This window comes from Gorilla gorilla, chromosome 1 (assembly GCF_029281585.2).
Source record: "Gorilla gorilla gorilla isolate KB3781 chromosome 1, NHGRI_mGorGor1-v2.1_pri, whole genome shotgun sequence".
Taxonomy (NCBI): Eukaryota; Metazoa; Chordata; class Mammalia; order Primates; family Hominidae; genus Gorilla; species Gorilla gorilla.
In genome coordinates this window covers 119,974,406-120,262,763 of record NC_073224.2, presented here as the reverse complement: position 1 = coordinate 120,262,763, position 288,358 = coordinate 119,974,406, and the positions used below count along the sequence as shown (strand labels likewise).

At 42.2% G+C, this 288,358-nt stretch overlaps 3 protein-coding genes, 1 non-coding gene and 1 pseudogene across 11 annotated transcripts; 4 read left to right on the top strand and 1 right to left on the bottom strand.

The window, feature by feature from the left end:
• The first annotated feature begins 5,738 nt into the window (after positions 1–5,738).
• On the top strand, positions 5,739–6,650 carry LOC101153045 (heterogeneous nuclear ribonucleoprotein A1-like; annotated as a pseudogene).
• A 14,929-nt stretch (positions 6,651–21,579) lies between these two features.
• On the top strand, positions 21,580–27,255 carry NHLH2 (nescient helix-loop-helix 2). 3 transcript variants are annotated; one of them, XM_004026407.5, is made up of 3 exons: positions 21,580–22,689; positions 23,093–23,421; positions 25,256–27,255. In XM_004026407.5, the coding sequence occupies exon 3, from the start codon at positions 25,264–25,266 to the stop codon at positions 25,669–25,671; it is 408 nt and encodes a 135-aa protein (XP_004026456.1). In that variant the 5' UTR covers positions 21,580–22,689; positions 23,093–23,421; positions 25,256–25,263; the 3' UTR covers positions 25,672–27,255. The 3 variants fall into 3 exon arrangements, with proteins under 3 accessions (XP_004026456.1, XP_063551883.1, XP_063551880.1); XM_063695813.1 differs by lacking the exon at positions 21,580–22,689 and having other exon boundaries at positions 22,722–23,421; XM_063695810.1 differs by lacking the exons at positions 21,580–22,689; positions 23,093–23,421 and adding an exon at positions 23,889–24,155 and having other exon boundaries at positions 25,256–27,244.
• A 67,188-nt stretch (positions 27,256–94,443) lies between these two features.
• Positions 94,444–171,311, top strand: CASQ2 (calsequestrin 2). Its single transcript, XM_004026405.5, has 11 exons — positions 94,444–94,910; positions 118,498–118,582; positions 122,580–122,680; positions 125,091–125,202; positions 130,455–130,528; positions 136,287–136,417; positions 137,847–137,892; positions 145,438–145,492; positions 158,029–158,129; positions 160,333–160,407; positions 161,898–171,311. The coding sequence occupies exons 1-11, from the start codon at positions 94,677–94,679 to the stop codon at positions 162,081–162,083; spliced, it is 1,200 nt and encodes a 399-aa protein (XP_004026454.2). The 5' UTR covers positions 94,444–94,676; the 3' UTR covers positions 162,084–171,311.
• VANGL1 (VANGL planar cell polarity protein 1) lies at positions 169,615–221,282 on the bottom strand. Of its 6 annotated transcripts, none has more exons than XM_031001344.3 (8): positions 221,141–221,282; positions 211,762–211,969; positions 203,504–203,636; positions 199,007–199,614; positions 180,802–180,935; positions 179,227–179,359; positions 177,778–178,012; positions 169,615–172,186 (listed from the first exon to the last, which is right to left on the bottom strand). In XM_031001344.3, the coding sequence occupies exons 2-8, from the start codon at positions 211,830–211,832 to the stop codon at positions 171,926–171,928; spliced, it is 1,575 nt and encodes a 524-aa protein (XP_030857204.1). In that variant the 5' UTR covers positions 211,833–211,969; positions 221,141–221,282; the 3' UTR covers positions 169,615–171,925. The 6 variants fall into 6 exon arrangements, with proteins under 6 accessions (XP_030857204.1, XP_055212079.1, XP_030857210.1 ...); XM_055356104.2 differs by having other exon boundaries at positions 220,948–221,245; XM_031001350.3 differs by lacking the exon at positions 221,141–221,282 and adding an exon at positions 220,521–220,756.
• Positions 221,283–239,206: 17,924 nt separating this feature from the next.
• On the top strand, positions 239,207–239,340 carry LOC115932353 (small nucleolar RNA SNORA42/SNORA80 family). Its single transcript, XR_004068641.2, has one exon. It is a non-coding gene; the product is annotated as a small nucleolar RNA SNORA42/SNORA80 family (small nucleolar RNA).
• The last annotated feature ends 49,018 nt before the right edge of the window (positions 239,341–288,358 follow it).

Below are 288,358 nucleotides of genomic sequence, written 5' to 3'. Positions count from 1 at the left end.
TACTCTCAGGTAAATATCCTGGCTTCTCTCAGGTGGGTGTCACAGTGCTCTGCCATCTTCCACCCTTTTCATCTCCATCACTTACTGACTTCCTGTCCTTCCCCAAACTCACTGAAAACTGACCAGCCTCCCAGTATCCCTGTTCATTTTCTAGTGACATCAGTTTCCATGTGGACAGCCAGTCCAGCTCCCAGCCTGACTGCTCCCTGACGTCCTCAGTGTCACCACAGTTCTCTCTGGTCGCCCTTCCCATGGGGCAGGGAGAGCTCACTGGAGCAGCCCCGCTGTCTGGACACAGCCCTGCCTCTCCTTCCCACTCTCCTGCCAAACTTTCTCCTGCATCTCAGAGCAGACTCGATGCCTGAGAGTTGTTGGGATCCTTCTTCCTTTCCTCAGCCCAGACCTGAGAGACTCCAGATCCTGCTTCCACCACTGAGATTGCTGGTCATCTTGACACTGCTAAACTCAAGGAACATTCTTCTCTTTCTGAAAGTCTCTGCTACACTTGACACCAGGATCACTCTCTCCTCCTTTTTGTTTTTTGTGTTTTTTTCAGAGACGCAGTCTCCCTCTGTCACCCAAGCTGGAGTGCAGTGGTGCAATCTTGGCTCACTGAAGCCTTGAGCTCCTGGGCTCAAAAGATCCTCCCACCTTGGCCTCCTGAGTAGGATTACAGGTGCAAGCCACCATGCCTGGCCTACTCCATCCTTTTTACAATGTTTTACCATCTTGGCTTCTGTGATCCCACCCTCTCATGCTCTTTATTTTTCTCGAAACTTCCTTTGCTGATTTTTTGTGGACTTTTGTCCTCCGAGCCTATTTTAAATGTTGTGGGTCTTTCAGGGATATGTCCTTGGGTCTTGGCAGGATTCCCGGGTCACTCACTGGAATATGGCTCATTTATCCAGTTGTACTTGCCCTACTGCTTTTAACCGTGCACAGGGTTCTGGAGATGATCTCATCCACATCTCATGGTTTCAGCTATCACACGTGTATTGAGAATTATTTCCAGCCCAGCCTACTCACCTCATATCCGGGCTTTGTGGTCCGACTGCCTGATGGAAACTTTCGCCTGGGTGTCCCACTGGTCCCTTAAACTCATTATCTTGAAAACCAAACACATTGTCTACCTATAAATCTTTTCTTCTTTTGATTATTTCCAACTTGTTTCAAGGTAGAGATTTCAGATTCACGTGGTTTCATATCCAAGTAGTCATGTGCTGCTGTCACCATTGCTATATTTTTGTATCTGTCCCCTCTTCTCTACCCTAACTCAAGTCACTATCATCTCTCAGCTAAATCACTACAGTTGTTTTAACATGTTGTTAAAAGATACTTCAATGCACAGGTCACTGCTTAACTCTCTAGACTAATTTTTCTCTGCTACCTGCCTTTTATTAATACTTCTTAATCTAGTAGCATTTATTTTTCTTCTGCTTCAAGTAGCTCTCTTATTCCCTCATTACCTAAATAACTCTTACTCAACCCTGAAGACTCAGCTTTCTTGTTCCTTTCTCTAAGAAATTATCTCTATTGCACAATTTCTCTTCATCCCACCTCCCTTTCCCCCAGAACTGGATTACTTATCCCTCCTCTGATCTCCTGTAATGTGTTGTGTAAACTCTATGTTGGTACTTAGTGCATGACATTTTAAATATTCACTTTATGTCAATGTCTCTCTCATAAGACTAAGTTCCTTAAAGGCAAGAATTACATCTTATTCTTCATAACTTTGATGTCTTGTATAGTACTTGCCTCATTTTAATCACTAAGTAAATATTTGTTTTTTAAGGTAAGCAAGCTAAGCAAGGACAAATTCATGCAGCAGGGAGTGATATGGAGGGAGAAGAGGCCATGGCGATATCCATTTCTGCTTGGGCTTCTGTGGTTCTGTGGCTGCTCCAGTGCATTGGCTTCTGCTGAACCAGCTAGAAGGCACTGAAGACCAGAAGTGACAATCACAGTTAGGGCCAGTGAGTGTGTCTCTGCCTGAATAAATTCCTCAGCCCTCCCAACTCCCATGCTGCTGGTGTGGTCAAATTGCAGGGACGGCTGCTCCCACTCCTTATGATCTGAACTCTCCAGACCCTGCTTATGCTCTACTTTGCTTGTGTTGTTCTCTTTGATGGAAAAGGACATTTTTATTTCTGACTACTGCAATGCTCCCCAATGTCAAGGCTCAGCCCAAGTGGACTTCTTCTATGTACTTTTCTCCAAGATATCAATTTGTATTTAACTGCCTTTTTAAAAATCAAATGGATGTCATCAGTATGGTACAATTTAGTTATAATACATTATCTTAGATAGGTTTCTATTTTTTTCACATGTTCGTCATAATTGACCGGATCCATTTGGTGAATGACAAGGCTTCCTGATGTCAGGGACCATGTGTTCATTTATGCATCAAGTAAGTATGCATTGCCATCGTATAAAGTGTGAGGCCTATACAAGGCATTGGGAGGAACAAACAGCGATTGAGACAGAAGTTCTACTCTATAGAAGCATATACACGAGTGCAGCATCGCTTAAGTCGGGGATATGCAAGCCAGGGAGTATCTAAGAAGATCTATTAAAGTGAGAAAATATTAGAATTCCTAATATTTCTAATTTTTGTTTCTAATAGTCTAATGTTTCTAATAGTCTAGCAAACTTTCTATCTAAGGAAAGAAATTAAGCTTTATAAATATTTAATATGTGGATTGATCCTGATTCCCTCAGTTGGTAACTATGTCATACAGTCATATATCATGTATAATACAAAAGGATCTTTGAGGCAGAGTGGGAGTTCTCAAACTCATAGGGGCTGACAGTACAAACCTCTGCCATTTAATCACTTTCAGTGTAATGTGATGTATTGCAGTTTGAGTGTGCTTGGTTAAGAGGTTTGCTATTATCTAGCTTTAAGAAAATTAGCCCTCACAAAGAGACTAGTGGCCTAAAAAAATAATTCTTTTAAAGATACCATCACTTAAAGGTAATACTAATAATGCAAGCACAAGCAAACAAGAAAGTGTCAGCTGACATTCTCTCCACTCTTAATAATGAACATTTCAGCCATATTTCAATAAAAAAAAAGTTTGTCTAAACAGATCTAACAAGAACTTGTCCAAAATTTTAAATGATCTAGAATATTAATTAATTAGGAAACTCAACCTAAGAACACCTTTTACCTTGAGATACACTTACTAATAGTTCGATGTCATCATCATCATAAAAATTTTAAAAATTAAGCATGAATTTTCACTTCTGCTTTGTGTTAAAAAGCTGCAAAGACTATTGTTCTCATCACAACAATGAGAAAAGTCCAGAAAAAAGCAAAATCATAACTTTATTGAACCAATCAGAAAACTGAGGAAAATAGAGTTATCTGAGTTTGAAAGAGAGATAAACCCTTCTAAGGAGAGATAAAAGACACAAACTCTCTCACCTATAGCAAACCACATGAGAAAAAGCTGTAGGCCACAATACAAGTGGGGAAGAAGAAACCAGTCACATTTTAAAGGAGCTTCCAAAGGCTAAGTGTGGGTTAGTGTGCCAGTCTAGAATAGTGAGGGCACCAAAAGGGAGTTAATATTCATTCACAAACTCCTATCTGTGGACTCTACTGAGTGCTCATGAAAAAGACAGTGCATGGGCCTGCACCCACTGTGCAGGGGTTTGGGTATAGGCCCACCCTGTGTGCTGCCACTAGTGTATGTGAATGCTGTCTAGCACTATAAGGACAGGACCACCCCACATGCTGCTTGTGCCCATATGCACCTCCTAAAAGCAGGGGGACTTGCCTGTCTACACTGACATTGCTGCTACCAGCCCCTGCCCACATGTACCACCCAGGAGACTGTGGTCCAGCACACCCAGCCTGCCACCACCACTGCTGGTGCCTGTGTGCACTGCTTGGTGTTCTGAGGGTTGGTCTGCCACTGCTACTGCCACCACCAACATCACACATGCTGTCTGGGGACCAGAGGACCTGCCCTTCAGGACCTGCCACTGCCGGCACCACGCACAGCATCTAGGGGCCCAAGGCTCTGCCCTCCTGAACTTGTCACTGCTGGTGCCCACATATACTACTTTGGCACCTGAGGACTGGCATGCTTAGCACACCACCACCACCATCACCACTGTTGCCCGAGGACTGGCCCATCTGGCATTCGCATCATCAGCAAAGTGTCATCACAGCCTCCACTAACAACTGCAGCCTAAGCCACTGAGGAACTCACAGATGCCACTGATGAGCTGATTACAGCTGAAGAAATCATACAAAGGCTACGCTACTACCCCCACCAAGAATCAATGCCAAAATGCCTTTTCCAACCAACACTACAGAAACATCTACAGGAAAAATATTTCACTGCAAAAGCCAACCGATAAAACTGGAAGAAGCGACTGTTACAATAGATGTGTAGATATTAAGGTAAGGACACAAAAACATGAAAAAGCAAGAAAACATGACATCTCCAAAGGAACATTATAATTACCAGTAACAGAGCCCAAAGAAAAGGAAATCTATGAAATGCCTGGAAAAAACTTCAAAATAATGACATTAGAAAAAGTCAGTGAGATAGGACAACCCAAATGAATGGTACAAAGAAATCAAGGAAAGAATTCATGATCTGAATGACAAATTCAACAAAATAAATGATGAGGAGCTTAAGGAAATCCTACATCTGGAAGCAAAAGAACTGTATCTACATATATATGAAAACACACAAAAAATAAAACTCATTGATAAAGCAGACACACAAATGAGAAAAAAGGAGTCAACTGTTATTACCACAAAACAGACCAAACTGTAGACGTGAACAATAAAACAAAAAATACAAAACAATCAGAAAACAATGAACGAGATGATAATAACATGTCGTCACCTATCAAAAACAACCTTCAATGTAAACAGCTTAAATTCCTCAATTAAAAGCTATAGACTGGCTGCATAGATCAAAAAAAAAAAAAAAGACACAATTATAGTCTGCCTAAAAAACTTACTTCACTTGTAAAGACACACATAGATTGAAAGAAAAGGAATAGAAAAAATATTCCACACAAACAGAAGCCAAAAATATGCTTCTGTAGCTATACTTATATCAGACAAAATAGACTTAAAGTCAAAAAACATAAACAGGGGCAAAAAAGGTCATTATAAAATGATAAAGGGATCAATTAAGCAAGAGGATATAGCAATTGTAAATACCTAACACTGGAGTACCCAGGTATATAAAACCAATATTGTTACAGCTAAAGAGGGAGACTCCAATATACTAATAGTTGAGGACTTCAACATCTCACTTTCATCATTGCACAGATCTAGACAGAAAACCAGCAAAGAAACATCATACTCAATATGCACTAGAGACTAACTGAACCTAACAGGCATTTACAAGACATTTCATCCAACAGCTGCAGAATGCACATCCTACTCATCAACACATGGAACATTCTCCAGGATAGACCATATATTAGACCACAAGACAAGTCTTAACAAACTTTTAAAAATCAAAATCATAACAAGTATCTTCTCAGCTCACAATGGAATAAAACTGAAAATCAATAACAAGAGGAACTTTGGAAACTGTACAAATACATGGAAATTAAACAACATGCTCCTAACAATTGGGTCAATAAAGATATTCAGAAGGAAATAAAAAAATTTCATGAAGCAAATGAAAATGGAAACATGTCCTTTCTGCCCACGGATGCCGCCGAGGAAGCATTGTAAAGTCTCTCATCCCCCTGCCGTCATGTCTAAGTCAGAGTCTCCTAAAGAGCCCTAACAGCTGAGGAAGCTCTTCATTGGAGGATTGAGTTTTGAAACAACCAACGAGAGCCTGAGGAGCCATTTTGAGCAATGGGGAATTCACGGGCTGAGTGTTAATGAGAGATCCAAACACCAAGCTCTCCAGGGGCTTTGGCTTTGTCACATATATCACTGTGGAGGAGGTGGATGCAGCCATGAATGCGAGGCCAGACGAGGTCGACGGAAGAGTTGTGGAACCAAAGAGAGCTGTCTCAAGAGAAGATTCTCAAAGACCAGGTGCCCACTTAACTGTGAAAAAGATATTTGTTGGTGGTATTAAAGAAGACACTGAAGAACATCACCTAAGAGATTATTTTGAACTGTGTGGAAAAATGGAACTGATTGAAATAATGACTGACTGAGGCAGTGGCAAGAAGAGGGGCTTTGCCTTTGTAACCTTTGACGACTATGACTCCGTGGATAAGACTGTCATTCAGAAATGCTATACTGTGAATGGCCACAACTGTGAAGTTAGAAAAGCCCTGTCAAAGCAAGAGATGTCTAGTGCTTCATCCAGCCAAAGAGGTCAAAGTGGTTCTGGAAACTTTGGTGGTGGTCATGGAGGTAGTTTTTGGAATGACAACTTTGGTCATGGAGGAAACTTCAATGGTTGTGGAGATGGCTATAATGGATTTGGTAATGATGGAAGCAATTTTGGAAGTGGTGGAAGCTGTAATGATTTTGGCAGTTACAACAATCAGTCTTCAAATTTTGGACCCATGAAGGCAGGAGACTTTGGAGGCAGAAACTCTGGCCCCTATGGTGGTGGAGGACAATACTTTGCCAAACCATGAAACCAAGGTGGCTACGGTGGTTCCAGTAGCAGCAGAGCTATGGCAGTGGCGGAAGATTTTAATTACTGCCAGGAAACAAATCTTAGCAGGAGAGGAGAGCCAGGGAAGTGACAGGGAAGCTACAGGTTACAAAAGATTTGTGAACTCAGCCAAGCACAGTGGTGGCAGGGCCTAGCTACTATAAAGAAGACATGTTTGAGACAAATACTCATGTGTATGGGCAAAAAAACTTGAGGAGGACTGTATTTGTGACTAATTGTATAACAGGTTATTTTAGTTTCTGTTCTGCGGAAAGTGTAAAGCATCCCAACAAAGGGTTTTAATGTAGTTTTTTTTCTTTTGAGACGGAGTCTCACTGTGTTGCCCAGGCTGGAGTGCAGTGGCTCGATCTCAGCTCACTGCAACCTCCGCCTCCTGGGTTCACACCATTCTCCTGCCTCAGCCTCCCAAGTAGCTGGGACTACAGGCGCCAGTCACTACGCCGGGCTAATTTTTTGTATTTTTAGTAGAGACAGGGTTTCACCATGTTAGCCAGGATGGTTTCGATCTCCTGACCTCGTGATCCGCCTGCCTCGGCCTCCCAAAGTGCTGGGATTACAGGCATGAGCCACCACACCCAGCCAGTTTTTTTTTTTTCTTTTCCACCCATGCTGTTGATTGCTAAATGTAATGGTCTGATTGTGATGCTGAATAAATGTGTCTTTTAAAAAAATATGCTAAGTTAGTCTACTCTGAAGCCATCTTGGTAAATTTCCCCAACAGTGTGAAGTTAGAATTCCTTCAGGGTGATGCCAGGTTCTATTTGGAATTTATATACAACCTGCTTGGGTGAAGAAGCCACTGTCTTCAGAAACCTTGGTGTAGTTGAACTGACAGTTACTGTTGTGACCTGAAGTTCACCATTAAAAGGGATTGCCCAAGCAAAATCATGGAATTATTGGTTATAAAAATGATCGTTGGGGGCTGGGCGCGGTGGGTCAGGCCTGTAATCCCAGCACTTTGGGAGGCCGAGGCGGGCGGATCACCAGGTCAGGAGATCGAGACTATCCTGGCATACATTGTGAAACACTGTCTCTATTAAAAATACAAAAAATTAGCCAGGCGTGGTGGTGGGTGCCTGTAGTCCCAGCTACTTGGGAGGCTGAGGCAGGAGAATGGCGTGAACCCAGGAGGCAGAGGTTGCAGTGAGCCGAGATGGCGCCACTGCACTCCAGCCTGGGCGACAGAGCGAGACTCTGTCTCAAAAAAAAAAAAAAAAAAAAGTTTGTTGGCACATCCTACGCAGTATATCTAAATTGAATAATGGTACCAGATAAAATTATAGATGGGAATAAAGCTTGTGTATCATCCATTGTCATGTGTAATCAATAATCCATTTAATTCTCTTGGGGGAAAAAAAAAAAAAAGAAAACACAACTTACCAAAGCCAATGGGATACTGCAAAGCATTGCTAAGAGAGAAGTTTATAGCAATAAATGCCTACACCAGAAAAGTAGAAAGATTTTAAATAACCAATTATGCACCTCAATAAACTAGAAAAGCAAGAGCAAACCAGACTCAAAATTAGTAAAAGTAAAGAAAAGATAAAGATCAGAGCAGAACAAAATGAATAGGGACAAAAAAAAGAAAAAAGAATCAACTAAACAAAAAGTTGGCTTTTGAAAAGATAAACAAAATTCATAAACTGCTAGCTAGACTAAGAAAAAAAGAGAGAAGACCCAAACAAACACAATCAGAAACCAGAAGACCTTACAACTGTTACCACAACAATACAAAGATCACTGACAACTATTACAAACAATGACCAATGATGTGGCTAACAAACTGCAAAACCTAAAGAATATGAATAAGTTCTTGGGCAAACACAACCCACCAAGATTGAACAAGGAAGAAATAAAAAACCTGAAAAGAACAATAATGGATAATGAGATTGAATCAGTAATAAAAGGTTTTTCAGTAAAGGGAAGACCAGGACTGGATGGCTTTACTACCAAACCTGTAAAGAACTAATGCCAATTCTCAAATTGTTGCAAAAATAGAGGAGGGAATTCTTTCTAAATCATTCTACAAGGACAGCATTACCCTGATATCAAAACCAGAAAAGGATACAACAATAGCAACAACAACAAAAACCAGTGGTATGAAACACACTGGTTTTGGTAAATTGTGTTTCCATTTTCATTTGCTTCAAGAAATTTTTTTATTTCCTTCTGAATATCTTTATGGACCCAATTGTCATTTAGGAGCACGTTGTTTAATTTCCATGTATGTGTGCAGTTAAAAAAAAAAAGGAAACAGACCAATATTCCATAGATGCAAAACTCCTTAATAAAATACTAGCAAAACAAATCAAACGACACATCAAAAATATAAGACATCATAATCAAGTAGGATTTATCTCAGGGATGCAAAGATGTTTTAATACAGGCAAGTCAATAAATGTGATACATCACATCAACAGAATAAAAGACAAAAACCATATGATAATCTCAATAGATGCAAAAAATCATTTTATAATATTCAACATGTCTTCATGGTTAAAAACTCTCAACAAATTAGGCACTGATGGAACATACTTCAACATAATAAGGCCATATATGACAAACCTACACCTAACATTACATTAAATGAGGAAAAGCTAAAAGCCTATTCTCTAAGAACTGGAACAAAACAAGGATGTACACCTTTCACCACTCTTATTCAACATAGTACTGGAAGCCCTAGCTAGACCAATCAAAAAACAGAAAAATAAAAGGCATCTAAGTTAGAAAAGAGGAAGTCATCTTCCTTTGCAAATTACATAATCTTATATCACGAAAAACCTGAAGAATCCACCAAAAAACTCTTAGAAGTGATAAACAGATTCAGTAAAATTGTAGGATACAAAATCAACATACAAAAATCAGTAGTGTTTCTATACACCAATAACAAACTAGCCGAAAAGGAAATCAAAAAAGCAATCCCACTTACGATAGCTACAAAAAATAAAATACCCAGGAATGAATTTAATGAAAGACCTCTACAACAAAAACCACTGATGAAAGAGATTGAAGAGGACACAAACAAATGGAAAGACATCCCATGCTCATGGATCAGAAGAATTACTATTGTTAAAATGGCCATACTACACAAAACAATCTATAGATGTAATGCATTCCCTATCAAAATACCAGTGACATTCTTCACATAAATAGAAAAGAATTCTAAAATTTGTATGGAACCACAAAAGACCTCAAATAGCCAAAGCAATCCTAAGCAAAAAGAACAAAGCTGGAAGCATCATACTACCTTACTTCAAAATATACTACAAAGCTATAGTAACCCAAACAGCATAGTATTAGTATAAAAATCGATACATAGGCCAAGGGAACAGAACAGAGAACCCAGAAATAAATCCACATATTTACAGCCAATTGATTTTTGACTAAAGTGCCATGAGCATACACTGGGGAAAGAACACCTTCTTCAATAAATGGTGCTGGGGAAACTGGATATCCACATGCAGAAGGATGAAACTAGACCCTTGTCTCTCACCATATACAAAAGTCAACTTAAAATGGATTAAAGACTTAAAGATAAGATCCAAAAGAAAACATAGGGGAACTTCTGTAGGACATTGGACTACGTGAAGATTTTATGGATGAGCCTTTATTTTTTAATTTATTAAATTTTGTAGATCTGGGGTCTCCTCTGTTGTCTAGGTTGGAGTGCAGTGGCATGATCATGGCTCACTGCAGCCTTAAGCTCCTGGGCTTGTGTGATCCTTCCACCTCAGACTCTTGAGTAGATGAGACTACAGGTGCACAACACCATGCTCAGCTAATTTTTTTTTTTTTTTTTTTTTGTAGAGACAGGGTCTCACTATATTGCACAGGCTGGTCTCAAACTCCTGTCCTCAAGTGATCTTCCCACCTCAGCCTCCTGAGCCACTAGGATTACAGGCATGAGCCACCATGCCCTGCTGTAACTAAGACTTTAAAAGCACGGGCAACAAAAACAAAAACAGACAGATAAGACTATATTAAGCTAAAAAGGTTCTGCACTGCAAAAGAAACAATTGATAAAGAGACAACTTGTACAATGGGAGAAAATATTTGCAAACTATTCATCTGACAAAGAACTGATATCTAGACTATACAAGGAACTCAACTCAACAGCAACAAAACAAAACAAAACAAAAGCCAGTAATCCCATTAAAAAGTGGGCAACAGATGTGAATAGACATTTCTCATAAGAAGACATATAAATGGCCTACAGACGTGAAAAAATGTTCAACGTTGCTAATCATTAGGGAAATGCAAATCAAAACCACAATCAGATATCATCTCACCCCAGTTAGAACGGTTATTGTCAAAAAGACAAAAAATAACAAGTGCTGATGATGATGTGGAAAAAAGGGACTCATACGCTGTTGGTGAAAATGTCAATTAGTACAGCCATTATGGAAAACAGCATAGAGGTTTCTCAAAAAATTAAAAATTGAAGTACCATATGATCCAGTAATCCCACTACTGGGAATGTATTCAAAGGAAAAGAAATCAGTATATCAAAGGAATACCTGCACCTCCATGTTTATTTCAGCACTATTCAGAATAGCCAAGATACAGAATCGACCTAAGTGTCCATGAATAAATAAAGAAAATACGGTATATATACAATGGAATACTATTCAGCCATAAAAAGAATAAAGGCCTGTAATTTGCAGTAACACAGATGGAACTGGAGGACACTATGTTAAGAGAAATAAACCAGGCACAGAAAGACAGTTATTGCATGTTCTCACTGCATATGTGGGAACTAAAAGTTGATCTCATGGAGGTAGAGATTAGAATGATGGTTACCAGAGGCTGGGAAAAGGTAGAGGTATGAAAAGAGGTTGGTTAATGGATAAAAACATACAGTTAGAGAGAAGGAATAAGTTCTAGCATTTGATAGCACAGTGGGGTGACTATAGTTACTAATAACTTATTGTCTATTTCAAAACATCTACCAGAGAAGATTTGAAATTTTCCCAACACAAAAAATGATAAATATTCGAAGTGATGGATATTTTAAACACCCTGACTTGATCATTACACATTATATGCATGTATCAAAATATCACATGTACCCAATGAATATGTAGGGTTATTGTGTATCAATTAAATCAGGAAGAAAAGACCATGGGTGTAGCAGGTATACAGAAAGTAACTGGTAGGTCTGTGTGGCCAGACACAAAACACCATACACTTCCCTCCCCAGACTCTTTTCTCATGTGAATCAAAAGCTTTAAACTTCTGGAAGAGTGGCAGCAAAGACTGTTGCCCAAAGCCCAGGAAAAGATGCATTATGGAGAGGGGTTAGGGGTATAAGAAAAGGCTATCTCTGGGGAGATACACAAAATCATCTTGGACCTAATATCTCAAACTGATATAAGGCAGAGGTTTTCTACCACTAGGAAAGGTGAAGAAAACTCTTGTTCAAGATCAACTATTATTAATACAAAGCAGAATTTGGCTGCCACAAGATGGAGTGACAGGAATGCAGAGAGAAGCCCAATTTCAGAGGCCCTCCCTAAGACATAGACTGGAGTAGAACAACAGATAAATCCATTTACCCTGAACACAAACCTGGCAAAAAGTAACAAGCAACAGTAGTCTAAGACTGAGGATGGGGAAAATCCATGGTGAGAGATTTTCCCTGTGGTACAGGCATTCAGGAAAGCTGAAAGCTGATGGTAGAACAATAAACCTGAGAGAAGACTCTGGCGTACCAGTGTCCACTCTAGGCACAAGGCAAAGGCGGCCCACCGATGGAAGAATTAGAAGCCTGTGGTGCACTGATGGTAACCATAGCAACAACAAAACCTAAACCCAGCTCAACTCCTGACAGATCGAGTCAATTCTCCACATTAATGGCCTTATACAAGAAGAGTCATTCTCATTTTCCACTGTTAACAATATTTTAACAATATTTACCCCAGTCTCTACTGTTCATGCAAAGTCTGGCATTCACTCAAAAATTACATCACACACACACACAGACATACACATACACACACACACACACACACACACTACCTACTATCAAGAAAAAATGAAGTCAACATCCAATACCCAGATGTTGAAACTAGCATACAGGAACTTTAAAATAACTATGATTAATATGTGAAAGGATATAGTAGAAAAGGTGGCATGTATAAAAGATGGGGAATTTCTCCCATCTTGTTGAGAAGAAGAAAGATGTATAAAAGATAAGGAATTTCTCCCATCTTTTTCAGAAGAAGAAGCACATATAAAAGATAGGGAATTTCTCCCATCTTTTTCAGAAGAAGAAAGATGTATAAAAGATAAGGAATTTCTCCCATCTTTTTCAGAAGAAGAAGCACATATAAAAGATAGGGAATTTCTCCCATCTTTTTCAGAAGAAGACATCTTTCTTCTGAAATTCCCCATCTTTCATACATGCTACCTTTTCTACTATATCCTTTCACATATTAATCATAGTTATTGTAAAGTTCCTGCATGCTAGTTTCAACATCTGTGTACTGCTAGAAATTAAAACCTAGTATTGGCCAGGCACGGTGGCTCATGCCTATAATCCCAGCACTTTGGGAGGCTGAGGCAGGTGGATCATCTGAGGTCAGAAGTTCGAGACCAGCCTGGCCAACATGGTGAAACCCCTTCTCTACTAAAAATACAAAAATTAGCCAGGTGTGGTGGTGGGTGACTGTAATCCCAGCTACCTGGGAGGCTGAGGCACAGGTGCTTGAATCTGGGAGGCAGAGGTTGCAGTGAGCCGAATCACGCCATTGCACTCCCTCCTGGGTAACAAGAGCGAAACTCCATCTCAGAAAAAAACAAAAGCAAAAACAAAAACCAAACAAACAAAAACAAAAACAAAACTAATAGTGGAGATAAAAAATGCTTTCAACATACTCCTTAGTAGAAGTATGAACCCAGCTAGAAAGAATCAATTAACTGGAAGATCTGTCAACAGAAATTACCCAAACAAAAATACAGAAAGAAAGAAGAAGAGTGGGAGAATAAAATCAGAACAGGGCATTCAAGAGATGTGGAATTATATCAAACATAATAATGTACATATAACTGGAGTCCCAAAAGGATAAGAGAAAGAAAATGGGGAAGAAGAGATATTTGGAGACATAATGAATGGCCAAGAATTTTCCAAAAATAGTGAATGACAGTAAATCACAGATCCAAGCTCAAACAACCCAAAAAGGATATACACCAAACAAACAAACAAAGAAAACCTTACACATGCCTAGATACATCATAATCAACCTGCTAAAAATCTAAAATAAAGAGAAAATTTTGAAGGCAGCTGGGGAAAAAGGGTGAGGAACACATTATATACAGCAAAACAAAGAGACTACTTAGTGTAGACTTTTCATCAGAAACTATACAAGCCAAAAAAGAAATGAAGCAACATTTTTAAAGTACTGAAGAAAAAATAAAAACCACTGTCAACTTAGAGTTCTATACACAAAGAAAAGTTTTTGAAAAGGAAAGCAAAGACATTTTCATAAAAACAATAGGTGAGAAAATTCACTGACAGCTTACTTGCTTTGTAATAATCATTAAAGTTCTTCAGGCAGAAGGATTACGTTACCACATAGAAATTTGGATCTACACAATCGACTGAAGAGCTCTGGGAAGGATAAATGAATACTATGTAGCAATAAAAAAGAACAGCTAACTAATACATAACAACATGGATGAATCTCAACATAACGACTGACTAAAAAAAAGCAGACAAAGCCAAAACATATTGTATGGTCAATACATAAAATTCTAAAAACACCAAATAATGTCTAGCAACAGAAAGTAGAACAGTGGTTTCCTGTGGGCTGAGGAAACATACACTCACCGTACAATCCAACAGTTTTATTCTTGGTTATTTACCCAGGAGAACTGAATGCATGTGCCCTCATAATACCTGTATATGCACGGTTATACCAAATTTATTAGCTATATTCTTAATATCCAAAAACTAGAAACCACCCAAATGTCTATTAGTTTGTGAATGAATAAACAAATTGTGCTACATCTATACAATGGAATACTACTCAGTAATAAAAAAGAATAAAGTACTGATACATGCAACAACATGGATGAATAATAAAAAAAAACTTTGTACTAAGTAAAAGAAACCAGATTTGAAAGCCTATGCTTCCTATACTAAGCAATTCTATTTTTATGGCATTCTGGAAAAGGCAAAACTATAGGAATGGAAATCAGATCTGTGGTTGTCTGAGGTTGGATGCAGGTAAAAGGATTGGCTACTAAAAGGTACAGGAACTTGCCAGGGTAATGGAAATGTTCTATATTTTGAGTGTGTTGCTTACACACTCAATACGTTTGTGGAATTTGTAAAACAGGGCACCTCTGAAGGATTAGTTTTACTGTATATAAATTATACTTCAGCAAACTGATTTTAAAAATTAGGCATCCAAAATAGGAAAGCAAATCTCTCAAATTTTCCAGTGATATGTAAAATTATACCACACTCAATCCAGTACTTTAAAACATTTCACTAAATATAAAGATAAATGTTTAGAAGCCTCTTCTAAAGTTTCTTATTTTATAGCAAAAGCCAAACTGTTGGGGAAATAGCTGAAATAATACTCAGAAACCAGTAAAGTGATAAACTAAAATCCTGTCTCATATTGACAGATTCCATTGATAGACACCTGGGAAACACTCCTGAACATTCCTGAAAATTTGAAGAAACAATTATTAGATCAATTTATGCAGTGTTGTAATTATGTAAGTTTGCTATTTATGTGGATTAAAAAACAGCAGCTATTTCTAACATGTTTGAACTTGTGGTACTTTATAGATTCTGTCTCAGAATCTTTTGAAATACATGAAGAACTCTTTTTAAGGGGATATAAATGGAAAAATGTATGGGAGCAGATATATTCACAACTGAAATGATCTTCAATAAAAAGAATAATTTATGGAAAAATTATGGAATTGTAACTACTGAGGAAAAGGCTGCTTTAACTCAAATAAATATAAACAGCCTGGAGTCAGAGAGACCATCACAAACAAAATTTATTCACCAAGTAATTACTATGCAAGAAATGTGCCTAATTTGAAGCCAAAGTATGCAAGATGTACCCATGTAGTTAGTTTTAGAAATATGAGTCTTTTAAAATATTATAGAATCTTTGCAATAAATGAAACTGCAAATACCATAAAATTCTACTGTTCCACAACGAAAAGTGCTGTTTGGCAAGTGGTAAAGTATGTAAAGAGTACTTAAAGAGTTGCTCAACTTTAAGATAAGTGTTCCAAAGTTATTTTTTATGACAATGTCAATGGTATGCTACCAGCAGATTAAAAAAATGAATGCACACGCAACGTGTCTCTTTAAGTACTATTTTTAAATGAATTAAATGGTAACTTTTAAAAACATTGTGCAATGGAGAAGGCATTTTGAAGAGATCTAATTTAGAAATTTTTCCATTGTTATGTGATTTTTGCTACCCCAAATAATGAAAATGTGACATACATTCAAATCTATTATATCTGAACACTTCAAACACTTGGAAGCATAAATATCTAAGCTGTTAAAAATTTTTCCAAATCAAGAGTGTTATGGATTTTAAACCCATTGTTAAAAGAAAAACTAATTCGCATTAGAAAGAGACTTACTGTCCGAATTTCAATAAAACTTTGGAATATTTCATAGATAAGAAAGAAAAATGAGAATAATAATTTAGTTAACACAATCAGTGATTAACTTCTGTTAGACTTTTGATTTTTTTTCTTATAGCACACATTTTATTCTTTCATAAGAAACTAAATGATCTCCCACAACAATGTGTATATGTCTGAATGGGTTGAGGGATTGGAAACATTCTTTTATTAATATATGTTTAGTGAAAATAAATAGCTCTCAAATTATGTCCTATCACTTATGGTGTTTATATAGATGCTAAAATATTTTTGTCACAGAAGAGTTTCTGTTTTTTCCCCTGTAATTATTACTTATGGGATAATATTGGCTTATGTAAAATAAACTGGAAATTTTACTTTAATTTTAAAAAATTGGGAATGGTTATCCACCACACATATCAGCTCACCAGCACAAGTGGACCATAGATAAGTACAGAGCAAACTAGGGGATACTATTGTCTATCTTTAACCTCTGACTGTGTTCACTCCTACCACGGTTCCGGTCACATAGATGGTAAGTTTTCAAAAGTACTGCTACAACTGGTGGTAGTCTCTTCTATTCCTTTAAAGAAAGCAAACAAATAAAAAATGATAAAAACCCTCACCATTTAAGATATAATCAATAACAATAAATAAAAATATATACTAGATAAAATAATAAATAGAGAAGTACAGTGAAAATAGGAATTGTTGGGACTCAGAAAATGATAACTCAAAGTATGGCACTTTGGCATGCTGAGTACTTCGAACAAAAGGTGATTGAAAATCCCTTAAAAGCAAACTCTCTCTCTGAACTTCTCATGCCCTCCTTTCTCCTTGCTCCCTTTTCTCCCCCAAGGGCAAGCCATAGAAACTAGAATTTCTCTTCCCCAAGGTGGATCATAGAAACTAGAACCCCTCTCTCCAAAGCCAGCCATAAAACCTAGAAATAGTATTCTAACATTCTCCCATTTTTCTGTGTAAGAGCTGACCATAAAGAAATTCTCTGACCTACTCTGTCTGCAAGTAGATTATAAGACCCTCATTCTAAAAGGGGTCTTGCCCTATCCCTGGAAAAAGGAATGCCATACAGAGAGACCAAGTAGAATCTTAACAGGCAGGCTTTCCTGGGTTTCCTCATTCAGTCTGTTGCTGTAAGATCATTCCCTTTTTGTCCAGTCACATTTCTGCACGGCTATCCACTCTGCATCAAATCTAGGCATAAAAATGGACAGTTTTCCTTTGGATCTTTGGGTCTTCATTCTGAAGACTCCTGTGTCATGTAAAACTCTGATTAGATAAATATGTTATGCTTTTCATGTTAACCTGTCTTTTGTTAAAGGAGTGTCAGCTGTGACCCTCATGATGGGTGAGAAAAGACATCACGCCCTTTACCCACTACAGTGACATAAATATCACACATTATGTCTTCTGAATAATGTGTAATAAGCTTTATTGAGATACACTTAACATACCATAGTTAAGGCACACAGCTCAATGTTTTTTAGTATATTTACAGAGTCATGAAATCATCACCAAAATCTAATTTTAGAATATTTCCATCATCCCAAGATGAAACTGTGCTGATTAGCAATCACTCCCTGGTACCTTTCTTTACCCGATCTTATCCCTGCACAGCCATTAATCTACCTCTGTTTCTATAGATTTGCTCATTCTGTACCTTTCCATATGAATGGAGTCACGCAATATGTGGTCTTTGTGTCTGGCTTCTTTCACTCAGCATAATGTTTTTGAGGTTCATCCATGTTGTCACATGTATTAGTACTTTGTTTCTTTTCTTGCCGAATAGTAGTCTATTGTATGGTTATATCACATTCTGTTTATCCATCCATCAGTTGATGGACCTTTGGGTTGTTTCCACTTTTTCTTATTTTTTTTTAAATTGACAAATAAAAATTGTATACATTTATGATGTACAATGTGATGTGTTGATATATGTTTACACTGTGGAATGATTAAATCAAGCTAATTCACATATCCATCACTTCACATGCTTATCATATTTTGTGATGATAACATCTGAATTTTTGTATTACATCTCTTTCTGCTATATCAGCCAAAAAACAGATTCTAAATAAATTGATCTTAAAACCAGATGATCAAATCATTATCTCAAAGGGTTAAACAATGAGTTTAACAAAATTAAGCTTATTGCTCTCAGAAGTTATACATGATCAATAAAACCTTATGCTGTTAATTGGTTTTTGTGCTGTTAATAAATAAAATTAATTATTTTATTAATATTATTTTTAAGTTTATCATATATTTAATAATAAATATGAATATTTAAATTTATAAATATATCTATTGATAAATACAAATTTTAAAATAAATATTTTTATCATATCTTTGCATATCATATCTTTTGTATATCATAATTATATAATATACTAGTACAGTAGTACATGTACAAAGCTTATACATGTACTACTGTACTAGTATATTATGTAGTTATAATTGGGTATATACATATAAATATACATATACTCAGTATGTATGCCCCAAATTTTTATCTATGGGGTACAAAATTTTAAAAAATAGATTGGAAACAGATGTCTAATGAAAGTAACAAATAATTACAAAGCCTTTGTAGTCCAACAGTATCTGGCAAAGTACTAGATGTGCAGTAAGTATTTAAACTACACTGACACTGTATTAGTCCATTCTCATGCTGATATAAGAACATACCTGAGACTGGGTAATTTATAAAGAAAAAATGTTTAATTGACTCACAGTTCCTCAGGGCTAAGGAGGCCTCAGGAAACTTATAATCATGATGGAAGGGGAAGCAAACATGTCCTTCTTTACAAGGCAGCAGGAGAGAGAAGAATGAGAGCTGAGCAAAGGGGGAAGCTCCCTATAAAACCATCAGATCTCATGATAACTTACTCTTTTCATGAGAATAGCATTCAATTACCTCCTACCAGGGAATTATGGCAAGTACAATTCCAGTTGAGATTTGGGTGGGGACACAGCCAAACCATATCACTCACTAACCACCCCTGAATGCAAAGGTGGCCATTTATCTAAGTTTTGTGTGTATGTGTATTTCTCCCTTGCCATATGCATTTTGGTGAATAGTTCTGTGTGAATATATCTGTGTAGGATACAATGACAGAAACAGTAGTACTTTGTGTCTGAGAGTGCAGTTTCTGAATTTAGACCACCTGAATCTCTATCTTAGCTCCATAATTTATTAGCTATGTGACCTTGAGTAGATTACCATCTTTTCCATGTCCTAGTTTTCTTATACACAAAATCAGGACAACAGTACCTACCTACCTCACAGGTTTGTGGTGAAGGTTAAATAAGTTAATATGAGCAAAGTCACTATACCTAGGTCTGACACATGGAAAATGCTCATTGTAGTTTGGCCACCAGAGCTATGGACACACACACACACACACACACACACACACACACACACGGGTGAGTATATCTGGATATGTTTATTTTTCTATGTCAATATATATCTGTTCCTCAATATGTATTTATACTGAATAATAACAATAATAATGATAGCCAACACTTACTGAACATGAGTTCTAGGCATTAGTTAAAGCACTTTACATAGATTATCTTGTTCACCTTCAGAAAAAAACATGACATAACATTACATAACATGCTTTGATTATTCTCATTTTACAGATTAGAAAACTAAGGTCCAAAAAGGTTAAGTAACTTACAACTAAATTCACACAGCTAGCATATGACAGAGCCACAAAGCCTGACTTTTTAAGTCACTACTTATCACCTCCCCATTCATTTAATAATATTATTTAATATTACTCTTATAGTCTATAATATCATAATTTGTATGGTGCTTAGTATTTTATCAAACATTTTCAAATACATTGGGTCTCATAGCAAGCCTGTAAAATGAGAAGTGCAATATTATTATTCTCATTTTTATAGGAAAGAAAATTGATAGAACTGAACCATGGGTGTCCTTTAGTGGAAGCATTTCTACGTTACTAATATCTGGGGTACCTCTGTACATAGAGTCACAGCATAAATGAACTGAGTACCTATAATGTGTCAAGCTCAGACATTAGTGCTGGGGATATAAACTACAGACCTCCCCTGGAAGCATCATAGCCTAGGGAGAGAGACCAGTGTGGTAACCAAGAACCAAGAATCATGGTACACAATATGTAGTCTCTAAGGGAGACATGAAAGGAGTGCTTATGGAGCACAGAAGGAGGGGCCATCTGTGCCAGGGAGGTCTTAGAAAAGGCAAAGGGGTGGGGGAGGGGGAGGCTTTCCTGGAAGAAAGAATGTGTGTGTGTGAATGTGAATCCATGTCTGTGTCTATGACAGTGTGGCTAGGCATCACTAAGTATGGATCTGAGTGTGTACCTGTTTATATAGGCTTACTTCTGTAAGCATTAATTTTTGTGTATGCTGGCTGCTGGTATAGAATGAGTAACCCTGAACATAAAAGGGAATTTGTCTGGTATCACATACACCATAGCAGAATTGGACCTGCCCTGATATGCACACCCCGTCATGACTCCCCAACACCAGGGGAACCAGAGATGCTGGTCCTTTCCCACTGTAGCAGCTGCCCACTCTAGAGCTATGGTGATTAGACCAACCAGTTTTTTGCAATCCATCAGTCTGGATGTGTGGTGGTCTAATAGAGCCAGCCAGCTTGTATGATTAAGGGTCGGGGGAAGGGGGAGGAGGTACAGGTATCTGTGGGTGTGCATCTGTGTGCACACTTCTGGTTGTGTGTGAATGCTTAGCATTGGCTGTTCCTAACTAGAGTGAGAAAACCTCCCTTCTCCCTTCATCGTCACCACCTTGGGGTGTTTATCCACTCACCCATTTCCATTGCCACCTGTATGGGACCGGCTTCCGTCTTCACTTTAATGTTCTGGGGATATCTAAAAGATACCTCTGTGCTGGGGTTAGGCAGAAGCAAGGCTGGGGAGTGTTGGTGCCCTTATTTGTTGGAGGCACTCCCTCCTTTCCCCGACCCCTGCCCCATTCTGGTCCAGGAATCTCTCAAACGAGCAAAAATGTGGGCAAAGGCAAATAGTACTTGTGGAAGCCAGGAAAAACCCGGAGGGTCACTCCCAGGGGTGGGCTGCTCAATGTGCCTCCCCTGGTGATAAAATCTGTTTTTAGGGCAAAATTAAGGAAGACAAGAGAGGACTCCTCTCTCCACAAATGTTCCCCTAGGAACTGGCGGGGTGGGAGTAAGGCTGTAATGCTCTTTTATTTCTTTAAGCTTGTATGATCAAAACAAGCTAAAATAATCACAAATAATATGTTATTGATATTAACTATGAGTATCTTCATAAAGTGGCAAAATAATTGAACTAGATTTTATTTTTTATTATAAGGTATATAAATTCAGGGCCATGGGATCATGTAAGGCAAAGGCATTATGTACTGGAATACACTGGTAATTTGTGTTTACATCTTAGCACAAGCACTGCCACGCAGTTAAATATATTAGCATGTTAAGATGGGCAAGAATGAAGCGCAATAATCAACACATGTAGCATGTCATATTTCAGCTTGAATGAATGAGTGGCTGGAGAGAAAAACAAACATACAGAAAAGTAGAATTATCTCATATCGTAGTCCGTGAATATGTGGATTCTCTTTCTAGTTCCACCAATGGCTTAATCTATTGAAAGGTTCTTACCATCTATTGATAAGTTAGTCTCATAGCAGATCATTTCTCAAAAATGTTAATATGCTTAATCAAACCTTACTGAAGTATCTTTTAAAATGTAAATGATCTCTAATAAATGTTAGCTGTTGCATGTCTAAATACTTTATTGCAGCATCTTATATAGTATATATTTCCATGTTCCGGACACAAATATTTTTCTAAATATTAAGGGAAAGTGGTGGCTTTGTAATATGCCAGGGGAATTTTTTGATAGTCAATATATTGTTTATTTGTACTTAAATATTTCATCAATAATCTGGAAAAGAGAAATAGCCTGACTACGGCTAGATACTGTTTAGAGGCTAAGATTTCTATCATGAACTGCTTTCAATTGTTATATTTTATGGCACAGATTCAGTGGGAATCTGATCTGCTAAAATATTTGGGCTGTGAAAACTCCCACACTGTGACAGATGTCAAGTCCAATTAAGTGACTCATGTCCAGGTTTCTGTCCAATAGGATTCCCCATTAAATATCAATTTAGGGGAAAAAAATTCCATCCCCCTTCCTAAGCCTTTATCTCTTCCACCATCTCCAGGCTGAATCAATTGGTACCAGGAGAGCCCAGAAGCCACACACGCATCTCTGCCTCTTTGCTCTGGCTCTCCCACCCTCTTCCCGTCTTTCTCTGCTTCCTTGTCACTGTTACTCCAGGAGACGTTCACTTTTCACCAACCTTTCTCCAAGCATCTCCAAGCCACTGACTATATATATTTTGCTACAAGGTAAAGAGAAGAGGGGGTGGGGACGGGGGATATAGCCAAACCTTGAAAGACTTTGAAACTGGAAAATAGGTGTCTATTTATACAACATACAAGTAAGTGAGGGAAGAGGAAGAGGCAACCTTAGCTCCTAGTTACAGTATTGTGTTCCTGGGAACTGGGGAGATATCAGCTGAACAAAGCCTTATCTCAAAAAAAAAAAAAAAATCACTTCTGAGCAAGATTACATCTCTGTCCTGCACTTCCCAGTTTCTGCTCAGCCGTATTAAGGGAAAGAAAAGCATACGACAGGAGCGGAATCTTATCTTAACCATCTTTCTTATTGATTATTCCGCTATTAGAAAGTGGAGGAATCAGCCCTTTGATGTGATTGTGTTTATCTCTGCATCTCTTTTGTTATTTTTAGCGACCTAGAAGAGGAAAAAAGGCACGAGACTTTTCAACACATCGTTTAAAAAAATCATCAACGAATTTCTTGAAATGTTTGAGAACAATTAAAAGGAAAAAGCGTTTTTTAAAAAATCTACCAACTAAGTGAACAATCATTCATATCGTCTACATCCTGAGATATTATTGTCCCTCGCTGCGGACACCAGCGAGATGACAGCTGCTTTTTCATTTTTGAATGTAATAAATATTTGCTGCTTTTAATATTTTCCGGAATCTCCCCTTGCTATTCCTTGGAATTTTAACTCTAAAGATTGGAGAACAGATTATCAAAAAGGCTTTTGCAAGGTAAGACTCCTTTAAATAATTTTTTTCAGCTTGAAATAAGTTAGATTATTCATACTGCGTCTATAGATGCAGTTCATTCCATAAAGAGATAAAACGCATACACGACATACTATTTATGAATATTTTTAAAGATCTAGAGGAGAATTTAATATGCTTTGAGGGCAACCCAGGAACTTTTTACCAGAATACAACTATTTAGTGGCTTATTGTGATTTTCCATTACTCGTCTATTTATTTCTGCCCTTTCAAGCTGACTGTGTAGGTGCAAGTTGTTCTACTCATAAACGTACCCGAGAAAAGCCCGTAGGGAGTCACATGCAGTTCACTGGGAGCATTTGTTTTTATTTTGCCGTAAAGGACCTGATTTCCTCGCAGGGAAATTAAAGCTGTTTTGGCCCAATTCGCTCCTCTACAAGTGCGGTGCTGGGAACCGATCACCCATCCCCTTGCTTTTGTTTCTCTAGAAGCAAACGCTCCTATACGTCGCCGACGCGGATTTCTCCCGTGCCGAGCGTCGCTGTGGCTGCCCACGCCGGGGCCCCGAGTTCGCAGCCTGGTCCTCACTCCCGACGCCCAGGGGCGGTGCGTGCAGCCCCCGCAGGGGCCTTTCTCCTCCTGCCGCGCCCTTTCTCGAAGCCCGAATTACCCGGAAGCCCAGCGGTTCTGAGCGGCCCCCTCCCAGAAGGCGCACAGTCGGGGCCGGTGCTCCAGGCGCCCCGGAGAAGCCTGGCCAGGTGGCGTTTCCAAGAGGGCACAGTTAAGTTAGAGGAAGGCTAAGCACTGACATGCCCGGACTTGGCCAGGCCACCCGGGGACAGCTGCAGCCTGCCGAGCTCCGGTTCCGGGAGCGCCCGAACTTTGCCGGCAGAGATGCAGCTCCCGCCGGGACAACAGGCGCGGCACCCGCTAGTCCCCGCCTGCCCCGCCCCGGGCCCTTCCCTTCTCTTCCCTTCCCTCTGCATCCTCTCCTCCCTCAGCGGCCCGGCTGCCGGCATTTTCCCGCAAGGTGGTCGCCAGACTGCCGGGCGCATTGTCTGATCCCACGTCGCCGTGTCCCTGGGTCCCCTATGTGTGTGGCTGTCTGCGTGACAGATGGTGCTCCGGGAGCCTGCGAGGGCATCGGAGTCAATTTTCTTTTTAAAGGCTCCCCCACGTTTGTTTAGTCATTTCTTTACGATTTCGGAGAAGCGCGAGGGGTCCAAGAAGCCTTCCCGCCCCCAGCCGCTGGCTCTCCGCCTGCGCTCCAGGATGGGGATTCCTGACCCGCCGCACCCCAGAGCCAGGCGACCCCGGCCCAGCCCCAGACCAGCGCCAGGCCCTCGGGCGCCGCGGCTGCGGGGTTGCTTCGCCGGAGGCCCTCGGGGCGAGAAGTGCACTCCGCGTTTCCCCGCCCCCGTGAAAACCCAGATGTATTCGTTGTTCGAAATCGCTCGTTTGTCTGGGAAGGGGACGAAGGGAGGGAGGAGGAATAGCGCGGTTGGCATTTGGCCGGAAGAGGCACAAAAACCCAGTCGCGACCCCACAGGCCTGCGGTCGTTCCCCAGGCCCAGGGCCACAGGCCCGCCGTGGCCGTCTGCAAGTCGAGGTGTCGAGTCCAGTATGCGGCCTGGGTCAACCGCGTCCCCGCCGGCTCCCGCGCCAGGAGGAGGCGCGGGGCTCGCGCCCTCGGGCCAGATCCTATCGGCGCCCTCCCGCGTCGCGCGCCGGCCTGCTGTGGGAAGGGGGCCCGGGCCGCGCGTCCGCTGGGAGGGCCGGCGTGGTAGGCCTCGGCAGCCATCCTTCCAGCAAAATACCCTGATTCCTTTTACTGATTAATTTTCCGACCCCTCCTCAGCCTCCAAAATGATGCTGAGTCCGGACCAAGCCGCAGATTCGGACCATCCCAGCTCGGCGCACTCGGATCCGGAGTCCCTGGGCGGCACGGACACCAAGGTGCTCGGCAGCGTGTCGGACCTGGAGCCGGTGGAGGAGGCCGAGGGCGACGGCAAGGGCGGCAGCCGGGCCGCGCTCTACCCGCACCCGCAGCAGCTGAGCCGCGAGGAGAAGCGCCGCCGCCGGCGCGCCACGGCCAAGTACCGCTCGGCCCACGCCACCCGCGAGCGCATCCGCGTGGAAGCCTTCAACTTGGCCTTCGCCGAGCTCCGCAAATTGCTGCCCACGCTGCCCCCGGACAAGAAGCTGTCCAAGATCGAGATCCTGCGCCTGGCCATCTGCTACATCTCCTATCTCAACCACGTCCTGGACGTGTAGGGCGGGGTGCGCCGCGGGGGGCCGCCTGTCCCGGCGTCCGCGAAACGCTACGGATCCGGGCGGGCGCCGTCGCTCGGGTGGCGGAGGCTGCGGTGGCCCAGCGAGACGGCCGCCTCGAGAGACAGCCGGGGAAGAAGCTCGCTACCTGTTCTCTCTGGTCAGCAGGGCGACGAGGGAAGGTTTCCGACGCAGGCAGGTGGGGTTGTTTGGCGAGCCCGGGGGCTCGCAGGGGGGATTTTCCAGGCCAGGAGAACCTCGTGGAGACACCCGAGATGAGCCACTTCTGGGGCTCCCCAAGGGTTGTGGTTTTAACCCACTGGAGACTTTGAGTTCTCCTACATTCATCCGCCACAAATCTTAATGTGTTGAAAGAATGAGGGCAGAAGTTCAGAGTATGCAGGCTCGTAATTTTAGGCTATCTGGAATTTTTCTAATGGACAAATCACCAAACACTGGGAAGGAGGAGAGAGGAGGGATCTCTCCCATAGAGATGGAAGGCGCAGAAAGGTGCGACTGGAAACTTTCCTTTCTGTTGTGAAAATAAAGATTATATTAGAATCCAAATAAACCCTGAATATTTAGTAAGTTTAAAAAGACAAATTGAGAACAAGTAGACACACTGTGGGAGGATCTGAGCTTGGTGATATTTTATCCCCAAGATATGACAGCAAGGTAGACAGGAAAATCCATATTTAAATGGAAAATTTAATATCTGATTACTTTTGCAGGCGAAGTGCCCCTTTATATATCCAAAAACATCTATTTGTGACCTTAAACATGTGGACCCATAGGTGCAGTTAGAAAAAGACAACCTATTTTTATTTATGTTAGAAGGAGTAGAGTATTTTTTTCAAGACATTTATTTTTCAGAGTGGTGATACTTTTACTTTGGATACTCTGTGCCAATTTATTTATAGTCAAGTGTTTACACTTTTTCCTGTGGAATAATTATGTCTAACTTTTTATGTGTTTGTTGAGATCATACTGTGGTCTTTCTTTCTGCTCTAATTATATTGCACTTGTATAACAAATTTCCCACTTCTCCCTGTTTCTAAACATATTTTATATATTAAGATGTTTGTTCTTGAAAGGTTCTTTTGTTGTGAGATCAGCAACACTAGCACTTCACTATTATAGTTTTTTAAAAAGTGTATTATTCTTATCTGTAGTTATGTCTGAGAAGTCCTTTACAAGCTGTTTATAAGGAGAGTAGCTTCTTTGTGTGTGTGATGTTTGTGCGTGTGATGAATTTAGCAAATTAAGTTATTTTCCTAAAAAAAAAAAAAAAGAATTCAGAACTACTTTCCTCTGTGACACCAAAAAGAAAGTCTATAACCTGAAAATGTTTCATGTTCTCTGCTGTGAAACTCTTAAAACAAGGAGTGTATTTTAGAGACAAGGGAAAAAAACCACATCTGCTATCCAAAGATTTTAGTCTTTTTCAGGGTTTTTTTGTGTCTCTGTTGCTTTATATAATGCAATATTTTGTAGTGAAAATAGATATAATCTGGTTTCTATCTGACGAGTTTTTCATATCTCATGAATGGTGCGCTGTTTTGCATATAAATAAAGGTATCAAATAAAGTCCTCTCTTTTATTTTAAGCACACTGTCTAAAAATAATGAACATGTTAGCTGAGCATGAAATATCTTAATGGATGCAATTCCTTAGAAAGGAACTGGTAAACACAACAAAATCTTAACATAAACATATTTATGTGGTGAAATATTTGATGCTCAAATTTGGACGTGGATCAGTCCCATAAATAGATGCCCTACATATGACGGTGACATAGATCATTCTACAATGAGGAAAAGAAGTATAGTGTTTATATAAAATGTTACTTGAATTGTGGATTCTTTGCCTCTAAAAGAAAACTTAGTAACTCTCTAACCCAGCCTCTTCAAATTAGAGTTGGGAAACTGAGGCCCAAGGAGTGACCTACACTAAAACACATAGCTATTTAATGGCAGTGAGAAGAAGATCCCTGATATGATGACTCTCAATCCTCATGGCCCTTATTAAGAACAAGGTGTGTATTACTATTGTAATACTCAAACATCTAATCAGTACACAGATTCAAGACAGGGCACCCGCAAACAAGAAAAAAAAATTGAGCCCTGGACCAACCTTGAGATAAGAAGAATGACATCTGCAAAAACCTGTGGCTAGTATAAAAATGCGAAATATATTGCTTACAAGTAGAAGACATAAATGACTTAAAAACTATATGTACTTATGCATATATAGAATATTATGAAGTATGAGTCTATATCACACCAAATCTCTGGTTTCAGAGTAAATGCAGTTAGATGGATGCTTGGCCTTATGCATATAAAATGTCTGTGGGATTGCTGGTATTCTTCACTTTTCACCAGGTGTCTTCTTGTCAGCTTCACAGATACCTACTAGGTAGGACCTCATCCTCTCCCTTATATGAAGGTGTATAGTAGGAAAGTACTTCCTAGTGTGTGAAAAAGAACAGCACCTTCTGTTGCCTTGTATCTGGACAATGTCCTGGCCACTAGAGCAGTGACTGGTTACTCTGTGACCTGCAAAACACATGAGTGCCTGTAGGCCTTCTCACCTCTAGGCAGTGTGGAAGGATAACTACTCCTAAGTTCTTATAGCACCTCTCTACTATACAAGAGAATAATTAGCCCTGCTCCTATGCCAAGGGTATGAAGTCAACTTCTAACCTCTGGAAACCTTCCAAGTGCCTCTCTTTCCCAGTTTAGGGGCCCAACTTCCAACTGACCAACACAGTCCTCCCATTCACATGTAGGAGGAACCTACTGATACACTCCCCTAGACAAAAGGCCCTTGGGATTTGGACAAAGGGCCTTTGGGATTTGGACAAAGGGCAGCATCCCTTCCTAGCTATGCAACCCATGTGATTTCAGGAGAGGATCTTTGCAATGTCATTTCAAATCCAAAGCTGCTGAGCACCCTCCAAGAGAGACAAGCATGGTGGCAGTCTGCTAGACCAGAGGGTGACTGACTCATTCTCTGAGCGCAGCGCAGACACAGTGATTATTCGCCCATCTGTGAGGTCTCGATTCTTCTTTGAATGACAATGGTGAGCATTCATTCTTACATTTAACCTTTGTTTATTGAGGACCCACTGTGTGCCAAACATTGTTCTAAATGCTGAAAATAGAGCAACACATGAGACAAAGTCTACTGGAGAAAAGCAGTACACTGAAGCAAAAAAACCCCCAATATTTGATTTTAGATATTGCTAAATGCTATGAAGAAAAATAAGCAGGGTAAAGAACACAGGATGGGGGCTCGACGTGCTGGTGCTGGGTAGCATTTTAGAGAGGGCTGTTGGAGAAAGCCTCTCTGAGGAAATACATTGGTACCCTCTGCCTAGAGACTTAGGCCTGCTGGACCAGCTTATACAGTTGCTGCCACTGGCACTGCCTTTTCTTTTCTCATCCTATTAAAATGTTCTGAGTGCTCACGCTACCAAAACAGTCTGTGCAGGTCACTTACCTTTCCACAGCTGGCCCCAGCCTCATCCTTTACCCTGAGCTTGGTCTTTCACCAAACAGACCCAGAACCACATGTCTTCCTGCTGTCCCTTCACCACCTTCTCTTTGCCCACAGCCACTCAACAACTTGCCAGGCCATTGCTGCTCCCCAGAAAGCCTAGCCCCAGCTGGCCCAGCGGACAAGGCTGCCTGTGCTGAATATTTATCCACCCAAATGGCCTTCCCCTCACTTCTACCACTGCCCGGAAACTTCCAGAGAACAAGGTAAACGTATTGGGCAAAACAACCTTCCTCTCCAGGGAGAGGGGAAGAGGAGGGGCAGTGTATGATGGGATGGGATGGTAAAGGAAGGGCCGACTGAGGAGAGAGGAATGGGTAAGGAGGAAATGAGACTGGGTGGGAGTGGGGGACTCTGGAGGGAATACCCACTTCCCACAGGAATGCTGTTTGCAGGGGCTCCCTCCAGTGGCCCTGCCCAATGAACACATATCACCAGAGTGCTATGACAAGGCGAGTAGCCAGAGCCAGCCTCTGTGATGCTGTGATTTATCCAACTCTCCTCACTGCTGTCTCTGGCTGCCAGTTTTCTTGCTGATGTTTGGGGTGGAGAGAATTTAAGGGGAGAAGAGGGCCAACTTAAGAGCATGCACAGCCAATACCCTTTTCCATACTTAGATGTGCTATCTCATTTATCAGTATTAGTAGTCGAAATAATAGCTAATGTGGGTTGAGTGTATACTACATGCTTACTAAAGTGCTTTGCATGCGTTATCTCCTGTAATTCTCACAACCACCCAGTGAGGTAGGTACTTTTATTGTCTCCATTTAACAGATGAGGAATTTGAGGCTTAAAGAAATTAGATGACTTGCTTAGGGCCATGAAGCCATGTTTATCAGCTTATCAAAGTGCCTGCCCCTACCCATCATCCTCTAGAGTTGTCCTTTGATAGAGGGGTAGCTGTGCCACGCACACACCCTCCCCTTGGTGCCTGCACTGCATCTTTCCATCCATGTGCCTAGGGAAAGCTTCAGCTCATGTAATGCTTAAGGAATGCTGCGTCTGCAGTACACACAGCTGCCCAACCAGTGGGACCAGTGGAGGCCAAAACCAAGCCTGTGCTCTCTATGCCAAGTCAAGCATGTGCCTTGCCTTGAAGTTGAACTATCTGGAGGAAGGGGAGCATTTTTCTACTTTGCAAGAAAACACTATAGGATAATGGTGGCCCTGTGAAAACTCCCCCACCAGGGCACCGTCATTCACTACCACATGGGTGAGGCTGGCTCCATCCACACTCCTCTGCACCTTCCAGCCCATTCTCAACTCTGCTTCTAGAACTATCTTTAAAAATTAGCGTGCCATCCTCCTTTGTGAATGTCCATTTTATTTTTTAATAAAATTCAAGTTCCCAATCTAGGCATAGAAATGTTTCACAGTCTTGTTCCAGACCCTCACTAGTGCCATTTTCAGCCACTCTCCAGAGATTAAATATTCCTGCAAACTCAGTTTCCTCACTTCCCCAGAGAGGCCAAGTCTTTTTCTTTTATGACCTGGGCCTTTGCATTTACTTCCCCTTTACTCACAATGCTCTCCCCTAACCTCATTTTTTACCCAGAAAATTCCGATGATTCCACTGTGACCCAACTCAGACCACACGTAACCACACATATCGTTACAAAGCTTTCCGTTTCTTTCAGAAGCATTAGCTGCTCCGTTCTCTGAGTCCCACATACATACATTGTTTTAACTGAATTTACCTGTTTCTCCCATCTCTGTGTTTGAGACCCAAGACTCTGGAGCCAAGTTCGGGCCCTGGCTCCAATTATTCTAAGTGTATGACATTGAACATGTTACTATATCTCCTCAAGCCTCCATTTTCATCCATAAGATGGGACAATATATGTACCAATCTCAAATGCATGTTATGAGGTTTCCATGGGATAATGTATAGTGCTTATCAGAATAGGAATACATGGGAAGTGCTCAATAAATGTGAGCTATTTTCATTACCTTTGTATTTATAATATGCACAGGAATTAATATAGGATAAGCTAAAATCAGTTTTAATTCTTTAATATATTAATGATTTGTGGTTTCCACCAACTATATCCATCTGCATATGATACATTACTAACTCAACAGTCAGCCAGAAATCATCCCCATCTTCTAAGACAGGAAGCATAGGTAAATTAATAGTCATCCATGGAATACACCACACATGCACACATGTAGAGTTATCTACAGGTCTGAAAGCCCCACTCGACTCATGATAAAGGCCCAGTCTATGCCTTTTCTCTTTTACCTTGGTTTTTCCCATAGCACGAATGCTGTGATAAGCACTATAGCAGACTGGTCAGGAGCACAGACTCTGTCAAACCTAATTTTTAAAGATAGGTCTAGAAGCAGAGGGCCAGTTTTCAGGGCTGCTCACCCATGATAGGTCAGGCAGAGGGGGATGAGCGGGCACTCACATCCAATGTGTGTGTACGAGCAATTGCCAAAGTTAAGGACGACAAGGGGTAAATTTTTTTTTTTTTTTTTTGAGACCAAGCCTCGCTCTGTTGCCCAGGCTGGAGTGGTGCAGTGCGTAATCTTGGCTCACTGCAACCTCCACCTCCCAGGTTCAGGCAATTCTTCTGGCTCAGCCTCCTGAGTAGCTGGGATTACAGGCATGTACCACCATGCCCGGCTAATTTTTTGTAGTTTTAGTAGAGACGGGGTTTCGCCATGTTGGCCAGGCTGGTCTCAAACTCCTGACCTCAGGTGATCCGCCCACCTAGGCCTTCCAAAGTGCTGGGATTACAGGCGTGAGCCACCGAGCCCAGCCAGACAAGGGGTACATTTTTAAGATAGAAGGAAAAGTCATCAGGGAAGGTGGGTTAGATCAGCTGTGAAAGTCCCCTCAAATATGCAAGTGCTCACAGATGATTTTCAGGAAATACTGTTCGTTTTACTGTGATAATGGTATATTTGTTGTTAAAAGAAAAAAGAGTCCTTATCTTTTAAGAGATACTTACTGATGTCTTCATGGATGAAATGATGTGATGTTTGGGATTTGCTTCAAAAAGTCTTAAGGCGTAGTGAGAAAGAAGGATAAGAAAATAAATGAAATGTACTTATTGGTGTTGTGTATATTTGAATCCATTTCACTATTCTCTTGGCTTTTGGAGATGTTTTAACAGTTTTCCATAAGAGTGTTTTTTAAAATGTAGTTGCTCAGAAAATTTGTGCCAGTTGATTTTTACTCACCAGGAAGTCGACTGCCACCTGAACTAAGGCCACCACCCTCTTTCACAGAGCTCCACCCTTTAGCACAAGTCACCTCATGCCACTCAGAGAACCACCTCCAGCCCTGGTTACTTTTTGTGAATGCACCAGGTATTGCTCCACAGAGTCATCTCTGGAGAAAGTTTTTTTCTTTGTCTTTGGTCAATGATCCTCTGTCCCTCTTGGCAGACTGACTCCAGTGGCCTTTTATTTTCAGTTATTCCATCCTAACCCCAGGGAATCCTAAGAGGACCCGCCCCCATATACATATCTACCAATCACACCACCTTTCTCCTGATTCAAGAAGCCCCTGAAATCTTCCCTTTTTCTGATATATTGCTGGAATGATCAGCAAGGAGATGAAGAACTCCCTCCTGACCTGGAAATACTTACTGAAATGAAGCAGGAAATTCCAACAATTTCTCTCTCCATTATCTCAAGAATAATTAAACTGTTTAATTCATTGTTAAAAAGGTTTCCTGCCATAAATGCTAATATAGTGAGTGCTATTGAGCTCTTTACAAGCACAAGACATGTTCTAAGTACTTAACATGAGTTAACTTAATTAATCCTCCTAACAATGCTACTGGCTAGGTACTATATTTTCCCTATTTTACAGGTGGAAAAACTGAGGCACAGAATTAAGTAATTGGTTCAAGGCAACAGCCAGTTAGTAGGAGATGGAGAATTGAGCACAGAAGCCTATCCATGGCCCAAAGTTGCCCTGCGGGGTGTACTGGGGTAGCTGACAGCTGGGGGCTGGCTAAATACAGCCACAGGTAAAGGGGAAGCTATCAGGGACTGCTGGAACATGTTAGAGTGGATATGCTGCCAGATCCCAATTTAGGCAGATTTTAAAGATTAAATAAAAATCGGGTGGACACTTTCAGCCATTGGTCAGGCACTAAAGTCAGGAGGGAACTTTGGAGTGAGGACCTCCTAGACCTCCCTGGCAGCAGCAGCCTGGAGCCTGAGGGTCATTTACAACAGGCCAGGGTCTCTCTTTGAGGTCTGTTGCATATTCTGTGTCTGTGAGTCCCTCAGGCCCCTGGTAGAGAGGGCTCAGCTGACCTGAGTGGTTAAGTGACTTGCTCACAGTCTCAACATCCTGCAGGGCAGAGCCACCTAGAAGCCTTTCACACCAATCCTGTGCTCCTTCCACACATAGACCCCACACTGTCTACCCTGGGCTGCGGCCTAGGGACTAATAGCATCAGCAAAAACTGCATAGGCATAGCATTCACCCTGTGCGAGGCACTGTCCATTATTACCTCATTTAATCCTCTAAAAATTCAGTGAAGTAGAAGGTGTTATTATTCCTAAATTATAGATGAAGACACTGAGACACGAAGTTAGGTGATATGCCCTAGGTCACATTGCTAGTTAGGATTGAAATGGGAAAATGAGTCTTTAGGGCAATACAATTAAAAAGCGAATACTTTGATAAAAGGAAAAAAAATACGTTTCCTTTGTTGTGAAAAGAAAAATACACGACAGCAACTGAAAGTGAGAACAGGTTTTCCCTTAAGCGGCGTAGGCCCTGGACTAGAAATGGGCCTTGCTCAGTGGACTTGTCCTCTGGTGCCACTCGGAGAGTCCGAAACTTCAGAGGGACTGTAAAGGAGCAGGTGAGGGAGGCCTCCGTGTGGGCTGGTTCTGCGTGTGTCTGGAGAAGGCTCTGTGCTGACATCATGCCTTATATAAGCTCTGGATCAAGCCTGGGGGAGGAGATCCCGATGAGTCACTCTCACCAGAGGATCCTGACGAGGATGCTTAGACTTTGGGAAATATTCAGAAAAGCTTAGTGGTTAGTGCCCTTGCACAATGCCCACTAAATGGAGAAAGAAATGAGTGTCCTTCTTAATTTAGGCTAGATATGGGCACTAAAGGCCTTACACAAAGAAAGTGATCCCCTCCGGGATCGCACACCCATCTTCGGCCGGCAGACGTCTACGCAGCCGCACACCTCCATCGCCTTGTTCTTTATACCTGGCTCTGGTTCCTAACCTCGCTGTCAACACAGCCTAACGCCAGGCACCTGGTGTTACTGTGAGGTGGTGTGAGTGGAAGAAACTATCACTTGCTGCAATAGTAGCTAACTCTTGATTTTTTTAAAAAGTGTAAATCTGAGACTGAAAGTTGTGGGTGACGTTTAATGTGAAGTTCGGGTGTCCCTGGATGGGCTTGGTGTGTGGTGGACAGCGTCTGCCTCGCAGGCCGCGCTCCTTTCCGCGTCGGATCTGCATGTGGGCTGGGATTTGTCTTTGGCTTCTTGTCTGGTTTGGGATGAGACCCTCGCGTCCCAGGGGAGGGGGGCAGGTGTTGCTCCAGTCGAGCGAATGGAACCAAATTACAGGCCCGTCTGTCACTTCCTCTGGGAGAAGGTGGGGGAGGCGGGACGGGAGCGGGGTGGGCGGGGGAGGGGCCAGGCGGGCCCGAGCGGAAAGCGGAGAGCCCCGCCCCCAGGCCGCCGCGGCCGGCGCAGCCTACACGCCAGGCCCAGGGGCTTCGACCGCAGCTCCCGGGCCGCGCCACCTCGTTCGGCAGGCGCCTCAGACCGGGCCGCGTCTAAGGGGCGCCGGCGAACGCCTCACACTGGAAGTGTTTTCCACTGAATTGACTGACGTGTCTTCTGACGGCACTGACTCGGGGGCTGCGTCTGTTCTGCTGAAAACAGAAACATCCTCCACACAGATCTGTTTCCCTGGGTCTTCAGTCTAGGATAAGCCGCTCGCTTGCTCACGCACGCACTCTCAGGACGCCACACCAGTGGGCGCCTGTGGACACGGTGATCCCTGCCCCGGGTTGGCTCGCTCGCCGCTCCTCTCAGGGTGCGGACCTCAGGGAGAGCGGGCGGACGCGGACGCCGCAGGTGGGATCGCGGCCACGGGACCTTGGAAGTCACTCGGAGGCTGTCGGACGTAACCGGCGATAATGATGACACCTCGCTGTCTGCGGCAGTCTCGGGAGAGCGTCCCTCCACCGAAGGCCCCAGTGGGGCGCAGCACTGTTAGTCTGAGCTACCTGAGAAAAACACCAACAGATAACGCCGGCCTTTTGTGGACAGCAGTGGACAGGAATAATAAATTGCCGTTATTTTGTTTGCTGTTATAAATAGAGCAACAAAGACTATAGGAGAGAATGAGGGGAAAACAAGATCTCAAACCAGACAGAGCGTTTCTAATAAGAAACAAGTTCTTGTCAAATTCTCCAGACTTCAGTGGAGAAAACTGTTTCATATGCCTTGTTCTTTCTCCTTGCCTCTGGGGTGGGAAAGGCGAAAGAAATTGTCAGTTCCTGGGAGCTCTTTCAGTAAGAAAAGAGCTGAGGCAGAGAGGGCGGATGTACTGCGGGCCCAGGAAGACACACACACATTCCTTCCCCTTTTCTTTGACAAAGTGATTGACAGAGATAATTTCCCATGTGAGAGGATAAAAGAATTGCTAGCAGATAATGGCCCGTGTTTAGATTGTGGCTGATAAGACTCTGTCCATCCCATGTCAAGAGATGACTGAAAAGTGAAAAATTAATTCCATTATCCAGCTGTTGCTGCTGTTAAGTGCCAAAATACCCAGATGTTTCCAAACATCTGAGTATTTGACAGCACGTTTTTACTATAGATCCAGATGTTTGGTATTGTGTAGACAAAGACCAAACCTAAACACGGAAAAGAAAAATAACTAACTGGGAATAAGGAAGCCAAGAGGTGGTTAAGAGGGCAGCAAGAAGGGGAATTGAGTGGTGATGGGAAAGAAAAGGAGAAATTAAAGACAAAAAATGTAAAGAAAGGTAAAACACAAAAACCAGTAAATTTTTTAAAAAAGAACAACATTTTGTTTCTTCATAGCCCACACCTTCGCCTCATTCTTACCTGGCTCCATGAAAAGCATTTCTGCTTGTCCAGGTCTGGGTTATATGGGGGGTGGGGGGGTTGGGGGAGGCCGGAGGGGAAGGTTTAAAAGAATGACTGGGAAGAGAAATCCTGAGGAGACCTAGGGAAGCAAACTTGGCACTAATGCCTGGGCATTAGGCTTACCCAGGGAGGGCAGCTGTATGAAGGGGAGAGGCTACAAAGTGGAAAAGTGATTAATATACTGGGGTGGGGGCAGGGGTGATTTTCACACTCAGCAATGAAAAGCCAAAATTCCAGTCAAGGATATTCACATTAAGCAAAGCACTGAAATGTCTTGATTAGTCAACTTTGTTTCCAGTTATCGTCAAGATGTTGAGCTCCATATAGACAGAGCCAATGATAATGTAACAGAAGGAAAAGGGTAATTGAGTGGGGGAAGGTTGTGCAGTTTGGTGACAGATTTAGAGGAGGGGACATCATGTGATTGAGGTGATGGTGGGAGTGTTAGGCTTTCAGCACAGCTCACAAAGGCTCCTGTAATTCCCAAGCTGTCTGTTATCTATGAAATGCAAATCAGGAGGGGAGTGACATCATGTCGGATTGTGGCCACAGGGAGTAATTATTTAGACATTAAAGGCTATTGGAGGGAGTGGTTGACAATATTAATGATGTCCAGATGGACAGAGTGTGATGCTAAAATTATTTTCTAGTACAAAGAACAAGAGAATTTTTATCAGGTTTACTCTTCTATTGGACAGTCTATCTTTTGGAGGTTTGCCCCTCAAAGAGATGGTGATACTAAGAGATGGCCTCTGGAATCAAAGCACAGAGGGGATTGTGGAAGGAGCTTTGTTCTCCAGCTTCTCAGAGGAAAGGCACAGTCAATATGTGAAATATTCACACAATAATTTTGACTATTAAAAAGGGAAATTATCTAAGGGTAGTGTATGTAACAAGTCCCTCCATCTCATTCTTCCTCTCTTATCCAAATATAGCAGCACACAGGAACTTGTTGCTTTTCATGGTATTGTTCCCTCTCCACCCCCTGCAATACAAACACTAGTACAGACACCTTGGTCCTTAATGCTGGTATCAGCTGTATAACCACAGATAACAGTATTATCAGCCATTGATTTTTAAAAATGGTCTACATGAGGCGAAATGCAGCCTAGCTAACACCATAGCATAAACAAAAAAAGGAGGAAGCCACAAACCAGGACTCAAATTGGGAAAGATTCACAGGCAATGGGAAGATCCAGAGGCCATGTATGCTGATCTGGGCTGTAGACCTGACAATGCCACTGGAAGTTCTGCTCTCTTCCCAGAGCAGATAACCAATATTTGAGTGGGAACTCACAGGGGGATCCAAACCAGCTGCCTATCTTTCTGAATCATGTGAGAATGAATGATGCAGCCAAAATAAACAAAAATGTGCCTCTGATATATGTGGATTCTTGCATGAAATTAAAGGGACCGGGGCACAGGTAAATTTTTTTAGCTTTTTACATTTAAAAGTCATGAAATTGGTAAAGAAAGGAGGATTTGGAAAGTGAATAGAAACACCCGAAGACAATTTCAATGATTTCCCTCACCCCGTCCTTAGGTTGTGGCTTACAATACCAACATGCAAGGCTTTTGGGAAGGGTCAATTTAACATGATTCCCCTAAGCTAGGAGCTTTCTAAATGGTCCCATAACCCCTTGTACCGGCCTCCATCATAACACTGATATCACTGCACTATACTGGCATATTTATTTCTCTCATTTCTCTCCTAGGTTATGAGCTTTTCAAAGGCAGGTAATCTGACTTATTGGCCATTGAATCTTCAGCACCTGTGATGTGCCTGGTATGTAACATGCCCTCAATATTTTAATATAAACTAGAAGAACATCATAGCAAGCTTTGCAAACTGTTCAAGACGGTGTAACAAGGAAATCTCACAGGGAGGGAGATAAATGTTATGAAATCATTAAACCTATTATTATGGAGGATAATAAATATGATATATAAAGAACAACAACAGTGGAGAAGTTACCCAGTAATTATTAATATAAAATAGTTAGAAGAGGATCAGGAATGAAATGTGTTGTCTCAACCATAGGCCAGTAATTCAATTCAGTTATTTCAATTCAATTCAACAGATACTTACTGAGTACTTACGTGCCATTGTGTATCATATACAGTATGAATAACTGTAAAAGGAATATACAATTTTACAGCAAGAAGATAAATATTTTATAGAAAGTACTTAACATTTTGGTGTTTGGGGACACATGAATAGAAAATGTCAGTAGTTCAAGTGGAAAGCAGTACAGCATCATGGTTTAAATTGAGGGTTGACAATACAATATGAAAATGGCATAAAATTCAAATTTCAAGGTAGGTAAATAAAGTTTTATTGGAACATAGCAACACTTTATTTATGTGTTGTTTATGACTGTCCTTGAGCTGACAATGGTAGAGTTGAGTAGTTGTAAGAGAGACTTTACGGTCCACAAAACCTATTACTGTTTGGTCCCTTACAGAAAGTTTGCAAACTCCTGGTGTAGAGGAAGAGCCCTAGAATTGGAATGCCTGGTTTCAAATCCCAGTGCTGACACTCCTTGCTAGTCACAAGATTTGAATAAGTTACTTTTCTCTTCTTTGATTTCATCATCTATAAAATAGGTATAATAATAGTACTTTCTTCAAGGGACTTTTGAAGGAAAAAAGTGTTCAAAATGGTGTTTAGAGTGTGTCCAGAAAACATAAAAAGTTCTCAAAACTCAACAATAAGATAACACACAGTTCAATTAAAAATGAGGCACAAGATTTAAACAACCACTTCACTAAAGAAAAGATATAAATGGCAAATAGCACATGTAGAGTTGCTCAATATTATTAGTAATAGGGAAATGCAAATTAAATCCATGATAAGATATCACTATACTACTGTTAGATTAACTTAAAAAAAAAAACTTATGATACCAAGGTCTGGCAAAGATGTTGAACAATTGGAACTCTCATACATTGCTGGTGGGAATGTAAAATGGCCCAGCTATTTTGGAAAATAATTTGGCATTGTCCTTCCTACCCTTATCAATGAGTCTTTACTTTGTGCTTCATTTAGGTGCTATAGTCACTTACCTGGATTCCTTAGGTCTTAGGAAGATACTTTTGTGCATGAATAGTTGTTCAAATTGATGTTTTTGTGAGGGGATGAGCACTAGAAAGTCCTATTGTGCCATCTTGCTGATGTCAGTCTTAAGATAAGTACATTTGACACTAGAATTAAGAAAGATAATTCAGAAAATAGAAAACTATTAAAGTAACTGAGTAGTATCCTCAGGAGATTATATTAGTAAAGATATTGTATTATTATTATTATTATTTTGAGACAGAGTCTCACTCTGTTGCCCAGGCTGGAGTGCAGTGGTGTGAGCTCAGCTCACTGCAACCCCTGCCTCACAGGTTTAAGCAATTCTCCTGCCTCAGCCTCCCGGGTAGCTGGGATTACAGACATGTGCCACCACACCTGGATAATTTTTTTTGTATTTTTAGTAGAGACAGGATTTCACCATGTTGGCCAGGCTGGTCTGGAACTCCTGACCTCAGGCGATCCTCCCGCCTCAGCCTCCCAAAGTGTTGGGATCACAGGCGTGAGCCACTGCGTCCAGCCTCAGATATTGTATTCTTAAAGGAACAAGATAAGAGAAAGTAAAATCAGAGATAAATATAACTTTTTAGAGTAGAACAACATAATTCATGCAGAAAAACTAGAAGAGTTAGAAAATAAAGACAGGAAAATCTTTCACAACATTGAACAAAAATATGAAAAATATAAGAGAAAACATAAATCATGGATATTAACATCTGAAGATCAAAAATAGTAATTGTAGAAAGAGAAAATGAAATCAATGGAGGGGAGAATATTATAAAGAAGTAGCACAATAAAAATTTCTATAAAGAAAAGGATACTTCAGTATGCACATTATTAGGAAATTTTAGATCTTCAAAGATACACAGAAAATTCTGAGTTTTCAGGAAGAAAAAAAAAGGTATCCTATAAAAGAACATGATTTGTATTGCTATCAGCAACGTATTATGCCAAAAGAAAATGAAGCAGTATCTTCAAAGGGTTGAGAGAAAAATGATTTTGAAATTGGAATTGTATACCCAGCAAAGTTATCAATCAATTGTGAAGACAAAAATAAAACCTTTTTTAAACAAGCAAAGCCTCAAGACATTTGCCTTTCACATGCCCTTTCTTAGTACATTATTTGAATACATACTGCAAGAAAAATAAGGGCTTAAACAGCCACAGCAAAACCAAGATAATATGAAAGCCAAAAAAGAGTGAATGCTGTTTAGGAGAGCAAAGAAGCAAAGTCCCAGGATGATAATGGCATAACTAATCTAGAAAGAAAATGGTCTAGTTTGGAGCAGAGAGAGAAGGTATTAGGATGGAGGTCCCTCATTATCAGAGGGATTCTATATACTTGAGGTCTGTGGAAAAATAAACTTGAAGGTATGCAAAAGAAATTGGAAAGGTCACTAGAAACATCAGGAAAAATACAAAGCTTCATACAAATTTTAAAGTTAAAAATATAAAGCAGCCATCCAAATATGAGCAGTTAGTGGGCTTCAAGTAGAAAACAGGAATCTATTCTCAAAGGTAAAATGTGTTAAAAGGGCATAGTCCAGATGTGAAACACCAAAATGTAACAAAATATTTAGCAGTTAGAATATTGCAAGAAAGGAATAAGTATTTAGCTTTGATGTTAGAAACATGTCTTTTGAGAGGCACAGAGTTTGGGACTTTGGGACCATAGTACACTATGCCACTTTGCATTGAATATTTGCATGGTCATAAACTGTAAATGTGGTTTGTAGTTTGTTTTTCACTTTTTATTCTGAAAAATTTTGAACACATATAAACATATTGTACAGTACAATGAACTCCTTATGCCTATTACCCAGCCTCAATGCTGATCCATCTCATGGTCAATTTTCTTTCATTTATACTCCCCACTCCCTGTATTATTTGGAAATATATTCTAAGTCATTATATCATGAAATCCATAAATAGTTTAGTATTTAGCTCTAAATGATAGTTTTTCAAACTCTATACATTGCTTGATATGCCCCCTAAGTCCCTTTTAATCCATAGGATATTTCTTCTTCTTCTTTGCATTTATTTTTATTTATGTATTTTTTTTTGTAGAAACCAAATAGTTTTCTCTATTGAGTTTCTCGCAGTTTGGATTTTTCTAATTAAATCCCCATTGTGGGGATTTTGCATTTTCTATAAATTGGTAAGTAGATCTAGAAGCTTGACCAGATTCAGTTTTCAATTGCTGGCAAATCCGCTTCATAGGCAGTGGTATGTGTTTCTATCAGAAGGCTCATGATGTCTAGTTGATTCTCTTTTTTTGATATTAGCAGCCACTGATGACCATTGCTTAGGTTCATTAATTCATTAGCAGTTATAAATTGTTTTTATAATTCTATTATTCTTTCTTCATCTATTATTTGGGACACTTTATGAAGATAAACTTCCTGTCATCAACCATTTGGTTAACCTTAGGTACATCTCATCAAATAGGAAAGACAGGATCAGCTGTTGTTTCTTTACATTAATTTACCAGTTTTCATTAATGAGTTGATTCTCTAGCATCTTCCAAAGGTGACTAATAAGATTTTTAAATGTTTTCTATGTGTTATAAAATCATGGTTTTAAAGTAGATGATGTGTTTCCATCCATTGCAGTTATTATCCTTATTAATACTTAAATTGCCCCATTCTTGGCCAATGACAGCCTTTTCAGGTTGGCTTCTAGGTCTTTTCAACATGATCTCAGTAGTGTTTCATAATATTCTTGCTTTTGATATGACAAGATGTTCCAAGTTTGTTTTATACATTTCCTTCCTCAGATCGTGAATCAGCCATTTCTCCAAGGTACCCTAGTTCTTTTTAGTGCACAGTGGTGCTTATAAACCACAATCTGTGAACAGGGGTCCTCATTGCTACTAGCTTGGCTGTTGCTACCAAATCTTTTCAATGTAAAGAGCTAGGAAATATTTTTGATTCCTTGTTTTGCTTTAGGATAAATTATAACTTTCAATTCAAAGTCAAGACTACAGGGCTTTTAGTTGCCTTCTTTTGATTTTATGTCTCTATCTCCTTTCTTTCATGCTGAATATATCAGTTCTCAATGACACCAATATGATTCCTTTTTTATTTGCCTTATCCTACATAAAAACACAGTCTTAAGAATAACAGAAACAATATTACTGTAAAAAATATGATAACTGAAACAGTCTAAGATTTTTTTTTCTGACAGCCCTTTTTGTCTTAGATCATATACTACTAGATAAAATTGTCATATTTATTTTATTTTATTTTATTTTGGTGACAGGTTCTTGCTCTGTAGCCCAGGCTGGAGCACAGTGGTGCCATTACAGCTCACTGCAGCTTTGACCTCCCCAGACTCAAACGATCCTCCCACCTCAGCCTCCTGAGTAGCTGGGACTACAGGCACATGCCACCACACCCGGCTAATTTTTTCTATATTTTATAAAGATGAAGTTTCATTATGTTGCGTAGGCTGGTCTTTAACTCCAAGGCTCAAGCGTTCCGCCTGCCTTGGCCTCCCAAAGTTCTGGGATTACAGGTGTTAGTCACTGCACCCAGCCTATTGTATTTTACAGTTACTTGAAATAGTTTCTCTCTGTGTGGTAATGCTACCAACTGGACTTATTTGTTTCACTTTTGCTTTCTTAAATTTAGTTTTATTTTAGAATTATGTTAGAATATAGAGTTTATTTTAGAATTATTTTAGAATATATTTCAAAGGCCATATCTATAGAATTAGGTATATTTTAAGAATTTTTATTCCCATGACCCGCTCCACTCTGTTTCCTCTCTCTATATAGAAACTTGTTTTCATGGTTTGTTCTTTTCTTATTCTGCAAATAAGTGTGTGTATACGTATACACACATATCTGCACATATATGTGTATGTGCATATGTACATATGTATGTGTATATATACAGATATATATGCACACCTTCCCACATACTTGTGTATATTAATATCTCTTACTTTCTTAGATAAATGGTGGCATACTATATGTATTTATCTTCATGTTGTGTTTTCATTTAGTATATCCTGAAAATCACTCCATAACAACAGGTAGAAATATTCAGATTCCCTTTAAAAATATTTTTTGCCCAAGTCTAATGAGGTATCACTGAAAGACAATAAACTACAGGTATTTAAAGTATACAATTTGATCTCTTTTGACATGTGCATACACCAAAACTAAGATGACAAACATTTCTATTACTTCCAGAAATTTCCTTGCACTTATTTATAATTTATTTCTCCATCTACCCATTTCCAATCTCTGATCAGCTTACTGTCACCATAGATTAAATTTCATAATCTAGAATTTTATGTAAATGGAATAATAGAATATGTTATTTTATTTATGGCTTCTTTCACTAAGCACAATGATTTTAAGATTTATCTATGTATCAGTAGTTTGTTTCATTTTATTCCTGAGTAGTATCACATTGAATGGATATACCACAATTAGTTACTCATTCACCAATTTTTGGATATTTGGATTGTCTCCAGCTTTTGACTCTAACACATGAAGCTGCTATGAACATTCATGTGTCAGTACTTGTATGGACATATCATTTTATTTAAAAGTTAAATATATATGTATCACACAAGTCAATCATTCCATTCCTAGGTAATTACTTTTTTGTAGCTGCACAGTACTCTGTTGTGTAGATGTATCATAGCTAATAAGACAAGTTTCCTATGGATGGACGTTTAGGGTGTTATTAGTCTTTTACTATTATAAATAGTACTGCAATATAAAATCTTGTGCATACGTCTTTTGGTATTTTTGTTAGTGTATATGTAGGGCAAATTCCTAGAAGTAGGAAACCCCAGGCTTTTCTGAGAAAATAGCAGCAGAGGAGGGGCTAATAAGCAGAGAAATCATGTAGTTCCATGCCTTCTCATAGTGATTGGATTCTGGACACTTATCAGAGTCAAATTCGAAGGTGAACCAGAAATATCTAAAATTGTATTCAACACTCTCCTAGCCCAAATAATGAGAAAATCAAGGACAGATGCACTTTGAATTCAAAGTCCCAATAGGCTAAAAGTAAAAGGATGAAAAAAGATATATTATGCACACAGTAATCATAAAAAATCTGATGTGGCTGTATTAATATCAGACAAAGTAGACTTTAAGGCAAGAAGTAGTGCCAGAGATAAAGAGGAACATTTTGTAATAGTAAGAGGATCAATTTCTCAAGAAGACATAACAATCTTGACTGTGCATGTACCTAATAACAGAACTTTTCCCTTAGTCATATACTAAATTTTCTGTCCTTTTTTTTTTGTTTGTTTGAGATGGAGTCTCACTCTGTCGCCCAGGCTGGAGTGCAGTGGTGCAATCTTGGCTCACTGCAACCTCCGCCTCCAAGGTTCAAGCGATTATCTTGTCTCAGCTTCCTGATAGCTGGGACTACAGGCGTGCGCCACCATGCCCAGCTGATTTTTTATTTTTAGTAGAGACAGGGTTTCAACATGTTGGCCAGGCTGGTCTCGAACTCCTGACCTCAGGTGATCCGCCCACCTCGGCCTCCCAAAGTGCTAGGATTGCAGGCGTGAGCCACTGCGCCCGGCCTATATACTAAATTTTCATATGTAGTTGAGTATTCCTACATTTTTAGAAAGTTTGTTTCATTGTTCTGTCTGTCTAGTCATGGGCAAATGCCATCCTGTTTTCATTATGGCTCAGAGGAGCTTTTAATATGCCTTAATATCTGGTAGGTCTAGACCCTGGTCCCACTACTGTTCTCAAAGGTTTTCTATCAATTATTGTTTATTCTCCCTCCAAATGGACTTTATAATCAACTTGTGTAGATACAGAAAAAGAAAAAAAATCCTGGTGGTATTTTTTATTGTATTACATTGGGTTTATAAATTTAGGAAAAAAAGATGTTCAGTCTTCCTTTTCAAGAACATGTATTTTCTTCATTTATTCATCTCTTTTGTTTATTAGTTTTTGACTTTTAGAATAAAGCTATAGACAAATAGCATACTTAATAGTAGTTACAAAACAGAATGTTATCAATCTTATCAAGGTTAAAAAAAAAGTATAGCTGATTGCAGTTGAGGGATAGAAGGAGAGCAGAAGGGGTGGAAAGAAGTATAGGGATTTTAATATCCTCAACTTACAAAGTAAGAAATCAGAGTTTACAAAACAAAAAAGAGGGGTTTATGTATTTTTACTAAAGGTAGAGAAATAAAAAAAATAGTTATATAACTAAATTGTGGGAAGGAAGAAAGGCCAGGAAGGTGTATAGAACTAAAGCATCGTCCACCTTGACAGAAGTTAACAGGTAACGTCTAATGTGATACTCCTATAATTTAGAAATATGGAAGGAACCACTCTAAGAATTCAACACAAAAACAATTGAAAGTAGTTGCCCCTCAGAGAGCAGACTTGGGTAGCCAGGTAAGAGCCTGTGGTATTTTATTATAAACACCCTTTTGTACTATCTGATTTCTTAGCTATTTGCATATAACATCCAGGTAAAAATATTTTAATAATTATAGTATATCATAAATTAAAAGATAGCTGTATATTGCTAAACTTCAAGATAAATATTTTATTTATTAACTTATTTCCTTAAGTAGGAGAAAGTAATTGAGTAGTAATTAGACATCTCTTCTGCCTGGATATTAGAAGATAATACCCAGCTAACGATCAGCCTCCTACTTCTGATATAATAGCCTTGGGGAAGCCAGACCACAGTAAAATGATTATTTAATGGACAGTTGTGAGAAGTAGGCACCCTTAAAGATCTGAGCCCTGTTCTCAAACTTGGGCTGCTGCCACTTAAATTGCCTTCACCGGACCAGCACCTTTAAACCCAACCTTGTTTCGGAGGTTTTTCCCCTGAACAGCGGACAGGAAGTTGCACACCAATTAATGTGCAATAATTCCCCACCCTAGGAAGAACAAGATGGATTGAGGGTGGAGAAACAAGAACTAGACAATGAGTGTCTTTCTATCTTTTTCATCTAATCCCTGTACTCCAAGGACTTTTTTTTCTTTTTATTAAGTTCCAAGATTTAATTGGATTGCTCATGTGTACTAGGGGAAAATAAGTAGGCTGTAAATTTCTGAAGTGAGTTTACTGAATTCAGTCTACAATCACAAGTGGTGATTTGGGGAATTATTTAATAGATGATGGTGTAAAAGGACGAGGCGCCCTCAGTTAGTGTTAGAAAAGGCCCCAGCCTCAATTACACAACCAGCGCCTAAATCCTTCCATGACCTCCCAGCAAAGCCTCTCCCCACTTCCACCTGCTTCCCTCTGGCCACAGGTTGCCCTTTTATGCCTTTTATTTTTTATCCTTTAGGGCTGTCCCTTTACATATTTGGATTAAAAATATGTGGGGTGGTGAATAGAGGTGGGGTTTGGGGAACAAGTAATAGAGTACAGAGTGCGGTCTCTAGTTTTTTATCATTTTCCCCGTTTCTCCCAAGTTACATTCCAAGTTTTAAATTTACCACAAGAAAGACGATTATTAAGGGTGGGCATGGTGGCTCATGCCTATAACCCTAGCACTTTGGGCATCCGAGGCTAGCAAATTGCTTGAGCCCAGGAGTTTGAGACCAGCCTGGGCAACACGGTGAAACCCCATCTTTACAAAAATACAAAAATTAGCTAGGCATGGTGGTGTGCACCAGTAGTCCCAGGTACTTGGGAGGCTGAGGTGGGAGGATCGCTTGAGCCTGGGAGGTCAAAGTTGCAGTAAGCTGACATGGAGCCACTGTACTCAGGCCTGGGCAACAGAGCAAGACTGTCTAAAAAAAAAAAAAAAGATTATTAAGTAGACTGCATTCTCCACTTTCCTGGCCTGCATATCTTCTTCCTATGGTGAGCCTACAAGTGAATTGTAATTTGAAGAGTGCTTGGTGATTATGGTGATCATGAAATAAAAGTAAAAAGAGCTGGAGAGAGCAGAAGGACAGCTTTCCCCATGAATAAAGGAAAATCGCAATATGACAAGCATCCTCATATCTCGCAGCCTCTCACCCCTGGCCCTCATGGAGCATCTTGGGTATTAGCTTTCCAGGAAAGTGTTCACCCAAGGCTAAATAGAGTGCTACTTTGTTTTGGAGATTATTCAAAGCCAAACTACTGAAACGGTACACTTTTGTGTTTCTATTCCACTTATGATGATAGAGTGTGGAGGCAGTTAGCACAAGGTCCCAAAGCCTTCATTCCTGAATGCTGTGATTTGAAAACCACCCCATCCTACTGAACTTTCTTGATATTTGTCATTGTGAATTACTGCGTGTTTATTCTGGGAAAATGAATCATGGTTGTAAACATTTGCCTGGAACCAAGAGGCTGTCAGTCTGGGCATTGGAAGAATTACTAAGGACAAGATGACCTAACGTGACCCAGATATGGGAGGGAAGGAGAATAAAAAAAGGAGAAAAAGAATAACAAGAAAGGGGAGGGAAAAGACCAGCAGCAATGATGGAAAACTAGAAAATTTTGTGTCTGAGAAGGAATTATGACAGAATACAAGTTGGGGGACAAGTTTGCCTTTGCCTCAAGCTCCTCCCTCCCTTGTCCTTCACAGGCCAAAGGACCAGACTACCCTCAGAACCACCTGCAGAAGAATCCCATTCCCTCCCACGCTAAGTTTCTGGGTGCATAGTTAGAGGTCTTGCCTCTCTCTAACCCTGTTTTTCACCTGGCTTGGGATAATGCAGATAATGCAAAGAGTTGGGGCCTGTGCTCAGCTCTGTTAACTACTTGTGAGAGGTGGACACAAGCACAGGCCTGTAGTCAACATTTGTTTGCACCATGAATTTATTATTTATTATTGTGTCTCTGAGACAATATGACCCATAAAAAGGTGGTGCCAGTTAATCTTAGGTCAGTCTCCATTCAAATAAAGTCCACATTCTCTTTGGAGAGCAGACATCTTTGCAAGACTACTGACTACCAGACATCTCCAGCCCTTAGCTTAGGCTTGATCACTGTGACTCTGATAAGCTTCTCCTTGGCATGCTAGCCTCACACGCTCTCTCTAAGTCTACTCCAAAAGGCTTTCTGGCAGCTCTATTTTGTAGGCTTGGTCTGTCCCACCCACATATTTTCTATTGCTGATTGCCAAGATGCCTGTAGCCAATGTTTGTTTGCACCATGAATTTATTCTCTAGTAGGAGGAGGGATAAGAAGTTCAACAGCAGAATTAGTATACAAAAAGGGCAAAAAGAGGTAGTGTGGAAATATAAATTAAACTCTGTGGGATCCCAAGAGAAAAGGTGATTAATTACAACTAAGTGAATCAGGAAATGCTTCACAGAAATGGTATTCACACTGGGCTTCTGTGGGCAGGTTTCAACAGGCAAGGTGGGAAAAAGGCATTCCAAGTGAGAACAATGTAAAATGGGGACAGAGCTGGAAAAGTTCAGTGTAGGTGGAGTTCTGATCATCAAGGGCCTTCAGTGCTGTGCTCAGGAATTTGAACTTCATTCCATAGACAGTTGTGGACCACTGGAAGCTTCTAAGCAGAGGAATGGTATCAGATCTGATGATAGTGACCATTTATTGAGTACTCACTATAATCTAGGCATCGTGCTAAACACTTCACAGGCATTCACTTAGCCTTCATAATCACCCCATGAGGATGGTGGACTTGGACAGTAGTTTGAGAATGGGCTAGAAGCAAAATAAATGGTTAGGGATGATATAGTAGGAGAGGCCATGGTCTCAGTGGTTTAGTCCCTTGTCCCTAAATTGTAAGTTTACTAACAATGGCAATGAGAACTGGAGTTAGAAATCTGAGGTGGCAGAATCAGAGGACCTGGTGGCCAGTTAGCTCCTGGGGTCAAAGGAAGCAAGTGGTTAGGGGACCTAGTAAACAATGCCAGCAGACCCTTGTCTTGGGAACTTAGCTCCCCTACCTTCCACCAAAATCCCAATCTCAGGAGAAAGGGGCATTTTGCTATCCACTGAATATGAGACTTGAAGATTCAGAAGATTATAGCCATGAAGGCTTTTCCAGTTGGTCCAGGTGGGAGACCAGACAAGATGTAGAAGCAAATCAATTAGGGGCAATAAAAACACTTCCCTATCTGAAGCACTCATCATGTGGCAGGCACTGCACTAGGCACTTCATAGACCTCATCTCACTGAATATTAACAATAACCTCATGATTATGGTCCCTGCTGTACTCTAAGATAACCGAGATTTAGACAGATTAGGTAACTAGCCTGGGTTCACATACTGAGCAGAATTGAGATACACACCCAGAGTCTATGCTTATGACAGTGCAAGAAACTGCCTAAGAGGAAGACTTAGGCAGAGAAGACTATGACAGTGCAAGAAACTGCCTAAGAGGAAGACAGACTTCTCAAAAAGCAGCCAAGACAAGTCTGGCTCAAATTGGGTTCATTCTCATGTCTACTAATGCATTTATTAATTTACCCTTTCATTTATTCGTACACTAAACAATTGCTGAACACCTGCTCTGTGCAGGCATTGTGCTAGCTATTTGGGATAAAAAAAACTAATAAGACACCATGTCTGTCTTCAAGGAGACTATTCTAGAAGTGAAGGCAGGCAAGTGAACAGATAATTATAATGCACAGAGGAGGAAAGCAGCTAACCTGGCTTGTGGGGCTAAGGAAGGGAGTTGGAGAAGACTTTCTAAGGTGATACCTGAGCTCAGTCCAGGAGTAGAGGGTGGTAGGCTAAGGCAAGGAAGTGAGAAGAGAGCAATGTTCCAGGCAGTAGGACTGTTGCAAAGGGGTTTGGATCATAATCCTGAGAGACATGATCCAAAATGCCATAATCCTGAATATTGAAATCCCAAAAGATTTAAACCCCTAAAGTCTAAATTACAATCACAGTATAGATGTATCATTTTAGGCAGAACTATTACTTGTTATTGTCTTCATTGGAAATGAGGTATGTTTAAGGAGATGTGTGTGAGTGCCAAGTTGAAAAGGGGTGAACTTGTGGACTTAATTTTAAATGTCAACTTGACTGGATTAAAGAATACCTAGAAATCTGGTAAAGCGTTACTTTAGGTGTGTTTGTGAGGGTGTTTCCAGAGGAGATTAGTGCCTGAGACTGAGTGGATTAGCTGGGGAAGATCTTTACCCAATATTAGAGGACACCATCCAATCGGCAAGGGTCCTGGAGAGAACAAATACAGAAGGCTATTGGCATCTGAGAGCTGGAACAGAGTTTTCTTCTGCTGCCTTGGACATTAGAAAACACTGAAACTTCCTCAACAAATGAAGAGATGTCCTTTTTGTGCACCTGTATTTATGAAAGATAAGATTTCTCGAGATCGGCCGGGCACGGTGGCTCACGCCTGTAATCCAAGCACTTTGGGAGGCCGAGGCGGGCGGATCACGAGGTCAGGAGATGGAGACCATCCTGGCTAACACAGTGAAACCCCATCTCTACTAAAAATACAAAAAATTAGCCAGGCGTGGTGGCGGGCGCCTGTAGTCCCAGCTACTCGGGAGGCTGAAGCAGGAGAATGGCGTGAACCCAGGAGGCGGAGCTTGCAGTGAGCCGAGATAGTGCCACTGCACTCCAGTCTGGGCGGCAGAGCGAGACTCCGTCTCAAAAAAAAAACAAAAAACAAAAAAACAATTTCTCGAGATCTCAGCTCTTTGAGAAAGTGCATATGATGAGTTGGTGACCCATTGCATTTTTTGATCCATTTCATCAAAAGACTTAGGTTGTTCATCACAGTATTTCAGATGATTACAGTTATGAGACTGGGTGTACACAATTACCAACCATAATGATATTTATATATACATTTCCCTTTTTGACCTATTTCTTTATGAATACAGTTGTCTGCTCATCACGATGTGACTGTCAGTATACCTGAGTAGTTATGATTGCAAAAATGTATTACTTTTATCTATTTTATTGTATAAAGTGGCCTGTGAGTGTTCTGTCATTTTTATATGTATCTCAAATAAAATATCCTTAAACGAATTTTAAAATTACTTTTCCCAGAATTGTAATTTTGTGATTTTGATTTTTGGGGATTTCAACATGTGGGATTATCACATTTGAGATTGTGTCTTTTGGGATTATGATTGGCTCTTGGTGCAAAGAAACAACAGGCAGAAACAACAAGCTCTGTACTGAGATCTGCAAGCGATTTGGATTGTCAAAGGCAATGTTGAGAGGCAGAGGAGACAAGAGGCTGGAGTAGGGGCAAGAGAATGTTCCATTCAGAGTCATGGAGCTTGGATTTCATCCTACAGGCCATGGGGAGCCACTGAAGGGGAGACTTAGCTTCATTAAAGCTCACTCTGACTGTAGTGGGATGACAGTGGGCCAGGAGGCTGGGGAGGAGCCTGCTGCAATGGTACTAGTGAAGGATGACGTTGATCTGGACTAGGGAATGCTGGCAGAGGCTCAGAGGAAGGGCAGGTCTGAGTAATGTTTAAGGGCAAAATGGGTAGCACTTAAGAGTGATGCTGGGTGGGGACAAAGGGTTGAGGCCCCTTGAGGATGACTCATCCTTGAAGGAATCCTCCAGCAGGTTTCCCACTCTCAGCAGTAGCATAGGTAGTGTGGACACTATCAACCCTTATGCCCAGCACAGATGGTCTGACCAAATGCGCATGGTTACCAAGACACTGCTATTGTGGGGAGCTGAGTCTATGCAGAAAGGCTTCAGTCCTGAGGCCACTGGCCAGAAAAAGTCCCTCCGCCTCCAAACTACCCCTTCTTGCTGGGAAGGAAAGTGTTAGCTCAGGAGATCTGAGTTGCTCAAACCCTATACATTCCCAAGAAAGACCTGATTTCCGCAACGGCCCTTGGCCAGTTTCCGGGAGATGAGCTCTGAGTCCCTGGATATTCTGCCTGATAAGGGACATTTTGTTTGCTTGAGGCCTTGGGTCACATGTTACCAGCTGGATCAGGTTGTGCTAAGAATGTGACTTGTGGCAAACACTTGCTTTTGGTCTAGGAGTGCTGGAGTCTGAGTAGCTGAAACCAGTCACACAGGTACAGCATGCCTACATGACAGATCCCCAATAAAAACTCTAGACACCAAGGCTTTGGTGAGCTTCCTTGGTTGGCAACACTTTATATGTGTTATCACACACTGAGGCTGAGAGAATTAAATACATCCTGTGCAGCTCTATTGGGAGGGGACATCTGGAAGCTTGCACCTGGTTTCTCCTGGACTTTGCCCCATGTATCTTTTCCCTTTGCTAATTTTAATCTATATCCTTTTGCTGGAATAACCTGTAACCATCAGTACAACAGCTTTCTGAGTCCTGTGAATCTCTCTAATGAATTGTCAATGAAGCCTTGAGCGCCTGGGGACCCCTGACACACACCCAACTCTGGAGTGACAGAAGAAGGGACTGTTGGGAAATCATGCAGCCAGAACCTGGCATTTCACCACAGAGTAGGTTCTGTGCAAACAACATAAGTGGGGCACTTATGTATTGCACAGAACAGATGGGCAGCAATGAACACTTGCAGAAAACACTGGGAGGATGTTTCCCAGCTTATCCAGAGTCCAAGGCCACTCCGCTCTTCTGCAAGTGGCCTTGGTGGTCTTGCTTTTGTCCAACACAGCACTTCACCTTTTAATTTTCAGCTTTTCCAAAAAGTCTAATTGTCCTTCTTCAACTCTCCAGCTTATTTCTTTTGCCAGATAGTCATGTCCAAACTGGGTACAGAACTGTAGGCAATTTTCAGATACTGTAAAGCAGAATTTACACTGAACAACAGTTGCAAGAATCTACAGTATGTCCTAGAAATGCAATACATTGCTGTGCTGGCAACTTATAGGTTATTTGAATAACATGCTGTAAACAACTGGTAAATTAAACTTCTCAGCAATGGGTATAATCCATAGCCAGAAAACCTGAGGTTTGATTTTATGCAAATACAAGCTTTTTTGTGCACAATCTTACACCTTACTTTTATCACTTTGTCAGCTGGTTTATAAAACATAAGATACATTTAATAAGTGGTGCCCACCTCCTCTACATTTTTTCCAGACGAGGACTTAGATTAATAGGTATTTCTGCTCACCATGTAGTCCAAGCCCATTCTTGTTTTTAATGACAAGCCTAGGCACTATGAACATTTTACATTCCAGTTAACATGATGACATCCTTGTATATATTTGGAAATCCTCTCTGAGTTCTCCCCACAACCAAGTGTAACAGCACACTCCCTTCCCCTGGCCCTGCCACTTCCTGGCTTGGTTTTCCCTTCATTATCTCCCACTCTCCACTACTGTTGGGGCCCTCAGTTCTGCACCTAGGTTAGTGGCAAGCAAGACAGGAATTTCTTCATTGTTCATGACCTCGTAGAGGCAGCGTTCTATGCAGAATACAGAAAGTTGGTTATTATAAGCACACAGAAATGCAATACAGAAAATGAAGTAATACAAAGTGATTGAAAGGGTGGAAGGAGGGGATTCTAGGATGGGCCTCCAGAAAGCCACCACTGGAACTGCTGAGTTCAAAGACATGCCGCCATGCCTGCTACCCAAGGATCCACATCCTCTGCTGCCTCCACCACCTCTTGATGCCAGGAAGCTAGGGACGGACACTACCACAGGACATGCCCTCTGTCCTCAATCTTGCTTACCAGCAACAACAGCAAATGGGACAGGAAGGCAGCCTCTGCCTTGCTTCCACTATTCAAATCTCACTTGTGCATGTAAATGGCAGAACCTAAGTGTATGTAAGACCTTGCTTGCAAGGAAAGCTTGAGAAATGAAATGTTGAACTTTCCAGCACTCACAGTACAGGAAGCAGACCAGGAGGTGACAGGGTGGAGGTTGAGTCAAGCAGTTTGCTATATTCACCACAGGCTGGTAAGGTCCCTTTAAGATCTAACAGTCCATGTCTGACCAGGATCCTGAGGAAGAAAATGCAGTAATTTTAAGGAAATAATATAGAGAGGGAAGTGTGCCTTCTACTACCACCTCCTCTTCCACTACTATCTATAGGAAGAAATAATTTCCAGATCACATGCTGGAGTGAAGAGAAACCAAAAGAAACTTGAATCTGAAGCTTTGCCTTAACAGTTTGGAGGCTTTCATCGGAAGAGTACATAGCTTTTTAAAACTATGATTTCAAACTTATGAGCTGTTTCATGTCTTGTAAGAGGTGGAGGTCCATATACAACAAAATTTAGATACGTAAGTAGAAAGTAGGATCCACGCCTGTAATCCCAGCACTTTGGGAGGCCAAGGAAGGCGGATCATGAGAGGAGATCGAGACCATCCTGGCTAACACGGTGAAACCCCGTCTATACTAAAAAATACAAAAAGTTAGCTGGGCATGGTGGCAGGTGCCTGTAGTCCCAGCTACTCTGGAGGCTGAGGCAGGAGAATGGCATGAACCGGGGAGGCAGAGCTTACAGTGTGCCAAGACAGTGCCGCTGCACTCCAGCCTGGGCGACAGAGTGAGACTCCGTCTCAAAAAAAAAATAATAATAATAATAATAAAACAACATGACAGAAAGAAAGAAAGAGAGAGAGAAAGAAAGAAGAAAGAGATAAGAAAGAAAGAAAGAAAGAAGAAAGAGATAAGAAAGAAAGAAAGAAGAAAGAGATAAGAAAGGGAAGAAAGAAAGAAAGAAAGAAGGGAAAGAAAGAAAAAGAAAGAACGAACTTGGGATGGGGGTGACGGGGTGGAGACTTGTCTAGTGAGAGAAACACATCTAGGACATGTGATTTTGAAGGATATTACATAACTATTTACAGGATAACTCTGAATGAAGAGTTCAAGAAATTTGAGAGTGTGATTTTAGGAATTCAGATGAAAGACAGAAGAATGATGAGAAACTAAGAGTTGGAGAGTTTGTACAATTCAATATCATTGTAACTTGCAAACAAATATAATATTGTTTTAAGGCAGGATTTATTAACCTCAGCATTATTGACATTTTGGGCCAGATAATTCTTTGTTGTGCAGGTGTCTGATCACCAGCAATGTCTCCAGACACTGATAAATGTGTCCTGAGAATAAGGGGTAGGGGGTTGGGGGTTAGGGGATAGTTGGGAGCAAAATTGCCTCCAGGTAAGAACCACTGTTTTACAGTTTAGGCTTGGGTATCAGTGTGTAGGCTCACATTAGCAATGGGAATAATAGGGAAGAGAACAAAGTTGGTAGAATTTGGAACTTGGAAAGTTAGCAGTTTCCTTTTAATCTTACATATTTGTTTTAAGGGTGTCTTCAGGACCTCAGCAAACACTTCCTCCTAGCATTTCCTGTTCATTCCAACATCCCACAGGTATCTTCATTGATAAGGGCTCCCCCTACTGGGCATGATGTCCTTAAGCCTTCAGTTTCCAAAAGCTAAGATCTTAGCTAGGTTATTCGAGCAACCACCCGCTTTCTCCCCTGTCACTATTGTACTAAAGAAGTTCAGAGGCCATCTACCATCCCATTAGTGGAATAGTTCCACGTAAGGGCCTTTTAAAGTCCTAGTTAGATTCAAAGACTTCCTGGAAGAGAGGACAAAGTTCAGTGCAAGCATCAGTGACCCCTCTACTCTGAAATGAGATATCAGGGTTCAAGTCAGCCAACTGTCATACAAAACATTGTTACCTGGAGTATCTCCTTGCTTCATTCCCAAAGTATGTGCTTATCTGTATCCTCAGTGAGTCTCTGCCAGTGACCATGTGTCTGACCCTGAGATGTGTTTTCTTAATTCAACAACTGGGAAAGGCTCTATAAAAGTATCCCTTCCTTTTCTCTCCTTATCTCCTCTGTGGCACCATGGACTTGGGAAACCCAGTCATGGCTAAAATACTACCTTGTTTCTGAGGCCCATACTGAGTCCAATAGGGTGGCAGAATTTCTAGAAGGAATGCCTTTGATATTAGCAGGGCTTTAAAAGCCCCTGAAACACCCTAGACATATGTAACCTAAGAGCCAATTTATGGCATGCATCCATTGGTTTCAGGAGATGTTAGGGGCAGAATTCATTCATTCAATAATTATTGAATACCAACTATATGCCAGATATCGGGTTAGGTGCTGAAGACAGGAAGAGATATGACCCTGCCTTGAGGGAATTTACCATCAAGTAGAGAAAATTGAGGAATAAACTGTGGTACTAGGGAAGCACAGCATGCCAGAGAAACACTCTCAAGAGTGCAAACAAGGGTTATCCATGACATCTAAAACCACTAAGTGAAAGGTTGATGGAAGACTTTATAATACATGGTTCAGCTAAATGGCATCAGAACCCAATGATCAATTCCAATATCTCTAAAAGTGAAACAACCAGTAATAGTGTTCCCTGCAATGTGATGGAGATACAAAGCACACAGCTTTAGAGCATACCATTTAGTGTATTACTGTAAAAAAAAGGTACAGAATCTAGTTAAGTCTCTGGATTTAACTACTCATTTACAGTAAATACAGGGAATAAAGGAACATGTTAAATGACACCATGTGGATACAATCAGGCAAATTCAGAATGAGAGAAATTTTACAGGGCAAATAACCTAGTTTTTTCAACAAATAAATTGAATGAAATAACAAAAGAAAGAAAGAAATAAGAGAAACCATTAGAGATTAAAAGAGATTTAAAAGTCAAATCAATCAAATGCAATGTGTAGCTATGATTTAGATCTTGATTTAAACATATTAACTATAAAAAGACATTTTTGGGATAATCATTTAAAATTGAATATAGACTAGATATTAAACAACATAAAGGAATTATTATTAGCTTTGTTGAGAATAATAATGGTATTGTGTGTGTGGTTTTTTAGAGTCTTTATGTTAAAGATAGATAAAAAAGAACTCATAGATTAAATGATATGATGTTTGGGTTGGCTGAAATACTCCAGATATATTCATGTATTACTGGTACAGTTAAGAAGTAAGTGAAAAGCAAAAGAGAAAAAAAGGAACCTGGCTTTTCTTATTCATGATTAACATACATTAGCATGCGAGAGGGACCTTATTTAATCTATGGAATTGGAGTGGAAGGCAGGGCTATAGAAACCAGGTTCCAACAGGTGAAACCTTCAAGAGGGAAGCAGGGAACAAGGTGGGATGTGTTCTAAGCCCTTGCATCTAAGAGTGGTTCATGGCCCAGCAGCACTGGCATCTCCTGAGTTATTATAAATGCAAAATCTCAGGCCCACCTCATACCCACTGAATCCAAAGCCATTTTAACAAGATCTCTAGGTGATTCACATGCACATTAAAGTTTGAGAAACACTGCCCTAAGTGCATGCTCATGTTTTAATACAGTTGCTCCATTTTCTACCTCTGAAAGCTCTTAGTGACCAAATCTAAGATTTCATGCAGGATCCCTTGAGAGCAAAGATTTGTGTATTAATCTGCTGCAACACCTACACTGGTTCCCTTACTAATGGCTGATCCACCCCCAGCCACACAACATCGTCCCCGCCATGCTTCCTAATTGGTAATCTGCCACCCATGACCTTGGCCAGATGGTGTATTGCCTTGGGACCCCTGGCCTCATCAGCTGATTCCACACTCAGGCAGAACCACATTACAAAGGGAGGCTAGTGCCCAGAGCATCCATAGAGATAGACGGGCCCCCAAAGATTGTGGCATGCAATTAAAGGGAAAGAACTCTATTAAGTATTTTTATGAGAGGTTAAGGCCCTTTGCAGATAGGGGTCATCAGACCTGCCATTAATCTGGTCTTGCTCTGTCCTCCAAATAGAAAATACTTTACATATGAAGAAATATGAGGAGGGCATAGGGGCAGCTGTGGAGTGCTCCAAATCCATTCAGATAAGTGGGACTTTTTTCTACCCTCCCTCTTCTCAAGACAGGAAGGAAGGTTTGTCTCCATTAGTGTTATCTCTCCTTTTGGGCAGAACCAACGTGGGAGTAGCATCTATGTCTTCTTTGTGATTAGCTTTTGTTCATGCACATGGCTGTTTAATGAATATTGATTCTGGTGATGGGTCTGATTAATAGGGTCTGAGGTATTTCACACTTAATACCTGAGTGGAGGTGAGGCATGTGGCATATTTCAATTCTCGGGGAACCAGCAACCACATCCTAGCCTGTTTTATGAAGTGTCTCAGAAGCAATCTCTTCCATATTTCTGAACATTTGCCATCAGTATGCCCAGAATCTTCAAGTCTGACTTTTTCGGTGTTGCTTCAGCTGCCTGAGGATCAAGAAGACAGGGCTGAGTAGTATGACTGTGTGTGGGTAGTGGTTTAGGAAACAGGTTTAAATCCAGTTTTGTCAGCTGTATAACACTGAAATTACTAGCTCTATGCCTCAGTTTCCTACATGTAAAATGGGGATGATAATGATATCTACTTCATTGTTTTCTTGTGAGGATTAGATGAGGTGATACATATCAAGCATCCAGAACAGTACCTGGCATAGAATGAGTACTCATTAATGTGATTTATTATGATTTGCTACTTTCTAACCTCAATTCTCCAACACCAAGTGGATATCTTAGAATTCAATTCAATTTTGACACTAACTACCCACAGTTAGGGCAGACTCTACAAGTTAAGGACAAAGTTATTTGCTTTTGACACTAACTACTCGAAGTTAACATTAGATACCACAAGTTAGAGGGCAAGGTCCCCAATACGACTGCCCTTACTTCAGATGTCAGCTGAAAGTGGTGTCCTTGGATACCTGCAATTCTATCTGAGTTGGCTACAAATTTAGGAGTTCCCATGACCACATTCTAGTCATTTACTAAAATGACTCACAGAATTTACTGAAAGCACACTAAAATTAAGGTTTTATTATAAAAGCCACAATCGGAGAACACCCCAATGGAAGAGAAAAGCAAGGTCTGGGAGAAAGGCTTGGAGCTTCTGTGCCCTCTCTGGGTGTGTCAGCCTCCTAGCATATCAACCTCTTCACCAACAAGGAAGCTCCCCTGAACTATGGTGTTCAGAGTATTTATCTAGGGTCTCGTTACATAGGTATCGTTGATTAAATGATTGGCCAAGTGATTGAACTCAATCTCTAGCTCCTTTGCCGTCTTTGGAGCTGAGGAGGTGAGGCTGAAAATTCCAACATTCTCATTACATCTCGGTGTTTCTGTCATGGTCAGCCTCTCCCTTAAAACTAAAGTTTTACCATGAGTTGCCTCATTAGCATAAACTGAGGTATGATCAAAAGGGGCTCTTTTGAAAACAAAAGACACTCCTATTATTCAGAAAATTCCAAGAAATTTTGAGCCAGGAACCATGGGCAAAAATCAACTACACTCTTTATTATATCACATTCAATAAATATTCCGAACATTTATCTTGAGCTAGGTACTATTCTAGGCATTGGGTATATAAGAATAATAATCTATGTTTTCAATGGTTTTCTTTAAATCATAAGACAGTGCCATATTCGGATCACAAATTGGGATCACCAACCTTGCTTCACCTTCATAACTACTCATATAGAACCGCATCTCAGGGGTTTTGAGAATCAGAATATTTTCAAGCTGTGGGGCACCTAAGAATTTGTTAATACAAATTCACTCCTTCACAGATGGAGAAACCAAAAGTTAACTGCCAAAAGGTTACCCCATGACAAATGTCATGGCTGCCAATCTGGAGCTATTTCTGCTACACCATGATCATGGGATCAGAAACATTGCCATCTTTGACAACGGAGGGCAGTAGATATTTACAATCCTTTATATTAAGGACCTACTCATCTTCCTCTACCCACTTACTTATTATGGCCCTCAGAGTTGGTTCAGACGATGTATAGTACATGCTAGGGAGAGCTGTGGTCTGGAAAATAGACTACCATTGCATATTCCCTTCTCTGTCTTCTTCTTCTAAGTAAATCAGCTCTTCCACCACTAACTTCCATTGCTGGGGTAAAGATCCTTAAACTTTAGCTAGTCCATTCAATTCAGTATTTTGGGGGGCATCTACTACGTAAAAAGCATTCTACAAACTGTTGAGCCCACAGAGCTGAATAAGACTTTGTCTTACATACCATATGTACTTAACTTGAATGCAAAACCCAATGTGAGAAATGTGGTACCAAAAGCATAATTTGCTATTAGAATATAGGGGAAAGGGAGATTAATTACTGCAAAGAGTCCTAGTGAAACACTATTTTACAAGGTACTGACCCCCCATTAGTCTGAAGGCCAATGAGAAAGGATGAAAAAATATGTTTAGTATCTCCTATGCCATGCAAAGATACATTTTATTTTACCTTCAGTTTCCTAAATGAGAAAAGTTTTCAAACAATTTTGATTATGCACTCCAATTTATAAAGCATTCTGACTATGTTATAAATATATACATATTTAGTTATGTATAAAATATGAAGATGTACTGATATGTTGTGTAAAACACAAAATGTTGTATGATAATAAAAATGATAATTTTGTAAGATTGCATTTTTCAAAGATGGCCATATCAACATAATCTGTTCCTACCTTTTCATCTTGCAGTGTGACATTGACACCACTTGACTGAAAGGCTATGTTCCTTCCCCTTGAACCTGGCAGAACTTTATAACTGTGCTGGCTAACTAGACTAGGTCATAAAAGAAGTTAATGCTTCTGCCTAGCTCTTTTTCTCTTGGGACACATGCCTTGGGAGCCCTGAGCCAACATACGAGAAGACGGCCCACATGGAAAGGAGCTGACAGTTAGCATTAGCTCCCAGCCTTCAAGCCAACCAAAATGACACCATGTGGAGGAGAGACAAGCTATCCCTGAAAGCTTTCCCCAACTTGCAAAATAGTGAGCAAAATCAATATTGTTGCTGTTCTAAGCCAGTAAGTTTTGGGATGAATTGTTCTGTAGCACAGTAACTGGAAAAAAATAAGAAAGATGAAATTAACATTTCTAAAATTATTTTTATTAATGATATGAAAACTTTTTGTACTCTTTTATAATTATAATTCACAATAATATTTTTAGTGAGAGTAATGTAGTTGGATACACTTTATTTTTAAAAATCAAATTTAGTTTAATGTTTTACAATGTAGTAATTCAAAGTTGTGATTCTAAGTCTAGTTTATTTATCCACTAGATTTTCGTGGCAGATGTGGCCAAAAAGATACCTCACTTCATGAAAACATAATACACACCATATAGATCATACCCTGTGGTTAATGATACAAAGCTGTATTTCAAAAACTCTTGTTAATTTTTAATTTTTTTGGCTGACTTTTTTCAGAGTTTATATCATCTTTGCTTTAATCTCATAACATGGCTGACAAAGAACTCAGGCTAAGAGTAGAACGTTGGCTCTGCCATTCTGTTGTTTGCTTTAGTCTGCTATGTCTTTGCAGGAAACTCTCAATGCCACTAATTCATTTAGTGAGAAAGAATTTGGTTAAACTAAAGAATATACAGTTGATTCTAGAACAACCCAGGGGTTAGGGAAACCATCTCCCCATCCCCCCGCCCCCCTATCCTGCACAGTTGAAAATTTGCATATAACTTTGACTACCTCAAAACTGAAGTATTAATAGCCTACTGTTGACTATAGCCTTACTAATAACAAGTAGTCAGTTAAACATATTTTACATGTTATAGGTATTATATACTGTATTCTTAAATTAAAGTAAGCTAGAGAGAATAAAATATTATTAAGAAAATCATAAGGAAGAGAAAACATATTTACTATTCATTAAGTAGAAGTAGATCATCATAAAGATCTTCATCCTTGCTGTCTTTATTTTGAGCAGGCTGAGGAAGAGGAGAAAAAGGGGGGTTGGTCTTGTCTCAGAGGTGGCAGAGGTAGAAGAAAATCTAAGTGTAAGTGGACCTGTGCAGTTCAAACTCCTGTTGTTCAACGGTCAATTGTAATTGCAAATACAGGCATACCTCACTTTTTTGTGCCTCACTTTTTTGCACTTTACAGTCTTTTTTTTTTTTTTTTTTTACAAATTGAAGGTTTGTGGCAACCTGTGTCAAGCAAATCTATCAGCTCCATTTTTCCAATATCATATGCTCACTTGATGTCTGTGTCCTGTGTCACATTTTGGTAATTCTCACAATATTTTAAACTTTTCATTATTATTACATTGGCTATAGTGATCTGTGATTGGTGATCTTTGATGTTGCTATTGTAATTGTTTTGGGATGCCATAAACCATACCCATATAAGAAAGTAAACTTAATTCATAAATGTTGTGTGATCTGACTGCTCCACCAACTAACCATTCCATGTCTTTTTCTGTCTCCTCACGTCTCCCTATTTCCTGAGACACAATATTGAAATTAGGCTAGTTAATAGCTCTAAAACGGCCTCTAAGTGTTCAAATGAATGGAAGAGTCACACAGCTCTCTAAATTGAAAGCTAGAAATGATTAAACTTAGTGAAGAAGGCATGTTGAAAGCTGAGACAGGCCACAAGCTAGGGCTCTTGCACCTAATAGTTAACCAAGTTGCAAATGCAAAGAAAATGTTCTTGAAGGAACAGTTCTTGAAATTCTTGAAGGAAATTAAAAGAAAATATGAATGATAAGAAAGTGAAACAGCCTTATTGCTGATATTAATAATAGTTAATAATAATAGTGTAGGCAGCTACACTAAACAACACATTTTCAAAGTAGATGAAATAGCCTTGCATTGGAAGAAGATGCAATCTATTGATACAGCCACTCCAACCTTTAGCAACCACCACACTGATCAGTCAGCAGCCATCAACACTGAGGCAAGACTCTCCACCAGCAAAACAATTATGGCTCTCTGAAGGCTCGGATGATTGTTAACACTTTTTTAGCAATAAAGTACTTTTAAAATAAGGCATGTATGCTGTTTTCTAGACAGAATGCTATTGCACACTTAATAGGCTTCAGTATAATGTAAATATAATTTTATATGCACTGGGAAACCAGAAAATTTGTGTGACTTGCTTTATTGTGATATTCACTTTATTGCAATGATCTGTAGCTGAAACTGCAATATCTGAGGTATGCTTGTTTCTCAGTGATCTGCTCACACCTTCTCTGTTTTCCACTTCTAGTACCTCCTCATCACCCTCTGGATAAATATCCAAGCCCCAGCCTGGCAGACCATATTCTCCACTCCCTCACATGTACCTGGACAAAGCATTTTTCAATCCATTACAGCCTTTATTTAGTGTCTCACAATTAATGGTCATATAATAAATTGATACATCTAAATTCAAGTCTCACAATGAATGGTTATAGAATAAATTGACAAGTCTAAATTTAAGTCAAATGTGAAGAATACATTGCCTCTTTAAAATGTTTATATACCTCACCAATGATAACCGACAGAAGAGGTCCCATTTACTTGTATAATGACCTCATACGAAATGGCAGCGAAAACTACAGAACACATTTTTTTTTAAAGCAGCCTGAAACTGCAGTGCTAGGGGCATGGGTTGGGGGAGTCCTTGTCGTACCTAAGGAGTCTGTCTCAACCATGGCATGTTTGTCTCTTGTGGCTACTGTGGACAGCATAGTGAAAATCGTCCAATGGAGATCATCCAATAGTTAGCGTTGACCATTTTTTCAACCTTATATGTACTACATCTTTATGTGATTTTTCCAGTGGGTTCTTCCTGCCTACTGCACAGACAAAATCAGTTCTCTGAGACCACAGCATTGGAGTAGAGAAAGAGTTTAACTGATGTGAAGCCAGCCCATGAGGAGGAACTGAATTTATCACTCAAATTAGTCTCCCTAAAAACTAAGACATTAGGGGTTTTAAAGGATAGTTTGGTGGGCAGGAGACTAGGGGATGAAGAATGTTGCTTGATTGGGTATGAAATCATAGGGGTGTGGAAAAAGGTCTTGATGTGCTGAGTTGGTCTCTGGGTGGGAGGCAAAGGACCAGTTGAGACACGAGTTGGGGGTCTGGGTAGGGTCAGCCCTTATTAGCAATGCAAAAGTCTGAAAAACATCTCAAAAGGCCAATCATAGGTTCTACAACAGTGATATTATTTACAGGAGTAATTGGGGAAGTTACAATTCTTGTGACCTCTGGAACAATGGCTAGTTGTCATTTAACTATGCCTACGTCTTAGCAGAAATCAGGCCCCTCATAATCCTAACCTTGTAAGCTTTCATTAGTTTTACAAAGGCAGTTTAGTTTTGGGAAGGGCTATTATCATCCTTGCTTTAAGATTAAACTATAAACTATATTTCTCCCAAAGTTAGTTTGGCCTACGCCCAGTAATAACCAATAACAGCTCGGAGGCTAGAAGCAAGATGGAGTCAACTACATCAGATTTCTCTTACTGTCATAATTTTGCAAAGGCAGTTTCATTTAGAGTCATATTGTTTTGTAAATATGGCTACTATTATCTCCAAAAGCAAACTTTTTACATGGTATACAACTTTAGTTTTGAGATGGACATTCATGGCAAAATCTAATTTTGTTAATAAAAATTTTTTTTGTAGCTGACCCTTTAAAGAACTCAGGTCTTCTATAAAGTAGGCATATTTATATTCCTGTTTTCCTTTAGGAATAAAGGAGGAAAATGGAATAGGCAAATGCTTTCAGCCGCCAGTTATTAATGTTGTGGATTACATTCTCTGTGGATTATCAGGGGTGTGTTTTTCATTCCGGGCCAACACTGACTGTTGTACCAAGGGAATAAAAACTCATTTTAAAATTAGCCCAAGCAAAAATAAATAATGAGGAAAGAAAATGCTTTGTAAAAAAAGAATAATATGATGCAGGTGAAAGCCAGATAATATGGTTTTGCTCAATCACCACTTTGGACTGTCTTTTCCCTGCTTTTGCTTCCATTTGCATGCACAATTGAATGTTGATGACACAATAAAAATGAACATTTATGAGAAAATGTTCACCGAGATAATCAAGATTTGCTAAACTCGTACTTTACACAAGCTTACTTATCCTTCAGAGGCCACCCCCATCATTCAGGAAATTTCTTTTCCCTTAGATTTCAGGTTTGGTTTGCCGTTCTTAAGTAGCTGATGGCCCTTCTATGGAAGGAGCCAGACTTTGTGCCTCAGCGTGTCCTAGGTGTTCTAATTGCATTTCCTTATAAAATTTTCTCAGGCTTTCACAATTCCCAGGAGGTCCTAAGATGACATTTCTTAATGCTCACATTTACTTTTTATTTTCCCCTTCCTTTCTCTTTTTTTGTCATTTGGGAAATATCCTGAAGATGTGGATTTTTTTCTTTTTCCAACTATATAGTGACCTAAACATCTTAACTCCTGGCAATCTCAGTTTGTGAATATCTTCATCCTTTCTTATTTTCCTTTTTACAGAATTGATAGCATCAAAGTTAACTCAAGAGGAGAGGGTAGAATTTATTTTACACACTTTCAAAAAAATGGTAAGTCTGTATGTATGTGATGGTAATGCAGCTATTGTGGTGACTGACTTAAAATATATGGTTTATAATACAGATAAAAGAAAACTGATTGCAAATTCACCTTCCCATAGATGGTAAGATGGCCCAATAGCTCTGGCTTAAATTGTAGAGTAAATACCCAGGAAATCTTTTCTTCTCCTGCCTTAATCAACAGCAGCATGTATCAGGGCATTGGCAAATCTTGTGAAATAATCCCTTGAGGGTGGCCCATTGGGATTTAAGCAGTCGTCTCTAGGAGCCAGTCAGCCTCAATGAACTGCTCCAGGGAATGTTGCTCTGACCTTCCAGAGTTGCTTGCCATGCTTCTGCGGGCAAGCCGCTAACCTGATGAACCGAAGGCAACTGGTTTTCTTGTCCTCAACTGGAAATCACAATATTTTCATGGACTCTTCTTAGGAAGTTAAGGAAGTGCCTTTTTTTTTTTTTAACTCCTTTTATTATAATGCTCATTACTTGTCCTTCAACTTCATTCAAAGTAAGTGAAATTGGTCTTCTACAACTGTCTACACAGGTGGATTACTCAGCAGATTTCAGTACAAACAAATTGCTTTTTTCCTTTCCTTTCACAGTCCTCATTTTTCAGTCTAGACTTACAAATGTAGTTATTTAAAAAAAGAAAAAGACCTTTGGGCCTAATGTATTTTTTTTTTTTTAATTTTAGTTTTAAATGGAACCTACATTGGCCCGACTTCCTTTTGTCTGAATAAAAGCTTAAGCACAGTATAAAAGGGTTGCATGTGCTGAAATGTTGCCCAAGGATATGTGTTATTATTCCTCCCCCCTTGACCAGCAGGGTCTCAGTTCTCTTTCCCTTTCAGCCTTTTGTTTGAACAGATGGGATTGGGGAAGCTAGGGGAAGAAAGCCATTCTGTTCTCATTAACTCTCCCCATACACAAACACAACCTGGGCTTCAGGGACTCAGAAACGGGACAGCTCCCACTCCATTGCCATTGAGACCTGATGTACTGAGATACAAAAAAAGCCGGGCTGAAGACCCACATCACCGTATCAATGAGACAGCTAACCAGTGAAGTCACATTTATAGATGTTTTTAGACATACATTTATGAAAATAGCACCTGAATAATATACAACACAAATATTATGGGTATAGAATAAGTCAAACTGTCATATATGCTATATTTAATATATATTATTTTCAGAAATTCATTCTTCATGGAGAGTGATATCTTGAGTGTTCTGTGAACTACACAATCCTTTTTATTTTTACTATATCTTTTCTGTATACAATAGAGTCAAAATATATGAAGAATGGTGGGGCTTCTCTTATTTCATGCATTTTTGTGCAGTTGTAATATAAAAATTATTATTAAAGTTCCCAGTTTGGATGATCTTGTTTGTTAAAGCATTCCTGACCAAGAAAAAGTCACACAAAATTTTAAACTATAGACCAAATATTAAAGGCTCTCTCTTTATGGTCCTTTTAAAAGTATAGGACTTTTTGAATATTTTGAGAGAAAGGAAAAGATTTTCCACAACTAGATGAGAGTGTTTCTCTCCCGAGGAGTTAATTCCAGAAAGTGCTATCTTTTGTTCTGGATGTGGATTAGAAAGGGGTCTGGCCTATTTGTTAGATCATATTTGCTTTTAAATCTCTGTCCATCCTCATTACTGTGATGAGGGTACTGAGGCAGAGATAAAGAGAGCTGAAAAGACGCCTTCTTATGGCTAGATGCACCTGAGCTTTTGACGCCAGGAGCCCTGCGTCTCAAGAGAGCAAGGGAAAAAAGAAAACTCTGTCCAGGAAGAGATACATTTATATTTCATAGCACATCCATGCATTCAGAAAGCAGTCCCAGCGGAGTGATATGCTCCTCTTCTTCTTCCAGGACTTCTAGATGTGTGGAATACACACAATAAAAATGAAAGAGATTTACACAGCATCTTTCTTGGTAAGATCCCCAAATGGGGGGAAATAATTGCGTCAAAAGACAAAGCATTTCTAAAGGATAAACAATCCTTTGTAGTCCTATCAAACATTTCTTGGAGTTTGTTGTAAACACAAATTAGTTTATGTTATTTACATCTGAAGAAACTGAAGTACAAAATGCCCCAAGTCTGAGTTTACAATCAGAAAGAGAAACTGAGTGAAATTTTTACTTTTTATTAGCAAACGTTAACTCATGAAGACAGGATACCAAAGAACTTGTTGAAAATAAAATATTAAATCAACAGTACAGATTATGGTTAACATAAAAATATGTTGATATTTAATGTGGTGTTATTCAGTTTTTACCCAAAATTGTTTCCTGATATATAGAAACAGACATAGATTTGGACTTTAACTGGAAAAACTTGGGATATCTCTCAACATTTTTACTCTCACATTCGGCTCTAATTGACTAGGCTGAGGACAGGGGGAGGTGACTGTAAATTGGACAAAACATTGCAAGAAAAAAAGGCCAATGATAAAAGGCAGCCAATCCCAAGGGGGGCTGTCTAGCAGGGTGCAGCAGGGGTCAGCCCTGGGTTTAGTCCTGTTTAATATTTTTATTACCAGTCTGAAGGGGGAAGGGAAACTGCATAAAAATGAATCTGCAGATGGCTGCTCATTACAGAGGATTTGCAGACCCCAGGAAAAGCAGGAACATAATTCTGAGGTTAGTTTGGAAAGATGATCAGAGAAGAACAAAGACAATACAGACTGGAAAGCCATGAAGTGGTGAATCCGAGGGAAGTAACTCCAGTGTGGTGGGTGAAAGGCATCTCACGCTGCAGGAATTCTGAAAATGCCCTGGCAGAGGTCATTAATACAAGCAGGTTTCGCCTCTGCTTGTTGGGGAACACACACATCATTTTAGGTACTTGGACTGGCAAGGTAAAGCTCTTTTCCACCTAACATTTATGAGATTGTCCTTAGATTGCTGAATTTGGTCATACGAATAGAAAAGGAATTCAGGTTAGAATATTTGACTTCATAATTGCAGGTGCTCCTGCTGAGGGGTGATTTAAGGGATATGGAAGGCTAAAAAGACCAGTATGTGACCAGGGTCTGTGCCATGGAGACATAGGAAGGCCATTCTTTGATGTGCACAGGCAGTCTCCATCCTCAGAGCCTGTCACTCCACGCAGTTGGCTTCATAGACGCACATTAGCACAAAGCCTTTCTTCAGCAGAACCCTCCCCACATGCCTAGCTTCCCTAGGACTGAAGTTTCCCAATGGTCTCATTGTTTGAAGTGCTACCCCTGAAACTTCTGCAAGTATTTCTTCTATCTTCCTCATTTGCTCAACAGAGAGAGTTCATCATCAACTTATTAAATCTCCCCTATGCTCAGCAATCCTCTGTGGCTCCCCACTGCCTGTAGAAATTAGGAAATCTTAAGCATTCTTTAGTTTAGGATTCTGATTATCTCTCAAAGAACATAAAGATTATGGCATTGTCCTTGAATCGGATTGACTGACTTCAAATTGTATTCCTCACCAAAGGCCCATGACTAGGCACTTTCTTCACCTACCAAATGGGAATGAGAAAAATAATATCAGCTGCCTAGCATAGTTGTCAGGGCCAAGGGAGGTAAATATATATCAAATGCTTATACAGTGTCTCATGCACTGCAAGCTCAATGGATGTCAAGCTTTCCCTTTGACAATTATCCAAATCTTTTAGAAGTAATCTTCCTTGGTTTACTTATATGTGTTTTATTTTCCAGGAAAATATTTAACCTATCACATAAAAGTAATATTTTTATATGAAGTAGAAGCTTCATGAACTGCTTCATGTTCACACAGGTGCTGATGTTTGCAACTGATGCTTGTAACTCTGCCTGCCTCACAGCATGTCAGATAGCATCCTTCACCCTCTATCCTCAGCCAGACTTTCCAGCCTCAGCCACCCCTCCCCTGGTGTCTTCCAGGCATATCTGATTACTCACCTTCTCTGACCCACCATGGACATGATTACCCATGCTGTTCCCCCTACCTCACTTGCCTTGGATCTCCATGCCTCTGTGTGTTACTCAGCGACACATAGTAGCAAACCCCAGTTATTCTCTTTAAGACCCACCAAGGTGGCACCTCTTCTGTGAAGCCTTCCAGAACTACTCCCTGCCACCCCTTCTCTGAGAAATCTAGTCTCTTCCTGGGGGTTCCCACTATTGGAAATGCTGCATATCTGTCTCTATCTCTATTCTGACAGCTCCTGGGGTCAGAACTGTGTCTTATTCAACTCATATCTCAAATTCCTGGCACAAAAGTCCTCAATAAATGTTTGCCAACTGTTTTAGTTAAACTTGTTGAATTCGTGAATGAAAGTTATTCTTGCTAGAGAAAGTACAGAAAACCAAGGATCTCCTAGGAAAGGGGCAGATCTGAGGTATGGAGAGAGACAAGAGCCTGGTCTATCCACTAGGACCCCTCCTGGAGAGAGAAAGTGCTTTGAAATTAACAGTGGAACTCAGAGCCAGTTGCCTGTGGGACTGGGTCTGGGTTAGCCAAAGAGAGGTGTTAGAAATGAGACCCCAAATGCAATCCCACTATTGGAGCCGCCTCCTTCCTCCAGCACGCAGCAGCACGTCTGTCCTGGGACAGGCACACAGACTGTGTAATCAGGCTCAGCTGGTAATCAGGAAGCTGCCAAACAGACGCGAGACTAAATTATCTCCCTGTCCCAGACAAAGTGGCCTTCTAGATGAGGGTTAAAACCAGTGATGGTAGAGAAAACAAAGGAAGGAAAGTGGCAGCTGCTACCAAACACCTGGCCAGTGGACGGCTCCCAATCCGTCCTTATTCACTCACAGACCCTCTGAAGCCAGGGCTGCTTAATAAGAAACCGGTGTTTCAGACCTATGGTATTTGGTGCCAAAGTTATCGTTAGAGGAGGAAAACAATTTATGCCCACAGCGACAACATAAGGGGGCAGAACAAATTTCCTGTCAACAGCTCTAACACTTGCCAATGGCTGGCCAAGTAAACTTGGATGTGCCTCAGTTTCTTCCTTTGTTAATTGAAGAGGTTGTGTCCTCACATCCAAGATGAAGATGGTAAGACCTTTTTGTGTGATCTCTTTGTTTCTATGACCTTGAAGGGCTGGGAGAAACCTTGCAGTTGTGGTCAGAACCGTATGAGTTCATGAGCTGTGGGATAAAAAGTGCTATAGAAAGGAAAGAAAACCCAGGTAATCAAATGATTACCTAGAAAAGGGGCAGCTCTGAGGCTTGGAAAAAAACATGAGCCTATGAGTCTAGTCTATTCAGCAGATACTTATTAAACGCTCCATGTGCCAGGCATGGCAAAAGCAACCTGAAGCTTGCCCCTGCCTTCATGAAGCTCACATATTGGGACAAATGGACAGTAAACAAATCTTCCTACGAGTGAGCATGAAATTGTACCTCTAAGTGGTGTGAAGAAGAAAAGAATTATGGAAGTGGCTAGTGGGGGACTTTATCTCCTTAGGGAAGGTCACTGAGGTAGTGTCAACTGTGCTGAGAGCTGAAGGGTAAGTGCAGTTCACTCCACAAAGAAGGGAAGGATGGGCATTCCAAGCTGCTGGAAGAGCATGGCAGTTGCAAGTGTGCCAGGTCTTCTTATTCACTGCAATTATTGTCTGGTTCAGACATATTTTATACTATACTATACTATACTATACTATACTATACTATACTATACTATACTATACTATACTACTCTTTAGAGCAAGACTGCTTTCCACTGTGGGAGTGGGCATGTGTGATGTGGCAGGGGTTCTTCCTGAGCAGGATGATAAACTTAACACTTCATCAGCAGCTGGAGGCAGGTATCATGTTTTCCTCAGTTGCACTGGCCAGTAGGAACGAGGTCAAGATGTCCTGATACAGCACCTGGGTAGCAAGCAATAAGATGGGCAGGACTTCCTCTAAGGAAGGCATTTTAGACAAGACTTGTCATGTGTATTAATCAACTATTCTTACTGGAATGCTGAGAAACAAGTTGTCCTAGCACCCAGTGGTCACCACAACCAGCCTTTACACTCATGCTTATGGTCTGCAGGTTTTCTACAATTTAGCTGCTCTAGGATGAGCCGCCCAGGAGTCTCTGCTTCAGGCTGTGGGGTTTCTAGGTGGTGCTCCTGGCTTCAGGTTGGGCTTAGGTCTGGTCCACATGTCATTCTAGGGTCTAGGCTGAAGGGGAAGTGCTACTGAAGGCTTATCTTCTCATGGAAGATCAATGGATGCAAAAGCCAAATGACACACGCACATTTAAGGCCTCTGTCAATGTCACGTCCATTAACATTCCATTGGTCAAAGAAAGTCAGGCATGGCTCAGCATCAATGAGACAGGGATGTATATTCTGTCCACAGTGGGAAGGGATAGGGAATGAATATTTGCTGAACAATAATCTAAATTATCACACTATCCTTAAGACCACCCCGTGGTTACCTTAGGATCAGAAACCAGCACTCTGGAAAGTCGCTATTTGTACTGACTGCTATAATTTCATTTTTGTTCTCCCTTAGTATTTAGTTAAATTCATTTTGAAAATGTCAGGTTGTCTCAGCTGTGCTATGAAGAACCAAGGGAAACAATTTTGTCCACCTTTGAACCTGACTGTTAAATGGAAACTGATGTGCCCTAGGGTGAGAATCTCAAGTGGGAGGTGAAAACTCAGGAGAATGGTTTCTAAAAACTCTTGTTCAGTTGCCTCTCCTGCTTGGGTGGATTCTTCTTCCAGCATTCTTCTCTGCTCACACCTTGGAGGATACTGGGGTTTGATTTCAGAAGAAAACAGTTTCTTTGCAGCGTGCGTGATGTGTCGGACTACAGCATAAACACATGCAATGTGCTATCTGTACTATGCCAGCATCCTTCTGGTTGCCTTGCCATCCACAGCTGCATTGCTATTAGTAGAGCAGGAGAGCTGAGAACCTCCCTGTAGGCCCACTTAACACATCCTGGGGCATTTCCGTGGAAGCCAACAGCTCCAGGAATTTAGTTGGCAAACCACAACAAACTATTGGCCTACATGACCTCAAAGGTCCTTCCTGTTCCAAGGCAGGGCTCACCTCGTCTGCTAGAGTGCCCTCTAAGACAGGCGAAAGACTGAAACTAAACCCCTCCCAACAGTGGGACACCTGGCTATAAAAGACTTGGCCCCCTGCCTTTTGCTCTTTCACACACAAATTCAGGTTTTCAGGGATAAAGAGTATATGTTAAAAATTCTGAGCATAGTGTACTATTTTCAAATCTTTAATTGCAAAGGACAGAAAAAAAAAACTTGATCCAGGTTAAGCAAAATAGGGAGAATTTATTAGCTTGCACATTCAGCTTCAGAAAGATCAGGGAGATTTGATCTGAAGACAACGGAAACGAAAGATTCAAAAACCTCTCTTTCTTCTCTTATCTCTGCTTTTATTATGTGTTGATTCTCTTATCTCCTCCTGATGTGTCTTGAGTCAGCTCTGGACTGCCATTCTTCAAGCTTAGTAACTACAGAAGGGGAAAATGTCTTTTGGCATACCATGTCCAGTTAAGAAACATCTGCGGCCGGGCACGGTGGCTCACGCCTGTAATCCCAGCACTTTGGGAGGCCGAGGCGGGCGGATCACGAGGTCAGGAGATCGAGACCATCCTGGCTAACACAGTGAAACCCCGTCTCTACTAAAAAATACAAAAAATTAGCCGGGCGTGGTGGCGGGCGCCTGTAGTCCCAGCTACGCGGGAGGCTGAGGCAGGAGAATGGCGTGAATCCGGGAGGCAGAGCTTGCAGTGAGCCGAGATCGCGCCACTGCACTCCAGCCTGGGCGACAGAGCGAGACTCCGTCTCAAAAAAAAAAAAAAAAAAAAAAAAAAAAAAGAAACATCTGCTTGGGGGCTCTGCTTGGACCATCCTGGGCTGTGTGTCTCTCCTAGGACCTATCACTATGGACAGAGGGTGGGGTGTGCTCTGTGTGGGGCAGAATCCACTGGTGCAGCATGGCTGCTGGCAGAAGGCTACTACGAGAAGAAGGGGGAAAGTAAGAAGAAAGAGAGATAACAGAAATCCATCACAGCTGTCATTCTAGGCTTCCTTCAGCCGGGATCCAGCATACGTTCACAGCATTATTGCTCATTAAGGCTATACACAGCCTTCACTCCAGCCAGACTGTCCCTTGGTTTTTGCTTTTGTTTCTTGTGCCTGGCATGTCCTTTTCTTCCTTCTCTAACAGGCTAAATATTGTATGTTTTCCAAGGGTCATTTCAAATCCAGCCTCCCCCAGAAAGATCTTTTCATCCATCCTATATATCCCCTCCTTTTCCTGAGACAGAATCTTCTATGCATATATTCAGTGGTGTGCTGGCAAATGTTTGACAGTGCTCCTGGAAAACAAACAAAACCCTAATTTATTATTTGCCAGTTTCCATGGTGTAAATATTCTCATCATGGTCAATTTCATGTTACCAACATGACATCACTGAATGCAGAGTTGGTAAGAGGTGTGCAATAGAGCACCATTATACAGAATTTCTACAATACAGATAGAATAGATTAAAATAATTTGAAGAGCGTATCTATTAGGAAATTATAGTAAAATAAGCAAGAAGTGTATGACTTTGGGGTATTTGTTAACTTTGTTTTAATATAATGTATTTAATCATGTTTATATAATTTAATTTTCAACATGGTCATATTTAATAATCACCTCATAAAATTTTCACCTATTGAAAAATTAATAGCTATAGCTTGTTTTTTCTACAATTTCATTTATATAGAATCATATACTATGTAGTCTTTTGACTCTGAGTTCTTTCACTAAGCATGACAACTCGCGTTGTTGCATATATCAGCAGTTTGTACTTTTTTACTGATGAGGAGTAGTCCATTAAATGGATACACCACAAAGTTTTACCTGTTCATAATTTAATTTGTTTCCAGTTTTTGGCTATTATGCATAAATCTGCTAGGAACATTCATTCATTCGTTTACAGGTCTTTGGTCATGAGTTTTCACTTGTCTTGGATGAATATCTAGAGGATCGTTGAGTTGTACGGTAAGGGTGTTTAACCCTAAAAGAAACCACCAAAATGTTTTCCAAAGAGGATGTACTATTTTGCATTCTTACCAGAAATGTCTGAGAGTTCCAGTTGCACCACGTGCTAACACTTAATGTGGTCAGTCTTTTTAATTTTAGCCATTCCAGTGAGTAATGCAGTGGTATCTTACTTTGATTTTTATATATTTCTCTAATGATTAGTGATGTTAAGCATTGTTTCACATGTTTATTCACCATTCATGTATCTTCTTTGGTGAAGTGTTCATTCAAATATTTTGCTCAATTATTAATTGGATTATTTGTCTTATTATTGTAAAAATTACTTGTATATTCTGTGTGCAAGTTATTGATCAGATATATATTTTGCAAATATGTTCATGCAGTCTATGGCTTTCATTTTCTCAATGATAGCCTTTAAAGATCAAACGTTTTTAATTTTAATGAGGTTGACTATCCTTTAAAGATAAAAGGCTTTTAATTTTAATGAGGTCCAATTTATCACTTTTTAATGGTTCTTTATTTTTATGTTCTACCTAAGAAGACTTTGCCCAATTCACAGTCACAAATATTTTCTGTCACATAACTAAAAGTATCATTATTTTTTAGCTCTTACATTTAGGGCTGCAAGGAATTTTTATTTAATTTTTGTGTATAGCATGAAGCAAGGTTTAAGTTTAATTATTTTGCAGAGGGATATCCAAATTTTCCAAGGCTATTTTTGAAAACTATCTTTTCCCCATTGAATTATCTTGACAACATTGTTGAAAATCAATTCATCATATTCATTTGAGTCTGCTCTCAGCCCTCTGTTTTGTTACATTGTGTCTAGGCTTATGCCAGTATAATACTATCTTCTTTAATGTAGCTTTACAGTAAGTCTTGAAATCAAGTAGGGTAGGTCCTCAAGCTTTCTATTTCAAAATTCTTCTGACTAGTGGTGATCATTTTTATTTCCATATAAATTTTAAAGTCAGTTTGCCAATTTCCATAAAAATGATTTCTGAGATTTTCATTAGGATTATATTGAACATATAGTCCAGTTTGTTGAGAATTAAAGTCTTAATAAAATGGAATTTTCCAATCCATAAGCATGGTGTATTGCTTCATTTGTTTAGGTATTTTTTTTATTTCTGTTAGCAATATTTTATAGTTTTTAGTATAAAGGTTTTGTACATGTTATTAAATCTATCCCTGTAAATGTTGCTATGGTAAATAGTATTTTAAAATTACTTTCTAACTTTTGATTACTAGCATATAGAAATAAAGTTGATTTTTGCATACTGACATCTTTTAACCTTGCTAAACTCACTGATTAGTTGTAGAAGCTTTTGTTGTAAATTCCTTAGAATTTTCTACATAGACAATCATGTCATCTACAAATGGAAACAATTTTTTTTTCTTTTTAATCTGTATATGTTGTATTTCTTTTTCTTGTCTTATTGGATTGGCTAGACCTCCAGTACAATGTTCAATAAAAATGGTGAGAGTTGAAAGTCCTGTTTAATTTTAGGAGGAAAAATGTGTTCAGTCTTTCCCTATGAAATATGAAGTTATTTATGATTTTTTGAAATTGCTCCTTTTCAAGTTGAGGAAATTCCTTTCTATTTCTCATTTGCTGAGAGTTCTTTTTTTTAGTCATGAATGGATGTTGAGCTTTCAAATGCTTTTTTATCCATCTATTGAAATGATCTTTTTTTTTGTTTTTCTGTTTATATGATAAATTACATTGATTAATTTTCAAAATCAATCTTGCATTTCTGAAATATGTCCCACTTGGTCGTGATAATATACTGCTGGATTCAGTTTGCTAAGGTAATTTTAAGAATTTTTGTTTGGTAGTTTTGGTTTGCAGTTTTCTTTCTTACAATATCATTTTCTTGTTTTCTTGCCTTCCTAAAAATGAGAGGGGAGGGTTTCCTTCTTTCTTGTTTTCTTGAAGAGTTTGAGTAGGGTTGGGATTATTTCTTCCTTAAATGCGAAGCCATATGGGCCTGGAGTACTCTTTGTGAGAAGGGTTTTAACAACACATTCAAATTTCTTAATAGATATAAGGCTGCTTTGCTTATTTATTTCTTCCTGAACAAATTTTGGTAGTTTGTATCTTTCAAGGAATTTTGTAAGATGTGTAATGATGTTCCTGCTTTCATTCATAATTTTGGTAATTTGTGTCATTTTTCTGATTAGTATTGGTGAAGTTTTTTATCGGTTTTATGTATCTTTTCAAAGAACCATCTTTTGGGTACATTAATTTTCTCTATTTTCTCTTTTATTTCATTAATTTCTGCTCTCATCTTTATAATTTCCTTCTTTCTGCTTATTTTGGAGTTAATTTTGCTTTATTTCTGGTTTCTTACAAGTGAAGCTGAGATAACTGCTTTGAGACCTCTCCTCATTTCTCAAATAAGCATTTAATGCTATAAAATTCCTTTAAAGAAATACTTCAGAAGTATCTTACAAGTTTTGATATCTAGTGTTTTTATGTTTATCCAATTCAAAATATCTTTGAATTTTTCTTGTGATTTTACCTTTGACCAATGAGCTATTTGGAAGTGTCTTATTAATTTCAAAATATTTGATGATTGTTTTCATATTTTTGTTATTTATTTCTTTTTTTTTAGACAGAGTTTCACTCTTGTTGCCCCGGCTGGAGTGCAATTGTGCGATCTCTGCTGACTGCAACCTACAGGTTCGAGTGATTCTCCTGCGTGAGCCTCCCGAGTAGCAGGGATTGCAGGCATGTGCCACCACTCCCAGCTAATTTTGTATTTTTAGTAGAGATGGGGTTTCTCCATGTTGGTCAGGCTGGTTTGAACTCCCGACCTCCGGTGATCCACCCACCTTGGCCTCCCAAAGTGCTGGGATTACAGGTGTGAGCCACTGTGCCTGGCTTTTGTTATTTATTTCTAATTTAATTCTACTGTAATCAGAGAACATACTCTGTATGATTTCAACATTTATATCCACTGACACTTGTTTCATGGCCCAGAATATGGTCTACCTTCTTGATCCATGTGTATTTAAAAAGTATGTGCATTTTGCCACATTAAAAAGTGAAGTATTCCATAAATATCAGTTAGCTCAAATTGATTGACAGTGCTATTCAAGATGTCTATACCCTAATTTTCAGCCTACTTGTTACTGAGAGAGAAATATTAAAATATCTGACTATACAGAAATATTAAAATCAGTTATTGAGAGAGAAAAATTAAAATATCTGACCGTAGTAGTATATTATCTATTTCTCCCTTCAGTTCTATCAGGTTTGTCTTATTTATTTTGAAGCTATATTATTAGGTGCATACAGACTTATAGATTTTAGGTATATTGGTGAATTGACCCATTTATCCTTATGAAATGTTCCTCATTATCTCTGGTAAATTCCTAGTTTCAAAATTAATATGGGCATTCCAACTTTTCTTTGATTAGTATTAATATTTACTTGAAATTTCTTTTTCTGTCCTTTGTCTTTAACATATCTGCATTTTATATACTGCTACTTCATATATAAAATAACAACCCTACAACAGTAAATCTCCATCTCTCCCATTCTATTCTTTATGCTATTGTTATAATACATTTTACTTTTTTAAAAAAGAGTCAAGGTCTTTTTACTTTTATATAGGCTATATATCCCATAATACATTTATGTCATTTTTGCTTTAAACAGTCATACTTACCAGATTCTTCTGGAGCTACTCATTCCTTTGTTGAGTTCCAAATTTTCAACTGACATCATGTTCCTTCTTCCTGGGGAAATTCCTTTAACACTTCTTGTAGTGAAGGTCTGTGGATGATGAATTTGTCAGCCTTTATTTATCTGAAAAAGTCTTAATTTCTCCTTTTTATTAATAATTTATATAGCATTATTGATATATAATTTGCCTATAGTAAGTTGCACTATGTAATGTACAATTTTATGTACATTTCTGTGCATGTATATATAACCAAAATCAAGATGATAAACTTTTCCATCCTCACAAGTTTTTTTATGCCCTTTTAAAATCCATTCTTACTTGTTACTCCTGAAACATATTTTCTCTTAGCAAAACATTCTAGGTCGACAGGTTTTTTTTCTTTCATTTTTCTCTACAGTTATTTGGCTTGGATAGTTTCTAGAAAGAAGTATGCTATCATTCTTATACTTGTTCCTCTGTAGATAAAGTATTTTCTCTAGTTGCTTTTAATAATTCTTGTTATCTTCTGTCTCCAGAAATTTCATTATAATTTGCCTTGTTTTCCTTTTATCCTTTCTCTGATGGGGTTTGTTAAACTTCGTGAATGTGTAGGTTTATAGTTTTCATCAAGTGTGGAAAGCTTTTAGCCATTTATTTCTTGAAATTTTTTTTTCTGATCCCTCCTCTCTCTGCTCTTTCAGGGCTTCCAATTATATGTATGATAAGCTATTTATCATTGTCTCATAGGTCACTGGGATTCTATTTTTTTCAAATTAGTTTGTCTGCACTCTATTTACGTAGTTTTCATTGCTATTTCTTCTGATTCACTGGTCTATTTTTACCCCAATGTCTAATCTGGGTTTAATCCCATATAGTATATTTTTTATTCCAGATACATTTGCTCCTCTATTTGTAGTAGGGTTATGTCCCAATAAATCCATTCTAAGTTGAAAATAAGTTGAAAATGCATTTAATATACCTAGTCTACTGAACATTTTAGTTTAGCCTAGCCTACCTTAAACATGCTCAGAGCTCTTATATTTGCCTATAGTTGGGCAAAATCATCTAACACAAAGCCTATTTTATAAGAAATAATTGATTATCCTATGTAATTTATTGAATACTACATTGAGAGTGAAAAACAGAACAATTGTATGGGTACTCAAAGTATGGTTTCTGCTGAATGCATATTGCCTTTGCACCATGGTATAGTTTAAAGATTGTTAAGTTGAACCATCGTAAGTTAGGGACCATCAATATTTTATTTTTCAGATCTAGAAGTTACATTCAGGTTTGTTGGTGCAGACATACCCTTGTTGCTTAGATACTTGGATCACTTAATTAGTCCTATCCAGTATTAAATAAGGCCAAGGAATTTCTTGGTAATAGCCCAGCAGAGAGTAGTGAATGTGAAATATATAGACATGGATCACCTAGCTTATTAGTTGTGTCACCTCAGAAAAGTCACTTAACTTCTCTGAGTTTAAGGATTCTCATCTATAAAATTGGAGTGAGTGATAATAATATTAACTGACTGTATAGGAATTCCTTGGAGTAGCAAACAAGTGGAGTAGGTATTTGGGACCATGAGGCCCCTCCCTCAAGCTCTGCAACCTCACCACTTTGAAAGCTGACTTTAGTTATGAGTCAGAGGGAGGATTAGCAGTTCCTTTACTCTAGGAAGGAGTGGCAATGGAATGTCTCTGAATGCTACCAATGCAGACCACATGTTGCAAGATACAGCAGCTATTCCTGAAGCAGTGCTGAGATGCTGCCCTAGCAGATATCATTCCTGTTCTTATGAGCCCACAGGCCTCGGGGTGCCACTGCACCAACACCACAAGGACCTGCCCCATGCTTCACCTCAGTCATGTGTCTGTGCACTCCAAAGCACCTGAGAGCTCTGACCACAGGACGAAATCACACAGAAGCTTGAGCACCTCAGCTGCATCAGGCTGGTTGTGTGCTGAGGATGACAGGGGATTTCCGAGACTGGGTGGCTGCTACCACAAGAACCTAGCAAACAGGACAGGCAGAAAGAAGAATCCAAGGACTATATTAAAGCATGACTCAGAAAACCTAAAAGAGCCAGACACACTGAGAATGCTTGTCCTGGAACAGTTAAGGAGAAAGTATTCCTCCCACTCTAAACTTATCCCATAGCTTGTGAGGCAAGGAGACAGGGCTATAAAGGGCGACACAAGCTGAACCAGTGCTCATATACCAAACAAGGAGTGAAATGTGCCATGTATTCTTCAGGCTCTGTGAGCAGGGTTAGGCACGATGACTGCTACTCAAGTCACAGGGACAAAACTCCGGGAAGTGTCCACAGAGAGGGGATCTCAATGCGCACATTGCAAGCTCTGTTTCAGTGTAGCTCAGGGTTTTTCAACCTTAGCACTAGTGACATTTTGGTTTGGACAGTTCTTTGTAGTGGAGAGTTGTTTTGTGCATTGTGGAATATTTAGCACATCATTGAGCTCTGTTCACTAGGGGTCAGGAACACCCCAGCCAACACATCTCTGAGTTGTGGCTATCAAAAATGTTTCCAGACACTGCCAAATCAAAATCACCTCTGATTGAGAATCGACTAATCTAGACTTCTAGTATTAAGCCTCAAAAGAAGTGAAAGCACTTGCAACAATACTTCCTGAGACTAGAACTTGGTGTCAAATACTGAGACCTCTGCTAAAAATCCAACACTTATGTTGATTTATTCATATCTGTGAAGCCAAAGCCATTATTTAGCTAAAAAATTTGCCCCAAGCACTTAACAGAAGCGTACAGTGTAGTGGTTAATTACACATACTCTGGTGCCAGAATCCCAGCTGCTTGGGACACAACTTTACTGCCTACTATCAGGCGACATCAGGCAAGGGAATACCACCTCTTTTCACCTTTTTATTTATCTGTAAAATGTAGACAATGCCAGTGACTACTTCTGGCATTCTTCTATTCTGCCTCACAGAATATGTATCTGTGAGGATATATATTCTTCATTGCATGTAAGATGCTCGGTACGGCACTTGGGACATGGTGAGTCCTACAAATGGCCTGTTTCAGCACTTCTCAGCTGGGGGTTGTGACAGTGTTCCCAGGGTTCATGACATTAATAGCACTACGGCGTCTTATTCAATTTTATTTTTTTTATAAGTATCTTAAATACTAACCTAAATGTCTTGCCACTTAAAATAAAACTGCTGAGTGCCTCTGATTAAATATATTAGTCCACATGGCCCTTAGTGGGGTCAGATGGGCCAGCTCATGACTCAGGCTCTCAGATGATCACTCAGCTGCCACAGTGGTTTTGACTCCTGCAGAGCTTTCAATTATCTTTGTTATTAGTCACCATATTGCCTAATTTGTGCCTATAACACATAAAGACAAGAACATACAAGAAACTTTGGTACTGAAACACAAGGGAAGAGGAACATACCAATATTATTAATTCTGCAAGTTCACCTCAAGGTGATTTTCATAACTCTATTAGTTTAATTTACCTGACCTAAATCCCATGTACACATCCAGATGTCTCCTAAAATATCTAAAATGAGAGTGCAAAAGATACTATCATAATTATAACAAATTTGGCTTTTCATTTATTAGGAAGGAAGAGATTGCTCACACTTATGTTATCTGTCTCAAAGCATTTACAAATGGTCTGATACCCACCCAAGTGGACATTGTGACTGCAGTGTCCTCAGTCTCCTCAATCCTCTGACTTTTGACAGTGACCTGAGTATTGTTTGGGTATTCCACCCCTCTCTGGCAGCCCAGCTTTCAGGGAACTGACCCCACCGGAGTCTGAGTGGATTCTATTTTTCAGTTGTGAGCACATGATTCAATTTTAGTTTATGAGATTGGAGAAGATGGCTGGGCTGGTTTCTGAGGGGACAAAAAATCTTCACACTCTCTTTCTAGAGGAAAAATTATGGAGCCCTGGAGTTGTTTGCAGTCATCTTTCAACAACCAGGCTTAGCCACTACTATGATGAGGGTTTAAGACAAGAGAAGGCAGTCTTTCTAACTGGTGTGAGATGGTATCTTACTGTGGTTTTGATTTGCATTTCTCTGATGACCAGTGATGATGAGCATTTTTTCATGTGTCTGTTGGCTGCATAAATGTCTCCTTTTGACAAGTGTCTGTTCATATCCCTTGCCCACTTTTTGATGGGGTTGTTTGATTTTTTCTTGTAAATTTGTTTGAGTCCTTTGTAGATTCTGGATATTAGCCCTTTGCCAGATAGGTAGATTGCAAAAATTTTCTCCCATTCTGTAGGTTGCCTGTTCATGCTGATGGTAGTTTCTTTTGCTGTGCAGAGGCTCTTTAGTTTAATTAGATCCCATTTGTCTATTTTTGCTTTTGTTGCCATTGCTTTTGGCATTTTAGTCATGAAGCCCTTGCCCATGCCTATGTCCTGAATGGTATTGCCTAAGTTCTCTTCTAGGATTTTTACGGTTTTAGGTCTAACATTTAAGTCTTTAATCCATCGTGAATTAATTTTTGTATAAGGTGTAAGGAAGGGATCCAGTTTCAGCTTTCTACATATGGCTAGCCAGTTTTCCCAGCACCATTTATTAAAGAGGGAATCCTTTTCCCATTTCTTGTTTTTGTTAGGTTTGTCAAAGATCCTAACAGGTTGCAGATGTTTGGTGTTATTTCTGAGGCCTCTGTTCTGTTCCATTGGTCTATATATCTGTTTTGGTACCAGTAACATGCTGTTTTGGTTACTGTAGCCTTGTAATATAGTTTGAAGTCAGGTAGTGTGATGCCTCCAGCTTTGTTCTTTTTGCTTAAGATTATCTTGGCTATAAGGACTCTTTTTTTTGGTTCCATATGAAATTTAAAGTAGTTTTTTCCAGTTCTTTGAAGAAAGTCATTGGTAGCTTGATGGGGATGGCATTGAATCTAAAAATTACCTTGGGCAGTATGGCCATTTCCACAATGCTGATTCTTCCTATCCATGAGCATGGAATGTTCTTCCATTTGTTTGTGTCCTCTTTGATTTCGTTGAGCAGTGGTTTGTAGTTCTCCTTGAAGAGGTCCTTCACATGAGGTCCTTCACATCCCTTGTACATTGGATTCCTAGGTATTTTATTCTCTTTGTAGCAATTGTGAATGGGAGTTCACTCATGATTTGGCTCTCTGTTTGTCTGTTATTGGTGTATAAGAATGCTTGTGATTTTTGTACATTGATTTCGTATCACACCAGTTAGAATGGCGATCATTAAAAAGTCAGGAAACAACAGGTGATGGAAAGGATGTGGAGAAATTGGAACACATTTACACTATTGGTGGGACTGTAAACTAGTTCAACCATTGTGGAAGACAGTGTGGCGATTCCTCAAGGATCTAGAACTAGAAATGCCATTTGACCCAGCGATCCCATTACTGGGTATATACCCAAAGGAATATAAATCATGTGACTATAAAGACATACGCACACATATGTTTATTGCAGCACTATTCACAATAGCAAAGACTTGGAGCCAACCCAGATGTCCATCAATGATAGACTGGATTAAGAAAATGTGGCACATATACACCATGGAATACTATGCAGCCATAAAAAAGGATGAGTTCTTGTCCTTTGTAGAGACATGGATGAAGCAGGAAACCATCATTCTGAGCAAACTATCACCAGGACAGAAAACCAAATACCACATGTTCTCACTCATAGGTGGGAATTGAACAATGAGAACACTTGGACACAGGGCAGGGAACATCACACACCAAGGCCTGTTGTGGGGTGGGAGGATGGGAGAGGGATAGCATTAGGAGAAATACCTAATGTAAATGATGAGTTAATGGGTGCAGTGAACCAACAAGGCACATGTATACATATGTAACAAGCCTGCACATTGTGCACATGTACCCTAGAACTTAAAGTATTAAAGAAAAAAAAGACAAGAGAAGGCAGAGCAGAGAGATGAAAACAGAAAACATCTGAAGGTGTTCTTGAGCAGACAAATCACACTGACCCTACAGCCCTCTCCGTCTCTAGTTACACAAGCTGAGCTAGCTTGCACTGGATTTTTGTTACTTGCATTCTAGCATAATCTTACTGATATACCATTAGCTTTTTTTCTTTTCTTTTCTTTTTCTTTTTTTTTTTTTGAGATGGAGTTTCGCTGGGATTACAGGTGCACACCACCAGGCCCGGCTAATTTTTTAAATGTTTTTTAGTAGAGATGGGGTTTTGCCATGTTGACCAGGCTGGTCTTGAACTTCTGACCTCAGGTGATCTGCCCACCTCGGCCTACCAAAGTGTTGGGATTACAGGCATGAGCCATGGCACCCGGCCTATCATTAGCTTTTCTAATTATTTAGAAATAAACAAAACTTTATACAAACTAAACTCCTTGAAATAAGTAATCTGCAAGAATACCCACCATCAGCTCATGAAAGCAGTTTTTGTCTACTTTTACTTGTATAATACATAGATAAATGCAGTGGACTGAAATTTTATGGCCCCTACCTCATTGATATGTTGAAGTCCTAAACCTCAATGTGATGATATTTGGAGGGGGAACCTTCAAGAGGTGATTAGGTAATGAAAGGTAGTCCTCATGAATGAGATTAGTGTCTTTATAAAAGGGACCCCTGTAAGATTCCTCAGCCCTGCCACTGCGTGAGGACACAAAGAGAAGACAGTTGTCTATGAACCAGATAGCAGGCCCTCCACTGGACACCAAATCTGCTGGCAGCTTCATCTTGAACTTCCAAATATCCAGAACTGTACGAAATAAATTTCTGTTGTTTATAAGCCACGCTGTCTATGGTATGCTGTTATAGCAGTCCAAATTGACTAAGACACACATTTTCAATTTTCTAAGGCTTCTGCTTCCAGGCAAAATGGAGTAACAGGGACCAAACCAATTTCCCCTCCCATCTGAAACAACTAAAAAATAAAAATACAAAAAAAGTTTGAAGCAACAGTTTTTAAGATACTGCACAGTAGGCAACAAAAGAGCATAATCCCTGGGAGATAGGAAGCAAATCATTTAAAGCCTACAGTTGCCCCACAGAATGCCTGGAGAGAGCTTTTAGGCAGTGGCACAGGGAGGGGTAACTAAGGTGGAATCCTCTGTTGGGAAGATAGAACTGAGGATCCAAGGAGACCAAGGAGTCTGAAAGCTGCACAGAGAGACAGCCTGGAAGAGTGGCAGGGTGTTACCCTCCGGTTCTTGAGCAGAGCACTGATCAATGCATGTGTTTTAAGGAAACTATGTCAGACTAGCGAAAGGAACAATCTGAAGGATTCAACTAGAAAGAATAGTACCCAGTGCCCACACAGAGCCAGTGATGATGCTGACTTTCACCAACCAGGCTGGAAAACCTCAGAATACCTGTGTATTCTGATTATGAATACATTGGGTGAGCTTTCAGAAAAGTCTTGCCTCAGTAGTGGAGAATAACTAGTCTTAGGCTCATCGCTGCTTTTGCCCTACCAAAAACAAAACGAAACAAAACAAAACAAAACAAAATCTTATTATTAAGACCTGAATGGATCAAACTGTTTCCAAATAACTTAACTGCATTTCAGAACAAAAGTAGAAAAGATTTAAAAATATTTTTAAAATCAGTAACTAATGAAGTAAAATGTACAAGGTCTTGCCTCTAATCAAATATTATTAGGTACTCAAAGAAGCAGAAAAATATGAATCATAATGTTGAGAAGAATAATAATTGAAACTGACTCAGAACCGACACAGATATTAGAATTAGCAGCCAACAACATTAAAATGGTTACTGTAATTGTATTTCATATCTTTAAAAACCTAATTCAAGACAAAGAAATATTTAAAAGACCCAAATCAGGCTTTTAGAGGTGGAAACCATAATTTCCAAGATTAAACAACACTAACTGGTATTAACAAAAGATTATGTGTTAAAAAAGAAAAGATTAGTGAATTTGAAGACACAGCAATAGCAACTATACAAAATGAAGCATAAATAATAATAATAATTTTAGAAAATAAAAAGAACATAAATTAGGAAACCCCACGTGGCTTAATATATATAATGAGAATCCCTTAAGAATGGGGAGGAGACAGAAAAGCCATTTGAAGAAATAATGACGAAATATTCAACAAATCTGAGGAAAACTATGAACGCACAGATCCAAGGAGCACAGGAAACATGAAAAACAAAAACAAAAACAAAAACCTAAATCATGAAAGCAAGGCACATCATAATCAAATTACTCAAAACTATTGATAAAAACAACATCTTGAAAACAGCCAGAGGAAAAAAGAAATTATATACAATGGAACAAACATAAGGATGACAGTAATTGCTTATAGAAAAGAATATAAGCAAGACAACAGTGGAGCAACTCTAAAGTGCTGAAAGAAAAAAAAGTCAACCTAAAACTTTTAACCAGTAAACATACCTTTCAAAAAAAAAAAAAAAACAAAGCAAGATAAAAACATTTTCAAACAAACAAAAGCTAAAAGAATTGTCAGCAGATCTGCACAAAGGAAGTTTTTCTGGCAGAAGGAAAATGATACCAAATGGCAATCTGGACCTGCACAAAGCACTGCAGATCAATATCCATCATGAACAAAGGTGCAAACATTCTAAACAAAATTCTCATAAATGAAATTGAAAAATTCATAAAAATGATAATACATCATGACCAAATGGGGTTTATACTAGAAGTCCAAGGTTGATTTAACTTAAAAAAATCAATTTGGTAATTTACCAAATCAACATAGTAAAAAAACAACAACAACATATGATCATCTCTATGGATGTAGAAAAAGGATTTGACAAAATGCAATATCCATTCTTGAGAAAAACTCTCAACCAACTAGGAAAAGAAGTCAATTTCCTAACCCTAGCAAAGGGCATCTGTATAAAACAAACAAAAACTGTAGCTACCACCCTGCCAGTAAGTGAACTGAACTCTTCTCCTAAGATCAGGGACGAGACAAGGATGTTTACAGTTACCACGTCTGTTTAACATTGTACTAGAGGTTCTAGTTAGTGCAATAAAACAAGCCAAAGAAAAAAAAGGCATCCAAATTTCAACTGAAGAAATAAATAGGTCTTTGTCTGCAGACGAAATAACATCTGTGAAGAAGATCCAATGGGATCTACAAACTAGCTTCTAGAACTAATAAATTTAGCCAGTTTACAGGATACAACACCAACACACAAAAATCAATTATATTTATATTTGCTATCAACAAACAAATTGAAATAAAAAATTTAAAACTTTATCATTTTTTTAAAGCACCAAAATATGAAATACTTAAAGATTAAATCTGATGAAAGATCTAGTACCTAAATAGGGAAAACTATAAGACATTACTGAAAGAAATTAAAGACTTAAATTTATAGAGAGATATATCTTGTTCATGTTTCAGAAGACTCAATGTTGCAAAGATATGAATTCTCCCCACTAAAACTCCCAACAGATTTTTGTTTTAGAACTTGTTGAACTGATTCTAAAGTTCATATGGAAATGTAGGGGACCTAGAATAGCCAAAATAACTTGAAAAAGAAGAAGAAAGTTGGACAGCTAACAGTACCTGATTTCAAGACTTTCAGAGCTACAGTAATAAAAACTAATACATAGCACTGACATTTTAAAAAGATAAATAAAAGGAACAAAACAGAGAGCCCAGAAATAGACCAACATATATATGGATGACCACTTTTTTTTTTTTTTTTTTTTTTTTTTTTTTGAGACAGAATTTCGCTTTTGTCCCCTAGGCTAGAGTGTAGTGGCGCCATCTTGGCTCACTGCAACCTCCACCTCCTGGGTTCAAGCGATTCTTCTGCCTCAGACTCTGGAGTAGCTGAGATTACAGGCGTGCACCACCATACCCAGCTAATTTTTGTATCTTTAGTAGAGATGGGGTTTCACCATGTCGGCCAGGCTGGTCATGAACTTCTGACCTCGAATGATCCAACTGCCTGAGCCTCCCAAAGTGCTAAGATTACAGGCATGAGCCACCACATCTGGCTGGGTGACCACTTTTTAGCAAACATGTTAAAGCAATTCAGTAGAATTGGAGTCTTTTCAAGAAACAGTATAATACAGAACAATGGAATATGCCAAAACATCCCTACTTTGATTCATACTTATTCACATTATATTAACTAGATTGAATCACAGATTTTAATTTTAGCTTTATGTGTAAAAATGACACAAATTTCTATTAATGGGGAAAGAATAAACAAATTGTATATGTTGATACAATATAATTCTAGTTAGTGATAAAAATGAAAGACAATTAATATAGGCAACATTACTGAATATCAAAATAGGTATGCTGAGTGAAAGAAGCCACATCAAAGAAAAAAAAGAGAATAGGTAATGTATGATTCCATTTACATAAAACTATAGAAAATAAAAACTAATCTATAGTGACAAAAAAGATTGGAGGTTGCCTAAGGACTAGGGGGAGGAGGAGGGAAGGATGGATTATAAAAGGACTCAAGAAACTTGTAGGCAGTGGATATATTCAATATCTTGATTGTGGTGATAGTTTCATGCATGTATGCATATGCCAAAATGTATCAAATGTCACACTTTAAATATGTTCAATTCCCTGTATATCAATTATTTCTCAATTAAAAAAATTAAAAAAAGGAAAAACTTCAATCTTTATTTCTCATATATATTTGTTTCCTAAACCAATATGCCATTTAAACATTTGCTAACAAATCAACCTTTCTGTTGTCTATTTTAATTAAATTAAACAATGAATCATTTATAAACTGGCAAGGTATAATTTATCTTCATTCTGTATATAATGATTATTAAGAATGATATTAAAATGAATTTTATAAGAGTCTGTAATAATATGTCAACCTAGACATATTTGAAAATCATTTCTTTTAAAATATATTACACAAAAACGGCAACTTTAAAAAGACTCCTAAGGAGAGATATTGAGAGATGGTATATTACCATAAAAAAGAAAGGTCAAAAACGTAGGAGAATGTGGATCTAGATTATTTTAGAGGCCTTCAGAGGTGTTAGTGACTTGCCTCAAGAGACATATGTCCCAGCTCCCTCATGGAGTGAGGATCAAAGGAAACATAAATGTAAATGACCCTATGAACTGAACTGTGCCGAGCTGTTTTCTCATCTATTTGGTACAGGCAATGGGGCTAGGTGAAGGTACAGGTTACTTTGCAGATAAAACAGCTGAGGCTATAGGATAGGCAGCTTTTTGTCACTTTAGGAGTCGGTTTTCACTGTCACCCTCTATTAGTTCCCTATTGCTGCTGTAACAAATTATCACAGACTTAGCGGTTAAAACAACACAAATGTATTATCTTATAGTTATGGAGGTTAAAAGTCTAAAATGGGTTGTGGGGCTGCATTCCTCCTGGAGGCTTTCAGGGAAAATCCTCTCCTGGCCTTTTCTACCTCTTAGAGGCTGCCTACGTGCTTTGGCTGCTGGCCTGTGTCATTCCAGCCTCTGCTTCCATCCTCCATCTCCTTCTCTCACTCTGACCCTCTTGCCGCTGTTTCACAAGCATCCACCAGGATAATCCAGGCTAATCTCTCCATCTCAAGATCCGTAACTTAATCACATCTGCAAAGACTCCTTGGTCATATTAGGCAACACACACACACACACACACACACACACAGGTTCTGAGGATTATACTGGACATCCTGTTGGGGGGTGGGGGAATGGGGGGCACTATTCCGCCTACCTTACCCTCCATTTGGACCCTTTGATATGACCTCCATATTAGGGCTTTTTTTTCCTGTTCTTTTACTGCTACCCCTGAGAACCCTGCATTTCCCCCCTAGTTCCAGGACAAAGTAGCCCTAAGCTTTCCATTTATCTGTTCTTGTCTACTGAATTAAATTTTCCTTCCTTCCTTCCTTCCTTCCTTCCTTCCTTCCTTCCTTCCTTCCTTCCTTCCCCTGTCCTTCCTTCCTTCCCCTGTCCTTCCTTCCTTCCTTCTCTCTCTCTATCTCTCTCTCTCTCCTTCTCTTGTTGCTGCTGTTAAAATACCTGGCTTATTTTATTTTATTTTATTTTATTTGAGATGGAGTCTCACTCTCTTGCCCAGGCTGGAGTGCAGTGGTGCAATCTCGGCACACTGCAGTCTCCGCCTCCCGGGCTCAAGCGATTCTCCTGCCTTAGCCTCCCGAGTAGCTGGGATTACAGGCAGGTGCCATCATGCCTGTCTTTTTGTATTTTAGTAGAGATTGGGTTTTGCTATGTTGGCCAGGCTGGTCTCAAACTCCTGACCTCAGGTGATCCTCCCGCCTCAACCTCTCAAAGTGCTGGGATTCCAGGCGTGAGCCACCGGGCCCGGACACAAAGTAATGCTACAGATTTATTTAATAAGCATTTAATGAGAACTACTACTTGCTATGAGGATGCTGTGAACAGATGCTGCCCCTGCAGCAATGAGATTCAGCGGGGAGAGGGAGAAGGATCTCCCGTGAGAGGAGTGTTTCCAAGGAGAAGTATAGTGTGTAAGGGGAGTGAGTGTCAGCTCCTGGTCTACACTGAGGGCCTCCTTGAGGAGGTGACATTTGTCAAAACCTGGAATCATATTGGTGGAGCTTTGGGGCTCTTTTTCAGGATAGCATTGATCTCTTTCTGCTCGTTTCTGTTGAGGAGTTTCCTGGTGCAGAGGAGGCAGGAAGGCTCCAGGGACCACCTGTTAAAGTTGAGAGAAAAGGAGGGCCTTGGGGTTGCTAACAGGCTTGTTTAGATCTGGCCAGAGGATGCTGGAGGCTCATGGAGCACAGGGCTCTAGACCCGAGCATTTCTGCACTCTTTCTACCAGGCCAATAGGCTGTGCTTCCCTCCAGGAATGGGAGCAAAGAAATAGGCCATTTTCTGTTTTGTCCACTGGGTGGAGTATTTTAGCCAAAGAAGGGGCCTTTGGCAGCAGTGACATTGTAGGCGATCTTTGCCTTGGAGAAGAGGCAAGCTTGGACTAGTCCGGAGTCACGCCCATCAAAACCCTCCTCCGCAGCTAACATTCATCAGACTTCATCACACCTGTGTGTTGGGCTGAGGCCTATCCTGGTAAAAGAAAATCTTGTAACAGATTTTAACATCTTAGAGCCAGAAAGGTGGCCGTAGGAGCTTGGTGACTCTAACCCTCTTTCACAAATTGGAAGTGCTAGGGCCCGAGCCTCAGGGCTCCTGACCTAATCACACAGGCAGGCGGAACGCAGGTCTCCCGCCTTTCTGGGGGCGGCTCTTTCTCTCTAAGGCACCTCAGAGGCGCCCAAATGGAGACCTGCAGACCTTCGAAGGGAGGCGTGAGCACGTACGTTTCTCTTTGTAGATAAAATGGTCTGAGAGAAAATCATTCTGCCACCTGTCAAGAATAAACAAAGTAAATGAGCTAGGTTAGATTTAGGGACTCTAGTTGGCGGCCACTCACAGTGAAGGACTGGAAATGGTTAGCAAAACAAGGGGCCTACGGCATATATTGTGACAACAATAAACATTTATTTGTATTGACTTGTGTGTTTTGTTCTACCCCTTCTTGTTTAAAAACAAAACAAAAAGTACCTACTAATGGCACATAAAAATGCACACATTTCAGCACAACCACATAAACTAGAAGTGCATGACACATTGGCTTGGGGCGCAGCTAAAGCTGGAACAAAACAGCTGATTTGCAGGATGTAAGGTTGACTCAGAAATGTGTGAAGCATTCTTTGTTTAAAAAATAAATGAATTGGCTGGACCCGGTGGCTCACACCTGTAATCCTAGCACTTTGGGAGGCTAAGGCAGGCGGATCACCTGAGATTGGGAGTTCAAGACCAGCCTGACCAACATGGAGAAACCTTGTATCTAATAAAAATACAAAATTAGCCAGGCGTGATGGCACGTGCCTGTAATCCCAGCTACTCGGGAGGCTGAGGCAGAAGAATGGCTTGAACCTGGGAGGCGGAGATTGTGGTGAGCCGAGATCGCGCCATTGCGCTCCATCCAGCTTGGGCGACAAGAGCGAAACTCCATCTCAAAAAAAAAAAAAAAAAAAATTAAAGTTGGTGACCAATAAGACAGAGGAAAAACAAAAATAGGAAAATGAAAGGCAGACAGAAAATAAGCCTGGTACGTTAAATGTAAACTATGAAAACCTACCTTTTGCTGAGAGTGGGGCGTGAATGTAGACCTCATATCTACCGTGGATGCTTGGGGGAAACCTGATCACCACAGCATATGTCAGTGGCTGCGTGTCCTCAGGGCTGGGCTGCCTGGCCCAAATCGAGTCCATGATCTAGGGGCAGGAACTTTTCCACAGCTCGGGCTTTTTGTGGTAAACCAGAGTTGAAGGCTAAACTAAATTTTAAAAAATTATTTGTTTTCCCTTATAGTTTTGTCAATTATAAGTCAGAAGGAAATTAAAAGACTCTGACTTTAAATAGCTTCCAATTTTTCAGTAACAGTTAAAAAAAACCTACTTACATATTAAGAAAAGTGGAGCAAATTCTAAATAAAGGTAACCCAGTGAGATCGAGACAACTGGGAACAGTCTGGGGAGGCTGACCTCAAAAAGACAAGACACACATTGTTTCACTCGGAAATCTTTTTCCCCTTAAATTTCCTAAAGAAAGCAGAGATCTTGCATGCTTGCCACTGACTTGGAAAGCTAAGTGCACCTTAGAATGGATATTCTTGGCTCCATCTTTTGAAAACTTAGAGACTACACCATTAGAAAGAACGGAATACCGTCAAGGGTTTTAGTGATGGGTTCTTCAAGGCCCCAACTTTCTGCACATGAGAGTGTAGCATCAAGACAACCCCTTATCAGCCTAACTCTCAGTGTAAGGCCGTCTGACTTCAGGGGAGCCTTGCTTTACTCAGAGAGGCCACGGATCTTCTCTTTGCCTTCTAGCCCCTGCAGAAGCTGTGCATGACAGAGTACTCTGTCTTTCCAAAGCTGATTTATAACTGAAGGAGAACAAAAACTTGGTCAGAATCATGAATGCCCTAGATGCCTTTAAAGAGTGGAGAGACATGACTGGACTAGGGTTGGACTGGAAGAGATGGTCAAGAAGGTACTTAAGAAAAGGGGTGTCTGCAAGGGAATCACCCAGAGTCAGAGGGAAAACAACCAGGAGCAGCAGCTTTGAGGCAGGGTTGGATTCTTGCTCCGGCAGTTAGAAATGCTGCAAACTCAGAGAAGTTGCTGTTAGCTCAGCGGTAGGATGAGCTCTGATCCCTTTTGCCCCAGTTGCCTGCTGGATTCAAGGAGAAAATGGACAAGAAAGGGTTCACAAACCATTCATATTAGAAACAGACAAATATCCATTATATAACCAATGTTCCACCAGCTCCAACGAGAAGTAAGTATAATAGCTACTATTTTTGAGCACCTATTTTGTGCCATGCTTTTTCATCTATGTGTTTTAAACTTTATGGTTATTATCAGCCCCACTTTACATAGAGGGGAACTGAGAATCAGAGAGGGCAAGTGACCCTCCAAAGTTCATTAGCTGTTAAAAGGCAGAGTAGGGATTTGAACTGTGAACCTTGTTTCATTTTAGTTTGATGAGGACAGGTTCTTCTGGTGTCAGCTGGGTTCATCAGGGTGTCCCTGCACCCCTCGCCCAGTGGCTGGCAGAGGATTTTGAAGGAGAGGAGGGAAGGCAGAAAAAGACAGGAGTAGAACATGAAGAAGTCTACCTCGGGGCTCCATTTTGTTCCATGCTGCAGTGAGGAAGAGAGGATGAACAACCACCGTGAGGGGACAGGCTGAGTTACCTCCCTGGCGTGATTTAACAATTCAGTAATGTATGAGTGTCATTCCGTATGTTTGAACTCTCCATTTGCTTATTGGCACCATAGTCCCTTATCTCTCTCCCTCTTGAGTTTCTTTCTCTTCTTTGACCTTTCTAGCCTCCTTATTTCATGCGTGTACATTCTTGTCTTTTTCCTTCTGCCTCTTCCCTCTTCACCAGTCGGACAGACTGTATCAGCGAATCCCTCTACAGTGTCGTATCTAACTTTTTTATTCATTGCATGATTTATTTTTAGCCTGAAACAACTGCATCCTAAAAATGGAGTTCCTAATGAGACAGAGGCTGAGCAGAGCTATGTAAGGTATCTGGGGCTTGGCCTCCCAGCCTCCCTAGCTTGGCTGTTTTTCTACTCTCATGCGTGCGTGCGTGCGTGTGTGTGTGTGTGTGTGTGCCTCTGCTCTTTGTCCTGAGCCCACGATTCCAGAGCTGGCTGGACCCAAGGAGGTGAAGAGTCACTTCTCAGCCCCAGGAAGGGCAAAGAAGAGAGACAAAATCAGCCTGTCTGCTCTCTGCTTGGCTCAACAAGGCCTCTAACAGTCTTCTGTCCTCTCTTCTGCACACGGCATATTTGGGAACGAGAAACAAAAGTTTTCCCAAATGAAGAGAACTCATTTGTTTATTGTGGGGATTTATTTTCTGTCCTCTTGCAGGGCAGAAGAGGGGCTTAATTTCCCCACATATGACGGGAAGGACCGAGTGGTAAGTCTTTCCGAGAAGAACTTCAAGCAGGTTTTAAAGAAATATGACTTGCTTTGCCTCTACTACCATGAGCCGGTGTCTTCAGATAAGGTCGCGCAAAAACAGTTCCAACTGAAAGAAATCGTGCTTGAGGTAAGTAGCCAAAGGGCATGCTGTCTGCGCTGCCTCAGTGAGGTGCCGAGGGAATGCCTTTGGCCAGGGGTTGGGATATGGGAACGAGGATGTAGAGAATATATACTGAAGTCTGCTTTATTTTGGCCTCACGTGAATCAGATGCCCTTGTCACACAGCTGGGATGTGTGAACAATGAGGGGTGGGTCCTAACTCTTCAAATGAAGAGGACCAAACGTGCTGCACTACGATGGGTCTGATGTAAAGTCTTTATGGCCCCCTTGACTTTTCAAGGGCTCTTGTCCCAGCCATTGTTTCCCAGATAGAATGTAGAAACTATTGTTAAAACTGTTGGCTGAAATGAAATCCAGGGACTACTTGTGGATTTCATTCAGTATGCCCACTCTGCTCCCTCAAATCTCCCCATGATCTTGGAGAGACCAGAGTTACTTGACCTTGCCTCTCTCTGGGGGTCAGACGGAGAATATCACTAAATGACTTTCCTCTCTCATGTTTTGCGTCAGTCAGCATTACAGAATGTAGTTGTGTGCAGATCTTCTGAGCGGCATATTCATTTATGTGATTTTTTTCTCAGAAAGTTCTTGGTGTGACTTTAGGGCAGAGCTGAAGTCAGTTCTTATTTTAACCACATTACATGGCCTGCCTGTTTGTAACCTGGCACTGGGGCCCATTTTCTAATCCTTTGCGAGTGCCCCAGAAACTATTCCTGCAGCTCCTCCTGGACAGCTTAAGATGGCTTACACTTTAAGAGGGCCTGAGGGTGCCAAGAATGCTAGTGGGCACCAAGATGCCTCATCAGTCCCCACGCCTAGCCCAGGCACAAACCTGTGAAAAGGATATTTGAGAATTACAGTTTATTAACCAGCACAATCAGAGAACTCAGGTTGATGAAATAGTTTAATAGGATTACTGTATAAAACCCATGTGGATTTGAATTTTTTCAAATTGAAAAATTGACTGTAATAAAATCCAGCAAAACTATCCCAAATACATCAAAAGTATATCTCCAACCTTGGGTGCTGAATGTGGAATTTCAGTTCTCTCTGTGGGTTGCAAGAAAAGAGAAAGCAGGGATAGTTATTAAGACTTTATTTTATAGAAATGAGCAAATCACAGGTGGAAAAGAACGAGACATAGAACTTAGCTGCTGCTTAGCACATGAAACCAACACTTACATTATATCTCCATCTCAAACTGCCATACTCAGTTATCAAGAGACATTGTTATGAAAACTTAATTGAAGGCATAAGGATTCTCCCCCATATGCTTATCGCTGTCCAGTTAGCCTAGAACTCCAAAAGAATGCCTTTGCGTGGACAGTACAGGCAAGGACATTCATTTCTGATTCTAATTTTTTTTAAAAAGAAATATCTTTCTATCATCCTTCTCTCTATCTATCTATCTATCTATCTATCTATCTATCTATCTATCTATCTATCTCTAGCTCCCCCAAGTATATCTGTCCCCAAAGACTATGCAAAATCATGAACAGAAACTTCCCCTGGGCTTACCATCCCTCCAGACACCTTTGATCCAAGAGTGTCCTTTTCACAGTGGGTGCCTGCCCAGCAGAGACCGATAAGGAAAAGTTCACCACAGGAGTTAATTTGATGCCCCTCAGGCTGCTAAAGCTGGAGTGAGGCATCATTAGGAGAAAAAGAACACAGAACTTGAAGTCAGGATATCTGGATTTAAGTTCTGGCTTTGTCTCTACTAGGCACAGGACACAGGGCAAATTACGTAATTTCTCAGAGCTTCATTTTCTTATCTATAAATATGGAAAAATAATAACTATCATGCAGGCTTAAGAAATGATTAAATAATAATAATGTTTATTAAATGCTTACTAAGTGCAGGGACTGTTCTAAGCACTTGGTCTGTGTTAGCTTGTTTAATCCTTACAATAATTCTATTAAGTAGGTACAGTTACCAATTCCATTTTATAGATGGGGAAACTGAAGCAGAGAGGCTAAGTTGTCCAAGGTCACACAGCTACTGCAAATGAAGGCAGTCATACGTAACACCTACACGGTACTACTCCTGAAATCAGTGCAAAAACGCCCAAGGGGCTTCTGGGTAGCCTGTTTAAGATGGTTTCAAGAGTCTTCCTTAAACAGAGTTGCTCAGCCTCTGGACCCGGGTCTGATGATGCCAGCTGTACACCAGCATGGCCGAGAAGTACATGGCCTGGAGGCGCTGCTCATGCAAAAGTCCAAACTGAGGAGGAGGCCTGGGCTCCATTAGTGAAGGTTGAGGAAGGGACGGGCCTTTGTTGAGATACTTGTCAGGTGCAGCATCAAGGGAAAAAACGGCTCCAGGAAGTCCATGAGTGGAAAGAGCGAACATGCCTTTAAACTTTCTTCATGGTCAAAACAACTATTTTGTCCTCTTAATCCTCTAGACCCCACACTTGCACTAAGAAAAATAGTCTGTCAGCTTCCAGGGCTGTGGCTGTTAGGGGGTAGGGGGAAAAGAGGAGGCAGTTCCCAGTGTCCATCCAACAGGCAGTGTGGTCTCAGCCACGGGCAAATAGCTGGAGGGGAGGCAGCTCCCTTCCCCCTCGCAGCTTAAGGCGGCTTCTGACACTTTTTATCATAACCGACTATGACCCAGTATATACAGACACACACAGACACAGACACACACCAGAAACAAAAATTTCATATAAACTATACTTATTATTATTACTTGGGGAATTAAAATTTTTTTCTATTTTTATCCTGTTCTCTTCTATTTCATTTTAAAAACTGATCTCAACCTATTAAGTTGATTTCGCTCTCCAGTGAGGAGTCGCCATCCCCAGGCTGAAACACCTGAGGAATTTCTAGGAGTTAGAAACTCATAGCTCCTCACACTAGGGCCACCCCATTCTAAGAAACTCCAAGGGCACTGTGGCCAGTCATGTATATTTTGTCTGCATCTCTAAGGGATGTCAATGAAAAGAGCCAGAAACAGCTCCATACACAGAGTGAGGAGGTCACTGCCTGATGAGGGGCACTTGAAATACCATTCAATTAGTCATGCATCTGCCACCTAATTTGTGTTGGGGCCCTGGGATAGATGCTGTGGATACGGGGAAAATGAGACCCTCAAGTGGCTCACAGCTGAACATGGAAGAAAACATGCAAACTAAGAGCTACAGTGCAGGGAGGTTGCTGTAACAACACAGCAACTTATAAGTTTCTCAGGGAGAGTAGAGGAAAGAGGAAGAGCCAGAGTTGGTTTGTGAAATGAGTAGGAATTTACTGGCAAAACAGCAAATATTCTGATGGCTCTCAAGTATTTTTCCACCTGCTGGCTTTTTCCTAAAATTTGGCCAAGAGGGCCTCATTTCTTTAGGGTAAGATTTTTGTCCCTACTTAGTCAAGGTCCTCTGGGAGAGGTAGATCTTTGAGATGTTGCCAATTACTTACATCCCCTGAGTCTGAATTCTGCCATGAGAACAGGGCTTGACAAGGGGAAGAGGAGAAGGGGGAGAAGATAAGGTCTATACAGCTTAGCAAGAAAAAGGCAAGTAATATGACACCAGGAGGCAGCAAACTCAAACTTTGCTTTCCAATCTGGCCAGAGTCCAGCTCTGGAGGGCCCAAGGGTCATTGTATGATCCATAGTTCTATGCAGATGTTCTACACATGCTTGTTGAATGAATGAATGAAATGTTAGAGCTCAAAAGAACTGTGGGAGTCATCTAGGTTGCTCTGAACCCCTCATTTCATAGCTGTAACCCTGACTTAAACAGCTGGCAGTTCTGATTCCTGCTTGGGTATTCTTCATCAACAAAGCAGCATATACTGATTTAGAAATTTCAGAGTATGTGGAAAAGAACTAAAAGGCAATAAAAGTAATCACACCAAAATAAACATGGATAATGTTCTGGTAGATTTCTTTCCAGTATTTTTTTCTATACATAAATATACATTTTTCAGTTGGGAATTATACCATTTATACAGTTTTGTTTCCAGCTTTTTTTCATATCCATATATTGTATTTCTATATTATTAAACAGTAATGTTAATACCAGCATAGTATTCCACTGTATGATCATACATATTTTTAAAATAATTACCCTATATTTGGATCTTGACACAATTTTTAGAGTTTTAAAAATCTTCGCTTTTCATTGTTGTTTTAATGAACATTTCTTTGATTTCTGGCTAAAGTTTTCTATAAAATTGTTTTGCCATTTATGTATTTTTTCTTTCGTAAATTATTTTTCTATGCCTTTTCTCATTTTTCTATTGGGGTGTCAACACAAATTATAAAGGGAGTTGCAATTTTGCATGCTGTCTCTTACAGCTTCCACCAAGATAGTAAATTTAGTCACACCACAGTGGCCAACTTCCATTAGCATTACAGGACTCAGAGACAGAGGACATGGGCAGGTAATTCAGTTTCTCCTTGCTGCTTTGTTTACTGCTTCCTCTTTTTCCTTGAAACTGCTGTGCAAGCCACTGCTCCTATCATGTCCTATAAATATTGCCAGAGAAAGTCCTTCATTTCTCAACCTGAGTTGAGAAATGTCACCATTTCCCTCAGGTTGAAGTGCTTGAGAGATGGCATGCTCTAACACGGGCTTCCAGATCAGATAGACCTGGCTTCCTCATTTGCAAGGTGGAGATGACAGTGCTGTTGTGAGGATTGAATGAGGCCGCCCAGCAAGAGCATAGCTCTAGCACACAGAAGGTACTTAACAAATGCTGGCTTCTTTTAGCCCACACTCACTATTTCATCAGGATTCTAAACACAATACAGCTAACCCCATCAGTTGACAAACTGAGGAAACCAGGCCTTGGGAGCTGGGGACTAGAAATGCAGCCATCTTGCTTATTCACAGCCAGTTTGATTTGCTCCTCCTCTTATTGCTTATTCACTCCTCCTCTCTGGGGCTGGAGAGGAGGAGTGAGTTGCCAGCGGTCACAGGTCGCTCTCGATGTACTCCTGTTTGGCATTCCCTCTGCTCTCAAGGCTTTGCTGAGCCTGTGTCGGCTATGTCCAATCACCTCATCCATGCCATTTATTAAATTAGGCCTTGCCCCATTTTCAGTCATGGTTCAGTCTCACCTACTTTGAGAGGTGCTTCCAGTTTCCTTCTAATCCTTTCTACCTTACTCTTTCCCCCCATGGAGACATGGGTTGGATTTTTCCCTCTAGATTAGAAGCCTCATGAAAACAACCTGAATTAAAATCAAACTTTGTAATAGGGGAAGCAAAAAGCAAAGCAAAACAAAACAAAAGAAAACTGAGCCAAGTTCACATTGGGCAAGGATCAAGAAACTGCCTGTGACTCAAAAACACAACTAAATAAATGCACTGGTCACATGACAGCGTGACAGGTGGAGCCCCAGCTGGCGAGGCATGAGCAACATGGCCTCCACATTGTGAGTTCCTGAGCCCTCTATACATGGCATTACCGTTCTGCCTAGCACCCAGCCTGGGATGAGGAATCATCGACTCCTTCCTCTTCCCCTTCTACCTTGACACAGATCCTATCCCTAACTCCAAGACCTTTATCTTTTCCTCTGCACCACTTCACTGCTAGGAGTCCAGCATTCCAACCTGAAAAAGAAGGCAAGAAAAGGACAAAAGCTTTTTCCGGGTGAGCTTCACACTTACATAGAAACAATTTTATGACCACTTAAATTGTCTATAGAAGGGAAAGAGGAAGGAGACATGCAAGGACCTCAGAGCTCAGTTTTAGGACCTTAGGACCTCTGGGCACTTTTCATTTTATATTCACATGTTTTGTAGTTAAAATTGATGCTTAGCCATGTATATGTGTTTTGGGTGGCAGGGTGGAGAGGGGGGAATAGCAACTAAATAGACTAACCTGTAACCAACATGCAATTTATTGGATTAAGGAAAGCTATGGGGGATTTTTTCAGGCAGCTAGCGAGTGTTTCAGAACATGACAACAAGTATTGTAAATCCCTGAATAGAAATATTCATTCATTTATTAAATTTTCATTGCTATTAACAGACACTCAATAATCTTTGCATGAGTAAATGAACGTATCATTAATGTATGGATAAGGAACAAGCAATACTTTCCAGATTCTGAACAGTAAAGCTTGGTTCATTCATTTAGGGTGAAATAGGTCCCTTGCTCAGGCAGGGTATCTGGAGTCTTGGCATGAAAATGGCCACATCTTCTTGGAAGTTGAACCAGGTCTACCTGCCAGTCCTGTAGTTTTTCAACAGGCTGCAACTAGAGTTCAAAGTCTAAGGCTGCTGCCCGGTGTACCCTTGGTGTAGTTCCTCTGCTTTTCCTGCTTAAGAAGGTCTCACTTTAGCTCACCAATAGAGGCTGTTGGGATGCTCTGCTACCATCCACACAGTGCCTGTCCAGGGGATCTCTCGTAAGCTTTCTTGGGTATTAAATGGCAGGACCACTACCTAAAAATGCAAACCAATTTTCCCGTGCTGAAACATAGGTTACTTTCCAATAATATTTAGAGGATGACTCGCGCAGAGTATCTATTAAGCCCTGTAGTGGAGAGGGATGCTGGTTTCATCATCTATGACAGGATCAAGAATCATAATCCTGTGTAATGTAGGCCTCTGAGTTTTGCAGCTGCTTGGTGGATCTCTTGATGCTTCTGCTTTCAGTCTGCCAGAGCCCCTAACAGACTGAGTTTCCTTCTTCCTTCGGGCCTCAGTCTCCTAAACTATCTGTATATCAATAAAAAGTAAACTCTAGCGGAGAGTGACTGTAGCCTCTTCAGGCTTTGCAATGTGCCCAGCATCATCATTGACAAGACTCATGTGCATTTTATGAACACTTTTCTTCCTCCTCTTCTTCTTCTTCTTCTTCTTCTTCTTCTTCTTCTTCTTCTTCTTCTTCTTCTTCTTCTTCTTCTTCTTCTTCTTCTTCTTCTTCTCTTCTTCTTCTTCTTCTTCTTCTTCTTCTCCTCCTTCTCCTTCTTCTTCTTCTCCTTCTCCTTCTCCTTCTTCCTCTCCCTCTCCCTCTTCCTCTCCTTCTCCTTCTTCTCCTCCTTCTCCTCCTTTTCCTTCTTCCTCTCCCTCTCCCTCTCCCTCTCCCTCTCCTTCTCCTTCTCCTTCTCTTTCTCCTTCTCCTTCTCCTTCTCCTTCTTCTTCTTCTTTTTTTTTTTTTTGACTGAGTCTTATTCTGTTGCCCAGGCTGGAGTGCAGTGGTGCAATCTCAGCTCACTGCAACCTCCTCCTTCCGGGTTCAAGCAATTCTTCTGCCTCAGCCTCCTGAGTTGTTGGGATTACAGGTGCCCACCATCATGCCTCGCTAATTTTTGTATTTTTAGTAGAGACAGGGTTTCACCATGTTGGCCAGGCTGGTATACCACCATTTTTCTATGTCCAACCTCAGATGAGGTAGCAGTGCTTGGGAAAACTGAGAGCTGAGCACCTGAACTTCTCTTCTATTTACCCACTATCCTGAGCAAGTCACACAGATTCACCTCTTTACACTGACCTACGAAATCTATGTGTAAAATCATCTATAAAATCAACCATTAGCTCCTACCTCCATGAATTAGGAGAATTAAATGAAAACAGGTGAATAAGAATTTCTTATAAAATTATAAGAAGGTATAAAAGAGTCAGGTTTTATTATTTTTGTTACATCAGTTACTACTGAAGAAATTCACCTACATATTAATGGAATGACTGAGTGCTTGAAGTATAGTGGGTGCTTATCAATGTGAATTTCCTTCACTAGTCACTTGAACTTTTACACGTGTTCTTAGTCAATTGTAGTAGTTCTCAACTTTGGCCACATATTAGAACCACATAAGGAGTTTTAAAAAATACCAATTCCTGGGTCTTATCCCCACAGGTGCTGGTTTAATTGGTCACTGGGTAAAGGCTGATGTCCACATGCTACAATTTTTAAAAGCTTTCTGAGTGCTGTTAAGATGCAGCCAAGTTTGAAGGCCACTTGAAACCTGATGCTTAAAATGTGGACCCCAAGGCTGAGAGCAGCCCAGCTACTTGGGAGGCTGAGACTAGAGGATTGCTTTAGGCCAGGAGTTTGAGGCTGCAGTGTGTTATGATTGCACCTGTAAGTAGATACTGCACTCCAGCTTGAGCAACATAGTGAGACCTCATCTGAATAAAAAGGCAGACCCCAGACCAGTAGCAAATGGCATCACTTGGACCCTGTTAAAAACAAAGAATCTCAGGCCCTATCCCAGAATCAAACTTAGCATTTAAATGAGATCCCTGTGTCGTTTGTAGGCACATTAAAGTTTGCAAAGCGCTGCAACAGTCTATTGGGTTGGGAAAGTTTTCCAGATGACCAGAATCATGTTGTTACCTGTTTGACCTTTGGATTATTCATTCTTCAGAATGGTGTTGGAACTGTCAGTATAGCTCTAATTTGGAGAGTCACTAGGATGTTAAGTTGGTTCTAGGGGTGCAGGGATTCATATCTGATTTGGGACTCAGCCAGGCCTCCTGGGGTTCTCCCACTGACCCATCACTCACACAATCAGTGACTAATCCTTTGGACCTCCTTAGAAGGAAATGATCTGGGACTTGAGAAGTCTTACCCTATTTGAGATCTTTCTAGTTGAATTGCCTGGCTTTTAAAGATCAACTCAGAAGGTGGCCTTCTAACTATCCTCAGGTCAGGGTTCAGAGTTGACCTTCAGAAAGAGAAGACATGCATCTATTTGGTTGCTGTGGCACATTAGCCCTTTCCCCAAAAGAGATGGCAAATCCAAGAACCCTGAAGGTAGATGGAAGTGGGATATTAAGATGTTACGATGTTTAATGGAAACGATGGGAAAGCTTCTCAGAGAAAACTGGTGAGTATTTTGTAATATAAAACTAAGTCTAGTGAACACCTGAATAGAAATATTAATTCTTTCGTTTATTCATGAAATATTCATCTTACTTACTGTCTAAGTCTGCTTAGTGTTGCTATAACAGAATACCTGAAGCTGGGTCATCTATAAAAAGAGGTTTACTTGGCTCGTGATTCTAGTGGCTGGAAAGTTCAAAATTGGCAGCTGCATCTGGTGAAGGCCTCATGCTGCTTCAACTCATGGCAGAAAGCAGAAAGCAATAGAGGAGTGGGCAAGGAAATCATGTGATGAGAGAGAAAGAAAGACAGAGAAGCCAAGGAAGTCAGACCCTTTTAAACAACCTGTTCCCTCAGAAACTAATTTGTTCTCATTAAAACTCACTTACCCTTGAATGAGGGCATTCATCTATTCATCTGTTTATAAGGGGCCCACCCACATAACCCAAACACCTCTGACTAGACCCTACCGCTGAACACTACCATATTGGGAATAAAATTTCAACATGAGTTTTGATGGGGACAAACCACACCCAAATCATAGCACTTACAAAGATGCAGATGGAATGGCCCCAGTGTCTAGGGAAATGTTCCTCTTTTATTGATGATAAGAACTCACTTCCTTTAGGTCTATGCTTAAATGTCACCTTATCAGAGAAGTTATCTCCCTGACAACCTATGTAAATCACACTTTCCATGCACTCATTTTACCTTCTCTACCCTCCTCTATGCTTTTTCTACATAGTACTTGGCTGAAATATTGCATATTGTCTGACACCCCTTCTTTCAGTACATTTGTGTTGCTATAAAAGAATACCTAAGACTAGGTAATTTATAAAGAATAAAAGGTTTATTTGGCTCACAATTCTGATGTCTGAAAAAGTTGAAGATTGGGTATCTGTATCTGGCTAGGGCCACAGGCTGCTTCCACTCATGGCAGGAGGTGAAAAGGAGCCGATGTGTGCAGAGATCACACAGCACCAGAGGAAGCGAGAGAGAGAGAGAAGGTGCAAGGCTCTTTTTAACAACCAACTCTCAGAGGAACTCTAGCAGGAACTAATAGAGTGAGAACTCATTCAGTCACTGCCCCACCCACGGAGGACATTAATCTATTCATAAGGAATTCACCTCCATGACCCCAAGACCTCCCATTAGGCCCCACCTCCAACACTGGGGATCAAATTTTAATGTGAGATTTGGAAGGAAAAACGTCCAAACTACAGCACCTGCTATAGAATGTGACATTCATAAAGGCAGGGACTTTGTTCTACTCATTGCTATACCCCAGCACCTAAACCAGTGCCTGACTCAGTAGGTATTCAACAGCATTTGTCAAATGAATGCTGAATGAAGAGAAGAGGAAGGAGGAGAAGGGAGAAGCACATATTATGAACTTACCATAAACCATGCCAATATGGGGCTTTACATATGTTATTTTATTTAATTCTTACAATATTACAGACAGAGAAATTAGCCAGAGAGTTAAGTAAAAATTGCCTAAAGTCACAAAGCTATAAAACATTAGATTGTGAAGCAGAGTTTGAACCCAAACCTATTTGGTTTCAAATGACATGTCCCTTCCAGTATGCCAAGGAGCAGCTGAAAGGGATTGCTTCATGTTTGTAAGCAGTGCCAACTTATGAAGGGACAGATGTCTTTAGTTTGTACTCTGGATTTTCACTCACACTTGAGCTGCATTAAATTGCACAACTAGACTATGTGTTGAACCTAAATGACTAATGCGAGCCAATGGGCTGTTGCTTGGCACTTGGAATTTAATAAATGTTTGCTGGATGGATGGATGGAGAGGGGAAGAAGGGAAAGGTCAAGAATTAGAAATAAATTGCTTATACTGAAAATATACTTCTCCTTGATTTCTTTTTAAAATTAAGTTAAATTTTTTAAAGTATTGAGCACAATTGTAAAGAGGTTGAATTTGCCAGATTCAGGAACCTGTTTGTTACCCTTGCTTAATCCCACCAAAATATGGGTAAAATTGATTTTTTTAAGCCATGGGATTCTTAGCCCAAAATATATATGCACATGGGCAGAAGCCTCCAAGCTTTATAAGGCTGACCCTTGTTCTAAACCTATTTAGCACTGGCAAATATCCCAGTGGTGGTTGCATTTCCAAACCCCAAGAGAGGAAGGCAAAATGAAGTTGCTGGAGTTGAGTGAATCTGCAGATGGAGCTGTGTGGAAATGCTGGGCAGGGAATAGCAACACACACAGGATTCAGGTATTTTTTTCCAACTGTTCACTGCCCAAAAATGGCAATCTCCAAATTCACACCTGCTCCACTCTGAAAAATTAGATGAGGTCAGGCTTATTTTGGTTTGGCTTGGAGAACAAAGCCTCTCATAGAGCCCATACTCTCTCAGGAGGTGCTCACTTTTAAATCGCAGTTCTCTGTGAATCCCAAGTGCTGTTGAATTCTGTGTGGAGGGTTGCTGGGCACATATCGGTAATACAGGGGATCCTTGGAGTGAGACGGTAAAAGAACAGAAATGCTAGTTGTAAAAGCATGGATTGAGTTGATTACAGTTAAATGTTTCCTTTCACCTATGGAATTATAAGGAAATAAAGGTTTCATGAACTGGAAAATACATTGTTGATTCAGAAGTTTTTAGACAATTGGAACCTTTTCTCACTACTCCTATCTCCAAAGCCCCCGGTATTGCGCAAGCCCAAATAGGACACCTATTCATAACATTCCTGAGGTAGACCTCCTCCCAAAGGTATAAGTTTTTATTTATTTATTTATTTAGAGACGGAGTCTCGCTCTGTCACCCAGGCTCCCTGGCTGGAGTGCGGTGGCACAATCTTGGCTCACTGCAACCTCTGCCTCCCGGGTTCAAGTGATTCTTCTGCCTCAGCCTCCTGAGTAGCTGAGACTACAGGCATGTGCCACCCTGCCCAGCTAATTTTTGTATTTTTAGTAGATACGGGGTTTCGTCATGTTGGCTGGGCTGGTCTTGAATTCCTGACCTCAGGTGATCCACCTGCCTCAGCCTCCCAAAGTGCTGGGATTACAGGCACATGCCACCATGCCCAGCCCCCAATGTTATAAATTTTAAAATGGGGACGTGAGATACCATGAAAGTCACCACTGCAGAAATATTATAAGGGCTATTATGATATAAGGCAGTAAAATTAAAAGTAAGAAATAAAATCTGATTCCAAATCACAAGATTTTTCTTTACGCAGCAGCCCTACTCTGTGGCAGTTTGAGCTTTACAGGTTGGTGCGGAGTATTTTTGCATAATTGTCAGCTTAGCTTTAGTGCGCATTCAAAATGACTTGTTCCTCCTAGAAAGTCAGCCCCCTGAAGAACTGAGCCTGTTCAAAGCCTCTAAGGCTTCCCTTTTTATAAACTGGATGTGGTAGGCCAGAATTATCCAGATAAGCTGTTTCTGTTTGGACAGCCATGCAGGAAAGGGGCCAGTACGGCATCTTGCAATGTGATGGGCTAGGCAAGCCAGAGCCGCTTCTGTGTGCCCGGAGTGCCAGTTCCAGGAGCTCCCACCTGCTGCCCAGGTGCCCCAAGCCAGACAGGCCTCTCCTCACCATCTGCCATGATCTGGGTGTCCAGGAGAGCCAACAGGTACTCCCTCACATGCTCACCTGCTTCTACCTATACAACACAAACAATTACTCTGGCCTCGGATATCTAACTGTTAGCCCGACCACACACCTCTGATTTATGAAGGGAGTGAAGCATCCTCCAGACACAGAAGAAGAAGTGAATGCAACAATGCAACACATAAACGACTATTGGCAGTAGCACCTAGCAGTGTGAGATGCACAGGCTTTGGAGTTAGAGCCAGCTGGGATTGAGTCCTTGCACTAGCTGTGTGACTGCAGGCGGGTCACTTAGCTCCTCAAGGCTGAGTGCTTCCTTTATAAAATCTAAGCCACAGTACCCTCCTCATAGAGGTTTTAAGAAGACAAAACAGGTAACATGTGTGAAGTGATGGGCACACGCTTGGTGCTCAGTGAACGGCTGCTCCTGAAATCATTGTGTATGTGAAAGCGCATTGAAAACTCCCACTCTCCACTCAAGTTAGTTATCCATGGCATTTGCTGTCGTTAGCAGATGCTATCAAAATAAACACTAGTCAGACATTTCAGAAAGTTCAGCCAAGCAGGAACAGGTTCCTCTTCTGCTTATTGCACTGTGGAAGCAATAAGTCAAGGATCTCTTCGTTCAGTCATTATTTTACATTCATGAGGCCTCTCCATGAGAGGAAGCACCCCACCCCCTTTTTAAAATGAGGTGTACCAACCTCCACTGAAGGTTAGTTTAAAAAGGGATGATCTCTCTGGCTCCAGAAAGCACTGAGTATCATGTGAAACTTTTTCCCAAGGAGAGTTTGAGGGAGGGACTACCAGAGGAGGTCAGGGCCTGGGCTTCCAGACTGCATTTTCACAGGCTCTGGGGCACAGAATTCTGTTGAGAAAAATTGGTAAAGGGCATGGCCTTGCCCCATGTCAGTCAAATTCACTCTTTAAAAATTCCATTGCAATAATACTTTTAGATAAAACAAAACAAACCTGGCCTTCAGGGACAGCTTCCCTCATTCTGTCAGTTTGGACATGGCAAAATGCTACGCAATAAAAGATTGTGATTTTGTGTTAGAGACTGGAAGAGCCACAGCTCTCAATGTGTGGGCCCGAGACCGGCAGCCTCAGCAGCACCTGGGACCCTGGCAGAAATGCAAATTCTTGGGTCCCATCCCAGACCTGCTGAATCAGAAACTCTGGGGTGGGCCCAGCAATCTCTTTTTACCGGCTGCCCCTCCAGGGAATGCTGATGTGCACCCAGGTTCTAAAACCACTGACTTAGTGTAGTGGGGTTTGCCCTGTAGTTAATTGGTAGGGAACTTTCACTACGTACTTGTATACATGATACTCCTGTGAGATTCGATCTCATAAGGAAATTGAAGATCAGTTAAGTTGTGACTTGCCCAGAGTCTCACAGCTGGTAAGTTGCAAAGCCAGGATTTGGGCCTAGGTCCCTCAGAGGCCCAGGTATAGGAACAAAAGGTAACGGATGAAAGTTTGGGCTCTGGAGCCAGAGTGTCAGAGTTGAGATCCTAGCTGGGTCACTTAAGCTCTGTGTGTCCCCAGGCAAGTTGGTTAACCACTCTGTGCCTCTATTTCCTCATCTGCAAGCCTCTACCTCATGAGGGTTTTGTAGAGATTCAATAAGATAATTCTTGTAAGGCAGTTGGAGCAATAGCTGGCATATAGTAAACACCCAGTAAGTGCTTTTTTTAAAATTGTTGTTGCTATATAGCCTCTCAGAATTGTGGGGTGGAAAAAATACATATCATCTTCCCTTGGGTCTTTTCCTTGGCATTGACCAACATGATAGTCCAAAATGCCAATAAAAACAATCAACAGCCTCTCTCTCCCCGAAGGCTCTTTCAGAGGCCACCTATTCCAGCCCTAAAGAGGCCCCCGATACTCGCTTGAATCCCATAAAATAGCTGTCCCTTCATTGAGCCAGCCTCCTTCGTGAACACATCACATGCCAACTGCCCAGCTATACATAGCTCAGGCCTACTTTGAGGGCGGCAGAAAGTGACAGGAGATTACCGGAGAGAAACGTCAGCTCTCTGGTTTCAGGGAAGGACACACAGTTGTTGAACTGCTTGATATGTTGCCAGATGGCATGAGGGACCGTGGGTACAAATAGCCGTTTGGCTCTTGGCTTACATGAAAAGAGCAGGGTTACAGCCAGGGTGTTTTTAATGACTGGCCTGAGGGACATTCACTTGGAGCAGAGATCGTGACATTTTCCCCGAGGCTCAACTTTTTTTTCAGATTCTTGGCCCTGCAGAAAGTAATCCCCACCCACCTCCCTTCAACAAGTAACCACCTCCTTTTCCTTTATGACCCTCCACCTCCCCACCTTCCCTCTGACTGTGTAGTAAATTAGTCTTTCTCCTCTACAAAGACAGTTCTTGGGAAATGGTACAAATGTAACTTTCTTCCTGTCTTTCCCTGGGTTAGAGCTGGTAAGTCCTATGAAGAGACTGGATTGGGTGGGGTCTTTATGGAGGTATTGGATGTGCTGCCCTGGGAGCCCCAGGGGCAGTCATGCAGCACAGGGCGCCCATCTCGCTTCTGTGTGACACCTTGAATAAGCGAGCCACACCTGCTCTAACATGTCCTTGCCACCCACCCAGAAGTTTAACTCCCAGTGCTTTGGCTTCTGTCTCAGCTCTTCTCTAAAAGGTCACCCGTGACTTACCAGTCCTGAGATGAGAGGCCTCATGGGGGTCCTACCCCTCCTTGACTCCCTGCAGCATTTGATATGACCACCCGCTCCTTTGTGACTCTGGAGTCACTACACCAGGGTCCTTTCTCTCCCCGCACTTCTCCCATAGCTCCGCTCTGCCTCCAGGGTAGGCTTCTTTCTCTTCCTTCTGAGACAGCCAGCCCTTGACCCTGTGGCTTTCTCTCATACTCGTCTCCCAAAGATGTCACCTGTCCTCAAGCCCTGACCTCTCATGCGGGACCTCTCCCCTGAGCCCTAGATCAGCACCTCCGGGTCTGGGCTGGACTGCCGTGACTGTGAACTCTCTGGGTCTGAATCCATGCTGAGAAGCTTCCCCAGTTCTGTCATGCCCTCCTGCCATCACTGTGTGGCCTCCACTTCGTTTCCTCATGGGAGACCCTCAAACTATTTTGCGTCCTCCCTCTTCTTTGATCTCTCTCCCTTTTCTCTCCAAAACCAAGGAAGACTTACCAGGTCTGACTGATTCTCAACTTGTAGCACCACCTGCACATGTCACTTTTTCTCCCACTGACACTGTCTTGGTCTGAGATCAGAGACATCTCTCACACAGACTAGGACATCAGCCTCCCAACTGGTGGCCTTTCCTTTCCACTCTCCTTTCTGTCTGCTCTACGCACTCAGATCCACTCTTGCCAAACACAACTTAATCATATTACTCTTCTACTCAGACAATCCCCAAATCAGAGCTTCCAGTCCTAGTAGTTAAGTCCTTCGCACTTTTTTTCCAATGTGATTTTAACACAGGACTTCTTTCAGCACCCCAAATAAGCCCACTGTTCAAGCAGGTCAGCCTGTTCTCCTGCACACCCCTGCACATTCCCACCTGCAAACCTTTTCTTATACCATTTCTTCCTCCTGGGATGCCCTTGCAGCCCCCTCCGCCTATCCACACACTCCTCCTCCAAGTTCTAGCTGGCCTCCCCTTTTCTAAACAGCCTCCCTCTTCATTCATTCATTTACTGAAGAAACTCCTGTTTTTATTTGTTTTTATTTTTTATTTTTGAGATCTAATCTGTTCAGGTATTATGCTAGGTGCTGGAGATAGCATGGGAGAAAAACAGACATGGACATAGAGCTTACAGGCTACAACATGGACAATTGCTAGACAAAGAATCATATAAATTAATGTGCACTTGCAACTGTGAAATGGTTGCAAAGGAAAAGCATGGGGTGTGATGATCAAGGGTAAAAAGGGAAAAATTGAGATTGGGAGTCAGGGAATGCCTTTTGAGGAACTGATGTTTAAATGCAGACTTCAAGGAAAGTAGAAACCAGCAAACAGTCGGGGAAAAGGAATTCTATTTGGAGTGAGGGGTGTGTGTAGAAGCAAAGCATGTGTTGGTGGCTTTGTGTGAATTAGAACAAGGCGTCCCTGCAAGAAGCTGAAGCTTCAACTGGCCTAGGGCTTGAGAGCACAGCTGAAGGAGGTGATTCTGTGCAAACACCTGAGCCAGGAATAAGCTTGATGTTTTGAGGAGCTGAAGACAATTGTATTAAGTAAGAAATAGAGTGACCCCAGATGAGGCTGGAAAGACAGGTGGGACAAAGAGTGCAGGACATTCTTGGCCATGTTAGGGATTTAGGTTCATCCTGAGTGCATGGAAATTTAATCCACAGTATTCATCACAGCCCACTGGGCTCTGCAGGATTTGACCTCCCAGCCCACAAACTCTCTAAGTCTCCACAGCTCTTATTTTTTTGTCCTACTCCTGTAGCACCTAGAGCTATTATTTTTTTTAAGACGGAGTCTCACTCTGTTGCCCAGGCTGGAGTGCAGTGGCTCAATCTCAGCTCACTGCAAGCTCCACCTCCAGGGTTTACACCATTCTCCTACCTCAGCCTCCCGAGTAGCTGGGACTACAGGCTCCTGCCACCATGCTCGGCTAATTCTTTTGTATTTTTTTTAGCAGAGATGGTGTTTCACCGTGTTAGCCAGGATGGTCTGTGTCTCCTGACCTCGTGATCCGCCTGCCTCGGCCTCCCGAAGTGCTGGGATTACAGGCGTGAGCCACCGCGCCCGGCCCTAGAGCTATTTTTTTAAATGAATTTCCTACCTCCTTAAATCACAAGGTCCTTGGAGCTGACATGTGTCTTACACATTTTTGTTAACACAGTAGGTTCTCAATTAATAATCGTTCTCTTTCCATTTTAACACTTTACACTATGGCATTTTTGAATTGGCACAAGATCCAGAACCCTAGCCAGCTGTCATAATATTAAGAAGAAAATCTAATGTTTACTAAGCACTTACTGCATGCCAAGAACTGTGCCAAGCACTTTACATGCATTATTTCAGTTAATCATCAAAACAGTCCCATTGAATAGATATTGGTATTGTCCACTTTTTACACTCGAGTCACAGCACAGGCTTGTGGACAAGTCAAGAATCCGGGTCTCTGATTCCAAGCCCTGTGCACTTAACAACTGGGACATAGTATCCATGAGTCATTTATTCATTCGAAGATGAGATCTACTTGGATCCACCCTGTCATTACAGGGTAACAGTGGTGCGATACATACCTACAGGATACAATCTTTTAACAAGAGTAAAGCTATATTATAAATATCCACTTCTTTCCTATTGAATTATGCATATTATTTAAATAGAACTTTTTAGGCTGGGCGCGGTGGCTCATGGCTGTAATCCCAACATTTTGGGAGGCCAAAGTGGGAGGATTATTGAGCCCAGGAGCTCAAGACTAGCCCTGGCAACAAAGCAAGATCCTGTCTCGACAAAACTTAGACAATTAGCCAAGTGTGGTGGTGCAGGCCTGTAGTCCCAGCTACTCAGGGGACTGAGGTGGGAGGATTGCTTGAACCTGGGAGGTCAAGGCTTCAGTGAGCCGTGATTGTGCCACTGCACTGCAGCCTGGGCAAAGGAGTGAGACCAAGTCCCAAAATAAAACAGAACAAAACCTTAAGGCCCTTAAAAGAACTTTTAAAAAACATTTTTTTGTACTTAAAAGAATCAGCAATGGTTAAAGCAAATCCTAATGTTTCTAGAAAGAATGAGCACTGACCAATGCCCAGAGGCTGCATATAACCAACCGATAAGAGACAACCCCATTCACTAGGATGGACTATCTGAGAGGTAACTGACCAAACAAACAAAACCAGCAGAGAAACAGTTGTACATCAACAGGAGAAAATTGCAATCCTATCTGAAAAGTCTCTACTAGTTTTCTGGGAATTTAGGAGATATGTTGACTCTACCTTTTTTTCTCACGTATGTAACTCTTTGTCACTGTATTTGATGACAAGTGCTTCTAACTCCTTGGCTCACAAGGCCCTTGAACTTGTGAAGTACTTGGACCAATCCACCCATTCATCCACAAGTATGCTGAGTGTCTCCAAGAAACTGCAAGATACAAAAGAAGCACAAAACAGGGTCCTTCTTCTTATGGAGGAAAGAGTCACAATGTAGAGACTATACACAACTCTAATGATTACACAATAAGTGCCAGAGTACTGTGCCCTTGTGAGGGGCTTTTTGAGTTCCAGAGAGGAGAATGGGGTGAAAGATGAACATGGAGCTGCACTCTGCAGCCAAGGGTGGCCAGGACTGGTAGCGACCTGAGAATGCAGTGAGACTAGGCTGCAGGAAAGAAGGGAACATGTGAGCTGCAGATTTAGGGCCAAAGCAAAGGTGGAGGCAAGGCCAAGCCAAATGTGAGAGGTAGACAGACTCCTGCCTGCCCCACTGGCCCAGCAGAGGCTCCTGGCTGCCATGTCAGGAGTCACCTACCTGGCACCCTTGGCTCCCATGAAGGAGACTTGCTAGGACTGACGGCAGTGATCACAGAACTCAAGTGGGCAAGTTTTGGGTCTTATCAGCGTGGGAGGCAAGAGTGATGGGAATTCTGGAGGGATTTTGCCTAAGGGTGCCAAAGAGGAGGTGGGAAAGTCTCAGTTAGGCATGGGATCCTGGCCCATGTGTTATTGCCTGCTCTGTCTCTCCATCTATGGCACAAGACAGTGATTGGCTGTATTTAGTTAACCAGGGAATCAGGAAAAAAGAATCGAGTTCATTTGAGATAGCACCTCCCACTCATAAATCTTCACAAATCACATATAAATATCCATAAGATAACCAGAAGGCCATGCTTTACATACCTACGAGAGGCACACATTTGGATCTACCTAAAACCAAATAAAACATGGTAGTGCGTATCTAGGAGAGATCAGAGTTAAGTTCTCTGTTTAATTCTCAGAGTTAACTTCTTTTATGTCATTGGTTATTCTTACTATTATTAATACATCTCTCCTATGCCAAAGGTAGAGAGAGGGGCCTAAAGAGCCCAGCAGTTAGAAGAGCACTGTGTCATATCACTTTGGATGTGCTGACAACCATTTATAGCAGTGTTTTTCAGAGTCTGGTTTGAGATCTGCTGTATTAGAATAATGGGGTGTGGTAGTGTGGTTTATAAAAACATAGATTCCTGAGCCCCACCCAGGTCTATTTTCTACTGTATTGTGCTGAGGCCCAGGAAGCCCCACTTTAGTCCCTGGGTGATTCTTATGCACACTGAAGTTTAAGAACCACTGTCAGAGGCTCACGTACTAGGAGTAAGGAAACTTACTATACCACAAAGCCATTAGGTCCCATCATTACTGACTCTGAGTGATATACAAGGGAATATTTAACTTAAGATTTTGACAGCACTAAATAGAACACAGGGGCTTATGTTGGAAACCAGAAAAGTCATTAAAAAATGGCCTTGTCTAACAGATTAAATGCAATAGAGTGAAGCCAAGTGACTTGCAGAAAGGTTGGTCTGTTTAGGCACTGCAGAAGATCTCAAGATGAGTCATACATAAACGATGATGCCTTTCATCCTAAGTGTTGCCTAGTTACAGCCAAAATAAAAGAAATAAGAGAAAGCTGAATGAGGGGTGGGGGTGGGGGTAGGCTTATTTGTTACCTGCCGTTCCACTCCCACCCCCCAGTCCCCAACCACCAGAGGTATTCCTCGGAGCTGCTCTTGGTGCTTCTGCTCACAATCCTTGCTCTTCGAAGAAGGGAAACGGTTAGAAGCCAGAGGGAAAGAAAGAGGCTGGGAACAGATGAAAAGGTCTGGGAGGGAAGAATAAATATGCAAAGAAAAACCTCAAGATATTCAGAAGAGGAACTCTGAAGGAGAAGACACAGATTCTAGGAACAATGAAAGGAAGACATAAAAATGAAGAAGATATGAAAGAAACAAACATAGAAAAGAAAGTAGAGGGATTTATAGTATGAGTTGTAGAGCCAAACAGATCCAGGGTCAAACCATCAAGAAGACAATAAATCCTAAATGTGTCTGGACCAAACAATAGAACTGCAAAATACAAAAAGCAAAAACTGATAGAACTGAAAGGAAAAATGAACAAACCTCTAAGAATGGGAAACAAACAAAAAATTTAAGAAAACAAGACATTCTTACCACTCTTATTCAAAGTAGTGCTAGAAGTTCTCACCAGTGCAGTAAGAAAACATAAAGAAATAAAATGGCATGCAGAAAACGGGAGAAATTATTAGCAGGTGACAAAATTGTCTACCTAGAAAAATCCCAAGGAATCTACAAAACAAAAACCTCTTAGAACTAATAAGTGAGTTTAGCATTAACATTAACAAATTAATTGTATTCTATATACTTGCAATAAACACATGGACATGAAAATTAAAAATACAGTACAATTTACAGTAGCTGAAATAATTTAACTGATTAGATATAAATCTAACAAAATGTGTGCCAGACTTGTAGGCTGAAAACTATGCAATGCTGATGAAAGAAACCAAAGAAGATCAAATAAATGGAGACATACCATATTCATGAATTGGAAGACTCAACATAGTAAATATGTCACTCTCCCCAAGTTTATACACAGATTTAATGCAATTCCTATCAAAATTCTAGTAATATTTTTTTGTGTGTATAAACAAGATTATTCTGAAGTTTATACAAAAATGCTAAAGGACTAGGATAGTTAAAGCAATTTAGAAAAATAAAGAATAAAGTGAAAAGAGATAGTCTACCTGCTTTCAGATATGCTTGATCCTAGCTACTGCAATCAAGACTATGTGGTGTTGGCAGAGGAACAGACATATAGAGCAATGGAACAGAATCGAGAAACCACAAATAGACCCGCATGAATATGCCAACTGATTTTTGACAAAGGTACAAAAGCAATTGAATGGATGAAAGACAGCCTTTTCACCAAAAAATATCGGAACAGTCGGACATCTATTGGCAAAAAAAGAAAAAGGAACCTCAACCTATCTTAAATTTTATCAAAGTGAATCACGAACTTAAATGTAAAATGAAAAACTATAAAATTTTTAGAAAAAATAGGAGAATTCAGGATCTGAGGCTAGACAAAGAGTTCTTGGACTTAACATCAAAAGTACAATCCATGAATGAAAAAAGTGACCAACTGGACTTCATCAAAATTGAAAATTTTTGTTCTGTGAAAGATCCTATTAAGAAGATGAAATGATTAGGATATTGAATGTTCTCAACACAAAAAAGTGATAAATACTTGAAATGACAGGTATGCTAATTACCCTGATCTGATCACTATACATTATATGAATCAAAACATCACTGTGTACCCTATGGATAGGTACAATTATTATTTGTCAAATAAAAAAAGAAGATGAAATAACACACATACAGAGTAAAAAAAAATGCTTGCAAACCAGATATCTGAAAAAGGACTGGTATTTTAAAAAACTCTCAAAATTCAACAGCCAAAAAGCAATCCAGTTGAAAAATGAGCAAAAGATGTGAACAGGCATTTCATAGTAGAGAACATACACATGGCAAATCAGCACATTTAAAAATGCTCAACATTGTTACCCATTAGGAAAATGCAAATTAAAACCACAGTGAGATAGCACTACATACCCATCAAAATGACTAAAATGAAAAATGGTTATGCTACGAAGTCCTGACAAAGACGTGGAAAAACTGGATTATTCATACCTTGCTCATGGGAAGGTAAAACAATACAGCTACTCTGAAAAATATTTTGGCAGCTTCTTTAAAAACTAAACATGTAACTACCATACAACCCAGCAATTGTACTATTAGACATTTATCTCAGAGAAATTAAGACTAATATTTAACTCAAAAACCTATACACTAAACTTTATAGCAGCTGTATTCATACTAGCCAATCACTGGGAACAACCCACATATCCTTTAATGAGTGAATGATTAAACAAACTATGGTACATTCATACCATACGTTCTACTCAGCAATAAAAAAAAAACAGCGTATTGATACATGCAACAACCTAGACAAATCTCTACATAATTATGCTGAGTGAAAAAAGTCAGTCTGTAAAGGTTACATACTATATAATTCCATTTACATAACATTCTTGAAATGACAAAATTATAGGAATGGACAACAAATTAGTGGTTGCCCAGGGTAAAAGAGGGGATACGGACACGAACCAGTGGGTGTGACCATGAAGGACAACAGAGCGATCCTTGTGGTGGTGGAAATGTTCTGTATCTTAACTGTTATAAATGTCAATATCCAATTTGTAACATTGTACCTCCATTTTGCAAGATGTTACTGTTGAGGGAAACTGGGTAAAATGTACAAGATATCTCTCTGTATTATTTCTCACAACTGCGTGTTAATCTACAATTATCTTTTTTTAAGTTTAACTAAAAAAAGTAGTATTAATATTTCATGATCTGTCTGGTAGCATCTCCATTCTGTTTCTGTTTCAAGTCCCTGTTTAAACAGATGGCAAGAATTAGGTCTCAGTCCTGAAGTAAGCAAGTATTCCCTACTTGCTCATATCTGCATTGCAGGAAGCTTAACATAATGCCAATCTTGTGCTTGGTGTCATCATCTATGCTGGTGTCTACCCAGAGAAGTTTTCAGCTATCTGTCCATCTAGGACACTGCTGCATCCTCTTGGCCTTTGGAGCCGAACCCCTGACCCCCGATACTCTACTAGTCTCAGTGTGCTTCAGGGAACCTTGAGAAGACATCTCAGGTCTATTCACCCAATGGGCATTCCTACTTCACAAGCCCAGGAGTGGGGGAATTGAGGGCAATGCTTGGATACTGAGGACATAGGCCTCCTTTATTCTTAGGTCCTCTTGTGTTCCCACTCTGCCCCAGGTACATTTGGCAGCTAGAGAAGGGCTCAGGGCCCCTTGTCAGGCACCCATGCTTCCTTCCTGATTCTTCTTTCTCCCGATTCAGGTTTTATCTACTCCAAGGGCAGAAACTGGTATGTGACAGTGGATATATTCTTCCAAATTTTCTGTCTTAGGTCTGCTCCTCAGATTTTCTCTCCTTGATTCTCAGCATTCTCCTGAATCATCCTTCCCCTGAGGTGACAATAATACATTTCCTTTGCTGCTGCTCAACTTGGTCACATAGTAACAGAAAGTATAGAGGAAACCCTTCCATTGATACATGAGGATAGTAATCCTGTAATATTTTCTACCATCTTTCTGCCCTTAGCACACTCATCTTTCCATTTGTTTCTTCAGCTTGTGGCCCAGGTCCTTGAACATAAAGCTATAGGCTTTGTGATGGTGGATGCCAAGAAAGAAGCCAAGCTTGCCAAGAAACTGGGTAAGTGTGATTTTTGAGACACTGTATGTGGGAAAGAAACGAATGTGTCTTGCAAAAGGAAAAGTACAGTTGCAATTATTCTTGCATAAGCAGACTATCTTTTAAAATATATAAAATGATCCTGCATACCTTCATCTTTGGTTGGAGAAGAGTTTCATAAAAGTAAATATAGGCCTGAATTGAATGGTTTCACATTAATCATGTAAGAGATTGTTGTATCAGTACGATGAAGAGGGTTTCTTCCTGGAGAAATTGATGCTAAAGAGTCAAGCTTTTATTTTCAGCTTCTAAAGCAAGCTAAAAGTCCAGCTTCTCTTATCTCACCACTGTGGTGATCTCTCTGAGAGAGTTAAAAATTCTCTTCTTTCATCATGTATTATTTCGTTGCCTTGCGGCTGAAGCAGCCAACAAAAGACAGCATTAATAGTAATAATGCCAGGGTAACAGTGCTTTTTAAATTTAAGGCTAAACCCCAGTTGGGCATTATCACCAAGGATGAGAGGGGAGGACATAGGCGAGGTATGGTTAAGTGACCGCACATGGAAGTTGTACTCTCTAGTGTCGATATGTCATGCTTAAGTGCAGTGCCCTTTAGGATTCACAACCCTGTAATCCCAAAGAGAGAGAATGTAGGTAGTTCCTCTGGTTTTCTTTTTCTTTTCTTTTCTTTTTTTCTTTTTTTTTTTTTGAGACAGGGTCTCACTGTCACCCAGGCTGGAGTGCCGTGATGTGATTTCAGCTCACTGCAACCTCTGCCTCCTGGATTCAAGCGATTCTTGTGCCTCAGCCTCTTGAGTAGCTGAGATTACAGTCACACGCCACCACGCTCAGTTCATTTTTTTTTTTTGTATTTTTAGGAGAGGCAGGATTTCACCATGTTGGCCAGGCTGGTGTTGAACTCCTGATCTTGAATGATCTGCCTGCCTCAGCCTCCCAAAATGGTGGGATTACAGGCGTGAGCCACAGCTCCCGGCCCGCTCCTCTGATTTTCAAACACTGACACACATGTACTACCCATTTGGCTTTTTCTGCATGACCAGTGAAGAATGGCTATTAAAAAAAAATAGCGGGTTATAAAACAGGATCTTTGAAGAAAGGTTAATTGGATTTGGAGTAGTAAGTACAGAAAAAAAAAAAAAAGATTAGTGGTGGCTCGATGAATACCTTCAGGTACATAAAAGTCCGTTATCCTGGAAAATTACAGACAACTGTTTTCTATTTTATTTTCAAGAAGACCAGTCTTTTTTTAAAAAAAGATTTAAATTATAGGAAACTATTTAGGACTATACAATGATAATGAGTTGTTAAGAATGTCTGGGCACTTTGGGAGGCCAAGGGCAGAGGATTGCTTGAGCCCAGAGTTTGAGACCAGCTTGGGCAACATAGAAAAAGCTCATCTCTACAAAAAATTTAAAAATTAGCTGGGCATGGTGGCATGTGCCTGTAGCGCCAGCTACTTGGGAGGCTGGGATGAGAGAATGGCTTGAGCCAGGGAGATCAAGATTGCCGTGACTTCTGCCTGCATGATTTTGCCACTGCACTCCAGCCTGGGCAACAAAGTGAGATTCTGTCTCAAAATAAATGAATGAATGAATGAATGAATGAATAAATAAATAAATAAATAAATAAATAAATAAATAAATAAATATAAAGAATGCTTGGGATGTCTCTTTCCCTGGAGACATATTGAGGGATATTTTTCTCCCTTGAGTATGGGAGCAAAATATGTTAAACTCTTTCCCTAGAGTCAAAAACAGTTTAATGGCTGGGCACAGTGTAATCCCAGCACTTCGGGAGGCCAAGGCAGGCGGATCACAAGGTCAGGAGATTGAGACCATCCTGGCTAACACGGTGAAACCCCATCTCTACTAAAAATACAAAAAAATTAGCCGGGCATGGTGGCGGGTGCCTGTAGTCCCAGCTACTCGGGAGGCTGAGGCAGGAGAATGGCGTGAACCTGGGAGGCAGAGCTTGCAGTGAGCCGAGATCGCACCACTGCACTCCAGCCTGGGCGACAGAGCAAGACTCCATCTCAAAACAAACAAACAAACAGTTTAATGAGTTCTGTCTCCTCCCCCAGCAGTCTCTTGATTCCTCTTCTGCCTTCCCATTGGTTTAATGAGAAGTTGCATTTGGGAGAATTTCCAGCAAATTTAGCTAGAGAAAAATACTAGTGTCCCAGTGATCTAAAAATTTTGGGTGGACAAGCTGGGCAAGTATACATAAAAATAGACTAGCAAAGAATATGATGGGGCTTGATACACTGAAACAAGCTCAGTTTGGAAGAGTTGGGGCAGGTTCCTTCTGGTTATTTGATCCCTGGGGGTTAATAGGAGAGTGGAGGTATTTTGTGAACCTGCTCCTTCATCTTCATTTCTTTTCCATTTGCCTTATTTTGGCCTCTATCAAGTTGTGCCTGAACAATTGCAGTAGTCTTCTTACTGTGGTTTTGCTCAAGACAAAATCCAATAGCAGGACACTGGCCAATGTTCCCTAGGGCACCTTTTGAGATTGGCCATCATTGATATCAAGAAAATCTGGCAGGGCCAGACACGGTGTCTCATGCTTGTAATATACATATATAGTATAATTTTTCATATATAAAAAATATATAATTTTTCATATATAAGTATATATACTTATATATGAAAAATCAGCCAGCATCGTAGCACATGCCTGTAGTCTCAGCTATTCAGGAGGCTGAGGCAGGAGCCATGATCGTGGCCCTGCACTCCAGCCTGGGTGACAAAGGGAAACCTTGTCTCAAAAAACAAACAAAAAGAATACCTGGCACATTGCTCCTTTTGATTTACAAATGGTGACTCTACCATTTCCCGCCCATGTGCCAGAGGCTGCTTATACCTCATGCATGCCTTGGGACACAGCATGCGGCAGTCCAGCTTTCCTGTCCCTGGAGGTTCTGCAGAAGAGTTCATTTGAAGAAAACTTTCTCCAGCTAATAGAGTTTTACAACAATCTAAGGAATTAAGGATGCCATGCAATTGGACTAAATGCCAGCTTTGGTTATTTAACATTCCTAAGGAGGAAAATGCATTTTTCCAACAAGCATTTGTTAAGGTACACAACATCAGACCAAGGGTGCTAAAGGGCAGCAAAATAAGAAGACGCTGAGCCAGTCCTTGCAACATCTACCAGCCAACTGGATAAAGAAGATGTGTGGGATTCAGCTGGAACAGGAAAGCAAGCTGTCCATCCTGGCCACATACATTAATGGGTTGCTGATGTACACAGGCTCTGTACAAGGCACTGGGATACCAAGAAGACAATGATCCTACCCTCAGAGAACTCACTGTGATAGTGAAGACCTGTAAATTGAGCTGAACAAAGATCAATAATGGCATGAGTTCAGTGAGATTGAAGTGACCTTTCTTAAGAAAAATGAATCCTAAGCTGAGACCTGAAGAAGCTAACCAAGATGGAGGTCATTCCAGGCTGGGAAAACAAGAAAAACTAAGTCTAGAGAATAATGCTCAGTGACTTTTCTTTTACTCACCTTTTCATATAAGCATGTGGACAGGAAGCAAACGGAGTCCCACAGGGGACAAGAGAGCAGTTCTCAAAGGAGTACAAGTCTACCCAAGGGAGAATGAAAGGGATAGATTTGGAAACAGATTTTGGAGGGACTTTAAAGCAGGGTTAAGGAGTCAGGTGGGCAGTGGCCATTACAATTCTTTGATAAGGAGAATGGCATGGGATCAGCTGTATTTTTGGAAAACTAAAGCAGTGGCGGAGTGGAGAATAGACTTTTCTTTTAAGTCAAAATCCAGCTGGAATTGTCTGGACTATTTCCAATTAAATGTCCACTTCAGGAGCTCTTCAAAAGTGTTATTTCAAGGCAACTGCTTCTTTGGTTAATGCTAGTTCCACTAATCCTGACCCCACTGTCACCCAGAAACCCTGAGCCAGACCTCAGCCAATACAATCGCTCTTCCTACGTCAGGATGACCTTCTCTATGGGCCTCTTTGTTTCTTACAGGTTTCGATGAAGAAGGAAGCCTGTATATTCTTAAGGGTGATCGCACAATAGAGTTTGATGGCGAGTTTGCAGCTGATGTCTTGGTGGAGTTCCTCTTGGATGTAAGCATTTATACACAGTGACCCTGCATGGAGCTGCCTCTCCTCAAATATAGGGAGAGATAGAACCCCAAAGAAAGGACAAGCTGGAGAACCTGGCCTCATCTGTGACAGGTTTTTCAGGATTCACAAAAAACTAAGGAGCACCTATATTATTGCACTGTCTACTCTACTGGGAAAGTGATCTTTAAGTCACCCTAGAAACTGTTGGGGGCCATGTAGTAGTAATATGCTAATTCTGTTACCAGTTATACATAGACGTCTATTGAAATCTCCTCGGTTTTGCTCCACTGCTACTGAAGAGGAGCTGGGGAATGTGGGGAGTGAGGGGGCTAACCAGCCACCTGAAGAGAGAGGAGGGATGGGAGTACCAATCAGCCAGGTCACCCTGAGTTAGCTACCCTCAGAGCAACATAGAGAAGTGGCAGAGCTAAACAGCCCCCCAGTATCACACTTTTTCAGCCATGGACATAGCACAGCCTCATATCCATATGCTTAGACAAACATAGGAACAAACATTATAAAAATATTTCATCCATAGATAAACTCACACTTTCAGTAACCGCTGTGAAGTTCAATGCTTTGAACACATATTCTTGCACAGATAAAGAACCTAGTGTTGAGCATCCATGCTGATGATTCTTTATCTACCAGCCAGTACCCAGTGGTCTATCATTCTTTCTCTACAGTGTCAAAAACCAGAGGGAAGGCCAGAAGTGAGTTGGAAGCTACCTTTTACCAAAAAAAGTGCCATCTCATGACACACTGTGTTTGGCCATCTCATTGACTCACACCCACATGCCCTAAAAAAGTTGAGAGGGGTGACAGAACAACTCTGGGACAGCATGGTGCTGCCCCAGCTTTATCAGCTAGGGGGAGGCTTTTGGAAATAAGACTAACTGCTTCAAACAATAAACAATGTGATTGACTTACCTAAGTAGAAGGCTCTAGTTAGAGGAGACTTTAGACTTGATCGAATCCAGACACTGCCTCCATTTTTCTCTGTAAATCACAGATAACTGTGTTTTCAGTATGTTGCTTGTGTCCTCAAGCTGACTATTCTCAAGTTAGCTATAAGATGGCCAGCAGTAGGAACAAATACATTGCATTTCCTCATTCATATTTCATGATAGAAAAACAAATTTGCCTTCCCATTGCCCTTTTAAGAGGAAAGAACTTTTCCCAAAGCCTTCAGCAAATCTGTCCTTATTGGGCCAGTTACTTGCCCATTCCTGAATCAATAACTGGCAGGGGAAGTTATGAAATCCACCTAAATGTCCATCAGCAGATGACTGGATAAAGAAAATGTGGTACATGGCGGAGTGTGGTGGCTCATGCCTGTAATCCCAGCACTTTGGGAGGCCAAGGTGGGCAGATCACAAGGTCAGGAGATCGAGACCATCCTGGCTAATACGGTGAAACCCCGTCTCGACTAAAAGTACAAAAATAAAAAAAATTAGCTGGGCATGGTGGTGGGCGTAGTCCCAGCTACTCAGGAGGCTGAGGCAGGAGAATGGCGTGAACCTGGGAGGAGGAGCTTGCAGTGAGCCTAGATCGTGCCACTGCACTCCAGCCTGGGCAACAGAGCAAGACTCCATCTCAAAAAAAAAAAAAAAAAAAGAAAGAAAAGAAAATGTGCTATACATACACAAGGGAATACTATTCAGCTTTAAAAAAAAAAAAGAAAGAACTATCATTTGCAACTATACAGATGGAATTGGAGAACATTATGTTAAGTGAAATAAGCTAGGCCCAGAAAGACTAGTACAACATGTTCTCACTTATTATATGTGGAATCTAGAACACGAGAACTCAAAGAAGCAGAGAGTAGTTGCCAGAAGCTGGATGGGGATGGGGGTGGGGGTGGTGGGAATGGAGAGATAATGATCAAAAGGTGCAAAGCCTCAATTAGACAGGAGGAATAAGATTTTGTTCTTTGAGATATATTGTACAGCGTGGTGAATATAGTGAATAATATGTATTACATATTTCAAAATCACTAAAAGAGTAAATTTCAAATGTTCTCACCACAAAAAATGATGAGTATTTGAGGTGATGGATAGGTTAATTAGCTTGATTTAATTATTTCACATATTTATAGATCATAGCAACACTTTACATCCAATAAACACATACAACTATAATTTGTTAATCTACAATTAAAAATAAATGTTTTCTAAAACTGGCAAAAGGAATAGGTTGCCCCCACCAATCATTTAACTCTTTAAGTTAAGTTCTATTCCTCAGAAGGTACTGCTGGTATGCTCACTGGGGGATTGTGGGGAGAATGGAATAGATATTTGAGGCACCAACCACAAAGTCTGCTACAACTTCCCTCCAACGCACTCTGTTTCCCCAGTGAAGAAGGAAATCTCTTGTTTGAACATGTGTGTATGTGCGTGTGGCATTTCAGCTAATTGAAGACCCAGTGGAGATCATTAGCAGCAAACTGGAAGTCCAAGCCTTCGAACGCATTGAGGACTACATCAAACTCATTGGCTTTTTCAAGAGTGAGGACTCAGAATGTAAGTTGTCTGCCAACCCCAGCCGATCAGTCTAAAAGCTAGATTCCAAACAAGGTATGTCAGGTTACCCCAAAAGAGGATGGGTCTTCAGCACCTCTTTTGCTGGGTAGAATAGAAGTTAGAATTCTTCCTGAGCCTAACACAGTGGAGCACATGTGCAAAAATTGTACAAAACAGTCAGGAAAGCTGAAAGAATACTAAGGAGGGGCCAGGTTCTCCGGCTTTAAAGCAGGCTGAGTGTTCTACAAAAAAGAGAAAAGCTCTTCTCCACTTTTCCTGCCTACCCACCTCCCAGTCGGATTCTCCCCTACAATGGGACAAGCAATGGGCTGTCTCCCTGGCATTGGTAGCTCCTATGGTCACCAGCTGGAGAGCTTTGCAGTCAGTTGGAAAGCATGAGTGGAAAATTGGGGTAGGGATGGGCTTAGCAGTGGCTACAGAATGTGAAAAATCGCTGGCCAAGCCCACAGCTGACCACCAAGGCTACCTGTCATAGTGCAGCCACACCCTTAGGCATATTCCCTTTGAAAGCTTTGTGACCAGGTTTTGGGTGGACACAGAACCTGTGATAACATCACTACAGCCCATATAGGGATGAGAGGGTGGTGGGGGTGAGTCAGGAAGAGCAGGCAGAAGGGACCAGGAGGAGTAAGCACTTGAGTACTGTACATATTTAAAACTGCTTTGGCAGCATGGCCCCAGTGAGGTAGGCTTTTTTCTGGTATCTCAGCCTTGGAGAGAGGAACAGCATTAGAGCGGGTGAGCATAACTCTGGTAGCATTCATACATGTAGGAAGTACAAATGTGGGCTGCTTATGACTATTTCTGAGAACCCCAAAATATTCTGAAATTGTTTGCAAACGCATTTCTTTAACCAGTCTTCCCACTAGCATCCTTAGTCACCTCATCAACAACCCATTCATTTTCTGTCTCCCATGCCCCAACTTAACCCTCTTTTCATTTGCTTCATTAAAACCTCCATTTACAGTGCTTAAAATGAATGTGCTAGAGGGAGGTGGCTAACCAGGGAGATTTGCCCCAGTTCTTCTTTAGACAATTTTATTTTAGTTTGTACATTTCCATATCAGTGCTGACTACTCTGGGGTGCTTCTCCTTCCCCTTCCTTTTCAGTTCATCTGTCTCAATTTGTTTCCATCTTTATGTTCCTCTATCCTCTTCATCCATGTAGCTCAGGATGGCAGATAAGAGGGAAGCAAAACAAGGTTAGGATAAAGAGCACACCTTTCAGCACCCTTGGCGTCTTCCCCCGCCTAGACGAATCATCATGATAATACTATTTAATTAACACATTTCATATGCTAGGGCCTATGCTAGGAGCTTATATGGATGTCTTAATTTCATTCTCACAACAAGCCTGTGAGGTGATTATCATTATTATCTGCATGTTAATGATGATGAAAGGATGGAACAGAAAGGTGCAATTAACTTGCCCATTATCACGTGGCTAGTATGATGTACAAAGTAATATGAAATATATTACATATTGCATTGTAAAAAATCTCTAATTTAAAAAAAAATTTTGAATGAGAATCTTATGCTTGCCTCAAGAATGTAGCTTTTTTTTGAGACCTAGTTTTGCTCTGTTGCCCAGGCTGGAGTGCAGTGGCATGATCTTGGCTCACTGCAACCTCTGCCTCCTGGGTTCAAGTGATTCTCCTGCCTCAGCCTCCTGAGTAGCTGGGATTACAGGTGCCCACCACCATGCCTGGCTAATTTTAGTGTTTTTAGTAGAGACGGGGTTTCACCATGTTGGTCAGGCTGGTCTTGAACTCCTGACCTCAAGTGATCCACCCGCCTCAGCCTCCCAAAGTGCTTGGATTACAGGCATGAGCCACTGTGCCCAGCCCAGAATATAGCTTTTTGATGTTAGGTTTTATGCTTAAAATAGCAACATGAAATTCCTTATCAAGATTTTAAATGATGATCTCTTCAAATTCTTGATGGTCACCATGGACAAGAGACTTCACTTGTATAGTGGATAGTGACAAATGGGAGGACAATATCCATTGCTTTTTCTATTTTTTTTTTTTTTTTTTTTTTGTTTCGGGATGGAGTTTCACTCGTATTGCCCAGGCTGGAGTGCAATGGTGCAATCTTGGCTCACTGCAACCTCTGCCTCCCCAGTTCAAGCAACTCTCCTGCCTCAGCCTCCTGAGTAGCTGGGATTACAGGCGCCTGCCACCAGGCCTGGCTAATTTTTTGTATTTTTAGTAAGGATGGAGTTTCACCATGTTGGCCAGGCTGGTCTGGAACTCCTGACCTCAGATGATCCACCCGCCTCGGCTTCCCAAAGTGCTGGGATTACAGGCGTGAGCCACTACGTCCGGCCTGCTCTTTCTTTGACTGATGAGTTTTCCTTTTTTGCCATTGGACATAATTCAGATAATTCCATCTCTAAAGTGTCCTTCAAGGGCACTTAGTTCAATCTGACAGCTATCACTTTTCTTTTCATTGACAAATGTAATGTTCACATTCCTTATAATAATTTGAATGAATTTGAAAGGATTACAGATCTTAATTAAATTTTGTATATCATCAATATTTCAAAGTAATAATGAAGCTTTTCCTTAGGAATACACGGATATTGCTCTATTGATCTTAATAATCATTCTTAAAATTTAATAAAATTGCTAGTGAATCATTTTAACCTCTTTTTAAGGTTGAATTTTTGTTTTTAAATGTATAAACTTTGTTAGTACATTATATATTTCACGTAGTCCTTGCAATTTTCAATTAAGTACATTCAAGTAGGTGTTTAGCAAGATCTAGCCTTTTTTGAAGCCAATAATGATCCCTCAAAATATTTTCAAAGTAAGTATAGTTCATAGCATAGTTTTAAATCTAGTTTTTAGCTGATAAACTCTGTAAAATTCTTGCGCAGTTAACCCACTTTAGGATGAAAGAGCAGGGAGAGGTCTCCTGAACCCATTTCTTCACCAAAAGCTATAAAGAGAAGGAGTTATACAGGTTTGAATGTTATTGGAGTCACTTTTTAAAAATAACAAACTTTTTGTGGAATGCAGATTCACAGGCAAACCTTTATATGATGAACTTTTTCTCTGAATAAATATTATTTGAATCTCAAGATTTTCAGAAAGAGCTTGATGTAAAGCCTTTACACCTTCTTGTCATTGCAGCTGTACTATCAATACATGAACTTGGACATTCAAAATCTGACTTCAGAGTTTAACTGTGTATAGAATTCATACACTGTAAAGTTTACACATTTAATTGTGTACACTTATTTTGTGCAGTGCTTTCAGAATCTATTTTGACATGTTTATCTACTTCTTTGAATGTTTCATCCCCAACAACTTGGTTTGGTTCTTCTTTATAAGACAGATGATATTATTCCAAGCATTTCTGGTCAGGGTTTCTAACTGGTGCCATCAACCACACCCAGTTACTAACGTCTGTGATACTAATATCCAGTATGCACAACCCTGAGAGAGGGGGAAGAAAGGAGAGAAAATGCTAAGATAAGTTTTTAGTAAGCTGGAGGCTGGGAACTCAATGTTCAGGAGCCTATTCCAGAAGCCAAAAGAGTCATCAAAGAAAGTGGGAAAGGGGTCTGACTGGAAGGGACCAGGAACAGGCTGGTCAGGAGGCAGGGAAAGCCTAGAGATGACCTGAGCTCCAACAGAGCAGAAGACAAGAGGAGGCTTCTTGGAAAACAACTGCTGTTTGGCTGAGGCTAAAGGTCAAGCCACATTTTGAATCACCCATCTGGAGGTCACCTTGCTCCATTCTTCATCTTAAAGTGATGTAGACCAGCTCTCCAAGAGAGGAAAGAAAGCTCCTGACACAGGCCTAAGCCATTCTTTCCATCAGGGTGGGAGTTCATGGAGGGGAAGAGAAATTCATCAGGGACATGGGGATTGGAAAAGAGGGGGACAGAGGATTCTGACAGAGCCCACTGCTGCTTCAGACACAGATGGCTTAGGTGTTGCTTTAGCCATTCTACTTCCTTACTTTCACTCCATTTATTCTTCAAATGCTCTCAGCCAACTTCTCCCCTCCACCCAATTCTCGACCCCAGCTATGATGTTACAGGATATCTTTTCTGACTACCTGCTTACTTTTATGAGGACAAGTTAGTGTGAGTGTGTATCAGTATGTGCAAGTGTTCTCATGACTTTCCAACCCCTCTCTCACCTGTGCTTGCGGCACTCACCTCTGTTGTAACAACTATCATGCTGCATTTTGATTCTTTAAGGATCAATAGCTCTCTCTAGGCTGAGAACTTTTGAAGATCAGTATCTTTGTCTTATTCATTTTGGTATCCTCTGGATTAACATTGTTCTAAAAAAATTTTGATAGAATCTTAGTAAATTCTGCATGGTCCCAGACTTCTAACAAAGGTTTATACTTCACACGGTTAAGGGAAATGGAATTCCATGAAATGGAAAGAAGCTAATCTTGTTAAGAATAAATCACAGGCTCATTGACTCTCAGGCTTATAGCATTTATTCATAACCACCACCACCACCACAATTACCATCACCCTCACAACTAAGGTTTGAGGACAAATCTCTTTCCCAAGTAACTCCCCAGGTGTACCAAAGTACAGCACTCCCACACTCACCTGATCTCATACTGCCTCGGCGAGTATGGACTCAAGTTTGAGACCATAGTCAATCAAGGACTTGATTAAGTTTAATAAATCCTCTTGAGGCATCAGAATAAAAAAGAAAACTTTAAAATGAAAAACAGGGAAAGAAAACTAGAATTCAGCAACAGGAGTACTTCCATTAAGAAGTTTAAAATACTTCTGTGATGTCAATTGTGATTGAGGTTACTTTACACTGTGAGACAAATTTCCTTCTTACTTAGGGCTCATTTATTCTGGCAAACTGCACTCTCTCTAGAGGGCATGATTATATGTAGCAGTGAGTTAGAGTGAAAGGTCTTTTTATTTCGGTTTGGAGTTTTACGCGTCTTTTTCTCTCTCTTTTCCTCCCGGTTCCCTCTGTTTCATGCTTTCTACCTGCAGTTCATAAAAGTGTGGTGAATGGGTCTTCTCTCGGGCGTTTGAATGCCAGTCAATTCCAACTCCTTGGGGGGAACTATGGGTTTAAATAATATTAAATAATATCTATCTAAACAATACCTACTAAATTATTATCCAATCAGGATTAATTGGCTTTCTACTCTCTACACCATTTAAAAAGAAGATTCTTCTGTGTTCATCTTGAAAATGTCTCTCCCTTCATCTTTATTTTTCCCCTTAGACTACAAGGCTTTTGAAGAAGCAGCTGAACACTTCCAGCCTTACATCAAATTCTTTGCCACCTTTGACAAAGGGGTAAGTACCTATGAAACCCCAATTTGAACAGTTTTGTAGGCATGAAGAATTAAAGTTTGAACTCCCACCACTCTTTCTTTTCTTTTAGCAACATTAACCATCCCCCCTTGCCTCTTTCTCTAGAAGGGTTAAGAATTATATCACTAAATCACTATTGGATTTAAGATGAGTACAAAGATGACTAAGTCAGAGGATGTAAGAATATTTATAAAAACATCCAAGGAAAAGTGATGACCCACCATTATCTTCTTATACACTGAGATGGGAAACGTGTGGGCCCAGAGTGTGCCAGCCCACTGAGCCACTGCTTCTTTTTTCCTTAGGGGGTATCCTCTCCCTTCCTGGGGTTGCATACTTCCCCTTCTACTGCGTCAGGATGGGAAGTAGAATGGGAACTCCTCTGTGATTAGTTCAAGCAAGTGTTCTGTGAAAAACAAGAGGAAGCCAGTGAGCTGAAGCAGGGAAGGGGCGTGGTGGGATGAGATTGCATTCAGTTCATGTATATGATGAACCACTTCTGTGGACGTGGCCCTGTCTTCAAGCCTGTGATCCAGAAGAGTGGTCTATAATCCAAGTAACATAATCTAAACTTGAAGAATGTTTATCCTAATTAGTTGTATTACAGTTGGGAGGGATCTTGAGCAAGAATAATCAAAAAAGCTATCATGTATTGTCTATTATGGGCCAGGTGCTGTGGCTCACACCTGTAATCCCAACACTTTGGGAGGCTGACGGGGGTGGATTGCATGAGCCTTGGAGTTGGAGACCAGTCTGGGCAACATAGTGGGACCCCATCTCTACAAAAAATACAAAAATTAGCTGGGTGTGGTGGCACACAATTGTAGTCCCAACTACTTGGGAGGCTTGAGGTGGGAGGATCACTTGAGCCCAGGAGGTTGAAGCTGCAGTGAGCTGTGATCATACCATTGTACTCCAACCTGGGCAATGGAGTGAGATCCTCTCTCAAAAAATAAAAATATAAAAAAAAAATTCAAAAAAATTTTTATGTGCCAGAGTCTGTGCTAAGAAGTCTCTTTGTGCCAGAGTGTGTGCTAAGAAGTTAACATGGATTTTCTCACTTCATCCTCTCAACACTCCCATAAGGGAGGAATTAGTATCCTCATTCTACAGAGGATGAAACTGAGGTGCTAAAAGATTAAGTGATTTTTTCATGATCATGTAGTTACTGAATTGAGAAGCTTGCTATAATCTCAGACCAGCCTGATTTCAAAGTCAATGCTCTGTCCTACTTTACTCCAGAGAAAGAAGCAATATATGCAAACTGCCTAGCTGGTGTTTGGCGCACAGGAAGCATTCAGTAATAGTTAGCCAGCTATGAGCACCATTGTTCATAAGAAGGCAATCATCTAGGCCCAGGAAGTGGGAGGCTTGGATAGGATATTAGTAGAGAAAGGGAGGAACAGAGAAGCCGAAACTGAATCCATTACTGACATATGGTTCTGATGGAGCATTTGGTTCTAATGGACTTGGTGTGGCTAAAGTGGCTCCTGGGTAAGAATCCAGCTGAAAGGAAGAGAGAGGCAGGCCAATTAATTTGGCCAGCAACAAAGCCTTAGTTTTTAGAGGGGTGGTTCAACGTTGAGCTCAGGGTAGTATCTGTTTGTAGAAGTGCCTCCTAGTGCAACTGTATAGCTTCATGCCTGTGGCCCATGAAAAAGGTGAGGTCAGGCTATGATTAAAAATTCAGAGAGATGCTTTATTCAAACTCTGTAGGACACTGAGTCATAAGTGCCAGTGTTCATGTAGCCTTGTTGGATTTCAGAATATTTAAAGAGACAAAGGCACACAGAGGGGAGAGCACTGAGAGAACTCTGATGCCATTTGGTGCTTAAGAACTTGCATCCGTCAGTTGGGGTGGAGGGGGTGTCCAAGGGGAGGTGGTGGAGTCCAGAAGGCATGACTGCACCTGGTAGAGCCTCAGTGGTTTCCAGCAGGGAGTGCTAGGACAGAAGAGGAGAAAAGTAATAAATGTGAAGTGGCTGAAAGACCTGTTTGTACAACACACCCTAGGGAATCTCAGAGGGACATGGAGGTGCTTTGTTGAGGTCTGAAACCAGGAGAGGCAAGGGACAAGAAAGCACTAATGCAGTCACAAAAATGCAAAAAACAACTGGCACTAGTAAAAGTGGATATAACAAGAAGATCTGGCCATTGATGAGATGATGAGAGAAGGCCTCAAAATAACTTAAGACAGCAAGTCTTGGCGTCAAGACAGCAAAAATTATGAAGCTGCTGAAAACATTAGGAAATCTAGGAAGAAGAATCTATTGAGGAACATGAGATGGGGTTATGAGTTCTATTTTCTAAAAGTTGGGGAAACATTCAACTGGAAATGTCCTTAATTAATTAATTAATTCAGTCATTCATTCACTCAACAAGTATTTATTGAGTGCCCTTTATATGTGCCAGGCCCTCTTCTCAGTGCCAGGGACACAACATTGAGCAAAGCAGATTCCTGCCCTTTAGAATTTAAAGTTTATTGTGGGAAAGAGAAGATGGAAAGACAGAAAGTTCAAAAGTAAACAAACCAATAAATACATCATATGAGTTGCAAGACTTTAAAGAGGGTGTGATGTCATGGCTGCTGATGTAAATTTGTCAGTCAGTAGTTCCCAACCACTATCCATATTAGTATTCTCCAACAAGCTTTTAAAACCATTAGTCTCTGGGCCCCAGCCCTGGAAATTTTAATTTTTTAGGGTTGTGGCAGTGTCTGGGAATCTGCATTTTCAAAAGCCTCCCAAGGAATTTTAAAGGGTGTGCAGGTTTAGGACCAGTACTGATCTATTGATACTAATCCTAAATCAAGCCACACGAAGGCCCAACCTCTCTGAAGAAGCAGTTAGAACAAGAAAGTGTCAGAGGGCCAACAATGGTTCCACTCTGCTGCACCTCACAGCCTGAAAAATATCAGTTCTTATAATCCCATGTCCCCGCCCACTGACCTGTTCCTCTGTCTGTCTGAGTGAACAATGAGACGAAAAATCACTTTCTTTTTTAAATCACACTGGAGCCAAAGGGTGCTGTGACTAAACAAAGTTAGTGGAGAAGATAGATGTTGGGAAGACCTAAATTTAGTAATGGCAAAAACCATTACTTTTGGCAAAAACTGCGATTACTTTTGCACCAACCTAATACTTGAGTTGGTTTCATTGGCAACAACTAAAATGACTTGCTAACTGGAGGAAAAATGATTTGTATCAAAATTCATACACATGCACATGTCAGAAAATTGGCATTGTACTTTGTAGTTTTCTTATCTTTGTTAAAATCTATTCCAACTGGTTAACAGATAAAAGCATGAAAGAATTCATTTTTATGGACCCATTTGGTTCTTAATAATATAATTCATTCTTATATAATGCTAATACCCATGAACCAGATCTCCTCCTGGAATAATGCCTTGGGTTCAGTAGGCCCCACTAAATACTTACTGAATAAATGAATGAATAAAAGCTTCAACCAATCAAATCCCTTCAGTCCTTACCATCCAAGATAGGAATAATAAGAATGAAGGGGGGGGGGGGCGGGCGCAGTGGCTCACGCCTGTAATCCCAGCACTTTGGGAGGCCGAGGGGGGAGGTGGATCACCTGAAGTCAGTAGTTCAAGACCAGCCTGGCCAACATGGCGAAACCCCATCTCTACTAAAAATACAAGAATTAGCTGGATGTGGTGGCCTGTGCCCATAATACCAGCTACTCGGGAGGCTGAGGCAGGAGAATCGCTCGAACCTGGGAAGCGGAGATTGCAGTGAGCCCAGACTGTGCCATTGCACCCCAGCCTGGGCAACAAGAGCAAAACTCTGTCTCACAAAAAAAAAAAGAATGAAAGAGAGGGATTCTCTGAGATACAAGATGAGGGCACTCCATGATGGTGGTAGGTAGACAGTGAAGAGATCCCTGGGAAATTTTTACTTAGCATTTCCAAGACTTAAATTAAGGACACGACAATACAATTTTTACATTCATAGACAGCACTGTGGACCCAGACATTGGCATTCAGAGACTGGAGACTATCACCACCACCAGGTGGGTTTGACTTCTGGCTCTGCTCCCTCCAGATATATGATCCTGACAAATTTCTTACCCAAATTGTGCCTCAGGTTCATCACTTGTAAAATAACTATGATAATCATTCTTACCACATACAATCAAAGTGAGAATTAAACAAAGAATCAACCTAAAACACCTGGCAGCAGTGCCTGGCATGTGATAAGCACTCCATATGTTTGTTATTATTACTGTTTTCATTCTGATCGCTTCTCCTTTCATGGAAACAGTCTTCTGGTTCCTAGAATACATAGTAAGTGAACTCAGAAAACCAGAACTCAATGTCATTTTCTTGCCCACTCTGGCTCCCTGCCTCATCACCTCATCATCTACATCACCCCCCTACCCCTGAGAAGAGGGAAAAACAGTTAGAAAAAACTCCACGTCTCCCTCTCTTAAAATTAACCTGACAATAAAATCTCCCTTGACTGACTGTAGCTGTCAACATGGCCTGTTTTCTTGATCTCTGAGTAGGATGCTGGAATTTCTCTCCCTTAAGTACTATATGAAATGCCTTTCAGAATATAGTGACCTGGAATTCATAGCAATTGATGACAAAAACCATATGGATATCAGTGTTTCCTCAGAATGGATCTCCTTGTGTAAGAGCTTATGCAATACCCAGCTCCTCCCCTTCCCCAGTTAGTTGCAGCTGCCCTGGGTCACGGCACCACGGGTTACCACCACAGTGCATCAGCTCTTAGGCAATTCCTCTTCAGCTTAAAGGGAACCACTGTTCGTCCCCGCGCTTTCTTGAACCACAGCTCTGAACTAGAAAAGAGTGGCATTTGGTTTTCTATAGAGCGTTGCACATTCCAGGCCTCTCAAATCATTTCACAAACAGAGGTCCTGAGTTCAGCAGCTGTGCAGGCAAACAGCAACCATTCTGCCTTGACAACACACTGAACATGTGGCCGCTTTAATCCAGAGAGAAAATGTCTTCCTGGCTATTGGCTGGCTCTCCGAGCTCTTTATCTGTTGTAAGATGAGCAAATCATCCTGGCTTACTGGGGTCTGTCCAAGTTTTAGTACTGAAAGTCCTGCATCCCAGGGAGCCCTTCCACCCAGAACAAAGCAAGATGGTCAGTCACCTCATAACTGCTGACAAACTGGGCAGCTCCCAAAGCCTGACAAACCATGAAGCAAGTTGGGTACTGAGAGATTTAACTGTAGGGCCAGCACTTCAACCTAAAAAGCAATTAGGGCTATGAGCAGATCAAAGACAAGCTAATGGGTTGGGTTCTGATTCTGAGTACCTATATGCCTTAAGGATCTCCATCAATTGCCTGTTTTATCAACATTGGTTCCATTAAATCCATACAACACAGGATAGTAAATATGCTCCATTGGCATTTGCTTCCCATCCAGCCTTGGCAAATGCAGTAGAGTGATGGTGATTGTAGAATTAAATTTCCCACTTCACATCTCAACTGCTCTTTGCCACTGCCTGACCCTCATTTGCTAGATAAGTCTTTTTCCTTCCTATCTTTCCTTCTTTGATCACAAAAGAAGATTAGTCTAGCCAGGCCTTGGGTGATAAGTTCCTGTCACTTCAACATTGAAGTTAAAACTGTATATCTGTTTTATGTCTTTGCCAGAAAACATACACACTTATCTTAGATGGACAACACATTGCTATTCTAGACTAGCATTCAAATAAACTTTGTCTTATTTCTAATGGTTACAGGTTGCAAAGAAATTATCTTTGAAGATGAATGAGGTTGACTTCTATGAGCCATTTATGGATGAGCCCATTGCCATCCCCAACAAACCTTACACAGAAGAGGAGCTGGTGGAGTTTGTGAAGGAACACCAAAGGTGCCTGAGATGGCATGTGGGGGCTGGGGGCCTGGGGTCTGGGGAATGGAGAGGAGTCTCTCTGTGCTAACATTTCAGACCTGCCAAGAGCAACAACCTAGTTAGTACCCCAGCAGTACAGAACTCAGTAGTATGGCTTTGTTGATCCGTGATGACTAGCAGGGATGTTATTACTTCTGAATCTAAGTCTGCACCTGCAAGCAGAGTTTGATAAATCCCTCAGTCAGCAAATCCCCTCAAAGCCAGGGCAAGATATAAATAAAATTCTATACTAGGAATGATAGCAATTTAGTGAAAGTTCCCATATACCAATAACCATGCCCAGTGCTTTAGGGAAACTATTTTATCTAATCTCCAACCTTAGGGAGTAATTATTATTATCCCAATTTTACAGATCAAGGAATTGGACTCAATAGTTAAGTAACTTAGCCAAGGATGAACACTCTTATGTGTAGAACTTCTGGGAGAGAAATGCTTGATACCACTTAGTGTAGCTCCAGCATGGATCAGCAAACTTTTTCTGTAAAGAACAAAATGGTAAATATTTCAGGTTCTGTGGGCCAGATGGCGTCTGCTGCAACTACTTAACTGCGGCTGTGGCATGAAAGCAGCCATGGAGCGTGTATAAACAAATGGGTGTGGCTGTGTCCCAGTAAAAGTTTATTTAGGAAAACAGGAGGCCCTGGCTGGATTTGTCCCACCAGCTGTAGTTTTTTGACCCCTGCTCTTGAAGGAGGGAAGATATGGGAATATGGAACATGGTAGTGGACTCACTGGCTTGTCCCTCCACCCTACCTGGCATGTACACGAGTGTGTTCATTGGACCTGCAGTACTGTGATCCCGCTCACCTGGACAGTCCTAGTTCCTTCAGGAAGGCAGTACTTGGAGGAACAAATATTAATACGTCCAGCACTATTTGCCAATATTCAGAAAGAAATGAAACTATGAGCAAACTATAGATCCTGTCTGCTCCCCTAAATATCCCTAAAGGACTGTCAATGTATACACCAGATGATAAAACAAAGGCAGTTTTAACCTACAAAATCCGAGATTTCCTGTTTTCCCCCTCAGGTTTCTCATTCCAGGCCTGCTGTGGGCTCTCTGGAGTGGTGGCTATCTGTGAGGAAGGAAATGGCATCTTGCCCTGGGAATGAGCTGACCCTGTGCCCTCTGACCCATTGTTTGTAAAAGACTTAATAATTCTTGGATCAGTGGGTCTATGAAGAGGCTGAGTGGCTTGGCCCAGCTCGCTGTCTGACACAGCAGAGTAGAGCAGGTCTGTTTCCTTAGAAGATAAGTGGGTTTTTAGGGCTCTCCATGCCTTGCAAAGGAAGCATCATCTCATTTTACATTTCATGATGGCTGCTGTGGCTGCCACAGTGATCCCTACTCAAGGAAGCTCCTTCTTTTTTTTTTTTTTTTTTCCAGACCCACTCTACGTCGCCTGCGCCCAGAAGAAATGTTTGAAACATGGGTAAGAAAGAGGCAAACTCTCTTTGCCTTGTAGAGATGAGTATAGTCCCAAAGAGGAGTGCTTCTTAGATTAAGTCCCCAAACTCAAACCAAGTTTATTTGGCTGAGGTGGATGTCTAGATGAGTATTTGAAACATGGACAGATTGGGTACGATGGCTCAGAACTGTAATCCCAGCACTCTGGGAGGCCGGGGCCAGGGATCACTTGAGTTCAGGTGTCTGAGAGCAGCCTGGGCAACATAGCAAAACCCTGTCTCTACAAAAAAATGCAAAAAGTAACCGAGCATGGTGACATGTACCTGGAGTTCCAGCTACTTGGGAGGCTGAGGCAGGAGGATTGCTTGAGCCTGGGAGGTCAAGTCTGCAATGAGCTGTGATCCTGGCACTGCACTCCAGCCTGGGCAACAGAGTGAGACACTGTTTCAAAAAAAATGAAACAAAACAAAACAAAAACATGGACAACTTCACGCTCAATTAAAACACAGTTCTCCATGGATCAATCCAAGCCTCTTTGGTACTACTCACTAGGCAAAATTGCTCTTAGTTAATTTCCCACAGTGACTATAGCTTCTGTTCATTGACCATCAGAGCCGCACAGTAACACAGTAGAAGGAACTCAGGCTATAAAGTTCAAGTCCAGAATCTGCCGCCTAGTAGCTTTGTGTACTATGTCAAGTCCTGTGGCCTTTCTGAGCTGTCTAAATTTCCTCATCTAAAATTGGGACTTTTTATAAGGATGAATATGAAGGGTTCAGTATATGGTAGCTGTTTTTTAAAAATATCAACTGAAGGCACTGGCAAGCAGCTGAGCCAACTTGTCTTCTAGGTCTGTGTCATGGATAATATGTCAGGCAGCTCAGACAGTGTTAGATAGAGGGCCTTGGAGATAAACCCCCAACCCACACCTTATGTACAGAAGTTCATAAATAACAAAGGCTGTGGAGCATTTTTCAAAGCATTTCATGCATCTTTTTATTTGGATCTTCCAATAGCTCTAGAAAGTGATGTAGAACAAGTATTATTAATTAGTTGGGCATAGTGGGGCACAACTGTAGTCCCAGCTACTTGGGAAGTTGAGGTGGGAGGATTGTTTGAGCACAGGAGCTTGAGACTTCAGTGAGACATGATAACGCCACTGCACTCCAGCCTGGGCAACACAGCAAGACTCTGTCTCCCCAAACAAACAAACAAAAACCAAATACTATTTTAGTCCTGTTTGACATAGTCAGAAGCTGACGCTCATACAGATTAATCACTAAAGGACACACAACTAAAAACCATTAGTTCTTGGAACTTAAATATAGGCCATCTGGAGCCAAACCTGGTGTTCTCTGCAGAATGCCTCCCCAGAGTGACTATGTCCCCACAAGGGGCCATTTGGCGTGAGGGCTGGGGAGGAGGAGAAAGGAATTAACACGGAAGTATTTATCTATTTAATTCTTTGAAATGATGGATGAACAGAACCAGGGAGCAACTTGACACTGTTTTACTGGTCTGTAACTTACTTGGATGTTTGAAGGTAGAGCAAACATTTCACAAGATACCAAAGGGTAAATAATCCAGTCCAGAGGAGCAGACTATTTAATAACAACTCAGCACAATAGAAACAAACTTTCCTAACGTTTAAACCTTTCAAAGATATTAAAAGGGTCTTATCGCTAGGCATAGTGACTCATGCCTGTAATCTCAGCATTTTGGGAGGCCAAGGTGGGCAGATCACTTGACGTCAGGAGTTCGAGACCAGCCTGGCCAACATGGTGAAACCCCATACCTACCAAAAAATACAAAAATTAGCCAAGTATGGTGGCAGGCGCCTGTAGTCTCACCTACTCTGGAGGCTGATATAAGAGAATCACTTTCATCTGGGAGGCAGAAGTTGCAGTTAGCTGTGATTGCACCACTGCACTCCAGCCTGGGCAACAGAGTGAGACCCTGTCTCAAAAAAAAAGAGTCTTATTAATGTATTTTAAAATAGTAATAGCAAAAAGATATAATAGTGCTTTAAAATAGTATTTTTTAAAATTTTTTTTACTTTTTACCCTAAAATAATTTCAGATGTACCAAAATAGTGCAAAGAACTTCATTATCTCTTCACCTAGATCTCCCAAATGTTAACATTTTACCATCCCTTCTAGCTACATAGATACATAGACAGATAGATGATAGATGATAGATAGATAGATAGATATAGAGAGATAGAATTATCAAAATCAGGAAATTAACACTGATACAATACGTCTACTACCATTATTCAAATTGGCCAGTTGTCCCATCAATGTCCTTTACTGCAAAAGAAAAACGTCTCTTTTTCCTGGCCCAGAATCCAATCCAGGATTCCACACTTGCATTTGCCTATGTTTCTCTTTCTTTTTCTTTTATTATTATTATTTTTTTTTGAGACGGATTCTCCCTCTGTCACCCAGGCTGGAGTACAGTGGCACCATCTTGGCTCACTGCAGCCTCTGCCTCCCAGGTTCGTGTGATTCTCCTCCCTCAGCCTCCCAAGTAGCTGGGATTACAGGTGCATACCACCACACCTGGCTAATTTTTGTGTTTTTAGTAGAGACAGGGTTTCACCATGTTGGCCAGGCTGGTCTTGACCTGCTGACCTCAGGTGATCCTCCCTCCTCGGCCTCCCAAAGTGCTGGGATTACAGGCATGAACTACCACGCCCGGCCTGCTTATGCTTCTTTAGTCACCTTTAATTTGGAACAGGGTCTTGGTCTTTGTCTTTCATGGCACAAAATACCACTTTAAATTGAGAGTCATTATTGATGTTCTCTTCTGCTGTGGCTTTATCTTCAGTTTTTTTCTTTTTATTGTCTTTATTCCTAAGAGGCAAGTCTCAATTATCTAGGTTCTAGGAAGGGAGGGAATATAACACTGTGGACCCCTTCTCCCAGGTCTTTCCTTCCTGTCATAGCAGTATCACTCAAGACCATGGTGTTCTGTAGATGGGGAGCCTGTGTCCTCACATATCCCACACTGCTACAGAAATACTCCCTGTTGACATATTAGAGGCAGATGTTCAGAAAGGAAGTTCAGTGTCTGGTTTCATTGGAACTCATTCTCTCCTTTCTTTTCATTTAATGAATAAGATAACATACAGCCTTTTGCTATAATATAAAATAATGGTGATGGCTCATATTTTCCACATTATTGCATATTGAATTGTTCTTAACTTGGGGAAGAGAGCAGCATATTGAATTTAACCAGGCAGAGAAAAGGGCAACTGAAATGGTTTATTCTTTCCCTCCCTGTTCTGGAACAGCCTCATGTCTTACCCAGGAACCCTAACCAGACCTAGTCAGCCCGTCATTCAAGTCTCCAACTAGAGGGAAGGCAGGACAGGCCTCTCCAGTGTCATCTTCGTTTCCTTGAAAGGGAGAAACAGAAATCAGTCCATCCAAAGGACCTCTGAGGAGCCACTTTCCATACCCCCTCCTCTACCTGGACCCCCTAGCAGGTCACTGCTCTAAAGAGTGCCATCCCTGTGGGCCACGTGGCCACAGCAACTTAAACCACAGATGTGGTTGTGGAAAGTGACCAGTTAATGAACCTCAAAGTCTTTTTGGCCAGGCAAGGTGGCTCATGTCTACAGTCCCAGCACTTTAGGAGGCTGAGGTGGGCAGATCGCTTGAGTCAAGGAATTCGAGAGCAGCCTGGGCAACATAGCAAAGCTCCATCTCTGCAAAAAATACAAAAATTAGCTGGGTGTGGTGGTGTGTGCCAATAGTCCCAGCTACTTGAGAGGCTGAGGCAGGAGCATCCTTTGAGCCTGGGAGGCAGAGGCTGCAGTGAGCCGAGATGTGCCACTGCACTCCAACCTGGGCAACAGAGTGAAACCCTGTTTCGAAAGAAAAAGAAAGGTCTTTATCTTCAACATCCACTTCCCCAGACATCTACTTCCCGAGACACTGAGAAATATTTAAATAAGATGGGAAAGCCATCTAGGACTAAAACAACTATTGATCTTTCTCTCTCTCTAATTGTGCAGGTTTTTAAGATGCAGGCCATAGAAAACACATCACATATGATTACTAAAGAAACTGGTGCCTGGTAATATTTGCTGTGTGTATATTGGAAAGCTATTTATTTATTTTAAATACTCAAAGAATGTCAAGCTGAGGCAGGGCAAAAAGAGACCCAGTGCTGATCTGTCATTCCCCTTGGATACCTCACCCTCCATCTAGCCAAGTGGCCCGCTAGAGTCCTGGGGAACTGCCCACAGGGAAGGAGAGTCAGCAATTTCTTCTAAAAGAAGCCTCCCTATATTGCAACAACAAAATACTTTCAAGATGGGGTCAGAGACCCCCAGACAAGCATCTAGGTCACTCCATTGCACCTTAAATAGGGAGCCTGCTTATTTTAACCACATTTTTCTTTGCATCTCTTCATTCAACATGAGAACAAACATTCAACAGAGACTGGAAGGAAACTGAGTAAAATATTAAGTGGTAATATATGTTGTTGGTAGGTAATTGATAAGCATAGTTTCTTCTTGGTATACCTAATATTTTCTAATTTTCTTCAGTGAGTAAGGTTTTTATTGCCATACTCCCTTTTTGAGTCTATAGGCGTTAAAAAGAACCTCTGTGCTAAACAATGAGGTTATAAAACTAACATTGCTCTCCTGTCCTTAAGAGCTCAGATTAAGTAGATGAAACAGTCTCATATAACGCCAACCCAGTATGCTCACTGCTGCGACAGAGGGGCGTACAAAGTGCTGGGGTATCCGAAGGAAGGGATTCACTGACGTTATTCCCAAATCTCCGGTTCTTTGGGAAATCCTGCACTCAGTTACTTTATATACAGGTCTCTTTCCAGCCTCTCTCAACTTAAGAGCCATTGATCCAAGTTTACAACATCTTCTGCAAACCCTGCAGGGGAATAAATTCATGGAGCCTGTTCTGCTGGTGGTGGTGAGAAAGAAAGAGTACAGGTTCTGTGGTCTGAATGTTTGTGTACCCGTGCAAATTCATACATTGGAATCATAGCCCCCAAGGTAATGGTGTGAGGAAATGGGGCCGTTGGGAAGTGATTAGGTCTTGAGGGCTGAACCCTCATGTTGGGATTAATGCCCTAAAAGATGCCCCAGAGAGCTAGCTGGTCCCTTCCACCGTGAGGACACAGCAGGAAGGCACTGTTTCTCAGCCAGAAAGCAGGCCTCGTGAGACACCAAATCTGCCAGCGCCTTGACTTCCCAGCCTCCATAACAGTAAGAAATAAATTTCTGTTGTTTATAAGCTACCCAGGTTTTGATATGTTGTTATAGCAGCCCGAATGGACCAAGACAGTGGGCTTTGGGGCCAGACAGAACTGGCTTGCATCCCCCTTCTGTCACTACTAGTTCTGTGGCCTTAGGTAAGTCACTTTGAGTCTTCAAGCATTCAATAAGAGTAAGACTTTCTTATGAGATTTTGAGATAATGTACTTACAAAGTAAGTACAGAAAAAGTGGCAAGTAGCAGACATTGTTGCCACTTTAATAACTGTTGTTATCTTAAGGCATAATCCCTTCTTTTAGTGAGCTTTCCATCTAGTTGAGGAGGGAAGATTCATGCAATTAAAAACAGAATTTCCAAGACAACCTAAAGACCAAATGAGAGATCTGGGTAGCAAAGGCTGTGGGATTCAGAGAAGCCCCGGGGGTTCTCAGCCCTGAAGTCAGCACAGCTCTTCCTCCCCTGTGCAAGCTGGGTTCTCACTGAGTAACCCCAACTTGCCAGCTTGCCCCTGGGTTCTGGCTCTGTGAGTTTATTACTTGAAAATGCCTGGCACCTAGCGCTGGCCTGCTTCCTTGTGGATGTGGAATACAGGTCTGCGTGCTGAATCTTTGTGACGCACATAGTGACAGGCTCTTTCCCTTGGTGACAGTGCTCCCTCCAGGGACCATCTTGGGTCTGGGGAGTGACAGCCGTATTATGAGCAGCCTTCTAGAAAACAAATATGGATTCTTAATTCTAAAGCCAATTTCCAAATGCGTTCTAGCAGGGCACACAGAAATGAAGCCTGCTTCACAGAGTTAACAGCGCTCACTCCCATCTGTTGGCAGGAGACAGAGACACAGGCTAGCCTAATGAGAACTGATCGGGATATTCTGTCTGGCGATAATAGCAAATGTAAAACAGTGAAACCTCAGACTCCCCTTCTGGTTGCTGTCGGATTTGTGTAATAAGCCAGCACACACAGGCACACACATGCGTATATCTGTAAAATTAAATTCCCCAGAGAATCTGACCAAGGCAGTGCCCACTCTCTTGTTTTTAATAATAATATTTTCCACTTAATCTTTCTTAGATTTGTGGAGGCTTTGTCCATTCCAAACTCAAAGGAAAAAAATTAGCATTTAGATAGGATTGCACCAGCATTAAAATCAATTGAAATGGAAACAGAGATCATGGGAAGGTTGAGACGCCTGGAGGTTTTTCCATAGGATGATTCTGATATGAGGTTCAGGGTGCCCAAGGCATACCTCTCCCCATGTCTCATCATCACTATGCACTCGGCCTTGTCCCCAGGTGCCTCTTTCTCACACATATTCCTCCCCAAGTCTCCTGAGAATCACATTTGTGATAGCAGAGCCCCTTCCAAGCTCTAGCTCCTCTTTCTCCAGGAATAATCATTGCAAAGGAGACACAAGGCATAGGGTCCTTGCTGCCCAGGGTGTAGAGACATGAAATGCCCCTTGTTTGCCCCATAGACTTAAAATACTCTCTCTAGGTTCTTCTTCCTGCCCCTGCCCCCACAGCCATACACCACTTTTCTCAATCACACACCCTCAACCTTCCTTACACTCAAATTCCAGACAATTCCTGCAGCCTCAGAAATGCACTGGAGGCCTATACTGACTGGGCAAGGACTTCAAGGAAGTCACCTAGAGGTCACTTCTAGCAGTGTCCCCTACACACTACATGGGTTCTGTAGGCAGGGTCCTAACAGGGAAGCACAACCCTTGTCTGTCATTCTTGTGTGAACAACACCAGCCCACATCCTAATTGACCTCAATGATTCCTGTCTGCCATCCATTTGGATATAGTTTCAGGATTTGTCCACAGCATTCAGACGCCTCCATAATCTGGTGTATCACTGACTCTATCTGCCAGTGGTAAATTCTTGAAACAGAGACTGACAGCTGCTTTTACTGAGCTGCCTCCAGAGCCACTGTTGCTCTCAGATCTCCTGATAAACCAGACTCATGTTCTTTCTCATTTTGCCTTTTACTGCTGCACTCCTGGAACCATCAGACCACAGGAGTGAGGCTCATTTAGTGCTAATGTCTTGCGTGTGGTTGGTATTTTCCTGTCTTGCAAACTCATTTATCTGAGTCCCTGATCCAAACCCTATACATTCCTGGCAGTTGCTCCTCAGCATTCCTTCCTTAATGTGAGCCCCACTGTACTCCTCTGTGCTTCTGTGTTCATCCCCGCTTCCACACCTCTCCCTACCTCTCCTATTTCCATTCCAGCTTCTGAGTCCCTGTCCCCGGCTCAGTCCTTTGTACCCCTCCAGCTGGAAGTGTAACTTTTCATACTTTTCTCATACAGGAAGATGATTTGAATGGGATCCACATTGTGGCCTTTGCAGAGAAGAGTGATCCAGGTAGGAAACCTTCAATCTGCTCTTTTACAGCTTTAGCAAGAACTGATTTCTCACCTTTGTCAGCCCTCACCTTTCTCTTCTCTCACATCCCATCCACAATGCAACTGCAAGATATTGGGCACCCCCTGGTGGTCGCCCATTAAGTATGAGTTCGTTTTCAATTGTGCACACCGCTAAGAGAAGAAAAGGTGTGAACAAATCAGAATGTTATAGACTACCAGGTTCCTACACCGCTGCACAGCAAAGAACCAACACACTGAGTCAGTGGGATTTGCAGCAGAGAAAGAGTTTAATAATTGCAAGGCTGCCAAATGGGTAAGAGGAGGGATTCTCAGGCCACAAATCCAATTCTTCAAGGGGTTCTGGGCAAGGGTTTTTAAGAGGATCATGGAAGGTGAGGGTCTGGAAAATTGGGGTCATTGATTGATCTGGGTAAGGGGATGAAATCGTGAGGACGTGGAAACTGCATTCTTCCATAAGTCAGCTCCTCGCTCAGCCTTTTAGACCAGCTGATGTCAGTAGTTTTACTGGTATGCAGAACCTAAAAGAGAAACTCAAATGGAAATCTTATTGTATTAGTCCATTCTCACATTGCTATAAAGAAATACCAGAGACAGGGTAATTTATAAAGAAAAGAGCTTCTATTGGCTCACAGTTCTTCAGGTTGTACAGGAAACAGGGCAGTATCTGCTTCTGGGGAGGCTTCAGGGAGCTTTTACTCATGGCAGAAGGCAAAGCGGGAGCAGACATCTCACATGGCAGGAGCAGGACCAAGGTGGTGGGGAGGTGCCACACACTTTTATATAACCAGATCTTGTGAGAACTCATACCAAGTGGGGAATGGTGTTAAATCATAAGAAACCACCCCCACGATCCAATCATCTCCCACCAGGCCCCACCTCCAGCATTGGGGATTACATTTCAACAGGAGATTTGGGTAGGGGACACAGATCCAAACCATATCACTTTTAATCTCACCATGTCTTAAATTTTATCTATAGAACAGAGAAGGGACAACAAGTCTTGTGACAAGGGCTACATTATCCTGGGGTAGTACACAGTGAAGAGAAGTGGGCCAGAGGGCAAGCCAGCTTCACGATTGCTGCCGATGGTGTGGGAAGCCTAGCGGGATTTTATTTTTTTCTCCAGTTGATTTTATAAAGTGTTTTTGGAGATGCTTTCAAGAACCTCAAACATTCTGCTTTGCTGCCCAAACATAGAAAGGTACACTGGGCACTGGGGGAGATATTAAAACATACCAGCTTTACAGGGTGTGTGTGTGCTCATGTGTGTGTGCACGTGTGAACTTCTGTTCACATTAAAAGTTTATTTACCTATTTTGCCATCTAGCCTATATCAACCACAATTCTACCTGAAAATAGGATAAATGTATACTTTGATCCATAAAATATTGTGTGTGCTTTGGAAATGAAGTAAGAAACATTCCCCTAAATAATAAGAACTGGGGAAAATGAGCAGCTTATTTTGAAAGTGCAAGATGACCCTGTAAATGGATGGGTAACTTTGTTTTTGGCACTTGGACAACTTTTCTCTGGTTTCACTCTTTTCAACACCAGTGGAAAGTGAAGTGCAGGAAAATTGATTTTGCAGGTAGCAATTCCCTGTGGCAGTGCTCTGTGAGACAGAGAGTCCCCAAGAGAAAGTGGAAGCACAGATTCTGAAGTGCATTTTGGAAACCCTGGGACAACCCAGAATGTAACCAGAGAAGTCAAGGGAATGTAGACTTTCATGGTATTTGCTGGGGACCTCAGTCTCTTGTATACTCATAGGGAGAGATCTAGAGATGGTTCCACTAGACAGATCAGGAAACAGCAGTTTGGAGAAGTTAAACAAACTGCCCAAGAGAACACAGTTAGTGGCAGATCATGAACGGTGAACAGATCGCCTTTTTCATCAATATATAGCTGATTCTTGCACAGTGTCTTGACTCATGGTAGGTGCTCAATAAATATTTGTCTGGCAGATGATTAGAGAGTTAGATAACCAACCAAGACAGAGCCCCAAAATCTTCACTGGCAGACCAGCTTTTCCTTCCCTTTTTTGGCAATACACTAATAGCCTCCATAGTTTCTTACAGAGTGAAACCCACATTTTTTATCATATAATTTATAAAATCAAGATATAATCCTTATACCATAATAGTAACCCTTTTAAAGTGAAGATTCCAGTGGTTTTTAGTACATTCACAAAGTTGTGCAAACATAATCAGTATCTAATTCTAGAACATTTTGAAAAATAGCCGTTAGCAGTCACTCCCATTTCTCTCTCACCCACCTCTGCAAGCAGAAATTACCTACTATCTCTAAAATTTGCCTATTCTGGGCATTTCATATAAATGGAATCATTTAATATGTAGCCTTTTGTGTGTGGCATCTTTCACTTAGCATGATGTTTTCAAGGTGTCCCAATGACATTGCACATATCATTCCTTTTAAGGGCCAAATAATATTCCATTGTATGAAAACCAAATTTATGTTCTGAATTATCTGAGCACTCTCTTGTCTTTTTCACTTTTCAACATGATCTAGCCCTTGTCTCCACCCTCTCAAGAAAAAGCTAGTGTGGTTTCAGTGGGTTTTCCACAGGTTCCGGCCACCACTCTTCCCTGGAGGAGCAAATAGCAAAGGAAGCCAATTGCCTAAGGTTTACAAGCTATAATCAAACAGAATCGGATCCCTGGTGTTATGTGAACAGAGATGCAGTTGCCATAGGCAGCAGCCTGCTGGCCAGACTCCAGAGGGCTCCTTCCCCACCTCACCTGCCCCCTTCCAGGATTGTGGGGAAGCCTGTCTGGCTCTTTGGAACAATAGAACAAAGAGGCCTCCCTGAAGTTGCAGGAACCTGTTTGACCGAGATTGCTGCTGTAATGAATCAAGCTCCAGAAACTACTTCCACCTCCTCCCTGCACAAATATCCCTGGGCCTGAAGCTGTGCCTTTCCCCAAAAGAGCCCAAGCTGGGGCTTGTACTGGGAAGCTGTAAGCATGCACTGAGGTGAGGGCAGGGGGATGGGGAGGAGCTCTAGAAGCATCTTCTGTGAGCAAGGGCCTTGCCACTCAGGGTTGGGAAAGGGAAAGACTTGTCTGTGAAAGTCCCTGACTCTGAATTTGTGGTTAATCAGTGATTTACCTGCAGAGCACTGATGTGTAACCTGGGGCAATGGGCCTGACTGCAGGACTAGGAATTTCATTCCTGCAAAACAGTCCCTCTGCATTCCTTTGCTCTTGCTAACAAGTTAGACATGGCCTTTCACCCCAACCAAACACCTACCCCCACCACCCCAAGGAAGAAGATCATACCTCCAGGAAAATAATACAGTTCTTCTTAAAGAACTAACAGTATTGAGGAACTGTGCTAGGAGCTTTATGTAGATGACCTTATTTAGCACCTAAAGCCACTCTGTAATACGTGCATGATGATTATTATTCTAGTGTCAGATGAGGAACCTGAGTTTTAGAGGTTAAATAAGTTGCCCAAATCACTCACTGTACCTAAGCCAAGATTCAAATTCAAGCAGGCTGTCTTGACCTCTAAATACATCATGACTATGAGGAAGATGATGATTGTCACTTACTGTGTACTTATATGTACACAAGAACCCCATGAGGAAGGCATTATTTTTATTACAACTGAGGAAGCTGAGGCTGAGAGAGCTTACCTCACTGGGAAGCATAAAGTTGGAATGACGCTGAGGATGTCTGTCTTCCCAGCCCACACCCTTAACCACAAGGCCCTGCCATAGAGTTATATGAAGTCGTCAGGTTAGCAACTCTGAGTGGCATATACGTCTGTAGCAGGGCCTTATGCTAAGTGATCATTCGGTCCTCCTTCCTGCCTCTCTATTGCCCTTCACCATCTCCTCCACCTCCAACATTTGAAAGACAAGAAAGCGGAGACCCAGGGCAATGCAGTGGCATGTTCAAGATCACAGGGTTATAGGAATAGTGGGAAATCGAGCTTAGATTTCCCAAGGGCCCCTCCTGTGCACAGTTCAACCTATCACACCAACTCCAAACAATGCCCCAGCCAGTGCAGGCTCTGAGCATGTGCAGTGCTGCCGCATGTACTGGGGAAGGGGACACGAGCAGGCAGAGCAGGCGGAGGTGAGAAGAGCACAAAACCACCTGGAAGCTTCAGAGCCAAGTTAGGGAAGAAAAGTCAGGCTTCCTCCCACTGTCTGTCCAGGTTTGGGATCTAAGATTACACAGCAGCAACAGCCACACGTCCCAGTGATCCAGCTGCCCCAACCACTTTCTTCCCCCAGCAGTTCTGACATGACCCTCATGGCCAAGAGCTTGAGTTCACCCAAGGTAGGAAGCTGAGGGAAGGCAGCAACCCTGTACTCCCACCTCCACCTGCCAGGAGGCAGAGTCTGCTCTCCTGGCCCTCGAGCCTAATCACCAGATCTCTCCTGCTATACTCATCCCATGCCCTCAGGCAGGCCTGGCTGGGAAGGACATTTCCTAGCCCTGTGCTCTTGCCCATTGCCTGGTGGTGCTGCCAGTCTTCCTCCAGCTCCTGCGCTCAAAGTGCCCGCCAGAGCCGCTCGTCTGACAGGTTTGAAAATGAATGACTCTCTTCCTCACCACCCCTAGATGTGTCTGTGTCAGGCTGACATCTTCTTTATAACATGTGATGAAAGGTTTGCAAAGCAGCGTTTCTACATGAGTGCATGCTAGATGGATATCCTCAAAGGGCACTGGGAATATTAGCACTAACAAGCTGGAAATGCAAGGACAGGCTGCTGTCTGCACACGTGGAACAGAATTAGTGACAGGCCCTGGAAGGAACGTCTCCAAGCTCTGTTCCATCCAAGCTTCCACTGCTTCGGGTTCTTGTAAAAATCTTTTTGAGACCAATTGTCTCAAGTAGGACCACTAACTAACTCCTTGAGCTTTTGATTTTAAGTTTGGTTTACCAAATTTAACATTTGCTTCTTTCTTTTTTTTTTTTTTGAGACAGTCTCCCTCTATTGCTCAGGCTGGAGTGCAGTGGCACCATCTCTGCTCACTGCAACCTCCACCTCCCGGGTTCAAGCGATTCTCCTGCCTCAGCCTCCCGAGTAGCTGGGATTAGAGGCATGGGCCACCACACCTGGCTAAGTTTTGTATTTTCAGTAGCCTCCCAAAGTGCTGGGATTATGGGTGTGAGCCACTGTGCCTGGCCTGGTTCTTACTATGTGTTGAATGTTATTCCAAGCACTTACCAAGTATCAACATATTTAACCTTTGCAACAACCCGACGTGTTCGGTGCTGTTTTTATCATCTTCCCCGGTGTACAGATGATAAAGTACAGGGACAAAGAAGTTAAATAATGTCCCCAGCTCACATGGCTAATCAGTGATAGAACTGGGATTCAAACCCAGCAGTCCAGCCCCGAGTCTGGGCTCTGTAACCATCAGCTTAAGCTTCTCTTCATCGCAACACCATATCATTTGACTTTTTCACCAATTCTGGGATCTTAGGGCCGGGAGAAGACAGGCAGAGAAAGAGGGTTGTGGTAAGGAGTGGTAGCGTATTCACATGTCTCAAGTGCCATCTCATAGCTGTGGGGCCCAGACAAGGTCCCCTGTCCTACGCGGATGTCTGACTCTCACGGGTGACTTCTTGGCAATTCCATCTTGTGAGAGGAGAGCTCCCAGCCTTGCCTGTCCCTCTGTTTCCCAAAGGATCCAGTTCAGATGCTGGGCTGCTTTTTGAGAATGCCATATTTACTGAGTGAGCTCTGGCCTAGAGACCAACAAGGTCTTTCTGAGAGAGGACCTGTCCTATTCACCCTTGTGTCTCAGCCTCAGGCTCTGGGCTTAAGATGCTGTGAGAACTCAGATTATACCTGCCTGCTGAAAACAAACAAACAAACAAACAAACAAAACCCTTATGCCTGTAATCCCAGCACTTTGAGATTACAGGTGGGTGAATCAAAAGGTCAGGAGTTCGAGACCAGTCTGGCCAACATAGTGAAACCCCGTCTCTACTAAAAATACAAAAATTAGCTGGGCGTGGTAGCATGCACCTGTAGTCCCAGCTACTCGGGAGGCTGATGCAGGAGAATCACTTGAACCCGGGAGGCAGAGGTTGCAGTGAGCTGAGACCACACCATTGCACTCCAGCCTCAGTGACAGAGTGAGACTCCATCTCAAAAACAAAAACAAAGCAAAACAAACAAACAAAAACCCTTCCAATCAACGAAGGATCAAAGTAGTGAAAAAAAAAAAAGCCTTAAAATGAGTAAGCGTTTGATGGGGGTGGAGGAGAGAAAGGAAGAAGACAGATAAAGTCTTTATGAGGCCCTTCTGCATGTGTCTCCCTACACACTTTGCCCAACCCACATGCTGATAGCATCTCGTTATATCAACATGCCTGAGAAGTCATGTGGCAGCTGTTCTCTCCACTTTCAGAGGAGGAGATGAAAGGGGAGCGGTTAAGCGACCTGTGCAAGGTCTTTAAACTCCAGACCCAGTGCCCTCTTTAGACACAACCTCTAAGCTGTGTGGTTCCAGCCCCGGCCGTTTATCTGTCCACCTGCCACACAAGCAAGGGCAGGACCCCACTCTAAGAGCTTGGCCCTCCCAAGCTCAGGCCTCTCCTCACAGGAGCAGAGACCCTGAGGCCCAGAACTTCCCATGGCATGGAGTCAGGAAGGGTCCCTTTCCGTGCCTTTGTGGAGTGAGCACAGCCAGCTCCCCCAGGAGTGGGGCCATGAGGACAGATAGCAGGGCAGGACAGGCTGCATGCTGTGGGCCTGTTCACTCCTGGGCCACTGCTTGGTCTGAGACACATGAGCCTCTGCTGAATGTGGCCTTGGCTCCTGACTTGGCTGTGCCCGGCCTGGGACCGGTCCCCTAGGGCTTGGTGAAGGCTCATTCCCACCAGTCCCTGCCAGGGAAACAGAAGAGGATAATCACCAGTTTCTCCTCCCACAAAGATGTGATTCCCAGAGGCCAGTCGCTTGCCGTGGGAAACCTCCTGGTTCAACGTGCATCCCTTGGCTGTGGGTCATGGTCTCTCAGGACTCCAAGCCTGAGTGGCAGGAGAGGAGTTGCAGTTCTCACAGCTCCAGGTCTCTTTATTTACATCCATCTCTGGGACGCCAGTCCCACTCAGAGCCATCCCTGAGTTAGCCAACCCATCATACTACAGCTGCTGGGAGGCGAGGGCTTGGCAGCGTGGTTTGAAGGAGGGGAAGGGACCCCTCCATGGGAAGGTAGAGGCCAGCCCGCCAGCCCTGGGACTGACCCCATGGACAGTTTCCTCAGTGTCCCAGCCCCTGCTTCCCTGATGTTGAAGCTTTCACACTGGGCTTAAAAATCTCAAGCACAAACTCGAGGAAGGAAGATGGCAGCAACATTGGTAGGAGTGCGGAGACCTCAGAGGGTAGGAGACAGTGGAAGTGGCTCCAGACATGCAGACTTAAGACCTGAGTTCAACTCCCAGCTCTACCATTTGCTCCCGTGTGATGCTGGGCAAGTCATTTGCTCTCCTTGGGTCTTAATTCCATCCTCTTTAAAATGGAGATGATAAAATCTTCCTAACCTCCATCAAGACTAGTTGTAAAAATCAAATGTAAAAGTACTCAGTACCCAGTAAGTGTTCAATAGACACTCAGAAAATAAAGGTTGGAGCAGCGTGATTATAGACTTTCTGCGTATGGAGAACAATGTTCTGCATCCTGGCTGGGCATGGTGGCTTTCGCCTATAATCCCAGAACTCTGGGAGGCTGAGGTGGGAGGATTGCTTGAGCCCAGGAGTTCAAGACAAGCCTGGACAACACAGAGAGACTTCATCTTTACAAATAGTAATAAAAAAATTAACTGCATGGTGGTGTGTGCCTCTGGTCCCAGCTACTTAGGAGGCTGAAATAGGAGAATCACTTGAGCCTGGGAAGTCAAGACTGCAGTTAGCCGTGATTGCACCACTGCATTTCAGCCTGGGGAACAGAGCAAGACTCCATCTCAAAACAAAACAAAAAAGAACAATGTCCAGTGTCCATAAAGGAAGAAATTGGGGAGTAAACGTCATGTGAAAAAAAAGGAGATTTCAATTGGATGCAAGGATAAGATTCTTGGCTGTTAGAATGATCAGCTCTGTAGTCAGCCTTTAGCAAGGTCAAACGGTCTCAGTCCTGGAAATATTCAACAGAGACAAATGTTCTGAGTGAGGGCTATTCATCTACCTGGAGTTTGGAATGTCTGAGTTGCGGGGGTCTCTTGTGATTTTGAGAACTGATGCTTTTCTGATAACTGCAGAGAATAGTCCTCTACTTGCTTTGTCTAGATAGCTATTAGCCTACACATCTCTGAATAGTACTTCCCCCTTTTCTCTATATAGTTTTTTGAAGTATAGGCTATATTACTTCTGAAACATACATGACCACAGTCTTGAAAGGGCTCCAAGCCATGTCTACCACTGATAAAGGAAACATTTACTCATTTTAAACTCGGTCATTCATCCATGTAATTTTAACAGTAGACTAGTCCTTGCTTAACATTGAATTACTAAAGTGAAATGCGGCTTTCTACACCTGCCTTCCTGGTCAAAAAGGGAGGATCCACAGAGAATGTTTCTCTTTTCCAGGGGACTTTCCAGTTTTACAAAGAAACAGAGGCTCTCTTTGGAAAAAATTGAACTTGTAACTTACAATTTTAGCAACTGAATACATGTGAGACCAGGTTAGCTGCCTTAACTCACTTTCACAGATTGACAATCCATTTTAACAGGTCTGCACTCAAGGCTGGTGTCTGAAGAGGGGAGAGCCTTGGAGGCTTTTAAGCCTTTGATCAGGAATATCCACACAAGCTAATGCCTTAAAAGCAAAGGAATTAAACCTTTCCCTGACCCAGTTATCAAGGCACGGTTCTCGTGGTCACACCAGCTGGCATAGCCATCCCTGAAGCCTTTGGTCACAGAATCGGCAACAGGAGCTGGAAGGAGCTGCCCCACGCTGTACACTTTTGTGATATAGTTTTCTGTCAGCATGTACCACGTGGATCCAAGACTGCCTCTACCCCACTCCCAGTGCCCAGATCACTGAACGTAATACCGATGTGGTAAATGAGCAGAGGAATGGCCAGGCTTAGGGAGTTCCAGCCAGCTTCCTTGCCTTTGAATATAGAATGTCAGGTAATTTAAGTAAAATAATGGCTAAACCTTACTATATGCCAGGCACTGTCCAAGTGCTTCAGAGATACTGATTCATTTAACTCACAACTACCCGACGAAGTAGATGCTATCATTTTCATCATCTCTGTTTTAAAGAAGAGGAGACAAACATTAAATAACTTGCTCTAAGTCACACTCTAAGGGTACATCCACGACCTTGGCCAAGGTCATTTGGCCCCAGAGTCTGTGTGTTTAAGGGCCATGCTGGGCTGACTCCCTGAAGAATGGGCTCTGTTCTGTCATTGAAAGTATTCGGGGTCAGAGACATTGTCCATTACAGAATTCATCACCCTGAACATCAGAAACCTGCCCTTGGATCTAGAGGAAACTTTTTCAGCTTTAATGTCAACCTTATTTATTAATTTATTCTGGGAATGGTTTTTGAGATTTCTTTGCTTCTCCATAGACACAAAGAATATTCTCCTTACAAAAACCTTTTATTTTCTTGAAAATGGGCATTAAGCCACACTTTTGACTTCGCTCGTTTACAAAAAAACTACAACCCATTTGATTTTTCTTGCACAGTTCAGTTTTTCTTTTCATCTCTTAACCTGCTCTAGAATGTCAAATAGGAACGTAGTAGGTAAGTTCTTGTATACCACATTCCTTTTGATGAATCCCAATGTTAAGAGAGTTTTTCCCATAAGAAAACAACAGTGCTCCGTTGTGTATTCAGCTTATAGTTCTGGGTCACGGATCCTGTCCCTCCACAACACTTGTGCCTGCCTAGACTCTCCTTTGCTTTATGTGAATCAGTCTCTTGCACCACAAGTTTACTTTCTACTTTCATTTGAGTCTGTGTTTTTGCATTTCATCCTCTTTGTGAATTTCAGTTTTGTCATGTCCCTTTTACATTTGACTCTCTCTCATCTTCCAAAGTACTGGCAGTGTCACCTCATTGATTATCATTTCTTTATTTTCTGCAGCCAAAAACAGTAACTGAAGTTGTTTTGGAGGAATTCCTCCTTGTGGTCTTTGTACTATGATTTCTATCTCTACAGATAACCAAGGTGGCACCATATTTCCCTCTCCTGTGACAGACACATGGCCAAAGGACGACCCATAGTGTCCACACGTCAGTCAGTGATACACTGGAGGGGCAGGACCTTCTCAGTTCCACCTACAGGCAGCAGGAGTAATGCCCCTACCCCACCTCACCCCCAGCCCCGCAATGACAGATAAATGAACTCTAATGCTTAGGGCCCCGTCAATCTCCGGTGTTTGTCATAATCTCATTTGCAATATGGTTATGAGCACGGATTAAAAGATCACCCAGGTCCACTCTGTATTTCTGCAAGAAGTGGCCACCAGCCATAAAGACCCCTTCTAGGCCTGACACAGTGACTCACATCTGTAATCCTGCACTTTGGAAAGCTGAGGCAGGATCACTTGAGCCCAGGAGTTCAAAACCAACCTGGGCAACAATGTGAGACCCCTGTCTGCACAAAATAAAACAATAAAATTTAAAAGACTAGCTGGGCATAGTGGCACACACCTGTAGTTTTAGCTACTTGTGAGGCTGACACAGGAGGATCACTGGAGCCTGGGAGGTCGAGGCTGCAGTGAGCTATGATCCCACCACGCACTCCAGCCTGGGCAACAGAGACTCTCAAAAAAAAAAAAAAAAAAGGAACTATTTCTCCACTAGAGGTCGCTGTGCTTCCCAGGTAATAAGGCCTAAGGGGGCTCAGCCTGAATCTTCAGTGTGAGCTAGCAACAGTGACTACACCAACTCAAAAACTCAAAGTAGAGTTGCTAAGAATAGTGTGCGTTTTGCCTGGAATGCATTAGAGATAAAAAAGTGTAGAAAAAAACTTTTACCAAGAGTCCAAAAGAGCCAAACAAAAGCTAGCATTCCTGGAGAGAGGAGAGGCTTGCTAAACAGAGGCCATTGGGAGGAGCTCAAGTTTGCTGAGACTCCAGACAAAAGAAGAAAAACTGTGCAAAGAAAGCACAGTTAATTGAATTCCCAAGTAGCTGGTGAGTTACTTGTATTCAACGTATAAATTTCAAGCCACAAATTCAGCTATGCAAGAAATGTAACTTTATTATTTAGAACTGAACCTAAATTTCAATTTTGAGTGTATACCACTGAATGGTGGAAGCTGGGGCTGATAATTAAGGTCCTCCACCCCAACCCCACTATCCCAAGGGATCCAGGGTCTCTCTGGTTCCCAGGCATAGCTGAGTGGGGTGCACATCTGGTATGGGTCATCGTTATCTGTTCAAGTTCCTCAGAATGACAAGACAACTCCATGGGGCCTTCTGACAGGCTTTTCTGCCCTAGTGCTCCTATACTAGGGGGTTCTCTAAGGGATTCTGGGATCTTTTCATTTGCCTGAGTTTAATTCTGAAACAAATCATGGGTCTTCTATACTCTGGGATTCCCTGAAACAATGGAGATTCTGTACGTGGACACACATGCGCACATGGCTTGTGTTTCTGCACATGCACATGCACGCGCACACACGCACACACACATACACACACGCACGCACACACATACACACATGCACACACACAGGGGAACAGTTTATTATTCTCAGGGACCTTCCAGAATCTAAACTATTTTTTCTGTTTCTAGCTGGGGCTGGGGAGTGGTGCTGAGGGTTGAGAGTATGCTATCTCTTACTAAACGTTCTCCTTAAATTTTTGTTTATGGCAAAAATTGTATGCTCCTAGTCCTTCAAGGTTTTAAAGCTAAAAAGTTTGTGTTCTTGAAGCTTATAAAGCTCCTCTCTGCTTTTCTTATGAATCATCCCGCCCCTGGGGCAATGACTGCTGCTGACTGAACAGAGGGAGGGCCCAGTATACAAGGAAATAGGGAGGGAGGGAGGGAAGCCCCGTTTACTGTCTCAGAGCTGTGAAACCAACTGTAAATCAGAAGCTCGTTTGGTTTGAAGGTTTTAGCAATTCCTGGTTGTAGAAAACTAAGGGTCCAGGCTTAAACATTCTTGGTCCATAGAGCAAATGTTATTGGGGACTCTAGGGGACAGCAAAGCATCTGTTTCAAGAGATCGCACAGGATCAGTAAGGACAGGCAGGAATTTCTCTGTTCCGTGACTGACTTTCTGACCCAAGGCTGGGCAGTTTTCACAAATGAAGTTTGGCTTCCAGTGAAAAACCAGCCAGTTCTCTGTGAACTTTTAATCCTTTGTTCAAATTTTTTATTGTTTCCTTTGTATAATCTGCTCTGTGCCTGGAGCTCTCATCTGACTCAGTCTATAGAATAATCCTATAATTGAGGGTAAGCACCAAATGTCCTAAGAAGTCCTTGTGGAAAAATCACACTCTGCTCTCCACATTAGAAGCTGTGTATGTGCAGGGGTTACTCAACTCTCTTGAATCCTGTTTCAGATGGCTACGAATTCCTGGAGATCCTGAAACAGGTTGCCCGGGACAATACTGACAACCCCGATCTGAGCATCCTGTGGATCGACCCCGACGACTTTCCTCTGGTGAGTGGCTCCGGCCAGCACCCCACCCTCAGTTGCTGTCACAACCTCATGATTGCGTTCAGCATCCGAGGAGGTGAAATAGGCAGGGGCACTTGAAGAAACCCAGTGGCAGCCCTCATCCAATGTGGGAGGTCTTGGCCCTTGGGGCAATATTGAACTTGGGGCCTGGTGCTGACCCTGAAAGGATTAGGCTTACTCCCTGGAGACCAGGAGTTGAAAACCCTTGACCCTCAGGGTCCCACCCAAGTGAGCAGGGTAAACTCCTTCGGCAGCAGCTCCAGAGCTGCCCCTCATCACTCCTTTCCCAGTCCCCAGAACTACTTTTATTTTCTGGGTGGGGACCATCATTCTGAGGCCACCTGAATTACTAAGTAATAAAAATCAGAGATGAACATTTTTCAGCGAGTTCAGAACTTTGTGGAGAGAAAGCGAGCGTGCCTGTCATGTTCATCGTGTTCTCCCGAGGACCTAGCATAGTGTCTAGCCTACGATGTATGTGAAAGAAACTTCAAGTCCACACTTTTGCTAGTGTGCGTGATCAATGGCCCGAAAGTTTTGATTATACTTAGTTTTTAAAAAAGAATAAACAGAATTTGTACACTACATGTATTGAACCCTGGTACTGGTTCTGGTGCTGATAATAAGTACTGGTACTGATAATAAGCATAGCTGATATATTCTACTGTATGCCTGGAACTAGAGTAATACTTTACATGCCTCATCACAGCGAATCCTCTCAACAACCCTGTGAAGTAGGTACTATTATAATCCCTGTCACAAGGTGGAGAGAATGATAGCTGGGGAGGTTAAAGTTAGTGAGTGATAGATGTGATATTCCAATCTAGGTCTACATGATGCTAAAGCTTGGTCTACCGACTGCTTTAGGTAAATGCTTATTGAAGTAATCAGTACAAGTTTAGTTATCATTAGGTTATGAATGATGACTTTATCTTCCAGGAATTATCATTAGTTGCATAGGTCATGACTGATGATACTGTGATTAAATAGAGAAAATTGAGAGGGATCTCAAGGGTCCTGAAAATCAGCCCTATGTAGAGGAGGGGGGTGAATCAAAGGCAGAGGCTTCCATGACACTTGAGACCAATGTCATAGCACTGGGTAATTATAACAAAGTCATGGCCATATAAGACCGCATACAGTACAGCTTTGTTGATATAGCTTCTGCCTGGTTGTGTTTCTAGTTTATCTGACTATTTTGTTATACAAGCTTGCAGATGGTTTGCAGTTTTCCTGGCCAGTTCTTTTTTTTTTTTTTTTTTTTTTTGAGACAGGGTCTCACTGTGTCACCCAGGCTGGAGTGCAGTGGCATAATCTCAACTTACTGCAGCCTTAAGCTCCCAGGCTCAAGCAATCCTCCTGCCTCAGCCTCCTGAGCAGTTGGGACTATAGAAATGTGCCACCACGCGCAGCTAATTTTTAAAATTTCTTGTAGAGACAAGGTCTTACTATGTTGCTCAGGCTGGTTTCAAACTCCTGGACTCCGGTCCCAAAGTGCTGGGACTACAAGCATGAGCCACCATGCCCAGACTCTCTTCTGGCCAGTTCTATGTGTTTGCCTTGGTTTTTGCAAAGAAGAAATCTTCAGACTATTCTGATTTCCAGATTCCTGAATATCCCTAGTCCCCACTAGGCCATATATTTGCGTGGGAGATTTCCTACCACTGGACATCTCCATTAAGAAAAAAAAATCCTGTGGCCCCTTGCTCCTTTATTTTTGCCCCAGTCAGAGATTTGTCCACATGGAGTCCAAGCCTGGTTGAATGAAGAAGCCTTCTTCTTACTTGGCAACTTATGACCCATCATGGCTTTCCCAGCTATCTCATGTAGCACAAGATAAGGTATTTTTAAAACTGGGACATTAAAAAAGAGGTGGAGGGAAATGGCTCTATAAACTATAAAACAGCCACAAATAATTTGGAAAGCAACATTAGACCACCTCTATAATTTTCTCTCTTACAGCTGTGGACACATGTTTCCATAATTTATGCTATGTCATCTTTTATTTAATGCTTATTTGAAGTGTTTGAAGGCTGGGGCCAAGTCTTCAATTTGCTAAGTGCTCACAGCTGTTTTGAAGACCTTTAACCAATGGTGACCTAGTTACTGCGATGGGACGGCGGGTGGGTCCTTAACAGAGAATGCCCTCTGCCTGCTGTCTAATCTTATTTTTTTGTTGCTGCAGCTCGTTGCCTACTGGGAGAAGACTTTCAAGATTGACCTATTCAGGCCACAGATTGGGGTGGTGAATGTCACAGATGTGAGTATCCCCTGTGAAGGCTTGCTCAGGCACCCTTGGCCTGCCCTGTCTTCTGCTACACAGCTTAGATTGTGAGAGCATCTATAGTAGCCCAGCCTTTTCAGAAGAGGGCAGGGGTCCTGCTCAAGGAAACTTGCCAGTGTGTTCCACCCCTGGTCTCCGAGCCAGTCCCAATCTGTGGTTCCATGGCTCTCTTCCATGGGCACATTTTCTTGCCTATGGGGCCAGCCTTTCCTGAATCACTGATTTGGAACTTTCCCTTCAAGTAAACTCTCCTGTATTTACCCCCAAAGTCAAACAACAAACAAAAAGGTCTCTTTACAAAAGGGAACCCACACCAGGAGCCATCACTGCACAGTGGGTGATGGGGCCATTGTGGCCTAGAATCCCAGGCAGGCAACTACTCTACAGGCAGGAGACCAGGCCTGCAGAAGGGAAGGAAGAAAATCATATGCAAGTAAGGGGCTTCTCCTCAGAGTTCAGGCGTTGTTGAACTGAGGGTGGGACAGGCTAGTGAGGTACACTGGCAGAATGCGAGGAAATCTTAGATCTCAGTCCATACATCTGATACAACTCCACCATCATAAAACTCAAGTGGGGACAGATACAGTCAGGCAAATAGTGGACAGAAAGGGATGATCACAGAGGATTATTAGAGCCATACTTAATTGAGGTAGAATCTCTTAAGAATGGGGGCCAAGCCAGGCATGGTGGCTCATGTCTGTAATCCCAGCACTTTGGGAGGCTGAGATGGGTGGATCACCTGAGGTCAGGAGTTCAAGACCAGCTGGCCAACATGGTGAAACCCCGTCTCTACTAAAAATACAAAAATTAGCCAGGAATGGTCATGGGTGCCTGTAATACCAGTTACTTGGGAGGCTGAGGCAAGAGAATCGCTTGAACCCAGGAGGCGGAGGTTGCAGTGAGCCAAGACCATGCCATCGCACTCTAGCCTGGGCAACAAGAGCAAAACTCCATCTCAAAAAAAAAAAAAGAATGGGGGCCAGTTAGCAATGTCTTTCTCCCCTGTTGATAGGTGTTCAATCACCTAGGGAACTCTACATTCATTTATTTTGTAAGCTACTTTAAAATTAATAATAATACATAACTTTTAAAATATGCTCAAGTGAAAACATTTTAAAACAGAGCAGTAGATTAGAAGGTCAAAGTAAAAAGTATTTCCTACTCCCCCGACCCAACCCCTAGTCTCGTTCCTGGACGGAACCACTGGTGGTTGTTGCATGGGTATATTACCAGAAATGTCATATATATTCCACTGGGCAATGGAATACACATTTCCTTTTATGCAACACAAACAGTATACTACACATACCGTTTTGCCGTTTGGCATTTCCATTTAACAATGTGCACGTTCCTAATAAGTGTAAGAGAGTCGGGGGGCACTCAGCATAGCTATTCAGCACGGCTATCCCTGGTCTGGTTCAGCCTTCATGCATTTACTCACTCATTCATTTTGTCCCTCACTGCAGGCTGACAGTGTCTGGATGGAGATTCCAGATGATGACGATCTTCCAACTGCTGAGGAGCTGGAGGACTGGATTGAGGATGTGCTTTCTGGAAAGATAAACACTGAAGATGATGATGAAGATGATGATGATGATGATAATTCTGATGAAGAGGATAATGATGACAGTGATGATGATGATGATGAATAGCCCAACTCCAAACAATTCTGATGAAAACAAAATCACAGCACCCACTACCATACAGACAGCACAAGGTGGCAGCAAGCAATTCTGCCCCACACCCAGCCAGCTCCTTTCCCTTTTCCATCATCTCTTTTCCCACTCCCTTTGCGTCAGGAGCAGTATCATTCAGCAAATGCCTCTTCAAATGCAGCAATCCCACTTAGCAGGGACAGGAGAAAAATTATTCCCATGTTGACTGTCTTGACTGTCACGGAACAGATCTTGTTCTTTGCTGGACCATCAAGGGTCATGGCAGTGCCTGAACATGGCAGTCTGGGGTGAACAATCCCCTAACACAAGTTTACTTGTCTTTGATTATGACAGTAACAGAATTGACAGCTTTCTAACTCACAGGCATAGAGTGACCTTTTAATCAGAGCCCAGGGAAGACACATGATTAATGATTTAGCTCCCTCCATACCTCGAACATCAGCTGGGATCCCTCCTCTAGCCAAGATGATCCTTCTTAGAGAAGGCTCAGCCTTGGAAGCAAACTTATAAATCATATTCTCATGGCTCTGTTAAACTTATGTCAAGTGATGGTCATTCATATCACTATGAACTTGGATATTCAAGCCTTTGGATGGCTATGGAGAGGCCTTGAAATGTGTACAGGTGTCACCATCATTTCTAGTATATTAGGAAACTGGGATGGGAGGTTGATTTGCTCTCTAAACTTCCCTCTAGTTGGCAAGTCTCACATATTCATCAGCAGGAGTGGAGGGTGGGGGAAAACTAGAAAGATGAAAACTTTTACATTTTTCTGATGGGTTCATGTCTCTGATTGGGTCAGCTGGCTTCCTAGCCTAAGCTGGGATCTGAATACCCCTTCTCTGTAGCTGCTAGTGAGCCTTCCCATTTAGATTAAAGATTGCTTTATCCAGCAGTCAATTAACTCTCCAGTTATCAGTACTCCCACAATTGGCCAGGGCAACAATAATTGGAGTTCATACTGGTGCCCTGAGGCACTGAAAAAAAAAATCCCAAAGTGCCTTCTGAGCTGTCTAAAAGTTACATTGTGCTTGGTAGATTTAGTGTTAAGTGTGCAGTATAATTTTCTAATTTATTTTCTCAATCTTTTAGCACATGTGTAAGACACTGTGCAAATTTTTTGAAAATAGAGCAATACTTTTTGTGGAATACTAGCTAACTAATTCTGTCATTAAACTCATATTTTGAAATATTCAGACAATGTTGAAAATCCTATCTTGATTTTTCTGACTCTGCTCATTCTCATCTGGCTCCAGTCCTACCTCCTTATTTCTTCTCTATTTTCCTTTCTAGCCCCTCTTCCTCTGCCTGCTCTTTGAATGATGGTGTTTCACAGCATCTCAACTCTACATACTCTTCCAAAATGATGTCATCATGCCCATCAATACCATCCATGTGCTAATTACCTCCAAATATGAGTCTCTAACCTTGACTCCTTGCCTTATTTTTAGACACATTCATTCAACTGCCTCTGGATATCTTGACTTGATGTTGTACAAGCACTTCAGACTCAACACAACAAAACCTGAACTCATTGCCTTCTCCCCTAAACATCTTCTCCTCTTCATGGAGTCCTAGTTTGGGTGGGTGATAGCACCATTTATCCAATTGTCTAGGTGACCTGAAGGTGCCCCTTCCCCCCCTGTGATTTGTGCATCCCTGGGTCATGTCACTTATCATTTAAGGTATAACATATATTTGCATGTCTATCCTTTCACTAAATTGCAGGCTCCTTAGAGGCAAGGAATTTATCTTAGAATCCCTAGCACTTAGCGCTTTGCCCATCACAAAGTAGATACTCATTTATTGAGTTGGTGGATGAATAATTGATTAACTAGAATACCTATAATTCCCCAGCACTATTGGGTAACAGAGCTTACAAGGTGTCTTAGTCTGTTTTTATTGATATAAAGGAATAACTAAGAGTGGGTTATTTATGAAGAAAAAATATTTATTTCGCTCACAATTCTGCTGGCTGCAATACTGGGCATCAGGTGAAAGCCTTGGCTGCTTCCATTCATGGCAAAAGGCAAAGGAAAACCAGTGCGTGCAGAGATCACATGGTGAGAGAGGAAGCATGAGAGAGAGGAGGTGCCAGCCTCTAACAACCAGCTCTCCAGGGAACTAACAGAGCGAGTACCCACTCACACCCCACTTCCTCCAGAGAGGGCATTCATCTATTCGTGAAAGATCCATCCCATGACCCAAGTTCTCAAGTTCTTAAATCACTCCCTTTAGACCCTACCTCTCAATACTACCGCACTGGGGATTAAATTTCAACAGGGGATTTGGTGGGAACAAATATCCAAATGATAGCACAAAGTGTATTAGCAGGGTTTACTTAGGACGTAGATATAAATTGTGTACATTTTGCTTAATGGCCCAAAGAAACAGCTTATCAATAATCTAACCAATGAATATCTTCGAGTCAATTGCTTTCTCTAATTTCTGTCCATGCAATAGCTAAGAATTTGATTGTGTGCTGTCAAAATTCTACCACTGAGTTTAGCAGAAAACAGGCTTCATATTTCTTTGCAAATAATCAAATTTCCTTTAAATAGACCTATCTAAAATCAGTTGATAATTTAACTTGAATTCCCAAGCCACTCAGAAAAATAATCCAATATTCACCTCCCACATCAACCCAAGATCTGTCACTTTTCTCTCTTCTTATTTGACTCAAATACCTTTCCACTTGCTGGTTTACCCAAAAGATCTGTTTCATCTCCATGTTTTAGAGCCTGAGGATTTCATTCTTAGTTATCTATTCAAAACATTTTCTTCACTGTAAAATGATTGACAACCAGTAGTTTTTGTTACAATGGTAATTCTACTTTCCCAATCCATCACAATTGTCTTGGTTTTTATAGAAATATGACAGGTTGTCTTGAAATTCTGAATGTCTCAAAATTATGCAAGAGTGAAAAATGTCCCTGAAAAAGTAAGCAACTTTTTAGATTGAAATAATCACATGAAGAAAAGAAACAAGACACAATTTGATACTTCAATTTATTTTCCAAGTTTACAGTATAAAAAATGTGATGTGTAAAACATTTTACAGTTAATTGGGATGAGGGGGGGATTATACTGGAGGACCCAATAAGGAACAAAATAACTTGGGTACACTATTCCGTCAGAGACACTAACTCTGTTACTGACATCACAATGAGAAGAAGTTTCATAGCATAAACCTTATGAATGTAAGTAAATGGACCTGTACAGGTGGTTGCTGGTAGTGTCATTCATTCATTTACATGCTTGCAAATGTGTCAAAAGAGCCCACTACCCAGTTTATGCAGGAACTCACTCAGGCCTTGTCATACACATATGGTGACCGTGAGCAGAGGCTGGTTGGCAAAACTGCCCCTCCTGGTTACAATGTACAGTATTAACTAATCAGAAAGAACAAAAAAGGTCCCTGACCGCATTTTTACACTAACAGTTATGACTCTGTCAGGTAAAGACAGGTGGTTTCATCTCTGAACTTTCTAAATTGGTGCTGGACTTGAAATCGGGAAATGTAAAGTCCTTCTAACCGAAGCAATTATCAAATAATCTCCTCTCAAATAAGACCTGCCTGGCCCAGGCCTCTCTGGTTCTCTCAGTAGCATTTCTGTTGAGGAAGGCGTCATCTATAATGTGAGTTAAATCACTGAGCCAGTATCTGCCCCCACCCTCTTCTTTGCTGGCATCCTGCACTCTATGCAATAGTTATGGCCATAAATGACTGTTGGAAATCAAATTTGGTTAATCATGCCATAACTTAGGGGTCCCAGAGGAGTTTGCCATTTAATTAAAGCCTACCGTAAACTATTATAAAAATAAATTATTGCCAAAGTTTAGATTTTTGTATGTTCCCTTTTTAAAGAATGATGATGAAAAGTAAGCGAATGTTCCATTACCTCTATAACTGAGAGGTGCTGGTAAATGAAAAACAACTGTCGCGTCTTTCTACAAGGTCCCTAGAACGGCGATGATGTGCAACTGTCTAAATTCCCTACAACTTGAGTTGAACTAAACTTGTCACCTGCAGATCAGATGCCCAAGTCCCATCACTAACTCCCTGAGCAACAGTCTCCGGTCCCCACAGATGAAGCTTTCTTAGGCTGAAGCCTTTTTAGAATTAAACACTCCTAAATGATGAGCAACTTCACAACAAAAGGCCATGTCCACAAGTGAAAGCTCAGATAAAGATAAGCACATACAAAACCAAACAACCGTACATTCAAATAATGCTTCCCAAATACCATTTCAGTGCCAAAAGAAGTGCCAAAGACACTTTTAAGATAAAAGCCTGGGGTTTGTCACCTTTGTCCCCAAAGCTTAAAGTAAGTGTCTTTCTTCCACTATGACAAGGACAAAACGCTGATGTTTGTAAGCTGAGAGAGACATAAATGGTAGAGTCTTGGTGCCATATTGAAAGAAACTTTTCACAGTGCTGCACCTGGCTTTACGAATCTGTTCTTTTGTTGGAGAGACTAAAACAACCCACTAAAGAGACTTATTTCATAGACAAAACAAATCGGGTTATCTACGTAGAAACGGAACAGGACCTGGGAAAACGGGACTTATAGAGCCCTGAAATTTAATTTTATTCTGAAGTTTTACATTTCTAATCCATCGCATCTTAATTCCTAATGAGATGTCACGTGGAGAGATGTGAGCACCATCTTCCCTTTACTGTCTTCCATTGAAAGCAAACAGCAGGGCAGAAAACTATGGTTTATGCACAACTGAATCAAAACTTACTACATATGGGAACAGAGAAAAATGGTTTTCTGAGTCCTGTTTTACGTCTGCTCTGTCAAAAGTCTTGGGGGCAAGTGTGGGAAAGATGGTGGGATGCAAACTGCTTGCTGAGAACACCTACGTCAAGGAGGCCAGGCCAGGGACTCCGGCTTGAGATCCCCACAGGATGGGGCTGTGGACAGCCCCTCTCACTCCAGCCAGGGAAGAAGTTTGGGGCATAATGTTGCCATGGCACCAGAGAGAGGCCAGGTCAAGCCCCTGCCTGCCTCCCTGCACCCAAGGCCCAAGGCACGCATCTTGCCCAAGCCAGCAGAGTGGGAGCAGAAGGTGGGGCCAGGCAAAAGCAAAGGGGGGCTGCCGGAACAACAGCATTCCTGTCTTGCAGCAGGTGTTAACACTGAAAGGCTGGGTTTTCCAGAAGGGATTCTCAAGTTCTTTCCATCAAATATCCTAAGATATTTGCTAGCATAGTGGAGAAGCTTTCCAAGGGACAAAATGTAAATCCAAAGTGAAAGAAGAGATCCTGCCTCCCAGTGAACTCTCGCCCCAGGTTCTAGTTCAAGGATGTGTCTCTAGGTCCTTCCTCAACATCCAGAAGTGCCAAATCATTTAGACCATACTTCAAGGTACAGTGGACTGAGGGGTTAGAATCAAACATCTAGTTTGACATTCTGTTAACCAGCCATGAGACCTTGGACAAGCCCCTTCCTCTCTGACCTTCCTTTTTTCACCCGAAAAACCAAGATAACTCCTATCTTGAAAGAATGTGGGGATAACAAGGCTGGGTGGAACACGGACTGTGACATACAATACCTGATAAATGTGTTAGTAGCCTTTCTTTGACCAAAACATGTTTTGTCAAAATGTGATCCAAAACTGAATTTTCTGAGCATACACTTGGTTAAAGCTCAATGCAGTTATTTCAACAGTGTCTAAACTATCTCATCTCGCTACTGCATTGAATACCAATCAAGAACGGTGGGCAGAAGAGCAATTCTTATTTTATTTATAATGAAATATGACCACAAGTTTACATAGTAGTAAATTCACAGTAGTGATTTTTTTGTTTTTTGGTAACAAATCCATAAAACACAAACACTACCCAGAAATACTTAAATCACTTTATAATCGCAGGGTCTCTGCTGCAGGACTATTTAAATAAATATGCTAACATTTCTGTGCTACTTTAAGTAACCTATCACTTTTTAAAAATAAAGCCCAATTTTTAAGTTACCTTAAGAAATATCTAGTAAGGCTTCCAGGGTAGTGAAGTTTGTGCAGTAATTTTCTTAGAGCTTGACCTTTGTTTGTTTCTTGCTGTTTTCAGAGTCATAAAGCAAGAAAGAGTTTAATGGACTTGCCTGCAGGACAGCAGGCTCCCCAGAAGACAGTGCTGTGCTAAAGCCATTTACTCTAGGGGGAGAAGCCAGTGTCAGTGAGGGAAAGGAATAAAGCAGGGGAGGGAAAAGTCACTGGTTTAGAGCGACCTCTCAAAACACAGGGTTATTAAGTCATCTCTCAAACACAGGGGACTGCAGAAACACAGACACCTTCACACACTCAGCTATATATACATTCACACGTATCTGCTGAGCTACACACCTGCTACAGATAACACAGATGTTAAGATGTCTGACATATAAATGTGCTATCCGTCTGGTAATACACTCAGAGAAATGCTCACATATATGGAAATAAAAACGCACAAACAAATATGCATCCCCACTTAGGGATACTTACACAGCAGGACCCAGATTGGAAGGTAAACCAAGGACACACTTTTGTTGGTTTCACTGAGTGGCTGGAACACTCACTCAGTACGTAGGTTGGAGTGGCAAGGTAATCAATTTCTGTCAGTCCAATATGCTGGTAGCATCCCACAGAGCTACAGCCCTTAGGTAAATACATGCACTCGAAAGTGATTATGAGGCAAAATGAGAGAGAAATCTGCCACCAACTACTGTAGAGAGGGGAGGGGTGAGCACTTTATCCCTATCCAACACACACCTGCACAGCCAGTCTCTCCATTAAAAAAGGAGTCCCAAGCCCCAGGCAATGAACTACAACACAGCAAACACACCAGGTCACCTGCCTCTTACCATTTGCTGTAAAGAACTTGTCTTCTATGTAGATGTCAAAAGGCAAGAACAGAGGCGGGGGAAGGGAGGTGATGATAGTTGGGCAAAAATTTGGTGGTCAAGTATTTTCTCTAGGGCTTACTTCATGAATTTTAGCCAAAGTATTACAGATTTGACTTAACATTTTGATAATGCAAAGGATGGATGAACTATATAGCTTTAAAATCCTCTCTGAGAATGCATACAGAACTTTTTAATATTCAGTTCATGGACTATAAAAACCGTCCTATCTTCAAAAGTACATATTTAAGAACAAATTATCTACCAGTTAAAACATCACCAGGGAAGAGAGCAATCTGATATAGACTCCTCATTAAGTTCTTTAACACTCAATGCTCTAATTTTAATAACGTAGGATGAAAATTATAAAAAATCTATAAACATATAAGGCAAATGAAATCCTGTCTACTATAATGTGAACATACGTTCTACCAGCCTTAGGGCGAAGTTTACTCCCCTTTTAAAAAGAATAGCCTACCAGTTCCAAGAATTGAAATAAAAATGCATTGTGTTCAATTGTGGGATGCAGCTTTCTGAAACCTTAAATCTTTTAAACGTCATTTACATTGTTCCCACTGCAACAGTAACTCAAGCTATAAAGAGGTTGACAGTGCAAAGGCTTTACAAAGATCCTGCATTTTATTTTGTTATTCTTTCAAAAAGAACTCAATACAAAGTCAATATAAAAAAATCAATACTCAATTTAAAACAGAAACAGTAATTTCTGAATGTCTAACATTCTCCTATGCAAAGACTGGGAGAAAGAGGAAGGGGGAGAGAGAAAATAAATTCTTTAATTTAAACCTTTCTTCACCCTGCTGGGAATGCACATGCCAGAGCAAATGAATCCAGCTTAACCCCTTCTGGACTGGTCATTGAAGATACGGTTGGAAGAACAGTATTGTAGAATGGTGATGAACAGTGTCATTATTATGTACATACACTTATGGCACTTAGAACTGCACTGTATCCATGACGTAGCAACCTCTGACACAGCCCGTCTCACACTTGCCATCTCTTACCCCATCTCCCAAAATATTTCCTGAGAAAGATATTGTAAGGAACTTCCAGTTTGAAGGGATCTAACGGCAAAAACTAAGAACAAAAGCACCATGGTTCCATGGTATGTGTTTTTTATAAACAGAACCACATAGTTGAATAGTACATCTTGGCTCCATGCCACACCTATGGGTTCCCCCTTCCTTCTTCTCCAGCATGTCTTTTCAAGCTGAAGGCTGGTAATTGAAGAATGTTGTTTACTTTTTCAGGTACAGGTGTATTACAAGATCCAAAGCCAATTTTGATTTTTACAATGACACAAAATACTGTACCACTTGTGGAGTGCATGAAGCTGTAAGGGAGTAAGGGGGTGTGCACACATACAAAGAGCATTCGACAATGTCATCCTGTACTACAGCAAGGTGGCTGATTACCGAAATACTGGAAAAAGCAAGAGTGAACACTTTTAAAAGGTTTGTTGCAGATACAGGAAGGCAAATGCAGGCAAAGGCAGCCCAGTGCAAGAGGTCCGGATGGGGGTCCTGAAGGAGCTCCCCTGCAGCAGGGCTCTGCCAGGATGGCTCCTCTGCCCACAACCCAGTCAGTGTCTGCTCCCCCAGGGCCAGGGGAAAGCCCACTGAAATCAGCTGTGTTTAACAGACAGACCACAGATGAACCTTTCTGGACAAGAAGATGGGCTCCCTACTCTCCCTTCCCCAAACTCTGTAGAGTGTCTATTTTCCTTCTCCCCACTTTATCAGCAACTAAGAGTGGGAGCAAAACCAGCCTCTTTCCTGGTCCTAAGTGGCAGAGGCGATGAGTTGCACAGTGACGGTGGTCAGAAAACACAGGGACTGGACAGCAGCAGTTGCCAGCGTGGTTGGCATGGTCTGGTCTCCTTTGGCAGGGCAGCTTGCTCTAAGCTTGGGAAGAACTTACGTCCCCAGGAAATTAAGTGGCTCCAAGTTGCACCTGCCAATCCCAGAGTCACAGTGTTAGTCTCCCCTGGTTGGTGTAGAACAGTGGGGAGGAAAACTGGGCAGTGTGGGGCTCCTGCTGCAGCCTAAAGGTGGCATTCCCACTGCCCTCTCTCCCTGTGCTTTACCTGCTGGGCACCCCACACTTCCCTATGGAAACAATGCTGGGACTGACTTGAGGCTTCACACAGAGCCGGAGGGCACACATGGAGAGCCAGGGCTGCCAGCCAGGTGGGGGCAGGATGGCATGGAGGCCAGGTGGGCAGCTGCAGGGCTGCGAAAGGGCTACCTGCTTCAAGCCAGCAGAGGGGTGGGATCAGAAACAGGGCAGGTAGGTTTTCTCTTTGGGAAAAAAACAAAATCAAACCACTTAATAGCTGTAAACGACAGTGTACATTTTTTGTTGTGATCTTTCTCTGAAGAACCTAAGGCAATAAAGAACAAAGACGAAGGCAGGTATCTCCCGAACTGCCCATGACTTTCACGGGTGATGTGATACTGGACATTAACATACACAAATACATATGTGGACGTGTCGTGACTGGTTTCCTGAAACAGAATAAAGATGTGTCCCCTGGAAGTCTACAAGTGGGCTGACCAGAAGCAACAGGGGACTTGGTACTGGACGAAAGGCAGGAACTAGTTGTAAGGCGAGGCTCCCAAGAAGCACCAGCTCCACTTTGGTTTACAGCTGTAACAGAAGCTCCAAGGAACGGCTTCTTGAGAAGTCCCATCGACAAAAGTCAGATGTCATCAGTCACTCTTTCTCAGGGTGGACAGCCCCTGCTTCCTTCCAAATAAAGTGCAGATGGTCAAAGGATACTGGTCAATCATCTGCCAGTTTCAGTCAGCAATGAAGAAGAATTTTTTAAAAAGACACCCCTCTGGCATAGATATATATCTCTCTATATATTTTTCTTTTTTTTTTTTTAATAAAGCCACAAATATAGAACTTTTAAACTGATGTCTCAGACTGTAAGCGAAGGACAAATTTGTGAGATTTGGGGTCTATGAACTCTTCAGAGAGTATGATGAATGGAATTTTCTTCACATTGACTACGAGGCTGAAGTCCAAGCACTTAAGGACGAACACAATTCCATCCCGTAATCCATTAGTCACAGCCTCGTCACTGACAAGCCTCCACTGGGTAGAGAGCCAGCGGTCCTTGTCATATTGCAGGGTGGGGCCCGCGCTGAGGTACCGTTCTAGGAAGGCCTGGAAGCAGAGAAGAAAGGCCATTAGGGAAGAAACAGCCTGTTTTAAGGGCAGTACTGCCAGGCGGCTATCCACTCTCACATCTATAAAGAACTTTTTCCAAATAAACCAGCTTAGACCAGAGCCCAGCTCATCACACTCAATTCCCATCAGACCCTCACAACTGAGTCATTACTGGGGAGGGAAGACTTCTTGGACTTCCTCACTCCCCTTTACCTACTACCCACCAAGGGCAAGAATAGTGGTACCCACAGAGGGGAGGGAAAATGGGGTGGCTGGTGTCAGTGTCTGGCTGGAAGCCGTCATGGCTGCATCACTCCATTCTTAGGGTATGGTCCTACTTGATGTGTTTCTCCATGTCTTCTCCTCCTGAACCAAAAGTTTCTCAGGGCCAGGGCTGTGTTGGGCCCAAAGGAGCAGTCAGGAAATACAAGCTGAATATACTTGCATGAACAAGAACGCATGCTCTACCATTTACTGGCAGTGATTCTGCACAAGTCATTTACACTCTCTGTTAGTGGATGCAATGACACTACCTAAGTCACAGGGCTGCCGTGAGGATGAAAGTGTCAGCTCTCAAAAAGCACTCACAGCAATGCCTGGCATGGTAAGCAAGCAATGGTTATTCCATGTTGGGTTAAGTGTGCACAGGGCCAGTCCAGGGGATGCCCAGGCCTGATGCCCCCTTCCCTCTCCTGAGTTCTCTGCTCCAGTGGCACCTGGCTCGATGGAGTTCTGATACATGTGCTGTTCCTGCAGCTAAACACTGTCATTCAGCTCATTCTTCCCTGCCCTTCCAATCGTCTTAAGGCTCTTCTCTGGAACCTCTCAGGCAGATTAACATGCCCTCCTTCAGGCTCCTGTAATCACTGACTCTCGTGTGACCCTTTACTTGCAAAGTGATTGCTGACTTGCGTGTCTGCTCCCCACACTACACTTCACTCTCTTGAAGGGCAGGAAGTATGTTTTGTTTTTTTAATTTGAATTTCCAATGTGCCTAGCACATACTAGGAGTTTGACAGCATGCGAATTAAATCAAATAAATACACTGATTTAGCCATGAGGGGAAGGAAGAATGAAATGAGCCAGTAATACAGATAGAAACATACTGGGATATATCAATCAGGTCCCAGACAGAGTCAAGAACGGATTTTGTTTTGTTGAGATAGAGTCTCACTCTGTTGCCCAGGCTGGAGTGCCGTGGCAGAATCTCGGCTCACTGCAAGCTCCGCCTCCCGGGTTCAGGTGATTCTCTTGCCTCAGCCTCCTAAGTAGCTGGGATTACAGGCATGTGTCACCACACCTGGCTAATTTTTGTGTTTTTAGTAGAGATGGGGTTTCACCATGTTGGCCAGGCTGGTCTTGAACTCCTGGCCATTAGTGATCTGCCTGCCTGGCCTCCCAAAGTGTTGAGATTACAGGCGTGAGCCACTGCACCTGGCGAAGAACAGTTTTTAACTAGTATCCTCTTTTTTTTTTTTTTTTTTTTGAGGCAGAGTTTCACTCTTGTTACCCAGGCTGGAGTGCAATGGCACGATCTCAGCTCACTGCAACCTCCGCCTCCCGTTTCAAGCAATTCTCCTGCCTCAGTCTCCTGAGTAGCTGGGATTACAGGCATGCGCCACCATGCCTGGCTAATTTTTTTTTTGTATTTTTAGTAGAGACGGAGTTTCACCATGTGGGCCAAGCTGGTCTCGAACTCCTGACCTCAGGTGATTGACCTGCCTCGGCCTCTCAAAGTGCTGGGATTACAGGTGTGAGCCACTGCGCCCGGCCCGGTATCCTCTTTTATTCACACCCTGCTGCTACTGCCAGGTATATATTTTTTTCATCTGTGGAGCATCTATTGTAAGGCAGAAAAGTAAGGCCTTGCATACTCTCACACTTCTAATATAAATACAGCTCCTATGAATCATAAGAAAAAGAAAATAACTCAACAATTAGAGAAATGAAACTAAAACAATAATTTTATAGAATAAATATTATTGGAAAATTAACATATAAAAATTTTTCTATCACATTATTAACTAAAGAAATATAGGCTGGGCGCAGTGGCTCACGCCTGTAATCCCAGCACTTTGGGAGGCTGAAGCAGGCAGATCACGAGGTCAGGAGATTGAGACCATCCTGGCTAACACGGTGAAACCCCGTCTCTACTAAAAATACAAAAAAATTAGCTGGGCATGGTGGTGGGCGCCTATAGTCCCAGTTACTCGGGAGGCTGAGGCAGGAGAATGGTGTGAACCCGGGAGGAGGAGTTTGCAGTGAGCCAAGATCGCGCCACTGCACTCCAGCATGGGTGACAGAGTGAGACTCCGTCTCAAAGAAAAAGAAAAAAAAGAAGAAGAAATATAAATTAGAAGAATTAAAAACTAACTTCCTCCTATTAGATGGGCAATGATTTTAAAAAATAACATCCAATGCTCCCGAGTATGTGGGAAATAAAAAATCTCAGATGTTAGAGGCAAAGCATGCAAAAGTACACCCCCTAGGAGGGCAATTTGGTAGGATCTACAACTCTGACCTGGCTTTTCCTCTACTTGAAACTTAGGCTTCAGAAATACTTGTACAAATACATATGTAAAAAAGTATTCACCACAATGCTGTTTAAACCAGGGGTTGGCAAACTTTTCCATAGATGTAAATATTTTCAGCGTTTCAAGCCATATTCTGTCACAACTACTCAGCTCTGTTGGTGCAAAGTGAAAGCAGCCATAGGTGATACATAAATAACAGGGCATGGCTGTGTGCCAATAAAATCTGATTAACAAATACAACAAGCCCCTGGCTTTCACTAATGAAAACTCTTAATCCAAATGTGCATCAACAGACAATCAGTTGAATAAATCATGGTATTTGGTAGAATAAGACGTAGCTATTACCAGAAATGAGTTATATCTGTAGTTATATCTGTATGAGTAAGATCTGTATGTATTGACTTGGAAAGACAGCCAATGGATAGCTTTAAGAAAAAAAAGCAAAGTTTTATGTATCTATATCTCTCTACATATATATAGAGAAAGATAATATACGTTGTATAGAGAGATGTAGTATGTAAATCTCTATCTATGAATGATAATATATAGGCTATCTATGTATCTATGTATGTATGTATGTACGTACGTACGTACGTACGTATCTATCTATCTATCTATCTATCTATCTATCTATCTATCTATCTATCTATCTACCCAATGAATGATATATATAGGCCGGGGTGGCGGCCTGTAATACTAGCACTTTGCAAGGCTGAGGCAGGTAGATTGCTTGAGCTGAGGAGTTCTAGGCCAGCCTGAGCAACATGGCGAAACCCTGTCTCTACCAAAAAAATACAAAAATACGAAAATTGCCAGGCATGGTGGCGTGTGCCTGTGGTTTACACACACACACACACACACACACAAACACACACACACAGAGAAAGAGAGAGCAATGACCCAATTTCTGTTTTGTTTTCCCATTTCAGCTTAAAAAACATGTACATATATTTGAAAGAATATATACTAACTCCTTATCAGTAAAAACTGTTTTGGGGCAGGGGCTGAAAACTTCATTTTCCACATGATGCTTTTCTTTAATGTTTGGATTTCTATACCAAAAACAGCTATTATTTTTAATTCAGAAAAGTATAAAATTTTTAAATGAAACAAAAAGCAACCAGGAAACTTTCTAAAATCTTGTAAAAAGAAAAACAACTGTTTTGGTTCTACATGGTACAAGCCATCATTTTATACCTGCAGACATATTTTCCTCATTTGCAACCACAGTATTCACATGTTTCTGCATTCTATTTCTTGTAACTTACTATTCTAACAGATTCTTTCATGATTCAACAGGTGATACACCATAATTTATAAGCCACTGTTATGTTTTAAATTATTTCCATTGTGGAGGATTACAGATTGTTTTGCAAAACACCACCTTTGTGTATATTCATGTGTATATATGATTGTATGAAATAGTTTTCCTAGGAGAGAGATTCGTCAATCAATACAGAAAACTTTTTGGTTTCTTACTATTTCTACATTGCTTTCCTAAGGGTAGTTATTGGTTGACAATGTAACCAGCAGGATACACATATAGTGCAACATATAAACAGAAGTCCTTATAAAAAACAGCTACCAAATGTTACACGTGTACCACATGCCAAGCTCATCTACTCCCTACCATGCGATTTACATGCCTTGTTGCCATATTCAATGTAATTCTTACACAACAACCCTGTCAGAGAGATATGATTATTATCCTCATTGATACAACAGCAAACAAGTGTAGAGGAACTGAAAGAGTTAATTCACGTGATGTGCTTAAAACAGTACCTGTCATATGAAGAGGCCAGACTAAATTGCTATTATTACTATTGGTAAAAATAATGCTATGGCTTTGTCAGGCATTTTGGGTGTTACAGAGTCAGTTTTACCGAATGGTCTTTTAGATTACAGTATTTAGCACACTTTCAGGGATATTACAAGAAACAGCCATATATCTAATAGAGGGTAGAGTAATTTGTGCACAGTCACAAAACAATTAAGTGGTGGAGCCAGGATTTGAACCCACTTCTCTGTAGAGAAGTCATTTGCTGTATCTTTACTCTAGTTTGCCTCCTTGGCCACAACTCTATTAGATACATGGCTGTTTCTTGTAACACTTCTTAAAGTGTCCTAAATATCATAATCTAAAAGACCACTCAGTAAAACTAATTCTATAACACCCAAAATGCCTGATGGCATCTTTTTTTTTTTTTTGGACGGAGTCTCGCTCTGTCGCCCAGGCTGGAGTGCAGTGGTGCGATCTCGGCTCACTGCAAGCTCTGCCTCCTGGGTTCACGCCATTCTATTTTTTACCAATAATAATAAGAGCTATTTAGTCCATCCTCATCATATGACAGGTACTGTTTCAAGCACTTCACATGAATTAACTGTTTCAGTTCCTCTACACTTGTTTGCTGTTGTATCAATGAGGATAATAATAATATCTCTCTGACAGGGTTGTTGTGTAAGAATTACATTGAATATGGCAACAAGGCATGTAAATTGCATGGTAGAGAGTAGATGAGCTTGGCATGTGGTACACGTGTAACATTTGGTAGCTGTTTTTTATAAGGACCTCTGTTTATATGTTGCACTATATGTGTATCCTGCTCTTTCAGTTCCCAAAACATACAAATGAGATAGTTATTAGTATTATCCTAACCAATTAACAGGTTAGGAAACTGAGGCACAGAGCTATTGCCATCTGCCCAAGGTTATGCATCTAGTTGGTGGAGGAGCCAGGTTAGAATGAATCAGTTCAGCTCCAGAGTCCACAATGCACCCCTAATCACTATTCCATACTGTCTCCAATCACTATTCCATACTGTCCTCCAAGCGAAATTCTCTCCTCTGTTAGAATCCAGAGGCCTTCGAAAGGCACATTTAAAAAAACAATTGTACTAACATAACATAAAATAAGTGAGAATCATTAATTCTTATTACTTGAGTTTTAGAGATGCCTTTCGATTTTATCACTTCTAGTAACACGCTATAATTCAACTGGCCAAGCTCAGTGACAAGCCAGGATCACGGTGGCAGAGCCCGCCCGGAGCAGCGCACCTTGGGGGTCATGCCGTTGGTGATGCAGAAGGCCAGGTGCTGCAGGATGCTCTCCATGCTGTGGTAGTTCTGCTGCCGGGTGGTGCGCAGGTACTTCTGGAGAGCCCTGGCCATGGAGGGGAAAATGGCCTGGGCAGCCTCCCTAGGGTCCATCACCTCCCCTGGGGCTTTCTGCTGCTCCTCAGCCTGGAGACGCTGAATGTGGATGAAGGCCTCTTCCACTGCAACCACCAGCCTAGAAGGTGATGCAACACTAAGTAATCAGGATGGTGCCTGCCACAGGGTGTGAGAACAGAATGATGCTTGTCTACCCTGCTGCGGCCCAACCTGCCAACAAACCCAAGGCCCGATCACGCTGCTTGCATCCTTAGCTGTCCCCCAGAGAGTGGAGAGGGAAGAAGGGAGAAAGAAAGGCAACAGCAAAAATAACATGTGGAACAGGGGCCCCAGGGGTTGGGGGAAAGGAGCCCCAGGACTGGGAGATGAACTCTGTTCTGAATTCTGCCACCAAAGAGCTTGGGAAATGCACTAGTCCTTTTTTCATCTCTGCAATGGTTAGATGAAAAGAGTTCTAAGGCTCCTCTGACTGGCTATAAAAGGCTCTGTACAGAGAGAGGTGGCTGGTGGTGCAGAAGCAGCCCTACAAAGAAGCAGAGCTGCGTGCCCCCTGGTCCAGCCACCCACACCAGCAGCCCCTGGGAAACAGGAAGAGGCACAGCACACATGATGGAACGCACCTCTGTCCCCTTCAGTGAATATGACCTGATGGTGAACACCAGCAAGGGTACAGGGGTGCAGAACAGACCCACTCAAGTATGGGCTGGGGGCCAGGAGCATCAGCATCACCCAGGAATCTGTTAGAAATGCCATTTCTTGGGCCCAACTCCACACCTACTGGGTAGGGTCTTTGCAGGCAGGGCCCAGAACCTGCAGCCTGTATTTCAACAGCCCTCCCAGTGATGCTCATACAGGCTTCAGTTTGAGAAACACTGGAGCAAGGTGCACTCCAAAGGTGTCCCAGCAGGTCATGTTTTTAAACAGAAACCTCACTCTAGTGGTAAGAAAGGAAAGATTGAAAGTCTACAAGAGGCCGGGCATGGTGGCTCATGCCTGTAATCACGGTACTTTGGGAGGCTGAGACAGGCACATCACTTGAGGTCAGGAGTTTGAGACCAGTCCGGCCAACATAGCGAAACCCTGTCTCTACTAAAAATACCAAATATTAGCAGGGCGTGGTGTGGTGGGCGCCTGTGATCCTAGCTATATGGGAGGCTGAGGCATGAGAATTGCTGGAACCTGGGAGGCAGAGGTGACAGTGAGCCAAGATCTTGCCACTGCACTCCAGCCTGGGCAACAGAGTGAGATTCTGTCTCTAAATAAATAAATAAATAAATAAAATAAAAATTTAAAAGTCTGTAAGAGGGTACTGGCATCAGGAGGGCAGTATACCTTGCTTTCCGCTTCTTTACTCGCCGTTCATGTTCAGCCTCTTCATAATACAACTCGTTGTGGCTTGAGTCCCTGCGCCGAGCAGCTGCAGCAATCATGGCCCGGGACTGGCCAGTGGCATTGTTACTGGGGCCTTTGGGGAAAGGACAGTGAAAGAATAGTGTTAATACCACGAGGGTGGGAAACAGAGCAGAAAACTAGTACCCAATCTGTCAGTGTTGTCTACCCACCCCCTATGAAACACACACACACAAATCCTAAAGGTCACTTCCCAGGAGGGTGAACTGTGCCCTGGCTCCACATTCACTATGTCCAAGGCAAGGGAGCAGAGGAATCTCCCTAAACCCCAATCTGGTCAGTGGAAATGGAAAAAGAACCCAGAAGGGGATGAAGGACGGTGGCAATTAAAATGTTGGCCAAAAACAACACATAGAGTGTGCTGAAGATGTTACCATCTGTTACATAAAGTTTCAGTTTGGCCATAAGGGCAGCTGGGACATCAAATTTCAGCAACAAGACAATGAGACAGAATGAGAGGGATGGGGAGACCAAGGACAGACAGACAGACAGACAAGAAAGTCAAAGGACATGAGACACTGAGTCTACAATGGAAAGCAAGCTATGCTGGAATGTCATGGCAGCCACAACTTTTCTAGGAAATACCAATGCTTGAGGGTGTGCAATATGACCCATTAATGAATACAGACTCGGAAGTCCTGTCCTGTCCCCTGACCACTGACCACCTTAACTTTTCAGAAACATAGGCAGATTTCAGGCTTTCTTACGGATGATCTACTTGGCTGGTGACTTGGTTTCACCAGTGGGAATCTTTCCTAAGTTTTCAGATCACAGGTGAAATTTATCAATCCTTCAGGCTTCGTGAGGGAGCTCACACCTCATATAGCCAAAAAATGAACAAACAAATAACTGAAAGGATATTGCCAACAAAAACTGACACTGTATATAAATCACTTGACTTGTTGACAATATAATCCTCTCCTAGGGTTTGCAAAGTTCTTGCCCTCACCCAACATACCCAGGAAGAAATGACACCGCATCCTGTTTCTTGCACTTAACCATCTGATACCCTGAAACATAGCTTGGGCTTACCCAGTCTGGCCTCCAGCCTCCTGCCACCCACTCAACTCCGGCTCCTAGCCACGAGTAAGAAGTGCCCGTAGGTATCTCACCAGATGCCTGAACTACTGAGATTTCTAGTCTTAATGATTTAGGTAGCTTTCTGGGTTTGTGGGTAATGTGCACAAATGTTGAAAAGCAACCCTTTCCTAATAGCTTCCAATATAAGGTGATCCTGGCAGAAGGCAGGAAACACACACCGCTGCTGTTTTCAATCATAAAATCCCAAAATGAACAGGGTTCCAACACAGGTAGATGGTAAATCAATATTCCTCTAAAAATGTGTCTGCCTACATAAAAAAGAGAAATTGTTCTGAAACAAGAATGTACCATAAAGGTAGGCCCAGAGAAGAAGTCGAACCAAACGTACCATGAAGCTTAAACAGTCACCCAACTGTGCCCCTGTGAGCACCACGGACACCCTTTCAAGGCACATACCATCTACATTGTAGACTTTCAGCCCGGCCATATGCTTGGCTGCTCGGAATTTGGAGGCTGTTAGGAGGTTTGGGTTATAGATGGTGAAATCTTTGTAGTAATTTTCTAGGACCACCAATGCTGCTCGCTGGATACTGAGAAAAAAAGAACAAAATTAATGCAAAGCTTTTTCACTGAATAAGCAGGTCCTACATGAAAAATCCTCTTTTGGAGTCAGGTAAAGGAACACAACATCAAAGATAATCTCATACAGAAGTCCACGGGGTTCCACCACACCTCTGGTCTCCAGGATGAGAACTTAAAGCTGAAACTAAGCCCCATGGCCAAGTGGCTTCTGTGCCCTCTCCTGGACCTGTGATTAGCCACATCCCATCTAGCCCTTTGTTGAAAGAGGAAGAAGTTGTAACTCATAACTTACATTTAGCTTTAGGCACACAAGAACTTTTTCTATTTTTCCTCGGTTTACAAAAGAAGAAACTGAGGACGCCCCCAAAAGGGCAAGAGACTTACTAATGGTTGCAGAGCTAATGAGTGAAAGAACAAAGTATAGATTCAGGTTTCTCAGGTCCTCATTCAAGGTTTTGTCCCTTAGGCCTTGGTATCCCTGGGTATAAGGAATCCTGGAACTTAGGTTTTATACAGACCAGAACAACTGCAGCCATCCAGGGCAGAGCGTACTTAAGAGGGCCTTGGCCAGGCGTGGTGGCTCACGCCTGTAATCCCAGCACTTTGGGAGGCTGAGGTGGGCAGATCACCTGAGGTCAGGAGTTTGAGACCAGCCTAACCAATATGATGAAACCCCGTCTCTACTAAAAATACAAAAATTACCGGGTGTGGTGGCATGCACCTGTAATCCCAGCTACTCGGGAGGCTGAGACAGGAGAATCACTTGAACCCAGGAGGCGGAGGTTGCAGTGAGCCGAGATTGCACCATTGCACTCCAGCCTGGGCAACAAGAGTGAAACTCAGTCTCAAAAAAAAAAAAAAAAAGAGAGCCTCCGCTGGGACCACTTGATCTTTCTGGGTCCCCCTGCCCACTGCTATCTCTGGCCTTCGGCAGAGGGGTATGAAGCTGACTATCCATGTTCCGATATTCTAGGTCTCCAATCTATCCCCTGCTTGGTCCTCAGAGAGCAGCAGGGGAACAAAGCACAGGTACCATCAACAAGTGGGAGAGAGGATGTGGGAGGGTACTTATAATTGGAAATGAGTATAGACAGCAAAAGAATATGCCCTTGGTCTATGGTGCAGGACACTTGCCACTTTGAAGAACACCTTGCAATGATACAGCAAGGGTTTGCACATACCTGATTCTCATTTAACCCTCACAATCATTCGAGGTAAGAAAACTGAGGCTCAAAAATCTATGACCTGCACAACAGTATGCATTTAATAAACAGGAGAGCTGGAACTCTGATATGATTTACAAACCTCCAAGTTGGGCTTCCCAGTAACATGTGGACTCTGTGTAACAGCGTACGTGCTGACATCTCCAACCACCACCATGTTAAATACCACAGATATATTTTTATCTTGCCCTTTGGATTTTCCTTTCTAGTACTCTGCTAAGCAGATCGGCTTACAAGGATTATTTGCAGTAGCCGGAGCACCAGGATGGGGCTCCCTTTGATTCCTGGATGACCACACTGTGTTCCAACACTCTCAGGGTGGCTCAGGGATCTTCACTTCACACCAAGACAAGGGAGCTCCTAAACTATCCACTGGAAATTCTGTCTACCCACCCATTTGGCTCCCCTTGGAGCTCTGCTTCAAGACTTTAACAGAGTTGAATCTGGAAGTCAGTCAGCTAACCTGCTTAAGAGCAGAATCATGGTAAAACTTTCTGAGTTATATCCCCAACAGTGCCCGCATTCAGTTGGTACTTAATATCGTCCTAGATAATGTACAGTCATGTGAGGCTGGGGAACATTATCAGGGGAAATCTGGTGAGACCAACTTTGCATAATGGAAGTAAACCTAAGACTCCTAACAGCAAATCTGCATTTTGAAAATGCTGACCATTCAGTTACTCAGTTGCTCACTCGTCATTCCATATTTGAGTGCCTGTGTCTGCTAAGCCCTGGGAATATCAAGATAGACCTTAGCTGGTACATGGAGCATGAACCCCATGACAGTGAGTATGTTCTCATGCTGGAACACGTGGGGCTGAGTAACCACGGAGAAGAGCTTCTGGCTGCCTGGGACAGGGTGCAGCCTTCCTGAGGAGGTGGCCTTCCGTGGAGGTTTGTGTGTCACGAGAGCTCTTCCTGCAGAAGTCTAGTCTGCTTGCCCTGAAGGTCTCACCTGGCAATCTCCAAGTCAATGTGGCTCCAACTCCATCCTTGCCCCCTGTCCATGGCATTCTCCAGAGAGGGGCAAGTGCTTCTTTATTCCTACCCCATCCAGAGATTCATTGCAACCCTCTCCCTGATCTCTCTCTCTCTCTCTCTCTCTCTCTCTCTCTCTCTCTCTCTCACACACACACACACACACACACACACACACACACACTCCCTGGTGTGCCTAGCTCAGCTCCCACCCCTGTGCATGCCTTTTCCGGAGTGCCTGGGCTTTCTGAGGCAAGGAGTCCCTCCATATGGCTGTAAGACTCAGTTTATACACACAGACCCACTGGGGTTCAAACTCACTTCATCCCCCCTCCTCCACTGATAAAGAAACATCTCTAGGCCCCTGGATTCCAACAGAAAAGCATTACCCTGATCTAAATTTAAAAATTAAAAGGCAATCATCAGAAGTTCTCAGAACCATTTTCAACTCAAAACTGTCTTGTGGTTGCTGGGTTTTGCTTTTCTGTTCAGCGAGGCTGCAAGGAGGGGTCAAGGGAATCCCATTAATTCAGCTGGGGCCTGTGAGGGGATGGCTAGGTCAGAGCCTCCTGGCTGTGTCTCTCACCCTCCACCCTGTGAGTGTGATGCACTGCACAGAGCAGTGGCTTCTGTCTCCAGCAGGGCTCCCGGCCCACCGCCTTCCAGCATGGGGCCTCAGCGGATGCTCTCCAAATGGGCCAGCTCTCCAAATAAGCCAAGTCCACAGCCCACCTGACAGCCCCTCAGAGCAAAGTCCTGGCGTCCCAGGAAGTGCCCAGGGTGGGGGCAGGTACTGTGGGATGCCAGCCCTGGGTGTCACAGGCATGGCTCTCACAGTCCTCCCAAGGAGTGAGAGTCTTTGCTCAAAAATACCAAACAAGGGGAAAGTGCAGGTGTCCTGCACTCCCTCTGGCTCTGCCCTCTCAGAGAAGTGACAGGATGACTCAGAGCCTGCCGTGGGCCTGGCCAGCCCCACAGGCTGAGAAGCCAATGCTGGAGCTGAAGGGATCTCAGGGTGAAGTTGATAAACGCCTCCAAGAGTGTGCATGCTCTCACCTACAGATGATGGTCTGTTTGATGCCCAGCATACCTGGCAGTATTAGGGAATGAGAATTTCCAAGTAACTAAATAAACACAAAACTCAAGTGCGCAACTTAAATAAAATGGTTGTGACATTTTGGGATAAAATCCAATATGCCTTTCTTCTTTTTTTTTTTTTTTTTTTTTGAGACAGTCTCCCGCTGTCACCCAGGCTGGAGTGCAGTGGCGCAACCTCGGCTCACTGCAACCTCCACCTCCAGGTTCAAGGGATTCTCCTGCCTCAGTCTCCCAAATAGCTGGGACTACAGCACGTGCCACCACGCCCAGCTAAATTTTGTATTTTTAGTAAGGACGGGGTCTCACCATGTTGCCCAGGCTGGTCTTGAACTCCTGAGCTCAAGTGATCCGCCCACCTCGGCCTCCCAAAGTTCTGGAACTATAGGTGTGAGCCACTGTGCCTGGCCTTTCTTCATCGTTTTGAAGAGAGTAAGCTACGTGATATATGATTTAAGTCTTCTTGATTACTCCAGATGATGATTACGCATCTTAACAGTGAGCTGTGCCATGTACATAATGCAGTGAAGACACTGGGTTCCATCAGGAGGCGGAGGCCATCTATCCCCACTCTGTCCCAAGCTGCAGCAAGTGTGACTAGGTGAGGCTGTTTTGTATACATTTTTTCTACATTCTCCCTCACTACTGCTATCAGTCATTCCTAATTACTATGCCATGGCCTCAGTCATAGCCCCAGGAGGCCAGGATGCAGGGAGCAGCCATTCCCTCCGCCACTGTCCGTGCCCAGCATTCCTCTTGCCTTGATTCCTCTCCACCCTCCAAATATGGAAGGAACCACAAAGCCAACACAGGACTGGCTTCTTTTAGGAAGGCTTTTCGAATCCTCCAGTCCCCGCTGATCTGTCCCTAAACTTGCAGCATCAACAGTGATGACACATGACTTGTGATATCTTCGAGGGAGTCAAGGAAGCTGGTCTTGCCCCTTCAACAAGCTTGCCCATGCAAATCCCTGACACACAGGGGACACGTCCTTTGGTTCCTCCATGGGTATATAATACTTGCAGGCTTAACTTCTCTGTTCATGCAATCTTAGAATTCTCACAGGCCTAAGATCAGTCTTGAATATGTATTTCATAAAATCATGGAATTTCAGAGGCAAAAAGGGCCCCAGAGATGAACAAAAGCAAATCCTTCTACAAACCCCAATCTCTAGACCAGACAATCTTGGGGAAATGTGGGAGGCAAGAAAAATCAAGTTGGTTAGAAGCTTGCCCCCTCTGTTATCACCATTACATTCAGAGAGAAAAGGCGGTAGCCTGACTGAACAGGACCCCTGTATTACCATCAGGGGGAGCCTGAAGTATAGACTGCGGACTCAGCCCCCTCAGAAACCTATGACAAGGAGCATTTTCCCAAGATAGAGGACTCTGTGCTCAACTGGTGCCACATGCCAACATACCTGCCTAGTCACAACCCAGGGAAAGAAATACTCTCTCCCAGACCACATAGATTTGTGGAAAACAGCACATGAAGGTACGCCTAGTTGTGACAGAAATTCGCTTGAGACCTATGCATAAAAACCTCCTCAATAGGCTTCAGTCTAGGCTGGTCCAAACTTGAATTCCTGGGAAGGACGGGCCAGCAATGGGTCTACACAAAGGTCTAAGGGAATCTGATGGCTACATTTTAATTTAAAACCCACTGCTGACCACATTGCCTACTGGCCTATTTTCTTTGCAGGACAAAGAGGGTGGAATGAGAAATGCTGTGGTCTTTTGTGTCTAATCAACCACGAAAGCACTTCCAGTGTTGTTGACAACTGTTACATGACTGCCATGGCAACAGAGAAGAGGGGCTTGCCCTTGGGCTACATTTCTTAAACAGACCTGGAAAGAAGCACCTCAAAACATAGTTCAAATGTTAACGCACAAATATCTGAAAGACATATTTTTTAAAGATAAATTCTGAAGAAAAAAATACAAACCAAATTAATGCCCTGAATATCTAGACCATCCACTGCCTCCCCATGCTCTGTGCATGTCTGAGTCTGCACAGAGGCTGTGGGAGGAGGCACGCACAGTGCAACTGGTGCAGACTCTGGCCCCAGACAACATGACTCCAGGCTCTCTCACTCATTCATTCACCTTGAACAAATTAGTCACTTCTCCAAACCTCATACTCTTCATCTGCAGGATGGGAAGAGCAGCACAGAAAACCCTGATTACCATGATAAGTGGGCTCCAAAATACTCAGTGGCATAAAACGTCTTACTGAAAGGCTAATGAATTGACTGGGGCAGGCCTGGTACAGGCAGCTACTCGGAACCTCCAGCAGCAGCCTGCGAGATCCAAGTATACCAGGTGCTGGCTGAGGTCGGCATCGCCCTAAGGCAGGTTAAGTCTCATGAGCTTAAATATCCATTGGGACGATTCCAAGTTCTATGACATTCTGAGACTTCAAAGCTAGCTGGCATTTATACCAGGAAAAATACTGGAGACTTGGGAGTTCACCCACCACTCTCCTGCTTCCTAAAGAGGAGTAGCCTGCCTGGTTTAGGTCTGTGCTGAAGATGAAATAACACATTTTAAAGTGGTTATTCAAAGTAAATAATTCATAAACGATAGCCACCACGAGCTTATATGGCCATATATGTTGAAGCGGCCAACTTGATCCCATGTGCGCCTGTACCAACCTCCTCCAGAGGCCCACCATGAGGGTACTGCCATGGGAAATGAGCCAAGATGGGTCCACTCTGTACAGTTTTCCTTAGGGACTGGGGCCACAAAGTTATGCTACTCTTTGTTTTTATGCAGTACTTCCTGCCAACTCTCAGCCTCCTGAAAATCAAACCTACCTATAGGGAGGCATCCATTGTAGGAGTACTAGATTCCAGAAGGTCTAGATTCCTGCTACCTACCCTGTAATCCTGTATAAGTCATTTCCCCTTTCTTGGCCTTTTTCTTGGCTTTTGATAAAGAGATAACACCAACTACTGCATGTGGTTGTTGAGAAGAGCAAATGAAATAATGACAGTGAAGGCATTTATAAACTATAATGCATTGTACAAACACAAAAAATTATCGCATTACTAATAATAAGCATGAACATTTTGCAGTGGGGATGGGGTTGGTTGGTGGCTAGAATATACACACAGCCCCTAGGCACAAAAGCATGACCCCATTTCCATTTATACTGAACCTCAAAATTTTAGAAATGGAAGGAATCTTAGTGTTCACCCAAGCAGAGATTCAAGAATCAGAGAAATCAAGAGTCCATCAGTCCAATCTCCCAATCCATATACCAATTGTTTTTTAAAATTATTTTATTTATTTAGAGATGGAGTCTCGCTCTGTCACCCAAGCTGGAGTGCAGTGGCGTATCTCAGCTCACTGCAACCTCTGTCTCCCAGGTCCGAGCAATTCTCCTGCCTCAAATCCCAAGTAGCTGGGATTACAGGCGCACGCCACCATGTCTGGCTGATTTTTAGTGGAGATGGGGTTTCGCCATGTTGGCCAGGCTGGTCTTGCACTCCTGACCTCAGATGATCCACCTGCCTCGGCCTCCCAAAGTGCTGGGATTACAGGTGTGAGTCACCAAACCTGGCCAATTTTTATTTTTATTTTTGAGACAGTCTCCTTTGTCGTCCAGGATGGAGTGCAGTGGTGCAATCTCAGCTAACTGCAACCTCTGCTTCCCAGGTTCAAGCAATTCTCGTGCCTCGGCCTCCGGAGTAGCTGGGACTACAGGCACATGCCATCACGCCTGGCTAATTTTTTGTATTTTAGTAGAGACGGGGTTTCACCATGTTGCTCAGGCTGGCTCAAACTTCTGGCCTTAAGGGATCCATCCATTTCAGCCTACCAAAGTGCTAGGATTACAGGCGTGACCCATTGCGCCTGGCATCCATATTAACAATTCTTTTTACAAGCTCCCAAATGACATCCAGCCTTTGCTTGAAAAGTTCACTTTCACACTGAAATGACCTTTCAGTTCTACCACTGGTTAACCCAGTGCTTTGTTCTGAACCCAAGTCCCCCTTTCTGGTGAAAGCCTTTTAGATACTTGAAGGAAACAATCGTGACCATAAACCACCTCCATTTTAACTCCCTTATTTTATAGCTAAAGGAACCAAAGCCTAAAAAAATGTGTGCACACATGCACACATACACACAGACGTACACATGGTCCCTTCTACTTCCCATTCATTCACCCTCCCTTGAACTTGATTGTGGCTTCTGCAATCAAACTTGTATTCTTACATGTTATTAAAATCCGAAATTAACATTGAGCTTTAGAGCTCATCCAGGCTGATGCCCTCACACTTTATGGCCTGCAACTTCTCCCTGAGCAGGGAGAAGGGATGAAGACATCCCCCATGGACAAGTCCTTTTCAAGTTTTAGCCACATCTTTTCAAATATGAATTTGATCCCTTCAGCTAGGTCAATAAAAACAGCTTTCTTCACACATGGAAAATGTCAAAGTACTTCTTGTATGCTAATTCCCCAAATACATGTCACGTCATTCTTCTTATTACCTAGGTACATGCTGACAGAAAAAGCACTAAAAAGTTTTCTCATGATAGAGTAAAATCTGCAAAGATCTCCTTTTAGGGCATGCAGTCACTATCCTGAAAGCCAGCTAAGGATGCTACATTCAGAAAAATCTTAATAACTAGCCTCTCCAACTCCATCAAAAGCAGTTATAAATTATGAGTACCTGCTAAGTCCCTAGTACTGAGACCCGGATGTAAATGAAACCTTCAAGGGGCTTATGCTCCAATTAGTGGTGAGTACCACTCAAACAATAAGTACAGTCAAGTGATCCAGAGACCGTGACAGAACATGTACACCAGGAGAAGAGGGACGGTGTTTCCGCCAGGAATCCACAGTGGGGGCAAAGCTGGGCTGTTAAGTCTTACAAGATGAATGATGGTCACACCAGGGACAACAGGCTGTAAAGCAAATTCCAGGCAGAGAAAGCAGTGTGAGCAGAAACAGGCTGGTGTTAATCCTCCCAAACATCCACAATAGAGCAACAGGGTCAGTGTTCAGTCACAGGACAGCACAACTTGGAGAAACCCGTAGTGGCAAATAGTGTCTCCCAAAATTTGCATCTACCCAGAACTTCAGAATGTGACCTTATTTGGACACAGGGTCTTTGCAGATGTTATGTTTAGTTAAGGTAGAGTCATTCTGGTATCCGTATAAGAAAAGAGGTGGCCAGGCCTCTTTGGCTCATGCCTGTAATCCCAGCACTTTGGGAGGCCGACACGGGAGATCATTTGAGGTCAGGAGTTCAAGACCAGCCTGACCAACAAAGTGAAACCCCATCTCTACTAAAAATACAAAAAGCAGCTGGGTGTGGTGGCATGCGTCTGTAATCCCAGCTACTAGGGAGGCTGAGGCAGGAGAATTGCTTGAACCTGGGAGACAGAGGTTGCAGCGAGCTGAGATCGCACCAAGGCACTCCAGCCTGGGCGAAAGAGTAAGACTCTGTCTCAAAAAAAAAAAAAGAGGACATACAGAGACCCACAGAGAGGAGGTCATGTAATGATGGGGGCAGAAACTGGAGTGACACAGCCATAAACAAAGGAACACGAAGGGTTGCCAGCAGCCACCAGAAACTAGGAAGAGGCAAGGAAGGATTCTTCCCTAGAGGCTTTGCGGGGAGCACAGCTGTGCCAACACCTAGATTTTGTACTTTCTGAGAAGGAGAACTTTTAAGACATCCAGTTTGTGCTATACTCTATTACTTCAGCCTTAGGAAACTAAGGGGAAGCTACTTAGGAAACTACTCGAACTTAGGGAAGGAAGGGTGGAGGCAGGTAAGCGGCAAAGCTGGTCAATGGTAATGGAGGCTGCAGATGAATGCAAACGTGAGAGAACGGGAGGAAGGAGGGTCAGTGGACAGGGACAACCAAAGGAGGCCAGTACTGATGGCTGCCCAGGCACTAAGGCCACTCATTACCTACTTTTTAAGGTTTGCCTGCTCTGGTGGCTGCATTTTAGGGCCCAAACCTAGGTCTTTGAGAGAACTCTAAAATGCAGAATCCCCAATACAAGTTGATTCAGCTTTCTGTGAAAACCTGCAGCTAGGGTACAATAGCTGATGCTTTCAGTTTTACCCACCTGCTGCTTCCCAGAAGAGTCCGTAAGAGCTAAATCTACCTGGACGTGTGGGCTTCACTGCTCCCCACACTTGGAGATAAATGACTTCAGTCTGACAGTCAGGACCATTTGTGGCAATATTTGTGTGAGTCCCAGAGAAGAGAATATAATTAGCCCCTGGACGCTGAACGCCACCGCCTTCACTGACAACCAGGCACATGAGTGTTTATATCTCCTGGCCCTTCTGCCTTTTAATTAAAATGTTTGTCTCACAGCTGCATTTGAGAAGTTAGCTTACACAAGTCCCATAGATAACAGGCAATGATCACCTTGGAACTTGCGAAGGACAAAGAGGAACAAAAACTGGAATTAGCTCATGTTTACTGACAGGTCTGGTTTAAACTGCACAACAAAGGCCTGGACTTGGTTGGACTTTCAAGATAGAGGGGGAGGTCCACAGGTTTCTGCTTGAGGTCTTGAGACACAGGAGACTGACCATCCCGCAAAGGGAAACAGATCAGAGGCTCTGTGTGGCTGCTGAGGCCCACAGGAAGGCTCTTCCTCGGGCCACCTGGATTCACTCGTGCCTCGGGCCTGCTGGTGCCTCAGCTACACAAAAGCTTCGGCAGCCAAATTCTTTGAACCAATATCGGAAGGCTGGAAAGCGTACCTGGCTTTTGGTTTGAAATTCAAGTTGTGGACAAGCCCTGCAGGGTATCCCCACTGAAAGATGAACAAGCAGATCGGCAGCCTAGGATATCTAATCCCAGAGCGCCAAGGAAGTGGAATCAGCAGGACTTGGGAATCACAGAATGATCTCCAAAGTGCAGTGTGCGGGACACCCAGAGCACTTCTCCACAAGTCCCTAATAATACAAACAAAACTATACCCAGAGCATGCCCAGAGGACACCATTCTCTATCAACACTGGGAGGAGTTTGTGAGAACCAGAAGTAGCTAATAGCTCATGCAATTACCTGGATCTTCTGGTCTCAGCAACTAAGCAATACAAGGTTGTCAACATATGCACCCCTCCTGGGCTTAACACCATGACCCAGTGGCAGTTCTGAGTGCAGAGACACACTGCTGGTCTCCTCCTGAGGAGCTGAGCCAGTTATGGATGAAGCCCTCTGGCTGCCTTCCCCACAGCACAGCGAGGCTGGCAGACCTCCCCTACTGGGGCACCTAGGAGACACGCTTCCCTGCAAGCGAGGGGCTTGGCTCTGCCACAGTCTGCCTGGGGAGCATGCAGCCCTGCTTGTAGGCCGTGGCACAAACCTCGCCACGCTGCCATTTCCTTGCACAGTCCAACCTGCACTGCGCCTCCCCTGCCTGGCATGGGAACTCTGCTCTCTCCACATCTTAAATTACAGTGATGAATCACACCAAGATAAACAGCAGAGGCATGGGGATCAAAGACAGCAGCCTGCTTAGGGTGCTCTAAGAAAAAGATTTAGATATGGACTCGAAACACCTCCACTCCACCCAGGATACTGGACTGCCTTGCCTTCCTCGTGAGTAAGCAGGAAGGAGCGCACCACGAAAAGTCTGGAGTCTGAGGCTCCCGGCCTGCCCAAGTGGATCCCAGCTCCCCGAAACCTGGGCTGGAGCAGAGTTGAGTGGCGGCTTTGCAGCCAGGGAAAGGAGGCCGCAGGCTGTTCACCCTCCTGAGTGCTCGCGCCCCTCCACTTTCACACCGTGTCAAGTCACACCCAGCCACTTGTGGTGAGTGTGGAGAATACGGGACCTGGCCTGCAGCGAGAATCCTCCAGGGAAACCAACAACACAGCATTCAGGGAGGGTGACCCATCTCCCAGGGGCCAGGGGCCCTCAGGAGACCATGAAAACCAGCTTCACCTTTGCCAGCTCCTTTTCCTGTGAGTCCTCTGGGCTCCGGGCGCAAGGCTGTGGGCAGACGCCGTGCGAGGGAAGCCATCCCAGCTGTAGCCGCTGGCAGGAGGCAGCTGAATAAACACAGGGCTTCAGTGTGCAGCACCTTACACTCTCATTAAAGCCACTTTTAACAGGCACCACAGCACCAAACCACAAACGGCAGCTCCACTCCCGCCTTCAAAATTCTCCCACAGCAAAGCATGGCCTGAGCAAAACCCTCCACGTTCTATGTTTCAGCCCTTACTTGCTCTTGTCCTTCGCTTTGCTATGGAGTGGGGCTAAGGACTGGCAAAATATCTTTATTAAAAAGTAATTACAGGAGAACAAAAACACACATTTCTAAAAATGAGATGGTATATGAACCCACAATCGTAGGAACATGAGCCAAAACCACTGATGGTCATTTAAGCATTTTCCCAACGTTGCAGCCACTGGCTCTGGGCTCTCAGAGATCGTTGGTGCTCATCGTGAACATGGGACGGAGGGCGTGGCCCAGCATGAGAGACATGCCTACCAGTAATGTAATCACCGGCTTGGACATTACTTGACCCAGAATCACAACATAAGATTTCAAAAGGAGCCGGAAATATCCTGGAATTACTGGAGTAATTTTAACCTCCCTAGAAGACTCTCCCTTTGTCACTTAAAACTAGAAAATCAAAGTGCAATCCAGAGAAGCAAGGCCCCCTTGCAAGCTGGGAGGATGCATGCATGAGCTGGAGAGAGGACAAGATGAGCTCTATTCAACAGGTCAAAAGTCTTTGGGGTCAAAAGTCTCCAGTGTATGTAATATTCCTGTCTCAGCTCAGGCTGCTGTATCAAAATGCTACAGACTAGGTAGCTTAAACAACAGAAATTTATTTTCTTACAGTTCTGGAGGTTGGGGGTCCAAGATCAAGGTTCTAGCCAACCTGGTTCCTATTGAGGGCTCTCTTCTGGGCTTACAGATGGCCACCTTCTTTCTGGGGCCTCACACAGCCTTTTCTAAGGGTGTGTGCAGAGACAGAGCAAGCTCTCTGGTATCTGTTCTTGTAAGGACGCCAGTCCTATGGGATCAGGGCCCCACGCTATGACTACATTTAACCTCAATTACTTCCTTAGGGGCTCCATCTCCAAATACGCCACACTGGAGGTTAGGGCTTCCAAATATGAATTTGGGGGAACCACAAACATTCAGTCCATAACACTTCCTTGAATATAATCACAATTGACAATGTGACAATCATAAACTTCCATTGCTTGAAAAGCAATCCGAGGATCATTTCTTCTAAAGCACAGGTGGTTCTGTGATTAGTTACCACATCTTTGATTAAAAGATCTGTATTAGTCCATTTTTATGCTGCTGATAAAGACATACCCAAGACTGGGTAATTTATATAGAAAAAGAGGTTTAATGGACTCACAGTTCCATGTGGCTGGGGAGGCCTCACAATCATGGCAGAAGGCAAAAGGCACATCTTACATGGCACATTTTACAGACAAGGAAGAAAATGAGAGCCACCTTTTATAAGGTTTCCTCTTATAAAACGATCAGATCTTGTGAGACTTACTCACTACCACAGGAACAGTATGGGGGAAATCGCCCCCGTGATTCAATGAACTCCCACTGGGTCCCTCCCACAACATGTGGGAATTATGGGAGCTACAATTCAAGATGAGATTTGGGTGGGGACACAAAATCAAGGTCTATGGTCAGTGTCAATTTGTAAGCTACTCTCTCTCAGTCTCAATGAATGAAGCATTTTTTACCCCAAAACTTTGACCCTGAAGCTTAAAAACCCAAACAGTTAAAACCTGCTGGCTGAATTAGGTACAAGGGAGCTTCAGCAATATAAATATCCTACAGAATGGGTCACTGTGGAAAGTTTCCCAGAGTGCTGAGTCATACCTGCTTTTATGGTTCCTCTGTCTCCCTCCTTGTTGATGACTATCAGCTATCATTTTTCATTGATGTTCATATACCTCCTTAAAGCAGCACTTTTTCCCCTCAAAATATATTAGTTCTGGGCTTTTTAAGGTGTAGAAATCAATAATTAAATTTGTTAGAACTATATGCAAAATGAGAATAAACAGACTCTGAGAAAGACAGCCCGAGGTGGTTGTGGGGGTCTGCGACATTGAACTTAACATCCTAGTAGCCTCTGTCTTGTGTCGTCCTCTCTCCTTAAATGTGGGATAGGGCTGTGGCTTCCTTTCACCAAGAGAATGCAGTGGAAATACTACTGGGACAGTTCCAGGCCCAGACCTTAAAAGGCCTGGGAGCTTCTGCTTTTGTGCTCCTGGGAGCCCTGAGCTGCCATTTAAGAAGTCTAGCAACCCTAATGAGGAAAGAACAAGGAGAGGCCATGAGAAGGAGAGAATATACAGGAAAAGAAGGAGGAGAGAATACACAGGAAAAGAAAGTCAGCCTCGGCTGACTCACCATGTGAGTATAATCACACAGGACCATGGGCAGGATCAGCTAAAGAACCTCCTGGCTGAGCCCAATCCATGCTGCAGAATTGTGAGAAATACTGAATTGGTTGTTTTAAACTACTAAGTGGTGGGGTAGTTGTTACACAACAATAGATAAAATATATTTTCTTTGAGACATGTGAAGTTAAAAAGGTCTGACCAAAGGCTCAAACCTACTGCTATGACTTTAAGGACCAGGCTTTGTCAATTGAGTGAATAAAATAACCAGTGGAGCTAAGGAATGGACCTCAGAGTGCAAGCCATCTTGACAATCCTGCACATTCTCTCTGTTCCAGCCCTAAGCTCTGTGTTAAGTGAAACAGGATAATGTATACAGAAATATCTGGCACCGAGGCTGGCACATGGGAAACACTCAAAAAATGCTTCTGGGTTTGTTCATGTGTTCCTAAAGCAGTGACGTGAACATGCACCTATCTATTCAGAGGTAGTATGTTGAAATGGGTAAGATCATTCTGGAACCAGAGAGCCTGGGCTCAAATCCTGGTTCCCACAATTACAAAGTGTGGGGCCTTAGACTTACCTAACTCTCCCACGCCTCGGTTTGCTCATCTGAAAAGGAGGCTACCAGAACCTACCTCACATGATTGTTGTGAAAACTGAGTTGCACATTAAAAGATCAGAAGGTACCTGGCTCCCAGTAAGACTATGTAATTGTTTATTGTTAAGGTTTTCTTTATCTGTCTCTGTTGTTCTACCATTTCACATTCAACCAGTCAATTACACTAGTGCCTGTGCACCAGTATTCACACTATTTCCCTTTAGAGGTTTCAAAACTGAAAAATGATTAAGATAATTGAATGCCAATTTTTAGGCTCTTCTATTCTTCTGGGTTTCTCCTCAAATAAAGTCATATCAACAGTCATTAGTCTCCGGTAACATCCTGGAAAAGTTACCAACTTATTGTGAGAACGGGGCCAAGAAAAGTGACGAGCAAGGTGTGTATGGAAAATGACAAAGCAAGCGATTGTGTGAGACACCAGGATGCTGTAGAGAGTGCGGTGGGATAAGCGGTGTGATGCACAGGAAGGTGCTGATTCCCTGTGACCTTGAGCAGGTCCCTTACCCTGGGGCTTGGGGACCTCAACTGTAAGAGGGGACACCTCTACCCCACCTGCTCTGACCTCTGACAGGGCAGCAAGGAGGGGTAAATGAGTCCAAACCTATGAAACGCTTTTCATACCTCCTAGGGCACTGGGCAGAGGTTAGGAAGTATCTCAATCTATTTATGGTATCTTACTTTCTGCAACAACTTTTTACATTTTTGAAAGTTTTCAAATAAGCCCAAAACTTCATTCCTGCCAACAAGCAGGGCCACAGCAAGCACCTTTTATGAACTAATGAGACGCCTATTTTCTTTAAGAAACTAAAGAGTAGACATTCTTTAGACAACTCTCAAAAATAGCTCAGTCAATTCGATAAAATCATCTTTGAAAACATAAAAAAGAACTCACCATCGCTTGGCACCTAAGCCCAATAGGGTGCTGCCACGGTGAAGGCTTTACATAAAGGGAGAGCCGACAGCCTGTGATTCTGCTGGGTCTGATGGAGACCTGCTATTCTGATTTCTGAGGCTTGCTTTGTCTATTCCCGCTCCCTCTTCCCTCCTGTTTCTACACTTTACAAAAGGCCTTAGAAGTTGTATTTCTGGCCTAGTAACTCTTCCAGCCACTGCTGGGTTCAGACCAGATTTAGCCCAAGGATCGGCAGGTGACCAGGCCCACACAATGCCAGGAGGAAAGGTGCCAAGCCTGCTCCAGCTCTGGCAGACTGGCTGACACTTGGGCATCTGGCTCTCCCTGAGGGCTCCATTTGTCATCCCTCTTTCCCCAGCCATTCTTTCCACCTCCTAACCCAGGCTCTCCACGAGAGGGACAAAGGGGGCCTTATTAAACGCAGGGAGAGGAGGAACACCAATGGCCCTAAAAAGAAGCCGAAAGGATGAGGCTGGGGACCACCTCAAAACGCTCTCCCCAGGGCAGATGGGCACTTGCCACCTTTCAGTTCTCCCTGGGGAGCTGGGGTGACTGACTTGAGTTTTTGAAAGCCTGGGCAGTTGTTGGTCATGGTAAGAGCAGACTGAAACGTTTGCAGCAAGCCTGGGAGCCATGCAGCACAATCAGTCTGGCTTCTCCCATCCAGCTCTGCCCTGACCAGCAGAGCTGTGTGGTGAGAGGCGAGGGCTGCTGCTAATTACGTTTTCTGAACACGCCACAGGCATACTTTCCTCGGGCTGTTTGGTTTGTCCCCTCTCCACCCCCACCCAGATGCAGTGTGCAGCTCAACCAGTCATACAGGGAGGAGCAATATGGGAGCCCACGGGGGTAAGTCGGTCCCACCACCCTGCATGACCTATGGTGAGAAGATGCCCTGCCCTTTCCCACCTACACAGGTGGAATTCACACCAACTAGGGCTAAGGGCCAAAAAACAAAACCACCATAGACCTCACTCCTGGCCAGTGTCTTGGCTACTTACATATACAGAGTTCCAAATATCACTCATCTCCACTGAGACCACAGCCGGATTTTTCTCTACCGCTTTAACTGCAGCAAAACCTGTTCTGAGACAGACTGTCTCCTGCTCGGCTTTACTGCTGCCACAATCTGAAATTCTCTGTCCTCCTGTGTTCCTATCACCTATACCCCCAGGCCTGTTTCTGCACCTGTCCACCAGACAGCGGTGCACTGGTCTCTTTCCAAGTGACTGTGAGCGCCACAGGTGCTGAGATAGAGCTCTGAAGACAGCCAGCCTGGTGCGTCCAGGGGTCTGCACACAGCAGATGTTTAACACAAAACTGCTGGTCATTCCCTGATGCAAAACATGGGGAAAGAAAGCCTTCTGACATGAATACGCAGCAAAGCGGTGACCTACTTGTCTTCAGAGCCCTACAAGCATCTGTGAAGGACTCTAAACCCCAGATTTTTGGTGCACAGACATGTGACTTGGACACCAGTTTCCACCAAGGATCAGTTAGGGTGGCAGCAACCTTGAACGCTAGATCATCCCGTCCTTGTAGCACAAGCCAAGCCAGAGGAATGGAGGAGGGTACACACCAACATGAAGATGGTTTGGCAGCATGGCCTGACTCCAAATACAGGCTGAGCCACCTTCCTGGAGCCCAGCCAAATCTATGACAAAGCCGATTGTTCTGATATCCACTAAGGTGTGCCCTTGCTGATTTTGGCTGCTCTGCCAGCTACATGATCACAGCAGTAATAGCTGCAATGAACTAAGTGCCTACCCTGCCCCAAGCAGGCTACACACATCAGCATATACTGCCTAAGGAGGCAGAGAGCCTGGGAGAGGGTAAAGGCTTTGAAGTCAAATGTCCCAGGCTCTGCATTCACCCAGAGACCATCTCAGTGCAAGCCATGCTCCATGCCAGGCACTGAGGATGTAATGAGGTATATGGGTGGCCCCTGGCCTCAGGGAGTTCATAGTCTGTGGAAGAAAACAGATGGAAAAACAGGCCACTAACCACAAAGTGAGAGATGCCATTATGGGGGCATTCACTCAGCCCTGGCCTCATGACATCTGAGTGAATCCTAAATGAGGCTAGCCATATCTTTTTGTGCAAATTACTTAAATCCCCTAAGCTCTAGTTTCTTCATCTGTGACATAGGGATTAATAATACCTAGGTCACGGGGTTCTATGAAGACTAAATACACAATCTATATAAAGTGCTTACTTTGAAGCAAATAAAATGATGGTAATCACTCTTATTTAACCACAAAATAATGAGATTTTATGCAGAGATGTAAGTATGACAACCCAACTGACTTTTAACTTTTTCTCACGCATACATTTTCACAACACTCAAGGATTACACATTTGGAGTCTCTAACCTGCACTTCATTCTTTATTGGAGGGTCCCTCGGATGACCATATAATTTACTGCCCAAACCAGGCCTCTGAGAGTGGGAAAAAAAGGAACAATTCATGATTCCACTGGGACAACATGGTAAACCAGATGTCACATTTGGGACAAAATGGAGCTGCTGGTCACTTTATCCGTTGTCCATTGGCCAATTTCAGAGTCAAAGAAGGCAGCCATCACTATGCATCTCCTTTCTCCATCATTTTTGGGAGCTGCCAATAACTTTGAGAACAGGCCCAGCAAAATCTCAACCCGGGTGAGAGCCAGCAACTGCCCCGCGCCATCTAGAAGTCCAGAAACTCAATGAACACGGACACCCTCCCCACCCTCGCATCTCCTCCCCAAACCAGAAAAGAGTCAGACTCTGGTCCTAGGTCTTGGCATCTGTCACCACCCCTCACGTGCTACAGAGCAGCTGTCTCCCAGCAAGACATCAGCCATCCTTTCTGCCTCTTGGATGTTGCCTCTTACCTCAGGTGTCCCAGGCTGTAGAAGCGGGACTCGCCATCGGTGGAGCGGACCACCTGCAGCGTGAACATGGGCTGCAGCTGCCTGAGCTCCAGCAGGACGATGGCCAGGTAATGGATGAAGAGGAGGGCATCCACGAGGGAGACTGCATATTGCACAATGCCCTGGTAATTCCGGTCCCGAGAGTCCAAAATGCGGACCCCGTAAAAAAGCCAATAGGAAACCACAAAGAGAAAGATGAGGACCAACAAAAGGGCACGAAACACAAACACCCGTGGCATGTCAGCTCTCCGCTTGCGGAAAAAAAGTGCCCAGGTCCCTATGAGCAGAATGAGGAGTTTGAATGCCACGGAGATAAAGAGCCCCTCACAAATTGTGCCACAAGGCTCCAGCTCATCCCTCCATAGGATCGGAGGTAAAAGGATGAAGGCAATAGGGGTGAGGAAAACTAGAAGTCCAAGAAAAGAGGTGACGGTGAGGCCCAGGTAGCGTTTGCAATCCAGCCCCACACTGTCCTCCATGTCCTTGCTGATCCTGGCAATGTCCTCTTGGGATATGCTGTGCTCCGAGGTTCCTGTGATGGCCGTGGTGGTCTCTCCCCAGTTGTCATCCTGGTGGGGAGAAGACAGTGAGGATGACATGACGCAGGTCATTTGTAAAAGCTACAAAGAGCAGTGAACATGCAGGGCCCGCTGCATCTACCCAGCCCTATTCACAAAGGCTTCCAGAAAATGAAAGCTTAATTCTTTAAATATTAGAACTTTTTAACTCAAACAATTTTCATTGAAATTTTCAAAATGTATGAGGTATTTACCTTTTCAAACAGAGAAAACATAATGTGATCTTTCTGTCTGTTTGGCTGATTCATTGACATAACATTGATTATCATCCCCTGTGCTGAAAAGCCTTGAGCAGCTCTGAGGGCCTGGAGCTGTTTGCCCTGCAATGCGCAATCCAGGTATTAGACTAATCTTGTGAGAGCTCATCTATAGAGATAAACTTCCTGCATCTTCTTGCCAATTCACGCTGGGTTATAAAGGCTTACGAAGTCCAACTTCTGGAGGTGGGAGTATTACTACACCCTCTAGCAGCCCAGAAGAGCAAAGGGCGTAGCAAGGGAACTTACACCACTACACAAACCCAAGCTTACCTGCAGCTAGGACCCACATTTTAAAATCTCTTTATGGGCTGGGCGCAGTGGCTCACACCTGTAATCCCCGTACTTTGGAAGGCCGAGGCGGACGGATCAGGAGGTCAGGAGATCAAGAACATCCTGGCCAACATGGTGAAACACCGTCTCTACTAAAAATACAAAAATTAGCAAGGCGTGGTGGCACATGCCTGTAATCCCAGCTACTCAGGAGGCTGAGGCAGGAGAATCGCTTGAACCCGGGAGTCGGAGGTTGCAGTGAGCTGAGATCGTGCCACTGTACTCCAGCCTGGGCTACAGAGCGAGACTCCGTCTCAAAAAAAAAAAAAAAAAAAAATTTCCTTATGATGTTCACAAGATCCACTTAACAAGTATCAGTGTCAAGCACTCTTTAACAATATTTCTCATGGACCAAGCTAAGCAAATCCAGGAATCCATGTATGGCCAGATTGGCTTAAAAATTCTTTCTAAAACATGTTTTCATGAGGAACTAAACATCAAGGGCATAGAAACAACCAGGATTATTAAAATGTTATCTTTTGCTTTCTAGCTTCCTCTCTTTTTAAACTTCTAGGCAGTTGCTAGTTAAAGTAATTAGTCTACTCACTTAGCAAAACCCAGTTGATAGAATTTTAAAGGATTTTGCTGTTTAAAAACAACTGGCAACAATAATGAAGCAACAAGAGAGCAAGGCGCTGAAAAGACACAGGGGGCCAAAGAGGTTTTTGCCTCTGAAATTTGTATGTATCCTTTCGCTCGGAAAAAAAACAGTCAGATTCAGTGGCAAAGTGGGTGAAATTAGGACACCAACTTAGAAAAAGCTAGTTTAAGTTAGTAGCTAAATCAGCAAGACAGACATCGCTCATAATCAAATAACTCCGAATCTAGTAATGACCAAAAAAACATGATTTATGAAATGTATGGGCTATGGTAAGAAGTGGTGGTGGTTAAGGTCTCAATCCTATAAACTAATAATCCTTCAACTTGCAAAGTCAGAAGTATCACATACAGTGAGAGAAATTCCTATTTAAGACGATGGCCAGAAGCAGCCAGGACTCTCCAATACTGCTGGTGGAAGTGGACCATGGTACAGTGCCTCTGGAAAACCACTCTGGCGGTTTCATATAAATCTAAATATACACTTAGCTATATGGCCCAGCAATTCCACTCTCAGGTTTTATCCAAAAATTAATAAAAATATACATCCAGCCAGGCACGGTGGCTCACGCCTGTAATCCTAGCACTTTGGGATGCCAAGGCAGGCAAATCACCTGAGGTCAGGAGTTCGAGACCAGCCTGGCCAACATGGTGAAAGCCCATCTCTACTGAAAATACAAAAATTAGCTGGGCGTGGTGGTGCGTGCCTGTAATCCCGGCTATTCGGGAGGCTGAGGCAAGAGAATCGCTTGAACCCGGGAGGTAGAGGCTGCAGTGAGCTGATATCATGCCACTGCACTCCAGCCTGGGCGACAGAACAAGACTCTGCCTCAAAAAACAAACAACAACAATAAAAAAACCCCAAATGTCCATCCACTAGGAGAATGGATAACAAATTGTGGTAGACTGATACAATGGAATACTACTCAGCAAAAATAAAAAGAATAAGCTGTTGAAACATACCAAAACATGGATAAATCTCAAAATCATTATGCTAAGCAGGGTGGGTGGGTGGGGGCAGGAGATGGACCATATGATTCTAATTATATTAAATTCAAAAACAGGCAAAATTGATCTACAGTGATAGAAATCAACACAGTGGTTGCCTTGGAGAGGTGAGGGTGGGGCAGAGATTGACTAGAAAGGGCATGAGAGAATTTCCTGGGGTGCACATGCATGCCTAAAAAATGTAGATACACAAAGGATCCTGTTAAGCTTCAGGTTCTTAGAAGAAAAAGCACCTAAGATGCTTTCATCAAAACCCCTAGATTTTCAATAAAGAAATTGAGGCCTACAAAGGCTGTGACTGCTCAAGGTAACGGAGCTACTAAAAAATACAGCCTCCAAACACCCATCTCAATGCTTTTCACACCAAATCATCCTGGGGCAACATCAAGAGCTTCTCAAAGTGTTCTCAGCTACGAGGTGCAGAGGAGATGCAGAGAAAGAAGAGCCTTTGCTGTAGGCCACCGGCACCTCTGAACCCACATCCAGGAGGAAACTGACCCCTTCAAGTACTCCAGGGTGATCCAATCCTAAGACTGGCCCCATCCGACCATCAGCCATCCCAGAGCCAAGGCAGGCAGCACTAAAGGCATTTGCTCATTGCTCAATGAATCCCACGTTCAACCCACAATTGTAGTTTTGTGTCCCAAGAACACCTTGTGTACTCTGAGGAATTCCAGTTTCAGTCCACCTATTTGATTATAAATGCTTACCTGTGTGTATGCACAGGTATGTACAGATGTATGCTTATCTATAATCCTATATCTATCTTTACAGCTGTATATCATACATCGCTTTGTTTATGAGGGGCAAGGCTGGACATGTGTATATATACTTCAGGATGTGCAGAGGGTATGCAAACATGTTTCTGTGTATAGCTCAGATGTTTATTTAAATCAGGTGGGCTGCCAGACAGTTGGAACCTGGAGAAGAACCCACTCAATGGTTCAAAAAAATTAATAAAGTGTCAGTATTTCAAAAATACTATAAAGTTAGGATTCCACATAAAATCCTGATTTGCAGCTTTTCTCAAACAATGAATCCCTGCATTCCTGAGCAACAGTAGGTGTCTGGAGCTGCGGAGCTGCTGTCTCCTTTACAGAGGAAATGCATTCTCCAGTTAGCCATAGGCTCCTTCACACCACACTATAGCACTGACACTGAGGCACTGCACAGATTGCTGTTAACCCAAAGCTAGTTTAATATATTTTTGCCCCCTCTTTTCGACCCAGGGCCTCCTTAGTTAACTTACGTTTCTCTACCAGGCATCTGAGCGTGCGGCCTCTGAATTACTGCATAGCTCTAGTAGTAATGGTCAGTCTGGGCTGCCCCATGTTTTTTAAACTTCTTAGGTTTTCTGAGTTTCCTTCTCCCCCTTATACTGTTCCATTTTGAAATGAGTCGTGGGAGACTTCAGCTTTTCCCTTCCCTACCCTGTCATCAACCTTGCTGGCTACTTTTCCACACCATGTAAAGCAGGCCAACCAATCGTACTTCAGAAGAATCCCCACACTACCAAAGGGCAGGACAGGCTGTCCTTAGACCCACAAGAGACCATGGGACATAGATAAACTAATTAGCATGCTAGAAAAATAAAGACAAAAATCCAAGAGAACCTAAGGAAAACATTTACAGACAGGAGTCTTGGTCAAGTGGCAGTGTGCTTACAGACCACCTTTGATCCTTACCTGAACTTCCTCTGTCCGAGTAGAATCATTTCCCAACAGGGGCTCTCCAGTGGGAGGTTGAATGGTGACAGACTTTTCTGACCCTCTGCCGTCTTTATTCCGGGGTGACTTGTGTCTCTCTCTAGTTCTCTCCCTGAAAAACAACAATGAGCTAGCACATTTATGCCATGTTAATTAACTCTCTGGGTTTATCAAAATGTAAGTATCATTTTGAATTTAGGGAAATTCTGCATACACACACACACACACACAGAGCATCAAAACCCACCCATCTTCACCACATTTCAAGGAGTACACTAATCTTTACTCCCTACTAAATATTTTCTTTCTGCCATCCCAAGACCCAAAACAAAGACTGTCACTCTTCCTCTATCATCAGTGATATTTTCTCAAAGCCTAAAATTGTAATTTTAGGATTTTTGTAGCTAGTTACACTTTATTGTAATAATTAGTGATTTGATTTGGTTATAATTTGCCTTAACCAGTTTTCTAGGGCTTTTAAAATTGGGACAACACTGTAGAATATCTAAGCTTTTTTCTGCAAAAAAAATCTATTTTTTTGTAGAATATCCAAAAAAAATCTGGGACACATTGTCACCCTTCACCTTTGGACAACAGAAGAAAGGAAATTCAAAGTCAGTACAAAGAATTGTTTACTTCTCATTCTTACAGGTTCAAAACTAAGTCATTCCCACAGGTTCTAGCTGAACTTGAAGACACCCATAGAAACAAACAAGCTAGGAAAAAAGGCCAAAGACACCAAGAGGGGTGGAGGGTGTGTGGGTGGGTGGGTGTGTGTGTTTGTGTGTGTGTGTGTGTACATGGGGAGGGTTTCAGACCTCCCGAGGAAAGCAGGCTGCTGCATCATTTTACCCCACAGGAACTTCCTGGGTGGTCTTCCAGCGTGACTGTAAGAACCCTGCCTGGGGGTCACTCATGAAATTCCAAAATGAACCAATCACTGGCCAAGCCAAGGTCACAGCCTGGGCAATAACCACTTATGGGAACTGGCACTCCCCCTCCAGCTGCCAACAGGAAACCCAGAAGCCCCCACCTAAGGAGTCCCTCAAGGGTCAGTGAGTTCCCTCAGCCTCCTGCCCCCACAGCCACCTTGACATCAGCTCTCCTTCCTACAACCACTCGCCGTCATTCCCAAGGTCTCCCAGGCAGGACAGAAGCAGATTTTGGAGACAAACAGATCTTGGATCTGCCCTACCAGATGTGTGATCTTGCACAAGTTATTCAATCTCTGAAAACCTTGGTTTCTTTATGTATGAAATGGTGACAATGACAACACCACATAATGTAAGTAGTGCTCAGTACAAGGATGTGGAGTAAGTGCTAATGCACAGTGGCTATGATTGCTATTACTATTAGCCAATGTCAAAGAATGGTGTCTTGACTTAGTGATGCAGAGTGTGTATACCTTGGAGAAAGAGATGTAAATAGAACTATTAACACACAACATATCTTCTGTTAACCTACTACTTAGCTTAAGAAAACGTAGATTTCTTATCAAACTTCGACCTTATCATTACCTCCCTGGGATAAGCATTGACTGATTCCTTCATAGAGCCAGGAGGCTCCCATGGCCAAGGGAATCTTTCAGTGACAACAATTCTATTCCTACAGCATAACTTATAATCACACTCTATTGCTGATACAGTTCAGATTGTTGTCACTACCCAAATCTCATGCTCAATTGTAACCCCCAATGCTGGAGGTGGGGCCTGGTGAGAGGTGTCTGGATCATGGGGACAGACCCCTCATGGCTTGGTGCTATCTTCACGATAGTGAGTGAGTTCTTGGGAGATCTGGTTGTTTAAAAGTGTGTGGCGCCTCCTCTCCCAACTGTCTCTCTTGCTTCCTCTTTCACCATGTGATGTGCCTGCTCCCGCTTCACCTTCTGCCATAACTGTAAGCTTCCTGAGGCCTCTCTAGAAGCCAAGCCGATGTCAGTACCATGCTTCCTGTAAAGCCTGCAGGACCGTGAGCCAGTTAAACCTCATTTCTTTATGAAGGTGTCAGGTATTTCTTTATGGCAATGCAAGAAGAGACTAATACAACTGCAAAGTTAGATTCTAAAAACAGAGGTGTTCTGGTCAACTCAGGTGTTTTGTTTTAACAAGGCAGCTAGGGAAACAGCCAAATAAGCAGATAATTTGGTTGTTTACCCAGAGACGCATCTAACAATGCCAATTACCTCACATCCTACCCCAATTTATAGAACACTTTGCTGAATGCCTCACTATAATATTTCATTCAATCCTAATAATAATCCTATGAAGGCAGTATCATTGTCTTCATTCTACAGACAAGGAAACTGAGGCTCACAGAGTTCAAGTTACTTCTCAAAGTAGTATTATAGTCAGGGGCAGACCTGAATTCAGGTCTGTTGCCACCACTTCTATTCACACCTACTATGGTGCACTGTGTTGAAGAGCAATTGGAAGATTTCATGGCATAAATATTCTTAAAGCTCATTCTCACACCCTTATACTTGAAAACTATTAGAGCTATGAAATATGCCTTGAAGCTATTGCTAGGAATCACAATTGGACCGTGACCTTAGATAGCACAAAGCTGTGTGCCCAACACTCTGGGCTGTCAAATACAATCACTTCAAAAGGCACCTACTGTGAGAAACTATAAACAATTTGGGAGAGACTTCCCATGTTGTTAGGTCAGTTTCTGAACTAACCTCAGAATAGTCTAGAACTGCTGTTCCACCAGCCCTGCCATCGGCCAGATGGACAATGCCCCTCTTCTATCTTAATCCGTGTCCATTTTCCCCAACTACTCTCACATTTATCACTCTCTCGGCCACCAGCCAAGTCACATGCACACCTAACCCCTCTATCTATTCACTAGTCCCATGGGTCAAATCTTGCGACAGCACAAATTCCACTGGAAATCAAAATTCTTTCACTGAGTGCCAATTCCCGGAGCCTGAACCCTACCAGGGCAGAAAGCAGGTGGGGAGCCACCCAGGGGTGGAAACAGCCTCTGTTGCCAGCCAGGGTTGCCATCACCAGCCCTCCCAGCCTGGCTCTTAAAAGGCCCAGGAGCACCCAAATGTGAAACAACCAACAATTCCCCTGATAACATCGGAGGGAAACCAGAGAAGAATCTGTTATCTGATAACGAAGCAAGGTTTCTCATCCTCCAGAGCCCAAAACCCTAACCAGTGTGTCTTAAACTTTAAAAACTTCTTAAACTTAAAAAACTGCACAGAAAAACTATCCTAGGTATGGACTCAAGTGCAGATTTGTTGGCCCCACTCTCAAATAATTTTCTGGAAGGGAGACAACAGAAATCAAAATTTTTCCCAGCATCCCAGGTGACTGCAGGTGGTAAAGGAAACTTGCCCCAAGATTCTCTTCCCCAAATGCTCCTAGGAGGAGGTTGCTGAGTGACTGCTTGGAAGTTTGCTTCTTTGTGAAATGCCCTGTATATAGCAGGGGCTTGATAATGGGAGCCATGAGTGTAATGCTCAGCTGCACAATGTTATAATACACAGCACCACTTTATTAAAATAGTATGAAGTGGATGAAGTTGGGAGAAAAGCTCAGGACAGTGTGCAGTCATGACTGAGGGATACGCCGAGCCAAGAGCCTTCCACCCACTGTCAAGTGAGAGGTGAAGGTGAGGCACTTCCTGTCAGCTCAGCACTAGCACTGCGCCAGGTACTGGTCATGCTACCAAGGGAGCACGACCTGCCATATGGCTTTTATTAGAAAACAATTATTAGAAAATTAGAATAACTTTATCAGAAATCCACTGGTCCCGAATTACTGCTCTAAGAAGGTCTCTGAGCCAAGCCAGGACTTCATAGTGACACTCTACAAAAATCCTGGCATTCAGTGCCTTCCAGTCTGCAGAACTGCAGGTCACAGTGCGGCCACCTCACTGTAATATGTACTCAAATGCTCATCCCTGTAGTTCCAGATGCCACAACTCCAGGGAAAACCTATGGCTGCCAAGTGCTGTCTGGGAGAGGGTTCCCCAATGATGGAGACAATCTGTTCACGGCGTCTAAGAGTATGGAAATGGGAGACCAGGAGAGTAAACAGACTGCCAAGCCACAGGGAGAGGTGTTACAAACACATGTATACATGTGTGTTTTTCCAGCTCTGCCTCAGTGGTCTGGATCACCTCTGTGCCTTTGCTGGGTGGCTGTGTCAGCTACGAGAGTTTTTCTTTGTATCTTTATCTCTGAATCTGTCTCCACACAACATCTGTCTGTATGAGTAAAGATAAGTATATCTGTGCGTGTTGCGTGAGGGGCAGGAAGAGCAAGTGGTGGCATGCAGGCAGCCCGGGCGTGTGTCTGCACCGCACGTGTGAGCAAATGCGTCTGTTTAGGTGGTTCTAGAGCTAAGCCCTTGGGGGTTGCTGTCACCCTCCTCGTTCCAGCTAGAACCCCTGTAATTCTCACTGTTCTCACTTACAGTCAGCATTTCCTGGGAAGATTATTTAGTCCTGTTTCTGTTGTTTGCCTATTTCTATTTGGGGAAAGCTGGCCCCACCGGTTACTCCTCCCTTTCCTTCTCTCCCACAACCCACGACCTGTCCTTTCTCTGCTGGCTGCTGGGGCCCGGCTGGCTGCTTCCTCTTGGCTATGGCTGGGGTAGGAGGGCTGGGCGCAGGGCACACAGACTCTGAAGCAGCCTTGAAACAAAAGCACCAATTCCTCACTGCCCCGGCGGCCCTCTTTCTGTGCATTTTAGCACATCAATCACATGAGTCACCCTTCGTTTCCCTTTCCCAAAGTAGCATTTCTCTTCTAAAGAAACAAGGTTGGCCCAAAATCTGCTGAGGGCACCTACTAACTTTGTAATTTTAGGCAAATAACACTGCCCTCTGTGCCTCGATTTCATCACCTGTAAAATGGGGCTATGACCTCCCGCCATTCTAGGACTGCTGTGAGAATAGGAGACAATGGCTATGAGGGAGGGGCCTAGCAGACACCCCCAAAGCAGTTAACATAACTGGCAGCTGCTGTGTTTAAATTAGGGAACTTGTGCTCCAAACCCAACTTCAAATAAGAATGAGAAACAGAAGGAGCTCGGGGCAGGTGCTGCTGGATGGGGCCTGTGGTGACATGGCAGAGCCCAGCTCCTGAGACAGTCAGAAACCCTCTGGCCATAAGAATTGAATCACACATTTCAGCTGGTGGGTAAACTGATCAGATTTAGTTATGAAATACCAGAAACAGCTGTTTTAAAATACCAATTTTTTTTTTTTTTTTTAGCCCTACCAATTCCCTTGTCAATACCAGGTTTCCCTCATCCACACCACAATGACAAAAGTTAGGCGGGGTCAGCAGAAGTCCACACCATTCTCCCAGCGAGTTAACTGGACACCCTCTGGAGACTGCAGGCATCGCAAAACCAGGCCACTGACCTCTTTGTTAGAAAACAGTCACTTGTCATCTGCTTGGAACCTGGCCAGTCTTCTAAGATAATCATGGTGTCATCAGGCATATCAAGTTTGGTGCATTTCATTATTCCTCCCTGAGTTGGAGTCTGACTAAAATTACCAAAGAGCATGGTCCCCCTCCAACCCCAGCCCGCCTCCTACCCTTCCATTCAAGTTCCCAACAAACCTCTGAGCAGCGCAGCCTTCACAGGAACACTCCTCGGACAAAACACCCTTAGCTGGGCCTGGAGCCTGCTCTCATGCCTGTGGAGGGCAACCCTACTGCTTAACATTCTTTAGGCCCCAGCAAAGTACACCACAGCCCGTGCTCTCTAGGGATGGTGCCTCTCACCCCACAGTTGCTGTGCCCTATGCTGCGGTCAGTTGGAGAATCCACCACCCATAGGTGGTAGTGGTGTTTTTTAAAGAACCCATGGAGTGCACCTACAAATCTCTAAGGTTCATCTCCTCAGAGCTTTTCTCAGAGTAGATATCCAGGAACATTTTTTGAATAATTGATTAAAAGACTCACCTTGTATTAACATTTGCCAAGTACTTTCTATATGGGTCCAAGAATGCATTAAAAATTCTGCGTGTTGTTTTAATTGAAAGTTACAGTCTCTTAAAGTTACTACAAGGGCATTGGAATATCAATTTCTGGAGGCCCCAAGAGTCCTAAGGAAATAGCAGAGCGTAGCAATGGGCCCCGAAGCGTGAAAGTCAGAACTCAAGTGTAGACAAAAGAGCCCAGAGATGGTTCCCACAAAGGATACTGCAAGCCAACCTCCTTTGTTCATCCCCAAGCACCCAGGGAATCCCAAATTCCTACTTCTGTCATTGTGGTGTGGATGAGGGAAGCCTGGTATTGACAAGGGAATTGGTAGTGCTAAACAAAATTGTTATTTTAAAACAGCTGTTTCTGGTATTTCATAACTAAATCTGATCAGTTTACCCACCAGCTGAAATGTGTGATTCAATTCTTATGGCCAGAGGGTTTCTGACTGTCTCAGGAGCTGGGCTCTGCCATGTCACCACAGGCCCCATCCAGCAGCACCTGCCCCGAGCTCCTTCTGTTTCTCATCCTTATTTGAAAGCCTTACCTGGACTCCAGCACAAGCTCACTGACATGTTTTCCCCAAATTTTTATAAGAGCAATACATAAAAATTTAGAAAACAATTAAAGTTAAAAAGAAAATACGACCATAGTCCTATACTCAGAGACAGGCATAGTCACTATGTGAATACTCATCATATGTATATGTAACTATCATAGCATACAACATTTTGAATCCTGTTTCTTTTAACATGGTCTCATGAACATTTCCTCAGGTCATCAAATATCTTTGAGAACCTATCCTTATACTTTATTCCATTCATTTCTAAAAATTACAAAATATACACTTGTAAAAAAATTGAACAAGTACAAAAAGATAAATGAAAATTCCTATCATTCTCCAGCTTCTGCCGAGCCTCCCCCTATGGATGACCACTCCTGGCAGCTTGGAGAATACCCTCCCAAACCTCTTTCTACGTTAGTAATCCAGATGGGCTTGTAAATAATTAGATATATGTAGCTCACTGCTGTTTTACAGAACAAAATCTCACTCTGCATTCGGCCGCTTGTATGGGGAAGAGCACAGTCAGGGAAAAACCACTACAATCACTATTCCCAAGCCAGTGCAGAGCTGGGCATTTGGGCTGGGGCCAGTTGGTACCTTGGAACATAGTGCTGAAATGCCAAGGCCATTACAGCATTACTTTAGCCACTGGTGAGTGACCTCCAGCCTGTACTGTGTTACATGCTTCACATGCATAATCTCATTTAATCCTCTCAACAGCCCTGTAGGAGAGGACTGCTGTACCCATTTTACAGATGACAAGGCTAAGTAAACAGCAGCACTGCAATTTCACCAAGTACAATTCTAACTGGTACAGTACCACCTATCTGTTCACTGATTTCTTTATTCATTCATTTGCTCTTCTACTTAACAAACATTCTACAGGTCAGTAACACAGCAGGCCCTAAGAATACCAGTGCACACCTGCTAATTTTGCAGAGAAAGGGAAGTTTGACCAATATCACTCAGGACAGTGTTTTCAAAACCCAAACTTGTTCACCTGAAGATTAGTCAAAAAGAATAAGGTGCCAGGACAATCTTAGCAGTTCACTAAATAAGCCATGACAAAGGCATAATGGACAATGAGTCAACAACTTCAGGTGAAAAGCAAGAAGCAATGAACACTTTTTAAATCTTCCATTTACATTCTTCATAAAGCTTTCAGGAGAGCTGATACGTATAAGAAATACCTAGAAACCGAGGCGGGCGGATCACAAGGTCAGATCGAGACCATCCTGGCCAACAAGGTGAAAACCCGTCTCTACTAAAAATACAAAAATTAGCCAGGCGTGGTGGTGGGCGCCTGTAGTCTCAGCTACTCGGGAGGCTGAGGCAGGAGAGTGGCGTGAACCTGCAAGGCGGAGCTTGCAGTGAGCAGAGATGGCACCACTGCATTCCAGCCTGGGTGACAGAACGAGACTCCGTCTCAAAAAAAAAAAAAAAAAAAACCTAGAAATGAAAAACATTTCCACTGCAGGAAGAAACTTTAATTTAAAACCAATTGTGAGAAACTAAAGTCATCAACTCTAATGGTGGCTATAAAATGTAAACTGGTGGCGTAGTTACTCCCAAGAATGTTAAATGCTCTTAAAGCTCAGCTTCTCATGCACCAACGGACCAAACGTCCAGCGCCGAGTCACTGAAAAGTGAGTGTAGAGAACCCCACCAACTTGTAGGTTTCCCCAAAAGGAAAAGTGGAATAATGAACAACTTACATACCCTTGTCTGTGAGATTTTTTCGAATGACTTGAATAGTAAGAATATCCAGAATAAGTGGATTCGGTATCCATAGCAATGGAAGGCTTGCGCTTGAGGAAGGAGCAGGTACTGTTTCTCCTTAGAGGTAGAGAATTTCGCCTACCAGACTCCTAAAACCTCAAGGAGTCTGGAAATTAGAAGAGGAGCCACTCTTCAACAGGAACAAATTCTGGGAAAGAGGGAAAAAAAAAAAAAGACATTAATCTTCAGAGCCAACCTTAATGGGGCTGAAAGATAAATGACAAAGCCACACCTCCTCTCTGGGGTCTCTATCATGGAACAAGAGAGTGAGGGTGAAGCAACTGAACTGTACATGCTCCACCCATGCAGCAACCAGTTTTCCCAGGTGTCTGGGAGGGAAACAGGATAGGCACTGAGCAAGCTGAATCCCTACCACAGCAGCAGGAAAATGGGAGGCACTTGTCCATGTCCTCAGGATGACCTGACCCCTGCTCACTGGCTTTAGGAGGTGGCTTTCCACATCTGCGACCCTCCACACAATGCCCAGCCCCCAACTGCCAGTTTGCTGGTTAAAAAGACAATACCCAGCGAAGTTGCTTTTAAGGGATTTGGTCATAATTTCCAAAAGTCAATTAAAAAAAAAAAAGATCTTCAATCTTTTTGATCTAGGATCCAAATTTCTGGGAATTTATCTGAGGGAACTGATTTCCTTTTTAAAGAAAAATTATTGTTGTCTCATTGTCTATAAATAATAAAATGCTAGAAACAATCTGAATGCCCCCAGAATACAGGAATAGGTAAGGAAAACATGGTTCATCCACCAGAAAAGTATCACATATGTTTAAAATGATCATTATAAAGAATAGAAACTCTTATAATGATGAATTTTAAAAGCAGGATACAGTATTGTTGATACACAGTGAACCAACATTACAGTTACAATTGTATAAAATTGCTTATGTAAGGACAAAGATTTTTAAAAGGAGACACAGAAAATGAAAGCAGGCAATTTATTATTTAAAGGCTCCTGGGTCTTTTCCCACATTTTCATTAGATATTGCTTTGCAATAAAAATAAATTGGAAACATTTCCAAGTACATTCCTGAGCTCCCACATGCTAAAATTTTTACTTCTAGAAAACCGAGATCCACAAGTTCTGTCTCTTTCTGCACCCCTCACCCCAGAGCTAGTCTCAGCTCAACAGGGTTCCTTCTTCCAGCCGCTGGAAGCTGAAACTGCAAACACAGCCAGTGAGATAAGTGTGAAGAAAAAACAAAGGAGCTGTAAATGCCATACCCTAACCCTCCTGGGAGGAGGCCAAGTTTCCCTGACCCCAGCAACAACACATAAGTCTGGAGGGAATCAGGTCAGCACAAATTGCCATACACCACCAACACAGCCCCCACAGCCTCTAATCCCAGTTAGGGTGTATTTACCCTTACCATTCATTCTTCCTGGGAGTCAGGTACGATCACTTCCAAGGTCTGCCACCCAGGGCCAGCCTCCTTTGTCCCTGATGCCCTGACTTACCATTTCACTTCTCCTCTGCCATCAAGAGCCCAAGGCTAGCCCTGGGGAAACCTGAGTTCTAGTCTGAGCCCAGCCACTGTTTAGTACAGCCTGGGATAAGCCACTTGCTTTCTTATGCCTCAGTTTCCTCATCTGTTAAACAGGGTAAACCCACCAGCCACCGACCTCACAGGTAGATCTGAAAATATAAGCAGATACAGTTTCCAAAGGTGGGTCCCAATCTCGGGTTTTACTCACTTATTAGCTATCAGGCCCCAGTCAAAATTAGTAAACCTCTTTGAACATGTAACTGTAAAATGCAAATATCAGGGTTGCCGTGAAGACCAAATGAGCTAACAACTATGAAGGCACCCAGCGCGAGCTCCAGATGTGCTACGTAAACGAAAGTCACTGTCTATCAGCACTCCCTTTGCGGGTTCCAAAATGCTTGTTCCTCTATCTTTCCAATGAGAGAAATGCTTGGAAAGAAGCAGAGCAGACAGAGTCTCTGTGCCGGCCTTCCTGCCACAAGGCTCACCTGCAGTCAGACAGAATGGAGCTCACATCTCAGTCCGCTGCCTACTAACTAGCTGTACACCTGGGCAAAGCAGTTTCTCCTTGGAGCCTCAGAGACTTCCCAATCCATAAAAAGGAAGCAAGGCAGCCTCTTATGGTGGGGGTTTGTCGGGGGAGGTAGCTGTAAAAATTAAATGTGAAAACACAGCAGGCCTTTTTTAAATGCTAAGTTTTGCTCCTGGACTTACCCTACTTTCCTAGAAGACTTCAAGGGCTGAGTCATCTTTTTTTCTGCCTACTGTCTCCACCATTTTCACTAGCAATTTCAATCAGCTTTCAACACCTCAGTCTCACTTCCTTTCTGCCCTGGGCTTTGCTGTTTTCTCACCTGCTTCATAACAGGCAGACGTCAACATTAGGATGTGCTTCGAAGATCTCCAGCCCTGAGTGAACTGAGATCCTCCCTGAAAGCCCCTCACCCAGCCTCTGCTGATCTGCAGATTCAAATGTCCAGTTCCCTGGCCCAGAACACCGATTTCCCACTCTCTTCTAGATTCATAATTAACCCTTCACAACTCCTACACTCTGCCTTGCAACCCATAACTCTGGATTCCCCCCATTCCATCCCAACTTCCAGCTACTTTTTGCTAAATGCTGCTAGAGTGTCTCAGAGGCAGGTGGCCCAGGCCCCGCAGATCTGGGCAGATCCAGCTTGGTGCTTCCTAGCTGTGACATCGGGGGGCAGATGTTTGCCTCTCTGAGCTTGTCCAACCCTGTCCCATAAAAATGAGGTCATTTAATACTCTCTCTTCCCAGGGTTCTTGTGAGGATTAAATGAAACTGCAAAGGTAAAGTCTCTGGCACATGGTAACCCAAGTTTTATTCCCTTCCCCCTCTGCCAGAGGACTTCATTCCTTGTCTTCATTGAAAACTTGTGGCCATTCATTAAGACAACTCCAGGCCTGTCCCTCAAAGGAAACCATGGGTCCCAACTGCCCTCCAGGGAAAGGCTTTATCTAACTCTACCAACCACCCTAGTCCGGTTTCCCTCCCACGGTTCCTTCCCGTACTTACCAAAGGAGTGGTCTATACATGCTGTCACTCCCTCCTCCTCCACTTTCAGTCCAAATCTCCATCCACAACACTCCACTGAAACAACTCAAAGTTGGCCAAGGATTGCTATGAGCCAAGTAACATCCTTGTCCTCCACCCCCGTGCTTTTTATTTCATTTATTAGTCCATCCACCTCCATATTAAGTGGCACCTACAAGACCATGCTAGGCAATGCTAGGGCACAGCAATGACAAAGGCACGCTGCCTGCCCTACCAGAGTTTCTCTGCAGCTGGCTAGCCTCCAATTTGATGTCGCTTATGTTACCACTTCTCCTCTAACACTCCCTCTCCTCTCCCCTCATCACGTTATCCCTTGACATTCAAAACTCTTCTCAGTCTTCTCCATCCACAGATTTCCTATGGCAGAAGCTCCTTGAACACAGCAACTACATCTTACCTCCACCCAGGATATTTTGAACATAGCAGGTACCCAACAAATACTTACTGAAAGACTAAATCCCAAGTGCACATTTCCTACTGAGATTCCTCTTGCTCCCCTTGGGAATACCATCATCCCTCCCATAGGTGCTCTCCAGTATCCTGTCCTGTTCTTCCCAATTCCTCAGCTAAAGCAATACCCTCATCCTGTGCCACCTTCAACACCCCCTCTGATCCTCCCTTCACTCTACTGATTCACAGCCACCCACTTCCTCCAGGCTCCACCTACACAGGGCTAGACCACTACAAAGCCTCCAGGTGTCCTCACCAGCCTATACACAGCTCAGGCCCCTTCTAAGTCATACCGTTTCTAATAGTTACCAACTCTTATCCTATCCAAGATCTGAGTGAGGACTAAGAGGATGCAATAAGAGGCAAACTAATAAAATCCGAAGTGAACTTATTTTAAAAGAGTCTGAGCCAAGGTAAGAACTTCAACAGACTTAATGGAAAAGGATATCCTGAAGCTTATCACTGCAATGATATATCTATGAGATAGTTCCCTTGCATACACAAGAAATTAACCAAACTCATGATAAGGTCAGAAGGAATCCCTTATCAGAAAAGACAATAAAGCAACGAAAAGGAATCAGGTTCCCAGGGTAATACACTGATAGGCTGTCACAGCAGCATGAATAGGACAGTCATATAAAGGTGGGAATATGGCTCCTAGAACCTGGAACTGTCTATCATACTGACCCCTGACATGACTCATATTGTGTTTGGCCCAGGCTGGAGCAGCCAGAGTGACCTTTTAAATTACAATGCAGACGTCACTTCCCTGTTTAAAACCTTTCCGTGGTGTCCCACTACACTTTAAATAAAATACAAAAATCTTTCATTTGGTATGCAATGTCCTGCCCGGCGCTCTAGCTCCCTCCTTCTCTAGCCCCAGCTCCTTTAAGGTAGAGTCTTAGGGCTTTGGCAGAGCCCAGTATATCTGTTGGTACTCACCCTTTACATGCCCTGTTTTGCCAAATTCCTACTCATCACTCCTTAATTTAAATACTGCTCCTTTCAAGAGGCCTTTCCTGATCTTCAGTCTCAATCAGGCTCTTCTCTAGTACCCTGTACTCTTCCTTTCTATCCAACTTCCAGTGATACATTTGTTTGTGTGATCACTTATTGTCTAGTTTCTTTACAGGCTGTAAGCTCCACGAGGGCAGAAGCACTTTCATGACTGTCTGTCTTTCCAGCTCCTAGGACATTATGGGTACCCTATAAATGTCTGCTGAATGAAGGGTTTTGTGGCAGATCTTAGGACATGAGGCCATAGATTCATTGTGGAAGAAACTTTAGAAATTATCTATTTTAAATCCTTAGTTTTAAAGGTGGAAAAAAAAAGATGCAGATATTAGATAGAGGCGTGATACCAGAACTATCAAAAAAAAAAAAAAAAAGCTATACTACTGGCTCGCATGGCAGTCCCACTCAGGGGCAGAGTTCCTATGCCAGACACACTGAGTAAAAAATCAGCATCAGCCTCTTTCAGCCACTGCCCAAGAGCATCTTGCCTCACCGGTCACCCACCCCTTAAGAGTGTACTGCTTGGCACTGCTTGGGTAGGGGCTGGAGGCAAATATTAGGACAGGGCCAGGCTCATTGAACCACATCGCATGCAGGCAAGGTCAACAATGGGAGATAGGTGCACAGGGTGCTTCTAAGTGGCAGTGTCTTAAATTCTGGACTTCCTAGGCAAAAATGTCAGAAAGAACCTCCTTCACCACCCTTTATCAAAAGCAAAATGAAGATAAGCAGCCTCAAACAGAATTCTCTCCTAGTCATGTTCACTCATATAAAAATCCTACTACTTAATATGAAAACACAGTGTTTAGCAAATCGTATGAAGGAAATAATATGTTATGATAATGACAGTGGTAAACATAAGCTAACCTTCGCAAAAAGGAAATTATAAAAACATCAACAGCTCTGCCTAGAGCTATTAAGTAATTAAGGGAGCTCTGGTTTGGAAAGTTACTTTGTAAGCGTTACAGAGACACGCACTGAATTTAAAGAGAGATTTTGCTTCCTATGCAGTAAGTAGATCTATTTCCAAGGAAAAGTGGTGTCTGGTACAACCATGCTTATATATGCTGTGTATATTATTTTGAATATTTGATTTTTACATAGAATTCTGCAGAGATTATGCTATTAATTATTATTTATATTATGTCTTGAAGCTAACATTCTTCTTAGGGGTACCCATTCTTAATTAAATGGCACTCAAGGGGAAAGTGACAATTGAAATAATTTTGTTTAGAGTCAACTATTCTTCTAGAGAGTAGCAATGAGCCCAAATTGTGGGTGAAGAGCATTCAAATCCTGGCTCTAGTACTTAGCTGTGTGACCTCAGAACAAGTTACTTAACTGCTATCTGCCTCAGTTTCCCTAACTGTAACAACAGATTTTATTTTACTTATATTATAGATCTGTGGTAGGTATTAAATGAGATAATTCATAAAAATTATTAGAACAGTGCCTAGCACATGGTAGGTACTCACAGCTGTCAACTACTACTAGTATTCACTAGAGTAAAATTCCTTCAGTTAGGAAGAACTGAAGGGGTTGTATGACATATAACTTCTGTATCATTTTCACTGAACTTATACACATTTTTCTGGTCTCTGCTACCACCTTTAACTGCTACTATTAGCTATAGCTGAGTAACAAGTGATTTCTATTCTGTTTCTTACAGGCCTCTATTTACCATCCCCAGGTTGGAAGCAAATGTCAGAGAGACCAGAGGAAACCGTGTGTGTTTTAGCGGGTTTATTTGGAGGGGCATGGGCTGGAAAGGAGCGGGCAGAGATGCAGGGCAAATCTATAAAACATTTTGAACTTGTGGCCTATAAACCACCAAACCTCATGCAGGTCACTGATGTGAGGATCTGCTGGGCTTATGGCATTTGTGACAAACCCAATGATTCTTTTATTACAACAGCTTATAAATGAATGGTTCTGGGTCATTATTTACAAGGAAAGAAAATGTCAACTTCGTTTTACTTGTTTCGCCATGATTTCAACTCACCTTGCCAGAATAACTTCTCTTGGCTCCAGTCATTAATTACCCCTGAAACACCTCCAGCAGCTGGGTACAGATTTCTGAAGAGGTGTGAATCGTTAACATGTCTGGAGTTACGTGATGTATATTTGTTTGCAAGTGACTCCCTTGTTCCCTGCCAGATATTTAAACTTCAGAAAAACAGATCTCATGAGTACTACCTCCTCTGTAAATCTGATGGTACGGAGTCTAATCACTGTTGTCCTGTAACTGGGATTCAGAAGGACACTGCTAGAGACAACAGCACACACATGTATCCTTGCATCAAACTTCAATACTGCTAACATCAAACCAATACTGCTAACACCAAACCAATATTGCTAACAGAAACATGGTCCAATCACAAGCCCACCTAATCTTTTCCATCTTAAGGAAAATAGAATAGCATGATGCCCAAATCACATGCCCTATACAGCGAGACCCTAACCAGCTAGCTGATTTTACAGAGATGATGGTAATAGTCTAACAGTTTCTAGTTGTCAAGTGTTTACTATGTGTTAGATGCTGTTTTAAGTCACTTACATGTAATATCTCACTTAATCTGCACAACAAGCATTTAAGAAAAATAAGACATTAATATCATGTTAGTTAGGGAAACCAGACTGACACGAGCCAGGGCTTAAACGTCGAGAGTCTAACTCCAGAACCTGTGTTCTTAGCTACAGAAAATTGACAGCACTGTAGCAATTACTAGAATTGTTTGTTTATATAGAGGAGTATAAGCAACAATCATAAATTGTCCCAAACCACATATAACCCCACTAAGAATTTTGCAATTTCAACTTCTACTCACAGGTTCAGTGTTCCAAGCATCGTGGGGCACTCAGGAGAAAAGAAATGGATCTAAAATAGTTCTAACTCCTAATGAGCTCACAGCCCCAGTGTGGAGACCTCCAATTAAAACACAATGTGACAAGGGCCCATCCCACCAAAATAGCTGATAAGGCCTAGGGTAGCAAGCACGGTGTGTGTATATAAGTGTGTTAAGGGGATGATGAAGGGGAGGATGCCTTCTTCATTCAACACATTTATCCTTCAAACAAAGGGTGACATGGAATTGTTGCTTGGTAAAGAAACTTTAAATTTCCTTTATGGTTTTGTCCTGTTGCTTAATACATAAGACAATAAAAATGTACTGCTTGGCAAGCAGTCCTTACAAATATATCACTCTCAAAATTCTTCTCCCATTTTACTTACAAATTAAGTTGCAAGCAAGCCTCACTGCCAACATTGTTAATAGTGAAATTCCACACTGAGTTTTTTCACTAATTATATTGAGAGACATCAGCGTTTGGGAATGTTTAATGCTCATGGATAGGTGAAGCGTGTTATTTCTTTGAACTGGAAAAAGAAACAGTTTCCTCCCACAAATCAAAGCCCCAACTATATCACATTGATTTAATTCAACCCTAAAAACTATATAATTAGTGGTTACAGAAAATGGCTAATTACCTCTCCCTGTATTCAGACAATTTCTGCCATCTCACTTGCAGAGCCTGGGAGCTGTGTACTCAACCCACCCACTGAAGGGAGAATGCTAATTAGCATTGTTGACTGGTGATACAAGTTATAATATTTTTCAGCAACCCCGTAAAATTTATAAACATGTCAGTGAAAATGCCAGATTCTTTTACAGTTTGTTAGCTTTTGGACTAAGTGTCTAAGAATACATTCATTTCTAACCAAAGCCAGGTCAAGAGTTTTAACAAAATGCATGGGCCATCTACACAATCATCATCATAAGGCGCTCTAACACTTCCTAAGGAGAATCTAAGGGAGCTCACAACACCTTCGCAGCGTGGGCATTAGACCTGGTTTGGAGAAGTGAAAACTGAGCAACAGATTTCTCGGCTCCAAGTCTCATCTGCTCATCACACAGCAACCAGGCCGCGGCTCCGCCCCACTGCTGCCGCCACCACGGACGCGTTTAAATTTTTATAAAGCTTCACACTTCTCTAGGCGCGATGCTTGGGGCAGTTCAAAGACTGCAGAAGGAAATGAGGTCCTGCCGGTGGCGAAGGCTGCCCCGGCGCGGTGAGATTTCCTCCAGCAGGGACACCTTGGGCAGAGACCCGCCGGGCGCCTCTGCTCCACCCCGGCGTTTTTGAAAGTAAACTCCTACCTGCCTGTTGCGCTCTCCGAGGAGCAACCGGACTCGCCCCCCAGGCCTCCAGGGCCGGCTCAATTTTTTGTGAGCGAGGTGTGCACACAGACCAGCTCTGTCCCGGTTCCTGGCGAAGGGCCAGGCGGTGCCCGGGTCGAGCCCCGCCAGGGGTGGGAACCCCGGTGCGCGCCCGGCTCCCGCCCTGCACGGCTGCTGCAGCCGCCCGGTGCCTCCAACGCTCGGCCACTCCCTGCCGGCCTGCCCGCCGCCCCGGCACGCGCACCGAAGGGGCGCACTCCAAAGGCCAGCCCGGGGAGAAAGGGGCGTCCGAGGTGTGAGCAGGGAACCCCGGGACCCCAAGGAGTGGGGTGCGGCGGAGATCGCACGGCAGGGCCAGGAGGGGCGCAACGCATGGGGAGAAGAGTGGAGTCAGAGGAAGCACTACCCTGAGCGCTCCGGAGGAGGGGAGGGAGCTCCCGGCCCGAGGCGGGAGCCGGCGACCCGGGGTCGAAGTCCGGCGGGGCGAGTGCGGGAGGAGGGCGCAGGGGCACGCGGGGTCCGAGGTGGGGGCGTCTCCCAGCCAACAGTCTGCCCCGGGGGCCGCCGCCGCGCAGCGCTCGGCCTCTCGCGGGACTCACCTCCGCGCCGGCCGCCCGGGCTCCGCGGCCCGCGGTCTCGGCTCACAGCGGCCCCGGCTCTGCGGCCTGCGCTGGGCTCCTGGAGAGGCAGAGCCCCGCCGCCGCCGCCGCCGCTGCACTGCTGCTTTCCGCTTCCTGTCCCGGCGCCGCCCCGCAGCCCAAGCCCAGCCTGCGAGCCCGGCGCGGCCGCGAGCCAAGAACAGCTAGCGCTGCCGGCCCCGCCGCGGGGCTGGCCCACCTGCAGCGGAGGGCGGGGCTCGGCCGGCGTCCCCCTCACCTCGTCACCGCCCCGACCCCACACACCCGGGACACACACGAAGGCGTGCGCGGTCACACTCTTGCACACGGACCAGGGAATGACACCTCCCACACTCACTGACCCTCATACACACACTCACCCTACACAGACGTGCACAGCCCAGTAACCCACTCTCTTCTGGGCAGACACACACACTATAAGCACATGGCCGAGGGATTGATCTCCGACACCGCCCCCTCCCTCCCCCACATACTTGGAATCTCAAGCTCACACACACACACACACACACACACACACAATCATGCACAAAATCCGAGCCCATTTGCCCTCACGAGTGCCCCCATCCACATATTCACACGGCTCAGGGACTAACCCCCCAACCCCACTCAACACACACTCATATACACACTTTCCAAGAACTGACCGACAAATATCCATATACACCATATCTCAACCCATATACACACACTTAAACTCACATGTAGCCCTGGAAATGAACCCACAAATAGACACACACACACACACCCTACAAGCCACCACAGCAAGCCTCTCCCCTCCTCCTCCCTTATCAGAGCAGTCACTGCCGCCAGCCTAGTCTCCTAGAAACTGCTAGATGAGCACATCTCTGCAGGCAGGTAGCTGAAGCTTCAGTGCTGATTCCAACCAGGTACTGTTTCCTTTCTGAGCCTTTGTTTACCTGTCTGAAGAGTGGTGAGGATGCTGCTGTCCACCTTGCAGGATTGTGATGAGGATTACAAAACAGTTGGCAACGATTTTCATGAATATTTGCACTTTTCTTAGTTGCCTTGTGTTGGTAGCATTAGGGTTCCTTACTGATCATCTTCAATCTAGCTGGGACCCAAAGCTGCTTACGTGGCAGGATTTTCCAGTGGAAGCAGTGTATAATGAAGTGCTGAATTTCCTAAGAGTTGTCTACAGGAGTATTGCGGGCATTTGGGGTGGGGAAATGCAGGCCCACCCTGACTAGCCTTAATCAGGGAACCTTGGCTCCAAGAACCCCTCACTCCCCTGATCACCTCTTCCTCATCCCTTCTAGACTCCATTTTCTCTCGCATATGTCACATTTCCTTGAGAAGACACCCATATGTTCAATGTGGCTGATTTTCACCACTCCTAGCCCCCAGGCTCTGCTGCCCCACTCAGTGGCCTAGACCATCTGCCTCCCCCACCCCCAGCCTCCCAGTAGGCTCCAGAGAGCAGATGTTGCTGACTCAGGCAGCCAGGTTCCTATGGGTAAAGCCAATGGTCTATTCACCCAAATCAGCACTCAGGTTCAGAAATGTAGAACTTTATAAAAATATGTCTCTCTCATCTCTAAAATGTAGAACTTTCAAAGTTCAAACAGGCCAGGGATTTCCAATTCTAGTCATGTACCTGAATAACTCCAATTAACACAGAGATCTTCAATGAGTTTTCAGAAAGTAATTCTAATTCACTTAGGTTCTTATGTCTAGCCACCTTACCAGATGATGTTTTGTGGGAAAGAGGGGTAGTTGCAAATAACCTATTTTAAAATAATAAATTCACCTTTAAATGCCATTTAGAGGCCGGGCTTGGTAGCTCACGCTTGTAATCCCAACACTTTGGGAGGTTGAGATGGGCAGATCACTTGGGGTCATGCGTTCAAGACCAGCCTGGCCAACATGGCGAAACCCCATCTCTACTAAAAATAAAAAAATTAGCCAGGCGTGGTGGCGGGCACCTGTAATCCCAGCTACTCAGGATGCTGAGGCAGGAGAATTGCTTGAACCTAGGAGGCAGACATTGCAGTGAGCCGATATCATGCCACTGCACTCCAGCCTGGGCAAAACGAGACTCCACCTCAATTAAAAAAAAAAAAAAAAAAAAAAAAAACAAACAAACATGCCGGGGGGCCTGGGCAAGATGGCTGAATAGGAACATCTCCAGTATGCAGCTCCCAGCAAGATCAATGCAGAAGGCAGGTGATTTCTGCATTTCCAACTGAGGTACCCAGCTTATCTCATTGGGACTGGTTAGACAGTGGGTGCAGCCCACAGAGGGCAAGCTGAAGCAGGGTGGGGCATCACCTCACCCGGGAAGCACAAGGGATTGGGGAACTCCCTCCCCTAGCCAAGGGAAACCATGAGGGACTGTGCTGTGAGGAACAGTACATTCCAGGCCAGATACTACGCTTTTCCCATGGTCTTCACAAACAACAGACCAGGAAAGTCCCTTGGGTGCCTATGCCACCAGAGCCCTGGGTTTCAAGCACAAAACCGGGCGGTCATTTGGGCAGACACTGAGATAGCTGCAGAAGGTTTTTTTCATACCTCAGTGGCTCCTGGAATGCCAGTGAGATGGAACTGCTCACTCCCCTGGAATGGGGGCTGAAGCCAGGAAGCCAAGTGGTCTAGCTTAGGGGATTCCACCCCCATGGAGCCCAACAAGCTAAGATCCACTGGCTTGAAATTCTTGCTGCCAGCACAGCAGTCTGAAGTCGACCTGGGATGCTGGAGCTTGTTGAGGGGAGGGGCATCTGCCGTTACTGAGGCTTGAGTAGATAGATGATTTTCCCCTGACAGTGTGAAGAAAGCCACTGGGAAGTTTGAACCGAGCAGAGCCCACTGCAGCTCCACAAAGCCGCTGTAGCCAGACTTTCTCTCTAGATTCCTCCACTCTGGGCAGGGCATATCTCAGAGAAAGGCAGCAGATCCAGTCAGGGGCTTGTAGATAAAACTCCCATCTCCCTGGGATAGAGCACCTGGGGAAAGGGGCAGCTGTGGGTGCAGCTTCAGCAGACTTAAATGTTCTTGCCTGCCGGCTCTGAAGAGAACAGCAGATCTCCCAGCACAGCACTCGAGCTCTGCTAAGGGACAGAATGGCTCCTCAAGTGGGTCCCTGACCCCTGTGCCGCCTGACTGGGAGACACCTCCCAGCAATGGTCGACAGACACTTCATACAGGAGAGCTCTGACTGGCATCTGGCAGGTGCCCCTCTGGGACAAAGCTTCCAGAGGAAGGAACAGGCAACAGTCTTTGCTGTTCTGCAGCCTCTGCTGGTGATACGCGAGCAAACATGGTTTGGAGTGGACCGCCAGCAAAGTCCAAAAGACCTGCAGCAGAGGGGCCTGACTATTAAAAGGAAAATTAACGAACAGAAACGAATAGCATCAATATCAGCAAAAAAGACATCCACACAAAAACCTTATCCCAAGGTCACCAACATCAAAGACCAAAGGTAGATAAATCCACAAAGATGAGGAAAAACCAGCACAAAAAGGCCAAAAATTCCAAAAACCAGAGCACCTCTTCTCCTTCAAAGGATCACAATTCCTCACCATCAAGGGAACAAAACTGGAATGGAGAATGAGTCTGACAAACTGACAGAAGTAGGCTTCAGAAGGTGGGTAATAACAAACTCCTCCAAGCTAAAGGAGCATGTTCTAACCCAATAAGAGGAAGTTAAGAACCTTGAAAAAAGGTTATAGGAATTGCTAACTAGAATAACCAGTTTAGAGAAGAACATAAATGACCTGATGGAGCTGAAAAACACAGCATGAGAACTTCGTGAAGCATACACAAGTATCAATAGCTGAATCAATCAAGTGGAAGAAAGGATATCAGAGACTGAAGATCAACTTAATGAAATAAAGTGTGAAAACAAGATTAGAGAAAAAGAATGAAAGAGAATGAACAAAGCCTCCAAGAAATATGGGACTATGTGAAAAGACCAAACCTACGTTTGATTGGTGTACCTGAAAGTGATGGGGAGAATGGAACCAAGCTGGAAAACACTTTTCAGGATATTATCCAGGAGAACTTCCCCAACTTAGCAAGACAGGCCAACATTCAAATTCAGGAAATGCAGGGAACATCATAAAGATACTCCTCAAGAAGAGCAACCCCAAGGCACATAATCATCAAATTCACCAAGGTTGGAATGAAGGAAAAAAATGTTAAGGGCAGCCAGAGAGAAAGGTTGGGTTACCCACAAAGGAAAGCCCATCAGACTAACAGTGGATCTCTCTGCAGAACTGCTACAAGCCAGAAGAGAGTGGATGCCAATATTCAACACACTTAAATAAAAGAATTTTCAAACCACAATTTCATATCCAGCCAAACTAAGCTTCGTAAGCTAAGGAGAAATAAAATCCTTTACAGACAAGCAAATGCTGAGATATTTTGTCACCAACAGGCCTACTTTACAAGAGCTCCTGAAGGAACCACTAAATATGGAAAGGAAAAACCAGCACCCAGCCACTGCAGAAACATACCAAATTGTAAAGACCATTGACACTATGAAGAAACTGCATCAACTAATGGGCAAAATAGCCAGCTAGCATCATAATAACTGATCAAATTCACACAGAACAATATTAACCTTAAATGTAAATGGGCTAAATGCCCCAATTAAAAGACACAGACTGGCAAATTGGATAAAGAGTCAAGACCCATCAGTGTGCTGTATTCAGGAGACCAATCTCATGTGCAAAGACACACATAGGCTCAAAATAAAGGGATGGAGGAATATTTACCAAGCAAATGGAAAACAAAAAAAAGCAGGATTGCAATCCTAGTCTCTGATAAAACAGACTTTAAACCAACAAAGATCAAAAAAGACAAAGAAGGGTATTACATGATGATAAAGGGATCAATGCAACAAGAAGGGCTAACTATCTTAAATACATATGCACCCAATACAGGGGCACCCAGATTCATAAAGCAAGTTCTTAGAGACCTATAAAGAGACTTAGACTCCCACACAATAATAGTGGGAGACTTTAACACCCCACTGTCAATATTAGACAAATCAATGAGACAGAAAATTAACGAGGATATTCAGGACTTGAACTCAGCTTTGGACCAAGCAGACCTAATAGACATCTATAGAACTTTCCACCCCAAATCAACAGAATATACATTCTTCTCAGCACCACATCACACTTATTCTAAAATTGACCACATAATTGGAAGTAAAACACTCCTCAGCAAGTGCAAAAGAATGGAAATCATAACAGTTTCTCAGACCACAGTACAATCAAATTAGAACTCAGGTTTAAGAAACTCCCTCAAAACTGCACAACTACATGGAAACTGAACAACCTGCTCCTGAATGACTACTGGGTAAATAATGAAATTAAGGCAGAAATAAATAAGTTATTTGAAACCAATGAGAACAAAGACAAAAGGTACCAGAATCTCTGGGACACAGCTAAAGCAGTGTTTAGAGGAAAATTTATAGCACTAAATGCCCAAAGGAGAAAGCAGGAAAGATCTAAAATTGATACCCTAACATCACAGTTAAAGGAACTAAAGAAGCAAGCAAACAAATTCAAAAGCTAGCAGAAGGCAAGAAATAACTAAGATCAGAGCAGAACTGAAGGAGATAGAGACATGAAAAATCCTTTAAAAATCAATTAAACCAAGAGCTGTTTTTTTTTTTTGAAAAGATTAACAAAATAGATAGACTGCTAGCCAGACTAATAAGGAAGAAAATAGAGAAGAATCAACTAGACACAATAATAAATGATAAAGGGGATATCATCACTGATCCCACAGAAATACAAACTACCATCAGAGAATACTGTAAACACCTCTACACAAATAAACTAGAAAATCTAGAAGAAATGGACAAATTCCTTGACACATACACCCTCCCAAGAATAAACCAGGAAGAATTTGAATCCCTGAATAGATCAATAACAAGTTCTGAAATTAAGGCAGTAATTAATAGCCTACCAACCAAAAACAGCCTGGGACTAGACGTATTCACAGCCAAATTCTACCAGAGGTACAAAGAGGAGCTGGTACCATTCCTTCTGAAACTATTACAAACAATAGAAAAAGAGGGACTCCTCCCTAACTCATTTTATGAGGCTGGCATCATCCTGATACCAAAACGTGCCAGAAACACAACAAAAAAAGAAAATTTCAGGCCAATATCCCTGATGAACAGCAATGTGAAAATCTTCAATAAATTACTGGCAAACCAAATCCAGCAGCACATCGAAAAGCTTATCCACCATGATCCAGTTGGCTTTATCCCTGGAATGCAAGGCTGGTTCAACATATGCAAATCAATAAACATAATCCATCACATAAATAGAACCAATGACAAAAACCACATGATTATCTCAATAGATGCAGAAAAGGCCTTTGATAAAATTCAACACCCCTTTATGCTAAAAACTCTCAATAAACTAGGTATTGATGGAACATATCTCAAAATAATAAGAGCTATTTATGACAAACCCACAGCCAATATCATACTGAATGGGCAAAAGCTGGAAGCATTCCCTTTGAAAACCGGCACAAGACAAGGATGTCCTCTCTCACTACTCCTATTCAACATAGTATTGGAAGTTCTGGCCAGGGCAATTAGGCAAGAGAAAGAAATAAAGGGTATTCAAATAGGAAGAGAGGAAGTCAAATTGTCTCTGTTTGCAGATGACATGATTGTATATTTAGAAAACCCCATCGTCTCAGCCCAAAATCTCCTTAAACTGATAAGCAACTTCAGCAAAGTCTCAGGATACAAAATCAATGTGCAAAAATCACAAGCATTCCTATACGCCAAAAACAGAAAAACTGAGAGCCAAACCATGAGTGAACTCCCATTCACAGTTGCTACAAAGAGAATAAAATACCTAAGAATACAACTTACAGGGGATGTGAAGAACCTTTTCAAGGAGAAGTATAAACCACTGCTCAAGGAAATAAGAGAGAACACAAACAAATGTAAAAACATTCATGCTCATGGATAAGAAGAATCAATATTGTGAAAATGGCCATACTGCCCAAAGTAATTTGTAGATTTAATGCTATCCCCATCAAGCTACCATTGACTTTCTTCACAGAATTAGAAAGAACTACTTTAAATTTCACATGGAAGGAAAAAAGAGCCCATATAGCCAAGACAATCCTAAGCAAAAAGCTGGAGGCATCATGCTACCTGACTTCAAACTATACTACAAGGCTACCTACAGTAACCAAAACAGCATGGTACTAGTACCAAAACAGATATATAGACCAATGGAACAGAACAGAGGCTTCAGAAATAACACCACACATGTACAACCCTCTGATCTTTGACAAACCTGACAAAAACAAGCAATGGGGAAAGGATTCCCTATTTAATAAATGATGTTGGGAAAACTGGCTAGCCATATGCAGAAAACTGAAACTGGACCCCTTCCTTACACCTTATACAAAAATTAACTCAAAGTGGATTAAAGATTTAAACGTAAGACCTAAAACCATAAAAATCATAGAAGAAAACCTAGGCAATACCATTCAGGACATAGGCATGGGCAAAGACTTCATGACTAAAATACCAAAAGCAATGGCAACAAAAGCCAAAATTCACAAATGGGATCTGATTAAACTAAAGAGCTTCTGCACAGCAAAAGAAACTACCATCAGAGTGAACAGGCAACCTACAGAATGGGAGAAAATTTTTGCAATCTATCCATCTGACAAAGGGCTAATATCCCGAATTTACAAGGAACTTAAACAAATTTACAAGAAAAAAAAATCCCATCAAAAAGTGGGCAAAGGATATGAACAGACACTTCTCAAAAGATGACATTTATGCAGCCAACAAACATATAAAAAAAAAGCTCATCATCACTGGTCATTAGAGAAATGCAAATCAAAACCACAATGAGATACCATCTCATGCCAGTTAGAATGGTGATCATTAAAAAGTCAGGAAACAAGAGATGCTGGATAGGATGTGGAGAAATAGGATTGCTTTTACACTGTTGGTCTGAGTGTAAATTAGTTCAACCATGTGGAAGACAGTGTGGTGATTCCTCAAGGATCTAGAACCAGAAATACCATTTGACCCAGCCATCCCATTACTGGGTATATACCCGAAGGATTATAAATCATGCTACTATAAAGACATATGCACACGTGTGTTTATTGCAGCACTGTTCACAAGAGCAAAGACTTGGAACCAACCCAAATGTCCATCAATGATAGACTGGATAAAGAAAATGTGGCACATATACACCATGGAATACTATGCAGCCATAAAAAAAGGAAGAGTTATGTCTTTTGCAGGGTCATGGATGAAGCTGGAAACCATCATTCTTAGCAAACTAACACAGGAATGGAAAACCAAATACTGCATGTTCTCACTCATAAGTGGGAGTTGAAGAATGAGAACACATGGACACAGGGAGGGGAACATCACACACCAGGGCCTGTCGGTGGGTTGGAGGACTAGGGGTGGCATAGCATTAGGAGAAATACCTAATGTAGATGACGGGTTGATGGGTGCAGAAAACCAGTATGGCACATGTATACCTATGTAACAAACCTGCACGTTCTGCACATGTATCCCAGAACTTGAAGCATAATTTTTAAAAAATGCCATTTACTGTCCATTTTTCTCCAGTGATCTTAAGTGTTCAAGCTGAAAAGGTAAGCATTGGAAAACTTTCCAGGAACTGAATGATGGAGGCCTGCTCTAGCTCAAGGTTACTGTTACCAAGTGGTTCAGCCTCATTTGGCTTTTGCCCAAAGTTGAGTGCTCCAGCTTATCCTTAATTAGTAATAAAAGTAATATTGTGGGTGCCACATGCCACTTCTTTGTTTCACTAATATATTTGTTGCAAATTCAATGTGGGAAGTGGGGTACTATGCACTGGATGATCTCAAGACTCTGTGTTCCACAAATGCATACAAATATTTCTCCCTTCTCATTCTCACAGCTTTCCCAAATCTTGGTATGCTGCAGTGATATGATGATGTATATGTTTTGGTTTTCATCCATGGTGGTTCCTGGCTCACATCTCCTGTGAGATTCTTATTTCCTAAGTGACTAGAGCAGTAAGGATATCTTTTGTTCAAGTATTTGGCTTTTTGTCCTTGATTCCTGAAGCAGCTCTGGAAACAGTTTCAGAGTGATAAAGGTGAAAGACAGTCTTTTGTTATTTATAACAAATGCTTTTCACCCACACCTGAGCTTACGTTAATGAGGCAATTTTTGGGAAGTCCCTAGATAACACTTTGTAGCATTGGGGGAGAGATACTGGTTGTCAGGGAAACCAATTCTGTAGTCACAGGATTGAAGGGTTCTGCCTGTGGTATTTATACATTATTGAGGAGATAGGATGCAAATAACCAATAGGAAGCAACGAGGTGAGCATTCAGATTGACTGCTGTGGAAATTCAAATAGGAGAAACTGTTTTCTGTTTGGGAGACCTGCAGAAGTCTTCATGCAACTGGTGGCTTTTCAACTGGGGCTTGGTGGATAGGAAAAATTTTAGTGGGTAGCTGAGAAGAAAAAATAAACTTAGTTTCTTCCTATTGTACTCTCACAATACAGAATGCTTTTCAGACCCCGCTGTAGGAATATTTCCCCACACACCAAGCTAGCAATCAATTCTGCAGCAGATACCAGCTGAGAGGAGAAGGGGGTGAAGGTTAAGCTGATCACAGTGGCCAATGATTTAATCAATCATGCCTCTGTGATGAAGCTTCCATAAAAACCCCAAAGGACTGGGTTTGGGTAACTACCAGATAGGCAAACACATGGAGGCTTCTAGGACAGTGAAGAAGAACATATCCATGTGTCTAGAGGGTGGCGGAGCCCAATTCCACCAAGATGGAAGCTCCTGGGTGCCACCCTTCCAGACCTCCTGCTGTGTGTCTCTTCATCTGACTGTTGATTTGTATTATTTCAGATATCCTTTATCATCAACATAAGTGTTTCCCTGAGTTCTATGATCCACTGTAACAAATTAATCGAATCTGATGAGGGGGTTGTGGGTACCCTGATTTATAGCCAGTTGGCCATAAGTTCCAGAGTCCTGGACTTGCGACTGGCCGAAGTGAGGGTATTCTTGGAGGCTGAGCCCTCAGCCTGTGGGTCTTGACACTCTTCAAGTCCATAGTGTCAGAATCGATTTGAATTAGAGGATACCCAAGTGGTATCTCCTACAGAATTGCTTGCTTGCTTGGTCTGTGGGAAAATCCCTTACACTTGTGGTCAGAGAAGCATTCTATGTTGTGAGAGTACATAGGAAGAACTGAGTTTGTTTTTCCTTCTCAGCTACCCACTGAAATTTTTCTTGTTCACAAAGACCCAACTCAAATGCCACCTGTTTCATGAAGCCTTTCACAGGTCTCCCAACCAGAAGTTTCTTCTATTTGAATTGCCATAGCACTCTGAATTTTTTACATTTACCTTACTGCTTTGTATTGGTTATTTGTGTCTTATCTCCTCAATAATGTGTAAATACCATGTCTTATTTATCTTTTTTCTATCACAGATCTTTTCAATAGTAGTTGCTTTCTAAAATACTTAGCACATGAATAAATGACTATAAAATACTTTTTACCCCAGGAAATTAATAATTTAACCAGAGAACAATCTAATTACAGAGTTTTTATATATGCATATAAAGGTTGTTAACAGAAGATAATACCTAAAATGCTAAATGCATTAAATCACACTTTTTTAAGAAGTTATTTAACCAACCTCAAGAATTATGAATAAACCCCAAATAACAGGAGTTAAATGAGAAAGGCCTCTGATCCACAAAATAGACTGTGCAAAGTCTATGCCTTAAAGCAGAGAGAGTTGATAAACAAGTGACTCCCTCATACCCCACTTAGATACTGTTTACACTTGGTTTACTAACAATTCTAATAAACTTTACTATCTGATTCACTATAGATTAGCAACACATCAAAAAGAGTCAGGCAGTGACCTCAGGAAGACCCCAGGGACTGCAAAGAGGATCACTATGAGGATTGTTTAATTCCAGAGCTCATGCCCTTCTCTTTTGCTCCTGACACACTACACATCACAGAATAATGGCTAGGGATGCACAGTGCCTTCATTGTAAAAGGAGAGATGGCCCTTCTGTATACAGTACTCTATTTGAGAAGACAGAGAAGATGTAAAATAAATATCAGAAAAATTTCCATCCAAAATGTTTGAAATGTTAAAAAGTGCCAATTCTTTAAAGGGCCATTTTCTGTAAAATCTACATACATTTATTTTATGTCTGCTGGTTAATAATGCCAGTGATGAGGTGCTACAGTATGGGTCATTAGTGCCCAGTGAGAGAGTCACACAGGCCTGGATAGTTAGGGAAAGCTTCCCAAGGGAGGGTCAATTTGTCCTCGCCTTGAGGAAAGAGAAATGGAATAGGCATAGGTGGAGGACAGTGGCTGGATCCCAGGTGCTCAGTATGTACATGTTGAAGAATGGTTCAACAGTGTTTCTGTTTGGAGTGTGGACCAGAGAGAGGAAGAGCAATGCCTGGTATTTACTCAAAGGCAGGGGGCAGGGCAGTCAGGGTCAAGATAAAGGCTTATGCTGAGACAAAGAGGATTCAAAATTGAGTGGCCAGGATTAGAAGGTAGAGAACCTGGAATCCAACACTGATGTTTGGATTTTTTTTTTTTCCTTAAGAGTACGTGCTCAGGCACCACAGATAAACCTGAAATGTTCTTTCCAAGTGTTTTAAAATTTCATTTTTATTTAAGTTTATTTTTTAGAAACAGTCTTACTATATTGCCCAGGCTGGACTCAAATTCGTGATCTCAAGCAATCTTCCCACCTTAGCCTCTGGGACTATAAGTGCATGCCACAGTGCCTGACTTCTATGATATCTTCTTCTGGTATCTACTATGTGCTAGGCAATATGTTAGCTACTAGAGATATAAAATTAGGTAATGTAACATTGATCAGTGATTCAACAATTAATTCAACAAACATTTATTGAACACTCACTGTGTACCAGTTACTATTCCAATCTCTGGGGATATATTAAAACAGACTAAAGCTTCTGTACTCAGAGAGTTCATATTTTAGTGGGGAGAGATGGACAAATGAGCATCATGTGTAGTATGTCCAACGGTAATGAGTGCTAAGGAGAAAATAAAGCAGGAAAGGACATGGAGAAGTGGGGTGAGGGTGCATATGGCACTCTGCTGGAGGAGCTCAGGCGCTCCAGGGCAACACTGCTACATAAACAAAGTCTTCCCATCAAATACCGTAGTGCTGATAGTGCCAGTGCCCTGACAGAGACCAGAGGCAGGATGGGAGCACCGTGGGAGCACAGAGAGAAGGACTAGCTAAATCTGCAAAAGTGGCATGGCTTCACCTGGTTGTAACTCTGGAACCAGAAGGAAAAGGGTGTATTTGGCAGATCAAGGGGGAGAGAGCATTTTGGGCCAAGGCACAGAAGTGTGACAGAGTAGATCCAGGAAGGCACATTTGTGACTTCCATGCTAATGGACTTCACAGGTCTGAAGAAACAAGGTGCTGAATGTGGGGGTGTTTCAGGGGAAGGAGAGGCAGGTACAGAGTGTTGAAGCAGGACAGCTCTGTGGGGTGCCTGTTGGCAGTTTGGCATCATGGGAGCATAAGAGAGGAAGCAGACTGGGATACGGGGGAGAGAGTGGGGATGGGCGTGGAACAGGAGCAGCGCCAAAGCTCAGAGGGCCCTGCATGGCAGGCTTAGAAGTTTAGATTTTGGCCAGTCGCAGTGGCTCACATCGATAATCCCAGCACTTTGGGGGGCTAAGGCAGGAGGATCACTTGAACCCAGGAGTTTGAGACCAGTCTGAGCAACATAGTGAGGCTCTGTTTCTACAGAAATTAAAAAAAAAATTAGCTGGGTGTTGTGGTTCATGCCTATAGTCCCAGCTACACGGGAGGCTGAGGTGGCAGGATTGCTTGAGCCCAACAGTTTGGGGTTACAGTGAGAGTGAGCTATGATTGTGCCACTGCACTCCAGCCTGGCAACAGAGTAAAACACTGTCTCCAAAAAAAAAGGTTCAGATTGTATCTGATAGACAATGGGGAGCCACTGGGTTTTTACGGAGAGGAATAAGATGAGCCAATCTTGACTGCAGTGTGGAGAGTGGTTTGGTGGGTGGGAAAAGTAAAGGCAGGGAGACCAAATGGGAGGCTGGTGAGACCATAGGAAGCCCAAAGAGGCCAATGGCCCTTAGTTAATGCAGCCTTCACAGGCAAAGCTCAATCACAAATGGGGAACCAGGCAGAGGAAGAAGCTCAAGGAGAAAAGGTTAGTTTAATTCTAGGCATGTTGAATGTAAGGGACTTGTAGGATGTGCAGGTGCAAAGAATAATAGTTCACATTACTGATCATTCGTTATGTGTCAGGCACTGTGCTAAGCATTTAATGTCTTATTTATTCCTCACTACAACTGATGATGTAGGTGGATTTTACAAAGAGAAAAACTCAAGCACAGAAAGGTTAACTTGCTTGAGATCAACAGCTGCTAACTGGTGGGGCCAGGCTTTGAACCCAGACTGACTGAACATAGATTCCTCATTTTTGATCCATAAGCAATACTGCTTTCTAACAGTATAGATTTAGAACTCAGGAGAAGATAGGCTAGTGATAGTGACTAAAGGTTTCAGAGATTACATATAGCTGGCAATGCAGTAGAGAAAAGAACAAGAAGTGAGTAAAGGAATACAGACCGTGTGAAGCAGAGATAAGATAGGGAGTGTGGCAGGGGCTGTTGTTTTGTTTTGACATGAGAAACCCTGAAACCTTTGTATAGACCAGGGAGAAGCAACCAGATGGGTTCAAAATTTAAGAAGGGGTAACTTGTGGGACAAAGAAGATGTGTGATGGAGAGCACAGGTGGAAAGACTAGCCTTGTACAGGTGCAGACAGAGGTGAGACCACCGGTGAGTGCAGGAGGTCAAAGGTGCCTCAGTATTTGCCATGAGGTAGGAGGCAAAAAGCTCTGCCAGAATCAGGGGGGCCAGGAGATACAGTCAGCCAAGAAATAGAGCCAGCTGGGAGAAGACATGTATCTGATGCCTTCTCAGGGCCCTTTGAGAATTTGATTGCCAATGGGATGGAAACTACCGAAAAACCGCACATTTCCCAAATTTTTGCAAACAGTTTGAATGGGCCCTTCGATTTGAGAAAATTGCCAAGGGACCTAATTGGTTCTTTGCAGGGGCCCTAAACATAGCAGTCTCTAACGGCTCTTCTGTGTCTAAGAATTTTTATCTTTGATGGATTGAGTTTCAGGCGAGGGTAGGATGTCCAAGAGCAAACTTAAAAAAGCAGTTGAATGGTGGGATTTTCTAGTAAATAACCTTGCCTGGGTTTGAGAGTATAGTATACAAACAGGAAACAAGCTTGTTCTGTGGAAAGCCACTGGCCCACAGGAGCCTAAGCAAGCAGTCATGGTCTGTGGACCAAGTGTACTAACTCCCAGGCGCGCCAGTCACTGGTGTCCCGCCAGGCTTCTCTGCAGGCCCTGGCAGGCAGGCCCACTCCGAGGCCCAGTGGCTAGTGTTACCTTGGGGGTTGGGAGGGACCCAATGTCAGATAGAGATCTCAGGTCACAAAAGTGGGATCCTGCCAAGACTACAGCCAACCCCTCACTTTGGCAGCCTTGTCATTGAAAAGGATACAAGTCAAGCAGAGAGAGAGTCTGATAAAGACACCAGTCAGTGCATGTGGCCTTAGGGCTGCTGGGTGCTCCCCAGATGATTCCACTTGCCCGGGCAGTGCAAAGGATATACTCAGGGCCAGTCATGGGCAGAGCTGCACCAGGCTAATACCACCTTCTGGAGACCCAGAAGTTTCTTCTCTAGTGTTGTTTATTTCATCTGTGGCATCATCATCAGTAATTCATTAAACTATTTATGAGAAACACTTGAATAACACACCACATACAGTGTTGAACTAATTATTTGGACTGACACCAGGTGGCATTATTTCCCCAGGGTGAACCAGCCTCCAGAGCTTCTGGCCCAGGCTGAGACTCTGGCTGTGGAGGAAACGCAGGCATGCAAGGAAGGCCTTGGCTCCTGGTTTGCAAGCAGTCCGCCCTGCCCTCCCTTCTGAGTTACAAGTGGTCTCCATGGGAGCTGCAGAGAGGAGGGCTAGGTCTGGGCATGGTAGGACAACACTGTTAACCCATCTTAGCAGTCAGACTTTGTATAAATCATGCCTATTTATTTTCTGGATTTCTGATGCTTTGACATCTGGAGGCCTGCTTCCCAGGGTTAGTTAGTTCCTAGTGATAGTAAAGGCTCACCCATAAGCATCCTTTTTGTGTGTAAACGAATCAATCCAGACCCTGTACCCCAACCAACTCCTTTACTGAGCTCTTGCAGGGGTCAGATACTGGGCCATTATCCCCCTGCCCAAATCACTCCAGGGTCAGATACCAGAAAAATAGAGACAGTCCTTACACCCCAGAGCCTGCTGATGTTATTTAAACTAGCCAATCCTAAGCCTGCTTACCCTGCTTGGCCTGTTTCTTCCCATAGGGACCACAATAAAAGCTCTTGCCCACCTTTCCTGCCTGCTCTGTCTGCCTCTCAGCCGACTGTGGTGCATCCCTGTGTGGCCTTGCACAGCATGGCATGCATTCTCCCCTTAGGAACTATGAGGAACCAACTATCTTTTCAATGGCAATTGTCTCCTGATCTGTTGGCCTCACCATACCCCAGTATAATAAAACCTACTTTTTTTTTTTTTTTTTAAGATGAGTCTCGCTGTGTTGCCCAGGCTGGAGTGCAGTGGCGTGATTTCGGCTTACTGCAACCTCTGCCTCTCAGGTTCAAGCAATTCTCCTGCCCTCAGCCTCCCAAGTAGCTGGGATTACAGGGATGCACCACCACACCCAGCTAATTTTTGTATTTTTAATAGACACGGGGTTTTACCTAGTTGGCCAGGCTGGTTTTGAACTCTTGACCTTAGGTGATCCGCCCCCCTTGGCCTCCCTAAGTGTTAGGATTGCAGGTGTGAGCCACCATGCCCCCCATAAAACCTACATTTTAAAAAAGGGTTTGTATTCAATCTTTGCTGATTTGTGAACTATATAAATGAACAGACAGAAGCAATTAATATTTATTGTGTTTTTACAATGTGTCAGGCATTGTAATAGTCATTTTTTATCTATTACTTATTTAATGGTAATTTCCAAAATCAAGTAGGTTAAATAACTTTACCAATGTCACAAGACAGGCTAAACTCAGGTCTTCTGGTTCGCAGCTCAGGACTTTCCTACCACACTATTTGTAGATAACTAAGACAAATCTCTTTTCTTTTTCTTTTCTTTCTTTCTTTTTTTGTTTGAAAGAGATGGGGTCTTGCTATGTTGCCCAGGTTGGTTCAAACTTCTCCCCGCCAGCCTCTCAAGTAGCTATGACTATAGGTATGTGCCACCATGCCCATCAGATTTCTTTCTTCTTTTCTTTCTTTTTTTTTTTTTTTTTTTTGGTTTGTTTTTGAGATGCAGTTTTGCTCTTGCTGCCAAGGCTGGAGTGCAGTGGCATGTTCTTGGCTCACTGCAACCTCCACATCCCAGGTTCAAGTGATTCTCCTGCCTCAGCCTCCTGAGTAGCTGGGATTACAGGTGCCCACCAACACATCCAGTTAATTTTTTGTATTTTTAGTAGAGATGGGGTTTTACTGTGTTGGCCAGGCTGGTCTCAAATTCCTGACCTCAGGTGATCCACCCTCCTTGGCCTCCCAAAGTGCTGGGATTACAAGCGTGAGCCACCCTGCCCAGCAGATTTCTTTTTGTTGTTTCTTTATTCCTCTTTCTTTCCCTAATTAATGATCACTGTCCAATCCTCACCACCACTTTTCTACCTATCCTTTTCTTAAAAAAAAAAAATTCCTCTGCAGCATTATTTGTTTGTTTCCTCCCCTCCCAGGTGAAAATATGAAAGACAAATAAATTGTAAGTTACAGAATATAACAAAGTTCTTAATTTTGATTACAAATGACTTTAAGTTTGGATCTTAATATTTTTATATTTTTAAGTTTAACAATACAGTCTTCAAACATGTACTTTGTTTTAAATGTTTTTTTAAAAAAACATGAGGGCCACAATAGACTAACAGGGCCAGATTTATTCTCCCACCTGAAATAACTATGAATTAGGACAAAATATAGGAAACAACAGGATTCAAGAAATTGGACATCAGGTAACAGAAGACCATGATTCCTGAGAGACTGAAAACAAATTAGGTATTCCCTACAGTTGTCACAGCTTGCTGTCTAGAAGGAATTTTTAGGTTGTACAGGGAGAGGAAACCCAAGCAGAGACTATTGATCTCCTTGCCTTGAAGAGGGAGGCCTAGGATCTCAGGGAGGCCTAGGATCTCAGGGAGGCCAAGGAGACTAGAGTTTGCAGGACAGAGTAACTGAGATGAGAGGGCTGCAGAGAGAGAAAACCCTGGAAATCCACAGCGAATCCCCTCAAGCATTCAGCTGAGTCCTGTTGAGTGCAGATGTGTGAGAAAAGAATCCTCTGAATGGATAAGAGGGAACAGTACCTAGAACTCACACAGGAATGTAAATAGTGCCTGTTATGACCAGCCAGGCTGAAAAACCTCAGTTCGTGGAGCACTGGGTAGTGTAATCAGAAAGGTATTCCCTCAGTAGTGGGACAAAAAGCCCCCTAGTTGAAACATTGCTCAGGTTGTGCCAAACAAAGCTTAGAAGCAAGACCTGAAAGTGTCAAATTCTTTCTAATAACTCTGTATTACAGAACAAAGTTCAAGGATATTTATGAAATGCACAAATATCTGTCACCCAATAAAGCAAATTTACAATGACTGAGATCCTATAAAAATTACCAAACATATAAAGAAGTATACAGGAGAAAGTGAGCCATAACAGGGAGGACAATATATCAACTGAAACTCACAAAACTGACATAGATGATAGAAGCAGAAAAACAACATCAAAATGGTCATCTTAAGTTGTATCTCATATATTGAGAAACTTAGGTGAAAGATTAAACATGATAAGTAGAGAAATGAAAGACATAAAACAAACCCAAGAGCGTGGTAATGGGTTCACTGGGGGCCCTTCTCTGTGGGCCTCATAGCGTACCCATGCCAGTGTAAACTTCAGCCTTGAACCATTGCCCAGCCTCCTTCCCATGGGCTGTGTGTAGCGAAGGGGGTTGCACAGTGTCAAACAAGCAAAAAAATCCAAGTTGAGCTTCTAGAGATGAAAATTATAATTTCTGAAATAAAAATTACACTAGATAGGATTAACAAAAGGTAAGACATTGCAGAAAAAAAATTAATAAACTTGAGGACATAGCAATAGATACTATCCAAAATGAAACACAGAGAAGGCCAGGCACGGTGGTTCACACCTGTAATCCCGCACTTTGGGAGGCTGAGGTGGGCAGATCACGAGGTCAGGAGTTCAACACCAGCCTGGCCAACATGGTTAAACCCCATTAAAAAATACAAAAATTAGCTGGCTGTGGTGGCAGGTGCCTGTAGTCCCAGCTCCTCAGGAGGCTGAGGCAGGAGAATTGCTTGAACATGGGAGGCAGAGGTTGCAGTGAGCCAAGATTGCACCACTGCCCTCCAGCCTGGGCAACAGAGTGAGACTGTGTCTCAAAAAAAAAAGAGACATAGAAAAAAATTGAAAAGTGAACAGGGCATCAGTAAGTCATGGGTATAATATACATGTACTAGGGGTTTCCCAGGAGGGGGATAGAAAAAATACATGAAGAAATAATGGCTCCCAACTTTCCAAATATCATGAAAATGATAAACTCTCAGATTCAAGAAACTCAGTGAAACTTGAAGAAAATGACCCCCAAATCCATCAACATCAAATTGCTCAAAGCCAGTAACAGAGGGAAAAACATTTGGGGGGATGAGGGGCACAGGGAATGGAGACATTACATACAGAAGAACTAAGAGAAGAATAACAGCAAATTGATCATCAGAAACAATGCCAGCATGAAGACAATGGAGTAACATCTTTAAAGTACTGAAAGAAAAAATGTCAGTTTGGCATTCTATACAATATACTTTTATATCCATTGAAAATATCTTTCAAAAATGAAGGCAAAGTAAATAAATTTTTAGACTTAAAAAATCTGAATGTATTAATCACCAGCAAGTTTATGCATCTTCTGCAATGTCTAATCAGTTGTTAATCCCATTCAATGTTTTTTTTTAAATTTCAGACATTGTAATTTTTAATCCTTAAAGTAAGTTTTATTTTGGTCTCTTTTATATCATCCATGTTTTTACTTAATTTTTTGGAATAACTATTTTAATGCCTTTGACTGCTAAGTTTAACATCACTATTAATTCTGTGTCATTTTCAGATTATTTATTTACCCGCTTATTTTAGTTAATATTTTCCTGCTTTTCATGTTTTGTAATCTTTTACTGGATGCTAGACATTGTTAATTTTACCTTGTGTGCTGGATATTTTTGTATTTCTATAAATGTTCTTGAGCTTTGTTCAGGGATGCAATTAAGTTACTTGGAAACAGATCCTTTCAGGTATTGCTTTTAAGATATGTTAGGTGGGACCTGAGTCATATTTAGACTATGGCTCATTATTTCTAAACACTGAGGAAGATCTTTTGGAGTACTCTACCCAATGCCCCCTGAATTGTGAGGTTTTCCAGCCTGGCTGGTATGATTAGGTACTATTCCTAGTCAGTGTGAATGCCATGTACTGTTTCCTCTAATCCTTTTGGGTAGTTCTTTCCTCAGTCTCAGATTGTTTCCCCTCACCCATGCACTGATCAGTATCCTGTGGAATACTTGAGAGAGACCCTCTGCAGATCTCAGTTTTCTCCCTCTGCAGTTGTTGACTTTCTGGTACTCTCTACTGAAAACTCTAGCTACCTTAGTTTCCCTGGACTCTCAGCTCTGTCTCCTCATCAGATAGTATTCTAGGCTTTTTCTGGGTTTGCTTTCCCTGAACCAGAGCCAGGAACTCTCCCAAAGGAGTATACCTGGGCAATCATAGGTCTCACTTTGTTTGTTCTCTATCTCTCAGGAATCACTGTCTTTTGTTGACTAATGTTCAGGGTCCTGAAAATAATCATTTTGCATATTTTGTCCAGTTTCTTGGTTTCTGGCAGGAGTGTAAATGTGGTCACTATTATTCTGTCTTGGTTAAAAACAGATGTCCTAGATCATTTAACATTAATTATAGATGTGGTTGGCTTTACATTACCACATTGCTATTATTTTCCTTTGTTTGATTTGTTCTTTTCCTGCCTTTGGTTGTATTAGTTATTTCTTTGATTTCATTTTATATCTATTATTAGTTCATTTAGTTATACTCCTTTTTAACTTTTTCAGTGGTTGGCCTTGGGTAGCTAATATACATTTTTTATCTTACCTTTCTTTCAATAGTATTATACCAGTTCATATGTAGTATAAGAAACAACAATATATTTACAATCTCTCTTTCCAATTATTTTGTGCTGTTTTTGTCATATAGTTTACTTTATTTTACAAACTGTACAATGCATTGTTATGCTTTTTATCTTTAGTTAGCCAAATATCTCATAATGCAATCAACAAATAGAATGTCTTTTATATTTATCTTAATGTTTACCTTTTTGTGCTCCTCCATTCCTTGATTATATTCAAGTTTCAATTTGGTTATCATATTCCTTTTACATAAAGAACTTATAACTTAACATTTCTTCTAGAACCAAGTCTGCCTGAAATTAATTATTCCAGATCTTGTTTGTCTAAAAAAGTCATTATCTTACCTTCATTCTTGCGATATTTTTTTCTGGGTACAAAATTCTTGACTGAAAGGGATTTTTTCCTCAATTTTTAAAAGATATCACTTCATTTTTTTTTCTGGCTTGTATAGCTTCGTACAAGAAGGTTGTTGTATTTCTAATCTTTGTTTCTCTATATGTGTTTATTTTCTCTGGCTGCCTTCAAGATGTTCTCTTCGTCTTTGGTATTTAGCAGTTTGGCAATGATGTGTTTAGGTGTTTTAAAAGTGCATCTACTGCTTGGGGTTCTCTGTATCTCTTAGATCTGTTGTTTCATGTATTTCATTTTTTTAAAAAAATTATTATGTCTTTAAATATTTCTTCCACTTTGTCCTCTTTCTCTTCTTCTAGGATTCAAATTACATACATGTTAGGCCATTTGATATTGTCCTATAGCTTTAAATACTTTGATCTTTTTTTTTTCATTCATTTATCTCTTTGTGTTTTAGTTTTAATAGTTTCTATTGACCTGCTTTCAAGTTTGCTGTTTCTTTTCTCAGCTGTGTCTACTTTACTCATCGGCTTGTGAGAGGAATTCATCCCTGATATCATGGTTTTAATTTCTAGCAGACATTTTCTCTCATTTCCATTTTTCTGCTGAAATTTCCAGTTCATGCATTTATATTTTCCCATGGAGCCTTTAACATATTGTTTAGTTAGGTTAAAATTTCTGTCTGATAGTTCCAATGTCTGGATTTCTCTGATTCTGGTTTTGTTGATTCCTTTACCTCTTGAAGATAGGTTGTTTTCTCTTGCAATTTTGTCTGTCTTACAATTTTTTTTGTTGAATGCTATACATCATGTGTAGGATAACAGTAGAAACTGAGGTAAATAATATTTATAACTTGTTGAGATTCATAGACCTGGCAGGAGGTTTTGCACAAACCCAGCTACCAGAGTATGAGTCTGGCAAGGTAGAAAACCCACACAAGTCAGAGAAAGCAACTTGTTACTCACCAATAGGCAGCAAGAATCAACAGAAGCCTAGGATCCATGGTGAGCCAGTCCTCCAAGGCTCAGGAAAGCTGTCCACAGCAGATGGAGTCTTATCTGCATGTGTCCCACTTTGTACCAAAGCTAAGGGACTCCAAAATCATGGCATTCTGGGTTTCACTCCCCAGGGGAAACCTGGATCACTGTGCACAAGTGTTGTAGGACATCCTGTTCTAGGAGAAATGAGGACAAAGCCCAAGCTATTCTGGACAGGTACTTCTTATCTCAGCATATTGCTTTCTCAGAACATTGTTCCAAATGGCAAGCAAGAGGAGGAAGAGCTGGGTTAACCAAGGTCATTTGGGGACCTGTCCTGCACACCTGGAAATAGAAATGCCTCTTCTACTCTTAGGCCATTAGTGTGTATGTAGGAATGGGAGATGGGAGTTGAGCTAGACTAATCAGGAGTTGAGCTGGTTTGAGCTTCAAATTCTTCTAGCAGTAGGATGCCATTACCATCTGCTTAGTGTGGGTCTGGGGTGCTAGTGAGTTTCTCCTGGTGTTTCTGCTTCCCCCTAAACGTTTCACTGTTCTTGAGTGCTTACGCCACAGAAGGGAGTCTCTCTTACTGCTACTCGCCTGTCCTCAACAGTAGAGGTCTTGTTACTCAGTGCTAGGCTCATGGTATGGCAGGAGATGTTCTCTTGTCCTGGACTGGCCTCAGTCTTAGGTAGACCCTGAGCACCTGGGACTAGGGATGAGGCTTTATTCATGTTCCTGCACTCCTCATTGTGGTAGGGAAACTCTGTTTTGTATTTGTTGTTAGTCTTGGGTGGAAATGGACTGCCACGTCCCAGCTGTGCAGTACTATTCTTGGTGTCAGCATAGGATTCTGGACCCAAAATGTTTCCTGCCTTCCCTAGGAGTAAAGGGCTTTTTGCTTCTACTCTTCCAGCAACAATGACTCTTTGCCCACGTCCTGGGAAATGGTTTCCTACCTTCTCCAGAGAAAGATGGGTTTTACTTTATTATTTTCCAAAAAGTCATGGTTCTAAACGGCTCACTACCTGTTCCCAAGTGGCATCATGCTTTTTTGTTTCATAGAAGAAAAGAGTCCAGAGAAGTAAGTAAGCAGGCTGTGTGCCTGTCCCCCAGCTATTCATTGCTTATACCATCCCCCTTCCCCTGCAAGTGAGGAGGCTCTCACCAGTCTCTGCCTGCCCCCAATCTTTGAGGCTCATGAAGAAGAGCTTGCCAGGGAGAACAAGCTCTCCTTGTGTCCAAAGCCCCCAGCCATTCCAAGCTGACATGCTGGTCCATCCTGGGCCCCTAAGAATTTGCTAATATATTAGTTTGCTTTTTCTTACTCGCTTGTTTGGCAGCCATGTCTTTCTCCCATGCTCTGCCAAAGGAGGGACTGTATGTGTCTGATCTTGCTTTCAAGGGTCTCGTCCCTCTCTGGAATTTGGTTTACTTGGTGCCTGTCTCTCATGGGCTCCATAAAACCTGTAACTTTGTAGCTTATCCAGCTTTTCCTTATTGTAGAGTGGGAGCATCATTCTTTCCCACTTTCTTCATCCTGAAAAGAAGTCCCATTTTCTTATCATGGGATTCTCTCTTTGTTCTCAATGACCAGTAGAGGTGAGTTTTTCATTTTACACACAGGAAGCTAAGCTCTCAGAGAGGTCTTGTTCCTTGACTGGCAGGTGATGAGGCTGGGACACCTCAGCTATAATGAAGACGGTCTTCATTAGGATGGGGGAGCAGGAAGCCATGGAGAAAGCCTGAGGTTCCTGGGAGGTGAGAGAGCATGGGAAATAGAGACCCGCCCCACCAAGAGCGCAAGGGTCATCAAGACACACACCTCTATCAGAGGCAAGAATACATCCAGCAACCAAGAATAAAAACCCTGAATGAATGGATTTCTGAAATACCCCTGATCAGGAGTGGCCCCCGACACAAAGTGAGGAAGGACTGTGAGATGACTGTGATGAGACCTTCTGCCACTAGTATGGTTTGGCTGTGTCCCCACCCAAATCTTTTCTTGAGCTGTAGTAGCTCCCAGAATTCCCATGTGTTGTGGGAGGGACCTGGTAGGAGATAATAGAATCATGGGGGCGGTTTCCCCCAGACTGTTCTTGTGGTGGTGAATAAGTCTCATGAGAGCTGATGGTTTTATAAGGGGAAACCCCTTTCACTTGGCTCTCATTTTCTCTCTTGTCTGCTGCCATGTAAGATGTGCCTTTCACCTTCTGCCATGATTGTGAGGCCTCCCCAGCCACATGGAACTGTGAGTCCATTAAATGTCTTTTTCTTTACAAATTACCCAGTCTTGGGTATGTCTTCATCAGCAGCATGAAAACAGATGAATACAGCCACAGTTCACTGCATGCAGGATCAAGGACCACCTGGCTCTACCTTCACAGCTGTGCTTTCCCCAGCACTCTCCCACCCGTCCACCTCCACCATACACAGTAAAGATGCCCCAGCCTGCTAGCCATTCCTCAAACACAGGCTCCCTTTCCTGCTGTTATTACCTTCTTTGAGGTGTTTCCTTAATTGTTCTGCCCTTCTCCCACAAGGACACCTTCTCTTGGCAGTTCTGCACGTCCAAAACTCAGGATGGGGAAGAAAACCTCTGTGCATTTGGGTGTGTCCAAGAGCACGAGCAACTATGTGCATCGTGTGTGTGAAATAAAAGAAACGGTGTGGGTATGAATGACAGCAAAGGTGTGAGACAGCTCAGAGGGCACAAGAGGAGAGGAGAAGCAGATAAAATGGAATTGCTGATCTTATTACAATTTAGAACAGGCTTGGAGAGATGTGTCTCTGTCAGCACTAAGGTTTTCAGGTAAAATGCAAATGTCTAGCTCCAAGTGAGACAGAATTAGCATCGAGGGTAATCGTGACAGCACACGTTGTGACAGCACACGTTGTGACAGCACACGTTGTGACAGCAGTTTGGAAAGCACTTGCTGAGGTGTCCTCTTTTGAGCCTATAACCACCCTACAAAGCGACAGAGCAAGGCTGGGTTCAAAGGAGTGTCATGTCTTGTCCAAGTCAGCCGGTGAGTATGCTGTAGAGAGGAGCTCAAATCCAGGTGTTCTGAGTACAGATCCAGGGTTCTACTCATTACCTAGGTGACCACTGATGTTGTACAGGAGAGGAATGCTCCTCCGGTATGACTGTATGAAAAGGGGCATGGTGAGGCACCCTGTGCTGCAGATGGAGTGAGCAGAGAGAGGATGGAGGCACCTATGTGATACGGTTTGAAGGTTTGGGGAAGGTCTACTGCTGAATGTATGAAATTCCACCATCAAGGATTCAACACTATCATATTCTCCATACTATCTTTTAAAATGCAAACACTGTCTGGGCATGGTGGCTAACACCTATAATCCCAGCACTTTGGGAGATGGAGGCAGGAAGATTACTTGAGCCTAGGAGTTTGAGACCAGCCTAGGCAACATAGTGAGATCCCATCCCTACCAAAAATAAAAATTACCTGGTGTAGTGGTGCGTGCATGTAGTCCTAGGTACTTGGGAGGCTGAGGCAGGAGGATGGCTTGAGTCCAGAAGGTTGAGGCTGCAGTGAGCTGTGACCAGGCCAGTGCACTCCAGCCTGGGTAACAAAAGAAAAGAAAGTAAAAATAAATAAAATGCAAATATTTTTAGGAAGAATAATGTGTTTGATTCCATTGGTTTGGCTTTATATTAGAATAAATAATAGAATAATTCCTGCAATGCCTTCTTCTATTTTAAAAAATGGATAAATAATTGAATCAGAACTGATTTCAAATCCTGACTCTACCAGTTATCAGCAATGAGCACTGTGAACCTTTTATTTGTAGTTTTGAATCGTTCTGATTATTCACTTCCTCATCAGAAAAATGTGATATTCATCTTACAAGTTTGTTGTGAGGGTGAAATAAAATAATGAACATAAAATGCTTCCCACAGTGTCTGCCACAGAATCACTCCTTTGTTCATTCACCAGATGTTTATTGCGCATCTAGTAAGTGCCAGGTGCTGTTCTACATGCTGGGAAATGTTCAGCAGTAAACAAAGCAAATTCCCTGCCATCATGGCGTTCATGTTCTAGAGCAAAGTGATAGAAAATAAATAAGTAAGCCAACAAGTAAATATAAAATGTGTCAGATGGTGAATGGTTTGGAGAACAATAAAGCAAAGGGAAAGGGAGTGAGGGGAAGATGGGCCACTATTACAATGTTCTATGGGGCGTCAAGAAGACCTCTTCCATGAGATGAGGTTGGAGCAGAGCCTGAAGGAAGCAAGGGGGTGAGCCTTAGACATCTGGGGAGAGAGTTGCAGAAGAGGGAAGACTCACACAAAGGTCTTGAGTCTGTACCTTGCTTGGCAAGTTTGAGGAACAGCATGGAGGTCAGGGCAGTGGAGCAGAGTGAGCGAGTGGGGAGTGGTAGAAGATGAGGTGGAGGCTGAGGGTGGGAGGCAGCCCCAGAGGATGCTATGTGTCATGCAGGACTTGTAGGCCATGGTAAGAACCACAGCTTTTGCCTGATATGGGAGCCATAGAAGCATTATGAGAGGGGAGAGACCTGGTCCTCCTTCCACCCCAGGTGCTATGTGGGGTATTGACTGCAGGGAGCGGGGAGATGCAAGGAAGTGGGGAGAAGCAGGGAGGGGGAAGAAGCAAGAAAGCCGTTTAGGAAGCGATTGCAATATAAGGAAAGGAAGCTGTGGCCTCTGTCATAACAGATCAGGCTCCACATAGAAAGTGGAGCTGAAGGATATGCTGATGGCTAGAAAACGGTGTGTGAGAGAAAGACAAGGATGATTAAGTTGTTTGGCTTGAGAGGCTGGAAGGACAGACTTGCCATTTACTGAAATAAGGAAGACTATGGGAGGAGCAAGTTTGGAGAGGAGAAGAGATTCGGGTTAGTTTTAGACATGTGAGGTTTGATACCCAAGAGGAACAGTCAAGTAGACAGATAGATATGTAAGTCTGGCATGCAGGGGAGAGGTCTGGAAATAAAAAATAGACACAGTGAGGCAGGGCAGTATCTGGGGGACCGTTCATTCTTTTTCACATGTAGGTATGGTTTTAGGAGCGGGTAGAGAAGACCCTAGAAATGAAATGCCAGGCTCTAAATAGGCTCCAGCTTTTCACATCAGGCTCCACCCCTTCCTACTGTGCCCTTTTGCAGGTGATTCTCCTATTTTGAATTCATTTTCCTGTCCACAGAGAAGGGGTTGGACAAGAAAACCTAAGGTCTGGCACACTATGGCTTTGTGCATATCTTATGAAGATTAGATACATTTAGAAGAAGTAGCGCCTCAAACTAGCAATTATTTGTGTGGGTTCATCTCTTAGGCATCTACCTAAGGAAGCAGGGGAAAGATCCTAAGAGTTAGAACTCACAAAGGCAAGCATTAAAGAGGAGGGGTGAGTGCACACCTGGAAGGACATGGGACATGCTCTTCAGAGTGGAGGGGAGGTGGGCTTTATAGAGCTGCTCAGGGCTGCTCTGAGAGTCAGTATCCCAGCCTTGCCCTGTAGGGGCCTGGCTGTCCCAGCAACTCTAGAACCTGTTCATTTTGTAGCTCAAACCCAAAAGCTCCATCTTCCTGAGAGAATTCCCTGCCTTTCCTAAAGGGACTGTCTCCCTACCTGAAAGCCCATCACACCTTCAACGAGGGGCTGCTAGAGTGTCTTCATCCATTTTTTGTTGCTTTTAACAGAACACTTGAAACTGGGTAATTTATAAAGAAAAGGAATTTATTTCTTACATTTCTGGAGGCTGGGAAGTCCAAGGGCATGACCTGGCATCTGATAAGGGACTCTTTAGAGTCTAGAGGCGGTGCAAAGTATTACATGGCAAGAGATCTCTCTTCTACTTTTTATAAAGCCGCCAGTCCCACTCCTATGATAACTCATTAATTCATTAACTCTTTAATCCATTAATCAGTGAATAGACTAATCCATTCATGAGAGCAGAGCCCTCATGACCCAGTCATCTCTCAAAATTCCCACCTTCCAATATGGTACATTGGGGATTGAGTTTGCAATACATGAAATTTGGGGAACACACTCAAAGCATAATAGGGAGGGATTCAGTTATAGGGGAGTGTATTGTAGACAGTGGAGACTGAAGCCTAGACATCCGGACAGACCAGCAAGACAGCAGTAGGATGAGGTTGTTAATTGGGCCTGTGCAGGCTCATCCCTGGTGGCCAAGTTTTGGGTCCATGTAAGAATACATATTCTCAGCCTCCCAAAAGGCAGACAGGAAGGTGGAGGAACGAGGAAGAAATGGAGCCAGGAGGAGGGTATCAGTGACTGCACCTCGGATGAACAGGGAAGGGAGAAGTGAAGAATTTGTTGCTAACCTAAATGATGTGCCAACATAATTTATGAGGTGTACGTGTTCATGCATGAGTTTCAACCATAGCTAACTGAAATGAAAGAGCTTTGTTCCCAAAAGATTCATTTATGAAAATGTTACACTACCCTAGCCCTCCTTGGCTGACCATAAAAGGACTTGTTTTTGAACCAAGAGTCAAATTTTAGAAATAAAAAAGCCTCCCATGGAAGCTTGTTCATCTAAATGGGAAGAAGCACTCTAAAGGGGTGTGCTGGCATGGGATTTTCCTTTAGGTGTTTGGTGCACAAGAGAGGTTAGACACTACGAATTGGGGATGTGTAAACTTGCCAGCCCATGACTATGAATGAGGCCTCATTAGCTTACATGATCACCCCATCTGGGTGCATCAGCACGGCATTGTAGAAACATGACATTGTAGAAAAAGTGAGCGATAAGACAGGTAGGCAAATAATAGAGAGACAGGGCGCAGATATTGCATCTGTCACACCAGGCAGTAAAATTAGCCATCTTTTTAACCTGCATCTTGGATTGGATCACTCTGCGGAGATTGCGATTTTTTTCCCTAGCTTAGGGGAGTGATTTATAACCCTGGATGGGTACACAAATAAGTATAGAGATAATGAAAAAGTGGATGTGGATTTCTTCTGAGTGGGTTGGATTATATGGGATTTGTAATAAGTTTCAAAATTGTTAAAATTTCATTGCTCTGCTTTGTATGTGCTTTGTTTGCTTTCCTGTTTTCATAATGTTTGAAATGGGTAAGAGAATCTGATTTACCATGTTACAAGATTGATTTATTAATTTGCAAAAATAGCATAATTGCTGAGAATAATTTTGCTCGTTAAGTCTGCCACAACAGGGGTTTCATTTGCCTGGAAAAATCTGATATGTTAAATTTGTGGTTGTGGTTGTAGTTGTAAATGTCTAAGAAAATATGATTTTTTTTAAGAAGTGAAGTCAGTGTTTAAGAAGGATTTAAACCATTAAATTTAAGTTAGTTGAACACTGATCAAAGAGCCAGTATCAATGATTTTAAAATTATTTTTATTGATAAATCTGCAAATAGAACAAGAAAATTTGTAGGTTTAACTTAAGGGTTTAAGATAATCTAGGTTTTAAAATAAAAACTTTAATATATTGCATATCACCCTTTAAAAATGAACTAAAATTGGTATTTTCCAGGTACAAAAGCCTTTTTTCTCTGTATGAAAAAAAGAAAAGAAAAAAATCATAACTGCATCTTATTGGCCTTTTGTAGAGTTGCTCTAGGTCCTGCCCAACACTGGTTGTTATTGCTCTTATTAATTTCTGCCAACCATATGAGTCAAAAATGACATTTCTTTATTGCTTATTACATTGCTATGACTACAGTGAGGTTGAACATCTTTTCATTTTAAACTGGACATTTCTGGTCATCTCAGAATTTGTGCTGAAGCCTCAAAACTAAAAACAGTAGATGATAAATACTACCTCATTCTAAAGAGAGGCACTGGGCCCATCTTAGGGTTTGCTGAGGGGTGGCTGAGATGATCCAGATTCCCCACCCACCTCAGGACTGTAAAAAGAAAGTAGTGAGTCCTTGAGGAAGGAAGGAGACCCTAAAAGGGAACCAATAGGAGTAGAGAACACTAGAGTTTCTCCTCCTCTCGCCAATGTGGTGGGGTTCCCTTACTCTCAAGTTAAATTTGAGCAGCCCAAAGAATGCCAGTCTTAGACATAAGGGAAGTATTTTTCTGCAAAGAGAGGTGGCTGACATTTTGCTGCCCTGGCTGGCTGTTTACTGAGGGATGGAGAGGTAGGAAAGATTCCGTGCATGCCACTGGGAGACACAAGGCTCCACTGAAAATGAAGCTTTATAACCACTATCTCATTTTGGGATCCTCGTGTCAGTGGAGCAGCAGGCAAAGAAAGAAGTTGCAGTATTGGTAGGGGTGGTTGGCCCTAGCTACCGTGAAGAGCTAGGGTTTCTGCTACACAATAGAAGTACATCTGGAACCCAGGGATATCCTTTTTATGGCCCAGCAAGCACCCCTCAGAGATTAAGGTCTGAAGCACCACACCAGGCACGCAAACTAGACCCATTGAGGTGCCAGTTGAGGAAAAGGGACATCTGGGGGTGGTGGGGGTGGGGGCAGGATGAATATAAGTTATAGCTTGGGCACCAGTTGCAGCAATGAACACTCTAGTTTATTTGCTACATCTGTGTGTTAAGTCTGGCTGCTGACGGCTCTGTAACAGCTTGGACATACTGTTAGGCAGGAATCTGAAACACAAAGGGTAGTTTGTTGGGCCAGGCATGGTGGCTCATGCCTGTATAATCCCAACACTTTGGAAGGCTGAGGCAGGAGGATCGCTTGAGGTCACAAGTTCGAGACCAGCCTGGGCAACACAGCCGAGACCCCATCTCTACCAATTTGTTTTTTAATTTACCAGGCATGGTGGTGGGCTCCTGTAGTCCTGGTTACTTGAGAGGCTGAGGCAGGAAGGAGGATGCCACGAGCCCAGGAGTTCGAGGTTACAATGAACCATGATCACGCCATTGTATTCCACCCTGGGTGACAAAGTGAAACCCTGTCTCTCTCTCTCTCTCGCCTTTTTTTTTTTTTTTTTGGTTGTATTGGACACCTCTTGACTCTGGCCTCACATCTTCCCAACTCACCCTTTTTATGCCAGTCATTGCTGAGGTGACCAGCCAGGCACAGGAATAAACTGACCACATCTGGCTTCCACTGCATTGCATACGTCTAGTGTTGCATACCTAGCTTGCATACTCTTCCTGGAGTTTCTCTGGCACTGCCATGTGATATGCCCACAGCCTATGCAACCATTCTGAGGCATTTGTAAATCTGGAAGTATGAGGGAGTTAACCCCCATTAGGTAATCCTTGACTGTATCAATTGAGTCTTCCAGGAAGCAGATGCTGAGAGGGAGGTAGGAGTGCAAGTGGTTTATTTGGATATAACTCTCATGAAAGGTTAAAAGAAGGTGGGCTAGGGGGAGAGAAGCAGGACTGGGTAGGAAAATTCTTCAGACCACAATGCAGTTCAGACACCTGTGAAAGAAAACAGGCAAGGACACACACAGGGTTGGGCGGGGTGAGCCTCAAATGGTGAGGCAGATCTGTCACAGTCTTAACACGGAGCTTTGGAACAACGATTGCCCATGTTGAGCAGAAATGACAAAGCCCTGGGACTCCCACCAAGCTCACCCATTAACTGGTGCTGCCGCAGAAGAGCATGGCTTTGGTTCAAAAGCTGCGGCATATCCTGAAGGCACTCAGCTGAAGGCTTTCAGATAAGCGCCCTTCTTGCAGTTAATTAAGTAGCAAATTATTTCTTGAAAGGAGATGCAAGCAGTCCACCTCCATGGCTGCACATGAACCAATGGGGGAGGGAACCAGCGGATTAAATGCTCGTCTCTGTCCCTAGGGCAGACAATGCTGCATTCTCCATGGCTCTACAGAGGGTTCCCAGCAAGACTGAGCCCTAGTTGCCTACAACAATAATTAGCGCAATAATGCACACTTGGTTTGCTTTTTCCCTCCTTCTTTTCATCTTTCCTCTAGTCCTTCATGCCTATTCCTTGAGATCACTTCTCAAAATAAATTCTCTGCATGCAAGCCTTGTTCTCAAGCTGCTTTTGTGGGAACCCAGGCTGACAGCAGGCTTTACTGGATTTTCAAATTCAACAGTGCCCTCTTCTGATGATATAATGAAGTTCAGTTTCTTTAATGAATTGTGTGTGTGTGTGTGTGTGCGTGTGTGTGTGTTTGTGTGACACAGAGAGAGAGAGAGAAAGGGCATGCTAGTGATTCGTGATACTGTACCTGATGACACTTAATTCAGATACACACACTTTCTAAGGCTCTTTGTTTTGCTCAGATTTACTTAGTCTCAAATGTATTGTCAATATTTCTCTACTAGGATGGAAGGCTCTTCTTCTGATGCTGTACTCTGGGGACTGTTTTTATGTATGTATGTATGTATGTATTTATTTATTATTTTTTGAGATGGAGTCTTGCTCTGTCACCCAGGCTGGAGTGCAATGGTACTATCTCAGCTCACTGCAACCTCCGCCTCCTGGGTTCAAGCAATTCTCTTGCCTCAGCCTGCTGAGTAGCTGGGATTACAGGAGCGCACCACCACACCGAGCTAATTTTTGTATTTTTAGTAGAGACAGGGTTTCACCATGCTGGCCAGACTGGTCTCGAACTCCTGACTTCGTGATCCGCCCACCTTGGCCTCCCAAAGTTCTGGGATTACAGGCATGAGCCACCGTGCCCAGCTTCTGGGGACAGTTATTTATTTTCTGCTACTGCTTGGATCTTGTTGCACTTTTCTTACACAAAATCCCTGCTTGATTCTCCACTCCAAAGGGGGCTCTAAAGCTGGGTCTGCTCCTTGCGGAGATTTATAGCCACATATATGTAAATTATCTTCCAATATAGATGTGGGTTAAGAGTAATCTTATTTGTTCTCATCATTAATCTGCATAGTTTTTGGAGGATGTCTGTAGAGATCTTTCTTTAGGTGGCTGCAGTTCGCCAATGAGAATCAAAAGTCCCGATTTAACTTCTGTTCCAGTTTCCTATTTCTTTTTGAGTCAGTATTGAAGTTATAACCAGAAAATCATTATTTCCACATAGGTTTTCAAATGTGTTGACACAAGATTTACTTAAAATACTTGCTTACTATTTTTTAAATCTTTGCTACAGTTTTGTCCCTCTCTTCATTACTCATTTATTTGTTCCTTTTCTATTTTTCTTGATCATTCTATCACAGACTTTTCTAAAGTATTTATATTTATTATTAATTAATTAATTAATTGTTTTTTAAACAGAGATGAAATCTTGCTATGCTGTGTGGCTGGAGTGCAGTGGCTATTCATAGGCACGATTTCTTTCTTTCTTTTTTTTTTTTTGAGATGGAGTCTCGCACTGTCGCCCAGGCTGGAGTGCAGTGGTGCGATCTTGGCTCACTGCAACCTCTGCCTTCTGGGTTCAAAGATTCTCCTGCCTCAGCCTCCAGAGTAGCTGGGATTACAGGTGCCCACCACCACGCCTGGCCAGTTTTTTATGTTTTTAGTGGAGATGGGGTTTCACCATGTTGGTCAGGCTGGTCTTGAACTCCTGACCTCTTGATCCACCCGCCTCGGCCTCCCAAAGTGCTGGGATTACAGGTGTGAGCCATGGCGCCCAGCCTCTCACAGGCACGATTCCACTACTGATCAGCACGTGGGAGTTTGGATCTGCTCTATTTCCAACCTGGGCCAGTTCACACCTCTTTAGGCAACCAGGTGGTCCCCTGCTCCCTGGAGATCACCATACTGATGCTGAACTTAATGTGGACATCCTATCAGCCTGGCACACTACAACCCAGATCTCCTGGGTTCAAGCGATCCTTCTGCCTCAGAGCCTCCTGAGTACCTGGGGCTATAGACGAGTACCAACGTGCCCGGCAGCATTTATAAATGAACAAACTTTTGGGCTTATTGACTTATGTCTTTGTTTTTCATTTCACTAACTCCTTTTAACTTTGTTATTTCTTTCCTTTTATTTTCTTTAGATTTATTTTATTATTCCTTCTCTAACTTCCTAATTGGATAGTTAACTCATCAATTTTTACCTTTTCTTCTTTTCTAATCTAGATATTTTAAGCATAAAGTTTCCTCTTAGATAGTTCTAGCTACATTTCAAATGTTTTTATATGTGGCATGTTCACCATCATTCACTTTTAAGTTGTCTTAGCCCAGGTCCTTTAGAAGGCAGAGCTTGACACAATAATTAAGATGTTCACATGTTTGGAAAGTATAAGCACAGGGCAGTGAAAGTGAGAGAAAAGAGATGAGGCAAGGTAGCATTTGATGCAATACGATGCAGTGCCCAATTGTGCCACATACTACTTCACCATGAGCCATGAAAAGGCAATTGTTACCCAGCAGCTGTGTTCACTCAGTGGGTTAAATTTCCCTAGAAAGGTTGCAATGAGGGACCTCACCTCAGAGTTAACTGTAGGAGAGTGAAAGAAGGAGAAATTTATTTTCCCAGCTGCCTTTTTCATCTCCCACTTCCCATTAGTCAACATTCATACCCAATTCATACTCAATACCCTACATTTCCAGGATATAGGGACTTCATTGGTTGCTCAGAAAGCCAGATCCCATACTCCACAATGAGGGGTTTCACTGAAGTCCAAAGTGTAGAGGCAACCTGGTGTGGTGGACCACTGACCAAGAGACAAAGGGGAGGTAGTTGAGAGACTGAGAAGGCACACAAGGTTTGTTTCCCAAAACCTAAGTAATATCTAATTTCCAGTGTGATTAATTTTATAACCCATAAATTATTTAAAAATATGTTTCTAAGTGTTTAAATATATGGATGTTTAAGGCCAGCATTTACAAAAATTGGTTTTATGTGTGTTTGAGGGAAATGTGTATTCCCTAGTTGTTGGATGCGAAATTTCATATATGTCCATTAGATAATTGTGTTGTTCAAATCGTCAATATCTTTACTGATTTTCCGTCAGGACTGATCCATTAGTTACTGAGAAAGTGTGATAAAATCCATCATGATGGAATAATATATTTCTCTCTGTACGTCTGTCAATTTTGCTTTTTATAGATCGGGGACATTAGGTGCATATAAGTTTAGAATGCTATTTTTTCTGATAAGTAAATCTTTTTATGGGTAATTTCTTTAATTCTAATAATGCTATTTGCCTCAAAGTCTATTTTGCTGATTTTAATATATAACTGCACTACTTTCAAAGGTAACATTTGCCTGACATGTATTTTTCCCATTTTTTCATCCTTTTGCATTTGCATTCAGTCTCTTTGTATCCTTAGTTTTTTTGTTTTTTTTGTTTTTTTTTGAGACAGAATCTCTCTCTGTCACCCAGGTTGGAGTGCATTGGCATGATCTTGGCTCACTGCAACCTCCTGGATTCTCATGCCTCAGCCTTCCAAGTAGTGGGAATTACAGGTGTACGCCACTGTGCCCGGCTAATTTTTGTATTTTTAGTAGAGATGGGATTTCACCAATGTTGGCCAGGCTGGTCTGAAACTTCAGACCTCAAGTGATCCACCCACCTCGGCCTCCCAAAGTACTGGGATTACAGGTGTGAGCCACTGCGCCAAGCCTGTATCCTTAGTTTTCAGCAGTGTCTCTTAACACATAGATGAATTTCTAAAAATCTAGTCTGACAGTCTTTATTTTTTAGCTAGAGCTTTTAAGACATTCATATTTATTATTATAACTGACATATGATTTTCTAACATCTTTTTTTATAAATTCTATTTCTCTCACTTAAATTATTTTCTTCTTTCCTGTCTTCTTTTGAATTAAATACATTTTCATATTACATTTTTCTACTTCACTAGTTTAGAAGCTTTTCACTCTTTTTCTCACATTATAGTAATCTAGAAATGCTAACATGCATACTAATCAGTTAATCAATCTTCTTACTATCCTCTGAAAAAATAAGAGAAGCTCAGAACTCTAACGGTGACCATCCCCTTGCAACCTATGTGCTATTGTTGTCATGCTATTGTCATTCTTTTTCTAAATTTCATGAGGCATTACTATGTACTACGTAGATTTACTCGCATCTTTATTGTTTTATTTTCTCATTCTTTTTCACACCTCAGATATTTCCCTTAGAATGGTTTTTCTTCTTTTTAAAGAATACTCTTAGGAATACCTTTTAATGATGGTCCTTTGTGATGAACTCTTTCAGATTTTGTTTGCCTAAAAATGAATTTATTTCATCCTTGTATTTGGAAAGTATTCTGTTATATAATTTTAGTTGTTTTTCTCTTAGCAAATTAAAGATATTCTTCCACTATATTTTTGTCTTGCATCCTTGTCTTCGATCAGATAATCATCTGTTCAGTTGTGAATTTCTGTGTCATCCTTATATGGATTTCTTTTTATTTAATTAGTTTATTTAATAAATACTTAGAGTTTTTTACTAGATGCCATACATTTCCAACCACCGCGCAAATATTAACTTATTTAAATCTCAAAACAACCTAATGAGGTAAGTATTATTAAGTTTCTGCATATGAGGAAACTGAGGCCCAGAGACATTAGGAAACTTTCTCAACATTACATACCTAGTAAGTGATAGAGCCATGGTTTCAACCAAGGCAGTCTGGACATAGAGTTTTCTTTATCAATTTAGAAATATTCAGGTTGTTTAACTTCTTGAGTGGGCTTTGGTAATTTGTATTTGTCAAGACATTGATTCATTTTATTTAAGTTGTATGTAATGTATTGTCATAAAGTTTTTTGTAGTATTCTTTTATTATCCTTTAAAATGTATGTAGAATGCACAGTGATTCTACTCTTTCATTCCTGTAATTGGTAATTGGTGTCTTCGGCTCTTATCTTTATTGACTTTCTTTGCTTGTTTTCAGTTTAATTTGGTCTTCTTTTCCTAATTTTTTTGGAGTTAAGACTACTGATTTGAAAACTTTCTTATTTTCTAATATAATTAAAGTTTGAACGCAATAAATCTCCCTCTGTGCACTATGTTAATTTTAGTATGTGGTAATTTCATTTTCACTGAGTTTAAAATATTTTCTAGTTTCTCTTTTTTTAATTTTATTATTATTATACTTTAAGTTTTAGGGTACATGTGCACAATGTGCAGGTTAGTTACATATGTATACATGTGCCATGCTGGTGTGCTGCACCCATTAACTCGTCATTTAGCATTAGGTATATCTCCTAAAGCTATCCCTCCCCCCTCCCCACACCCCACAACAGTCCCCAGAGTGTGATGTTCCCCTTCCTGTGTCCACGTGTTCTCATTGTTCAATTCCCACCTATGAGTGAGAATATGCGGTGTTTGGTTTTTTGTTCTTGTGATAGTTTACTGAGAATGATGATTTCCAATTTCATCCATGTCCCTACAAAGGACATGAACTCATCATTTTTTATGGCTGCATAGTATTCCATGGTGTATATGTGCCACATTTTCTTAATCCAGTCTATCATTGTTGGACATTTGGGTTGGTTCCAAGTCTTTGCTATTGTGAATAGAGCCGCAATAAACATACGTGTGCATGTGTCTTTATAGCAGCATGACTTCAAACTATACTACAAGGCTACAGTAACCAAAACAGCATGGTACTGGTACCAAAACAGAGATACAGATCAATGGAACAGAACAGAGCCCTCAGAAATAACGCCGCATATCTACAACTATCTGATCTTTGACAAACCTGAGAAAAACAAGCAATGGAGAAAGGATTCCCTATTTAATAAATGGTGCTGGGAAAACTGGCTAGCCATATGGAGAAAGCTGAAACTGGATCCCTTCCTTACACCTTATACAAAAATCAATTCAAGATGGATTAAAGACTTAAACGTTAGACCTAAAACCATAAAAACCCTAGAAGAAAACCTAGGCATTACCATTCAGGACATAGGCATGGGCAAGGACTTCATGTCCAAAACACCAAAAGCAATGGCAACAAAAGACAAAATTGACAAATGGGATCTAATTAAACTAAAGAGCTTCTGCACAGCAAAAGAAACTACCATCAGAGTGAACAGGCAACCTACAAAATGGGAGAAAATTTTCACAACCTACTCATCTGACAAAGGGCTAATATCCAGAATCTACAATGAACTCAAACAAATTTACAAGGAAAAAACAAACAACCCCATCAAAAAGTAGGTGAAGGACATGAACAGACACTTCTCAAAAGAAGACATTTATGCAGCCAAAAAACACATGAAAAAATGCTCATCATCACTGGCCATCAGAGAAATGCAAATCAAAACCACAATGAGATACCATCTCACACCAGTTAGAATGGCAATCATTAAAAAGTCAGGAAGCAACAGGTGCTGGAGAGGGTGTGGAGAAATAGGAACACTTTTACACTGTTGGTGGGACTGTAAACTAATTCAACCATTGTGGAAGTCAGTGTGGCGATTCCTCAGGGATCTAGAACTAGAAATACCATTTGACCCAGCCATCCCATTACTGGGTATATACCCAAAGGACTCTAGTTTCTCTTATGACTTCCTGTTTGATGCATGAGTTATTTCAATTTTTTGGTTTAATTTACAAATAATTTGAGATTTTCCCAATATCTTTCTGTTGTTGATTTCTAGTTTAACTCCACTGTTGTCAGAAAACATACTTTGCAAAATTCCACTTCTTTTGATTTACTAAGTAAGGTATGTTTTATGGTTTAGAATATGGTCTATCTTGGTGAAAATTTCATGTGTACTTGAAAATAATGTATATTATGCTGTTGTCTTTTGTGGGGCGTTCTATCAATGTCAGTTAGGTAAAGTTGCTTCAATAGCATTGTTCAGGTCTTTCTTTCTTTCTTTCTTTCTTCCTTTTTTTTTTTTCCTTGAGACAGAGTTTCACTCTTGTTTTCCAGGCTAGAGTGCAATGACAGGTTCTCAGCTCACTGCAACCACCACCTCCCAGGTTCAAGCGATCCTCCTCCCTCAGCCTCCCGAGTAGCTGGGATTACAGGCACCCGCCACCACACCTAGCTAATTTTTGTATTTTTAGTAGAGACAGGGTTTCACCATGTTGACCAGGCTGGTCTCGAACTCCTGACCTCAGGTAATCCGCCCCCCTCAACCTCCCAAAGTGTTGGGATTACAGGCATGAGCCACTGCTCCCAGCTTCTTCAGGTTTTCTGTACCATTGCTGATTTTCTATTTGTTTTATCATTACTGAGAGGTTAATGTTGAAATCTGCAACTGTAATTGTGGGTTTGTTGATTTATCTTTTCAATTCTGTCAGTTTTTGCCTCCTATATTTTGAAGATCTGTTATTAGGTGCATACATATTTAAGATTGTTATATATTTTTGGTGAATTAATAACCTGTTAATCATTATGTGATCACCCTCTTCATCCCTGGTATTATTCTTTGTTCTGAAGTTTACTTTGTCTGACATTAATATCGCCACTTTCATTAGTGTTTGCATGATATATTTCTTCTATCCCTTGACCTTTAATCTGTCTATGCTTTTATATTTAAAGTGATTTTCTTGTAGACAACATTAATTGGGTCTTGCTTTTTTTTGAGACAAGGTCTTACTCTGTCACCCAGGCTCAAGTGCGGTGGCATGATCTCAGCTCACTGTAGCCTCTGCTTCCCAAGCTTAAGCAATCCTCCCATCTCAGCCTCCTGAGTACCTGGGACTACAGGTGTGCACCATCATCCTCTGCTAATTTTTAAATTTTTCAAAGAAACGAGGTCTCACTATGTGGCTGAGGCTGGTCTCAAACTCCTGGGCTCAAATGATCCTCTCACCTTGGCCTCCCAAAATGCTGGGATTACAGGCATGAGCCACTGCACTAGGCCTGGATCTTGATTTTAAAATTTAATCTGGAAAATTTTGATCTTTAAGTAGATATATTTAGGCCAGGCATGGTGGGTTATGCCTGTAATCCCAGCACTTTGGGAGGCCAAAATGGGAGAATGGCTTGAGGCTAGGAGTTTGAGACCAGTCTGGTCAACATAGCGAGACCTCATCTCTATTTTAAAACAAACAAACAAATAAATAGAAGTATGTATATGTAATGTAATATTTTATCTGACTTATTTTTTATTATTTTAAATTTATCCCTAATGATTTTATTGTTTTTATCTCCTTTTATAGTCTACATAGAGTTAATATTTTACTACTTTAAGTAAAATGTAGAAGTCTTACAACCATATAAATCCCTTAACTCCCATTAAAAAATAATTTTCATATATATCTCATCCATGTATATTGGAAACCCAACCAATGTTATAATTTTTGCTTTAAACATTCATACTTATGTTAAAGAAATTAAGAGAAGAAAAGTAATCTATTGTATTTACCCATATTTTACTTTTTTCTTAGTTCTTCATTCCTAAAGTTCCAAAGTTTGCTCTGGTGTCATTAGTCTTTAGACCAAATAACTTCTTCCAGCATTTACTTTAGAGCAGGTTGACTTATGACAAATTCTTAGTTTTCCTTTACCTGATAATGACTATATTTTGCTATCATTTCTCAAAGATATTTTCCTCAATATAGAATTCTGGATTGTCATTTCAAAAAATCACTTTAAAGATGTGCCTTCTGGTCTCCAAGGTTTTTTGATGAAAACTCCATAGTCATTTGAATCAGTCTTCTATATATAATGAGCTGTTTTCAAGATTTTTTCCTTTATCTTTGGTTTTCAGCAGCTTGTGATGTGTCTAGATATAGTTTTCTTTGAGTTTATCCAGTTTAAGCTTTGTCTTTCATCAAATTTGTGAAGTTTTTGCCACACACGTACACACACACATATACTCTACCCTCCTCCATCTTGTTTTCCTCTCTTTCTGCCACTCGCCACTCTGTTAGAACTTTCATGTCATTGGCTCACAGGTACTTGGGGCTCCATTCACTTTATAATATCTTTTCTTCTCTGTTTTTTCTTTTCTTTTTTGTTTTTGAGATGGGGTCTCCCTCTGTGACCCAGGCTGGAGTGCAGTAGCACAATCACAGCTTGCTGCAGCCTTGACCTCCTGGGATCAATCAAACCTCAGGCCTCAGACCCTGATTAACTGGGATTGCAGGCATGTGCCACCACAACCAGCTAATTTTTCTATTTTTTTGTGGAGAAAGGGTCTCAATTTCTTCCCTAGACTGGTCTCAAACTTTAGTGATTAAGCAGTCCTCCTGCCTCAGCCTCCCAGAATGCTGGGATTACAGGCATGAGCCACAGTACCTGGCCTCTCTCTTTTCTTAAGATTGGATAATTTGTTTACTCATTCTTTCTTCTGACATCTCATTTTCCTATTACACCCATCCAGTGAATTTTTCTATTTTGGATATTGCTTTTGTTAATTCTAAAACAGTAGAACTGAGTAGTTGTGACTGAAGCCATATGGTTTGCAAAGCCTAAAATATTTACTATGTGCCTTTTTATAGGAAAACATTGCCAATTCCTGCTCTAGGAGATGGGAAACTATTGAGGTGTTTTAAACAGTGAACCAACAAATATATCCCTTTGGCTAGTGTATCAAGCATGGATTTAAGAAGGGGCAAGAGAGAACCAGTAAAACCAGTTAGGAGGCAATTGAAATATCTATGAAATAGTGGAGAAAGGCCTGAACTCAAATAGTAGGCAGGATAGAGAGGAGAAGACAGAAGTTTGTGAGGCAAAATCAGCATAAATCACTGAATAGCTATGGGGAAGTAAGGAAGAAGACAGACTCAAGGATAATTCCCTGCTTTCTAGTTTGGTGACTGGGAATATGGTGGTTCCTAAAACAGCTAAATGAAAGCAAAAAAGTTATGATTGTTAATTTTATGTGTCAACCTGACTGCACCATGGGTTGCCCAGACAATTGGTCAAACATTACTGTCAGTACCAAAATCTGCATTTGTCAGAGTTCTGTGGAAGATTGTTTCTTTGTTTATTTATTATAGGAAATTAGCTCATGCAATTATGAAGACTGACAAATTCTAAGATCTGCAGTGAGCAAGCTGGAACTCAGGAGAGCTGATGGTGTAGTTCCAGTCCAAAGGCTGGCAGGCTTGAGACCCAGGAAGAGCCAACGTTTGAGTTAGAGTTTGAAGGTAGAAAACAAAAAAACAAAAACAGTGTTTCAGTACAAAAGCAGTCAGGCAGGAAGAAGTGGGGCAGTGGGTGCATGCTCATGGAACTCAATGGTCTCACCATGTTTTCTACCATCCTTAATCAGCTGGCTTGATAGAACAGTGGAATGGCCTTTTGAAGATTCAGTTACAGTGCCAGCTAGGTGGCAATATCTTGCAGGGTTAGGGCAAGGTTTTCCACAAAGCTATATATGCTCTGAATCAGCATCTAGTACATGGTGCTCTTTTTCTCATAGCCAGGATTTATAGGTTCAGGAATCAAGGGATGAAAATGGGAGTGACACTACTCACTACTACCCTTAATGACCCACTAGCAAAATGTTTGCTTCCTGTTCTTATGGCCTTATGCTTAGGTGGCTAAGAGATGTTTGTTCCAAAGGGAGGAATGCTTCACCAAGAGACACAACAATGGTTCTATTGAACTGGAAGTTAAGAATGACACTCAGACACGTTGCGCTCCTCCAAGTCAACAGCCCAAGAAGGAAGTTAGAGTGTCAGCTGGGGTGATCAATCTGGACACCAAGGGGAAATTGGACTACTGCTCCACAGTGAAGATAAAGAGGAGTATTCTGGAATATAGTAGATCCCTTAGGATATCTCTTAGTATTATCATGCTCTGTGATGAAGGTCAATGGAAAAGCAAAACAACGCAATTCAGACAAGATTATTAATGGCTCAAACCCTTCAGACAAAAGGTTTATATCACCCCACCAGGTAAAGAACCACAAACAGCTGAGGTGCTTGCTGAAGATAAGGGAAATATGTAATGGGTAGTGGAAGAAGGTAACAAGATATGTATACGTGTGCATGTGTGTGTGTGTGTGTGTGTGTGTGTGTGTTGAATATCTTTGTTTTCCTCCTCTTTTCCCCTTATCATGTAACATAAGATGTATTAACTTTATGTCATAGTATTTAAGTATTGCTAATTTTATATGACAGTATTTAAGTTTTGGTATGTCACAGAGAAGAGTGAACATACCTCAAAGACATTGCTTCTTCCTCTGTGGAAGGGTTTAGTGTGTTTTCTGTTGTACAAAGGGCAGTTGTATCAGTGTAGGTGAAATTATGACCATGTTACCATCTTTGTTTGGAGATTAGCATGGTTTAAATACGTGCATATGCATGCCAAGTTGAGAAGGAGTAGACTTGTGCTGGTTAATTTTTTGTGTCAGCTTGACTTGGCCATGGGGTCAAGTTGGTCAAACATTATCTCTGGGACTGTCTGTGAAGGTGTTTTTGGAAGAGATTAACATTTGAATCAGTAGACTGAATAAAGCAAATTGCCCTCCCTAATTGTGAGTGGCCTTCATCCAATGAGTTGAAGGCCTGATTAGTACAAAATGTCTGGCCCTCCTTTAAGAGGGAAATCCTCCTGCCTGACTGCCTTGAGCCAGGACACAAACTTTTCCTGCCTTTCTATTTGCACTGAAATATCAGTTCTTCTTGGGTCTCAAGCCTTCTGGCTTTTGGATGAGAACTCAACCATCAGCTCTCCTGGGTCTCCATCTTGTTGACTGCAGATTCTGGGACTCCTCAGCCTCCATCATTACATGAGCCCATTCTTTCTAATAAATCTCTTTCCAAATATATGTACATCCTGTTTGTCTGGAGAACCCTGACTAATACAAGGGTTATTTGGCAGTTTGGGATGATGTAAAGAGATTAAAAATTCAGAGCTGGCCATGATAATTCTGTGCGTCTGTTCTGGAGACAGAAAGCAACCAGTCAAAAAATAGCAGCTGAAACTCAAGAGACTTTGCCTAAAGATACAGATTTAGGAGTGTTCAGCACAGTTCTCAAAACTCAGTGAGTGCACATAATGATCTGTGCAAAGCAGACACTTAAGAGGCATGGTCCTTCAAGAGACTGGTTCTCAAAGTGTAGTCCAGAGACTTGCCTTACAAACTCCTGAGATACTAGTTAGGAAAACACATTATTGGATTCCTCCCCAGACAAACTAAGTTAAAACCTCAGGATCTGGAGCCCAGGAATTTTTGGGAGGGATCTCACCATGTCACCCAGGGTGGTCTTGAACTCCTGGGTCCAAACGATCCTCCTGTTTCGGCCTCCCAAAGTACTGAGATTACAGCCATGAGTCACCGCGCCCGGCCAGGAGTCCTCATTTTTGACAAGCATCCTAGGTGACTGTCACACACACCAAAGCCTGAGAAAGTGTGCACTGCAAGAAGGCAAACTGCTTTCCTGAGACAGCTGTCTGACAGGGTGCAGGAGGGCCTCGATCACTAGGTGGCGCCAGACGCACATTTACAGTAATTTTCCAGTGCTGTGGCTTCCTCAGCCAGCATAGAAAAGGAAGCCTCATGGGGCTCCTGGGATTTCTGCCAGCACCTCCTCAAGGGGAGCGAAATACAGAGCTAGCAGGCTGACTAAACTGTAGTCACCGGCACTATCAGTCACCCCCACAATGGTCTGCCTGGAAGAGGCTCCAGTTATTGGCAGAGCGTAAATAAGGAGAATTCTCTGAAAAGCCACCCATTTTGAGCCACAGTGATCCAGCAGGCAGTCTTGGGAAGTAATGGTGTGGATTTCCCAAGACCGAGTCAGGGGCAGAGCTGTGAGAGGCCAGGGGTCCCCCCACATCCCAGACCACCACCGTTCCCAGTCAGGGTATCTTCAGAGGACAGAAGCAATCCCTTCTTCTGTCCTAGGAGACCTGATGGTGCTGCAGTGGTGCCTAACACTGGCTCTGCCTGCCCCCTGTCTCCAGGCTCAAACAGTCTCCCAGCCTCTCACAGAACTAGAAGCCGACCTTTCCTCCACCCGCTGCTTTCTCCCTTGGCCCCCAGCGCCTCATGCTTGAGCTGTTTCCACAGCAACGACTTGCATGCACCCCCGAGTCTCCATGACCTCCTACCAATCTGCACATATCCGTGCTGGAGCTTCAAGCACTACTGTTGAGAAGTCGCACCCCTTGCCTGGCATTGAGGACCTGCATCTTCTGGCCTTTTGGTATCAGACTATTGGAGCTCCTTAGGCAGAGAAGTGCTGATGGAGGGGGACTGGGGAGTGAAGAGGAAGACCTGGGGGCCACTGGGCCTCTGGACAAGCACAAAGGCTTCTACTGGATTCTCTGGACCAGGGATAGCCACAGGGTCTGAGAGGAAGCAAGTCAGCTCTGTGCCTGGTTAGACTGGCTGAGCCCACCCAGCTGCCCCCAACCCATCTGCCTAACACAAAGCCCAAGGGGCATCACTTCTGCTTTTCTCGACACAGAGATTCTCTATGCCCTGAGATAATCCTTATGGTTATTCTGGCTACCCTCTCTTTCCTCAGGTCCCTATGCCTCAGTCTTGCTCTTCCCATATTCGGGGCCCCAGAAGGCAACCCATAGTCCAGGCAGGGACAGCAGCACTCCTGGGGCCCAGGGCAGAGTGTGGGAATCCATCCTGCAATAACGGGACTTGGTTGCGTTCCCAGAGTCAAGGAAACGACCACTTACAAACTAACAGGAGACAGGCCTGGAGTGGTTCCAAGGCTGGGGAAGGCTGTGGAAGGAAGGACTGGGGTCCTTGAATCCTCACACCCAGATCCAGGGGCACCCACCTTGTATTGCTACAGCCAGTTCCCTTCTTCTCACATTCACAGCCTGCTCCCCTCAGACATACCACATGTTCCCTCATGTCCATCGCCACCTGGAGGGCCACATCAGACAGCCAGGTGTGCAGGCGCAGGGCTAGGAGGGCCCGAGTCTCCCCTGCCCAGAAAGCCTGAAATGTGAGCCCTATACTATCTCCAAATGTGATTATACAGTTATACATTTTTTGTCAAAAACATTAATTAATAATTTATAAATTGCCCTTTTTATGATCCCGTTGTAGCTTTTATCCATTTCTTTAAAATGTAGCAGAAGCTTCAAGAGACAGAAGAGAACTGGGCCATTCTCAAATCGTGAAAGGCCCTGCTGTAGAGGATCCCAAAGAATCCAACATGGAGCAGGTGCTTGGGTAGAAGAGTCCTAGCTTGTAGCTCCTCCTCTCCCCTCCCCTCCTCTCCTCGCTAAGGAAACCTTTTGGGTTAAGAGAAACCCACACAATAAATTCTGGTCTGGCCTGGACTCGGAGCAGCCCAGCTTTCCCTTCACTTTCTCTAGGTGGGTGGGCCAGCTCTTCTCTGACACACAAGGAGGCTGTGGTCCACCCAAGAGGGGCCAGGTCTCACAGCCCAGCTTTCCTGGGCTCAGCAGCAGCTGCCCCGCCAAAATCCACACGCAGAAAGCACTGGGGTCACTGCAGAGCCTTCTCCAGGAATAAACTCCTAGGCTGGGCGCAGTCACCTGGGGCACCCAGGTCCTCAGGGTCCCCAAAACACATACACCCAGCTGGGGAAAAATCACAAATCATGGGCCCTGACCTCTAGAGGTAAAAGCTTGGCAAGTAGAAGCAGTCACTGGGGATTCAAAATGTGTCAAAGGGCAGCAACCAGGTCAGGCAGCTCTTTCACTTACTAACATCATAGGCCCTGGGGACCCCAGGGAGGAAGTGATGATAATAATACAATAGCTACCATTTACTTTGTGCCAGTAACAGAGCTAAATGTTTTACAGACATTATCTACTTAAATCCTAACAACCAAACTAGAATTCCGATATTGTTTTTCTCACTCCATAGATAAGGAAAATTGAGGGCTAAGAGAGATTAGGTAAACTTGCTGGCTCACCCAAGAGAAAGGGATGGAGGATTCCAGCCCAGATCTGCCTCCCAAGCTTGTAGCACTAGGGTTTCATATCCTTATTTTTGGGAGAAGTGGGACAATCTCTCTGCCAGCAAGCAGATCGTGAGTGGGTCAATGCTACGAGGCTAAGAGGTGTAGCATTGTCAAGAGCCTAAACTTGACCTACCTTATTCCTGGTTTGAAAATATGATCCCTCTTGAAATCTCAATTCAAATGCTATCTCTTCTCTTAGCACAAGCCATCTCTTCATTAATTCATTCATCTATCACTTAGCCATTCATTCATTACTTGGTCATTCATTCAGTCATCCTATTTTCAGCTCCTGTGTTGTGTCATGTGCTGCTGTTTGCCCTCAGCCTCTCAAGATAACTAAAAACATGCAAGTGCATTGAGAATCTCAGAGGGAGAGGTCTTCTGGATAGAGAAGGAATGAGGGAAGGCTTCCCCGAGGAGGCATTTGAGCTGGGTCTGGAAGGATGTTTTGGTTTGGTGTGGAAATCCTTCTGATGGAGAGGTTTAAGTAGAGATTTTAGGCAGAGGAAACAATATACTACTCTTGCAGAACTTTCTCCTTAGTTCAGCTAAAACTGGGCTCTTGTCACATGACCAGGAAAGATTAGGCTTGCGAACACACAGAAGGGTGAGGAAAATGGAATTTATAGGGCAAAAAGGAAAAAGAAAAAATAACTCTCAGCAAAGTGACAGAGTTCTGCTAGCACATTTCCCGTCTCATAGATTGAGTCCCTGGTCACCACACAGGAACAGGAGAGGCCGGGCTCCTCCCCACTGCAAATGGCACAAATTTCCTGAGGTTCCACCCCATCCTCCTACTGCACAGGTGGGCATTATTCAGAAAGAATAAATTGGGAAAGGTCGAGCTTCATCCAGAACTGGCAGTCTGGTTTTTCAGCCTTCAGGCTATTTTAGGCTTGAAGGCAGGGTTTGCTGGGGAGTGCAGGGAATCCTTGGCTGCCTCCTGTCTCTATCATTACCCCCTCTAAAGAAGCACATTTAACTGCTGTTAGAATAAGGACAAGGATAAACATGAAGATTGATCTTAACTCCTTCCTGCTGACAGGGGGTGCTGTTTTGGGAAAACAGCAGTCAGATCTCCCTCAGAGGCCTATGTAAGGGTCCCTGGCAGAAGGGGCCATCATCCGAGGCTCTGGTTGCATGACTGTTTGGAGTTTGATGGCCTGAAGGTGAGAAGAGACAAACTGGGTTATTAGAAGACATGTATCAAAATGAAACAAGAGGGGTGGTTAAGGACAGCTAAAAAATTCCAAGGCTTTTTACTAGTTTGCACAGGGTTGGGGAGGGGGCAAAAGCCTGACTGGAAAAAAAATTTACCTTTTTGCTGGCATGTCAGGCTTCTGGGTTCCCTTCCCCTAGCCCAATTCTAACCAGTTTAAGGTTTGGGAAATTAACTTTTCCTACTTTGGAGGATGCATCCAAAGGAGTGTCCCATAGTATGGAGATGCAGTTACTTATCAGTGAAGAGGGGGAAGAGGAGAAAGGAAAAAAGAAGAGTTTTTTTTTCAAAGGAGTCCCAGGGGTTCAGGATGCATTCAAAAGGGGTACAGACTGAAGATGAACAGCTATTCATCTAGAAGAATGGGGAGCAAGGCATCCCTGGCTCCCTTCTCTTCCTAGTGAATACCTGGGGTACATGAGGGAGGGAAAATGAGGCATTCCTCTTTCTTTTCACCATCCTTTTATCACCAAGTCCCAGTGACCGTGACAGGGTGCTGCCTATGGGTGTCAAATTGGCTTTCACCCATGTTAACAGAGGGGCCTAAGGGGTGGGAGTATCTGCTTTTACCCACATACACTGAATCCCTCCTGTTGTCAGTAGCCTTTGAATTCCCTAGATTTCATTTATGCAATGGACACTAGTGTGACCTTTATCCACGAAATGGGAAGCTTGGCTTAACTGGCAGGTATCAGTCACACTTATCTGTACTCTGCCTTTTAACCTCCATTATTGCCTGCCTCTGGATCCCTCAGATCCAGTTTGCATTTCTAGGGCTTTGACCGAAAGCTTGGAATTGAGTTCAGTACAAAAATGTGTCTTGTGGTGGGGAGATGGGAGGGTTGTATGGACTCCTTATCATAAGCTGAATGCTAAGGTGAAGCTGTGGAATTGTGTCCTCCTCCAACAAGAAAGAGAAAAGGATGTTTTGTGACATGCCCAGATAACTGGTGGCTAGTTATGCTTGCTAAGATTTGGGTGCATGGGGCTTGACTTTGGTTAGCACCCTTGGTCTTACTTTCCCAAAAAGGAAACTTCCGGGTGATGGGCACCCTATTTATTCACATCATCTGGCAGGATTAGCAGGATGATTACTCAGAACTAGACTATTGATCCAGATTTTTATATCATCCATCCCTTTTGTTCTTTCTGAGCTGCAGCCAGAAATTGCTAGTTGGTTCACAGGAAGAAGCAGAGTTAGTCTAAAGTGTAGGCAAAGACTTAAAAACAGCTAATGAGTCTAGAATCTAATGACAAATGTATGATAAGTTTTGAAATATAATTTCTCTCTCTCCAGTCCTCATTTTTGTTACAAAAACAAATCATGATAGGACCGACTTCTTTGCAAAATAGAAGTTAGTCTTATACTTGGCCTGATTATTTGTATAAAGTGCAGCAATAATAATTATTTCTACATAAGGCTTTTAGATTGGCTTTGATGAAACTCTGTTCCACAAGGAATCTCAGAAAAGACCTTTTAAAGCCAAGCCCAGCCATGGGTTTTTTTCCTTAAGTACCTGTGAGTTGGGTAATCCTCTTTTCTTAAGGTCCCAAGATAAACTTGGAGCTCCTGGGCCTGTCAGAAAGTGATATTCTTTACTTACCACAGATCAGGAACTCTGTACAGGGACTGCATAGACAAGGGTATGAGGCCAGTTTTCCCAAGGGGCTTTTATTGGTGCTGCAAGTTGAACTTGACTCCTTAAAGGGAAGCATACCTTTCCAGTTAAAGCCTTGGTAAAACAACCAGTTTCTCCAATTGCATCCAGTTGCAAAAGAAAATGGATTCTTACTGCACTGATGCAAACAACTATATTGCCATAAGTTAATAATACGTACAACTAGTTTCCAAATTGTGGAGAAGCCAGGCAAAGAGAGAGAGAAACAAATATGCTCCAAATTTTGTTCACAGGAGTATACCTTACTCAATTATTAAAGGCCATAAATAGTTCAAAATAAGGTTCCTTGACTCTGAAAAACATAACGAGGATCAGCATTACTCCAAACAAAAGTCAAAAAGATTGCTTCAGTGTTATATTTCAGTCCATTTAGCTAACTCTTGTTTTGCTTGATATTCATGAACATTTTAGCTCTTCAAGAGTCCTGTGTGTTTTTTCTTTATTCAAGTGTTAAAATCTCCAAATGTATCAGAAACTTGTATTCAAGAGCACCTATCAGAGTCCTATAGCTTATTATAAGCCATTTTTGAAAAGGATCAAAACAAGACAGCAATTGTCTGTGAATAACAAAATGTCCAGGGTAGTTGCAGTTAGAAACACAATTGACAAAGAAGTTTGGTTATCTCTGTGGTTTACAGTAACTTAACAACCTTAATTATAATTGATAGCATATATTTTAGACATTCGAATTTTAGAAATCCCATACAATTATGAAACATATATTAGTATTATTCACCAAAATATAACTGAAAGAAGATTGAACACTATTTTGGCAATCCCATGTAACTAAACATGTTCAAAAATCTTGTTTCCCTCTCTTCTGGATACTTCAGGGGCCCTCTGTAGCATCCAAAAGCCAGGCATCAGGAAAGACAATTTTGAAACTGAAGTTTGATTTTGGGAAACTTGTTAAATATGTTAGAGGTTTAAAACACTTGCTGTCATGAAATAGAATTCCAGATTACAATTTATTTTGCCAAAATGACTCAAAATTTTAAAAAGCAAAAACCTTATATAATCCTTTACAAATTTTGCTAAAGAGCAGATTAGTGCCTTCAGATTACATTGTTGTACTTTTATTTCAATGGTCAATTTACAGAGAAACCATGTAATACCATTTTGAATTTAGTCAATATGTTCACACATGGAATTTTTTGCAAGATTAACTTTGACAATCCTTCCATCATTTTTTTTCAAACATCCACCTTTATATTATCTAATTAAAAGCAATCCTTTAACCCTAGGTAAGAATTTACATTTCCATGCCTTCTTATAATCTTTTACTGAAAACTCTTCTTACTGTTCTTACACACTTCACATGTAAATCTATTTCTAGTAGTTTCAATTACATATTATAATGGTAACTCCTAGCAATTCTAACTTTAATGTAAAACCTGGTAAGTTGTTTTAATTATGTGCTAGATGCAGCCAAGGTTTGACTCCTTCCAGCATAATTAAGGGCATGGTTAATTCCATATATCCCAGTCCTTACCAATGGTGAAGCCAGCAAGTTGAAAATTCTTAAAGGCAGTTTATAACCTTAAAACATTTAGCAAACCTATTATCTTACCTGCATAATTTAGTTTACCTATTTACATTTTGATATCTGCATTTTACCAATAATTTTTAAGGCTGTTTTTATTTCTCAAAGATTAAAGTCATGTGAACTAAAAGGTACCATAGCTTTTATCTTCCCTTTAAGAAATATTTGATCCAAGCACTTGTATTCCTTTAGGCCAATTAATTAGAGCTCTTTTTATAGACATCACATGCACAACACATATATAACTACAGAGACAGGCAGAAGAAAACCCAGCAGCCATAAGATTTTTTGTTTGCCAATCTCCTAATTGGATTATTGGCCTCTGAGTGGAGCCCTTTAGGAGACAAGGTTAGGAAAACATTCCACTTTTAAGGCCTTTTAATAGACAAGCATAACTGTGAGTCAAAAACAGACTTTGAGAGGGATTGACCTGCCTTTAATTCCTGGGGTTTCATGAGAAAAACAGAGGTCTCTCTCCTCTTGTGCATGCATGAAAAGTGGCAAAGTAAAATGGAGAAAAATAATTCAGTCAACCAAAAAAAATCTTTTCCAGCAAAACAAGGTCAAAGTAAAGAAAAAAATAAAGGCCTTTTAAATATACCTATATCTTGTGTACCCACTTTTAATTAAGCTGAATGCTATTTAAGAAAATCCTTTTAAATCCCCTATTACCTGACTTTAGCCACATCAAGTGGCCAATAATTCTGGCTTTCAAACTTTATTAAAGGCTCAGAGAAAGGAAAATCCAAGGTGGTTCATGGTGGAGGGGAAGAGAATCAACAAATACAAAGGTTGCCCAGATATCAAACCAGAAAGGACTCATATCCTAAGCCAAAAGTGAATCCAGCTGCCATTGTGAAATGGCAGAGGCTAAGCAAAACATTGATACATAGTTACAGGTCATACTCCCAAGGATGTAAAACAAAATGAAAGCCTATAGCAAAGTTTGCTACTGACCATAGAAAAAGTCATGCAAAGCACACCAGATTGGCTAAAGCTTCAGACCAACCTCACAAATTCTTTTTCAAAATTAAAATTTTACAGAGAATATAAACAGTGATAGTTGGGGTCCTGGCCTAGTAACATATTTTCTAAAAAGAAAAAAACCTCTCACATAAAAGTTAACTGCTAACAGGGTAGAGAAAAGGAAAAAGAAATTAAAGTGCAGGGTTGGAAAGACGCCTGGGGGAAGAATTTCTTATTCATATGCTAATGGGTTCCTCTAGCAGGGAGAAAAACTTAAGAAGGGAGTTGGGGAGCCACCAGTTCACACATCCATCCCAAAAAGAGAAGGAAAAGGCCAATATTCCCTACCCCTGGGAGCAATATTCAGTGGGGGCATGATTTCCTCTACCATCAGAAGAAGTCCAGGGACAAAAAGGCTTAGATGCAAAACGAAAAAAGATTTTTTGGTTTGCATGTTACTCACCCTTCCTCAAGCCCCATGTTGGGTGCCAAAAATGTTGCAGAACTTTCTCCTTAGTTCAGCTAAAACAGGGCTCTTGTCACACAACCAGGAAAGATTAGGCTCCCAGACACATTTAAGGGTCAGAAAAAATGGGATTTATTGGGCAAAAAGGAAAAATAACTCTCAACAAAGCTAGAGAGAATTCTGTTAGCAGCTTTCTCACCTCACAGATTGAATCTCAGGTTGCTACACAGGAGCAGGAGAGGCCATGCTCCTCCCCACTGCAAACAACATGAACTTCCAGAGGCTCCACCCTGTCCTCCCAGTGCTCAGGTGGGCATTATTCAGAAAGAATCAGTCAAGAAAGGGCAGGCTTCATCTGGGACCTGAAGTCTGGTTTTTCAGCCTTCAGGCTGTTTTAGGGTTGAAGGCAGGCTTTCACCAGTGCTGGGGGTGGGGGACACTTGGCTGTCTCCTGTCTCTATCCCTACAAGGTCAAATCCAAGAAACTCTCTCCACCAGACTTCACCTGTGCTACCTGTACATTTGAGCAAATCCCTGTCTTCTTAAGGTCCCCTAAATTTGCTAAAGTCCCAGGCTTTCCAGGAAGTGATCTTCCTTACTGCCTTTGAGAATAAGACTTTATAAACCAGGACCATATTCCCAAGGGGGATTTGTATGCACCAGCTCTATAAGTGAATTCAACCCTTGTTCCTCAAAAGTGGCTGGTCATACTGAATTCGGTGAGGATTATTCTCAAATGTGGCACTCCAGCTAATGCTGCATGATTTGTCCAATCATATCCTGGTAAGAACCTATGCAAGTAACTATGTTGCCACAGAAAGCAAGGAGACTCATAATTTAGAATTTCTGATCTGGGGTTCAGGAATAATCAGGTATCATTTTAAATTTTTTACTTGAGTTTACAGAAATTGAGTTTATTAAATTTTTTTGGATCCAGAAAGCTCAGGAAGAGGTAGAATACATATCTATATCTATAGCTATATATTCTACATATACATATGGAAGATAGACCACCAAAACAATACCAACAATATAAAAAATAAAGTTACCAAAAAATTTCCCTCATCAGTTTATTCAGTCTTATGTAATTAATTTTTGTGTTAGATCTTGGGTTAGCAGTCTGCTTTCATGAAGCTATCTATTTCTAGACTAAAAATTATTCTGAAAATTCTGACTCATCCCACTGCTGTGGTATGAAAGTTGACTAAGCAATGTCAGCACAGAATCTTGGACCTAAAAGTCTATTCTTTGAAGTATTCATAGTTTGTATAGTCCTTTTTCTCAAGGCAGGCACTGTGATCTTCTTTATTGAAGAAACAAATGCTGACCTGTAGCTTTTAGCAGAAACTTTAAGCAAGTATCTGGATGAAACAAAAGTTATCTGTAAATGACAATGAGACAGGCAATTCTATGGACCAAACTATACAAGTGGAACTGACCCACGACTGTGGCAACCAGCCTGGGAAGCCAACCTACTTTCTGTAGCAACCAGTCCAAGAAATCAGATGATAACCCTGGAAGCAATTGTCCTGAAATGGCCAGGACTTGATTCATAACTGATAGTTTCCCTAATCTTCACCCCTGCTACCAATTTTAGAACCAACCAGAGAAAGCCAAGTATGTTCCCCAAACCAATCACACAGGATGCCCCACTTCCAGCTGGCCCACCTACAACTTCTCCAGGCCAACAGCCTTTAGTAAGGGCACTCTTGAAGCCTTCCCTCTTCCCACTGTAAGGCTCTCCCACTCCTCTGCCTGCCTTTGAATCTCTGTCAGGATGCAAGTGATGGTGGCTGACTCCTTTGCTATAGCAAGCTCAGGATAAATAGGCTTTCCTTGTTTTCATTTGGGTTGTCTCTATTCACTTGCATAGCAGAGGCTTAATGGCTGCAGTTATTTTATAACTATTTTTTTTTGAGACAGAATCTCACTCTGTTGCCCAGGCTGGAGTGCGGTGGTGCAATCTCAGCTCACTGCATTCTCTGCCTCCAAGACTCAAGTGATTCTCATGCTTCAACCTTCCAAATAGCTGGGATTATAGGCTTGTGCCACAACACCTGGCTAATTTTGTATTTTTAGTAGAGATGAGGTTTCATCATGTTGGCCAGGCTGGTCTCCAACTCCTGACCTCAAGTGATTCACCCATCTCATACTCCCAAAGTGCTGGAATTGCAGTCATGAACCACTGTGCCTGGTCTATTTTATAACTAATAATTTTCAAACCTAAAAGTTCTGATGAATGTTCGTAAAATAAAAAATGCAACTGTTGAGGAAATTTGCTTGTTTCAAGGCATGAAAAGATTTTAAAAATCTTGAGTTCAACATATAATAATCCTGAGACATCATTTTTTTCTGAGAATATTAATTAAAAAGATTCAGTAAGTATGGAGTAGGGGCTAGACATTTATATTTTTATAAAACTCCAAGAATAGGTCTGATCTGCATCCCAACTTGAGAACCACTGGCCTAGAAGATGCTTTATGCAAATTAAAGAAGTAAGATTGTGGCCAATTAAATATTTCAATAATATATAAAATTGTTACAGATAAGGTGACCTAATATCAGACAAAGTACCTCCAGGACTCTGATAAATATAGGAAAAGGCAGCAGAGCTATATCATTAGACTTTTGATTGGTGTTATTCTGAGGGTAAAACATACTATTACAGGACACTTCCAAGATGGCTGAATAGGAACAGCTCCAGTCTACAGCTCACAGCGAATTGATGCAGAAGATAGGTGATTTCTGCATTCCCAACTGAGGTACCTGGTTCATCTCATTGGGACTGGTTGGACAGTGGGTGCAGCCCATGGAGGGTGAGCAGAAGCAGGATGGGGCATTGCCTCACCTGGGAAGCACAAGAGGTCAGGGGAATTTCCCTTTCCTAGCCAAGGGAAGCCATGAGTGACTGTACCTGGAGGAATGGTATACTCCTGTTCAAATACTGTGCTTTTCCCATGGTCTTCGCAACTGGCAGACCAGGAGATTCCCTCCAGTGCCTGGCTCGGCAAGTCCCAAGCCCACGGAGGCTTACTTGCTGCTAGCACAGCAGTCTGAGATCCACCTGGGATGCTGGAGGGGGGAGGGGCATCCACCATTGCTGAGACTTCAGTAGGTGGTTCTATGCTTACAGTGTAAACAAAGCAGCAGGGAACCTCAGACTGGGCAGAGCCCACCACAGCTCAGCAAGGCCTACTGCCTCTCTATATTCTACCTCTGGGGGCAGGGCATATCTGAGCAAAAGGCAGCAGACAGCTTCTGCAGACTTAAATGTCCCTGCCTGACAGTTCTGAAGAGAGCATGGTTCTCCTAGCACAGTATTCAAGCTCCAATAACAGACACACTGCCTCTTCAAGTGGGTCCCTGATGCCCATGTAGCCTGACTGGGAGACACCTCCCAGTAGGGGCTGACAGACACCTCATACAGGTGGGTGCCCCTCTGGGAGAAAGCATCCAGAGGAAGGATCAGGCAGCAATATTAGCATTCTGCAGCCTCTGCTGGTGATACCCAGGCAAACAGGGTCTGGAGTGGACCTCCAGCAAACTCCAGCAGACCGGCAGCTGAGGGACCTGTCTGTTAGAGGGAAAACCAACAAACAGAAAGGAATAGCATCAACATCAACAAAAAGAACATCCACACCAAAACTCCAAACATAGGTCACCAACATCAAAGACCAAAGGTAGATAAAAACCACAAAGATGGGGAGAAACCAGAGCAGAAAGGCTGAAAATTCCGAAAACCAGAATGCCTCTTCTCCTCAAAAGGAACACAACTCCTTGCCAACAAAACAAAACTGGATGAAGAATGAGTCTGACAGAAGTTGACAAAAGTAGGTTTCAGAAGGTCGGTAATAACAAACCTCTCTGAGCTAAAGGAGCATGTTCTAACTCATTGCAAGGAAGCTAAAAACCTTGAAAAAAGGTTAGAAAATGGCTAACTAGGCCGGGCATGGTGGCTTACGCTTGTAATCCCAGCACTTTGGGAGGCCGAGGCAGGCAGATCATGAGGTCAGGAGATCGAGACCATGGTGAAATCCTGTCTCCACCAAAAATACAAAAAATTAGCCAGGCGTGGTGGTGGGCACCTGTAGTCCCAGCTACTCAGAGAGGCTGAGGCAGGAGAATGGTGTGAACCCGGGAGGCGGAACTTGCAGTGAGCCAAGATTGCGCCACTGCACTCCAGCCTGGGTGACAGAACGAGACTCCATCTCAAAAAAAGAAAAAAGAAAATGGCTAACTAGAATAATCAGTATAGCGAAGAGCTGAAATGACCTGATGGAATTGAAAACCACAGTACGAGAACTTCATGAAGCATACACAGGCTTCAATAGCAGATTTGATCAAACAGAAGAAAGAATATCAGTGATTGAAGATCACATTAATGAAATAAAACATAAAAATAAGATTAGGGAAAAAAGAGTGAAAAGAAATGAACAAAGCCTCCAAGAAATGTGGGACTATGTGAATAGACCAAATCTGTGTTTGATTGGTGTACCTGAAAGTGACAGGGAGAATGGAACCAAGTTAGAAAACACTCTTCAGGATATTATCCAGGATAACTTCCCCAATCTAGCAAGGCAGGCCAACATTCAAATTCAGGAAATACAGAGAACACCACAAAGATACTCCTTGAGAAGAGCAATCCCAAGACAAATAATCATCAGATTCACCAAGGCTGAAATGAAGGAAAAAATGTCAAGGACAGCCAAGGGCCAGGCGTGGTGGCTCACGCCTGTAATCCCAGCACTTTGGGAGGCTGAGGTGGGCAGATCACAAGGTCAGGAGATTGAGACCATCCTGGCTAACATGGGGAAACCCCATCTCTAATAAAAAATACAAAAAAAAAATTAGCTGGGCATGGTGGCAGGTGCCTGTAGTCCCAGCTACTCAGGAGGCTGAGGCAGGAGAATGGCATGAACCCATTCTTGCAGTGAGCTTGCAGTGAGCTGAGATCACGCCACTGCACTCCAGCCTGGGCAACAGAGTGAGACTCTGTCTTGAAAAAAAAAATGTTAAGGGCAGCCAGAGAGAAAGGTCAGGTTACCCACAAAGGGAAGCCCATCAGACTAACAGTGGATCTCTCTGCAGAAACCCTACAAGCCAGAAGAGAGTGGGGGCCAATATTCATCATTCTTAAAGAAAATAATTTTCAATCCAGAATCTCATATCCAGCAAAAATAAGCTTAATAAGTGAAGGAGAAATAAAATCCTTTACAGACAAGCAAATGCTGAGAGATTTTGTCACCACCAGACCTGATTTATAAGATCTCCTGAAGTAAGCACTAAATATGGAAAGGAAAAACCAGTACATGCCAAATTGTAAAGACCATCGACGCTATGAAGAAACTGCATTAATTAACAGGCAAATTAACAAGCTAGCATCATAATGACAGGATCAAATTCACACATAACAATATTAATCTTAAATGTAAATGGGCTAAATGCCCCAATTAAAAGACACAGACTGGCAAATTGGTTAAAGAGTCAAGACCTATCGGTGTGCTGTATCCAGGAGACCCATCTCACATGCAAAGAAACACATAGGCTCAAAATAAAGGGATGGAGGAAGATCTACCAAGCAAATGGAAAGCAAAAAAAAGCATGGGTTGCATTCCTGGTCTCTGATAAAACAGACTTTAAACCAACAAAAATCAAAAGAGACAAAGAAAGCCACTACATAATGTTAAAGGGATCAGTGAAACAAGAAGAGCTAACTATCGTAAATATATATGCACCCAATACAGGAGCACCCTGATTCATAAAGCAAGTTCTTAGAGACCTACAAAGAGACTTACAGTCCCACACAATAATAATGAGAGACTTTAACACCCCACCGTTAATATTAGGCAGATCAATGAAACAGAAAATTAACAAGGATATCCAGGACTTGAACTCAGCTCTGGACCAAGCAGACCTAATAGACATCTACAGAACTCTCCACCCCAAATTAACAAAATATACATTCCTCTCAGCACCACATCACACTTACTAAAAAACTGACCACATAATTGGAAGTAAAACACTCCTCAGCAAATGTAAAAGCACCGAAATCACAACAAACTGTCTGTCAGACCACAGTGCAATCAAATTACAACTCAGGATTAAGAAACTCACTCAAAACCACACAACTACATGGAAACTGAACAACCTGCTCCTGAATGATTACTAGGTAAATAATGAAATTAAGGCAGAAATAAAGATGTTCTTTGAAACCAATGAGAGGAAAGACACAAAGTACCAGAATCTCTGGAACACACTTAAAGCAGTGTGTAGAGGGAAATTTATAGCACTAAATGCCCACTATAGAAAGGAGGAAAGATCTAAAGTTGACACCCTGACATCACAATTAAAAGAGCTAGAGAAGCAAGAGCAAACAAATTCAAAAGCTAGCAGAAGACAAAAAATAACTAAGATCAGAGCAGAACTTGAAGGAGATAGAGACACAAAAAAACCCTTCAAAAAATCAATGAATCCAGGAGCTGGTTTTTTGAAAAGATCAACAAAATAGATAGACCGCTAGCAAGACTAATAAAGAAGAAAAGAGAGAATAATCAAATAGATGCAATAAAAAATGATAAAGGGGATGTCACCACCGATCCCACAGAAATACAAACTACCATCAGAGAATACTATTAACACCTCTATGCAAATAAACTAGAAAATCTAGAAGAAATGGAAAAATTCCTGGACACATACACGCTCCCAAGACTAAACCAGGAAGAAGTTGAATCCCTGAATAGACTAATAACAGGTTCTGAAATTGATCCAATAATTAATAGCCTACCAACCAAAAAAAGTCCAGGACCAGATAGATTCATAGCCGAATTCTGTCCGAGGTACAAAGAGGAGCTGGTACCATTCCTTCTGAAACTACTCCAATCAACAGAAAAAGAGAGAATCCTCCCTAACTCATTTTATGAGGCCAGAATCATCCTGATATCAAAACCTGGCAGAAACACAACAGGAAAAGATAATTTTAGGCCAGTATGTCTGATGAACATGGATGTGAAAATCCTCAATAAAATACTTGCAAACTGCACAAAAAGTTTGTCCACAATGATCAAGTTTTCTTCATCCCTGGGATGCAGGGCTGGTTCAACATTCGCAAATCAATAAACGTAATCAGAATAACATAACAATAAACATAAACAGAACCAATGACAAAAACACATCATTATCTCGATAGATGCAGAAAAGGCCTTTGAGAAAGTTCAACAGCCTTTCATGCTAAAAACTCTCAATAAACTAGGTATTGATGGAACGTATCTCAAAATAAAAAGAGCTATTTATGACAAACCCACAGCCAATATCATACCAAATGGGCAAAAACTGGAAGCATTCCCTTTGAAAAACTGCACAAGACAAGGATGCCCTCCCTCACTGCTCCTATTCAACATAGTATTGGAAGTTCTGGCCAGGGCAATCAGGCAGGAAAAAGCAATAAGAGGTATTCAATTAGGAAAAGAGAAAGTCAAATTGTCTTTGTTTGCAAGTAACATGATTGTATATTTAGAAAACCCCATCATCTCAGCCAAAATCTCCTTAAGCTGATAAGCAACTTCAGCAAAGTCTCAGGATAGAAAATCAATGTGCAAAAATCACAAGAATTCCTATACACTAAAAACAGATAGAGAGCCAAAACATGAGTGAACTCCCATTCACATTTACTACAAAGAGAATAAAATACCTAGGAATCCAAATTACAAGGGATGTGAAGGACCTTTTCAAGAAGAACTACAAACCACTGCTCAACGAAATAAGAGAGGACACAAACAAATGGAAGAACATTCCATGCTCATGGATAGGAAGAATCAATATCATGAAAATGGCCATACTGCCCAAGGTAATTTACAGATTCAATGCTATCCCCATCAAGCTACCACTGACTTTCTTCACAGATTTGGAGAAAACTACTTTAAATTTCATATAGAACCAAAAAAAGCCCACATAGCCGAGAGAATCCTAAGCAAAAAGAACAAAGCTGGAGGCATCACACTATCTGACTTTGAACTATACTACAAGGCTACAGTAACCAAAACAGCATGGTACTGGTACCAAAACAGAGAGAGATAGACCAATGGAACAGAACAGAGGCCTCAGAAATAACACCACACATCTACAACCATCTGATCTTCGACAAACCTGACAAAAACAAGCAATGGGGAAAAGATTCCCCATTTAATAAATGGTGCTGGGAAAACTGGCTAGTCATATGCAGAAACCTGAAACTGGATCCCTTCCTCACACCTTATACAAAAATTAATTCAAGATGGATTAAAGACTTAAATGTAAGACCTAAAACCATAAAAACCCTAGAAGAAAACCTAGGCAATACCATTCAGGACATAGGCATGGGCAAAGACTTCATGACTAAAATACCAAAAGCAATGGCAACAAAAGCCAAAATTCACAAATGGGATCTAATTAAAGAGCTTCTGCAGAGCAAAAGAAACTGTCATTAGAGTGAACAGGCAACATACAGAATGGGAGAAAATTTTTGCAATCTACTCATCTGACAAAGGGTTAATATCCAGAATCTACAAAGAACTTAAACAAATTTACAAGATAAAAATAAACAAACCCATCAAAAAGTGGACAAAGGATATGAACAGACACTTCTCAAAAGAAGACATTTATGCAGCCAACAGACATATCAAAAAATGCTCATCATCACTGGCCATCAGAGAAATGCAAATCAAAACCTCAATGAGATACCATCTCATGCCAGTTAGAATGGCGATCATTAAAAAGTTAGGAAACAACAGATGCTGGAGAGGATGTGGAGAAATAGGAATGCTTTTACAGTGATGGTGGGAGTGTAAATTAGTTCAACCACTGTGGAAGACAGTGTGGGAATTCCTCAAGGATCTAGAAATAGAAATACATTTGACCCAGCAATGCCATTACTGAGTGTATACCCAAAGGATTATAAATCATACTACTATAAAGACACATGCACATGTATGTTTATTGTGGCACTATTCACAATAGCAAAGACTTGGAACCAACCCAAATGTCCTTCAATAATAGACTGGATAAAGAAAATGTGGCACATATACACCATGGAATACTATGCAGCCATAAAAAAGGATGAATTCATGTCCTTTGTAGGGACATGGACAAAGTTGGAAACCATCATTCTCAGTAAAATATCACAAGGACAGAAAACCAAACAGCACATGTTCTCACTCATAAGTGGGAGTTAAACAATGAGAACACATGGACACAGGGAGGGGAATATCACACACTGGGGCCTATCATGGGGTAGGGGGCTGGGGGAGAGATAGCGTTAGAAATACCTAATGTAAATGACGAGTCGATGGGTACAGCAAACCAACATGGCACATGTATACCTATGTAACAAACCTGCACGTTCTGCACATGTACCCTAGAACTTAAAGTATAATAATAATAATAAAAAGAAAAAAATTCTATTACAGTAGCAAGGAATATTGAGAAATATCCAGGAAGTTCTTGTAAAATATATAATTCCTGAAATATTTATACAAACATCACTTTACCTATGCAAATGTATGTATTTGCATATCATTTTACCTATGCATTTACCTATGCAAATTTAGCCTAGGGCAGATTGGGTGTCTTTTCTGATTTGACAACTCTTCCCATGTAACTGTTATAGTAGATGGACATCAAATAAATCTAATTATTTCTGGCTGGGTGTGGTGGTTCAGGCCTGTAATCCCAGCACTTTGGGAAGCCGAGTTGGGTGGATCACGAGGTCAAGAGATCAAGACCATCCTGGCCAACATGGTGAAATCCCATCTCTACCAAAAATATGAAAAAAAATTAGCTGGGTTTGGTGGCACATGCCTATAGTCCCAGCTACCCAGGAGGCTGAGGCTAGTGGCATTTGGACATATGAACAGAAGTGTGTGGTTCCAGTACAGTGGTTAGATGTAGTCACTTTGAAAGCCAGAATGGCAAATGTATCTTACCTGGATACCAGTGGCTTACTCATGGTTGGAAAGTTTTCGGTGGGAGTTTAAGTGTTGTGAAGTGGTATGTTTCAATGATTGGTTGGAAACGACAGGGACGGACTAGACCCCAGAATCCTGCTATGCTAGAGAATTCCCAGCAGGAAGATCTTAGTGACGTTTATCAAGAGGACTGTGGGAACAAAAATGTTTCCTTTTGAAAGGAACCAAACAATCACAAGTGCTAAGGTTTCTAGGAATTTCCATTAAAGTGACACAAACCTGGCCATGATTCTCACCACTACTTAGCTCTGGGCTCTGTATTATGAGAGAAGGGAGCCTGAGATAGACCAAATGACATCCCTGAAGCACCTCTCAGCAACTCATGTCACTCAGTAGAACTGTCGAAACCAAGCCTGTCAAGGATCTTTGAACATACATCCTTGGCAAACAACTTTAATACACACTTTGAAATGGAGTAAATATTAAGAATGTTGAAGGAAACCACAGACTTGTTTTATTGGACTTGTGAATTTTTGAGTACACAGTTAACTGTTACAGAAATTTGTAGAAATAAACATGTTGCTATAAAGGAATGCCTGGGCATATAATTTTCTACCCTTATAAATGAAGAAAAAAGTTATCATATTATGTCACCAGGTGGACACTAATTGATGCCCTTTATAATACTGAGGACAGATTTAATACCCACTTTATAGCCTGTGTAAGATTTTTTACTGAACACAGTTATGTTTTGAGGTGGCATGGTTTGATCAGCATTTCTCATCCATGTAAATGAGCCACATATTGGCGGGACTGGAACTACAGTAAATGTTGATTTACTTCTACCAGGTAGTATATAAAGTACCAATCAACTGCTAACATAAGAAAGCAAACAGTAATAATGACTTTTATTCCTTGGCGATGTATTCTTTTGAGTGTGAATAGATTACACAAAAGAAAATTTTTAAGATTGGTGAATGTGAATACCTACATGTAATTTTTGCTGGTTAGTAAAATATTCTTACCACTTGTAAGAGCAAACTAACACATTGTCTTAAAGTGATCATGGACACATGCATTTATAAGCCTGTGTTAAGTCTTTATAATTCAATAGATTTCAGTTTTTATAATGTTAATAATAACAATTGTAAAAAAGATAAATTTGTCCTGTGTAGCACCATTATTTTTAGCCTTTCCTGTCAATGGAGCTTTAAAATTCTGTTTTGGGTTTATATAATAGCATATACATAACTGTGAATTCAAATACTTAACCACTAATTTGAAAATTATCAGTGTGATACACAGGAATCATTCAGAATGTGGTCTGGTCTCTAGGAAGTATTAACAGGAAAGTTACCACACAATTTAGTTGATTTAGCAAAGACCTGGATGCTATTTTTCTCCCAAACTAAGATTCTTTTTGACACTAAACACACACACACACACACACACACACACACACATTTTAAATTTATTATATATTTTTAAAGACAGAGTCTCCCTCTGTCACTCAGGTAGACTGCAGTGGCATAATCAGAGCTCACTGTAATCTCAAACTCCTGGCCTCAAGAGTTCCTCCCATCTCGGCTTCCCAAAGAGCTGGGATTACAGATATGAACCACTGTGCCTGGTGGACACTAAATGCTTTTTAAAAAAGTTTATCTTTGCCTTCTCTAAACAAGAAGCAACAGTCTCCAAGTCAATATAATCCCACAGACAATGGTGTTCTTTTTCTCCAGAGTAAGATACTTGTGGCAGTCATTAAAATAAGTGACAATTTAACTAGGGATTATCCTTATTTTCCTGATAGTAAATTGATATGGTTTGGCTCTATGCCCCCACCCAGATCTCATGTCAAGTTGTAATCCCCACGTGTTGGAGGAATAGCCTGCTGGGAGGTGATTGAATCATGGGGGTGGACTTCCCTTTTGTTCTTGTGATAGTGAGTGAATTCTCACAACATCTGATTTTTTTGAAAGTGTGTAGCACTTACACCCTCACACACTCTATCTCTCCTGCTCTGCCATGGTAAGACATGCTTGCTTCCCCTTTTCCTGCTGCCATGATTGTAAGTTTCCTGAGGCCTTCCAGCCATGCTTCCTGTGAAGCCTGTGAAACTGAGTCAATTAAACCTCTTTTCTTCATATATTACCCAGTCTCAGGTATTTTTTTTATAGCAGTGTGAAAACGGACTAACACATATACTGTAGTGAATTACACAGATTATTACATGTTTTGCAAGAGCAAATTATATTTATTTGAAATGGGAAGAGAGCATTTTATTGCATTTTGTGTATTATATTTATTTTCCAGAATACAGAAAGAAAATTAAAGTAAATGTTAATAAATGCTTTCTAGAGAGTAATAAAAAATAGACACAAAAACAAAAACATCACAATTACAGATATAAAAAATCTCTTTTTCTTCTCAGTGTGCACCAAATACTTAGTTGATTTGAGATAAGCGTGGACAAATAAAGGAAAAGGGGTGTCAAATGGGATTATTTGTCATCTCTCTCAAAAGAGAATAGATGTCTGTCATCTATCTAGAAAAATAACCCAAACTGTGAATGCATAAAAGCAAATTCTCAATTATTGCTGCTACCAGTAGAGAATAACTTTTTGACCAAAAAGTTTCTTTGGCCAAAAACAAAATAAAAAATTCAGTAAAGATAAAAAACCTGGAGAAAAGGAGACTTAACATAATAATGTAATTAATTCTTTGCTACTGGGTTTTCCATCAGTAGTAGTTTGCCTTCATAAAGCTGTTTGCTTCCTGAGTAAAACTAGACATGGAAATCCTGCTTAGCCCACTGGTACAGTCTGAGGTTCTCTAAGCTGTGTAATCTTGGAATTACGTATTCAAGAATCTATTATTTGAAATATTGTATTACTCTGTTTTCATACTGCTGATAAAGACATATCCAAGACTGGTCAATTTAAAGAAGAAGGAGGTTTAATGGACTCACAGTTCCATCCATGTGGCTGAGGAGGCCACACAATCATGGCAGAAGGTGAAAGGCACATCTCGTATGGTGGCAGATAAGAGAAGAGAGCTTGTGCACAGAAACTCTCATTTTTTAAACCATCAGATCTCGTGAGACTTATTCACTATTATGAGAACAGCACAGGAAAGTGCCGACTCTGTGATTCAGTTATCTCCTACCAGGCCCCTCTCACAATACGTGGGAATTATGGGAGCTACAAGATGAGATTTCGGTGTGGACACAGAGTCAAACCATATAATTCTGCCCCAGCCCCTCCCAAATCTCATGTCCTCACATTTCAAAACCAATCATGCCTTCTCAGCAGTGCCCCAAAGTCTTAACACTTTCCAGCATTAACTCAAAAGTCCACAGTCCAAAGTCTCATCTGACACAATGCAAGTCCCTTCCACCTAAGAGCCTGTAAAATCAAAAGCAAGTTAGTTACTTCCTAGATACAATGGGGGTACAGGCATTGGGTAAATACAGCCATTCCAAATGAGAGGAATTAGTCAAAACAAAGGGGCTACAGGCCCCATGCAAGTCCAAAAACCAACCCGGCAGTCAAGTCTTAAAGTATCAAAGTGATCTCCTTTGACTCCGTATCTCATATCCAGGCCATGCTGATGCAAGTGGTGGGTTCCCATGGTCTTGGGCAACTTCGACCATGTGACTTTGCAGGTTATAGCCCCTCTCCTGGCTGCTTTCATGGGCCAGCATTGAGTGTCTGCGGCTTTTCCACGTGCACAGTGCAAACTGTCAGTGGATCTACCCTTCTGGGATCTCGGTGACCGTGGCCATCTTCTCACAACTCCACTAGGTGGTGCCCCAGTAGGGACTCTGCTTGAGGGCTCTGACCCCACATTTCCCTCCCATACTGCTCTAGCAGAGGTTCTCCATGAGGGCCCCACCACTGCAGCAAACTTTTGCCTGGGCATCCAGGCATTTCCATACATCCTCTGAAATCTCGGTGGAGGTTCCCAAACCTCAATTATTGACTTCTGTGCCCTTGCAGGCTCACCACCACATGGAAGCTGCCATGGTTTGGGGCTCCCACTCTCTGAAGCAACAGCCCGAGCTGTACCTTGGCCCCTTTTAGTCACGGCTGGAGTGGCTGCAATGCAGATCAAGTCCCTAGACTGCACACAACAGAGGGACCCTGGGCCCGGCCTGGGAAACCATCTTTTTCTCCTAGGCCTCCAAGCCTGTGATGGGAGGGGCTGCTGTGAAGACCTCTGAATGCCTGGAGACATTTTCCCCATTGCTTGGGGATTAACATTCATTAATTAACTCATTCCTTATGCAAATTTATGCAGTGGGCTTGAATTTCTCTTCAAAAAATGGGTCTTTCTTTTCTATTGCATCGTCAGGCTGTGAACTTTCCAAACTTTAATGCTCTGCTTCCCTTATAAAACTGAATGTTTTTAACAACACCCAAAGTCACCTCTTGAATGCTCCTTAGAAATTTATTCTGCCAGATACCTGAAATCATCTCTCTCAAGTTCAAAGTTTCACAAATCTCTAGGGCAGGGGCAAAATGCCATCAGTCTGTTTGCTAAAACATAGCAAGAATCACCTTTACTCCAGTTCCCAACAAGTTCCTCATCGCCATCTGAGACCTCCTCAGCCTAGACCTTATTGTTCATATCACTATTAGCATTTTTGACAAAGCCATTCAACAAGTCTCTAGTAAGTTCCAAACTTTCCCACACTTTTCTGTCTTCTTCTGAGCCCTCCAAACTTCCAGCCTCCGCCTGTTACCCAGTTCCAAAGTCGCTTCCACATTTTCAGGTATCTTTTCATCACCACCCCACTCCTGGTACCAATTTACTGTATTAGTCCATTTTCATGCTGCTGATAAAGACATATCCAAGACTGGAAAGAGAAAGAGGTTTAATGGGCTTACAGTTCCAGATGGTTGGGGAGGCCTCACAATCATCAAGGAAGGCAAGGAGGAGCAAGTCAAATCTCACACGGATGGTGGCAGGCAAAG

Bases quoted from the DNA above. Each gene is read 5' to 3' on its own strand.
- NHLH2 (XM_004026407.5), top strand. From the start codon at position 25,264: ATGATGCTGAGTCCGGACCAAGCCGCAGATTCGGACCATCCCAGCTCG.
- CASQ2 (XM_004026405.5), top strand. From the start codon at position 94,677: ATGAAGAGAACTCATTTGTTTATTGTGGGGATTTATTTTCTGTCCTCT. The intron at 158,130-160,332 runs GTGAGTGGCTCC...TTGTTGCTGCAG, and splicing joins ACCCCGACGACTTTCCTCTG to CTCGTTGCCTACTGGGAGAA. The intron at 160,408-161,897 runs GTGAGTATCCCC...CCCTCACTGCAG, and splicing joins GGGTGGTGAATGTCACAGAT to GCTGACAGTGTCTGGATGGA.
- VANGL1 (XM_031001344.3), bottom strand. From the start codon at position 211,832: ATGGATACCGAATCCACTTATTCTGGATATTCTTACTATTCAAGTCAT. The intron at 199,615-203,503 runs GTAAGGATCAAA...TCTCCCCACCAG, and splicing joins CTCGGACAGAGGAAGTTCAG to GATGACAACTGGGGAGAGAC. The intron at 179,360-180,801 runs GTATGTGCCTTG...CTTTCCCCAAAG, and splicing joins GAAAGTCTACAATGTAGATG to GCCCCAGTAACAATGCCACT.